The 227,979-nt window shown below is 43.2% G+C and overlaps 1 protein-coding gene across 1 annotated transcript; it reads right to left on the bottom strand.

Moving 5' to 3' along the window:
• Positions 1-49,756: 49,756 nt before the first annotated feature.
• LOC106576788 (DNA nucleotidylexotransferase) lies at positions 49,757-224,835 on the bottom strand. Its single transcript, XM_082964711.1, has 12 exons — positions 224,486-224,835; positions 206,639-206,813; positions 194,061-194,171; positions 173,025-173,195; positions 172,586-172,588; positions 166,541-166,609; positions 166,193-166,316; positions 131,657-131,789; positions 93,129-93,231; positions 87,436-87,690; positions 86,682-86,765; positions 49,757-52,168 (listed from the first exon to the last, which is right to left on the bottom strand). The coding sequence occupies exons 1-12, from the start codon at positions 224,677-224,679 to the stop codon at positions 52,082-52,084; spliced, it is 1,509 nt and encodes a 502-aa protein (XP_082820837.1). The 5' UTR covers positions 224,680-224,835; the 3' UTR covers positions 49,757-52,081.
• Positions 224,836-227,979: the final 3,144 nt, after the last annotated feature.

Raw genomic sequence — 227,979 nt, 5'->3', positions numbered from 1 at the left:
TCTAAGCCGGGGGGTTCCACTAAGCTATATGGAATTGTTTTAAGAAGGTCATACAAAGGTTCATTTAGCTACTTGTTTTACAATTTTAAGGAAGTGGAAGTGTCTGTCCTATATCTGAGAGATATAAGAAAGATCAGGAAACACACACACACACACACACACACACACACACACTCATATATATATATATATTTTTTTTTTTACATGTATTTATCTCCTTATTTTTGGCACTAAACATTCTCCATATATACTTAAAATCATTTTTCAACTGGTACAGGGGGACCTTCAGACAAGTCTTATGAGGCCTGTGTGTTGAGGCCTGTGCATAATAGTTTCTAGGCCAAACCATTCAGACAGACGTTTTTGTGAGAGGACCGATTTTTCCGGTTGTCTCATGGTCTGATAAACTCCGCTCTAGCTCAGTCACCTTTCACCGCAGATGCGGAAGTGGAACATAGACAAATATATTTTATTTTTATGGGGATTTTTTTATTATGCTAATTCAATTTCTGAGAGGCGCAGACATTGACTTTAGGAGGTTAATCACTGCCCTTAGTACTGTCTTGACTTTCTCTCTGCAAAGTACTGGGAAATTACATTTATGGGTCTTTTTTTTTAATCTTGCCTAAGCGTTTACCCCACGTTTAGCGGAAAAATACATCAAAATATAGGGAGAATTACCTTACTCAAGCGATCAGCATTGACCTGGTCTTGGAAATCCCAGATCTAGGGCAACAGCACTAGGTCTGGGGAACGTGAGGGACTTTCTCTGCAACTTCGAGAGGGGAGAAAAAAAATCAGGGGTGGTTGTTCTTCAGACAGATAACTTTCCCAACAAATTACGGGTTTGGGTAGGTGAGTTTTAAATACGAGCGAGAATTGTGCTCTTGAGAAATAACCCCTCGGAAACATGACAGAGGTGGACACAATGCGGACAATGATGGCTAGGCTAATTATAGCCACAGCCAGTCAGTGGATGTAAACTCATTACGCTAACGCTAGCTGTCGTGGAGCATGCAAACTATTGACTTTCGAAATACATTAATTGAAAATATCTTCCACGAGCCTAGACCAACTGACGCTAGTACCTGTGCAGACGTATAAAGCCATCCCCCGCCCCTACTTCGGCCAATCAGATCATGTCTCTCTGTTCCTACTCCCCACCTACAAGCAGCAACTCTAGAGGGAGTCACCAACATAGAGAATAGTGAGGCACTGGACAGAGGAGGCAGACTCAGTACTGCAGAATTGTTTTAAGAATACTGATTGGAATATGTTCAAAGATTCATCCACCCAGGACTCATCCATCAAAATTGGGGAATATACATGGACAGTCACAGGCTTCATTAGGAAATGTGTTGATGATGTTGTACCCACAATATCAATCCGGACATACCCCAACCAAAAAACCCTGGATGAGTGAAGATATCCATATAATTCTGAGAGCCCTTATAGCATCATTCAGTGTCAGCAGAATGAACCCCGATAACTTGGTTGTGCGCAACGCGTACAAGGCAAGCAGATCCATTAGGGACGCAAAAAGACAATACAGACTCAAACTTTATATGATGTTTGACAACTCAGACTCGTGTCGCATGTGGCAAGGACTACAAACTATCACAGACTACAAAGGCAAATCCAGCTGTGCAGTGCCCACCGAAGCCTCCCTCCCAGACGAGCGTAACACATTTAGCTTCGAGGCAGACAATACCAAGCCATTCAGGAAGACCCTTGCTGCTCCGGACGACCAGGTGACATGAGGAAAACTCTCCAAAGAGTGAATTTTCACAAAGCCGCCGGCCCAGATGTCATCCCTGGCGCGTCCTCAGAGTGTGTACTGACCAGCGGGCGGGCGTCTTCTCTGACATCTTCAACCTGTCCCTGTCCCAGGCTGTAGTCCCCACCTGCTTTAAGGAGACCACCATCGCCCTGTCATGCTCACCTCGGTCATCATGAAGTGCTTTGAGAGGCTGGTCATGGCCCAAATAAAGGTCAGCGTGCCAGGCACACTCGACACACTCCAATTTGCCTATCACTCTAACAGATCCACAGATGATGCCATTTCCATCGCTACTCACATGGCTGCAGCACATCTGGACAAAAGGAACACCTATGTGAGAATGCTGTTCATTGATTATAGTTCAGCATTCGACACTATTGTTCCCACCAAGATTGACAACAAGCTCAGAGCCTGGGTCTGCAACTGGATCCTGGAATTCCTGACGGGCAGACTACAGGCTGTGAGGATTGGCAACAACACCTCCTCCACACTCACTCTTAACACAGGGCCCTCCCCCTGTGTAAAGAAATCTGGCATGAAAATCAGCATGCCGCCCGGGTCCTCTCCAAATACTACCGCTGCACCATTGAGAGCTGGTACGGGAATGGCTCCGTCCATTACAGCAAGGCCCTCCATTGGGTAGTGAAGACTGTGCTCCCACCCATCAAGGACATCTACTCTAATACCAACAGGCTCAGAGACAGTTTCTATCTACAAGCCATTAGACTGCTGAACACTTGAACTGGACTGACCACCTACTCTGATTCTCTGAACTTTAGCACAAATGCACAGACCTATACAAACATACACACACACATACAGTGCGTTGGAAAGTATTCAGACCCCTTCCCTTTTTCCACATTTTGTTACGTTACAGGCTTATTCTAAAATGTATGTAACAAATATCTACCCACAATACCCCATAATGACAAAGCGAAAACAGGTTTTTAGAAATGTTTGCAAATGTATCAAAAAACGAAAACACCTTGTTTACATAAGTACTCAGACCCTTTGCTATGAGACTCAAAATCATTGATCATCATGTTTCTACAACTTGATTGGAGTCCACCTGTGGTAAATTCAATTGATTGGACATGATTTGGAAAGGCACAGTTGACAGTGCATGTCAGAGCAAAAACCAAGCCATGAGATCGAAGGAATTGTCCGTAGAGCTCCAAGACAGATTGTGTTGAGGCACAGATCTGAGGAAGGGTACTAAAACATTTCTGCAACATTGAAGGTCCGCAAGAATACAGTGGCTTCCATCATTCTTATATGGAAGAAGTTGTGAACCACCAAGACTCTTCCTAGAGCTGGTTGCCTGGCCAAACTGAGCAATCGGGGGAGAAGGGCCTTGGTCTGGGAGGTGACCAAGAACCCGGTGGTGACTCTGACAGAGCTCCAGAGTTTCTCTGTGGAGATGGGAGAACCTTCCAGAAGGACAACCATCTCTGCAGCACTCCACCAATCAGGCCTTTAAGGTAGAGTGGCCAGACGGAAGCCACTCCTCAGTAAAAGGCACATGACAGCCTGCTTGGAGTTTGTCAAAAGGCACCTAAAGGACGCAGACCATGAGAAACAAGATTCCCTGGTCTGATGAAACCAAGATTGAACTCTTTGGCCTGAATGCCAAGCGTCACATCTAGATGAAACCTGGCACCATCCCTACGGTGAAGCGTGGTGGCAGCATCATGCTGTGGGGATGTTTTTCAGTGGCAGGGACTGGGAGACTAGTCAGGATCGAGGGAAAGATGAACAGAGCAAAGTAGAGAGTTCCTTGATGAAAATCTGTTCCAGAGCGCTCAGGAACTCAGACTGGGGCAAAGGTTCACCTTCCAACAGGACAACGACCCTAAGCACACAGGCAAGACAATGTAGAAGTGGCTTGGGGACAAGTCTTTGAATGTCCTTGAGTGGCACCGCCAGAGCCCGGACTTGAACCTGATTGAACATCTCTGGAGGGAGAGCCCTGAAAATAGCTGTGCATCCAACCTGACAGAGCTTGAGAGGATCTGCAGAGAAGAATGGGAGAAACTCCCCAAATACCAAGCTTGTAGCTTTTTTATACATTTGAAAAAAAACAAACATATTAACTGTTTTTGCTTTGTCATTGTGGGGTATTTTTGTGTAGATTGATGAGGGAACATTTTTTTCTACATTTTAGAATAAGACTGTAACGTAACAATGTGGAAAAGGTCAAGGGGTCTGAATACTTTCCGAATGCATTGTATGCATTCCTGCCACACATTCATCACAACTAATGCTAACAGATTCTTATTATTCTGCTCAATTTGTACACTTTCCCCCATCCCCCCTTCCCCAGACATGTGTACATTTTGGGCTAAAATGTGTTATTCTATTCTTCTGCCATTTACTTTATTTTTGTATCTTGTATTATTTCTTATTGTAGTTGCATTGTCGAGAAGGAACCTGCAAGTAAGCATTTTGTTGGATGATGTACAGTATCGCATGTGTATCCCGTACGGACGACTAATACAACTTTTCCTGAAAATAGGACAAAAGACCTCAATTGATTGTCAGGAATGCTGGCAAAGCATTCCCATGTAATTATGGCTTATGATGTCATACTTCGTAACGGCTGGTGTTAATTGGAGCTTCATTCAATCAAGCTCCATTCAAAAATATCCTAACTCAGTCCAGAGAGAAAAAATATAATTTATTTAAGAATGACTGCCCCTAAAAAGCAACTTCTCATTTTGAAAACGGCGATATGAGTCAGAAACATTTATTCTAGTTTCAAGCTTCAATACAAAGTGTAAATATGATAATTTTGGTAAAGAATATGATAGGAAAAAATATGTAAAGGAATGAGGGGTACAGTAACAGTTTTCCTTGGAAGCACCCAAGTCGGGCCCGGTTCCACAAGTGGGCTAAAGGGGGCTTAGCCCCCTAAATCCAAACTTTAGCACCCTCAGTTTTTGTTTTATGTCCCTATATAAAAATAGCTAAAAAGTTAAGATGATTGAGTGACAGGTTGGCGCTCTATCTCCGCTGTGTCAGCATAATGGACAGTGCACACCGCAGTGTGTGTAGGGAGGCAAGGGGTGCTATGGAAAGCCACTAGGCAGTTATGTATGACTCCTTTGGGTTTCCCTAAAAAGCAGGAAAAAACGCTTCTCATCTTTCATTTTTGTGGTAGGCTAAGTGGATAACGTGATACGCCGCCACCTGTAATATTTGACTTTGTCGGTGGCAAGTTTACTGTTGAAGCTGTTTTACTATTAGCTAGCTAGCTGTAAAAAGCATTAATGTTATTAGCCTTAGCCTATTTAGCTAGCTCGAACCAGCTAATCGGCCACGATGGAGATCAGAAATTGGCTTTGCCAAAGTACCCAAAAAAGAGCGATGAGCAGCAGCAGCAGCAGCATCAAACCACTGAGGCCGTGATGGTGTTGCCGATCTCCAGCTAGCTCTGTGTGTATATCCTACACATTCTTCCACAAGAGCCACCAGGATAATTCTGGCTTCACAGTCGCCTCCACCTCCGACTGTTCCTGATGATATTGGAACAGAGAAGCCAGCCCAGGGTAGTATAGAATCATAACTTAACCAGTTTTCTGTCCAAAAATGTTTTTCTGTCCAAAAACATTTCTGTCCAATGGTTTTTTGTACAAAAACAATAATTTAATAGCAATTGGTTCGTAGGAAGAGAGTGGCTGGAATATTCAGTTACTCCAGATGCAGCATTTTGTTTCCCATAATAAAGGTTATGTGTTTTGTCCAATGCTAACGCTGACAAGGCCTTAACCCAAGCTGGGTATTCTAACTTGAAGAATGGTATTGATAGTACCAAATTATTTCCTAGGCACGCATCAAGTAAAGAGCATTTGAAATGCACCTCACTATGGAAAGAAAAACTAGTTTGACATGCTATGGGAACATCACTGTTGTCACGTTTACTCCCACTCCTCCTCTCCGGCGTTCGACATCGCTGGTTTACTAGCCACCGGTCCTGGCAACCATCATTACGCGCACCTGGCATCAATCATTACGCGCACCTGTGCTTCATCATGAGGCACACCTGGACTCCATTGCCTCACTCATTACCTCCCCTTTATCTGGTACTCCCTTAGGTTCTTTCCGCAAGCAGTATTGCTTCTATGTTTCATGTCTAGACGCTATGCCTATGTTGCATCGGTCCATGTACTTTGTTATATTAAACTTACCACCTGCACGTGCCTCTCGACTCCCAGCGTCTACGTTACAGAATAGTGCACGACCAGCTGGCGCAACTGGGGACGGCTATGGAAGAGGTTCTTTGCAGTGTTCAACGTCACGAACATACCCGAGAGGCATTGCATTCAACTAGTGGAGTATACTCAACTAGTGGAGTATACTCAATCACCAGTCGAGCCAGCACACCAGCCCATTCAGCAACCCACACAGGTCAGCAATGCCTGTTTGTCCCTCCCAGATAAATATGACGGCACCCCATCTAAATGCTGTGGCTTCATACTACAGTGCTTCCTCTACTTTGTACACCAGATGGGAGCCCCCACCACCGAAGAGGTCCAAGGTTGCCACGATTATTTCTCTGCTGACTGGGCGGGCATTGGAATGGGCCACGGCCATCTGGGGGAGCGGAGGAGCTGGATTCATATGAGGGGTTCATGGCTCTGTTCAGCTGTATCTTTGATTATCCCCTGGAGGGCAGAGAGGGGGATGAGTGCCTACTCCAACTACGGCAGGAGTACCAGACTGAAGGAATGAGCTGGCACTTCGTACAATTTTCAGAAGAGGACTGCACGAGGAGGTCCAGACGGCACTGGCCTGTCGAGACAACCTCTCCTTGCATGCACTCATCGTGATGGCCATCTGTCTGGATAACCTACATCGGGAGCGTCGGCACTCTCATCGCTTCTCTCCCTCCCTCAGTGAACACTTTGGATCAGAGCCTGAACCCATGGAGGTAGGGGTCACACGCCTCCCCACGGTGGAGCGTTGCAGACGGAGACAGCTGGGGCTCTGTCTCTATTGTGGTCAAGGAGGGCACCATATCCAGCAGTGTCCGATACGTCCCAACTTGGGATCCACGAGAGCCGAGGGATGGTCACGTGATCTCCCACCTCCTGGGGGGCAGGTGTGACTATCCCCTCTTCATCACTTTCTGACATACTCTTTTTGATGTCGATCACACGAGTTAACTGTCCCTAATGTACTGTTTCTACAGCGTTAGTGGATTCTAGTGGTGCGGGGAACTTTATTGACCAGACCCTTGCCTCCTATCTTAACATCACTTCATACCCGCTCTCCTCTCCTTTCCCAGTTCAAGCCCTCAATAATCGACCATTAGGATCCGGGACCATCACACACATAACCAAACCCCTCACCCTCAATGTAGTGTCTGTACATCAGGAGAACATTCTCTTCTTCATTACCAGTGCACCAGCTCACAAGATCATCCTCGGCCTTCCCTGGCTTCAACGCCATAACCCCACCATCTCATGGTCGAGGAGAAAAATCACAGACTGGGCAACCGAATATCGGAAGACCTGCTTTCCTGTTCCCTTTGGTTCCACATCGGTTGAGAGTCCTGTGGTTGCCCTTCAGCCCAACGCCAGATGGTCTTGTATATCGACGACTTCCTGGTCCACTCAGCTACCTTGGAGGATCTCATCGCTCATGTCCGAGTAGTCCTGGAATGCCTCCTGGCTAACCAACTGTTTTTTAAGGCTGAGAAGTGCAAGTTTCATCAGGAGTCTGTCTCCTTCCTAGCTACCAAATCAGCCCGCAAGGAGTGAAAATGGAAATCAAGAAGGTTGATGCGGTCAAGTCATGGCCAGTCCCAACCACCATAAAGGGGTTACAATGGTTTTGGGGGTTTGCCAACTTCTACCGCCGTTGCATCAGGAACGTTAGCTTCATCAGCGCTCCTCTCACCTCTCTCCTCAAGGGTGGTCTTCATAGGTTGGTGTGGAGTCCAGCAGCTGACGAGGCCTTCCGCCTACTGAAGGGACGTTTGACCTCTGCCACATTGCTCAAACACCCAGATCCCACGATACCCTTTGTGGTGGAGGTGAACACTTCAGAGGTGGGCGTGGGGGCTGTCCTAGCTCAACGACAAGGTAATCCACAAACATTTTATCCATTTTGTATTACTCTAAGAAACTGTCCCCTGCAGAGAGGAATTACGACGTTGGCGGTGAAGTTGGCATTAGAGGAGTGGAGACACTGGCTGTAGTGCGCCAAGGACCCATTCGTCATATGTTCCCATGGGGATTGGCTGCTAACCTGGGTGCACACAGCTGTCGTCGCTGGACATCCAGGTATTTCCCGTACTACTCAATCTATCTCCGAGAAGTATTGATGGCCTACCTTGGCACAGGATGTTATTCGCTACGTCAACTCCTGTTCCGTATGAATAACTTTATTTTAAGAATGCAAAATGTCAGAATAATAGTAGAGAATGATTTATTTCAGCTTATTTTTCATTCATGACATTCCCAGTGGGTCAGAAGTTTACATACACTCAATTAGTTCAAATTGTTTAACTTGGGTCAAACGTTTCGGGTAGCCTTCCACAAGCTTCCCACAATAATTTGGGTTAATTTTGGCCCATTCCTCCTGACAGAGCTGGTGTAACTGAGTCAGGTTTTTAGGCCTCCTTGCTCACACACGCTTTTTCAGTTCTTCCCACAAATGTTCTACAGGATTGAGGTCAGGGCTTTGTGATGGCCACTCCAATACCTTGACTTTGTTGTCCTTAAGCCATTTTGCCACAACTTTGGAAGTATGCTTGGGGTCATTGTCCATTTGGAAGACCCATTTGCAACCAAGCTTTAACTTCCTGACTGATGTCTTGAGATGTTGCTTCAGTACATCCACATAATTGTCCTTCCTCAGGATGCCATCTATTTTGTGAAGTGCACCAGTCCCTCCTGCAGCAAAGCACCCCCACAACATGATGCTGCCAACCCCGTGCTCTACGGTTGGGATGGTGTTCTTCGGCTTGCAAGCATCCCCCGTTTTCCTCCAAACATAACAATGGTCATTATGGCCAAACAGTTCAATTTTTGATTCATCAGACCAGAGGACATTTCTCCAAAAATACGATCTTAGTCCCCATGTGCAGTTCAAAACCGTAGTCTGGCTTTTTATGGCGGTTTTGAAGCAGTGGCTTCTTCCTTGCTGAGCGGCAATTCAGGTTATGTCAATATAGGACTCGTTTTACTGTCGATATAGATACTTTTGTACCCGTTTCCTCCAGGATCTTCATAAGGTCCTTTGCTGTTGTTCTGGGATTGATTTGCACTTTTCGCACCAAAGTACATTCATCTCCAGGAGACAGAACGCGTCTCCTTTCTGAGCGGTATGACAGCTGCGTGGTCCCATGGTGTTTATACTTGCGTACTATTGTTTGTACAGATGAACGTGGTACCTTCAGGCGTTTGGAAATTGCTCCCAAGGATGAACCAGACTTGTGGAGGTCTACAATTTTTTATTTCTTTAGATTTTCCCATGATGTCAAGCAATAAGGCACTGAGTTTGAAATGAGTCCATCAATATTAAAACATTTCAATAGCTCCAAATTTCAATGACAACCTCAAACCAAGTATAAATTGTAGAAATTCATATACAAATATTGAAAGCATTTAAAGAGACAACTAAAAGATGTGCAACATGACAATGTCCCATTTACATTGTGTAATTTATTGACAGTCCCTAACTAGCCCCAGCAATAGGCTATCCAATGTCAAACCAACTTTGCCACGGTCAGCACACTAGCCAACTGAAGCTAAATGGTGAAAGAAGTTGGCTAGCATTAGCTAGCCTCGGCTACTTCAAGACACGAGACCTGGTTAGACTGTTTCAATTTAGGAGAAGGGTGAATGACTGTAACTGTCTACTGTTTTGACAGAGTGAATGTGCAAACTCTTGCATTGTGCGAACACACACACACGAGACAACCATATTAAACCCCCCACCCAAGACAACTCTCGTTTGGCTTCAGTCATGGCCACTGTATTAATTAATGACAATGCTGAAAATGAGGCCAAATCAAGAATTTCAGCCCAAATTAATTAGCACCTTTTTGCAGAGCCCCTATTTCCCTAACACCCCCTGCACACCTGATTTATTGATTCCTCCCTGTCCACAGCACCCCAAATCAGCATTAAATATAGACAAAAGAGGATTAGAAAATGACCGTTCATCACTTTTTGAAAGTCTACCATTAAATATGAATGGCCTTTCTTCTCCTTTAGTCCAATGAAATGTAGACTGGGATTTTAGTCAAATCCAAGACATTTGGAGAGAACCTAAAACTTTACAAGTCCAGTTGCTGAACGTAAATGTGTACTTTTCTTTCCCCATTTGAAAGTCTATGTAGTAACAGTACGTCTTACAGTGAAGTATACTTCTTCCCGATGCCTCCAGTTTTGGTTTTTACAATGGTTGTCCCCTATCATTCATCTTGATACTGGTAAACCTAAAAGGTTTGTAGAGAGACATGTGAAAATGATATACAACACGCTCAATTCATTCAAGTGTTGCCATTGTCAAACAAAACACTACCCAATCAGGTTATCCATTATAACGCATTTGTATGGAAGCTGTATCCTTATCCTTCACAGAGCAGTAATAATGACAGAGGGTTCCCTGCTAACATATTTGGTTGCCTGGAAGTCGTGGGAACATGAGTTTCCTGACCGGTGAAACAAAGCTTTTTAAAGGTCCAATGCAGCCGTTTTTATCTCAGTATTAAATCATTTTTGGGTATAGCTTCTTAGCAAAAATAGCTTCTTAGCAAAAACCACATTTTCAAGAAAAAAAAAGCTAGAACTGTCTGGAAGTTGTCTCAATGGGGAAGGAAAAACTGAAAACTACTGTAGCTGTTATTGCCAGAGGTGTGGAGCTCTCTTTCTTATTGGTCTATTAACTGGTGACGTCACCAGGAAGGCCAAAACTCCAACCCACCGGAACAGGCTGAACTTTCAGGCTGTCTTTTCAAACAGCTCTTACACTAAAAGGGAATTATCATAATTTCACAGTAATATTCCAACCTCAGTGTGGACGGACGGACATACATACAACTCAGGGAAATCACGTTTTTGACACGCTGGGCCTTTAAACGTTCTTAAAACAAAAGGTAACATTCCAAACTGTTCTGGGAACGGTTTTTTTTTTTTAGGTTACAGGAAGGATATGTGAACATTTCATTGGAGTTCCTTGAAGGTTTACCTGGAAAGTTTCATTAACGCTCTGATAAATGATTTGAAGCTAAGTCATTCATTATAGAAGATTCTGAGAACATTCTCCAAATATTGTGAAAGTTTTGTCATGGTTATTATTGAAAGTGTTCTTAACACTGAGAATGGAATTTAAAGATTATTCCCATGTTTTTGAATAACTTTCTTTAAACTTTCATTGAATGTTTCAATAAGATTTTTAGTAGCAAATCAAATTGTATTTGTCACATGCTTGGTAAAAAACAGGTGTAGACAGTGAAATGCTTACGGGCCCTTCCCACAATACAGAGAGAAGATAATAACAATAGGAATACAGTGCAATCGGAAGGTTTTCAGACCCCTTGACTTTTTCCTCATTTTGTTACGTTACAGCCTTATTCTAAAATGGATGAAATCATTTTTCCCCCCTCAATCTACACACAATACCCTATAATGATAAAGCAAAAACAGGTATTTAGAAATGTTTGCAAATGTATCTTATTTACATAAGTTTTCAGACCCTTTACTCAGTACTTTATTAAATAACCTTTGGCAGCGATTATAGCCTTGAGTCTTCTTGGGTATGACGCTACAAGCTTGGCACACCTGAATTTGGGGAGTTTCTTCCCAAATACAAAGTCATCAACAATTCGATTTTCTCTAAATAATCAAGGTATCAAAGCCAATGACGATTTTTTTAAACTGCTGCTTTGCCTACTTGTGTTCTGGCTCTGGCCCAACCCATTGGTTTCTGGACCAATCAGACAGCCTCTAATTTGTCCTCATTCGGTGAAGGGTTGGGGAGGTACTCAGATCGAGACTCATTGCGGAGAAGCTAACGTCCGTGGGCGTGGTGTTGCATTTGGCTGTAGCAAGGAGTCTGGGTAGCCAGGCAGCAACGATCCGGCAACATTTCCAGAAAGTTGTGGGAAGGTCTTATGCCAAATTACCATAGTACAACCATTCTCTAACCATGCTCTAATTGTTCTTTGAACGTTTTGTGCTAGCTAGGTGATTACTGTTGCAGTCTGCTTCAGGTGCATCCATAGTTATGGTTTAGGGTCAAGGAGCGTTAAACAGGCCTCCATCGTTTCCCACTGAATATTAAAGGCTTTCTCATGAATTTGTGTGTTTATGCTGCAAAGAATCTCAGGCTCACACATGCGTGAGTTCACACGCAAATCCACACATAAACACAATATCACAGATACACACAAACATACTGTCTTTTAGATTGTGAGTTTAAAAAAAAATGGTAATGGTTTTTGCATCACAGCAGATGGAGTGTTTGTGGTCCAGGTCAAGGTTCTAGCGGGACTGCAGTGGAATTCCAAACAAAACTCATAGGAGGAGGAGGCTTTGGAGAAGGGGCAGAGGTGGGGGTCCAGAGATCAGAGGGCGAAGGCTGCAAAAAAAAAAAAAAGCATCTTTAATCGTGCAGCTGTTTATACTTCATCCCACTTGAAGTGGAAAAGCCTGTACGGTGCAGAAACCTCTGCATTAATTATGCTCAATTTCACGATGATGCGTGGAGGAGAGCGCCCTTGGTAAACAAAGTCTTTACACCGCCTGCAATGAAAGTTACATCAAAGTGGCATCAAGAGCTCTTCACAGAGCTAATTACCTTCAAGTTAAACTGTTGGTTGTCACTCACAAAGCATTGTCACTCACTCACTTAACTGGGGCAAATAATCTGACTGAAATAAACAGAAGAGTGAGAACAAGGTGGATAATGGATCCCAGTGCTGCCACCAAATGTGAGAACAGACAGTGTCATTGTGGCTGAGATCTAAGTAATTTGCTGGGATAAGAGATGAGTATTTAGATCGTTAACAATCTCATGTTGAAGCAGAGATTTATCTAATTCTTCAGATAAATTAAGAGATGGCGTAAGTATACCAAAACCATGGAAACACAAACTTATTGCATAATTAATAGTAATGATGAGAATAATATTATTATAATAATTGGTACTATAAATATCAAACTTTACTGAAAGAGTGCTGTCAAATCCATTTAGATTTTGTAGGCAATTAAAATATTTGACTTCATTACAAATAATAACCCACTGGGCACAGATGTCAGTTCAGTCTTTTCATTAACATGTGATTGAGTTGTCAACCAACGTGAATTCAAAGTAAAATCAAGAAAAATGTTAACGATGTCATTGGACTTAGGTTAAAAAGACAATAATTTAAAAAAATCCTTCATATTGATGCCTTTTTTGCAAATCCAATCAGCTTTTCATGTTGATTCAACATCAAATATATACATTTTAAATGACGTGGAAATTGTTGTTTCAACCAGTTTGTGCCCAGTGTGAACTATGAACTCAAATCATGAAGTTGGTTCAGCAAGTATGATCAATTTAACCATTCATAAACGCATTATTTTCACACAAGTGACGGCGCAGTGAAACAATTAACAAAGATGCAAGAAGATATTACATTGTTAATAATCCAATTAAATTTCCTCTCCTATTTTCTCCCGTACCATGTTGCTTGACTTTTGTGCTCTGCTGTACTGTGTCATGCAGCAGCAGTCTACTGATTGGTAGAAGGTGATCCAATTGCTGACAAATGTGCTTGGCAAAACACCACTCATTACAAACATAGGAACAAGTGTGTGTTGATGGAGGCATAAGCAGACTGAATCAGTGAAGTAAAACAATAATGAAACAGACAAATTCAGTCTGGATTCTGTACAAGGCCCAAAGCAGTGTGAAAAACTGGCTGCTGCCCGTCACTAATGACAACCACGTCAATCAGTGAACGTATGTCAATGAGATGAGCGAAGAGATTGAGTGTTGTACGTCTTCCCACAGTGGCAGCACGGCTAACATGATGACACTCGCAATAGGTGAGGATGACAAAACACCATGTCAAGATTGCTGCCATGAATACACTTCATCATTGTTTTTCCGCTAACATGATCTATCCTCTATCAGAACAAAGTAAACATTTATGGAGAAACATTCACATTCGTCAGACTCTTAGTGGTACATTGATTGGGAATTACTTTTTTTATTTAACTAGGCAAGTCAGTTAAGAACAAATTCTTTTTTACAATGACAGCCTAGGATCAGTGGGTTAACTGCCTTGTTCAAGGGCAGAACAACAGATTTTTACCTGGTCAGCTCGGGGATTCAATCTAGCAACCTTTCGGTTACTGGCCCAATGCTCTAACCACTAGGCTACCAAATGTGACAGATTATTATTGTCAAAACACGAAAGGACACTAAATAATATGATTACACTATTATTAAGACACACATCCAGTGATACAGAAAGGTGCATGTTGGTAATGATAAGGGTGATGTATGAATCCCATGGTGTCCATTCTATATAGAGACAGGAAATGATCCTCAAATGCAGCTTACACAAACAGACCGATATTTCGCATTATGGCAGTGCATTGTTATTATAATTTCACTCGGTTCCCCCCACACACACACACGCTCGGACATGCACACACTCCCACTCACGCACACAATCTAAATTACTACATGAAGTCTGTGTCTCTGCAAACGCGTTGGATGCATTTGCAGTTTGTTTTTGTTATGTTTTGGGTTATTTTTTGAATGGTGAATGATGACTGTAGTAATTTTTTTCCCAAAGTGTTTCTGAACACTACTAAATTAATCCTGATAATGCCGTGATTAATTAAGAAAAATCATGAATAAATCATGGGTATGATCTTTGTGCCTCTGTTGTTTTCTCATTCATCGTTATTCATGATTTGCAAGCGTATAACGATAGGACACAATTGGAGACAGTAGCTCCGTTTTATACCGTCAAAACTGTGATTATATGTAGAAGCCAGACAACATAGTTTAAATTGAGCCTTTAAGATAAATATATCCCCAGAAACCGGGAGAGTGTAAGCGCTAGAGTGAGCGATCAGTTATACACAACCACGAACCAATCTGTGAGTAAAGCTACGCTGAGACTCGAACCCAACAAGGCATAGCTTCCCTTAGAGGAAAAGACAAAGTACAACTTGGAGATGCAAATGAGAGCAACAAAGAGCTAAAGGATATCCAGGTAAACCTAGCTAAAAATGCTCACCAAAACAAATGAACTGTTACAATCTGTTGTTAAAAAAGTTGACTTGCTCAAAAGGAAAGTAGAGTCGTGTTACATGCATATACAGGGTGGGTGTGTGGACAAACAAGACAACAAAATTGGCCTTTTGGAAACAAAGGCGCAAACATTTAGAAGATTAAATGGATCAGTTTGAAAACAGATCGAGACAAAATAACATGAGAATATTGTCCCTACCGATTACCGGAGGATTCCATCAGATCGATGGGAAGCAGAAGAATGCTAAATACCTTCGCAAGGTCATCTTTAAGCTGTAGAACTATCAGACCAAAGTCAACATTCTGAGGGCACAGGTGGGAACGGAGATCAAGATCCACGGCCAATCCATTTGATTCATCCAGAACCTGTCAGCTAGACTGAGGAAAAAACACAAGCAATTAGTTCTGATCAGGCAGTCACTGGAGGAAAAAGGGGGAAAAAAGGAAGTCTCAACTCCGATTCCTGGCAGTACTGTAGGTATGGAAGGGAACACAGAGAATGGAGTTCACAAGCGCCGATGAAGCCCTGAACGGGCTGCAAGAAACCTTTCCAGTTGAAAGAGAACGCAGTGCCCTGGGGAGAGGTAGAAGTGAAAAAGTGTGTGTGTGTGTGTGTGTGTGTGTGAAGGAGAATGGATGAGTAAGTAGATGTATAGAGGGGTTAAATGTGTTTGAGAAGAAGAGGGGGGGAGACAGAGGTTGAGATAAACGTAGCCTGGGTGGTTAAGGGAGGGCAAGGAGGGAGGTGGTGGTAAGCTTGGCTGGGGGGGGGGGGCAAGTGTGGGTAAGGATGGGAGGGTGGGACAAGCTTGGTTTGAGGGGGGGGGGCAAGGGCGAGTAAAGATGGGAAGTGGGGATAAGCTTGGCTTGGGTGGGGTAAAGGGGGGAGAACAGAGAGGAGAGGGGATGTCAAGGCTGTTGGTAACTGGTGAAAGGAGTCAGGCGCAGGAGAGCTGAGATGCGTGGACAAGGTATTTAATTCAAGAAAACACCAGTATAAACACAATACTATGGTGCTGGAAAAATACCGGTACCACGAAATAAACGGGCGCAATAAAAAAACCTGGGAACAATATACCTGCCGTCAAGAACCAGCCTTACAATAAAACAAACATGCACACAAACATGGGGGAAACCAGATTGTTAAATAATGAACATGTAATGGGGGAATTGTGTAAAAAACCAGGTGTGTAAAAAACAAAGACAAAACAAATGGAAAATGAAAAGCGGATCGGTGATGGCTAGAAGGCCGGTGACGTCGACCGCCAAACGCCGCTCGAACAAGGAGAGGGACCGACTCTGGCGGAAGTCGTGACAGGGGGTGGAGGAAAGGGATGGATTTGGTGGTTTGGGAGAGAGAGAGAGAGAGAAGGAAGGACTTAATTATACTACAATGTCAAATATATTTTTTTATGACTTAAACCAGTAGCAAAATTATTACAAGTTTTTGACAGATTAGGAAAGGATGTCGAATCATTATTATTCCTTGTTTGTCATTACAAATAAGATTTAATGGCGGTTATTGGTGAGAATGGAGAGGTGCTATATCCGGGGGATTGGGATGGGGTGACTGGGAGGGCATCAGACACTTCTCTGAGGTGTGCGTGGGGCCTCCACTCATCCCATTTCAGTCTCTTGGAGGGAAACACAGCATGGTAGCAATACATGACAACATGGTAGCAACACAACCTGGCAGCAGCACAACATGGTAGCGGCACAAAACATGGTACAAACATTATTGGGCACAGACAACAGCACAAAGGGCAAGAAGGTAGAGATAACAATACATCACTCAATTTATAAAGTAATACAAACCAACTACAGTACGACCTTTTACTGCAGTGAGCCAAATCAGGGTCACACAGTGTTTCTTGGTAGTCTTCAACAAATCTACTTTGAAACAAATGTCTACACCTCACATACATGGATATGGGCAAAAAAAAGAAGACACCTGTACCATTTCAGATATAGAGTTGAAATGTATTACATTTTGAGTTTGCATTCCAATATTCCACTTTACAGTGCATTTGGAAAGTATGCATACGCCTTGACTTTTTCCAAAAATGTTTACGTTACAGCCTTATTCTAAAATTGATTAGATTAAATTGTTTTCCTCATCAATCTACACACAATACCTTATAAATGTTTAAACATTTATAAAAAACATAAATACCTAATTTACATGAGTATTCAGACCCTTTGCTATGAGACTCGAAATTGAGCTAGGTGCATACTGTTTCCATTGATCATCCTTGAGATGTTTCTACAACTTGATTGGAGTCCACCTGTGGTAAATTCAATTGATTGGACATGATTTGGAAAAGCACACATCTGTCTATATAAGGTCCCACAGTTGACAGAGCATTTCAGAGCAAAAACCAAGCCAGGAGATCGAAGGAATTGTCTGTAGAGCTCAGAGACAGGATTGTGTTGAGGCACAGATCTGGGGAAGGGTGCGCAAAAAATGTCTGCAGCAATGAAGGTCACTAAGAACACAGTGGCCGCCATCATTCTTAATTGGAAGAAGTTGGGAACCACCAAGACTCTGAGCTGGCTGGCTGCCTGGCCAAACTGAGCAATCTGTGGAGAAGGGCCTTGGTCAGGGAGGTGACCAAGAACCCGATGGTCACTCTGAGACAGCTCCAGAGCTCCTTTTTGGAGATGGAAGAACCTTCCAAAAGAACAACTATCTCTGCAGCACTCCACCAATCAGGCCTTTATGGTAGAGTGGCCAGACGGAAGCCACTCCTCAGTAAAAGGCACATGACAGCCTTTTTGGAGTTTGCCAAAAGGCACCTAAAAGACTCTCAGACCATGAAAAACAAGATTCTCTGGTCTGATGAAACCAAGATTGAACTCTTGGTCCTGAATGCCAAGCTTCACATCTGGAGGAAACCTGGCATCCTCCCTACGGTGAAGCATGGTGGTGGCAGCATCATGCTGTGGGGATGTTTTTCAGCGGCAAGGACTGGGAGACTAGTCAGGATCGAGCGAAAGATGAACAGAGCAAAGTACAGAGTAATCCTTGATGAAACCTGCTCCAGAGTGCTCAGGACCTCAGACTGGGGCGAAGGTTCACATTCCAAAAGGACAACAACCCTAAGCACACAGCCAAGACAACGCAGGAGTGGCTTCGGGACAAGTCTCAGAATGTCCTTGAGCGGCCCAGCCAAAGTCCGGACTTAAACCTGATCGAACATCTCTGGAGAGACCTGAAAAAGTCAAGGAGTCTGAAGACTCTGTATGCACTGTATATAAAGATAGCTTTATTCCATTACTCAACAATATGACAGCAGATTTAATGAAATGGAATTATCTTCCCATCAATCTTATAGGTAGAAAAAACCTATTTAGAATGGCATGGCTACCAAAGTTTTTGTATATATTTTCGGTAATACCAATTACCCCACCGAATACATTCTTTAAAAAAGTATAATCAGTCTTAAGGTGATAACAAACTTTATATGGGCAAATGAAATTCATAGAATTAAAAAAAATAAAGTTTTACATTTTCCGACGTCTGAGGTTGGTTTTAACCTTCCAGACCTGGAATTGTATCACCTACACAAGGCTGTTACTTATGACATATAGTTAAATGCAGTAAAGAGGAACAATGGGTACATATTGAAGAAGCGCATGCTCATTCACAATGTTTTTACATGTCTATTTTCAAAAGTATAAAGCTGAGAACATTCACAACTTCATAGTTAAGAACACTATTGCCTCCCGAATGGCACAGCAGTCTAAGGCACTGCATGCTTGAGGCGTCACTACAGCTCCGGGTTCGATCCCAGTCTGTCACAGCCTGCCGTGACCGGGAGACCAATGAGGTGGTGCACAATTGGCCCAGCGTCGTCCAGGTTACGGGAGGGTTTGGCCGGCTAGGATTTTCTTGTCCCATCGCTCTCTAGCGACTTCTTGTGGTGGCCAGGGCACCTGCAAGTTGACCTCGGTTGCCAGTTGGACGGTGTTTCCTCAGACACATTGGTGCGGCTGGCTTCCGGGTTAAGCGAGCATGGTCAAGAAGCAGTGCAGCTTAGTAGGGTCGTGTTTCGAAGGACGCATGGCGCTTGACTTTCACCTCTCCCGAGTCCGTAGGAGAGTTCCAGCAATGGGACAAGACTGTAACTACTAATTGGATGTCAGGAAATTAGGGAGAAAAAGGGGTAAAAGTACAAACAAAGAAAAACACTAGTTGAGAACACAATATGGAACGAAATGTATTCTACAAGGACCACTTCCTAAATACATAACCTTATGGAACAACCATTGGACAGCTTTTCAGAATTCACATAACTAATGAAATGACAGTAAATTAAAATGTATGCTTTATCCAGTATAAACAAACGTATATACAAGAGACAAAATTCAGAAACTCTACAGCACAATGGCGGAGTCATGTCTTAAGTGTAAAACAAATAATTTCTGTATAATCCATGCTTTCTCGGAATTCTATGAAGTCCAGAAGTTGTGGGTTTTAGCGAGAAATTTGAAAGTATTACAATGTAAACTTACTTTTAATCTGTCTGTCTGTATTTTTCAAGACATGGCATATGAGAGTGCAGTGAGATACCTGACAATTCTCTTCTCATCCCTCATCTTGAAAAAAACGTATACTAAAAACTTGGTAATCAATCCGCCATCATTAACACAATGGAAAAATCGAAATATTTATTGTTGAAAGTGCGTATGCTACGGAGACAAACAAAATGGTCCAGTTTCAGGCCATGTGGCAGAAAGTGATGTGGGCACTGGAGATGGGGGGGTAGTGAGGGGGGTAGTGGGTCTGGGCAGGTGTGATCTAGCTCATGTTTATGATGTTTTTGTTTGTATGTTTTGTATTATTTATAAAAGACACATTAAAATCTTAAACCCCAAAAATCACAATTCATTCATGAATATCCATAATCATCGTAGCATTGAATGTAGAAGGGTTCAGAAATATATTCTATTCTTTAAAAAGTGACTCCAAAATGACAAGACATGCTTAAGTATTCAGTTCCTATTCGGCAAAACACAACCAAAACAAACTGAAAATACACCGAACAAGATTGTAGACTCACAAGTTGTCATTGATTACAAGGAATATGGGACCAAATACTAAACATATGACTACTTTAATACACTACACTCTTAGGAAAGAAAGTGCTATCTAGAACCTTAAAGGGTTCTTTGGCTGTCCCCATAGGAGAACCCTTTTTAGTTGCAGGTAGAACCATTTTGGGTTCCATGTAGAACCCTTTCTTCAAAGTTCTACATGGAACCCAACATGGTTCTACCTGGAACCAAAAAGGGTTATCCTGTGTGGACAGCCTAAGAACCCTTTTGGAACACTTATTTCTAAGAGTGTATATACACTATATGACCAAACGTATGTGGACACATCTCATTCCAAAATCAAGGGCATTAATATGGAGTTGGTCCCCCCTTTGCTGCTATAACAGTCTCCAATCTTCTGGGAAGGCTTTCCACTAGATGTTGGAACATTACTGCGGGGACTTGCTTCCATTCAGCCAGAAGTGCATTAGTGAGGTCGGTTCTGATGTTGGCCGATTAGGCCTGGCTAGCAGTCGGCGTTCCAATTCATCTCAAGCCTGTTTGATGGGGTTTAGGTCAGGGCTCTGTGCAGGCCAGTCAAGATATTCCACACCGATCTCGACAAACCATTTCTGTAGGGACCACCTCGCTTTGTGCAGGGGAGCATTGTCATGCTGAAACAGGAATGGGCCTCCCCCAAACTGTTGCCACAAAGTTGGAAGCACAGAATCATCTAGCATGTCAATGTATGCTGTAGCGCTAAGATTTCCCTTCACTGGAACTAAGGGGCCTAGCCCGAACCATGAAAAACAGCCCCAGACCATTATTCCTCCACCAAACTTTACAGGTGGCACTATGCATTAGGGCAGGTAGCGTTCCCCTGGCATCAGCCAAACCCAGATTCATCTGTTGGACTGCCAGATGGTGAAGTATGATTCATCCCTCCAGAGAATGCGTTTACACTGCTCCAGAGTCCAATGGTGGCGAGCTTTACACCACTCCAGCCGACGCTTGGCATTGCGCATGGTGATCTTAGGCTTGTGTGCAGCTGCTCAGCCATGGAAACCCAATTCTTGTGCTGACGTTGCATCCAGAGGCATTTTCAAACTCGGTATTGAGTGTTGCAACCGAGAACAGACGATATTTACGCACTACGCTCTTCAGCACTCAACGGTCACATTCTGTGAGCTTGTATGACATTTCCACTTCATAATAACAGCACTGACACTAGACCGGGGCAGCTCTAGCAGGGCCGACATTTTATGAACTGACTTGTTGGAAAGGTGGCATCCTATGATGGTGCCACGTTGAAAGTCACTGAGCTCTTCTGAAAGGCCATTCTCGATTTTATAACTGTCAGCAGCGGGTTTGGCTGAAATAGCCGAATCCACTAATTTGAAGGGGGTCCACATCATTTTGTATACAGTGCATTCAGAAAGTTTTCAGACCCCTTGACTTTTTCCACGTCTTATTCTAAAATGGATGAAATAATTGTATTCCCCTCATCAATCTACAAACGATACTCCATAAAGACAAAGCATAACAGGTTTAAACATTTTTGCAAATGTATAAAAAAAAACTTAAATGTCACATTAACATAAGTATTCAGAACCTTTACTCAGTACTTTGTTGAAGCACCTTTGGCAGCGATTACAGCCTCAAGTCTTCATGGGTATGACGCTACAAGCTTGGCACACCTGTATTTGGGGAGTTTCTCCCATTCTTCTCTACAGATCCTCTCGAGCTCTGTCAGGTTGGATGGGTAGCGTCGCTGCACAGCTATTTTCAGGTCTCTTCAGAGATGTTCGATCAGGTTCAAGTCCGTGCTCTGGCTGGGCCACTCACAGACATTTAGAGACTTGTCCTGAAGCATCTCCTGTGTTGTCTTGGCTGTGTGCTTAGGGTCGTTGTCCTGTTGGAAGGAGAACCTTCGCCCCAGTCTGAGATCCTGAGCACTCTGGAGCAGGTTTTCATCAAGTATCTCTCTGTACATTGTTCCGTTCATCTTTCCCTCGATCCTGACTAGTCTCCCAGTCCCTGCCACTGAAAAACATCCCCACAGCATGATCTATCACCACAGTGCTTCACCGTAGGGATGGTGCTAGGTTTCCTCCAGATGTGACGCTTGGCATTCAGGACAAAATTCAATCTTGGTTTCATCAGACCAGAGAATATTGTCGTTGGGTGCCTTTTGGAAAACTCAAAGTGGGCTGTCGTGCCTTTTACTGGGGAGTGGCTTCCGTCTGGCCACTCTACCGTGAAGGCCTGATTGGTGGAGTGCTGCAGAGATGGTTGTCTTTCTGGAAGATTCTCTCATCTCCACAGAGGAACTCTGGAGCTCTGTCAGAGTGACCATCGGATACTTGGTCACCACCCTGACCAATGCCCTTCTCCCCGATTGCTCGGGGAGAAGGGCAGGCGGCCACCTCTAGGAAGAATATTGGTGGTTCCCAACTTCTTCCATTTAAGAATGATGGATGCCACTGTGTTCTTGGGGACCTGGATCCATTACATGTAATCCATGTTGTTTTTTAAAATATAATACTGAAAAGTATGTGAAAAAAGTATGTTTAATTTTCACAATTGTGACCAATGGGAACATACACTGCTCTGTCTATAATAAAATTAACAGACATTTACCCCTATTCCTCAGCCCCAATATCAATATATCTCAGTCCACTTATCCACACACCTTAACCCAATTCACCACACACCCCAGCCCTGTTACCCAAATTCCCTTAGCCTAACACCCACATGCCAATACCGTAATATTGTACATTCAAGATATACAGCCATATCCTAGCCCATATTAGCCCTATTTCTTACCCAGACTCCAGTTCCTTTGCCAAAACACCTCATCCCTGTTACTTGCCTATCTAAGCTCTGTTACACACCTTGCCAAGGCCTGTATTCCCCCAAGTCACCAAGATTTACCTATATCCGGCTATTCACTGTACCATGGCTTCACTACATGCATCTTCTTTGTATTTGTCAAGGTAGGCTATAGCCAGTGTTGTTGGAGTGACAGTACTATTGAAAAAAAGGTTGAATACAAGCTGCTATAGCTAATGTTAGCCTAAAGGTTTCACTGACTATTTCACCTGCGATTGTATTTTTCATCTCTGTATCACACAAAATAAGTTAGCTAGCTAACAAGTTAATGTTAATTCATAGTGAGGGAGAGAGACATAAAGATAAGAGACATTCAAAGGTTTGAAGAGGAAGTGTGTGTGTGTGTGTGTGTGTGTGTGTGTGTATGTTTTTAAAACATTTGGGTCTTCATGACAATTTACTTTATTGTGGACTCAAATAAATCGCACTTGGTAAAGCACAGAAAAATTATTTTTTCCTCAGGGTAAGATCGTGAAAGGAAAGGGAAAGGGCTCATGGATCTGGTGGCCAGCGCTGGATCCAAGGTGGTTGTCACCATGGAGCACTCAGCTAAGGTAAAAATGATGACCTAGTTTGTGTTTGTGTGTGTTTGAGATTGAAAAATTGTATGGTTGAGAGGAATGAGGCAAAAGGAATGGCAAATAAGTCTGGCTGCACAACAGATTGGCAAACGTACTGCAACTTGAGAAAGCATGTGACTAAATTGAATAAAAGTAGAAGAAACTATACTATGAAATAAAGATAAATCATAAAAAGAATGATAGTAAAAAATCTTTGAAATTTTGGGCAAAAAGGCAAATTTAGCTCCATCGTTCATTGAATCAGATTAATCACAAAACCCACTGATATTGCCAACTACTTTTAGTGATTTTTTTTAATTGGCAAGATTAGCAAATTTAGGCATGATATGCCAGCAACAAAGGCCGACCCTACACATCCAAGTATAACTGACCAAATTATGAAAGACAAGCATTTACATTTTTTTATTCCATAAAGTGAGTGTGGAAGAGGTGAAAGACAAAAATATTTTTAATCAACAATGACAAGCCTCCTGGGTCTGATAACTTGGATGAAAAATTACTGAGGATAATAGCGGATGATATTGCCACTCTTATTTGCCATATCTTCAATCTAAGCCTACAACAAAGTCTGTGTCCTCAGGCCTTGAGGGAAGCAAGTCATTCCACTACCCAAGAATAGTAAAGCCCCCTTTACTGGCTCAAATAGCCGACTAATCAGCATGTTACCAACCCTTAATAAACTTTTGGAAAAAATTGTGTTTGACCAGATACTATTTTACTGTAAACAAATTGACAACAGACTTTCAGCAAGCTTATAAGGAAGGCATTCAACATGCACAGCACTTAGCCAAATGACTGATGATTGGCTGAGAGAAATTAATGCTAAAAAGATTGTGGGAGCTGTTTTGTTAGACTTCAGTGCAGCTTTTGACATGATCAATCATAGTCTGCTGCTGGAAAAATGTATATGTTATGCCTTTACACCCCCTGCTATATTGTGAATAAAGAGTTACCTGTCTAACAGAAAACAGAGGGTGTTTTTTAACTCTCCAACATAATCCAGGTAGAATCAGGCATTCCCCAGGGAAGCTGTCTAGACCTATTCAATCTTTACTAATGACCTGCCACTGGCTTTGAGTAAAGTGTGTCTATGTATGTGGATGAATCAACACTATACACGTCAGTTAGTACAGCGAGTGAAATCCCTGCAACACTTAAAGAGCTGCAGTCAGTTTCAGAATGGATGGCAAGAAGTAAGTTAGTCCTAAATATTTCAAAAACTAAAAGCATTGTATTCGGGACAAATCATTCACTAAACCTCAACTAATTCTTGTAATGAAAAATGTTGAAATGGAGCAAGTTGAAGTGACTAAACTGCTTGGAGTAACCCTGGATTGTAAACTGTCATAGCCAAAACATGTTGATGCAACAGAGCTAAGCTGGGGAGAAGTCAGCTCTGCCTTCTTAACAACACTATCAACCAGGCAGATTCTACAGGCCCTAAGTTTGTCGCACCTGGACTACTGTCCAGTAGTGTGGTCAGGTGCCACAAAGAGGGACTTCGGAAAATTGCAATTGGCTCAGAACAGGGCAGCACGGCTGGCCATTAAATGTACACGGAGAGCTAACATTAACAATATGCATGTCAATCTCATGGCTCAAAGTGTTTTTGTAAGAAGTATTGACATGTTGAATGCACCGAGCTGTCTGTTTAAACTACTAGCACACACCTCAGACACCCATGCATACCTCACAAGACATGCCACCAGAGTTCTCTTCACAGTCCCCAAGTTCAGAACAGACCATGGAAGGAACACAGTACTACATAGAGCCATGGCCATATGGAGCTTTATTTCACATCAGGTAACTGATGCAAGCAATGGAATCAGATTTTAAAAAACAGATAAAAATACACATGGAACAGCAGGGACTGTGAAGAGACACACACATGCACAGACACACACACGTACGCATGGATTTTGTATTGTACACTCATGTAATGTGTTGTGAAAAGTGTTATGAAATGCAATGTCATGTCATATTTTTTATTGTATATAACTGTAAGGCTTTGGGCGTAGTGGGTGCGAAGTCAGGTGCAGGAAGCAGAGAGTACAGGGTAGTGCTTTAATGTACACAACGGCGAACACAAGCCACCCCACGGAGATACAGGGCGCACACAAAAACAAAGTGCCCCAAACACTGGGGACTGAAACAGTCCGAGGAAAACCATGTAGCAGCACCTCAAACATGAGCATGCACAGAAGCAAAATACAGAAAAACAATCCCGCACACAGAGCAGGCGGGCCTACAGGCTAAAATAACCCAGCTAATCAACCCAACACAAAACAGGTGCAAACAATCAACAGAAAGGGGGAAAAAGGGAATCAGTGGCAGCTAGTAGGCCGGTGACGACGACCGCCGAGCACCACCCGAGCAGGAAGGGGAGCCACCTTCGGTAGGAGTCGTGACAATAACTGCCTTAATGTTGCTGGACCCAGGAAGAGTAGCTGCTGCCTTGGCAGCAGCTAATGGGGTTCATTAATACATACAAATACAAATCTCTTTGTGTTTGTTTGTCAGAGAAAGAGAGTCAAATTAATTCATACCAATATGAATTAAATCCTTCTTGCCCACTACCATCTGGGCCATCAACAACACCAGGTCGCATTCAACACATACTGTCACACTACACAGTTACTGTATTTGCTTTTGCACACTAGTACTGTACTGCTTTACTTGCTTCTCTACAGTTATATTTATGTTTCTTGTGATTGTCTTGTAGTGTTGTGAGCATTTGTATTGTTTTTAACTTACCTGTATGACAAACTCATTTCATCTTATATCTTGGCAGAAGAGATTGTTCCTCTTGGCAGTGGAGACTTCGGTAACTTGTTCCCATTCCTGCAAGCTGAATTTAAATAATTATAATACCATCCAGTGTTATGTATACTGGTCAAAAAAATAAAGGGAACACTAAAATAACACATCCTAGATCTGAATGAATGAAATAATCTTATTAAATACTTTTTTCTTTACATAGTTGAATGTGCTGACAACAAAATCACACAAAAATAATCAATGGAAATCCAATTTATCAACCCATGGAGGTCTGGATTTGGAGTCACACTCAAAATTAAAGTGGAAAACCACACTACAGGCTGATCCAACTTTGATGTAATGTCCTTAAAACAAGTCAAAATGAGGCTCAGTAGTGTGTGTGGCCTCCACGTGCCTGTATGACCTCCCTACAACGCCTGGGCATGCTCCTGATGAGGTGGCGGATGGTCTCCTGAGGGATCTCCTCCCAGACCTGGACTAAAGCATCCACCAACTCCTGGACAGTCTGTGGTGCAACGTGGCATTGGTGGATGGAGCGAGACATGATGTCCCAGATGTGCTCAATTGGATTCAGGTCTGGGGAACGGGCGGGCCAGTCCATAGCATCAATGCCTTCCTCTTGCAGGAACTGCTGACACACTCCAGCCACATGAGGTCTAGCATTGTCTTGCATTAGGAGGAACCCAGGGCCAACTGCACCAGCATATGGTCTCACAAGGGGTCTGAGGATCTCATCTCGGTACCTAATGGCAGTCAGCCTACCTCTGGCGAGCACATGGAGGGCTGTGCGGCCCCCCAAAGAAATGCCACCCCACACCATGACTGACCCACTGCCAAACCGGTCATGCAGGAGGATGTTGCAGGCAGCAGAACGTTCACCACGGCGTCTCCAGACTCTGTCACGTCTGTCACATGTGCTCAGTGTGAACCTGCTTCATCTGTGAAGAGCACAGGGCGCCAGTGGCGAATTTGCCAATCTTGGTGTTCTCTGGCAAATGCCAAACGTCCTGCACGGTGTTGGGCTGTAAGCACAACCCCCACCTGTGGACGTCGGGCCCTCATACCACCCTCATGGAGTCTGTTTCTGACCGTTTGAGCAGACACATGCACATTTGTGGCCTGCTGGAGGTCATTTTGCAGGGCTCTGGCAGTGCTCCTCCTGCTCTTCCTTGCACAAAGGTGGAGGTAGCGGTCCTGCTGCTGGGTTGTTGCCCTCCTACGGCCTCCTCCACGTCTCCTGATGTACTGGCCTGTCTCCTGGTAGCGCCTCCATGCTCTGGACACTACGCTGACAGACACAGCAAACCTTCTTGCCACAGCTCGCATTGATGTGCCATCCTGGATGAGCTGCACTACCTGAGCCACTTGTGTGGGTTGTAGACTCCGTCTCATGCTACCACTAGAGTGAAAGCACCGCCAGCATTTAAAGTGACCAAAACATCAGCCAGGAAGCATAAGAACTGAGAAGTGGTCTGTGGTCACCACCTGCCGAACCACTCCTTTATTGGGGGTGTCTTGCTAATTGCCTATAATTTCCACCTGTTGTCTATTCCATTTGCACAACAGCATGTGAAATGTATTGTCAATCAGTGTTGCTTCCTAAGTGGACAGTTTGATTTCACAGAAGTGTGATTGACTTGGAGTTACATTGTGTTGTTTAAGTGTTCCCTTTATTTTTTTGAGCAGTGTATATCAAATCAAATAGATCTTACTTTAATAAAGTCCCCTGTTTTGGTGAACTGCGTGGTTCTGGTACCGGTTCCGACCGACATTTTAACTTCCAGTGTATAAATCAATCTGTGGACACTTGATATCAAAATGGCTTGCATTTAGTGGGGAGCCCTATGTCTCACGGACACAGGAGTATATATTTCTTGCCTGTGTGATGTAGGATGTGAAATCAGACATCACTTGAAGCTGGGCTTTCTCTCATACCATTTCCTTCGCTCATCCGACTGTCCATCAACTCCTGGCTGAACCCTATGTCACAGCCATTGACAAAGCACATGCCTGCAATGCTTACATCTTAGCGCAGTAGGAGAGAGTGGTTTTGTCACCCTAGCACAGTGATGGTAAACTCCAGTCCTTGGGGCCTGATTGGTGTCACACTTTTTCCCCTGCCCCAGCTAACACACCTTAATCCAATAATAAACGAATCATGATCTTCCGTTTAGAATGTAATTAGTTTAATCAGCTGTGTCTGCTAGCCCCCGAGGACTGGCGTTTCCCATCCCTGCCCTAGCACATTCAGAAATCAATTTATAGCCAACTTTATCAAATGAATCTAAAATAATTCATAGATTTTAAACAAAAAACACTTTGTTTTTCAGACAAGATTAATATGAAATGAAAGATGAGTTCCTACTGAGTTCAGGAAGCCAATGTTAATGCAGTGGGGGCAGATGTTTTGATCAAGAGAGACCTTTAGAAAATATGCACATTTTCTCTAACACTAAACATACAAATATGCATTTTAGAGTTATAAGGAAGGTGTAATCTTATCGATTGTCATTTTATAATTTGATTGTACTATATTTCTGAATGGTGATTTATATGTGATTTCAAGCTTTATTCATACAGTTTTGGTGAACATCATATTCAATATTTTATATTCTTATCATATTTGTACTGTGTTCTTGAGCTTGTGTCCTCAAAAGTGACTACACCTCAGCAATTTATAACAATTTTACCAGAAAGGTGAGAATTGAACCTCTCTTGGAGTATGCAGTATTACTACATAAGAATATACAGTATGTATAATTAGTTAAGAATATGTACCATACATGTGAGCGAAAATTGCTGTAAGTACTGTAGAAGTATTGTTGTCCGTAAGTTTACTCCAATCAGGGTAGGTGTAGTAGGGTTAGGAAAAAAATAACTAATTCATTTGCGAATGAATGGCTCTTTTTGAATGGCTATTTTTGGTGAACATCGGGAACCAAATCACATCGTGAAAGAGACAATAAATTGCTTCTCTGATTTGCATACTGCTACTACTGCTTTTTGAGCTCCAGACAACGATGATCTACAGATAAGATAGAAAAATATTCTCTGAAGATGCTGAATCCTCACTGCAGAAACAATAAATAGCTGGGAGAGCGCATCATCCTGGTCCATGCCCATTTTTGTAGCGCGTTCAAAAAATAATGTATATATTTTGCCGGCGATCTAATAATTTGCCCATGTACATTTTGTTTTAAATGCACATTTCCTGATCCAACATAATGTTTGGCCACTTTTTTGGCTTTACAGATTAGCATTTGTTTCATGGTTCTAAGTCAATTTTTAAACATAACTGAACAGAGCCTTTTGGGAGCCAAATGAATGGCTCTTAGGTGAACGGCGCCAAATGAACTGACTCACAGAAAAACTGAATGCCTATCACCAAAATTGATATCTTCAAAATGTCTCTGTTTAAAAGTCATTCACCTACCAATATGATGGCTTTTGTTTCTGGACAGTTAAACAATTATGTAAATGTATATGTGAGGACTGTGTGTTTTTAAGAATGAATGTGACTTGGTCCTAGTTGTGGAATGTATAGGATGATCAGATATACCTATAACCATTTCCAATAAAGTTGTACCTGCATTCTGCCCCACATTAAATACATCCTCCTGAACTTTGGCGACTACTAAGTATTTTTAAACTTTCCGCCTTTGGGCTGGATGTGTTAATGTGTAGTTCATACATTAATGAAAATATTAATGCAACATGTAAGGTGTTGGTCCCATGTTTCATGAGCTGAATTAAAAGATCACAGAAATCACATCCCTGTTAGTGAGCATTTCTTCTTTGCCAAGATAATTAATCTACCCGACAGGTGTGGCATATCAACAAGCTGATTAAACAGCATGATCATTACACAGGTGCACCTTGTGCTGGGGACAATAAGGCCACTCTAAAATGTGCAGATTTGTCACAACACAATGCCACCGATGTCAAGTTTTGAGGGAGCGTACAATTGGCATGCTGACTGCAGGAATGTACACCAGAGCTGTTACCAGAGAAATTAATGTTAATTTCTTTACCATAAGCCACCCCAACGTTGTTTTAGAGAATTTAGCAGTATGTCACCTTATTTCACCTTTATTTAACCAGGAAGGCCAGTTGAGAACAAGTTCTCATTTACAACTGCGACCTGGCCAAGATAAAACAAAGCAGTGCGACAAAAACAGCAACACAGAGTTACACATAAACAAACGTACCGTCAATAACACAACACAGAGCAGAGGCAGAGAGAAAGCAAAGACGTGGTGCACATATCTGCACATATATGATATAGTATGCGATTTTCCAGGTCTACTTTTAGCTTGTGAGCTCTACTTTCAGAACTACTGGCTAAAAAGTATACAAAATTACTGGAGAATTACTTCAGGGCTTTTTAATAACTCCAGACAGAAATTCGATTAAGATTAATTCAAGCCAAGCAAGCAATTGTGAGAAGGTTAGAAGCCATTTCTTGACTTATAAAATCGTACAGTTATGAATGTAACTACTGTTTCCTGAAGGGAACGAGGTATAACATACTATGGGGAGTCAATGACCAATCATATTCACCTGAACTGAAATCATGCCCAACGTGCCAATGGATGCCGAGCCCACCCTTAGAGGCCCCACCTTCCTGGCAAAAATACCGGGGCTCGCACGAATTTCCTCAATTCAGTACCGCAGGGCCAAAATGTTATACCTAGTTCTGACCTTCAGGGAACAGTAGTTATATTCATAACTGTACGTTCCGTTTCAGTTGGTCACTCTTTGTAACACACTATGGAGACATACAAGACAGAGGTTCCCAAACTAGGAGGCTCACGGGAGCCCAAGCACACATAGGTTCCACCGGCTCCAAAAAGGGGTTACAGAATCTAGCTTTTTCCCTAATACCCTAACTGGCAGAGCTTCATGAGGTCTGAACTGTCAGAGCCCCATATAGGGAACCGGAACCTGCTGCAACTTGGCTATGTGCACTGACATGCTGCCACTGCAGCCCAAGTCCATAGACCCCACGGTTCCAACAACAATATTTTACTTGCGAGCCTGAAACGCAAAATTTGTACTAGGAATCACAAGTCCAAAACAACAGCACACCTGTCGTTACTTGGCAAAGCGCACACACGCACTGCATAGCATCGACCAGAGTTGATGAACCACGGCAGCCTGAGGCTGAAACTCACATTAAACCTGCCTTAACTTGGAAACTCGCACATTGTCACGGCAGCCCAAGGCTCAAACTTACAGGAAACTGTGGTAACCCCGATAATGCACACTTTACGCGTTGCTGCACCCCAAGGCAGCCCAAGGCTCAAACCCATAGGGAACTGTGTTAGCCTGGATAAATGCACAACCTGCACACTGCCTAGCACCCCCTCCCGGAACTAGTCATAAGAACACCATGAGCCACACCGAGCTCAGCAGGTACCTCCAAGCAATAAAACCTCACAAAGGTATCAAATGTATCACAAATCGTCATGCCCCTGAACAATGCCCAAGAAGCCGCCACACCCCTAGTGGAGTGAGCAAGCATATCGCTAAGAAACTCCTTAAACTTTGCTGTCATATGCCAGCCTCCACAATGCAATGAGAAAGACTCTGCTGAGAAAGCACCCTACCAGAGCTGGATTAGCAAAAAAACACAAAAAGCTGGTCACAAATGCGGATATCGTTCTTCCTATCCCCATACAGTTTCTTCATAAAGAATTCACACCCCTTTACTTTTCCACATTTTGTTGTGTTACAGCTTGAATATAAAATAACATTGAGGATTTGTGTCACTGATCTACACAAAATACACCATAATGTCAAAGTGGAATTTTGTTTGTAGAACATTTGGGAAATTAATAAAAAAATTCAAGATGAAATCCAAGATGAATCAATAAGTATTCAAAGCCTTTATTATGGCAAGCCCAAAAAAGTTCAGGAGTAAACATGTGCTTAACAAATTGCATAATAAGTTGCATGGACTCATTCCGTGTTCAATAATAGTGGTTAACATGATTTCTGAAAGACTACCCCATCTCTGTACCCCACACATGCAATTATTTGTAAAGTTCGAGTAGTGAATTTCAAGCACAGATTCAACCACAAAGACCAGGGAGGTTTTTCCATGCCTCAAAGAAAAGCACCTATTATTAGATGATATTCAGCAGACACTGAAGCTGAATATCCCTTTGAGCATGGAGAAGTTATTAATTACACTTCGGATGATGTGTAAATACACCCAGTCACTACAAAGATGCAGGTGTCCTTCCAAACTCAGTTGCCGGAGAGGAAGGAAACTGCTCAGGGATTTCACCATGCGACAAATGGAGATTTTTAAACAGTTACAGAGTTTGATGGTTGTGATTTGAGAAAAAGGATGATGGATTAACACAACATTGTAGTTACTCCACAATACTAACCTAACTGACAGAGTGAAAAGATGGAAGCTTGTTAATAAAAAAAAATCCTCCAAACATGCATCCTGTTTGCAACAAGGCACTTAAGTAATACTGCAAAAAAAAATGAAAAATAAATACATTTTTTGTCCTGAATCCAAAGCGCTATGTTTGGGGCAAATACAACACATCACTGAGTATCACTTTTCATATTTTCAAGCATGGTGGTGGCTGCATCATGTTATGGATATGCTTGTCATTGGCAAGGACGAGGGAGTTTTTCAGGATAGAAAGAAACAGAATATAGCAATAAGCACAGGCAAAATCCTAGAAGAAATCCTGGTTCAGTCTGCTTTCCAACAGACACTGGGAAACAAATTCAAATTTTAGCAGGACAATAACCTAAAACACAAGGCCAAATCTACAATTGAGTTGCTTACCAAGACAATGTTGAATGTTCCTGAGTGTACTAGTTACAGTTTTCACTTAAATTGTCTTGATTTAACTGTGCGTCAATCTAAGTTACTTGGTAAAAAAATCCCCATCAAAATCCGTCAGTTTAAGCTAGTGATATCTGGTTTTTGCATGTCGGCTGTCCTCTGCGGTGGAAGGTGGTCAAGCTACAGCGGTGTTTGTCAAACCATGAGACATCCCGAAAATCAGTCTTGTCACGGAAACATCTGTAGCGTCCGAACAGTTGATTCTACGAACACGATGGTATTCTCCACAAGTGTCACAGGACTCGTCTGAAGGTAACCCGGAGGTAGTTTTGTGTCAACAAAAAAAGGGGCTAAATATGTGTCCAAAAAAAACTGTTCCTGAACTTTCTTAAATCTCCTAGAAATAGGACATACACTTCAAAACCTTATTCCTTACTGTTTTGGAATGTAGGAATGTGTCATTCAATGTGTTTCTATGGGCTATAGTAGTAACGGGCAAATTCAAGAATATTATAATAACAAATATATACTTTTTTTATGTTTTATTCATTTGTTGGGGGTAGATCAGCTTTAATATTGCAGATATATTGTAGTTTCCATCAATGTAATGTCTGCATCATTTCCAATCTCCAATATATATTTTTTGTAAATATATATATACACACACACAGTATGTGTGTAGTGTATGTATATATATATACATACACTACCGTTCAAAAGTTTGGGGTCACTTAGAAATGTCCTTGTTTTTGAAAGAAAAGCAAAAAAAAATGTGTCCATTAAAATAACATCAACTTGATCAGAAATACAGTGTAGACATTGTTAATGTTGTAAATGAATGGCAGAATTTTATGGAATATCTACATAGGCATACAGAGGCCCATTTTCAGCAACCATCCCTCCTGTGTTCCAATGGCACGTCGTGTTAGCTAATCCAATTTTATCATTTTAAAAGGCTAATTGATCATTAGAAAAACCTTTTGCAATTATGTTAGCACAGCTGAAAACTGTTGTTCTGGTTAAAGAACAAATAAAATGAGCCTTCTTTAGACTAGTTGAGTATTAAGAGCATCAGCATTTGTGGGTTCGATTACAGGCTCAAAATGGCCAGAAACAAAGAACTTTCTTCTGAAACTCGTCAGTCTATTCTTGTTCTGAGAAATGAAGGCTATTCCATGCGAAAAATTGCCAAGAAACTGAAGATGCACAACTGAGCAAGAGGACAAGTACATTAGAGTGTCTAGTTTGAGAAAGATGCCTCACAAGTCCTCAACTGGCAGCTTCATTAAATAGTACCAGCAAAACACCAGTCTCAATGTCAACAGTGAAGAGGTGACTCTGGGATGCTGGCCTTCTAGGCAGAGTTGCAATCTCAGACTGCCCAATAAAAATAAAAGATAAAGATGTGCAAAAGAACACAGACACTGGACAGAGGAACTCTGCCTAGAAGGCCAGCATCCCTGAGTCACCTCTTCACTGTTGACGTTGAGACTGGTGTTTTGCAGGTGCTATTTAATGAAGCTGCCTTGTGTCTTGTTGCTGTGCTCAGTCTTGCTCAGTCATGTTGTATGACTTTTGACAGTAAACTGTCTTCAGCAACCTCACCTTGTTAGCTGAGTTTGGCTGTTCCTCACCCAGTTTTATTCCTCCTACACAGCTGTTTCTGTTTCAGTTAATGATTTGTATTTCAACCTACACATTGAGTTGATGATCATTAGCACCTGTTTGGTATAATTGTTTAATCATACACTTGACTATATTCCTACAAAATCCCTGACTTTGTGCAAATGTACCTACAAGTATTGATGCTGTTTTGAGGCAAAGGGTGGTCACACCAAATATGGATTTGATTTAGATGTTTCTTCTGTTCATTGACTTTGAATTTAGTTAATTGAAAAATAGAATCTATTAACATGTCTATTTTTGAAAGCATTCTTACTTTACAGCATTTTTTCACACCTGCCTAAACCTTTTGCACTGTGTGTGTGAGTATATATATATATATATATATATATATATATATATATATATATATATATTCAGCCTGTCACGGCTGTTTGAAGGATCGGACCAAAATGCAGCATGTTCGTAGTTCCACATATTTTCTTTATTGTGAAACTAAATGCAGTACACGAAAAATACTTGAATACACAAAAACAACAAACCGTGACGCAGAGAGGAAAACACACTACTCAAAAAATAAACAACCCACGGCATACAATTGGAAAACCCCCCTACATAAATATGATCTCCAATCAGAGGCAACAAGAGGCAGCTGCCTCCAATTGGAGATCAACCCAAACAAAACCCGACATAGAAACAGAAAACCTAGAACCCAAAACATAGAAATAACAACCCAGACTGTCAACCAAACACCCCGTCACGCCCTGACCCATCTACTATAGAAAATGACCTCTTACACTGGTCAGGACGTGACACAGCCTTATTAAAAAAATGAATTAATCTATTCACAATACCCCATAATGATAACCATCTGCCCATATTGCCAAAGCAAAAACATTTTTTTTTTTTTTACAAATGTGAATATATATATATTTATTTATTTATTTCACCTTTATTTAACCAGGTAGGCAAGTTGAGAACAAGTTCTCATTTACAATTGCGACCTGGCCAAGATAAAGCAAAGCAGTTTGACACATACAACAACACAGAGCTACACATGGAGTAAAACAAACCTACAGTCAATAATACAGTAGAAAAATAAGTCTATATACAAAGTGAGCAAATGAGGTGAGATAAGGAAGGTAAAGGCAAAAAAGGCCATGGTGGCGAAGTAAATATAATATAGCAAGTTAAACACTGGAATGGTAGATTTGCAGTGGAAGAAAGTGCAAAGGAGCAAAATAAATAAATAAATACAGTAGGGGAAGAGGGAGTTGTTTGGGCTAAATTATAGATGGGCTATGTACAGGTGCAGTAATCTGTGAGCTGTTCTAAGTGTTTCCAGTTTTAGAGATTTTTGTAGTTCGTTCCAGTCATTGCCAGCAGAGAACTGGAAGGAGAGGCGGCCGAAGGAGGAATTGGCTTTGGGGGTGACCAGAGAGATATACCTGCTGGAGCGTGTGCTACAGGTGGGTGCTGTTATGGTGACCAGCGAGCTGAGATAAGGGGGAACTTTACCTAGCAGGGTCTTGTAGATGGCCTGGAGCCAGTGGGTTTGGCGACGAGTATGAAGCGAGGGCCAGCCAACGAGAGCGTACAGGTCGCAATGGTGGGTAGTATATGGGGCTTTGGTGACAAAACGGATGGCACTGTGATAGACTGCATCCAATTTATTGAGTGGGGTATTGGAGGCTATTTTGTAAATGACGTCGCCGAAGTTGAGGATCGGTAGGATGGTCAGTTTTACGAGGGTATGTTTGGCAGCATGAGTGAAAGATGCTTTGTTGCGAAATAAGGAGTCAATTCTAGATTTATCTTTGGATTGGAGATGTTTGATGTGAGTCTGGAAGGAGAGTTTACAGTCTAACCAGACACCTAGGTATTTGTAGTTGTCCACATATTCAGAATCGTCCAGAGTAGTGATACTGGATGGGCAGGCAGGTGCAGGCAGCGATTGGTTGAAGAGCATGCATTTAGTTTTACTTGTATTTAAGAGCAGTTGGAGGCCACGGAAGGAGAGTTGTATGGCATTGAAGCTCGTCTGGAGGGTAGTTAACACAGTGTCCAAAGAAGGGCCAGAAGTATACAGAATGGTGTCGTCTGCGTAGAGGTGAATCAGAGACTCACCAGCAGCAGGAGCAACATCATTGATGTATACAGAGAAAAGAGTCGGCCCGAGAATTGAACCCTGTGGCACCCCCATAGAGACTGCCAGAGGCCCGGACAACAGGCCCTCCGATTTGACACACTGAACTCTATCAGAGAAGTAGTTGGTAAACCAGGCGAGGCAATCATTTGAGAAACCAAGGCTATTGAGTCTGCCGATGAGGATGTGGTGATTGACAGAGTCAAAAGCCTTGGCCAGGTCAATGAAAACGGCTGTACAGTATTGTTTCTTATCGATGGTGGTTAAGATATCGTTTAGGACCTTGAGCGTGCACCCATGGCCAGCTCTGAAACCAGATTGCATAGCGGAGAAGGTGTGGTGGGATTCGAAATGGTCGGTAATCTGTTTGTTGACTTGGCTTTCAAAGACTTTAGAAAGGCAGGGTAGGATAGATATAGGTCTGCAGCAGTTTGGGTCAAGAGTGTCCCCCCCTTTGAAGAGGGTGATGACCGCAGCTGCTTTCCAATCTCAGACGACACGAAAGAGAGGTTGAACAGGCTAGTAATAGGGTTGCAACAATTTCGGCAGATCATTTTAGAAAGAAAGGGTCCAGATTGTCTAGCCCGGCTGATTTGTAGGGGTCCAGATTTTGCAGCTCTTTCAGAACATCAGATGACTGGATTTGGGAGAAGGAGAAATGGGGAAGGCTTGGGCGAGTTGCTGTGGGGGGTGCAGTGCTGTTGACCGGGGTAGGGGTAGCCATATAAAAACAAACTGATTCCATTTACATAAGTATTCAGACCCTTTACTCAGTACTTTGTTGAAGCATCTTTGGCAGCGATTACAGCCTCAGGTCTTCTTGGGTATGACGCTACAAGCTTGGCATACCTGCATTTGGGGAGTTTCTCCCATTCTTCTCTTCATATTCTCTTAAGCTCTGTCACATTGGATGTGGAGCGTCGCTGCACAGCTATTTTCAGGTCTCTCCAGAGATGTTCGATCGGGTTCAAGTCCGGGCTCTGGCTGGGCCACTCAAGAACATTCAGAGACTTGTCCAGAAGCCACTCCTATGTTGTCTTGGCTGTGTGCTTAGGGTGATTGTACTGTTGAAAGGTGAACCTTCGCCCCAGTCTTAGATTCTGAGTGCTCTGGAGCAGGTTTTCATCAAGGATCTATGTACTTTGCTTCGTTCATCTTTCCCTCGATCCTGACTAGCATCCCTGTCCCTGCCGCTGAAAAACATCCCCACAGCATGAGGCTGCCACCACCATGCTTCATCGTAGGGATGGTATTGGCCAGGTGATGAGCGCTGCCTGGTTTCCTCCAGACGTGAAGCTTGGCATTCAGGCAAAGCGTTCTATCTTGGTTTCATAAGACCAGAGAATCTTGTTTCTTATGGTCTGGGAGTCTTTAGGTGCCTTTTGGCAAACTCCAAGCGGGCTGTCATGTGCCTTTTACTGAGGAGTGGCTTCTGTCTGGCCACTCTATCATAAAGGCCTGATTGGTGGAATGCAGCACAGATGGTTGTCCACAGAGGAACTCTAGAGCTCTGTCAGAGTGACCATCGGGTTCTTGGTCATCTCCCTGACCAAGGCCCTTCTCCCCCCGATTGCTCAGTTTGTGTTCTTGGAGACCTTCATTGCTGCAGACATTTTTTGATACCCTTCCCCAGATCTGTGCCTCGACACAATCCTGTCTCAGAGCTCTATAGACAATTCCTTCAACCTCATGACTTGGTTTTTGCTCTGACATGCACTGTCAACTGTGGGACCTTATATAGACAGGTGTGTGCCTTTCCAAATCATGTCCAATTAATTTAATTTACCACAGGTGGACTCCAATCAAGTTGTAGGAACGTCTCAAGGATGATCAATGGAAACAGGATGCACCTGAGCTCAATTTCGAGTCTCCATAGCAGAGGGCCTGAATACTTATGTAAATAAGGTATTTCTGTTTAAAAAAATATATAAATTTGCAAAAATGTATTAAAACCAGTTTTTGCTTTGTCTATGGGTTGTTGTGTGTAGAATGCTGAGACATTTTTTATTGAATCAATTTTAGAATAAAGCTATAATGTATTTTTTTGAAAAAATCAAGGGGTATGAATACTTTCTGAAGGCACTGTAATGTTATATTGGTTGCGAGAATTTTGTATAATTTAATAGAAAAATTCCAAATTTTGAATCCAGCAACATTTTGCGTATCAGTTAATTTGGTTTCAACAAGAGAGGCTAGAAAAAGTATGTAGAGCCTCTATAAGGCTTTGGATGGATCCAAATCGTGTATTTAAAAGAAAACATGAATCATCAGCGTACAAGGACACCTTTGTTTTTAAGCCCTGGATTGCTAACACCTTGCTTTTATTGTTGGATCTAATTTCGATGGCCATAATAAATAGATATACCGATAGTGGACAACCTTGTTTTACTCTTATTGACAGTTTTATACTTTCTGAGAAGTAATTCAAATTCAATATTTTAGGCTTAGACTTTTTTAACACTGCTCAGAGGAATCTGATTTATGTGCTCCATGATGATTTATTCTGCCTTCCTATAAATGCAGAGACACAGTCATGAAAAGATGAGCATCATCTCTGCCCATTCCCAACTGCTGCATCTGATATTGGAAAGGTCATCTCTCTGTAAAACGTATGTGTACTCTCGTAGAAATAGAATCACGATGTTTCATCCCGTGCCTTCAGATGGATGATTTGATAGTGCTTGTTCTGAGCTCAAGACAAGCAGTAAGAAGTTATGTTATCCGTATGCCAAATGGCCTATGAAGTATGTTATCCATGACGGTGCACTCATCTCTCAGCAAGCCCTGTCATGTCCCATGACTATAAAAGATACAGTGAAGGTCCTGCCGCCTATTTCATGTATCTTTAGAGTTGATCAGAGACCTTCCTTGTGTCATGGACAGGACTGTCAGAGCTGTATCATCACTTAGGGTGACCTTGTCATGGCCCGCACAGTAGTACTGAAACTCATATTTTTTCAATAGAGTGGGATCTTCTAGTACTTTTCATGGTGAACCTATGACAAGAAAAAAAACTTAAAGGCTACACCCATTTGGTTGAGGAGTCAGGTTTGGCATGAGTACATGAGTGGGGAATACAGCTGATGTTAGAATGATAGAGATTATAACACAGACATGGAAAACCATGGTGGTCCTCTGTAGCTTGGTCCTCTGTAGCTCTTGCAACGGCAGGATAGTAGGTTCGATTGCCAGGACCACTGTCACATCTAACCACTGGTCCTGGGATCCATCTCTACGCACACCTACAGATCATTATGATACTCACCTGGATTCAATTACCTTCCTGATTTCCTCCCCTTTATCTGTCACTCCCTCTGGTTCCTTCCTCGGTCGGTATTGTTCCTGCATTCTTGCATTATCGCCAGTGTTATGTTTTCTCGTTTCATGTTTGTTGTTTTATTAAACGTTTGACCTGCACCTGCTTCTCGACTCACAGCGTCTCCGTTACAACCACCCATACATAAAAAAAATGTATGCCCGCATGAATGTAAATCGCTTTGGATAAAAGCGTCTGCTAAATGGCATATATTAAGAATCAAATTATTGCCAGTGAATTTACAGCTAAGCATAGGAGAAATAGTTAGTCTGCTAGACCATTAGCGCTAAATAATTAACTTCATGGTATTAGGTTTTGTCGACAGTAATATGAGTTGGCTGTTTGTCCACAGCATTGAACAAGCAGAGATATTGCTGATAAATATTTGTCTTGTCTGTGCAGCCACTATATATTATGTCTTAAAAAGGAGGGAAAACAAGCCATGTGAGTGGTCTAGTACCTCCCAGCTATCTTTATCGCTCTGTGTGTGCGTGCGTGTTTGTTTGTGTTTGCATGCGTGCATGCTTATGTATGTGTGTGTGCATGTGTTAATGGAAGACACAGGAAACCTTGGATTAACTCAACAGTAGCAGACATTCACAATTCATTACCACACGTTGCAACAATATTAATTGGATACAAGTCACCCCAAGGAAATAATAATGTACAGTAATTGGTATGGTTTAATTTGATTTTCACTGGTGATAACAAGTCTTAACAATTACTTTTTAACCTCGCAAGTCCTGGTTCGATTTACAGTAAGTCATTCTGGGAGGCAATTCTTTCTGTTACTATTTTGGATTGCAGTATCATGTGACAAATGATCATCATTATTGTCATCATTATCCAAGTATCCATCACGCTCAATGTGAAATCATTTCAAAGCAAACCATACTGATAGAGTGTTACTGTACATCATGATTCAGGTATCAGTCAACACAGATCTAATACATTATACAGTTGTACATTAATTACTACTTATGAGGATGAACATATCACATTGAGATACATTTTAATTTCTGTAGTTTAATTACTAATTAAATCCATTACATCAAACACCACTAATGTCTGGACGTAACAGTTTAGGAGTAATTGGATAAGTGTATATTTCATAGGGACAAACTAATGGATTGAGAAGCAAAGGAACAGAACAACTGAGTAAGGAAAAGGGAGTATTTTTCTCTGCTGGATACAGTAATAAGAAAATAAAATGTTTAATTCCATGCAGGTACGGGCTGTGTAGGCCTGTCTTCACATGATGATCAATAGCTCTGTATAAGGTTTGTTCCCATGCTCGTCTTAATAATGAGACCTGAACACAGCCAAATTCTCTCATTTTGTTTGGCTTTGAAGAATAACAAGGTTGTTAGTTGTAAAGGTTACATTGATTAATATCTCTTTTCTCCCAGCCGTAGATGAGTAATTCTCAGTAATGGAACTTGCTTTGCAGGAAGAATCGATTGGGATTCATGAGAATGATGAAAATCTATGGGATATGGGAGAAATTAACCAGGAGACCAACAGAGGAGGAGATCCAGGCAGAAAATACCCCTGCCCTTTCTAACACAGCATGCTATACTGAGGAACATGCTGGGAGAAGGTGGTTTATTTTCTCACATTAACAGTATCTAAAAACCGATTTATGGTCATCGGCATTGGCCGTACAGTATTTACTAAGATGCGGCCTCTGCAGGAGTCAAGGCATTCATATTTATTGCGCTTCACGGAGCAGAGCAAAGCTGCTGTGAAAGAAGTTGTCAAGGAAGTGAGTTTGGGTTTATATAGGATGTACCGCCCCCACTTTACCGTCAACCAATCATGTCAATGCAGGGCTATATGGAACCCACTGCATTGTTGCAAAATTTGGGAGGAGCACCAGGATGTGGTACGGAGCTTGATTTGGCCTCCGTAAGCCACTGGAGGTTCCACAATTGCGGTGCCTCCAGACTGCACATTCTCTGGATCATGCAGAAATCTGCTTTAAGCCTAGGTGAGACACATTATGCCTTACAAGTTGTTTTCCAAATAAATTATATATTCAGAGCTATACAATTACTATTGTAAGCACACTAATAGAATCAGAGTAACAGTCGAACTATATGGTTAAGCTTATGAAGATGGTATTTGTAAAGATGAGGTCATGTTGAGTGTGTTTATAAGGATAAACCACGTTAACCCAAAAGGAACATTTTGCTTGTGGGTTTCAGTGATGCAGCCAGTTTTCAATGAGAACAAAACCTTGCTGCAGATTTATTTTGGCACACACACGGCACTCCTCTTGAGTTAGAGGATCAGAATCAGCATACCGTCTTGAGTGATGCCATCCATCGATCCTCCCCCTTCGCTGCGTCTGAAGCGCCAGACACCGGTGGAGAGCCAGATGGTGTGTGTTACACTTGTTTTCTTGTCGTCGCGGTAACTGTTATTTATACGCTACCACAGCAATGACTGGGCCCTCCAGACTAGAGCTTTTGTTCTCCTCCGAGCTGGAGAGTAGTGGAGGAAAGGAAAGGAGGAGAGGAGCGAGAAACGAGTGGGAGACAAAAACAAATGTCCCTATTAGATTATCACCTCCTCAGCCCCCTGTGGAACAACTCATTTCTGGCTTTCTGTAACTCTGGCTGTGTGGGCGTGGGCCCTGCCAGGAAAGTAGAAAAAAAATCCTGATAACTCAATATCACTTCTATTAGCTGGGGGGTACAAGGCCATGGATCATTATCATGTCACCATGTACAGGAAGCTTAGGGTTGGAGATCAATGATAGATTTTATTTTACACCAAGATCTAGCACCCCAACCTTTACATTCGCTAACCCCCTTCCGTAAGCTCTGGGAAAAAGCAATATCACTCTTGAAGGCAGCGAAATATGATGAATTATTTCGCTTACACATAATCATCAGCAGTGAGCGAAATAAGGCAAAGTGAATTACCCGGCGCTGCCATAACCTTTCTCCAGGGCTCTGGAGCGCAGTGTCAGGGGCCCGCTGTTCTAAATATCTATGATGTTCATAATAGTGATAGGGGATGGAAGGTGGAAGGAACCTTGTTTTGCTTTCCCAAGTAACATTCTAGCAATCTGTCTCAGCATGACAGGTCATACTGTTGTCATCATCTCTTCAGGTTTACCCCACTCCGGCCATAAGGCTGTCTTCCAGTCTACATCCTGATATTACAGCAAGGGACAAAATTAGTGAGAGGGCTTTAACACTTCTACTGGTATTGTTGGCAATGGCATGATTCTTTGCATGAGTTTGTCTGCGACACAAACAGGGACTACTAGGGATGAAAGTTTGGTATTTTGTTAACTCTGGCATATTTAAATTGATGTGGAAACTGAAATGTTGATTCATGCCGTTCATGATTTGATTTGATGTGCACTGTCCCTGTCACATAAACGCCAGAATAAGTAAATGTGCTGATTGTGGTTCATAATGTCTGATTCAATGTCTTTGCTACTCAGCTCACTTAATTCTCATCTCATGCAAGTGTCTGTGCCTCACACCTCTTGTGATTAGTCCGTGAGAACAGTGTTTTGCATGTTGATAAGAGAGAAATGGAAGGTCACAAGCTTAGTCAATTCAAAGATGCCATTTGCTCAGCTAATCCCACACATTATTGCATCTCCTGTTATTGTCAGAGAGAACTGTATGGACGGGTGGGGTGGTGAGAAAGTTATACACACTGTCATTTTAAAAGCTTTAACCTTACTTATTGAAATGTCATAGGTTTTTGCAGTCCAACTGCAAAATAACACTGTGGCTCGGAAGGAAGCTTGAGCTTTATGCCATTTATTTAGTTAATCCCACATATTCTTACATATTCTGTTTTTTTGCCGAGAGCACTGTATGGAGGGGTGGGGTGGTGAGAAAATCATACACACTGTCATTTCTAAAGCTTTACCCTTACTTATTGAAATGTCATGGGTTTTTGCAGTCCAACTGCAAAATAACACTGTGGCTCGGAAGGAAGTGTGAGCTTTCGCAAGCCCTACACAGTTGAGCAAATGTGAGATGCAAGGGAAGGTGATATGAGATGACAGAGACAAGAAAGAAAGGAGAGAGAGAGCGAGAGAGAGAGAGAGGAAGAGGCATACTGCTTAGGCCTGTTTGTTTGTCTCTCTATATTGCTTTGATCCTGGCTTTGGACAGTACATCTGAGCTTTGCTTTTTCAAAGTCCTTGACTAATGATGGGCACAATAACAGTACAGTCCTCCACACTAAAATTAGTCAAATCAAGAGGCAGCTTGAGTGCTAAGAATAGCGTGGGCACGAACCTATATAATGCCCATTCTCTTGATGAGCTCTCATGTGAATGAATGAGAAGTGTGTTGAAAAATGAAGCTACATGAATTAGGACAGGGACAGGCACAGCACTGGATTGACAATGAAAGTTCCCTAGAGATACATTTAGTGATTCAAGTCTTGGATATAATGGTGTTAATCAGGTGCCATCATTTCACATTAAAATGACAAGAATGACAGAATGAGTGCCTTAGATAATTGATTTTTACTTTGTGTGTGCAGGCTTTCCCTGATGCTGATAACTGTCTTCTCTTGCCAAATTATCACCATCACCTTAAAAGTTAAAACCAAACTGACTTTGGGAGTATAGATGTCCTAACAAAATGGCAATTTTTTGTCACTTAGTGTTACAATCTTTACAATTGTTGCTAGCTTGTTTTATTTTAGTGTGTCTTGGCACAAGTGTCTCTGCTTAGGGGGTCAAACTGGTTGAGTTGTCAGGTCAATGGAACACAGGCAGAACAGAGGTAAATGGTCCATAGAGAAGCTCCGCCACTCATACATGTTGGAATTAATTATAAAAAAATAAAAGAAGGTTGACGATATCCGATCCTCGTTTGCTAAGTCAAACGACACCGCTGGTCCTGCTCACACTGCCCTACCCTGTGCTTTGACCTCTTTCTCCCCTCTCTCTCCAGATGAAATCTCGCGTCTTGTGACGGCCGGCCGCCCAACAACCTGCCCACTTGACCCTATCCCCTCCTCTCTTCTCCAGACCATTTCCGGAGACCTTCTCCCCTACCTCACCTCGCTCATCAACTCATCCTTGACCGCTGGCTACGTCCCTTCCGTCTTCAAGAGAGCGAGAGTTGCACCCCTTCTGAAAAAACCTACACTCGATCCCTCCGATGTCAACAACTACAGACCAGTATCCCTTCTTTCTTTTCTCTCCAAAACTCTTGAACGTGCCGTCCTTGGCCAGCTCTCCTGCTATCTCTCTCAGAATGACCTTCTTGATCCTAATCAGTCAGGTTTCAAGACTGGGCATTCAACTGAGACTGTCACGGAGGCTCTCCGCACTGCTAAAGCCAACTCTCTCTCCTCTGCTCTCATCCTTCTAGACCTATCTGCTGCCTTTGATACTGTGAACCATCAGATCCTCCTCTCCACCCTCTCCGAGTTGGGCATCTCTGGCGCGGCCCACGCTTGGATTGCGTCCTACCTGACAGGTCGCTCCTACCAGGTGGCGTGGCGAGAATCTGTCTCCGCACCATGCGCTCTCACCACTGGTGTCCCCCAGTGCTCTGTTCTAGGCCCTCTCCTATTCTCGCTATACACCAAGTCACTTGGCTCTGTCATATCCTCACATGGTCTCTCCTATCATTGCTATGCAGACGACACACAATTAATGTTCTCCTTTCCCCCTTCTGATAACCAGGCGGCGAATCGCATCTCTGCATGTCTGTCAGACATATCAGTGTGGATGACGGATCACCACCTCAAGCTGAACCTCGGCAAGACGGAGCTGCTCTTCCTCCCGGGGAAGGACTGCCCGTTCCATGATCTCGCCATCACGGTTGACAACTCCCTTTTGTCCTCCTCCCAGAGTGCTAAGAACCTTGGCGTGATCCTGGACAACACCCTGTCGTTCTCCACTAACATCAAGGCGGTGACCCGATCCTGTAGGTTCATGCTCTACAACATTCGCAGAGTACGACCCTGCCTCACACAGGAAGCGGCGCAGGTCCTAATCCAGGCACTTGTCATCTCCCGTCTGGATTACTGCAACTCGCTGTTGGCTGGGCTCCCTGCCTGTGCCATTAAACCCCTACAACTCATCCAGAACGCCGCAGCCCGTCTGGTGTTCAACCTTCCCAAGTTCTCTCACGTCACCCCGCTCCTCCGCTCTCTCCACTGGCTTCCAGTTGAAGCTCGCATCCGCTACAAGACCATGGTGATTGCCTACGGAGCTGTGAAGGGAACGGCACCTCCATACCTTCAGGCTCTGATCAGGCCCTACACCCAAACAAGGGCACTGCGTTCATCCACCTCTGGCCTGCTGGCCCCCCTACCTCTGAGGAAGCACAGTTCCCGCTCAGCCCAGTCAAAACTGTTCGCTGCTCTGGCACCCCAATGGTGGAACAAGCTCCCTCACGACGCCAGGACAGCGGAGTCAATCACCACCTTCCGGAGACACCTGAAACCCCACCTCTTTAAGGAATACCTAGGATAGGATAAAGTAATCCTTCTAACCCCCCCCCCCCCTTAAAAGATTTAGATGCACTATTGTAAAGTGGTTGTTCCACTGGATATCATAAGGTGAATGCACCAATTTGTAAGTCACTCTGGATAAGAGCGTCTGCTAAATGACTTAAATGTAATGTAAATGTTAATTACCTGTGGAAAGAGGTTGACCCAAATGCAGGAGCTACTACTCATTGAAGACATCACGGACATTGTTCGGCTGACAGAAACCTCCCAAAACTACCAGAGTATTTCTGATTCAGATATCCACCTTCTCTGATAGATAATATGCACTTACACACACACAGACACAGTCATGTAGCCTAAATGCACATTCGTAAATGCCCTCTTGGTCCGACATGCTAATGGCTACATTTTTAAAAAGAATCTGAGGACTTCATTTTCCCCAAATCCACCCCGTCGAATTGTGGTCTTGCCCCTGACGTTCCTGGTGAAGGTGTTTACCATGGCGTGAAATGTGATGCCTAAAAATACTACAGGTCAACAGGGGGTTTGGGAGAGTTTAAACCATTGGCCCTCTATTCAAAGAGTGTCAAAATGACTATCTCGAGAAGGCGGTGGGCCTATCAGGTTATTCTTGGGGCGCGGCTGCCGGACCAGACAGTAGGCTGAGAGAGGGGTAGAGAAGGGGGGTCGAAGACAGCTTGAGGATGGGCAAGAAGGTCACCACAGCCCCTCTTTTAGACACAGCAGAAGGTAGAGGGCAGCGAGGTGACGTGCTGGAGCAGATGGCATAGCTCCTCTTTTCTTCCTCCATTTTCTCTTTCCATTCTGTCCTCTTCCACCTGTGGAGGCGGACACTTCCTGAGGCCCGGCCCAACCTCCCCAGGAATCCAGGATCCAGCTCATTTATCACTGAGATCTACACACACTGTGCAGTAGCTCCATGCAAGGCTACTCCACAGCAAGCTCAGTATCATTGTCAGGTCAAGCGAGGAGTCCCTTTCTGAGCCCCTTTCATTTACCCTTTCATGAACAAGATAAGACTCCTAAAGAAAACATGAACCCTCTCCATTGAGTCTATCATATCTGTTTGTAATGAGACAATATGAGTGGAGACAAATGGCATCTTTCCTAGAATGACAGTGTTGGCAATAGGCAACAACTTTGTTGGATTTCTTGAATGTCTGTTCAATAGTTGTCAATGGCAGAATGCAGATTTTTAAACCTATCTTCGTGAAAGAAAACTTGTGAACGGATCTGGGTGCTGTTTGGTGAGTATTTAGGGAATGTAGTGGATGTGCACAGTTTCATTCTGGAATACGAAGACGAGAGTCTTTTTAACGCGCGTTGCCCAATCAACACTATCGTCGCCATTATAATGATTGGTTAGAGTACAAATCAGATTGATTGACTGTTTTCCCCCCAGTGAAAAACCATCCAACAGGCACCTGGAGACATTTACAGGGCTAAGAGTAGATCTCTCTCAAACGTCTGTTGTTTTTTTGTGTGGGTGACTCTAACCATGTGAGCTATGAAGCCAGGCACTCTTGAGTATTTCCCCCCTTCTCTCCTCTCTTGTTCCACGTAAACTGCAGCCGTGTATCGGTTTCACTTCTCTCCGGGTGAGTTGACAGTCTGACAAGACTTGAGAGGCAAGGATACACAGCGTCCTTATTCTGTCACCCTCCTCCACTGGCTTTGACTAGCCCAGACACAATACATTCTAGCCTGTGCAGCACATCTAATAAATCACTGTCCTCTGATACAATAACGAAGAGTTTACTCAAGGAGCTATGAAATTACCAGCCTTCAACCTGATCTATTTCTGTCTCCTCTCCTCTATTAGTTTAGGGGATGGCTGAGTTGAAAGAGAACTTTTGTCAGTAAGTGAAAGCAGGACAGTGATATTGTGACAGTGTTGCTGCACGCACAGCAATGCGCCACATTGCAGTTGGAGCGGAAGCCCATGCATTTATAGTTATAGCTATTCTCTAGGCTATAATACGACGCAAACCTATGTGATCTTGGATAGTGTAGTGTAATACAAACATACACACATACAGTATGCCAATAGTTTTTTAAAAAAGGATTTCAAACACAGCACACAAAAGCCTCCATGAATGTCAAGTTCATTTTCAGTGATAAAAGTGTAGTATCACTTTTGCTGGTGCATGAGCCCCTGTGGATCCAGTTGTCTTATTGAATGGGCCGGTCATCAATCTAACGGCCCCCACCTCAACCTCCCGCACCAGCTTTCAATGCAAACTGTCCTGATATCATCACCTCCCTCAATCACCCCCATAATCTGCATGCTGACACATTGGTAGAGCTGTAGAATGACCTTACATCTTTTTATATGGAGGTTTATATTGGGATATTTCAGTGTGCAGAGGCTGTTAAAAAAGTCAGGGAAAAGGGTTGCAACTGAAATCACGCAGTGGGACCTACCTACATGGTATACCCACCACCAATCTTCAATTTAAATTCTCCCTTCCGTGCTGAGTTAATAGGATGGGTGCCGGTAGAATGTTGCTGAGAGTAAAGTGCTGTTTAAAAAAGATTGCATAGGGAGTAATGTAAACTGTTTGGAATGCAAAACACAACCTTTTTTTTCATTGAATCAAGCTGGTTTTATTCACACACATCATTTAAGTCATGAATAAGCACACATGCACGTAATTGCCAACATAAAGGAAACACCAACATGAAGTGTCTTAATAGGGCATTGGTCCACCCCGAGCTGTCAGAACAGCTTCAATGAGCCTTGGCATAGGTTCTACAAGTGTCTGGAACTCTATTGGAGGGATGCGACACCATTGTTCCATGAGAAATTCCATAATTTTGTTATTTGTTGATGGTGGTGGAAAACGCTGTCTCAGGCACTGCTCCAGAATCTCCCATAAGTGTTCAATTGGTTTGAGATGTGGTGACTGAGACACACACACACACACACAGCACACACACACACACACACACACACACACACACACACACACACACACACACACACACACACACACACACACACACACACACACACACACACACACACACAGGCCCCCCCTACACCCTTTAAACCCCCTATGCTCCTTGTGAGACCCCTCTTTCAAAATCACTGAGATCTCTTCTTCTAGCCATGGTAGCCAAAGTACTGGGCAACTGGATATTTTTATACATGACCGTAAGCATCCGTGTGGAAGCACCTGCTTTCAAAATACTTTGTATCCCTCATTTACTCAACTGTTTCCTTTATTTTAGCAGTTACCTGTTTGCTAATAACACAGAGGGAAAGTCTTTATTTTTTAAATTTTTATGTTGAATTAAATTCATGATTTGAATTTTTTATTATCATATTAAATGATCTGAAACAGGTGCACAGAATGGTAGTATGCAAGGTTATTACACGTGTATTGCTGCGTTCACGTGCAAAGACCACCTGGTTGCTATTCTATTGTAATTATTTTAATCCAGATTTACTGAATCATTTTATTGAAGAGTTGATACTGCACTGTACCACTGTTTATTGACCATAACCTTACTTTGGTGAAGTCAACCAATGGAGACGCCTGTTCTATTCATTCTATTTCTATGGATTTCATTCTAAGCGATTGCCAAAATCTGATCAGATTACTTTTGAAGAACTGGGCCCTGGACAACATGCATTTTCAGGATTGGATAATTGGTTGATGCTCCCTTGTAATTTTGTTTATTGAGGTTCTGGGCATATTATAATAACAGTTAACAGTTTATTTCACTGGTGGTAGAATTGAGAGGCTGCTGAATGGTCTGTTGATTTATTGCAAAGCAGAGCAAACAAACACAGCAATGTATGAATGAAATGGCCAGTAATACACTTCCATATACAGTGGTATCTGTCACACTTGTGTACTTTTAGTCAATTTCTCACTTTGTATCACAGAAGACACACTCTTAAATGTGTGTGATATGTGGGAGCACTCCTCTTTAATTGTTAAGGCAGACAGGACCATTTCAGATCAGAATTAATGGGATTTAAATCCTAGAAAATTGCAAGATTGTGAAACTGTTAGGACTAATCCCATAGTAATTACTGAAGACATCACAGCTAAAAAGTATTTGTCCATGCAGTATTAGTTATGCTTCCTCAACTGGACAGTGAACTGTTCATTGTTTCATTGTTACACATCCCAATGACCCAGTCCCCCATAGAAAAACAGATAGGCCTTCACAGTGATGTTGAAACTGTGAGCTCAATCTCAGATCCAATGCATTTAGTGTGGCTCTCTGTTTGACCGACCAGCCTGGATAGGGGAAAGAGGGTAAAGGGAGAGAGAGCTAGGCCCTAGGGTCGACTCCTCAATGTGCCTGGGATGCTCTACTTAAAGATCTTTAAATAGGGTTCTTCACTAGGATGCGATAGCCCCAGTGACGTACAGTATATCTGCACTTTCGGAGGTATCATGGGATGTGCTTTACCTGAGCATCATGGGAAAATGGGCTAGATTGTGGACAGGACAGCAGGCCATTACAGTATATCTCAAGCAGATGAATTTTTATGTCCCAGCAAAGCTACCGTAGGAAGAATAATACCATGCTTCCTAACAAGAGGCCATTAAAACGGCTACACTCACTAAGTTACTGTATATTGGAATAAATGTTTGCAAATGTCAACATCTATCTTAATAACCAACATTGCATTTACAATGTGAACTGACTGTCATATGAACCCTGGTCATTGCAGCTTGTCCAGTTCAGTTGATTGGCCTTAATCAGCACAATTCAGTCCTGTGCCCGGGAAAGGGATTGATCGTGACAGTGGACTGAGCGGAGAAGGCTGTAGCTGTTGTGAGCGGTTGCTAAATGATCTCCGGTGGATGTGGAGGCTCAAACGGAGGCTAAACGGGGATGCTGAATGCTCCCCTATCTGCAGCTCATTACCCACCTCTCCATTCCCAGGAGGCTTGGCTCTGGTTCATGCTGAGCGCTCTCCTGCCAGGAGGAGGTTGATTACAACCATTTTTCTCGATGAGGCTTTCTCTCTCTCGCCCACGCTTATACCCCTCTCCTCTCTCCCTTTTTACCTCGCAGCCACCACAGGCAATTCATTTGTTGATTTAGCTTTGTATCAGTCACATAGATAAGAATGCTCAGAGAAAAGTGTGTTGTGAATGACAGAGCAGAATGTTTACTCGCTAAGAGGCTAACAGAAAGCAGCCAGGCATGATGAAAAGACTAAAATGATGAATCATACATCAGCATCTAGTCCAACAACAAAACACAAGTATAGAAATCAACCCAGATTAGGCTCTTTGAAATGAGATTGCAGGAGTGTGTAGCCGAGCGGGTAGACAGATGGGAGTGATGTACTGTATGTAGCCAAGGTGGCATTGTATGGGTGTCTGTGAGGGAAACATGCTTATGCGTTTCTCTGCCAGGGCTCCACATACTCCAAACCCAGATGGGCAAAGATATCCTCCTCTGAAGTTGCCGGTAGGAATAGTTTCTGGAGAAAGAACAAAGACAAAATTGATGGTTAGATTCAGAAACGTTGTAGACATAAAATATACACTACATGTCCAAAAGTATGTGGACACCCCTTCAAATTAGTGGATTTGGTTATTTCAGCCACACCCGTTTCACACCTGAACACACAGCCATGCAATCTCCATAGATAAACATTGGCAGTAAAATGGCTCAGTGACTTTCAACGTGGCACCGTCATAGGATGTCACCTTTCCAACAAGTCAGTTCATCAAATTTCTGCCCTGCTAGAGCTGCCCCGATCAACTGTAAGTGCTGTTAATGTGAAGTAGAAACGTATAGGAGCAACAACGGCTCATACGCAAAGTGGTAGGCCACACAAGCTCACAGAACGGGACCGCAGAGTGCAACACTCACTACCGATTTCCAAACTGCATCTGAAAGCAATGTCAGCACAATAACTGTTCGTTGGGAGCTTCGTGAAATGGGTTTCCATGGCCTAGCAGTTGGCTGGAGTGGTTTAATGCTCTCTGCCATTGGACTCTGGAGCAGTGGAAACGCATTCTCTGGAGTTTTGAATCACGCTTCATCATCTGGCTGTCCTACGGACTAATCTGGGTTTGGTGGATGCCAGGAGAACGCTACCTGCCCTAATGCATAGTGCCAACTGTAATGTTTGGTGGAGGAAGAATAATGGTCACGGGCTGTTTTTCATGGTTTGGGCTAGGCCCATTAGTTCCATTGATGGGAAATCTTAACGCTACAGCATACAATGACATTCTAGATTATTCTGTGCTTCCAATTTTGTGGCAACAGTTTGGGAAGGCCCTTTCCTGTTTCTTCATGACAATGCCCCCGTGTACTAAGCGAGGTCCATACAGAAATGGTTTGTCGAGATCGGTGTGGAATAACTTGACTGGCCTGCACAGTGCCCTGACCTCAACCCCATCGAACACCTTTGGGATTATTTGGAATGCTGACTGCGAGCCAGGCCTAATCGCCCAACACCAGTGCCCGACCTCACTAATGCTCTTGTGGCTGAATGCTGCGGGGACTTGCTTCCAATCTTCCAACATTTAGTGGAAAGCCTTCCCAGAAAGGTGGAGGCTGTTATAGCAGCAAAGGGGGGACCAACTTCATATTAATACCCATGATTTTGGAATGAGATGTTCAACGAGCAGGTGTCTTCATGTACTGTAGTCTGCAACATTACAAACACATAAATAGACTGTGAGAGTTGACATGGCTTGACGGCAAGAGGCCACGCACGCCCTGAAAACATCTCAAGGGTCAAACCATAGAAGCACAAGTATGATTAGATCAGTAACTCAATATGAGATCACTATATCAATGAGTCAACATGGTCAGTTACTAGACTTTTCTCTTCTGACTCACAACAGTACCCCTTGAACCAAGAATACACAGTTGCTATGATTTGATGAAAATCTAACCTATCAAGATGTGCATTAACTCATATAAAGTAGAATGGAGGCCATCATTCTTATGGCCAACATTTGCTACTGAACAGTAAATGTGCCAACTCCGACCATAGCGGGAACGCCCAGATTTATATCCAGCTACCTGCGTCCTCCTCACAGTCATAAAAAAAACTCTGACCTTGCTCTAAGTAACGCTATGTTTCAGTGGTGAGCCTGACTCACCTTGTGAGTGTGAGAGGACCGGTGAAAAGCTTTAACCCTGACACATTCTGCCTTGAAGTGCTAAACTAGACCTGACACACAGAAATGAGAAGAGAGGAAAAATGTGGCCTTTCTGCCAGCTAACGGCAGATGATAACCAAGCATAACTGGTAGGAGAGAGTGAAAAGCACTTCTAGGCATATATCCCGCCATGCCAACTCGTTATTTACAATGCAAATGACAAGGGGGATGTTAGAAGCCCTAAGTGCATGCTGGGTAAAAGCAGTCAGGCCAGCGACGGTCCAGTCTGTTTAAACACTCTTTCAGTCTTCATTTGACTTCTATCTCTGTTGATATAATCTATTTTACAAACAGTCAAGGCTTGAATCTTGATCCTCTCAATTTGATTATCTCCTGACTCTCAGCAAATGCAGCCATGCCCGCAAGGCACACACACACATACAGAACATATAGAAAACAAAGACTTTACCGTGAAATGCTTGCTTACGAGTCCCAACAATGCAACACAAAAAAATAGTAACACAAGAAGAATAAAATAAAATACACAAGAATGGAGCTACATACAGGGAGTACCAGTACCAGATATGTACATGAAGGCAGGTTAAAGTGACTATGCACCAGGATAGATAATTAGAGTATAGATAATTAGAGGATAGAAAATTAGAGTAAAATGAAGAACAGAGTAGCAGCAGCAAATGATGAGTGTAAAAGTGTGTGTGAGTGTGCATGCGTGTGTGTGTAATGTGTATGTATGTGTGTTTGTGTTGTATTGGTCTGCGTGTGTGGTGGTGTATGTGTGTGGGTTTTGTGTGGGAATGTCAATATGGGACTCACCAACTGGATTTGGTCTTATGTAGCAAAATTTGAAATTGTGTTTTTTACACTGGATAAAAGTAGAGACTCAGAGCTACAAAATTGCATATCATACACTGCATTTTTGAGGAACAATGGGAAAGTAATTCTGCTTTGAAAGTTGATAAACTTGTGAACTCACTTTTGAGAAAATGGCTTTGAATGTTTTGGTATCTAGTGAAGAGCTCTTCTTTGTCTACATCCATTCAGCATCGTTCACACCCTCTTAAACTTCAGCCCCAACCATTTTGTTTCGCTCTCGGGGCGTTCAGAGTGCACACTAGACGCTCTGGCCGATGATTTGTTTACCTCATGAAAACAGCCTAACCAGAACTGCTGTCAACAATTTCATTACGTTTGTTTTTTTGCCGATGTTTACTGACACCGGCCATATTCAAAGGGTGTTGTACACTTTAGCTTAAGACATGAAGCTAGCTAGCAAGGTAAACAACGTGTAAGATCACACACGTAACGTAACGTTAGCTAACGAGCCAGCCAGCTAACATTAGCTAGTTAAACAACAATGAACATAGTGCCAAATCATGTCGTTACTACCCTGCATGAATCTGCTGGGAGCTAACCAACCAGGTTCAATGTTAGCTAGCTAACATTAGGCTCTAACTAGCAAAGCAAATGGCTCTGGGATACAAATAATTACATCATGCACGTAACGTTAGCTAGGGCGCCAGCCAGCTAATGTTAGCATTACACTTTCGCTTAAGACATGTAGCTAGCTAGCTAGGTTAACAATTAATTTTAATAAAAAAAGAAGAAAAAAAAAACGTTCAAATGGCTCTCCTGTGAAGTCGTGACTTGAAGCTAGCTAGCAAGGTAAACAACGTGTAAGATCACACACGTAACGTAACGTTAGCTAACGAGCCAGCCAGCTAACATTAGCTAGTTAAACAACAATGAACATAGTGCCAAATCATGTCGTTACTACCCTGCATGAATCTGCTGGGAGCTAACCAACCAGGTTCAATGTTAGCTAGCTAACATTAGGCTCTAACTAGCAAAGCAAATGGCTCTGGGATACAAATAATTACATCATGCACGTAACGTTAGCTAGGGCGCCAGCCAGCTAATGTTAGCATTACACTTTCGCTTAAGACATGTAGCTAGCTAGCTAGGTTAACAATTAATTTTAATAAAAAAAGAAGAAAAAAAAAACGTTCAAATGGCTCTCCTGTGAAGTCGTGACTTGCGACATACGCCTTGTTTCCTGAAATGGGTCACATATAGTGTGTGTGATTGAGTGTTAAATGGTTTATGTATACAGTTGAAGTCGGAAGTTTACATACACCTTAGCCAGATACATTTAAACTCAGTTTTCACAATTTCTAACATTTGATCCTAGTAAAAATTCCCTGTCTTAGGTCAGTTAGGATCACCACTTTATTTTAAGAATGTGAAATGTCAGAATAATAGTAGAGAGAATGATTTGTTTCAGCTTTTATTTCTTTCATCACATTCCCAGTGGGTCAGAAGTTTACATACACTCAATTAGTATTTCGTAGCATTGCCCAAACGTTTCGGGTAGCCTTCCACAAGCTTCCCACAATAAGTTGGGTGAATTTTGGCCCATTCCTCCTGACAGAGCTGGTGTAACTGAATCAGGTTTGTAGGCCTCCTTGCTCACACACGCCTTTTCAGTTCTGCCCACATATTTTCTATAGAATTGAGGTCAGGGCTTTGTAATTGCCACTCCAGTACCTTGACTTTGTTGTCCTTAAGCCATTTTTCCACAACTTTGGAAGTATGCTTGGGGTCATTTGGAAGACCCATTTGCGACCAAGATTTAACTTCCTGACTGATGTCTTGAGATGTTGTTTCAATATATCCACATAATTTTCCTTCCATCTATTTTGTGAAGTGCTCCTGTCCCTCCTGCAGCAAAGCACCCCCACAACATGATGCTGCCACCCCCGTGCTTCATGGTTGGGATGGTGTTCTTCGGCTTGCAAGCCCCCCTTTTCTTCCAAACATAACGATGGTCATTATGGCCAAACAGTTCTATTTTTGTTTCATCAGACCAGAGGACATTTCTCCAAAAAATACGATCTTTGTCCTCATGTTGTCACGATTGTCTAAAGGAGTAGACCAAGGTGCAGCGTACTTAGAGTTCCACATGTTTAATAAATATGAAACTCACCAAAACAATACAGACGAAAATGAAGCGTGACGTTCTGGGCTGCTCACATGCAGCTACACAAACACAAGATCCCACAAAGCACAGGTGGGAAAAGGCTGCCTAAGTATGATTCTAATCAGAGACAACGATAGACAGCTGCCTCTGATTAGGAACCATACTCGGCCCAAAACAAAGAAATACAAAAACATAGAAAAAGGAACATAGAACAACCACCCTAGTCACACCCTGGCCTAGCCAAAATAGAGAACAAAACCCTCTCTATGGGCAGGGCGTGACACATGTGCAGTTGCAAACCGTAGTCTGGCTTTTTTTATGGCGGTTTTGGAGCAGTGGCTTCTTCCTTGCTGAGCGACCTTTCCGGTTATGTCGATATAGGACTCGTTTTACAGTGGATATATACTGCTCAAAAAAATAAAGGGAACACTTAAACAACACAATGTAACTCCAAGTCAATCACACTTCTGTGAAATCAAACTGTCCACTTAGGAAGCAACACTGATTGACAATAAATGTCACATGCTGTTGTGCAAATGGAATAGACAACAGGTGGAAATTATAGGCAATAAGCAAGACCACTTCTCAGTTCCTATGCTTCCTGGCTGATGTTTTGGTCACTTTTGAATGCTGGCGGTGCTTTCACTCTAGTGGTAGCATGAGACGGAGTCTACAACCCACACAAGTGGCTCAGGTAGTGCAGCTCATCCAGGATGGCACATCAATGCGAGCTGTGGCAAGAAGGTTTGCTGTGTCTGTCAGCGTAGTGTCCAGAGCATGGAGGCGCTACCGGGAGACAGGCCAGTACATCAGGAGACGTGGAGGAGGCCGTAGGAGGGCAACAACCCAGGAGCAGGACCGCTACCTCCGCCATTGTGCAAGGAGGAGCACTGCCAGAGCCCTGCAAAATGACCTCCAGCAGGCCACAAATGTGCATGTGTCTGCTCAAACGGTCAGAAACAGACTCCATAAGGGTGGTATGAGGGCCCGACGTCCACAGGTGGGGGTTGTGCTTACAGCCCAACACCGTGCAGGACGTTTGGCATTTGCCAGAGAACACCAAGATTGGCAAATTCGCCACTGGCGCCCTGTGCTCTTCACAGATGAAAGCAGGTTCACACTGAGCACATGTGACAGACGTGACAGAGTCTGGGGACGCCGTGGAGAACGTTCTGCTGCCAGCAACATCCTCCAGCATGACCGATTTGGCGGTGGGTCAGTCATGGTGTGGGGTGGCATTTCTTTGGGGGGCCGCAAAGCCCTCCATGTGCTCGCCATGATGTCAAGAAAAGAGGCACTGAGTTTGAAGGTAGGCCTTGAAATACATCCACATGTACACCTCCAACTGACTCAAATTATGTCGATTAGCCTATCAGAAGCTTCTAAAGCCATGACATTATTTTCTGGAATTTTCCAAGCTGTTTAAAGGCACAGTCAACTTAGTGTATGTAAACTTCTGACCCACTGGAATTGTGATACAATGAATTATAAGTGAAATAATCTGTCTGTAAACAACTGTTGGAAAAATTACTTGTGTCATGCACAAAGTAGATGTCCTAACCGACTTGCCAAAACTGTATTTGCTTAACAAGAAATTTGTGGAGTGGTTGAAAAACGAGTTTTAATGACTCCAACCTAAGTGTATGTAAACTTCCGACTTCAACTGTATATAGTCTAACAAGTGTGCGTAGGGTCAGTGGAAGATAGAGTTACAGCATTAAAACCTTTCCACAGAGATGGTTGCTACTGGCTCTATTCTTCCCAACTCCATAGTTCCAGAGCAGACTGAGATTTCAGGGAGCAAATAAGTCAAAATACACACAGTGACTGGGAAACTGGTGAAGTGGTCAAATGTAAGTGCTTTGGACAGTCAGTTCTAAAGGTGATTTAGCTCATAGTTCAGGCATCCGTAACAAGATGCATGCTAGCTGTTCAAAAGGCTCTACGGAAAGCTATGGTAAACTTTAAGGTCCAGCTAACAAAGGAACCAGAACAGACAAGGATCAGCTCCAACTACTGACCAATTTAGCCATGGTCCTGGATCAAGTCAAAGCCTGGTCTGTGAAATATGAGCTCTGTAAATATGAGCTCTGTCCAATCCCCTCTGGGGATAAGGTTTCTTTACTTACTGGCCACCTGAAAGCTTTGACCAAGAACAAATTGTTGCTCTTCTGAGACTTCACGTAAACTCTTTTCCTCCAGTAAGGAGCATTTGTCATGCACAAATGATCCTACCTTCCATGTACTACAATAAGTACTACTTTATTCTGCCATAACACAACTATAGTAAGCACTCCACTTCCAACAGGGTAAGTGTAGCAGTACCAGCTCAGGCCAAAGGGCAGAGGAGCTGGAGTTTGCATTCCAGCATTTCAGTGTCCTTGCCTTAATTAATGAGCAGCTAATCAGCTGTGTATTTTTTCTGTCCACTGCATAATTACAGATCTCATGGATGTGAACACAGACATCAGGCCCTCTAAACACCTGCCCCAGCTCTGCTCTATGTCACTGCCTCCCTGCCATGACACACAGGCTGATGGATGGGCCTGATGAAAATGGTTGGCTGCCACTCAAAAGGATGGGCCTGATGGAAATGCTAGGCTGCCACTCAAAGAGCCATGCCCATCCGCACGCCCGCACACACACACACACACACACACACACACACACACACACACACACACACACACACACACACACACACACACACACACACACACACACACACACACACACACACACACACACACACACACACACACACACACAGACACACACACACACACACACAGACACACACCTGTACACAATTGAAAAAACACACTACAAGTGCACACCTGGTCAAACACTTTCAAGCACACCCCACAACATCACTGGTCTGGAGATGAAAGCCTCCTGGACCATAACCCAGAGAAGAGCAGCTGCATCCAGGTGGATAGCCAAACTTAAACTTGTCTGGACTTCGCTTCAATGCTAAAGAATAATATACAGCCTTGACCTGTAGGAGTCGGTGGGGGCCCAATTAGGAGAGCCAGAGGGTCCACCAACACCAGGAGGAAGTTCAGGGAAAAAAAGGGTTTATTTTCCCTGTCTTGTTTTGTCTTTGGTTTTGTCCTTTACATTTATTTCATTTTTTTATATTCACCGCTTTAACATAGCACTTATTTGTGTAGCATGTAATCCCTCAATCCCTTTATCACTTGGTGTGATTTCACAGAAATGTATTGATCCAGTTGCATGATTTATTATTATATTTTTTTTATACTTGATTACCCTCAGCACTTAATCAACCCTCGTCTTCCTCTTATTGTTGTCTTCCTCTCGTTGAACTGTCGCAGGTGACCCCTATGAGCTATCAACCTCCATTGTCCCTCAGGTAAATAACCACCCCATGTTCCCCCACCCTCTCCAGACCAGACTGACTTGCAACATGCGGACAGAGCAGGAAGTTGCAATAGGCACATACAACCCAAGGTTTGATACCAGCACAAACAGAAACCCTCTTAAACCTAAACCTAAGCCTAAAATTAGCTTTTATTTTTTACTTGTGGGGACCAACGAGACTTCTGCTACCCACAAGAATAGTAAAAACAAACACACACACACGCACACCGCACACACATACTGCAACAGACCTGCTGGCTTGTGGGTCCTTAGACACAGGGATATGCAAACGGTTGAATAATATGCAAATCCACACAAAAAAACAACTAATAGGAACATGTAAATTTACAAAGGCTACACAAATACGACAAACACACACAACAGGTGGCATGTCGGAGAGTAGGCTACTTTATTTTTTTATTGTAATCTCAGTGTTGATATTCATCATCTAGAGTATAATACATTGGCAGAGATAAGTATGTCTGAAGGACATGGCAATTCAGGACTGTTGTGTTTGTTTTCCTCTGTTGGACAGCAAGCAATGCATTTTATGTATTGAAAGGAAAATAAGTATTTTGAAATAGTCACCTTTCCAAAATCAACCATTTACATTTGACACCTCTAAAAAGGTTTCCCCAGGACTGAAGAACATATTGTTTCAGTAAGGAAGATACACATTCACCTATAGCTTACTGTATCATATTTCTACTGTCCCCGTCATACTATTCCTGTGGGTCTTTCCATTAGAAATCTATAGACACTGTATCAAACCACATCAAGGCTATTACGTAAGGCATACCAGCGTGGGCCACAGCCTTCCTCCCTCCCTTTGTTTAGATAGTTTTCTCCTTACTGTCATCACCTTGAACCAGGTTGTTATTTCCTAGAGATTGATGAATCGAAAATATTTGGATTGTCTCTAAATTAATCAATCTTTATTGCAGCTTACAGGAAAGGGCTGACAGTGGCGGAAAAGAGGGAGTCGATTTGGGCCTCTGCTGTCCTACTGAAATGATCCACCCACGATCAGAACACACACACACACACACAAGCGCACACCCCCAGCCTTCTTCAGGCACCCTAGAGCAACAGAATTGAACCATAGAGAGAGGAGACAACTCAGACACCTAACTAATCAACCCAGCAATTAGTGTTAGCATCATAAACCACTCTGAACCATAAAAAGGCTATTGAGCTGAATGTGGTTTTCATTACCTAACTCTCTCAGCCTGCTAATCAGCCCAATGCACTGGGCAGTAAGGGAAAACAGTGCCAGATAATCAACCTTTTAATCATACACACAGAATGAGTTTATTTGGCCCCCATGGTTTCATACGTTTTGGTTTCATTTGTGTTTATGTAGCCATATAAACATCCAGTAAATTACCGTTATTTGTTCATGAGTGTCCAAATGTAATGATCAGAGGAAGATAAAGGCATTACATCTCATCGCCTACAGTGGGGGGGAAAAAAGTATTTGATCCCCTGCTGATTTTGTGCGTTTGCCCACTGATAAAGAAAGGATCAGTCTATAATTTTAATGGTAGGTTTATTTGAACAGTGAGAGACAGAATAACAAAAAAAAAAAAAAACGCATGTCAAAAATGTTATAAATTGATTTTCATTTTAATGAGGGAAATAAGTATTTGACCCCCTCTCAATCAGAAAGATTTCTGGCTCCCAGGTGTCTTTTATACAGGTAACGAGCTGAGATTAGGAGCACACTCTTAAAGCGAGTGCTCCTAACCGCAACTTGTTACCTGTAAAAAAGACACATGTCCACAGAAGCAATCAATCAATCAGATTCCAAACTCTCCACCATGGCCAAGACCAAAGAGCTCTCCAAGGATGTCAGGGACAAGATTGTAGACCTACACAAGGCTGGAATGGGCTACAAGACCATCGCCAAGCAGCTTGGTGAGAAGGTGACAACATTTGGTGCGATTATTCGCAAATCGAAGAAACACAAAAGAACTGTCAATATCCCTCGGCCTGGGGCTCCATGCAAGATCTCACCTCGTGGGGTTGCAATGATCATGAGAACGGTGAGGAATCAGCCCAGACCTACACGGGAGGATCTTGTCAATGATCTCAAGGCAGCTGGGACCATTGTCACCAAGAAAACAATTGGTAACACACTACGCCGTGAAGGACTGAAATCTTGCAGCGCCCGCAAGGTCCCCCTGCTCAAGAATACATATACATGCCCGTCTGAAGTTTGCCAATGAACATCTGAATGATTCCGAGGACAACTGGTGAAAGTGTTGTGGTTAGATGAGACCAAAATGGAGCTCTTTGGCATCAACTCAACTCGCCGTGTTTGGAGGAGGAGGAATGCTGCCGATGACCCCAAGAACACCATCTCCACCGTCAAACATGGAGGTGGAAACATTATGCTTTGGGGGTGTTTTTCTGCTAAGGGGACAGGACAACTTCACCGCATCATTTGACGGGGCCATGTACTGTCAAATCTTGGGTGAGAACCTCCTTCCCTCAGCCAGGGCATTGAAAATGGGTCGTGGATGGGTATTCCAGCATGACAATGACCCAAAACACACGGCCAAGGCAACAAAGGAGTGGCTCAAGAAGAAGCACATTAAGATCCTGGAGTGGCCTAGCCAGTCTCCAGACCTTAATCCCATAGAAAATCTGTGGAGGGAGCTGAATGTTCGAGTTGCCAAACGTCAGCCTCGAAACCTTAATGACTTGGAGAAGATATGCAAAGAGGAGTGGGACAAAATCCGTCCTGAGATGTGTGCAAACCTGGTGGCCAACTACAAGAAACGTCTGACCTCTGTGATTGCCAACAAGGGTTTTGCCACCAAGTACTAAGTCATGTTTTGCAGAGGGGTCAAATACTTATTTCCCTCATTAAAATGGAAATCATTTTATAACATTTTTGACATGCGTTTTTCTGGATTTTTGTTGTTGTTATTCTGTCTCTCACTGTTCATTTAAACCTACCATTAAAATTATAGACTGATCATTTCTTTGTAAGTGGGCAAACGTACAAAATCAGCAGGGGATCAAATACTTTTTTCCCCCACTGTATTTGTCATAGGCGTCGTAAGGATAGGACCAAGGCTCAGTGGGTAAAGTGCTCATACTTAATTTATTTGATGAAAACACTTAAACAAAATAAACAAAATGACGAAACAGTTCCGTAAGGCAACACAGACTACACAGGAAAACAACCACCCACAAAACACAAGTGAAACAAACACAACTAAATATGGCATCCAATTAGAGACAACGACAACCAGCTGCCTCTAATTGGAGGTCATTGCCAAAAACCCAACATAGAAATAGAAAACTAGATATAAACATAGAAATAGAAAACATAGAACCTAAACCAAAAACACCGAAACACACAGAACAAACACCCCCTGCCACGCCCTGACCAAACTACAATGACAAATAACCCCTGTTACTGGTCAGGACGTGACAGTACACCCCCCAAAGGTGCAGACCCCGAATGCACCTCAAAAACAAAAACCCCACAAAAACAACCCCAAACTTAAAGGGAGGGAAGGGAGGGTGGCCACCGTCAACGACGGTCCCTGTGCTACACCCCCCCTTCCCAATCCTCCCACTACGGAGGTGGCTCTGGCTCTGGGCGTAGCTCCCATTCAGAAGACTCTGTGCTGCGCGGCGTCGCTGGAGGCCCCGGGCTGAGAGGCGTCGCTGGAGGCCCCGGGCTGAGAGGCGTCGCTGGAGGCCCCGGGCTGAGAGGCGTCGCTGGAGACCCCGGGCTGAGAGGCGTCGCTGGAGACCCCGGGCTGAGAGGCGTCGCTGGAGACCTCGGGCTGAGAGGCGTCGCTGGAGACCCCGGGCTGAGAGGCGTCGCTGGAGACCCCGGGCTGAGAGGCGTCGCTGGAGACCCCGGGCTGAGAGGCGTCGCTGGAGACTCCGGGCTGAGGAGTGTCGCTGGAGACTCCGGGCTGAGGAGCGTCGCTGGAGACTCCGGGCTGAGGAGCGTCGCTGGAGAATCCGGGCTGAGGGGCGTCGCTGGAGACTCCGGGCTGAGAGGCGTCGCTGGAGACCCCGGGCTGAGAGGCGTCGCTGGAAACATCGGGCTGAGAGGTGTCGCTGGAGATCCCGGGCTGAGAGGCGTCGCTGGAGACCCCGGGCTGAGAGGCGTCGCTGGAGACCCCGGGCTGAGAGGCGTCGCTGGAGACTCCGGGCTGAGGAGCGTCGCTGGAGACTCCGGGCTGAGGAGCGTCGCTGGAGACTCCGGGCTGAGGAGCGTCGCTGGAGAATCCGGTGCTGAGGAGCGTCGCTGGAGACTCCGGGCTGAGGAGCGTCGCTGGAGACTCCAGGCTGAGGGGCATCACTGGAGGCCCCGGGCTGAGGGGTGTCGCTGGAGGCCCCAGACTGGGGAGCGTCGTTGGAGAACCCTGGCTGGGGAGCGTCGCTGGAGGCCCCTGGTGGGGAGCGTCGCTGGAGGCTCAGGGCTGAGGAGCGTTGCTGGAGGCTCAGGGCTGAGGAGCGTCGCTTGGTCCTTGTTTGGGGGGTGGTTCTGTCATAGGCGTCGTAAGGATAGGACCAAGGCGCAGCGGGTAAAGTGCTCATACTTAATTTATTTGATGATAACACTTAAACAAAATAAACAAAACTACGAAACAACAAAAGGCAACACAGGCTATACAGGAAAACAACCACCCACAAAACACAAGTGAAACAAACACAACTAAATATGGCCTTCAATTAGAGACAACGACAACCAGCTGCCTCTAATTGGAGGGCATTGCCAAAAACCCAACATAGAAACAGAAAACTAGATATAAACATAGAAATAGAAAACATAGAACCTAAACCAAAAACACCGAAACACACAAAACAAACACCCCCTGCCACGCCCTGACCAAACTACAATGACATAACCCCTTTTACTGGTCAGGACGTGACACTATTAAGCAGAATGCTCTATTTCTTTCCTCTGTAACACGTTCCTTCCACCCTAAGTCATAAGGCCTACATAACACATGACTGTCATTTGACCAACATAAGCCCAAATCACATGGAGGGACGTTCGTCAACGGCATGAATTTGCGTGTGCAAGAGTATTGTTTTCAAACAGGTAGCCTATTTGTCAGATCAACCATAACCTATACAGACTAATATTTTTTTAAACTTTAGCAAGGTAGGGAAAATCATAAAAAATCCTCTAAGTTGCTTTCTACAAATGACCCACTCAATCTCTAGACCAGATTGATTAATTTGAACCAAGGCACTCATTAACCATGCACTCTGTTTGAACTGTAGTAATCAAATCGTCTGTAAGCAAAAACGGCGATACTGTCAAGAAATTCTATTGACAACGTGACATGTATGGAATCGAACCAGGGCTCCCGAGTGGCGTAGCGGTCTAAGGCACTGCATCTCAGTGCTAGACGCATCACTACAGACACCCTCTTTTGAATCCAGGCTGTATCACATCCGGCAGTGATTGGGAGTCCCATAGTGCGGAGCACAATTGGCCCAGCGTTGTCTGGGTTTGGCTGGCGTAGGCCATCACTGTAAATAAGAATTTATTCTTTACTGACTTGCCAAGTTAAATAAAGGTTAAATAAAATGTACAAATAAAATGTATATATATATATACACACATATATATATATATACACACATATATAAATATATACACACATATATAAATATAAATATATATATATATATATATATATATATATATATATATATATATATATATTTATTTATTTATTTATTTATATTTATATATGTTTCTGAAACACAACCCAGTTGAATGTTGTTGCATTCTAGTATTGTTTCTAGTTTTTATTAAAGCACTATCCTATACATAATATTGGCTTGCAGTTAAACTTAACAAAATAAAAAAATTCCAGAGGTAACAATGCACAAAAGTTATTTTTCTAACAATTTCTCAGTGCACTGTACCAACAATTCTATGCATAAACATGAGCAAAATAAACTTGCTATCATGTTTCAGGTAAGACCCAAATGCAGACTGTGTTGAAGTAACAATGTTTATTACAGCAACACGGGCAGGCAAACGACAGGTCAAGGCAGGCGGGAGTCAATAATCCAGAGTAGTGGCAAAGGCACAGGACAGCAGGCAGGCTCAGGGGCAGGGGCAGGCACGGTGGTCAGGCAGGCCGGCTCAGAGTCAGGACAGCAGGCAGGCTCAGGGTCAGGGGCAGGCAGGGTGGTCAGGCAGGCCGGCTCAGAGTCAGGACAGCAGGCAGGCTCAGGGTCAGGGGCAGGCAGGGTGGTCAGGCAGGCCGGCTCAGAGTCAGGACAGGCAAAGGTCATAACCAGGAGAGCGAGAAAAAGAGAGACTGGGGAAAAGCAGGAGCTGAGACAAAACGCTGAATGACATGACAAACAAGACGAACTGGCAACAGACAAACAGAGAACAGAGGTATAAGTACCCAGGGGATAATGGGGAAGATGGGTGACACCTGGAGGAGGGTGGAGACAAGCACAAGGACAGGTGAAACAGATCAGGGCGTGACACTTGCTGCCTAATTTAACGCGCTATACGCTCAAGACGCCGTTGATGCCGCTGCCCTTCCATTTTTCCTGATTCGCTCCCATGCATTCTATTTCCCGTGTTAGCACGCTGGTTGACACGTGTATAAAAAAAATCTACCTGTATGATTTGGGCTATAGACAACAGATGTCAGTATGAGATGAAAACTGCACCTCAAGTCTGTATCACACCCCTTGCATCATGGATTATTTCCATAGAACTCCACAGCCGTTCCTTGATTATACCTGATTTATATGACACTGTCAAGTTGGAGAGTTTCAGAGTTCCCTCATACAGTAAATCCATATTGTCAATTGGTATTGTTGATTAGGCTTTATTTTCCAATGTATTCCAATGCAGTAACAATAGAATGCTGAAGTTAGGAAATATCCATGAAGTTCTAGGAAGTATTCTAAACTGCTGCAGTGTTATGAAGTTCTCGGCTAACTAATGAGCCTTTTGCCCGGCTCTCTCTTGTACGGACCCAACCAGAACGCTCCTTTAATGATAACAATAAATTAAGTTTCTCTGCTCTACTGAAGCCTGTAAATAATTAATTGGTTTCTTCAAAAGGGGATGGTTTTGCATGACCAATTTACTTCTTCCTGCATTGTGATCCAATGCTGCTGTATCAGCACTAGGAAGATTCTGATTAATGAAAAAAGCATCTGCAAAATATGAGCTATTTGGATTTTTTATTTTTAACTGTGTTTTCATCTTTTAACGAGTTAAGATATGTAACTGATTTGAATGTGTATGGCTATTGTATTGGAACAGTTAATGTTGCAGTAACAAAATATTAAGCTAGTGGGCATGCTACCTTTAACTCTCTCATACACACACATGCGGTCATTGTTGCCTCTAGTTTTTTACTGTAGTCACAGTAAATGGTCATGTCATGGTTGCAGGAATAGCACACGATAGCAGGAAATACGAGCTACGGATGGATGGTGCCTGTGTTACCGCAAGGGCCATGTCAATTCATGTTATATGACAGGCAGATAGACCCAACATCAGAGCCAGAGTGAAAACCTCTGCCATTCACTTTCATCAATAATGGAGCAAGATCCGTCTCTAGAGTTAGCCCGAGCGACGACACCGCACTCCTATCGTTACCCCCTTCCTTCCCCCGTCTCTCTCATCCTCCCCCTCCTATTCTCAACTGAAATCTTCTGAGTTCGGAACTAATGTCTTCTCTTTATGATTCCATAAGAATAGATTGTAGGTTGTGGATTCAAGGATAATAGCTTGGCATTGAATTACATTTTTTGACAGAAAAAACATTGGCAGATCTATAAATACCACTCGTTTTCTCTCCCAGGAAAGACTGGTAATGGGCCTTGTGTGGGAGGAAGGGAGGAAGGGAAGAGAGGTGGAGGTGAGGAAATAAGGGACGATGTTGAGAGGAGTGGCAGAGAGAGGATGTGAGAGAAACTTTGGTATTATTCACATGGTATTATTCACCCTCGTGTGGGGACTGTTTTAATCAATGTTTTCTCTCCCTCTGTCTCGCTCTGTCTTATGTCTCTGTTCTCTCTTTTCTCTCACAAGGTTTCTTGACCTCTCCATCCATAGCTCAATCTCAGTTTCATTGCTTCCCTCAAAGGCATTGACCTTCAGAATAATTCATTTTGACTAACATACACTGAGTGTACAAAACACTAGGAACACCTGCTCTTTCCCTGACATAGACTGACCAAGTGAATCCAGGTGAAAGCTATGATCCTTTATTAATGTCACCTGTTAAATCCACTTCAATCAGTGTAGATGAAGGGCAGGAGACAGGTTATAGGATTGTTAAGCCTTGAGACAATAGAGACATGGATTGTGAATGTGTGCCATTCAGAAGGTGAATGTGCAAGACAAAATATTTAAGTGCCTTTTGAAAGGGGTATGGTAGATGGTGCCAAGCGTACCGGTTTGAGTCTGTCAAGAACTGCAACGCTGCTGGGTTTGTCATGTGTATCACTGTGTATCAAGAATGGTCCACCACCCAAAGGACATCCAGCCAAGTTGACACAACTCTGGACAGCATTGGAGTCGACATGGGCCAGCATCCCCGTGGAACGCTTTCGACACCTTGTAGAGTCTATGCCCTGACGAATTGAGGCTGTTCTGAGGACTAAAGGGGGTGGAACTCAATATTAGGAAGGTGTTCCTAATGCTTTGCAAACTCAGTGTAAGGTCCCTCCATAGAATATGATCACACAACATACATTGCTTAATGTGGCCTTACCAGGAACCATCTGTACAGATCTGGAAGTTAAATATCAACTTAATATGTTAATGGTTTAATAAAGTTCAATGTATAACATTATTCATTTATTATTATTGTTATAACATATTTAACATGGACACTGTATACCTGTGGCTTCTGATCTTTCAGTAAAAGTGAGATCTCAACCCAGAAAAAACGTACAGTCATACACGCACACACGAACACACGCAAGCACACATACACATACCACTTCCTGATAAATCAGTGCTGCCAGCATCATCACCACCACCTGCTTTCAGCACTTTGCCCACGCGGAGACTCAGTAGTCTCAGTAATCTACCACCACAGGCCAACAGTTCAACACCCTGCTCCTGTCACTCTCTCATTGCACACCATCAATTTCGCTGTAGCTCTCTCTCCCTGACTCTCCCCTATCACTCCTATTACACCAGCCTTAATTGTGTCTCTGACCTCCATGGAAAATGACCCAATCACACGGCAATTGTAGCCTGAAATGAGAGTCCATATTTGCATTGTTCCCCTGTCACTGGGGGTGGGATTTCTTTGGTGGATGGAGAGAAAAGGCTCCATGTTCAAGGAGAGGGAGATTGAGAGGTATTGTGAAGGGTTGGCTTTGAAGAGATCTCTGTGTAAAAAGCATGACAATCTCCTCCCAATGGAAATTGGCAGACTATATATAGTCATGGAAAATTTTAGTCCAAACGCTGGCTCGAGTTTTTATATGCTTTCATTGAGTTTGCTTGCAGTAACTTTATCTACATTTTAAATGCTTGAAGGACTTAGGTGAAGTATATTGCCACATTTGAAACTAAATCTACAGAAAATGTGAGCTTCATTATGTATATCAACCTAGTGTCATACCATGTCCACTAATACCTGACACTCTGCCCTCTCAAAGCCAGAGCTTTCAGACCTGTTGTTAACGTCAACACCCAGTGATAAACCAAAGAAAATGTCAAATGACAGTCCTTGAACTGCTCTTGACGGCCAGAATATTGTACAAGGTTAAAGGTTTTAAGGTAAACTGCCTCTTGGTCTTTGTTATCCAGAGCGGCCAGTTTCTCCTGGCCAAGGAGAGTGAATGAGAGCGTTTTAATCTGGGTTGTATTCATTAGGTCACGCAACAGAAAACATTTCAAAACGGAAATCAAAAATGAGCATTTCTAGGCACAGTCCAGGCACATCAAGCTGGTCTCAGAGCACTTCATATTATTCTGTATGTAAATCTGAGATACTTCATTTAGTATGATATGTTACGTTTTGTATGGTATGTATTAATTTGTGGATGTCCATCACCCATTTCGTATGATGTCACGAATTACAATTCGTATTATATGTTACGAATTTGCAAAACGTACAATATGTTACGAACCTGCAAAATGTATAATATGTCATTAATTCTAGCTAGGTGCCTAACGTTAGCTAGCTGGCTAACTTTAGCTAGGTTATGGTTATGTTTAGGAGTTAGGTTAAATGGTTAAGGTTAGGGTTAGGGGAAGGGTTAGCTAAAAGCGTTTTAAGGTTAGGGGAAGGGGAAGGGTTAGCAAACATGCTAAGTAGTTGCAAAGTTACAAAAAGTAGTAAGTAGTTGAATTTGCTAAAATGGTCCATAACGAAATTAAAACTCGCAACCTTTGGGTTGCTAGACGTTTGTGTTAAACGCCCAACCAACCACCCTACTTCAGTATTTTGCCTTAGCCATCTGTCTTATGTAACCATACCAAACATAATACATCATACTAATTTGAGTGCCCTGGATTTACGTTTACTATGTTACATCTAATCTATGAGACCAGGCTGAATGAACATAACCCAGGCTGTAAGCAGAGAGACAGACCTGTTGCAGGGCTGCAGCCAAATAAACTGACTGTGCCATAAAGGCTGGTCTGGTCCAAGCCAGAAGAGTAGGCCCTGATTACAGCAGCTGCACTCAGGTTGAATTCAGAAGGCAGCAAATAAGAATCAATCAGTGCTGAAGACCAGACGGCCTAAGTGGACTATAAGAGATGAAGTTGTCTGTGTGTGTGTGTGTGTGTGTGTGTGTGTGTGTGTGTGTGTGTGTGTGTGTGTGTGTGTGTGTGTGTGTGTGTGTGTGTGTGTGTGTGTGTGTGTGTGTGTGTGTGTGTGTGTGTGTGTGTGTGTGTATACAGACAGTTTATAATAGCAATAATGCACTTCAGGGTTTGTGGTATAAAGTATGTGCTTTAGAACAACCCTTAGCCATTGTATATTTAAGCAATAAGGCCCTAGGGGTGTGGTGTTTTGGCCAATATACCACGGCTAAGGGTTGTTCTTATGCACAATGTGAAGCAGAGTGCCTGGACACAGCCTTGGTATATTGGTCATATACCACAAAACCCTGAGGTGCCTTATTTCTTGAACATGTGCAAGATATAATGAAATCAGCTGATTATCAAGATGTTTTGGAGTGCAATGTTCAACACAGTGTCCAAAAACTTTGTCTCTGTTGAAGGTTGTGGGTCTTCCAGCAGGACAACAACCCAAACACATGTCAAAAAGATCCCAGGAATGGTTGAAGACTGTTCTAGAGTGGCAAGCAATGAGTACAGATCTGAATCCCATCAGAAACCTATGGTGAGATCTGAAAACAGCAGATGTTGGAAGGCACCCCTCAAACTTTGAAGAATTGGAGTAGTGTGCAGCTGAAGTGTGGGACAAATTGCCAGTGAAAGGTGCAACAAGCTCCTGGGTGCCAAGAAGCTGACGGCTACAAAAAGCTTATTTTTGGAGTAATCTTCGCGAAAGGCTGTTTAACCAAGTAGTAGCTCCTAGGTCCCAATAATTGTGTCCATGCCATTCATTTGAATTTTCTTAATTAACATTGGAACTTAAGTCCAAAAAAACACAAATATGACAATCCAATAACAACGTGTGGAGACCATTTTTGTTTCATCTTCATTTATGTTAAAAGAAATAGGGAAAAGAAATAGGGAAACATTTCTGAAATGTTTTAGGGTGTCAGTATATTTGTATTTGTAATCCAGAATGTCTTACCAGTCAGCACGTATTGTAACATGTGTGAACCACTGTGAAATAAAAGTTGCAATCCACATTTTTACGAAGCTCACTCCTTAGTCTCTACACTACGTAGTAGTTGTCCATCGAGATTACGAGCTCACAGATGGCTTCGCACCTTTAGGGATGTATGGAGTTAATTCGGTGAGCTCAGGAAAAGTTGGATTTAACACAGGTTTCAGTAACAATTTACTTTGACTACATATCCATAATTCATTCTTTACACGCCTATAAGTATTTCATGAATGTGTTATAACAGGTCCATTATTAAAAGTTAATGAAACTGTTTTAACACGCTTAAATGTCTTACTCACGTCGGCCATGGAGAACGAGAACCCACAGTCTTTGGGAGCAGGCCGCGTCGGTGGCACTGTGTTATCCTCAAAGTGGCCTAAGAAGGTGATTAGCTTGTCTGGGAGCAAGACGTCGGTGTCCGCGACGTGGCTGGTTTTCCCTTTGTAATCCGTGATTGTCTGTAGACCTTGCCACATGCGCCTCGTGTCTGAGCCGTTGAATTGCAACTCCACTTTGTCTCTGTACTGACGTTTGCCTATTTGATTGCCTTATGGAGGGAATACCCACACTATTTGTATTTTACCATATTCCCAGTCACCTTGCCATGGTTAAATGCGGTGGTTCACACTTTCAGTTTTGTGCGAATGCTGCCATCTATCGTCGGTTTATGATTTGGGTAGGTTTAAATAGTCGCCGTTGGAACAACATCCCCTATACACTTCTTGAGGAACTCAGTCACCATGCCAGTGTAAACATCAATTTTATTCTCAGAGGCTACCCGGAACATATCCCAGTCCATGTGATCAAAACAATCCTGAAGCATGTATTCCAATTGGTCAGACCAGCGTTGAATAGACCTTAGCACAGGTTCTTCCTGTTTGAGTGTCTGCCTATAGGAAGGGAAGAGCAAAATGGAGTCGTGATCTGATTTGCCGAAGGGAGGGCGGGGGAGGGCCTTGTTCGCCTCTCAAAAAGGTGAGTAGCAGTGATCTAGTATTTTCCTTAAACGAGTACTACAGTCAATGTTTTATAGAACTTCGTTAGCTTCTTCCTCAAATTTGCTCATTTAAAATACGCAGCTACAATAAATGTGGCCTTGGGATATGTAGTTTCCAGTTAAATACAGTCCAGTGTAGTTCCTTGAGGGCCGTCATGGTATCGGCTTGAGGAGAATATACACGGCTGTGACTATAACCAAAGAGAATTCTCTTGGGAAGTAATACGGTCGGCATTTGATTGTGAGGTACTCTAGGTCGGGTGAACAAAATGACTTTCTGTATGTTATCACAATCACACCATGAGTAGTTAATCATGAAGCATACACCCACGCCTATCTTATTCCCGGAGAGTTCTTTATTCCTGTGTGCTCTGAGAACCCAGCTGGCTGTATGGACGGGGAAAGTATTTCCCAAGAGAGCCATGATTCCATGAAACAGAGTATGTTACAGTCCTTGATGTCTTTCTCGAAGGAGATCCTCGCCCTTAGCTCGTCTACTTTATTGTCCAACACTGAATATTAGTGAGTAATATACTCGGAAGTGGTGGATGGTGTGCCCACCTCCTGAGTCGGACTAGAAGTCCACCCCGAATACCTCTTCTCCGCCAGCGGCGACTTGGAGCAGCCTCTGGGATAAGTTCAATTGCCCTGTGGGGTATAAACAAAGGATCCAATTTGGGAAAGTCATATTCCTGGTCGTAATGCTGGTGAGTTAACACCACTCTGATATCCAAAAGTTATTTCCGGCTGTATGTAATAACACAAAAAACTTTTGGGCTAATAATGTAAGAAATAATACGGCTTTAAAAAAGAAAAATACTGCAAAGTTGCTTAGGAGCTAGAAGCAGAGGTGCCATGTCTGTTGGCATGTCAGACTCATTAAATCAAAAAATCTTCGTCCAATTCGAGGTGAGTAATCGCTATTCTAATATCCAGAGGCACTTTTCGGTCATAAGAGACGGTAGCAGCAACATTATGTACAAAATAAAAAACACAAAATAGCACAAATGGCAGCCATCCCCTCCGGCGCCAATACTATATGTATGAGTCTGAAATGTGGAATTTAATTTAAAGCTTTGAATGTGAATATTTGTGTAAATCTATTCAAGAAAAGTCAAACAGAAAAATGTCAATAGTAGGATTCTTTGGTGATGTCCTCAGCAATTGTTTTTTATGCTACATCTGGAAAATGTAGATAAAATGTTCCTATTCTGTGTTGTGTCTGTATTTGTTTGATAATTGAGGCATGTTTATACATGCTTTATAAATGCTGTTTGAGATCCCGGAATGCCCTGTCAGCAGCTGGGGAGAGGTGAGTGGAGACAGGGGGGAAGCCAGGGTGCTGTAGCCCCGGATAAAGCGGCGATAAAAGTTAGCGACCCCAGGAAACGTTGCAGCTGCACTCTGGACGTAGGCTGTGGCCAATATACCACCACTCTCACCTTCCCAGGATCCATCTGTATACTCCCTGCAGCGATGATGTAACCCAGAAAGGGGATGGTGGAGCGATGGAATTCGCACTTCTCTGGTTTTACAAAAAGCTGGATCTCCAGGAGGCTTTGGAGAACCTGTCGGACGTGGATCACGTGTTCTTGGGTGGAGCAGGAGAAGACAAGGATGTCATCAAGGTAGACGAAGACGAACCGGTTCAACATGTCATGGAGAACGTCATTAACCAGAGCCTGGAACACAGTAGGGGCGTTGGTAAGGCCAAATGACATGACCAGATACTTGTAGCGACCACTGGACGTGTTGAATGCAGTCTTCCACTCGTCCCCTTCCCAAATCCGCACCAGGTGGTAGGTGTTCCATAGGTCCAGCTTGGAGAACACGGTGGCCCCCTGGAGCGGCTCAAAGCCCAAGGAGATGAGAAGTAGCTGATACCGGTTCTTCACCATGATGTCGTTAAGACCCCGGTAGTTGTTGCACAGGCCCAGGATTTTGTCCTTCTCCACTAAGAAGAACCCTGCTCCGGTGGGGGAGGCAGAAGGACGGATGAACCCTGCAGCTAGGGAGTGCTCAATGTAGGTCTCCATAGCCTTGGTCTCCAGACCCGACAGAGAGTACAGTCATCCCCGGGGCGGAGTGGTGTCTGGGAGAAGGTAAATCCCGCAGTCATATGGTTGGTGCTGCGGCAGCGAAGTGGGCAGGGCCTTACTGAACACCTCCCTGAGGTTCTGGTACTCCTCGGGAATGGTGGAGAGGTCCGGGGCAACTTCCGAGCCCCGAGGAACACGTCCCGGGGAAGGCTGTACTGACTTCAGGCAATGGGCGTGGCAGAACGTGCTCCAGCCCATGATGGCACTGGCAGACCAGTCAATGAGGGGATTGTGTCATTGGAGCCAGGAGAATCCCAATACCACGGGAACCTGAGGAGACTTAATGAGCAGGAACTAGATCGTCTCGCTGTGGTACCCTGACACATGTAGGTTGATGGGGGTGGTATTGTGGGTGACCCGGTCTATAGAGCGCCCGTCCAGTGCTCTAACGTCCATGGGAATAGAGAGGGGCTGAGTGGGTATACCCAACTCGGAAGCATCCATAAAGCTCTCGTTGGCGCCAGAGTTGATAAGTACCCGGAGAGATTTCGACTGGTTCCCCCACAGCAACATGGCATGAAAAGGGATGCAAGTAAGGGGAGAAGAAAAGTTCTCCGTATGGCCCACCAGAGTACTCCCTCCTACCGGTGAGTCTGGTCTTTTAGTGGACTGGTAGAGACAAAATTACCAGTAGTCCCGCAATACAGGCAGCTCTTAGCGTGAAGCCAGTATAGCCATTCAGCTGGAGACAGCCTAGCTCTGACTAGTTGCATGGGCTCGGGAAGAGGTGAATCAGCTGTCTTCAGAGGCTCTCAGGGGAACACGGGTAGCATCGGGTTCTCTCGGCAACGGAGCTGTCGGGGACTTCCGGCATACCTCGGAGGCGAGGTGGAATCCTTGGACGGGTGAGTGAAATCGAATCTCCTCTCCTTCCTTAGTTCCCCTAGTTGCCCATTGATCTGAATGGTCAAGGCAATGAGCGAGTTGAGATCTGTTGGTAGTTCTCAGGCTGCAAGCTCATCCTTTACTTTCTCCGATACTCCGTGTAGGAACATGTCGAACAGCGCTTCCGGGTTCCAAGCACTCTCAGCCGCCAAAGTGCTGAAATCCACCGTGTAGTCTGCCACACTACGGGAATCTTGACGCAGCTGGAGCAGCTTGCGAGCCGCCTCTCTCCCGGACAACAGAGAATCAAACACCTTCCGAACCTTCTCCACAAACTCCTCCAGACTGAGGCAGACGGCGGAATGTTGCTCCCACACCGCCGTGACCAAAGGCGAGTGCCCTCCCAGACATCAGCGTTATGATGTACGCTATCCTCGAGCAGTCCGAGGGAAACGAAGAAGGCTGCAGCTTGAAAATGAGTGAGCACTGGGAGAGAAAAGCCTGACAGGTTCCGAAATCTCCAGCGTAGTGCTCCGGAGGAGGTAAGCGGGGTTCTCAGGACACTAGGGTAGGCTGGGAGATTACGGGTGTGACCCGCTGCCTGGTGGGGAATCTGAGGAATTGCTCCAGCAAGGTATCGAATGCTTGGTTATGGTGTTCTGTCACGGTATGGAATCCCTCCATAAGAAATTGAAGTAACTCCTTGTGTTTTCCAAGGGTGGCTCCTTGCAGGGAGACAGCATTGTGGAGCTGGTCTGAGTCTGCTGAGTCAGTCATAGCCAGTTCGTACTATCAGGTTTCAGGTATGACCCAGATGCAGACAGTGTCGAAGAAACAAAAGTTTATTTCTAGTACAGGGGCAGGCAAATTAGTGGTCAAAGGCAGGAAGAGGTCAGTAATCCAGAGAGGGTGCAAAAGGTCCAGAATGACAGGCAGTCTCAGGGTCAGGGCAGGCAGGTGTCAATAATCCAGTGAGGTGGGGCAAGGTATAGAACGACAGGCAGGCTCAGGGTCAGGGCAGGCAGAACGGTCAAACCCGTGATGGACTAGAAAACAGGAGCAAGAACAGACAGAAGCAGGGGAACAAACGCTGGTAGGTTTCATGAAACAAAAAGAACTGGCAGCAAACAAACAGAGAACACAGGTATAAATACACAGGAGATAATGGGGAAGATGGAGTAGTGTGGAGGGGGTGGAGACAAGTACAAGGACAGGTGAAACTGATCAGGGTGTGACAAGGGGGGGTACACAGAAGATAGCCCTATTTGGTAAAAGACAAAGTCCATATTATGGCAAGAACAGCTCAAATAAGCAAAGAGAAACGACAGTCCATCATTACTTTAAGACATGAAGGTCAGTCAATATGGAACATTTCAAGACTATGGGAATCAGGCCTTCGTGGTCGAATTGCTGCAAAGAAACCAATAAGAAGAAGAGGCTTGCTTGGGCCAAGAAACACAAGCAATGGAAATTTGTCCAAATTTGAGATTTTTGGTTCCAACTGCCGTGTCTTTGTGAAACGTGGTGTGGGTGAACGGATGATCTCTGCATGTCTATTTCCCACCGTAAAGCAAGGAGGAGGAGGTGTTATTGTGTGTGGGTGTTTTGCTTGTAACACTGATTTATTTAGAATTCAATGCACACTTAACCAGCGTGGCTACCACAGCATTCTGCAGCGATACACCATCCCATCTGGTTTGGGCTTAGTGGGACTATCATTTGTTTTTCAACAGGGCAATGACCCAACACAGCTCCAGGCTGTGTAAGGGATATTTTACCAAGAAGGAGAGCGATGGAGTGCTGCATCAGATGACCTGGCCTCCACAATCCCCCGACCTCAACCAAATTGAGATGGTTTGGGATGAGTCAGACCGCAGAGTGAAGGAAAAGCAGCCAACAAGTGCTCAGTATATGTGGGAACTCCTTCAAGACTGCTGGAAAAGCATTCCAGGTGAAGCTGGTTGAGAGAATGTCAAGAGTGTGCAAAGCTGTCATTAAGGAAAAGGGTGGATACTTTGAAGAATATAAAATATATTTTGATTTGTTTAACGCTTTTTTGGTTACTACATGATTCCATATGTGTCATTTCATAGTTTTGATGTCTTCACTATTATTCTACAATGTAGAAAATAGTAAAATAAAGAAAAACCCTTGAATGAGCAGGTGTTCTAAAACTTTTGACCAGTAGTGTATTGGAAAACGCACCTCAGTTAAATCATTGCCCACATCCTGTTTACTCTAGCCTGATTTAAACAAACACGTTGTGATCACCAAGTTACACAATATTGAGTGCAACAATAACAAATTTAACCAAGAAACGGCTATGCCTACTTATGTATTTGATGTTGATGAAAGTGGTAAAAGACATGGAAATATGTGATTGACCATGTGAGCAGACCGGGAAAGCTCTTGTCCCTGCTTAGACATAGTTAAAAGATAACTTTTTACCAACCTCCTGTCTCTTGTCTAATAGATTAGTTCCAGCATAAATGTACATACAGCAACATACAGTAAATATGAGCTCTTGCATAGCATGAATGCGCTATAGATATGCTATGGATATATTTCATCAACCTTTAATAATGCGTTTGAGGCCTGTTATACCACGTTCATGAAATGCTTATAGATGTGTAATAAATGAGTTATGTAGATTTAGTAAAAGCAAATCATTACCCACGTTTCTTTTCACACATTTTACAACCTGTGATGACTGGTAAGGCGTTCCGGATTATAGACATGCCTTCGGTGACAGGATTTTATTTTCCCGGAAACAGGTAAACCAGAGGGCTTGTAAATATTTTCTCGCGAAGAGGCTACTGTCCCAGAACACTGTTATTGGTGGTATGCCCATTATTATATAATGGAGGAGCAAATGGGGATTTGCATCGAAAGTAGATCAACAAAATCGACACACTTCAATTTTTTTTTTTTTGCTCAATGTTTAAAAAATGTACAATGCTGTATGAGGAGGGGTCCGTCAAGTTTTTCCCAGCATTACATTGACTTGTCACGGCTGTTAGAAGAAGCGGACCAAGATGCAGCGTTTTCATAGTTCCACATATTTATTGACCGTGAAACTAAATGCCATACATAAATAAACTTGAATTACAAAAGCAACAAACCGTGACGCAGAGAGGAGAACACACTACTCAAAAGACAATAACCCACAAACAACGAGAAACACCCCTACTAAATATGACCTCCAATTAGAGTCAACGAGGACCAGCTGCCTCCAATTGAAGGTCAACCCAATAAACCCCAACCTAGAAATAGACAAACTAGAACTACAACATAGAAATAGAAAACATAGAACACAAAAACACCCCCTGTCACGCCCTGACCACTCTAACATAGAAAATAACAACTTATATTGGTCAGGACGTGACAGTACCCCCCCCCCCCAAAGGTGCAGACTCCGAATGCACCTACAAAAAAAACAAAAAACAAACAACCCCCCCCACCAAAAAAAACCCACAAAGGGAGGGTAGGGTGGGTGAATAATGTCTATGGCGGCAGCTCTGGTTCCGGGCGTAGTACCCCCACCGCCCACTGATCCCCCCGCTTCTGTATGTCCGTTGGAACCAGACCATGGATCATCGCCGGAGGCTTCGTACCGCCAACCGCCGCTGAAGACTCTGGGCTAAAAGCCGCCGCTGAAGGCTCTTGGTTGCAGACCGCCGCTGGAGGCTCAGGGCTGAGGAGCGTCGCTGGAGGCTCCGGGCTGAGGAGCGTTGCTGGAGGCTCCGGGCTGAGGAGCGTCGCTGGAGGCTCAAAGCTGAGGAGCGTCGCTGGAGGCTCCGGGCTGAGGAGAGTCGCTGGAGGCTCCGGGCTATGGAGGCGCACTGGAGGAAGAGTGCAAGGAGCAGGGATCAGTCTCACCGGACTGGGGAGACGCACTAAGGGCCGAGTGCTCACAGCAGGCACTGGCTGTACCGGGTTATGGATGCGCATTGGAAGGCTGCTACGTGGGACTGGCATGGGAGGCGCCAGGCTAGTAACACGCACCTTCAGGCTAGTGCGGGGAGCAGGAACAGGACGTACTGGGCTATGGTGGCGCACTGGAGGAAGAGTACGCGGAGCAGGCACAGGGTACACTGGGTCTTGGAGACGCACTGGAGGTCTGGAGCGCACGGCCTGCACAACCCGTCCTGGCTGGATGGTCATTGTAGCCCGGCACGGGCAGAGCGCTGGCACAGGGCGAACTGGGCTGTGCTGGGGAATGAGGGCTGCCCTGCGTAGAGCAGGCGCAGGATAAACTGGGCCGAGGAGACGCACTGGCGGCCAGATGCGCTGAGCAGGCACACTCCTTCCTGGCTGAGTGCCAACTCTAGCATGGCAACACTGAGGAGCTTGCACCGAGCGCACCGAGCTTTGAATGCGTATGGGCGATACATTGCGCATTTCCGCATAGCTCGGTGCTTTCCTCGTCACCCGCTCCCCACGGTAAGCACGGGGAGTTGACTCAGGTCTCCATCCTGACTTAGCAAACCTCCCCGTGTGCCCCCCCCCCCCCCCCCCCCCACAATATTTTTTTGGGGGGGGCTGCCTCTCGCACTTGCCTTTCGGTGCATATAACGCGTCGTAGTATCGTCGCTCTGCCTTCGCTGCCTCAAGTTCCTCCTTCGGTCGGCGATGCTCCCCAGCCTGACTCCAGGGTCCTTCCCCGTCCAAAATCTGCTCCCATGTCCATTCCTCCTGCTGTTCCTTCTTTCGCTGCTTGGACCTTCTTTGGTGGGTTATTCTGTCTTGGCTGTTAGAAGAAGCGGACCAAGATGCAGCGTTTTCGTAGTTCCACATATTGACCGTGAAACTAAATGCCATACATAAATAAACTTGAATTACAAAAGCAACAAACCGTGACGCGGAGAGGAAAACACAATAACCCACAAACAACAATGAGAAACACCCCTACTAAATATGACCTCCAATTAGAGGCAACGAGGACCAGCTGCCTCTAATTGAAGGTCAACCCAATAAACCCCAACCTAGAAATAGACAAACTAGAACTACAACATAGAAATAGAAAACATAGAACAAACACAAAAACACCCTGTCACGCCCTGACCACTCTACCATAGAAAATAACAACTTATATTGTTCAGGACGTGACATGACTACTGAACACGCCAGAAAATCCAGCCCGCCAAATCAAGCACCACCTTCACCCAAAGCTAATACATCCAAATAACCAGTGATGAAAAACCCAGGCTCAAGAACTACTGGTGCTCGTTAGTGGTTGCATCCCATAGTCTCTTGACAGATCAAATCAAATCACATTTTATTTGTCACATGCGCCGAATACAACAGGTGTAGACCTTACAGTGAAATGCTTACTTGCAAGCCCTTAACCAAAAATGGTTTCAGAAGTTCAGAAGAAAAAGTTTAGAAGAATAAAAAGTGTTCAGTAAAAAATAGATAGGTAAATAAAAGTAACAAATAATTAAACAGCAGCAGTAAAATAAACATTAACGAGGCTATATACAGGGGGTACCGGTACATTGTCAATGTGCAGTGGCACCGGTTAGTCACGGTAATTGAGGTAATATGTACATGTAGGTAGAGTTAGTGACAATATAATAAATAGAGAGTAGCAGCAGCGTAAAAGAGGGGTGTGGGTATCCCTTTGGTTAGCTGTTATGAAGCCTTTTGGGCCTAGACTTGGCGCTCTGGTACTCCGCCGCACAGAGAAGTCTTTTACAATTTTTAGGACCTTCCTCTGATCTATGGTACCATTTATTGTTACATAGTCTATCCACGAGAGATTATAAAAATGTGAACACTCTCAAACTGCCTCTCCTGATGTATAAAGACACTACCCTACTTTGTCTGTTCACCTGTCTGTATGTTTGTCTGTCACACCTCACATGTGTCTCTGTGACTCTCTGAGGGAGGCAACATTAAACCCAGAGCACTTCCTCCCGATCCTTTCCTCCCGTCACTCTCCTTTTTGAGAATGACCTCTTTCCAAGCAGTTTTTATCCTCTCTGCAAACAGTGCCTTTCAGCACCAGCTAGGGAGCATTCAAAAAACACCGCTCCCCAAAGCCCAGTGCAATTGCCCCGGTATTGTCCACACATCCGCTGCTCTGAGAATGGAGGGAGAACGGAGGGAGGGAGGGGGAGGAAGACGAGTTGCGAACACTCCACATGCTGCGTCTGAAATATGACAGGCAGCTCTACACACAACTCACTGTAAACTAGAGTGTTTCCGTATTTTTGTATTTTTTTTTTACCGAATGTTACGAACTGCAACAGATGTGAAGTTAACAGAGAGGGAATAAGATTGGATTGTGGTGTTGAGAATTTCCTCTAAATGTCTGACAACAGAGGTGGCATTGGGGAATTTTGGTCCCAAAACGCTTTCTTTTTAGAGTGTGCAATGTCTATTAAATGGGTAAATTGTAAATTGAAATACTAGCTCTGCATATTTGCGAGTCAAAATGTAGTGCTGAGTTTCAGAACCAGCTCTATCCTTAAATGCAGTACACCAGGTTTTGAGCTCAGAAGCTGCCCTGCTCCACACTTGAAAACAGCGATTGTTTCATAGTGTTAAAATATTCTGATAAAGCCAAGTTCATCTTAGAATATATCACTGTGCTACCAACTCAATGACACTTCAAAAGCACAGTTTGGCTCCAGTTCCTGTTGTTTTCAGAGGAGAGGTGGATAGTGAGACTCCTAGGAGGTGATAGAATATACATGTCTCCTCTCATATCACCACACTGCTACGGCTAAAGCCAGGATATCAGACTCCAAAATGTCCTGACCACCACATCATTAATCACACTGTTACATTTGGCTTTGAGTAATTACCCTCTGTGAGATACTTCTTCACACACACGCACATACACACTGCATGACAGCACAAACACACACACACACACACACACACACACACACACACACACACACACACACACACACACACACACACACACACACACACACACACACACACACACAAAAAGAGACTCACATACAGATATATAGTAATAATCACACATACATTACTTATGCAGCATACATTCATACTTACACACTAGCACATACAGTAGAGAAACACATTTGCATATGCATTTGTACCAGCAAATACTCATACTTTTCTTACACATACGCACTCTAGCTCACGCATACATACTCCCACACGCAGGGAATTTCAAGGGTACACCATGCAGTAGAGGGCTGTGTTTAGGAGGTGTTGGACAGGTCATGGAGCCCTCCTGCTCGGGGAGGGGGTCAGTAAGTCTGGGCCTGATGAAATCCTCCACCTGTCCTCATTCATCAAGCCCACAACACATATTAATTATCCCACACCTTCAGCCTAACAGCAGAGGACAGACGCTCACCCCAACTCCCCGCTCTCCGCTCCCATAGAACACAGGCCCTCACTCACATACTAGGCTAATGTACGCTTTAAATACAGCTGCAGTACTACTATACTGATCTGAGGCCTTGGGAGTATGTCGCTGTCCTAATATGGACACCGTACAGAATGACTGTAATATGTATAATAATACGCCATTTAGAAGACACTTTTATTCAAAATGAATTACAGTCATGTGTGCATACATTTTTTGTATGAGTGGACCCAGTGGGAATCGAACCCACAATCCTTGGCGACGCAATTGCCATGCTCTACGAACTGAACCACACAGGACGGTAGTACTCCAAAGCTGTGATGTTTGTATAGTAAGTCAAACTGCAAGTTATTGCTACTGCCTTATGACAAGCTGTCTTGAAAGGCATTTACTCTCATTCTCAAGATTTTTCCCCTGAACTCCGTCCTTAATTGGGAGTGGATCATTAGTGTGTTAAGACATGTTTTTTTAAACCATATTACATATTACAGTGAGACAGAGAAAGTCGTGCATCCATGCAGCGAGGGCTCTTTGAAGCACATGACAAGATAAAAGTCCTCCAAATGACCGTGCTTGGGCTTCAATGGTTGGGTGGCGACAAGTAACCCCCTCGCTCCGAAACCCCCCCTCCCTCCTAATCAGCCCATTCCCATATCTCCCATTTTGTCTTGCCACAAGTCAGATGCAGAGCACCGACTCACTGGGAAAAGATTGGTCAATTAGGACGGCCACAAAGATAAAAGTCCCATTATCTGAGCAGTGGCGGCCATACGTTGATCCAATTAATGAGGGCTTTTCAACAGTGACGAGGGCCGGACAGAGAGGGACCACTCCTCCCTGCCTGGAGCGAACAGAAGAACAGAAAGAATGATCAATTATCTATGGAGTTGGAGGAAGCACGGTGACTTAGACAGTTAATTGATCTTCATTACCTTAATTATGGCTGCAATGTGGAGCGGAGAGCTGAAAAACACTGTTGAATGATTCCGTCAGAAGCTATACCCTTTTAAGTGATCTGCCGACCTTGAAACTAGCAGTGAAACTGCAGTCTGTGTCAAAGTGAGCCTAAATAAGTGAGGTGTGTGTGTGTGTGTGTGTGTGTGTGTGTGTGTGTGTGTGTGTGTGTGTGTGTGTGTGTGTGTGTGTGTGTGTGTGTGTGTGTGTGTGTGTGTGTGTGTGTGTGTGTGTGTGTGTGTATATATACATACATACGTGCACATGCGCGTGTATGCAGATAACAAAAACATCTAAATTTATCAAAATGTTCACAACGCTTTCCTCGTTAAACTCGAAAACTCAACCATACACTCCATCCCACCATCTCCTTGTGAGTATAAATGTATGTGATCGGATCACTCATATCCTCCCAGCACACGGTTCACTGCACAGCCTGTGTGCTTCTCTCTGTCCTTGTGTTTGAATAAACAACATTCGAGATGGCAGCGTCTGTACAATATGTGTCATAAAGCTGCCACCCTGCTCTCTTTATGTCCCGACCTCTGTTCCCCAGGGAGGGGGTTGTGGGAACGTTGTGGTGACAGGTCAGTGACACTCCTGGCACCCCTGTCCCGCTCCACTCACTCCTCAAGATGCCTGTCCCCATGCCCCCCCGGCCCTGTAAATGTACATGAGACGAGATCCATTTCTTCAGGATACCATGCTTTTAGCAGGGCTAAGTGTATGCATAACCTGTCAGCTGAGACTGTGACACATTGTCTTATGTTGTATTTGTTCAGAGGGATTTTAGGGTAAGCTTTAGGATGACCCTTAAAGGGAAAGATATATTTTGGAATACATGTGTTTTGTTGTTCAACCACTTAAAGAGAAACTTCAAAATGTTTCAACTTCATATTCATCATCTCCAGAACCACCCCCAACATCAACATATGTGAAAATGGTTTCTAAGTTTTGTAGTAAAAAATATATAGAGAGTGTTTCCAATGATGTCAGTTGTGTGCATCATGTGATTTGAACCAATCATGAGTAGGCATTGCCTACTAATTGCCTTCTAATTGTCTACTAATTGGTTGATGATGTTGGGGTGGTGCTGGAGATGATGAATATGAATATGAAGTTGAAACATTTTGAAGTTTCCCTTTAAGAGGTTGAAAAATGAAGCACACTTATTCAAAATGCATCTACCACAACTTCACACCGTAGTATGTAGCTTATAGTGCAATAGTAACAGAGTAATAATAGTAACCCTCTGTGAGAAAAGGACTAATTACATCTTGAATCCAAACAAACGGGAAATTGTCCTTAAAGTGAGTGTAATAAGGTCTTGCTGTGTGGGCAAGTGAGGGGTTAATGTGATTTGAAGTCTAACAAGATGTAAACGGATATAAGATCAATCGGTTGGCTGAAACTGAGATGCAATTGAATACATTTGGAAATGTGTAAATGAACCTTGTGCTTCCCAGTGAAATTGACTTCACCTAACAAGCTTCTACCAGCTATAATGAAACTGTTAAGATGGATTTTATTCACTTATAACGGCAAAGCTGATTATTTTAGATTGCTTCTTGTTTTAGTGTGTATTTTAGAATGGGTGTGTATGTATTGCTGATGTGCATGCATGCATCTGTCTGCGTGTGCATTTGTACGCACGCGTGTTTGTGCATGTGTGTTTTATTGTGTGTGCGTGCCTTCGTATGTACGTGCGCGCGCGTGTGTGTGTGTGTGTGGCGCATCATAGCCCCTCACAGCGAGCAAAAAAATGTTTGTCCTCACGCCAATATCGAGTTTCTGCTCACTCAGAGGAGGCATCAAATAATTTAAGATAATGTGTCTGTGTAGCCCCAGCCCACGCATTCTAACACCCAAGCCTAATCCCTCCAATAACCTTTGAGGACAAGGGCTTTGCTGTAATTCACCACCTAAATTCATAAACACGCACTGTGTGCGGAGGCTAAACTTTTGTGCAAATCCCACCTGAAACTGCACTCTGCACAAAACCACAGATAGACGTTTTTACTCAGTACTCTGCAGTGCAAGGACTGCTCTCTCTCTCTCTCTCTCTCTCTCTCTCTCTCTCTCTCTCTCTCTCTCTCTCACTCTCTCGCTCTCTCTCTCTCTCTAAATAATTTCTACCAGGATCAAGTGAGGGGAAATTTGAATGACTTCATGGAGTTGCTGCTCTCGTTCAGTTTACTCTCAGAATAAGCTCAAGCTTGGTTTCCACATATGTTTTCAATATGTTTGCAAAAGCACACGGAAATACAGGCACAGCTACTGTTGTGCAAGTACAAAAGGCATGTGTACAAAAATGTGTACAAAAAGCACAATAGTAGGTGACTTAAAAAATGGCAAAGAGATATTGAGCATCACCACGGTTGGGACAGAACTGGTCTAAAACAAATGGTTGCACCTTGTATTATTAGTTGCACTCTATCTGAGGGAACACACAGTACCTTGGTTTTGTCATACAGGGCGTGGTTGTCAAGACACATCCCCCTCTCCTTGCTGGCAAACCTCCTCAGATCTCTCTCAAACTGCTGTGGAAGAATGTAATCACAATTCATATCTCTTCTTATCCTTTTTCATTTAATTTATCTCCCTTTTCTGCCACCCTCGGGTTACTTTATTCCTCAACAGTAAGACATCTGCCATATTAGATCAGTTCCTGGGATTTAGCTATGTATTCATTCATAGCTGCGGGAAGATGTTTTGGGGGTGGGGGTGCTGCAATTTTTATAGCCGCTACAGACGGCTATATCAGTCCACTCATGCAGGACTAGAAAAGGAACAGTACGCTAATTTTGTGAATTTCTATTGCATTTTTATTATTACTTTTTTAAAATGTAGATTTGTTTTTAATTCAGATTTTTCAGGGGGTAATGCAGCACCCTCAGCACCCCTACTTCCCATTGCTATGTATGTATTTCTCATCATCAATGTTTTCTTTTTGGTTATTGACTACTCTGTCGAGCGCTATGTGAATTGGATTTAAAAAAAAATTCAAATAGTATTTTTCCTTATTCAAACATGTCCTGAGAGCAGCTCTGCCTCGAGAGCAGAAACAAATGTGAATCGTTGCCCTCAGAACAAAATTGAATAAGGAAATCTCCACCAAGCTTGTTTTTGTTATGGTTTCAGTCAATGGAGGAATGAATGTGGATGTCTTGGCATCCACATTAATTTCACATTAATTTAATCCATGCCTACCCTGGAGCCGGTCCAGCCCAGGAGGGCAAAGGCATAGCGGTCAACAGGTGGGGCCACCAGGTCCACCCGTACGGCCCTCCAGCCCCTGCTCTCCCCTGGGTCCTTCTGCAGCCCTCCATCCCCCTCCACCTGTCCCTCCTCCAGCCTCAGGATCAGGAAGCACTTCTCAAAGTGGTCCATGGCCTCGAACCTGCGACTAGGCAGCTTGCTCATGTCAAAGGTGGAGCCCTGGTGCTCACAGTATAGCAGAATGCCCTTGTGAGGAGATAATATTAATAATTGTGGACATAGAGGCACTGTTATATAATAAAATAAATATTGACATTCTAAATGTAATATAGATATTGACATTGTACATTTTATGCTGCTACTGTACTTCAGTGCCTGATGTATTTTATTATGAATATTGAGTTGTGAATTTGCACATTTCTATATAGCCTCGCAGTAGAAGCATATCATTATGCAAATATCAAAGTAAAAATTGCCTGAAAATCAAGCAAGTTTAATCACAGGGCTGTTAGGTAAGCCAAGTAACATGAAACATCTGGAACCATTAGAAACAGATGTCTAGAACTGCCACCAGTTTATGGTCTGCCACTGAGTTAAATAAGCCAACTGTGAGATCCCAACTAAAAAACAACCTTCCAAATCCCGAACAATAGGGGGCCAGTCTGACTCACTGGCACACGGTTCCACTTCATGGAAAATAAAAACACTCCCAAGTAAGACATCCCTTTTAAGCAGAAAGAAAGTAATGTAGACAAGGAGAGAGAGAGAGAGAGAGAGAGAGAGAGAGAGAGAGAGAACGAATTGGGTGAGATACTAGAGAAAGAGAGAGAGAGTGGGAGATATAGAAAGAAAGATGGTTGGGGGATGAAAACAGAGAAGAAAGAGATATATACGGAGAGATACGGTTGGATAAGAGAAAAGGGAGAGCGGGAGCTGAGTAGATAAGATGAGATGGGGGACAGATAGTGGCGAGTAGGCAGTAGCAGGAAGAGGATTGATTTCCTCTGGGCTTTGGCCCGGGTGGTTTATGTAGCTTCCCCAGTCCAGGAGCGCTAAGGAGATTAACATTACAAATTGTCAATTTAATTCCAGCACCCACAGTAATTGTGGGGATGCTGTGTTCCTCTTGCTGCCCATAAATCTGCCAGGCTCTTCTTAAAACGGCAATCAGCAGTAGAAATAATAACAAAGCGGCCTCCCCACCCCTTGTTTGGTAAAAAGCTGAGGGATGAGGCTGGATAAATTGAACCACTCTCAAATTCATAGACAGAGCTATGAATTCAAGCATTGACCATCCATGAAATCAAAATTATAGTTTACCCATGTTTTGAGGCATATATCCTTGCTGTAGTGTTTGTTTACATTTTCTTTGATTACAAACATTAGAGTAATACAATCTTATATTTTGGGTTCTGATGGGGAAGGACAATTGAACTAAGCTCATGAGGCATTTATAAGCTATATTCTTTAAGAATCAATGGGTACATGTTATTGGATGCAACTGCTGATTGCCCCTTTAAAGAGCAATGATGGCAGGAGAAAGTGCAGCTCTAACCACTCCTCCTGTCCAACCAAGACACTGAGGTCAATCAAGAGACAAACACTACTGAGCCGGTACTTTCCGAACTTGTTTGACTGCGTTGCCCTACTTCATCAAAAGGAAACAGCGTTTCCCAGAGGGCATTGGGAGAGGAGATGACGACTGAGTCATTAACTGATGACATTGGAGGGACATTTACATTTTGGTCATTTAGCAGAGGCTCTGCCCCTCGTCCCTTACACCTCTGCTCCCCTTATTAGCTTCAGGCGCCAATCAGCTTGTCGTCAGAACCAAGAACCAACCATTCACTTCCCACTAGGATAGGAACAGATTAGAAATCCTCCAACTCTTTCACATACTGAATACATGATTGTTCACACTACAAACATCCTCACTACCTACATTCCACATAGATTATGAAGCAAAAGCAGCTGTAATATGACTTAAATACTGATTAAAAACAATCTTACATCAAAATGTATAGCCTAGGCAATTTCCTGTCACAAGTCGGTTGATAAAGAGAAAACATACATATTTTAAAATGCTTTAATATAGGCCACTTATTCATACACCACTAGATATTTCTGTCCCTTTCTGGCTGTACATTTCCTTCCTTTTGAGCTTTGAATCACTAAGGATGCCTTGAGCCAAAGGATTAATGAGTAGGCAACAGTTTTACAGACCATTAAGTGTCTGAACACGGGGGCCCTTCATTTAATGAAGCCTCCGGCCACACACGCACAAATCCACCGTTAAAAAAGGGGACGTCTTAAAAGTTTCCGTCTCAGCAGCGCTGAGGGCTGTTTAGCGCAACGCAGAGCTGTAATCATCTCCTACACAGCAGGTAATGTCAGCAAGCATCCCAAAGTAAGCTTATTTCACCATAACTGTTTACAGAGGGAATTACAGAGGCGGACGTGTTGCAGGGAGTTCATCTTTGAAGGAAGTTAAGCTGTGCCTTTCGGAGAGAAAAAACAACAACACAAACGCAATTGATGTAATTCTGTGGTTTGTCAAATGTGATCTAAAAGGTCAGCATTTTTTCTTATTTGATTATTTATTTGGTTTCGTACTTTTCAAGTGTGTGACAAACAGCTGACAAGCAGGCTGCCACCATGGCCACATGCCCCAGAGGACAAAGCGAGAGGCGGTCACGGCGATGACAGGACACGGGCTGCTGTGATCTAATGTCATATTCGCTCTGACTCAGAGCGAGAGACTTCAAACCCTCCCTTCAAACCCCAGATTAGCGTGTGTTAGCAGGCTGTGTTTGAACTGTGTTTTCCTTTGATTCAGAGCTTTACCGGAACGGTCCAGTCTGATTGCTGAAATTAAAGTGAATAATCTTTTAAAGTCTGTATGTGTGTGTTTGTGTGGGGGGAGGGATGTGTGTGAGTGTCAGCGTGTGCGTGCGTGTTCATCCAATGTCAGTAAAAGTTTTAAAAAAATCAGCTGCAGTTCTCTTTTAGGCAACACAACATCCTTAGCAAATGGAGACATAAGGTTAGGTTTAAGGTTTGGGATAGGGCTAAAACAGAAAAACAAAAGTTACAAAATGATTAACTTTTGTACTAGGATTGAACCCTCAATGCTTGATGCCATAGCTTGCGGTTTAAGCTCATCCTCAACCTCTTCCCCATTGCGCTAGCTTGTTGCGAGCCTACTAGATGGTAACAGGCACTCGTGTTGCCCCTAGTGGACATTTGGAAATTGTCATGCAAACAACATGCCACGCCAAGCCATAACTTCACCATTCTAAATATAGCGGGACAGTGAATAAATTACTGCCGACTGGGCTGCGTCGATTGTGATTTTATTAAACCCAAAAAATGTCTCTGACTTTCCAATAACCTCAGTATCATTGTGATGGTGATCGGTCATCTCATTGAATGGGTTATTCAACCAGAAGGCAAATCTACCATACATACAGGTCCTAACCTCACAGCTTACAGTTTACGTGACTCAAATCCCATAACATAACTAATTCATGCAGCCTCTGGTCCAATATATCCATAATCATATAATATCATTACATCAGTACTCAATTTAGCCAGTTAGCAACGAGCAAGCAGCAGGCAGGTGGCCTTCCGATACGATTCCGGTGTGCCGACAGCAGACTTGCTCACCGGCCTTACTGGTGGGGCGCCCGCTTTTAGATGCAAATCAACCCACCAGAGATGCAAATCTCGTCATAAGCGGCAAACTTTGCTCACCCGCTGGTGGTAGGACATAATAGCCTTCTGTGTTAGGAAGGCGAAAAATAGCAAGCGTGTACTACCATGGCAATTAATCTACAACCACCATCCGGACAGTTAGAGCAGATGATTAGTGTATGGGGGATGAGGCATCGCTCTCTCACGTTCTCTGTTGCTATTACCAGGGCAAATAGCTGCATCTCATCCGTCTACTATAGAAAAGTCTGGCTGATCTTGCTCTTGCCCCCAAGTTATACTTTCATAACCAACAGAAAAAATGATGAAGCCCCTTTTAACAAGGACATTTCCAGATATATGTATTTTTACCTCCCCCGGGCTAAAGTAGAAAAAATGGCCATGATATTCGGCCTCGGCAAAGAGTCAAAGACATGTGGCCCCCGGAGGACCAGATCACAGATGACAAGGTTACACGACTTAGAGTCAACCTCTGCTACCTCCACTTAATCACGGTCTCTGGTGTTCCCTTCCCTGTGGACTCGTCACATTCTTCCGCCGTGCCAAGGGACCCATTATGGGAAGTTCCTTTCCACCCTCCCCTCTCTTCTCCTCACCCAACGGTGGGAAGAACCAGCAGTAACCATCAGCAAGTTTTGTAGACCTGTGTGTGTGTGTGTGTGTGTGTGTGTGTGTGTGTGTGTGTGTGTGTGTGTGTGTGTGTGTGTGTGTGTGTGTGTGTGTGTGTGTGTGTGTGTGTGTGTGTGTGTGTATATATATATATAACAGGGCACACGTTAGCATAGGAGGTAATTATCAACAGGATGACCTTCTGAAGCAAATGAAGGCTGGGGGCGGATGGAAGTGGTGGAAGGAGGGAGGGAGATGTATTTTTAAACACAGGCAGCGATGACAAAGAGAGGCCTGCAGCAAGACCCGCAGCCCTGCTCTTCATCAAACACTCCTCTCTTTTTAGCCTCTCCAACGCGACATCCATTGAGGAGGGATGACTGTCTCAGCCCACCCCATCTCTTTCTCCCTCCCTCCCTCCCTCCCTCCCTCCCTCCCTCCCTCCCTCCCTCCCTCCCTCCCTCCCTCCCTCCCTCCCTCCCTCCCTCTCACTGTCTCACTTCTCTCTCTCTCTCAAACTGTATAAACTAAGGCCAAATTGTAATAATTTTCCTTGACCAAGGCCCTCGATATTGGTGTGAATGTGATTTTATTGCCTCCTTACGTGTCAACTCATATGCACTTGGCTCTGTAATCATCCTCTCCTCCAATCATTTTCTCCATCTCCACACAGTAGGTCACTAACCCAATTCGCCTTGGCCCTCTCGTCTTCTCCTCTGCTCTTATTACCCTCAAGTCTACAAACAGGGGATAAACTTTCATAATCTTTGTCTATTGTACTTTGTGATCATTATTTTCATCCTTTTTCTGAAAATTCGGTGTCTGAAAAATAATGATTTCCCTTATGTTTAAGAGGGTTAGGCACATCATTCTCTGTCATTGCGGTAGTTTGCGTGCACTAGGATGGTGGGGGGGAGGAATCACAATTTCCATACCTTGTGGGAGACAAAACATTTGTTCTTTGTCAGCACTGCTATCAAGGGTTTTACTCTCTTTTCAACTGTTAGTTTGATGTCTTGACATTTCAAGGATGCAAGGAAGTAGAATTGACCTTTATAATAAAACAGACTCTAAGGTAGATTCAACCTTTACCGTAACTCCACACTCCAACCTTTACTGAAGTGAAACCCGAAACTCCACTCGATGTCTTAAAACCGTTGAGGTTGCCATAATCCAAACATCACTGTGCTGAGCTTTTTTTTTTACTATTGATCTTGGTAAAGAGTGACTAACCACTCTGTAACCTTCTATCTCTAGGTGAGGAGAGGAGACAGATATTTATTTTTGTACTGTATATCGTGTATAATTGCTATAATTTTTGATTACCTTGAGATTTTTATGTACGCAGTAGTACACAAACTTACCTGGTCTCTAAGTCTGTCGATCACACGAAGCAGTAGCCCCTCTTCTTTTCCCATCACAGGCATGGTCAACAGGAAGTCCACATCGTGCCCGTACTCCTTCCCCCTGTGGGACAGAAAGTGACTTAAAGACGTCCTCCATCGATTTAAAAAACATTTTTTACTGTTGAAAAGCGATATCCAAAGTATAAATACAGTAAAGTACACAAACTAAAGGCTAAAAAAATATGTTTTGAGCAAATAGTGTTATTTAGGCACAACTGTAAGGGCATTCAAAGCGTTTTTCTGTTTGGGATTGGGTGATGTCATCAGCCTCCCCTGTCCGTGATGTCATCAGCCCCCCCCCCCCCCCTTCCTTGAGGAAAAATAGAGGCCCAATAGAGAACAAAAAGAGGAACCTTTTGTCTCCTAGTTTCTATTGGAAAGCAGACTGAACCAGGTTCCTCTAGGACTTTTCCTGTGCTTAACTCTATTCCGTTTATTTTAACCATAAAGACACTCCCTTGTCCTTGACAATGACAAGCATACTCCTAACATGATGCAGCTACCACCATGTTTGAAAATATGAAGAGTGTCAGGGATGTGTTGTGTTGGATTTGCCCCAAATATAATGCTTTGTATTCAGGACATAAAGCAAATTTCTTCACCACATTTTTTTGCAGTTTTACTTTAGTACCTTATTGCATGTTTTGGAATATATATTTTTTCAGTATAGTCTTCTTTCTTTTCACTGTAATTTATGTTAGTATTGTGGAGTAACTACTATGTTGTTGATCCATCCTCAGCTATCTCCTATCACAGTCATTAAACTGTGTAACTGTTTACATTGGTCTCAGGCAACTGAGTTAAGAAGGACACCTGTATCTTTATACTGCTGACTGGGTGTGAAAGGGATAGTCAATGTCTGCTTTTTTATTTTTTACCCATCTACCAACAGGTACCCTTCTTTGTGAGGCACTGGAAAGCCTCCCTGGTCTTTGTGGTTGAATACGTGTCTGAAATTCAATGCTCGACTGAGGGACCTTACAGATAATTGTATGTGTGGGGTACAGACATGAAGTAGTCATTCCAAAATCAAAGCAAAATATATTTATCACATGTGCCGAATACAACAGGTGTAGACCTTACAGTGAAATGCTTACTTACAAGCCCTTAATGAACAATGCATGTTTAAGAAAAATACCTTAAAAAAGGAAGAAATAAAAGTAACAAATAATTAAAGAGCAGCAGGTACACACCTGTGGGACAGGTACAGGATGGTAACAATAATTACACTAGGAATTACACTAGGAACGCACAATCCCTCTATCAGTGCTCAGACTGTCTGCAATAGGGTGAGAGAGGCTGGACTGAGGGCCTGTAGGCCTCTTGTAAGGCAGGTCCTCACCAGACATCACCGGCATCAACGTCGCCTATGGGCACAAACCCACCGTCGCTGGACCAGACCGGACTGGCAAAAGTGCTCTTCACTGACGAGTCGTGGTGTTGCCTCATTAGGGGTGATGGTCGGATTCACGTTTATCGTCGAAGGAATGAGCGTTACACCGAGGCCTGTACTCTGGAGCGGGATCGATTTGGAGGTGGAGGGTCCGTCATGGTCTGGGGCGGTGTGTCACAGCATCATCGGACTGAGCTTGTTGTCATTGCAGGCAATATCAACGCTGTACGTTACAGAGAAGACATCCTCCTCCCTCATGTGGTACCCTTCCTGCAGGCTCATCCTGACATGACCCTCCAGCATGACAATGCCACCAGCCATACTGCTCATTCTGTGCGTGATTTCCTGCAAGACAGGAATGTCAGTGTTCTGCCATGGCCAGCGAAGAGCCCGGATCTCAATCCCATTGTGCATGTCTGGGACCTGTTGGATCAGAGGGTGAGGGCTAGGGCCATTCCCCCCAGAAAAGTCCGGGAACTTGCAGGTGCCTTGGTGGAAGAGTGGGGTAACATCTCACAGCAAGAACTGGAAAATCTAGTGCAGTCCATGAGGAGGAGATGCACTGCAGTACTTAATGCAGCTGGTGGCCACACCAGATACTGACTGTTACTTATGATTTTGACCCCCCCCTTTGTTCAGGGACACATTATTCAATTTCTGTTAGTCACGTCTGTGAAACTTGTTCAGTTTATGTCTCAGTTGTTGAATGTTGTTGTTCATACAAAAATTTACACATGTTAAGTTTGCTGAAAATAAACGCAGTTGACAGCGAGAGGATGTTTCTGTTTTTGCTGAGTCTATGTACATGTAGGTAGAGTTATTAAAGTGGCTATGCATAGATAATAACAGAGAGTAGCAGCAGTATAAGGGGGGGAGGGCAATTCAAATAGTCTGGGTAGCCATTTGATTAGATGTTCAGGAGTCATATGGCTTGGGGGTAGGAGCTGGTTAAAAGCCTCTTGGACCTAGACTTGGCGCGCCGGAACCACTTGCCGTGCGGTAGCAGAGAGAACAGTCTATGACTAGGGTGGCTGGAGACTTTGACCATTTTTAGGGCCCTCCTCTGACACCGCCTGGTATAGAGGTCCTGGATGGCAGGATGCTTGGCCTCAGTGATGTACTGGGCCATACGCACTACCCTCTGTTGTGCCTTGTGGTCGGAGGCCGAGCAGTTGCCATACCAGGCAGTGATGCAACGAGTCAGAATGCTCTCGATGGTGCAGCTGTAGAACCTTCTGAGGATCTGAGGACCCATGCCAAATCTCCTGAGGGGGAATAGGTTTTGTTGTGCCCTCTTCACAACTGTCTTGGTGTGCTTGGACCATGATAGTTTGTTGGTGATGTGGATGCCAAGGAACTTGAAGCTCTCAACCTGCTCCACTACAGCCCATCGATGAGAATGGGGCGTGCTTGGTCCTCCTTTTCCTGTAGGTCACAATCATCTCCTTTGTCTTGATCATATTGAGGGAGAGATTGTTGTCCTTGCACCACACTGCCAGGTCTCTGACCTCCTCCCTATAGGCTGTCTCATTGTTGTCAGTGATCAGGCCTACCACTGTTGTGTCATCAGCAAACTTAATGATGGTGTTGGAGTCGTGCATGGCCGTGCAGTCATGAGTGAACAGGGAGTACAGAAGGGGACTGACCACGCACCCCTGAGGGGCCCCCATGTTGAGGATCAGCGTGGCGGATGTGTTGTTACCTACCCTTACCACCTGGGGGCGGCCTGTCAGGAAGTCAAGGATCCAGTTGCAGAGGGAGGTGTTTAGTCCCAGTGTCCTTAGCTTAGTAATGAGCTTTGAAGGCACTATGGTGTTGAATGCTGAGCTGTAGTCAATGAATAGCATTCTAACATAGGTGTTCCTTTTGTCCAGGTGGGAAAGGGCAGTGTGGAGTGAAATAGAGATTGCGTCATCTGTGGATCTGTTGGGGTGGTATGCAAATTGGAGTGGGTCTAGGGTTTCTTGGATAATGGTGTTGATGTGAGTCATGAACAGCCTTTCAAAGAACTTCATGGCTACAGACGTGAGAGCTACGGGTCGGTAGTCATTTAGGCAGGTTACCTTAGTGTTCTTGGGCACAGGGACTATGGTGGTCTGCTTGAAACATGTTGGTATTACAGACTCAGACAAGGAGAGGTTGAAAATGTCAGTGAAGACACTTGCCAGTTGGTCAGCGCATGCTCAGAGTACACGTCCTGGTAATCTGTCTGGCCCTGCGGCCTTGTGAATGTTGACCTGTTTAAAGGTCTCTTGGCTGCGGAGTTCATGATCACACAGTCGTCCAGAACAACTGATGCTCTCAGGCATGTTTCAGTGTTGCTTGCCTTGAAGCGAGCACAGAAGTGATTTAGCTCGTCTAGTAGGCTCGTGTCACTGGGCAGCTCTCGGCTGTGCTTCCCTTTGTAGTCTGTAATAGTTTGCAGGCCCTGCCACATCCGACAAGCATCGGAGCCGGTGTAGTATGATTTGATCTTAATCGTGAGTTGGCGCTTTGCCTGTTTGATGGTTCATCGAAGGGAATAGCGGGATTTCTTATAAGCTTCCGGGTTCCGGGCACTCCTTGAAAGCGGCAGCTCTACCCTTTAGCTCAGTGCGGATGTTGCCTGTAATCCATGGCTTCTGGGTATGTACGTTCAGTCACTGTGGGGATGACATCATCGATGCACTTATTAATTAAGCCAGTGACTGATGTGGTGTACTCATCAATGCCACCGGAAGAATCCTGTAACATATTCCAGTCTGTGCTAGCAAAACAGTCCTGTAGCTTAGCATCTGCTTCATCTGACCACTTTTTTACTGACCGAGTCACTGGTGTTTCCTGCTTAAACGTTTGCTTGTAAGCAGAAATCAGGAGGAAATAATTATGGTCAGATTTGCCAAATGGAGGGTAAGGGAGAGCTTTGTATGCGTCTCTGTGTGTGGAGTAAAGGTGGTCTAGAGTTTTTTCCTTCTGGTTGCACATTTAACATGCTGGTAGAAATTAAGTAAAATGGATTTTGGCCACTAGGAGCACCGCCACTTGATGAACATTTTCCTGTTTGCTTATAGCCGTATACAGCTCATTGAGTGTGGTCTTACTGTCAGCATAAGTTTGTGGTGGTAAATAGACAGCTACGAAGAATATGGATGCAAACTCTCTTGGTAGATAGTGTGGTCTACAGTTTATCATGAGATACTCTACGTCAGGCGAGTAAAACCTTGAGACTTCCTCAGATATTGTGCACCAGCTGTTGTTTACAAATATACATAGACCGTCATCCCTTGTCTTACCAGAGGCTGCTGTTCTATCCTGCCGGTACAGTGTATAACCCATCAGATGTATGTTATTAGTGTAGTCATTCAGCCACGACTCGGTGAAACATAAGATATTACAGTTTTCAATGTCCCGTGCTTTTAGGTCGTCCATTTTATTATCTAGCAATTGTACGTTGGCCAATAGTACCGATGGCAAAGGCAGATTAGCCAGTCGTCGCCTGATCTTCACAAGGCACTCCAATCTCCTTCCGTGAAACTTCCGTAACTTTCTCCTGCGAATGACGGGGATGAGGGCCTGTTTGGGTGTCTGGAGTAAATCCCTCTTGTCCGACTCATTAAAGAAAAATTCTTCATCCAATTCAAAGTGAGTAATCGCTGTTCTGATGTCCAGAAGCTATTTTCAGTCATAAGAGATGGTAGCAGCAACATTATGTACAAAATAAGTTACAAATAACGTGAAAAAACAATCAAAATAACACGGTTGGTTAACTTCTTGGGGCTATGTGGGACGCTAGCGTGCCACCCGTGGTGCACCATATCAACAGCAGGTGCATTTCAAGAGCGGCAAATTTGAAACCAAATAAATGTCAAAATTCAAATTTTTCAAACATACAACTATCTTACACCCTTTGAAAGATAAACATCTCCTTAATCTAACCACGTCGTCCGATTTCAAAAAGGTTTTACGGCGAAAGCATAAAGTTAGATTATGTTAGGAGAGTACATTGACAATAGCTGTGTGTAATGTTTTGTCAATTCAAAGACATGGTCACCAAAACCATAAAACCAGCTAAAATGATGCACTAACCTTTTACAATCTCCATCAGATGACACTCCTAGGACATTATGTTAGACAATGCATGCATTTTTAGTTCTATCAAGTTCATATTTATATCCAAAAACAGCGTTTTACTATGACATTGATGTTGAGGAAATCGTTTCCCTCCAATAACCGGCAGTCAAGTCAGCACCACAAATTAAATAATTAAAATTAGAAAACATTGGTAAAATATTATATTGTCATTTAAAGAATTATAGATTTACATCTCTTGAACGCAATCAACTTGCCAGATTTAAAAATAACCTTACTGGGAAATCACACTTTGCAGAAATCTGAGCACTGCGCCCAGAAAAATATGCTTTGCTATACAGACAAACGGCCATGTTGGAGAGATCTAAAATCGAAAATACTATGTAAATAATCCATTACCTTTGATTCTCTTCATCAGATGTCACTTCCAGGAATCCCAGGTCCATAACGAATGTAGTTTTGTTCAAAAAAGCTCATCATTTATATCCAAAAAGCTCTGTGTTGTTAGCACATGATCTAAGCCAGCCGGACTTCTCGTCATGAACGAGGGGAAAAAATATATTTACGTTCGTTCAAACATGTCAAACGTTGTATAGCATAAATCATTAGTGCCTTTTTTAACCAGAACATGAATAATATTCAAGGTGGACGAATGCATTCTCTTTTATAACGTATTGGAACGAGGGTACCCAACATGAACTCGCGCGCCAGAGTCTAATCGGCCATCACCGTTCCATGGCTCTTGTTCGGTCAGATCTCACAGTAAAAGACTCAAAACACTTTGTAAAGGCTGGTGACATCTAGTGGAAGCAATAGGAAGTGCCAAAACATTAATCAACCCCTGTGTGTTTCAATGGCATAGGCTTAAAGGTAATTCAACACATCAGGTATCCACTTCCTGTCAGAAAATGTCTCAGGGTTTTGCCTGCCAAATGAGTTCTGTTATACTCACAGACACCATTCAAACAGTTTTAGAAACTTTAGGGTGTTTTCTATCCATATATAATAAGTATATGCATATTCTAGTTACTGGGTAGGATTAGTAACCAGATTAAATCGGGTACGTTTTTTTATCCAGCCGTGAAAATACTGCCCCCTAGCCCCAACAGGTTAAGAGCCCATAAAACGTCAGCCATCCTCTCTGGCACCATTATTACAAATCATGTTAAACACTATTATTGGACACAGAGTGAGTCCATGCAACTTATTATGTACTCCTGCCAAAACAAAGGGGTTGAATACTTATTGACTCAAAACATTTCTGCTTTTCATTTTAATTAATAAACATTTCAAAAATCATGGTTCTACTTTGATATTATGGGGTATTGTGCGTAGGCCAGTGACAAAACATCTCAATTTTATCCATTCTAAATTCAGGCTGTAATACAACAAAATGTGGAAAAGTCAAGGGGTGTGAATACTTTCTGAAGCCACTATATGTCATGACATACTGGTAAATCAGTTGTTAAATGAGATGAAAAGGAGACTAGAGAGCCACTTTAAGACTATTGTCACCAGTCAGTGAAAGCAGGAAATAATTAAAGGAGAATTGTCACCCGTTACATAGCAGCCTGACCATTAGGAGCAGGGAGCCTTTCAACAAGCTCTCACAGTCTCACAGCAGAATTAGACGTTCATCCATGTTTCTCAAAATGTAGAAGTTCAAACCTCAAATTTTGTAGTGTTTAAGGTTACGTTTCGGCATTTACAAATTAAAATTAAGGTTAGGGTTAAGTTTAGGCATTAACTCTGAATTCCTATTGTTAGGAATTAACTTTGAATGATTAAGGTAAGGGTTAAGGTTTGGGATAGGCTCAAATCAAAAACGTTAAAAAATACATTCTATCGCTGGATTCAAACATGCAACCTCTCAAACCAAGGGCAGATGCTTTTGACAATCTGCCATTCCCGTCCACAACCCCCTAGCTAAACCTTAACCTACTTGAAGGTAACAGCTCTCACTGTTGCCCTAGTGGTCGGTTTCTACGTCATCTCCCGACGTCCTCAGACATGGATGGACGTCGAATACTGACTTGTATCACGGGTGACCTGCCTTGCCTATTAATTGGCTTTGACTTTTTTTATTATTCAAACAAGCAATTTGTGCTGTGTAATGAAGTTCAAAAGCTCTCTTTTTGTTGCCTCGGTTGTCAGAAAAAGCCTTCACTTTTATGAGAATCATCATTTTCGACTTGTAATAAAGAGCACTCGTACTGAGCATGGCTGCCTCTCAATGTCAGCAGAAATGTGGGCAGTGAACAGATAGACAGACATAAGTGAATAGAATTTTTTTAATTGTAAGGCTATTTAATAGATTAATGGGTATACGTGTCGTATCTGACATGTACCGAAGCTTTGATACGTATCTCACACAGATGTGCCCTTGAATGCCAGATGAGCTGAGTGAAATATGTCGATTCCTATTAGGGCAACCTTAGCAAACTGTTTCTGAACCAAAAGGCCTGAAGACCTTATTCAACCAACCAATCGGAGAAGAGATCTGGAGGCCTCCATTCTTCTGCTAGGATTTGATTTTAATTGGAATCATCTTCCCTGAGAGGATGATCTACGGAGCATGTCCAAATCATGAACATTTCCAAATCATGGGAACCCACCCGCTCAACTAGATTCTCAGGCTCAGATGACATCAACAGTGTAGCTTTTCCACTAGACATAACAGGAGCAAAGAGAACAATGCGCTGTATCAGCACCATGGTCAGAGCGCGCCACAGAGTGTGTGTTTGAGGGTAGAGGGGCTATGGAAAGCCACTGGGCGCTTAGGCTACGTGAATAACGTGCTAGGCTACGTGAAATACGAGATACACTTCCACATGTCATTTTTGATTTATAAGATTTATAAGGACAGGGTCAAGTTTACGGTTGAAGCTGCTTCACTCAACTCTGCCTCGCCCAACCACCAGTAGTTTAGATAGCTTCTTAGCTAGCTGTAAAAGGCATTAGTGTTATTAGCCTATTTAGCTCTAACCAGTTAATCTGCCACTGCCACAATGGATATCACAAATAAAACCACCCATCCACATGCAATACCCCATACCGACAAAGTGAAAAAATCTACATTTATTGAAAATGAAATATAGAAATATCTAATTTATACAAGTATTCACACCCCTAAGTTACAACTTTGTATTAGCACCTTTGGCAGCGATTGCAGCTGTCTTCATGGGTAAATCTGTAAGAGCTTTTCACACCTGGATTGTGCAACATTTGCCCATTATTCTTTTCAAAATTATATATTGTGGCCTATATTCATTGCCAAATAGGCTTTGCTTTACTGTGTAGGGTGCTGTCCATTGTGCTGATACAGAGCAACGGAGATGGGTTACAGATTTCACGCCAGCACTCAAGGTCTCAGAGTCTCTGCATTTGAACGTTATGTTTATTGTGGTATAGCGTGATATAAGCAGAATTCAATATAATTCCAATGCAAGCACCCCCCAAAATTGTGCCCCCCTCACCGATTTCAACTGCCCCTTTAGTCACTTTATCCTGGCGCAGGGTCTGGTTGGCCCTCAAAGGTTATAGCGAAGTTATTCCTGATTGTGATCCCATAGGTATTGTACAGAGGAGCAGCATGCCCCCACAGAACCTGGGCTAAGGTGGCTCTATATTACCCTGCTGGTGTCAGCCCAGGGCACTGAGGCAAACCACAAGATTATTTCAGTTCCTGATCGCCCCGTTTTGATCAACAGGTGCCCAAAATCATGCAGTCATAAATGTCCATCTCACAGTTAACAACACAGCTGAACAAGAACAAAATGGCCCCTGTGTCTTAAAGCTCTGGTCGCGGCAAGGAACCTAGTTTGATCTTGTGCGCTGCCGCCACCTCCGCCATCTGAATTTTCAGAGCGACAAAGCAGCAGGGCAACAAAGGGAGAAAAAGGAGAGGAAAAACAGAGGGCAGAAGTCTGCAGCAAAAGGTCATTGTTTCTAATTCAGTGGGCGAGGAATTAGACAACAGCCATTTAGAGCTCAACAAGGCATGCTAATGCTTCTCTAGCTCAGCTGTAGCACAGCAGGGAAGTATACCTTGCAGACACAGTTTCTTGCTCACATGTTTAGTCTGACTGAAGAAAAAGTAGCAATGGTCATCGAAATTGTTAAAAGGTTTGGAAAACAATTCTAATAAATGCAACAGCTGGAAAATGGATGAAGATACTTCAAACGCTTATAATTCTTATAATCCATCAGATATTGACTGAATTACAGCACATAAAACTTTTTCAGGGATTTTTCAAATTGCACTTTTATTTTCGTAGAATGCACTCATATACATTTTCTTATTGTATAAGGTATTTAATAAATATGTTTTGTGTTAAAATAAAGAAAAGTATGTGCCGAATTTGCATAAATACACAGGTTGTATTTGCATATACAAATATAGTAATATTAAGGGATGGAACATGTGCAACCACCAAACACTTGCTTGGTCTACCCTTCCAGGACTCACCTGCGCTGTCTAGACTGCCTCATTAATTGTTGTCGCGTTTGTCACGTCCTGACCATAGAGAGCTTGTATTTTTCTATGGTAGAGTAGGTCAGGGCGTGACTGGGGGGTTTTGTCTAGTTGATTTATTTCTGTTTGGTTCTAGTTTCTTTTTTCTATGTTGGGTTTTTTGTCTAGTTAAAAATTTCTATGTTGTGTTCTAGGATCTTTTTTCTAGGTTGGGGTTTTTGTATGATTCCCAATTAGAGGCAGCTGGTCATCGTTGTCTCTAATTGGGGTTCATGTTTATGTTGTTATTTTTCCCCACTAGTGTTTGTGGGAGATTATTTTGAGTTAGTGTATGTTTCACCGCTTCGTCACGGTTTGTTGTTGCTTTGTTTATTGTATGTTTTGCATAGTTTCACAGATAAATATGTGGAACGATACACACGCTGCGCCTTGGTCTCGTTCATACGACAGCGTTCTCTTGCATAATTCAACAAGTGTATCAATAGCAGGGAACCCTTAAATAAAAAGTGTACATGCTTGGCTCTAGATTACATCTAAACTTTACACCTGCAAGATCAGACATAATGTCAAAATAGAGAGCAATAGTAATGGCGTCTTTTCGTAGTCACTAACTCCGACATGGTTCGTTGGACAAAGCCTATGGAAAAATGGAGTTCATCGGAGTTAAAAGCCAAAAATCAGGTCTGTGGTAAACACAGGCATAGATCTTAACGTTTTGTTCTATGAGATTATCTTCGTCAGCTAACATCACCTTTGGTGAATTTTAAAGCATTTATGTAATAAAAAAGCACAAAGTACATAGGCTTCATAATTCATAAAGGTCATGTTAACTGACATATTATCTCATAGAACAAAACAAGATCTCCTAAACCTGTTTCAACCTCAGTGTCACGGGCTGGCTCGAGAAACAACAGGAGAGGTAGAGTCAGGCGCAGGAGACAGAGAGAGTTCGTGACCACACTTCTTTATTGGAAGCACTGTACGTGGTCGACAAGGTATAGGGGCGCAGCCCTGAAAGATTCTGCGGTGGTGTACACAAATAAAAGAAACCACGGGCAGAAGGAAAAAAACTCAGTACGCGTTCCTTTACGAACACACAAAACCCGGACAAGCAACACAATCACGTACAACCACATACATCCTACGCTAACCTAAATAACCCCCCCTTACTAATGACTAACCCAAAACAGGTGCGTGCCTACCTAGACCTAACCAAACGAAAGTGAAACAAAAAGGGATCGATGGTAGCTAGTACGACGACCGCCGAGCTCCGCCCGGCCGAGGAGGGGCGCCACCATCCGTCACTGTCGTGACACTCAGGCCTTAGTTTCGGCGGTTATCCCAAAACTCTATTCTTTTTCCATTCGTTTTCCCCATAGGAGTGGTTGAACCAACCAGAGGTAAATTATTTCAGTTTTTTAGGACTACAAGACGGCGAGCTCTATAATCTGAGTGTTCATTTTGTTTTAATTTCAGTGCATCTAATTTGTAAACATTTGAACTGTGTTAAATTAATACTTTTTTCAATTCCACAAAATATCTCTTCTCTTTCTGTAAGTGTCGAGACGGTGCGTTAAGTCCCCGACGAAGCTTTAGTTTATAAATGCAACGGAAAGCCAATGTATTCCATTGAGCCCATTTCAGCTATTACCGGAGTGTGTTTGACAGGTCATTACAAACATTTCCGTGGTCCGTAACGTTAGCGTGGATAAACGACAGGCAGAAAGAAGCAAGAGTATAAAAGAGTTGCAGGAGTAAAATGAAAGTAATCAATCCAGCAAGATTTAAGTGACGAGTGGATTTTGCGCCCCTGAAAAACAGAAAATAGATTGCTGAAAAAGACAGATCCTCAGGTGGGTGGGGCATTCACGTTGTTAGATAAAGTCACAGCTTTATTGTGAGAGATTGGTTCAGGGCGTGATATGCTTTGAAATCACTATGGCCACTTTGACACAGGCATACACAATCACTGACAATCTCTTGCGTAAGCCAATTGAAAAACACTTCCCTCTAACGATTTACCAATATTATGACTTACAACTGAGTATATATATATCATTATGTGCCAAATTGAAAAGTTCAAGTAATTTAAAGTGAATTGCCATGGACTGAGGCCTATCTTTCTCAGTTCCACATTCTGATTCAATGAGAGACAGAAGTTGCAACGTGAGAAAGATAGCTAGGATTTGTAGACTTTTTGGAAACACACAGCACATTACTATCTGCTGAATGGGCACTACTTTATTCAACGTCCTTAATTAGCAACGCAAAGATGCCACAACACAATTCTACCTAATACTAAGGCAGTGTGGTTAAGTGAATCTCTGAGCTAGCCTCTGCTGTGCTAGCAAAATGTACTCGACTGCACAACGTAAGTGTGTGTCATGAATAGCAAAACTGGAGGGGGAAAATCATCAGCAGAAATTCAGTTTACCTCCAATCAAGTCTCAAACACCAAGGGGTTTATCTAAGTGTATGCTCCAGGAGCTAATTTAGGATGAGAGCTCCGTTACCAAGGAGAAGCAGCTTTTACAGTCCAGTCAGCTCATCATGGCATCAGTTTAGAGGCTTTCCTTCGTCTACAGTAGGCAGATACTTCCTATGAATAAACCTCAGTCAGCGGAAAAAGAGATGACAGCATGTCAGTCTTTCTCTCCCGGCAAAGAGGTTTTTTATGGTATGCCTTGACAACACTATATTCTTACTTAGCTTTAAGCATCCACTCCGACCCAACGGTTCGACTCTAAAAGTGCCCTTCTATGACTTCTTGGAAAGAAAGACGGATGGCCTTTTTAAAGGCTGTACTTAGAAACCCTGGCTGTGTTCCAGTTCTGCGACCTAAACAACAACAGTTTCTGAGATAACTACAACTACTACAGTAAGCTGTATACCTGATGTGTAGTTACAGACGTTTTATAACACTATTGAGTGAGGAAAAAGTGTAAAGAATATGTAAAATATACATGGATATGTACAAGTAGATGACAAGGGTGACCATATGAAAAAATTGAGTTGTCAGATGTATTGCTGTGCTTATAATCGCATTAAAAAAAACTTTTAAGTTAGCTATAGTACGGCAGCTAGAAATACCTGTCAAGAGAACCAACCGCTGTGTTTTCCTGATTCATTTAATGTGGTGTCTTTAACAGCTCCTATCTCCTATTTTCCTGAGCATTTTGGGGAACAGTTGCTTTGTTGGCTAAGATGACACACCTGAACATACTGTAATGGGCAAGTCCACATACTGTTACTATAGTAAGTGATACGTGTAATTGCATCTAGCAATATGTTGTTTTCCAAAATTCCTAACAAAATTGTCTTTAAGTGATGACTTATCATCAAAAACTTTCTTAACATGCCAGAGAGAACTCTATAAACACTATAAGTAATTCAAATACTCCCTATACTATTCCACAAATCAGAGACATTTTCAGATAAATGGAGCAAGTTGAGCTAATGCATTTTTTAAGGTGGAAAAGCCAGAGACAAATGCAAAGTCATGGCTGCGATCTGTGACAACATCATTGCTAATAAAAACAGCACCTTATTGACACCTCAGTCTTTTCACACTCTGAAGTGGCAGAGACAGTTTTTCTCTTTATCTATTTATAATCCTCCCAACAAACCGCTCTAAGCCTTGTACCCGCCTTCCATAGCTGTCCTCTCAATAAGGCTAATGTCACAACCATCAAATCACTAGCATCAACGAATCCTCAACACACATCTCCAACTGAAGTGTCATGACAGTTATAGGCTATAGAGTTTGCAGGAATACAAGGGCCTCAAGAAACGATTATATTATATATTACTGTATTGTCGACATAGCTCATTCTAATACTTCTACTACTGTACATTGCATTTTAGTTACACTCACTTCTGTCCTCATGAAGTGCTTTGAGAAGCTAGTTAACAGTCATATCACCTCCACCTTACCTGACACCCTAGACCCAAATAAATTTGCATACCGCAACAATAAATCGACAGATGATGCAATCGCCATCGCACTGCACACTTCCCATCTGGACAAGAGGAATACCTATGTAAGAATGCTGTTCATTGACTACAGCTCAGCCTTCAATACCACAGTACCCTCCAAGCTCATCAATAAGCTTGGGGCCCTTGGTCTGAACCCCGCCCCGTGCAACTGGGTCCTGGACTTCCTGACAGGCCGCCCCCGGGTGGTGAAGGTAGTAAACAACCCCTCCACTTCACAAGGGTGCGTGCTCAGCCCCCTTGTGTAATCCCTGTTCACCCATGACTGCGTGGCATCCATCTCAATCATGAAGTTTGGAGACAACACAACAGTAGTAGGCCTGATTGCCAACAATGACGAGACAGCCTTCAGGGAGGAGGTGAGTGCCCTGGTGAAGTGGTGCCAGGAACAACGTCAACAAAATGAAGGAGCTGATCGTGAACTTCAGTGGAGAAGGTGAAAAGCTTCAAGTTCCTAGGTGTACACATCACTGACGATCTGAAATGTGGTGAAGAAGGCGCAACATCGCCTCTTCAACCTCAGGAGGCTGAAGAAATTTGGCTTGGCCCCTAAGACCCTCACAAACTTTTACAGACGCACAATTGAGAGCATCATGTTGGGCTGTATCTCCGCCTGGTACAGCAACTTCACCGGCCACAACCTCAGGGCTCTCCAGAGGGTGGTGTGGTCTGCCGAACGCATCATCGGGGGCGCACTGCCTGCCCTCCAGGACACCTACCGTACCCGATGTCACAGGAAGGCCAAAAAGATAATCGAGGATATCAATCACCCGAGCCACGCCCTGTTCACCCCGCTGTCATCCAGAAGACGAGGTCAGTACAGGGGCATCAAAGCTGGGACCGAGAGACTGAAAACAGCATCTATCTCAAGGCCATCAGCCTGTTAAATAGCCATCACTAGCCGGCCTCCACCCAGTAACCTGCCCTGAACTTAGTCACCACCACTAGCTGGCTACCACCCGGTTACTCAACCCTGCACCTTAGAGGCTGCTGCCCCATGTACATAGACATGGAATCACTGGTCACTTTAATAATGGAACACTGGTCACTTTAATAATGTTTACATGCTGTTTTACTCATTTCATATGTATATATTGTATTCTACTGTATTCTAGTCAATGCTGCTCCAACATTGCTCATCCTAATATTTATATATTTCTTAATTCTATTCTTTTACTTTTAGATTTGTATGTATTGTTGTGAATTTTTAGATACTATTGCACTGTTGGAGCTACGAACAGAAGTATTTCGCTACACTTGCAATTATATCTGCTAAATATGTGTATGTGACCAATAACATTTTATTTTATTTGACACTGTTTATACACTCTGCATATTTATTTATATTTATTTTAATTTTTTACATTTTATTTCACCTTAATTTAACCAGGTAGGCCAGTTGAGAACAAGTTCTCATTTACAACTGCGACCTGGCCAAGATAAAGCAAAGCAGTGCGACACAAACAACAGAGTTACACATGGGATAAACAAACGTACAGTCAATAACACAATAGAAAAATCTATATACAGTGTGTGCAAATGTAGTTAGATTAGGGAGGTAAGGCGATAAATAGGCCATAGTGGCGAAATAATTACAATAACATTTCTGTTGGAAAAAGCTAGCCTTTGCTTTCCTAACTGCCTGTGTATATTGGTTCCTAACTTCCCTGAAAGTTTCATATCGCAGGGGCTATTCGATGCTAATGCAGTACACCACAGGATGTTTTTGTGCTGGTCAAGGGCAGTCAAGTCTGGAGTAAACCAAGGGCTATATCTGTTCTTAGTTCTACATTTTTTGAATGGAGCATGCTTATTTAAGATGGTGAGGAAAGCACTTTTAAAGAATAGCTAGGCATCCTCTACTGACGGAATGAGGTCAATATCCGTCCAGGATAGCCGGGCCAGGTCGATTAGAAAGGCCTGCTCGCTGAAATGTTTTCGGGAGCGTTTGACAGTGATGAGGGGTGGTCGTTTGACCGCAGACCCATTACAAATGCAGGCAATGAGGCAGTGATCGCTGAGATCCTGGTTGAAGACAGCAGAGGTGTATTTAGAGGGCAGGTTGGTCAGGATGATATCTATGAGGGTGCCCGTGTTTACGGATTTAGGGTTGTACCTGGTAGGTTCCTTGATAATTTGTGTGAGATTGAGGGCATCTAGCTTAGATTGTAGGACGGCTGGGGTTTAAGCATATCCCAGTTTAGGTCACCTAACAGTACAAACTCTGAAGGTAAATGGGGGGAAATTAATTAACATATGGTGTCCAGGGCACAGCTGGGGGCTGAGGGGGGTCTACAACAAGCGGCAACAGTGAGAGACTTATTTCTGCAAAGGTGGATTTTTAAAAGTAGAAGCTCTGGAGGCACCAGTTAAGCCAGGTGAGGTCTCCGCATGTGTGTGGGGTGGGACAAAAGAGCTATCTAAGGCATTTTGAGCAGGACTGAGGGTTCAACAGTGAAATACAACAGTAAGAACTAGCCAATACAGCAGTAGACAAGGCATATTGACATTAGAGAGAGGCATAAAGCAAACACAGGTGTTGATCAGGAGAGCTAAGACAACAATGGGTAAATGGCGACGAATGGGCAGAGCTCAGGACCTGAGTTTTAGGCTGGGGCCGACAGGTAAACAAAATGATGTACCGTGTTATTGAAACAGTCCAGGGGGCATCAGCTGTGTAGCCGAGTGATCATAGGGTCAAAAGAGCAGCAATAGGTGAGTCAGGGTGCCGTTCGGTAGTCACTATTACACTAGGCGAGCAGGGGACACAGCGTTCAGAAAAGCTAGTGGGCTGGGGCTAGTAGAAGGTTCTTCGGTGACATCGTAACAGTATAGCCTGTTGAGAACACATTGGGCGATCACGTTGGCAGTCCAGTCGTGATGGATCAGCGGGGCTCCGTGTGGGCAATAAAGTGTCCAGGCCAATTGGCAAACGAGGTATTGTAGCCCTAGAATTAGCTGGTATATGGGCCTAGCTCGAGGCTAGCTCAAGGCTAGCTGGTGCTTGCTTCGGAACACAGGCGTTAGCTAACAGTAGCCACTTGTTTGCAGCTAGCTAGCTGCGATGATCTGGTGTAATGATCCAGAGCGGCAGGAATCCGGTGATGTGGTAGGGAGAAGCTGTCCCATATGCTCTGGGTTGATATCGCGCTGTGCAGACAGGAAGGTGTTGTCCGAGCTAAGGCTGGCTGGCTGGTGACCGAGAAAAAGGTGAAGACCACAAGCCATGGCTAACAAAGACTAGTAGCTAGTTAGCTGGCTAGCTCCTGATGAAAGATCCAATTATAAGGAATAAAAATAGCAGATCCGTACCACATTGGGTGAGGCGGGTTGCAGGAAAGTATATTTAGTTCGTAGCTAGAAAGTGAGATTAAGATATATACGAAAAATCCCCCAAAAATCATTTTTAATTCCAGGTTGTAAGGCAACCAAATAGGGAAAATGCCAAGGGTGGTGAATACTTTTGCAAGCCACTGTAGCTAAGGGTTTAAAGAGCAGCCTGCGTACACGTTGGGCCGATCATGCAATCGCTGTTGGGAGACGGCACACTAACTCAGCCAGATGCCTCCGTTAGTGTTGCTCAGACCCGTGCTGCATTCACGGAGGGCTGGAACCACAAGGTTACACATATAACCGAAGTGTCGGCGCCCCCGCTTCTCACAGCCCACCCTGGCCTGTCCCACCACTTCAGTGTCGGGGGACAGCGGCAGCTTGGGCCATAGAGGAATACAGGTCCTTCCTACTGTCTGTACCACAGACAGTGCTCTCCTGCTCTCAGAGCACTATTGGGAGTGGCAGCGAAGCTGCACCCTCTACTCCTGGCTAAGTCGGACGCTGAAGAAGGGTTATGCCATTCAATTCCATTGAACCCCCCCCCCCCGCCCCCCTGTTTTCAGGTGTGGTTGAGACGGTGATGAAGACACCAGAGAAATTAGTGGCTCTTTTGGCGAAGGAGGCGGTCACAGTAGTTCCCCAAGAGCAAAGGAACATTCACCCTATTTCCTAGTGCCAAAAAAGACAGGGGAAATGAGGTCAATATTGTATTTACGCACTCTCAATGAGAGCGTAGCCAAACGGCCCTTTTGAATGCTTACGACAAAACGTCTACTGGAATGTATTCACAACAGGGACTTTTGTGTAAGCATAGACCTAAAGGATGCATATTTTCATGTGCGGGTACATAAGCATCACAGGAAGTTTCTGTGTTTCGCCTTTCAAGGGGTGGCGTACGAGTAAGCGAGAATGCCATTCGGGTAAACCCTGGCACCTCGCACCTTTTCCAAATGTGTGGAGGCGGCATTGGAACCGTTGCACCATCAGGGGATAAGGCTATTAGCCTACCTAGACAACCTTCTGGTTTTGGCCCCATCAGCAGAGCTGGCGATCACACACACGACACAGACAGTGATTGATCTCACACGTCTGGCGTTCGCTGTGAATTGGGAAAAGAGTCCGCCTTGGCCCAGTCAGCAGATCGTCTACCTGGAATTACAGCTAGACACTGTGACTATGAAGACTCTAATTTCGAATCCTCGACCGACTGCCTTGTTGCTAGCCCTACGAAGGTTTTATCCGAATCACATGGTGACGGCACATTCTGTCATGACACTTTTGGGTCTCATGTTGTCTGCCCACTCTGTGGTTCCGCTAGGACTTCTGCACATGCGCAGAACACAGCGATGGTTTGCCCAACTACGACTGGACCCGGTGAAGCACCGTCGTCAGTTGTTGATAGTTCCCCTCTGTCACGACTTCCGCCGAAGTCGGTTCCTCTCCTTGTTCGGGCGGCGTTCGGCGGTCGACATCACCGGTCTTCTAGCCATCCCTGATCCACCTTTCATTTTCCATTTGTTTTGTCTTGTTTTCCCACACACCTGGTTTACATTTCCCTCATTATTTGTCGTGTATTTAACCCTCTGTTCCCCCCATGTCTGTGTGTGGAATTTTTTAGTGTATGCGCACGTTAGACTGGTTGCACTGGTTTATGTTACCCGTATTGTGTTTAGTGTTCTTAGTGACGTGTTTTTGTTCGCCTAAATAAAAGGCTACATTTGCTACCCAAATTCTGCTCTGCTGTGCCTGACTCCCTTACAGCCAGTTACGCATACCTAACACCCTCTCACTCAGCACGGATCTGAACTATTGGAGAGATCCGTGCATATTGACGCAAGGGGTCACAATAGGCAGAGTGTCATCCTACATTCCAGTGTACACAGACTCGTCTGACTGGAAGGGGAGGGAAATGTCAGGCTCGGGCAGTCGGAGGTGTGTGGCCTCCCTCGGGACGTCACATCAACCTCCTGGAATTGGAGACAGTTCTACTGGTTCTGACCCACTTAATGTCTACCCTACGTGGCCACGCCGTGCTGGTCTGGATGGACAATCGAACTACAGTAGCCTATATAAATCGCCAAGGGGAGTCACGTCTCCTGCACTCCACCGGTTGGTGGAGGAATTGTGGATATGGGCTCATGAGCACCTTCGCTCGTTGACAGCAGCACACATTCCAGGCTGTCAGAACGTTGGAGCAGACCTCATGTCTCGAGGGGGTCCCTGAGACGACGAGTGGCAACTGCACCCTAACGTTGTTCTCCAAATATGGGAACGGTTCGGGAGAGCCAAGGTGGACCTGTTTGCATCACATGTGAACACGCAATGTCCCCTATCGTTTTCTCTACGAGCCCAGGACGAAGTGCCACTAGGGATAGATGCTTTGCGCACCTGTGGCCAGACGTTCTCCTGTACGCATTTCCACTGCTGTCCTGCATTCTCCCACTGCTAGCCCACGTGAGAACAGGAGGTCTGTCAATCATTTTGATAGCCCCCGATCGCCAAGGGGCTCCGTGGTACGCAGAGATGACTCAAATGTTGATTGCGCCATCATGGCCAATTCCACATCGAGAGAACACGATGTCTCAGGCTGCAAGCATGATAGAGCAATTTCCTCTAATCGGCCAGCCACTGAGGGTCTGGTCCCTGAGAGGGACAGGTTAGAGCACCGTGCGCTATCTGATTCGGTAATCAGAACCATACAGGGCTTGCGTGCCAGTTCCACATACAGGATGTATGCCAGCAGATGGAACGTGTTTTCACAATGGTGTGCCACAGAAAATGTGGACCCCGTGAGTTGTCAGGTTGAGAGTGTGCTCTCTTTCCTACAGTTCATGTTTGACAAACAGCGCTCACCCGTCACCATCAAGGTGTTCATGGCAGCGATTTCAGCTTGTCATGAGGGTTTTGGCAGAGACACCGTCTTCAGTCACCCTCTAGTGAAATGGTTTCTATTGGGAACGGGGCGCTCCGCCTTAAACCACTAAGAGCAGAGCTCCCCTATGTGGCAGAGTTCCACGATATAAAACGATATTTACCAGAGTTGTAACTCCAGTTCTACGAGTGGAGCGGAGCCCCATAGGACTTAAAGCCCCCAGACTCGCTGAAGACTGTTTTTTGGGATGCTGATTGAAGGGAAGCGTCCCCTAATATAGGGAGACCTGTACTCCTGTTGGCTGGAGGTGTGTGCATCATTTTCTCTCAGGCTGTTTGTTGCCAAGGCAGCAGGGCGAGCCACTAGGAGCAGAGCTCCCCTATGGGGCTCCGCTCCACTCATAGAACTGGAGTTACAACGCCGGTAACTATCGTTTTGTCTGAGTTCAATCAGTAGCACACATAATCTCAATTTCTCATTGTGTGTTTGTGTATCTTTGTGGTTTTTGTGGTGTGTAAATGATTTTATAACTGCCAGGTCAAAAATGACCCAAAGACAGTCTTTGTACCCTGGTGATGTACAGCTTTCATGGAAATATGAACAAAGACAATGTTTCACTTTTTGTAATGTTGGGGTCACTAGAAAAAGTAAACAAATTTCAAGTTGAAAAAATATAATTTAGGGGGTTTTCTCTGCTTTTAAACATAGTGGCAGGTCATTTTTGACCCTTAAGATAACACAAGGGTTAAGCATTGAGTGTTTGTTCTTTTGGGTTGTACCATTGGATTAGTCTACTGTATTTCTTCTCCATCCGTTGGTACCAACCATTAGACTGTGTAATTACCGGGGGCTGTGCTAGAGTGGGGTTTGCTAGATAAGGGCCAGGTGCCGGGTCTTTTTACAAAAACGTTAGTGGAGTCCGAAGAGTTTGCGGTATAAACTATTGAAAACTATTTATGAAAAGCTGAGACTCTCACAAACACGAACATGTTTTGCTTCATGATGGTCACAAGCTACACAAGAGTTATTAGAAAGTAAGGGGTTGTTCTACATAGATCATAAAAAATCTAAGGACATGTCTATAATACTGTAATAAGTGTCTATAATATGATAATATATGGAAGACCAAACCTGCCATAATTAGAATTAATTAAATAAATGCACATATAAATATATAAATAAATCCACACATAATTAAAGAAATTACCAAGAAAATAGAAAAATACTGACTATATATATGTATTTAATTATTTATATATGTATTATATATTTATTCAAACTTTAATTCATTTTATTCATTTATATATTTGTTCATTTGTTTATTTCTGTATTTCTTCCTCCTATATGACAATGTGGGGTTGTCAATCAAAGTCTGTGGGTGGTATTTACATTTTAGTCATTTAGCAGATGCTCTTATCCAGAGCGACTTACAGTAGTGCATGCATACATTTCATACATTTTTTTCTTCTTTTTTTCCTCCATACTGGCCCCCCGTGGTATCTAACACACCATTGGTTGATCAATGTCACGGCACTTTGCTTGACTGCTTTTGCACCACCTATGTGAAGCTAGCCACAATAACAATTAGCCACAATAGTAGAATTTGTGGTTCGCATTGAAACTGCCGCAAACAGATACAAATAGTGGAATCATGGCATATTTGGACTAGATAATGCTTATCAAGTTTAGATTGTGACAGAAATTCAACAAAAGACAATAATTAGTTAATTTGACCAAAAATAGTCAAAGTCCGGCAATAAGAACTATGATGCTAATATGTGTAAACTCTTCACAACTGTGTTTTCTGGGTGTCATTGAGTAGACTGATACCCCATTTCATGGACCCAAGATCCATAGGTAAGGTTGTACAATACATTGCAATATGAATGTTCAATAAAACGTAGGTTGACTGGTGAGCTAATGTGGGTCATTTCACAGTGGTGTCAAAGTCTTGCAATAAGAGGTATGACGCTGATACCCCATTTCATTGAACCAAAATCCATAGGTAAGGTTGTACAGTGAAATACAAGTATGCCCCAATGCAATTATGAAGTCTAATACATTCACAGTGCGATTGTTAAGCATTATTTAGTGCAAATATGGCATGATTCCACTATTTGTATCGTTTTGATGTGTGACCTTTATTTTAAAGGCAAACCAGAAATGTCATTATTGGGCTCACCTTTATTGTGGTTAGCTTCACATTCAGTGTGGGCCACTGCTGAAAATTACGCATCTCCAGATTACCTGGCATGCATCAAAAACCTCGGTCAGCTAGCTGCTACATAGGACACATAGGTGAACAAATATATTTTGCTAGCTATTCATCTGATTGATGAAGTTGATAAAAATGTAATTAACTAGCCAGCTATCTTGAAAGTGCTGGGGAGAAAGCTAGCTAACGTTATCTTACCCCCATCAACAGAGTTTACCTTTGCTAGCTAACGTTAGCTTACCCCCATCAACAGAGTTCATCTTAACTAGCTAATAAGTGAACTCTAGCTAGGTTTCTAGAAAATAACAACTAGCTATATAATTGGTAGCTATATTGGTAGGTAGTTACTGACTATTTGAACAGACTACTTTGTTCCCCTGACTTTTTATTTATGCGTTTGTGAGTGAAAGTCCCTCCTAATTTTACTGTAAGTAGGCTGTTGTTTTCATACAATTTGTCTGATTGGGGGCTTGTGCACATTTACATTAGTGTTTTATTAGCTAGTTAACTAAGTTACTGACTGACAAAGCATAATTATTATTCATGTTTTGTTGTATTTCAGGGGGAGTGGCATTGCTGATAGGCCAGGGCCCATATTCACAAAGAATCTCAGTGGTACTAATTTCAGGATAGGTTTTGCCTTCACACCGAGTACAATTACATTGACAAGGAGGAGGTTATCCTAGATCACTATCCCTACTCTGAGACGCTTTGTGAATATGGGCCCTGGAAGAAAGCTGTTGCCCAATACCTTGCACGGCAGTCTTTTCACCACAGGACCCTAGAGCAGGGATAGGCAACCCTGTTCCTGGAGTACCGCAGGTACTGCAGGATTTAGTTTCAACTAGGCACCACACCAGGGGTGCATTCAGTTCACTTTAACATTTGCTATGTTGCGGAACGGTTTGTACTGAACGCCACGTTTTCCCACAACATTCTTGTACGTTCTTGAACAGACAGATACGTTTGCTTCGTTCGTTGGGTGTGCCAGGGTGTGGCTTGAAGCAATGAGTGAAGTATTTAAAGGACAGGGCATTTTGAAACCACAACCCAACACCTCCCCATTTTTCAACTAGTTGTTCAGTACAGTACCATTTCTGTTCAATTGAACATTCTATTATGTTTTTATGAACTGAGCGCAGTCCTGACCAACTGAACTAATTCATCAGTTGAGTGATTGCCTACATTCAACACACATGGTCTACCAGGTCGGTCAAATCAAAAACATGAAGTGCCTGCGGCACTCCAGGACCAGGATTGCTTACTCCTGCCCTAAAGGTACACTATATATACAAAAGTATATGGACACCCATTCAAATTAGTGAATTCGGCTAATTCAGCCACACCCGTTGCTGACAGGTGTACAAAATCGAGCACACAGCCATGTAATCTCCATAGACAAACATTGGCAGTAGAATGGCCTTACTGAAGAGCTCAGTGGCTTTCAACGTGGCACCGTCAGTTTGTCAAATTTCTGCCCTGCTGGAGCTGCCCTGGTCAACTGTAAGTGCTGTTATTGTGAAGTAGTAACGTCTAGGAGCAACAACAGCTCAGCCACAAAGTGGTAGGTAACACAAGCACACAGAATGGGACCGCCAAGTGCTGAAGCGTGTAGTGCGTAAAAATCAATTGTCCTCTGTTGCTCACCGCCATTGGACTCAAGAGCAGTGGAAACGCATTCTCTGGAGTGATGAATCATGCTTCACCATCTGGCAGTCTGACAGACAAATCTGGGTTTGGTGAATGCCAGGAGAACGCTACCTGCCCGAATGCATAATGCCAACTGTAAAGTTTGGTGGAGGAGGAATAATGGTCTGGGGCTGTTTTTCATGGTTCGTGCTCCATAGTTCCGGTGAAGGGACATCTTAACGCTACAGCATACAATAACATTCTAGATGATTTTGTGCCTGAATTGGAATGTCGACTGCGAGCCAGGCCTAATCGCCCAGCATCAGTACTCAATGCTCTTGTGGCTGAATAGAAGAAAGTCCCCGTAGCAATGTTCCAATATCTAGTGGAAAGCCTTCCCAGGAGAATGGAAGCTGTTATAGCAGCAAAGGGGGACCAACTCCATATTAATGCCCAGGATTTTTGTAATGAGAGGTTCGACGAGCAGGTGTCCATATACTTTTAGTCATGTAGTGTATTAGTCAATGCTTTTGAACTGAATATTGTATGTGAATTTTCATATATTAATGACACTAACAAAAGCAATGAATTGTTCAGCAACATGCAGTAAATGCTAACCCAGATTTGGTGATGAAAGGTACATAATGCATTTATTGTCATCTATCAGGCCACTGCATGCTGTGACATTGACCTGGATGGTGACACATGTTCAAGCTGCCTGACTGAAGACTGTGGCCTTTAGTGGTACCAGAAGCAAGGGGAGTAAAGCAACAGTCTCTGTCTCACAGCCATTCTGTCAACATGCATTGTATGTAACCTAACCACTGAAATTCATACCAACAGCTACAGACACAAGCACTAATTTATATACACTTTGTCTACTTGTCCAATTATGCAATCTTGTATGAGATATATATTTTAGTTGACACACCTGTGAGATGTCTGATATACATGAATAAACGTGTATTCACATTGGACATGGACTTTGCATTTACTTTAGACCTTTAGAATCATAAGCTCCAAAAATTGTTTAAATTACCACAGAAGTTGGTTAAAGTTGTTTTGTAATCTAATAAAATGAAAATGAGTTTATAGAAAACTATAAGTCTGGGAGACCTTTACAGGAAGGAGAGAGAGAGTATGAGTTTTGGCGTGTGTGCAGTAAATCCAATCCAACCTGTAATGGTTGTCGTAAGGAGAGGACCAAAATGCAGTAGGGAAGTGTATACTCATCTTCTTTATTCCGGACAAAGAAGGAAAAATCAAAATAAACACATATACGAAAACACAAAACGAACTAGACAGTCTTGTCAGGCGCACAGCAAAACAAGAAACAATCTCCCACAACACTACACCAAACAATTACCCATATATAGGACTCTCAATCAGAGGTAACGACAAAGCACCTGCCTCCAATTGAGAGTCCAACCCCCCCATAAACCTACACATAGAAATACCACAAACCAGAAAGAACATAGAGATATAGAACATAGACCAAAACCCGGAATAATAAATCAAACACCCTACTACAAAAATCACCACCCCGAACCACATAAACAAAATACCCTCTGCCACGTCCTGACCAAACTACATAACAAATAACCCTTATACTGGTCAGGACGTGACACCAACCAGTGGCTCTGGATAATATGCCATGTCATCACACAGGCAGACTGCCACAGTGAATGAGGTTTACATGGTGCATCAAGTGTACTATTATGAGTGTGCTCTGTAGAGATCGCAGGTAGTTAGTCAGAAGGCTGTGGAGGTCATTGAACCATTCCGTCTCTGTAGCACCTGGAGAGAGATGGATAGAGTTAGTGAGTGCTAGAAAGAGAGAGAGAGCCCTCACCCCTGGATGAGGGCCTCCTGCCAAGTATCATGCAACGTAAAAGAAAACAATAATATCATGACTTACTGACACAGCGAGCTCCATGTTCCTGCTGGTAGCAATCAACCTGGACACAGATAGATGTCCTGCCTTATAGGTTCCATCCATCTCTACCAGGCTCCAACAAATCAGATGGCAACCCTGCAGAGATTAACATGAAAATGGTACCTGTATTTTGGATTTATGTATCAGTATGCCTATTTCACATTCATGTCTGTAAATGACAATAGATCTGATTAAAAGTATTCATGTCATTTTGAGGTAATGGCTATGACAAATTACATGGGATACATGTGTATTTATAACTAGCTAAGATATTATGTATATTTTATTGCACCACGTCTCATCTCACTTACAATTGCTACGGCGAACATTACATTCCACTATTATGGCTAATATGTAAATCACATAGGCGATATATTCTATTATGACAATATGCTCCTCCTTACTTGACTGTAGTTAGCTAACAGCTAGCGTATGAATTAAGTATCCACTCTATTGTTTAATAAGTGATCTAGTTAACGTGAGCTAGCCGACATGTATTGCTTCTGACATGCCACAATCATGCTTGCTTTATAACTGACAAATATGAAGCTACCTAGAAAAGAATGGTTTATGATAATTGCTGTTTAGTTCATTACCTAGCTAGCTAGCGAAGTGTAAAACTGAGCCTGGCTGTAAAACGCAGCTAGCTAGCCAACTTGAGTTTATCAGTTGTAGCCAAGCTAGCTAGCTTGATACTCAGTAACATTAGTTTACCATGCTTTTCTGGACAACTGGACATTCCTCTCGCCCATCCTGGTCGACTCCTTCTTGCCTACTGTCGTCTCTTGGTCTTCTTCTAGGTTCAAACCTATATGTCTGTAGTCCAGTGCCATACTGTCAAACGCAACCCACTGGTAACACAGCCACCTTGTGCAGCTCAGTGTTCCAAAATTGTTCACCTGTTTCTACGTCAAGCAAGTAAAATGTTCCATTTGTTATTTTTTGTGTGTTTTTATGGTGCACGTGCGGCACAGCAGCATATAATAGATGTTACTGTTCGAATCCCCATGACGACAAGGTGAAACATCTGTCGATGTGCTCTTGAGCAAGACACTTAAACCAAATTGTTGCAGGGTCGCTGACCCTGGCCTTGATCCCATTCTCTGAGGGTGTCTTGGGGGAGTTGGAATATGCAAAAAACATATTTCCAATTCATAGGACAAATATAAGTACCCACCAAATAGTAATAATTATTAAAGGCATTTATTTTTTACATTTATTGTCCAACAATAAATGTAAAAATGTGTTTAACCTCAAAGGAATCAGTGTTCCTAAATCGGGACAGTTGTTGCTCAATATGCAATAATGTCACTAGAAAACATTGTAAACAACAGCTAACTTTCCAAGACATAGACATGTCTTATACAGGCAGAAATCTTACATTATTGTTAATCTAACTGCAGTGTCCAATTTACAGTAGCTATTACAGAAGAAAATACAATGCTATTGTTTGAGGATAGTGCACAACAACAAAACACTTTTATCACTGCAACTGGTTTGATACATTCACCTCTGAAGGTAAATAATGTACTTACATTCAGTAATCTTCCCCTGATTTGTCATCAAAGTGTTTCATATCAAATGATATCAAGAATATCCTTGCTTCAGGTCCTGTGCTACAGACAATTAGATTGGGTCCGATCCTTTTAAAGGACTTGATTGTTGCAATATATAATGCTCCAGCATTATCCAGCATTCATTTGTAATTTTCTAGTTTCAGAACATACAACAACATTTATAGAGCAAACATTATCCTAGCAAATAAGGTCTAGCAAAGAAAATACTTAAATACTTAAACTTACAATGAGTATACAAAACATTAAGAACACTCTACTCTTTCCATGACATAGACTGACCAGGTGAATCCAGGTGAAACCATGATCCCTCATTGATGGCACCTGTTACATCCACTTCAATCAGTGTAGATGAAGGGGAGGTGAGAGGTTAAAGAATCATTTTTAAGCCTTGAGACAACTGAGACATGGATTGCGTATGTGTGCCATTCAGAGGGTAAATGGGCAAGACAAAATATTGCAGTGCCTTTGAACGGGGTATGGTAGTACAGTATGGTAGTACAGGCGCAACGGTTTGTGTCAAGAACTTCAACGCTGATAGGTTTTTCACGTTCAACAGTTTCCCGTGTGTATCAAGAATGGCCCACCACCCAAAGGACATCCAGCCAACTTGCTGTAACTGTGGGAAGCATTGGAGTCAACATGAGTCAGTATCCCTGTGGAACGCGTCGACACCTTGTAGAGTCCATGCCCCGAGGAATTTAGGCTCGTCTGAGGTCAAAAGGGGGTGTGCAACTCAATATTAGGGTGTTCCTAATGTTTTGTATACCTAGTGTACAGAACAGTGATTAACATATTTCAGAATACTTACAAAAACATTATCTTAAAGGGAGATGTCACCCTTTTTCAACTTTATATTCATCATCACCAGCACCACCCTAACATCAACATATGTGAAAATGGTGCGTTTCTATGTTTTGTAGTAAAAAAAGATAGAGGAAGATAAGTGTTTCCAATGACATCAGCAACCAATTAGTAGACAATTAGTATCAAATCAAATGTTATTTGTCACATACAGATGTTAAGCAGATATTATTGCGGGTGAAGCAAAATGCATGTGTTTCTCTCTCCAACAGTGCAGTAATATCTTACAATACACAACAATACACACAACCTAAAAGTAAAATAATGGAATTAAGGAATATATAGGATGAGCAATGTCGGGGTGGCAAAGATTAAATGCAGTAGAATATAATACAGTATATACACATATATACAAGCAAAAATATGTAAACATTATTCAAGTGACTAGTGTTCCATTATTAAAGTGGCCAGTGATTTCAAGTCTATGTATATGGGGCAGCAGCCTCTAAGGGGCAGGGTTACGTAACCGGGTGGAAGCCGCCTAGTCATGGGTATTCGACAGTCTTGAGATAGAAGCATGTCTTGAGATAGAAGCCGCCTAGTGATGGGTATTTAACAGTCTTGAGAGAGAAGCTGTTTTTCAGTCTCTCGGTCCCAGCTTTGATGCACCTGTACTGACATCGCCTTCTGGATGATAGCGGGGTGAACAGGCAGTGGCTCGGGTGGATGTTGTCCTTAATTATATTTTTGGCCTTCCTGTGACATCGAGTGCTGTGGGTGTCCTAGAGGGCATGTAGTTTGCCCCCGATGATGCATTGGGCAGACCGCCCCACCCTCTGGAGAGCCCTGCGGTTGCGGGCTGTGCAGTTGCCGTACCAGGCGGTGATACAGCCCGACAGGATGCTCTCAATTGTGCATCTGTAAAAGTTTGTGAAGGTTTTAGGTACCAAGCCAAATTTCTTCAGCCTCCTGAGGTTGAAGAGGAGCTGTTGCACCTTCTTCACCACAATGTCTGTGTGGGTGGAGGATTTCAGATTGTCAGTGATGTGTACGCCGACATTGAGTGAGAGGTTATTTTCCTGGCACCACACTCCCAGAGCTCTCACCTACTCTCTGTAGGCTGTCTCATCATTGTTGGTAATCAGGCCTACTAGTGTCGTCTGCAAACTTGATTGACGATTGAGTTAGAGGCGTGCGTGGCCACACAGTCATGGGTGAACAGGGCGTACAGGAGGGGGCTGAGCACGCACCCTTGTGGGGCCCCTGTGTTGAGGATCAGAAAAGTGGAAGTGTTGTTTCCTACCTTCTCCACCTGCGGGCGGCCCGGTCGAAAGTCCAGTACCAGGTTGCACAGGGCGGGGTTCACACCCAGGGCCCCAAGCTTAATGATGAGCTTGGAGGGTACTATGGTATTGAATGCTTAGCTATAGTCAATGAACAGCATTCTTATATAGGTATTCCTCTTGTCTAGAAGGGATAGGGCAGTGTGCAGTGCGATGGAGATTGCATCGTCTGTGGATCTATTGGAGCGGTAAGCAAATTGAAGTGGGTCTAGGGCAGGGGTGGGCAACTCCAGTCCTCGAGGGCCTGATTGGTGTCACACTTTTTCTCCATCCCTAGCAAACACACCTGATTAATCAAATTGCATTCTAAACTGAAGATCATGATTAGGTGATTATTGGAGTCAGGTGTGTTAGCTGGAGCTGGGGCAAAACTGTGACACCAGTCAGGCCCTCGAGGACTGGAATGGCCCACCCCTGGTCTAGGGTATCAGGTAAGGTAGAGGTAATATGATCCTTAACTAGCCTCTCAAAGCACTTCATGATGACAGAAGTGAGTGCTACGGGGCGAAAGTCATTTAGTTTAGTTACCTTTGCTTTCTTGAGGTACAGGAATAATGGTGGACATCTTGAAGCAAGTGGGGACAGCAGACTGGGATAGGGAGAGATTGAATATGTCTGTAAACACTCCAGCCAAATGGTGTGCACATGCTCTGAGGACGCGGCTGGGAATGCCGTCTGCGCCAGCAGCCTTGCAACGATTAACACCCTTAAATGGCTTATTCACGTCGGCCACGAAGAAGGAGAGCCCATAATCCTTGGTAGCGGGCTGTGTCGGTGGCACTATGTTATCCTCAAAGCGGGCAAAGAAGATGTTTAGCTTGTCCGGAAGCAAGATGTTGGTGTCCGCAACGTGGCTGGTTTTCCCTTTGTAGTCCGTGATTGTCTATAGTCCCTGCCACATATGTCTCGTATCTGAGCCGTTGAATTGCAACTCCACTTTGTCTCTATAGTGACATTTTGCCTGTTTGATTGCTTTACGGAGGGAATAACGACACTGTTTGTATTCTGCCATATTCCCAGTCACCTTGCCATGGTTAAATGATGTGGTTTGCGCTTTCAGTTTTGTGCGAATGCTGCCATCTGTCCATGGTTTCTAGTTAGGGTAGGTTTTAATAGTAACTATGCATACAACATCTCCTATAAACTTCCTGATAAACTGTATCTGTGTATTCGTTGGCTTTATTCTTAGAGGCTACCTGGAACATAACCCAGTCCGCATGATCAAAACAATCTTGAAGCGTGGATTCTGATTTGTCAGACCAGTGTTGAACAGTCCTTAGCATGGGTACTTCCTGTTTGAGTTTCTGCCTATAGAATGGGAGGAGCAAAATAGAGTTGTGATCAGATTTGCCAAAAGGGAGGGCAGGGGAGGGCCTTGTAGGCATTGCAAAAAGCTGTGGTCTAATGATTTCTCAGAGCGAGTGCTACAGTCAATGTGTTGGTAGGACTTCGGTAGCGTTTTCTTCAAATTTGCGTTGTTAAAATCCCCAGCTACAATAAATGTGGCCTCAGGATATGTGGTTTCCAATTCGCATAAAGTCCAGTGAAGTTCTTTGAGGGCCGTCGTGGTATCGGCTTGAGGGGGAAAATACACATCTGTGACTATAACCAAAGATAATTATCTTGGGAGGTATTCGATTGTGTGGTATTCCAGATTGGGTGAACAAAAGGACTTGAGTTTCTGTATGTTATCACAATCACACAATGAGTGGTTAATCATGAAACATACACCCCCGCCTTTCTTCTTCCCGGAGAGTTCATTATTGAGAACCCAGCTGGCTATATATACTGGACAATATATTATGGACAAAGACATTATATCCCGACTGAGCCATGTTTCCGTGAAACAGAGTATGTTACAATCCCTGAAGGAACTTCTCGCCCTGTGCTCATCTATCTTTTTACCCATAGACTGAACATTAGCGAGTAATATGCAGAAGTGGATGGTATGCGTGCCTCCTGAGTCGGACTAGAAGTGTACTTCGAATATCTCTTCTCCGCCGGTGATGTGTTCGATCAGCCTCTGGAATCAGTTCAATTGCCCTTGGGGCTATGAACAAAGTATTCAATTCGGGAAAGTCATTCCCGGCCGTAATGCTGGTGAGTTACCAACGCTTTGATATACAAAAGTTATTTCCGGCTTTATGTAATAACACAAAAAATGTCCTGGGCTAATAATGTAAGAAATAACACACAAAAAACTAAATACTGCAGAGCTGCCCTATTTGTCGGCGCCATCTTTTAATTGGTTAAAATCACATGATGCACACCAATGACGTCATTGGAAACACTTATCTTTCGCTATCTTTTTTTCCCACAAAACATAGAAATGCACCATTTTCACATATGTTGACGGTGGGGGGGGGTGCTGGAGATGAAAATGAAGTTTACAATTTTAGAAATGCCCCTTTAAGTGTCACACCCTGATCTGTTTCACCTGTCTTTGTGCTTGTCTCCACCCCTCTCCAGGTGTCGCCCATCTTCCCCATTATCCCCAATGTATTTATACCTCTGTTCACTGTTTGTCTGTGCCAGTTTGTCTGGTCTTGTCAGGTCTTACCAGCATGTTTTCCCATCTCCCTGCTTTCTCAAGTTTTGTTTCCTAGTTTCCCCATTCTGCCTGTCCTGACCCCGAGCCTGCCTGCTGTTCTGTACCTTATTGCCTCTGCCCTGGATTGCCTAACTTTGACCTGTCTTTTGCCTGCCCCCTGTTTGGGTCAATAAACATCTGTGACTCTAGCTGTCTGCATCTGGGTCTTATCTTGAGTTTTGATATTAAGGGGGTTGAATCCAAGTCTTGAGAGAAATATTCGTACACGTCACTATTGCAATAAACTACAAAAGATCAGTTTTCATTTCTGTCTGTTTTTGCTCAGGACAAAGGGAAATTACTACATGGAAATTAATAATATGGAAAATATTTTGAAAAATACAATCGTCCTAAATGTAATTTTTCAGTTCAAATAATGCAACAAAATCTATTATTTTCAACTATAAAATGTTTTAGTTTCCCTGCCGGGCAAGGATTGTCCCGACTTTCAAGAATCCCTGAGGTACAATGGGTGTGTATGGTTATTCTCACTTTTAATCATGGCTAGAGAGTTTATATGAATTATACATCTAGGACAGTATGACTAGCATGGATGGATGAGTAGATAAAAAGGTCTACCAGGGTTTAGAATTAACATTCTGTACATTGAACTCCTTTATGTTATCAAGTGATGTAAAGGAGCATGAGTGGAAGGCGCCATACTGTTCGGAACATTTGAATTATTTATGCAATAACATTTATTTTTGGTCTAACAGGTCTCCACTGCAGAGGTGTTTCATCAACCCTGAGATTATCTCCATGGTGATGCACATGTTCTCTTTCCAGACAATGCGATGTAAGGGTCAATGATGAACTTGATGGGGTCACCTGTCTCCAAGAACAATACCATAGCAACCAGTTCATGATGCAAATTTGATTATTTTATGCCTCATAGACCCTTCAACATCAACACATCCTTCAACAAATACATCAAATATACTGAACAAATATATAAATGCAACATGCAACAATTTCATTAATATTACTGAATTAAAGTTCATATGAGGGAATCAGTTAATTGAAATAAATTCATTACGCCTTAATCTATGGATTTCACATGACTGGGAATATGCATATGTTGGTCACAGATACCTTTAAAAAAATGGGCCTCACAATGGACTCAGGATCTGGTCACAGTATTTTTGTGCGTTCATATTGCCATCGATAAAATGCAATGTCCGTAGCTTATGTCTGCCTATACCATAACCCCACTGCCATCATAGGGCACTCTGTTCAGAATGTTGACGTCAGCAAATTGCTCACCCATGTAACTGATGTGAAATGGCTAGCTAGTTAGCGGTGGTGCACGCTAATAGCGTTTCAATCGGTGACGTCACTCGCTCTGAGACCATGAAGTAGTTGTTCCCCTTGCTCTGCAAGGGCCATGGCTTTTGTGGCGCGATGGGTAATGCTGCTTCATGGGTGTCAGTTGTTGATGTGTGCAGAGGGTCCCTGGTTCGAGCCCAGGTTGGGGCGAGGAGAGGGACGGAAGCTATACTGTTACATTGATGCTGTTGACCCGGATCACTGGTTGCTGCGGAAAAGGAGGAGGTCAAAAGGGGGGTGAGTGTAACTGATGTGAAATGGTTAGCGGTGGTGCGCACTAATAGCGTTTCAATCGGTGACGTCACTCGCTCTGAGACCGTGAAGTAGTTGTTCCCCTTGCTCTGCAAGGGCTGCGGCTTTTGTGGCGCGATGGGTAACGATGCTTTGTGGGTGTCAGTTGTTGATGTGTGCAGAGGGTCCCTGGTTCAAGCCCAGGTTGGGGCGAGGAGAGGGTCGGAAGCTATACTGTTACACCCACACAACACCATTCACGTGGTCTGCGGTTGTGTGGACGGTTGGATGTACTGCCAAATTCTCTAAAACGCCATTGGAGGCGGCTTATGGTAGAGAAATGAACATTAAATTCTCTGGCAACAGCTCTGGAGGACATTCCTGCAGTCATCATGCCAATTGCAAGCTCCCTCAAAACTTGAGACATCTGTGGCATTGTGTTGTGTCGCAAAACTGCACATTTTAGAGTGTTCTTTTATTATTGCCAGCACAAGTGTTGCGTTTATATTTTTGTTCAGTATAAATAATCTACGGTTTCATCCTCTCAACTCCAATCATAATGTTAGCTACCCATGATCATCACTTTTTCCTTCTCTTCCTCTTTCCCCCACGAAGACAATATTTACATAATCAAATATCATTCCAGCTGTCATCCCTCCTTAGTGAACAAGAGTAATGTGACATTGTTCTTCTGGAAACAGCTGGCAACCACACTGGAGTAAAGGTTATTGGCACACAGGCCACACAGTATGCTTGTGTGGCCGCCCAGAGCGTTACAAAGAACTATACTTCCACAATTGTTTATAAATTGAGGTTTCCAAAATTAAGGTGACTGGAATCTTTTCAGAAATAACCTGAGGGGAGTGTGACTTTCCTAAAAATAGACAAATAAGAAAGATCATTTTTTTAAAAATTGTATCATCAAGTGTGTGTCGCTTTCCACTGATTTTACCTACATTATATACACTACCGTTCAAAAGTTTGGGGTCACTTAGAAATGTCCTTGTTTTTGAAAGAAAAACACGTTTTTTGTCCATTAAAATAAAATAAAATTGATTAGAAATACTGTGTAGACATGGTTAATGTTGTAAATGACTATTGTAGCTGGAAACGGCAGATTTTTTATGGAATATCTACATAGGCGTACAGAGGCCCATTATCAGAAACCATCACTCCTGTGTTCCAATGGCACGTTGTGTTAGCAAATCCAAGTTCATCATTTTAAAAGGCTAATTGATCATTAGAAAACCCTTTTGTGAATATGTTAGCACAGCTGAAAACTGTTGTCCTGATTATCCATAGCATCAGCATTTGTGGGTTTGATTACAGGCTCAAAAGGGCCAGAAACAAATAACTTTCTTCTGAAACTCATCAGTCTACTCTTGTTCTGAGAAATGAAGGCTATTCCATGCGAGAAATTGCCAAGAAACTGAAGATGCACAACTGAGCAAGAGGACAAGTACATTAGAGTGTCTAGTTTGAGAAACAGACGCCTCACAAGTCCTCAACTGGCAGCTTCATTAAATAGTACCAGCAAAACACCAGTCTCAACGTCAACAGTGAAGAGGCGACTTCGAGATGCTGGCCTTCTAGGCAGAGTTGCAAAGAAAAAGTCATATCACAGACTGGCCAATAAAAAGAAAAGATTAAGATGGGCAAAAGAACACAGACACTGGACAGAGGAACTCTGCCTAGAAGGCCAGCATCCCGGAGTCGCCTCTTCACTGTTGACGTTGAGACTGGTGTTTTGTGGGTACTATTTAATGAAGCTGCCAGTTGAGGACTTTTGAGGCATCTGTTTCTCAAACTAAATTTGCTTTTCTTTCAAAAACAAGGACATTTCTAAGTGACCCCAAACTTTTGTACTACTTTTGGTAGTACAGAGAGAGAGAGAGAGAGAGAGAGAGAGAGAGAGAGATACACACAGAAACAGATAGAGAGAGAGAGCGATACACACAGAAACAGATAGAGAGAGAGCGATACACAGAAACAGAGAGAGAGCGATACACAGAAACAGAGAGAGAGAGATACACAGAAACAGAGAGAGAGAGATACACACAGAAACAGAGAGAGAGAGATACACACAGAAACAGATAGAGAGAGAGAGAGATACACACAGAAACAGATAGAGAGAGAGATACACACAGAAACAGATAGAGAGAGAGATACACACAGAAACAGAGAGACAGAGAGAGATACACAGTGACAGACAGAGAGGGAGAGAGAGACAGAGAGAGAGAGAGGGAGAGAGAGAGGGAGATACACACAGAAACAGATAGAGAGAGAAAGAGAGAGAGATGCACACAGATGCACACAGAGACAGAGAGAGAGAGAGAGAGAGAGAGAGAGAGGAGAGTTACAGAAACAGGTTGAAGTTTATTGTCATGGATCTTGCAATGTAGGCAAAACTGAGCAATTTCCGCTAGATGGGCCAGCTGCAAGTCAAAATCGTTTATATCATAAATATTTATGAAAACAAAAATTAGGGTCAGGCATTAGGGTTAGCAATGTGGTTAAGGTTAGGGTTAAATGCCCATACCAGTAGAAACACCAGTAGAAATTCCACTTTTTGACTGAGATCTCTGTAGCCTACACTTTGGTTTCCACTAGATAAAACAGCCAATAAGTAAAAATTGGATACGTTGTGGCTGTTAACTTGTGACGATGCTACACTTGGCTACACTTGGCCACCTTGCCATGGACCCTGTGCCCAAGGTGTCAGAGCAGCTTACCAATCACTGTACCTGTACACAGCCCATCTGCAAATAGCACACCCAACTACCTCATCCCCATATTGTTATTTTCTTTTCTTTTTTGAACCCCAGTATCTCTACTTGCACATCATCATCTGCACATCTATCACTCCAGTGTTAAGACTAAATTGTATTTTTTTGCCACTATGGCCTATTTATTGCCTTACCTCCCTAGTCTTACTACATTTGCACACAGTGTATATAGATTTTCCTATTGTGTTATTGACTGTACATGTGCCTATCCCATGTGTAACTCTGTGTTGTTTTTGTTGCATTGCTTTGCTTTATCTTGGCCAAGTCGCAGTTGTAAATGGGAAGTTGTTCTCAACATGCCTACCTGGTTAAATAAAGAGGAAATAAAATATTTAAAAAAAGGTTTGCAGGGTTTGCACATTTTTGGACCATTCCATTGATTCTAAAGAATCAGTGTAGCACTGGGTACTGGGCCATGCAAAACAAACTTGCCCATTGCTTCAATACACACTCCAAACCATTCAATAGTTAGGCTATCCATATTACCGGAGCTTATATTCGTTCTATTTCTATGGCAGATTCCCTGCCTCAATTTAGATAATGCATTCATATACTGTATAGCTGCACAATATAGATGATGCATTGATATATAGCTGCACAATTTAGATAATGCATTGATATATAGCTGCACAAGTTAGATAATGCATTGATATACAGTATAGCTGTGCAATTTAGATAATACATTGATATATAGCCGCACAATTTAGATAATGCACTGATATATAGCTAGCTAGCTTGCTGAAATGATAACAGAGAGAACGAGGAATATAGCTATTTGATCATGTCTGTGTGCGTTTCCAAATATGAATGACGACTGGAATCCGACACTGGAATTATCAATTGGCAAGATGTCAGACAAACGTCAACCCTCAACATGTCAACAGCTCGTATGCCTGTCTTAACTGAAATGGTGTTCACATAACTTTCATTAGCTTGCTAAGGTTAGCATGCTAGCTAGTTACACTGATAGCTGTCAGTCAGTGGCCTTTTTATTGTTATTTCTCTGCTACATGTGGAAATCACCACAACGTTCCCACCCCCAGTTCCTGAATATGTTTTACCAGCCTGCGTCAGTCTTCAAGGTGAAACATAAACAAGAATTGTCGCTGTAGGACAGAAATTACTCGAAATATATTGCGGCAACTTCCTCTAAGGTGGGCCTTTAAGGTGAGGGTTAGGTTTAAAATCAGATTTTATGACTTTGTGACTGTGGCAGTTCATGACCACTCTGCAGAGCATGCCTCCAGTACATGAGTCAGGACAAGAAATGCCCCAACCTGCGATACAGAAAGAAAGAGAGAGATGGTTGGGGGATGAGGACAGATCAGAAAGAGCTATAAGAGATATAAGTGGAACAGACTGTTGACTAAGCAGCAGAAGGCCTGTCACTCCTGTAGAGAAGAGAAGCACCCGTCCTTATTGCCAGACTGCTCATGCATTATTTAACCACACACCGCCACCAGTCACGGCAACATTTTTACAATACCGTAGAGCCCAGTGCTTCGAGCTCACTGAAGCACACTGTGCCACACACAAATAGAGCACAAAGGAAACTGACATAAAGAGAAAGTGATGGCGCAGGATGTGAACAAACGGACCCACGTTGTATCCGCCTAGCTGGCCTTTTAAGTTAATGTAGCCATTCATTGTAAACATGGTAATGTCATGTAAGTGACATTGGTTTAGATGCTGAATGTAATTACTGTAGTGTAACAGACGATTGATGCCTCTGTACACACTCTTCTCTGTTGCGTGGCAGGAACAAAAGAACCATGTCTGTCATATGTAGAATGAAAACAACAAGAAACTAAGACTATCCCATACTGTACAGAAAGTGTTGCAATGGCTCACTATCTCAAACTCAATAACATACACAAATAAATCCACACTGACAAGCTGAGATAAGAGTTGTACTGTACCTGCGAAAGCCACCTGTCAGAGCCAGTATAGAATCGGGTGCGATCCAATGGGCAGTCTCTTCAATGATGCTTCTAAGAGCTTTGGCCTCGGCTTTACTGACAGCCTTGGAGATGTCCCTGTAATACAGGAAACCTGAGGGGAAAATATAAAAAGCACTATGAGCTGTCTATCTGAAGTGGACAATAGTTACAGTAGCATTAGCATTGTGGACTATATATAGGGTTGCAAAGGCAGGTAATATTCACAGTAACTTTCAAAATGTACCAGTAATTTACCTGTAATTTTTCATATGAAAACTAGAATCACAAATCTTTAAAACATTTTCCTAAGTATAACCCAGAAACTTTGTGAATATTGTAGCTTTTTAATATGAAGATTACAGCATGGAATATATTTTATATGTTTAAAACATTCTGTTTAAAACTGATTATGCTACATGACACACTAATGTGCAAATAAATTGTATCATGCATGCGGATGCATTTAACACTACACACTGAAGTGCTAAAGCTCTCTGAGCCCTAAAAAGAGTGGGAATATAAGCTAATTGATGTACACGCTAAAAAAAGGAGTACACGCTAAAAAAAATGTTGTTGGGGGGGTTCTTTGTCAGGGGTCAGGGTGACATAGTATGTGTAACAATTGTTTTGCATTTCAGGAAGGGTTCTTTATTGTTGTGATGGTTGTGAAGAACCATCCTGTTCTTTCCCTCTCCACCATGTATTCCTTTATGCCATGAAATGCTACACTGTTTCTGACATTTTACAGTACACTACAGTCTACCGGTTGCAGTGAAAGTATAGTAAACAACAACAAGTTACTGAATTTTGTGTATTTGTGCCAAGCGTCAGTGGAAGTGTTGTACCAGTTTAAGTGGTTGATGATTATTTTGCCAAAGGTTGAGCATGTCTTTTAACACTGTCAGTTCTTCTGTATTTGTAAGAGAATGTGATAAAGAGCCCCACTGTCCTTTTACTGCAATGGTCTAAATCAGGGTCACACAGAGTGTTTCGTTGTCTTAAACCAATCTACTTTGAAACAAAAAATATACACCTCACACATATGGTTTTGGGATTAAAAAAAAGAAGACACCTGTATCATCCCAGAGTTGAAAAATATTACATTTTGAGTTTGCGTCCGAATATAACACTTTAAATACATCACAGAAGACTGAAATATAACAGTTTGACATGGAAACACCAGATTTTTGACAGGTTTAAAAAAAATAATGTTTACCAAGAAATGTTTACAAATATGAATAACATTCCCCCCATGAGGCCACTAGGTCATTTGACAGCAGGAAAGTACTACTAAGCATTCTTTCTGGTGAGCACACTTGGGACAGCCTCACCTGGCCTCAACCTCTTGGTTGACAACAAACTGACCTTCCTGCCACACCATCAGGTAAGTGAGCGTGCCAAAAATCAGCAACAGGAAGTTACTGTGAATTTTAGAATAACTACAGTGCCTACAAAAAGTGTTCATACCCGTTGATTTATTCCACATTTTGTTGTGTTACAGCCTGAATTCAAAATGTCTTAAATGCATGTTTTTCCTCACCCATTTACACACAATAATAAAATGTATTTATATATTTTTTACAAATTTATTGAATATCAAATACATAAGTAGTCACACCCCTGAGTCAATACATGTTAGAATCACTTTTGGCAGCAATTACAGCTGTGAGTCTTTCTGGGTAAGTCTCTAAGCTTTGTCCACCTGGATGGTACAATATTTGCACATTATTCTTTTTAAATTCTTCAAGCTCTGTCACGTTAGCTGCTGATCATTACTAGAGAGCCATTTCCAAGTCTTGCCATAGATTTTCAAGCCGATTTAAGTCAAAACTGTAACTAGACCACTCAGGAACAATCCATGTCATCTTGGTGAGCAAAACCAGGGTATATTTGGCCTTGTGTTTTAGGTTATTGTCCTGCTGAAAGGTATGTTTGTCTCCCAGTGTCTGGTGGAAAGTTTTCCTCTATGATTTTGCCTGTGCTTGTCACGACTTCCACCGAAGGTGGCTCCTCTCCCTGTTCGGGCGGTGCTCGGTGGTCGTCGTCGCTGATCTACTAGCTGCCACCGATCCCATTTTCCTTTTCATTTAGTTCTGTCTGGTTTTACACACCTGTGTCTTGTTTTTCTGATTTCGGTGGGTTTATATTTCCCCGCTGCAGGTTAGGCTGTGTGCGGGATTATTTTGCGGTTGGCTAATTGTAAGGGGTGCGTGCCTGCACCACGGGCAATGTTTGTCTTTTGTACGGTATATGTTTACCATGGACATATTTGCTTGTGGCTAGCGGAGTTGAGTTTTCTCCCCTGTGTGTGTCATTGTGCTTTCGGGACCGCCAAAATAAAGTGTGGATTTTCCTGGAACCCTTCTGCTCTCCTGCTCCTGATTCCACACACCCCCCTCCCGCGAGAGGCTTTGTTACAGTGCTTAGCTTTCTTCAGTTTCTTTTTATAACCAAAAACTCCCTAGTCCTTGCCGATGACAAGGATACCCATAACATGATGCAGCCACCACCATGTTGTGTTGGATTTGCCCAAAACAGTACACTTTGTATATCAATTAAAAATTGCCACATTTTTCTACAGTTTTACTTTAGTGCCTTATTGCAAACAGGATACATGTTTTGGAATATTTTATTCTGTACATACTTCCTTCTTCTAACTCTGTCATTTAGGTTAGAATTGTGGAGTAACTACAATGTTGTTGATCCCTACTCCCACGTTTTGTCCTATCACAGACAATAAAATCTGTAACTGTTTTAAAGTCACCTACGACCTCATCCCTGAGCACTGTCCTTGCTCTCTGGCAACTGAGTTAGGAGGGACGTCTGTATCTTTGTAGTGACTGGCTTTGGATGGTATTGATATACCATCCAAAGTGTAATTAATAACTTTACCATACTCAAAGGGATATTCAATGTCTGCTTTTTTATTCTTACCCATCTGCCAATAGGTGCCCTTCTTTGCGAGACATTGGAAAACCTCCCTGGTCTTTGTGGTTAAATCTGTGTTGGAAATTCACTAGTCAACTGAGGAACCTTACAGATAATTGTATGTGTGGGGTACAGCAATGAGGTAGTCACACAAAAATCATGTTAAACAATATTATTGCACACAAAGTGAGTCCATGCAACTTTTATGTGACTTCTTAAGCACATTTTTACTCCTGAATTTATTTAAGCTTGCCATATCAAAGGGATTGAATACTTGACTCAAGACATTTCAGCTTTTCATGTATTATTAATTTGTAAATACTTCTAAAAACATACTTCCACTTTGACGTTATGGGGTACTGTGTGTAGGCCAGTGATCTCAATTTAATCAATTTTAAATTCAGGCTGTAACTCAACAACATGTGGAAAAAGTCAACATTGCAAAAATCTGACGCACACTCGGTCTCAACCTTTACGTCTTTCCTGAAAACTCATCTCTCCAGTAGATCCTATTATTGACTGTAGTTTGACCCAACGGTGTGACGGTGAACGGCAAGCCACTGGGGGGACGAACCACCCTTGCTGTCTCTGCCTGGCCGGCTCCCCTTTCTCCACTGGGATTCTCTGCCTCTGACCCTATTACTGGGGAGTCACTTGCTTACTAGTGCTCTTCCATGCTGTCTCTAGGAGGGGTGCATCACGTCGTGCCAGGCTTTTTTTCGTTATACTTGACTTGAGTGGGTTGAGTCACTTACGTGATCTTCCTATCTGGTTTTCCGTCCCCTCCAGCTTGTGCCGTGGAGGAGATCTTCGTGGGCTGTACTCAGCCTTGCCTCAGAGTAGTACTGTAAGTTGGTGGTCTGTTGATTTCCCTTTAGTGGTGTGGGGGCTGTGCTTTGGCAGTATCTATGCTGCAATAGTCTATGTACCCGGGGGCTAGGATCAGTCTGTTCTATCTGGTGAAATTTTCCTGTCTTATCTGGTGTTCTGTGTGAACTTAAGTATGCTCCCTCTAATTCTTCCATCTCTCTCTCACACACATCTCTCCCATCTCTTTCTGTCTTCCATCTCTCTGTCTCGCTCTCGCTGTCTCTCCCCACCCTGAGAACCTGAGCCCTAGGACCATGCCTCAGAACTACCTGGCCTGATGACTCCTTGCTGTCCCCGTCCCCAGTCCACCTGGTCGTGCTGCTGATCCAGTTTCTGCTGTTTTGCCAGCGGCTATGGAACCCTGACTTGTTCATCGGATGTGCTACCTTGTCCCGTACCTGCTGTTTTTGACCCTCTCTCTCCCTCTCCCTCTCTCCTTCTCTCTCCCTTTCTCTCTCTCTCTCCCTCTCTCTCCCTCCATACAGCACCTGCTTTCTCGACCTCAATGCTCGGCTATGAAAAGCCAACTGACATTTGCTCCTGAGGTGCTGACCTGTTGTACCTTCTACAACCACTATGAGTATTATTTGACAATGCTGGTCATCTATGAACAGTTGAACATCTTGAAGAACGATCTGGCCTTAATGGCCATGTACTCTTATAATCTCCATCTGGCACAGCCAGAAGAGGATTGGCCACCCCTCAGGGCCTGGTTCCTCTCTAGGTTTCTTTTTTGATTCCTGCCTTTTATACGGAGTTTGTCCTAGCCACCATGCTTCTACATCTGCATTGCTTGCTGTTTGAGGTTTTAGGCTGGGTTTATTTATAAGCACTTTGTGAGATCTGCTGATGTAAAAAGGGTTTATAAATAAATACATTTGATTGATGATTTGTTGAATACTTTCTGAAGGTAGTGTACTTGTAGCAAACTCACAGTAAATTACTCAAAAATAAACAAACTTCCTTGTGACCAACTGCCATTAAGTTAATCAAAAAATGCACAGTAACCTCAACCTCTTAAGGATCGTACCCTTTTTTTAAATTTCCGCCTAAACTGATATACCCAAATCTAACAGCCTGTAGCTCAGGATCTGAAGCAAGGATATGCATGTTCTTGATACTATTTGAAAGGAAACACTTTGAAGTTTGTGGAAGGGGTTCAAACTGTAGAACCCAGTTTCTACATTTTAATATAAAAATGGGATTTTATCAAACAAAACTATGCTACATTTTATCTCGGGGACCCTCAGGATGACAAATCAGAGCAAGATTACTGAACGTAAGTACATTATTTACCTTCAGCAGTGAATGTATCAAACCAGTTGCCGTGATAAGTGTTTTGTTGTTCTGCACTCTCCTCAAACAATAGCATGGTATTTTTCAATGTAATAGCTACTGTAAGTTGGACACTGCAGTTAATTTAAGCTTTCTGCCCATATAAGACATGTCTATGTCCCGGACAGTTGGCTGTTTTTACAACATCATTCTAGTCACATTAGCGCACATTAGCAACAACCGTCCTGGTTTCAGGGACACTGATCCTGTCGAGGTTCAGTGCAGCTCTTGAATTTTACAAGCTATTACAAAGATTGCAGAACTGGAAGTAGACAAATGAGTTGCTCAACCTTTATCAATATAATGATAAAACCATTTAAACTGGTACAACACTTCCACTAATGGTTGGCACAAATACAACATATTTTAGACCATGCCTGCAAATATGCTAATGAGTGCAGTAATGATTGTACCTTATATTGAATATATTGGGGAGAAAAATTACCCAATATATTAGATTTTGCGCACATTTACCAATAAAGATACCGACCCGTACCATGTGAGTACCTAACAGTGTGTGCCATAAGCGCATCTGAAGTATCCTATAAGTATAACTGTAGAGCCTGTTATTGGTTCTACCTGGAACCAGAGAGTTCTTCATGAGATAGTTCTAAATGGAACCCCATTGGGACAAATGACAGAAACTCTATTGGTTCTAATATTTTACAAATCTCTATTATACCTACAGACTCGGGGGTGTACAGGAAATTCAGGTCAATAGCAACTGAGAGGTTGTGAGTTCAAATCCCAAGTGAGGATCACTTCCAGGTTATCAGAATACAGAAGGATACTGTCCCTTACAGCAAAAATACCTTAATCCAACTCTGAAAATACAGTTGCTTTTTGAATATTTACCATATTTTCACTGCAACCAGTAGCCGGGAAATTTCAACAGTGTAATAAAGAACCCTCTGGTTCTAATGAAGAACCATACAAATAGTTATACAAAGGGTTATTCAAAAAACCGAAATAAAAAGCTTCTCCACAGCCCAAGAAAGGGTTCTTCATTTTGTCGCTGTAGGGGAACCCTTTCTTGGGCTGTGGAGAAGCTTTTTATTTCGGTTTTCTGAGAGTATACAGGTATAACTCACAATTCATGTGACACTAAGGAATATGCTATTTTACCTCGCCTGACCTGCCCTCCTATACTCGCCACTCTACCTTTCTCCTCCACTCTCCAAAGTTGGCAGTCATGGGTATTTCATATAAGAACTTTGAAGTCTTGCTAAGAAAAAGTTCCTATTCTAGGTTGCTCTTTCACATAAACTACTCAAAAGCGACAGAGAATGCTAAACCTCTCTTAACCCTAAAATGAGTGGGACTATGACCTAATGGAAGCTCAAGATCTATCGCTTTCAATTCATGTAATACAAAATGCTATTTTCTCTCCCCTGACTAACACTGCCCTCTCTCCTCGCCTCTCATCTCTATGTTTCAAGTTGTATTAGTCGTATGTACAGGATACACATGGTACACACCGTCCAACAAAAATGCTTACTTCCAAGGGGCCAGGGTACCAGTCTAGAAGCACGGTTTCGACTGCTCCAACAGTCTTGCCTTGGTACTGCAGCTGAATTGACGCCCGGCCCAGAAAGATAATTTTCATAAACGGCCACATAGAGAAGTCAGATTAGAAAATTCCTAATAAGACACTAGTCATCACATTTGTGCACAAAACATTTATTGAATTATTCAAATAATTGTCGCTGAGGCCGATTTTTTTTTCTCATCACTCACAGCCAAAGATATTAACATGTTATATTCATCCAATGCCTGCCATGTTTTTGGATGATGTGATGACGTCTTTGCAGCTCACACTGCTCGCTGTGCACAGAGTGCTAGTGTGCATGTGATGTTGGACCCGGATATAGACAGTCCATGAATCGGCGTATGCGAACATGAGTTGAAAACATCTTGGAATCAGTCTCCAGTTCTTTATGCGTGCAGAGAGTCAGTGCAGGTGGTCAGTGCAGTTCAGATTTTCAGCAGTCTGATGGCTTGAAGATAGAAAAGGTCTCTGAGCCTGTTGGTATCAGACCTCATGCTCCGATACCGTCTGCCCAACGGTAAGAAAGTGAACAGCTCGTGGCTGAGGAGTGTGGGGTCCTTGATAATGCTGTAAGCCTTCCTTGGGCACCGTTTTGAGTAGATGTCCTGGATGGGTGGGAGCATGGTCCCAATGTTATACTGGGTCATCTTTACCACCCACTGGAGGGCCTTGCATCGTGGACGGAGCAATTCCCGTACCAGACTGTGATGCAACCGGTCAGGACGCTCCCGAAGGTGCAGCATTTGGAGAGGACCTGGGGTGACATGACAATTTTTTAAAACTGCCTTAAGAAGTAAAGACTCTGTTGCGCCCTCTTGACATGAGTGGTGGTGTTGTTTGTCCATGTCAAGTCCTGGTGATGTGGACGCTGAGGAACTTAAAACTGCTGACTCTCTCTACTCCAGTCCCACTCTACTGCTTCCTGAAGTCAACAATCAACTCCTTTGTTTTGCTAACGTTGAGGGAGAAGATGTTGTCCTGGCACCATATTCATTTAACTCCTCCCTATAGGTTGACTTGTCATTGTCAGTTATCAGGCCTTCAACCATGGTGTCGTCAGCAAACTTGGTGATGGAGTTGGTGTCGTGCAAAGCCACGCAGTCGTGGATGAACAGGGAGTACAGCAGAAGGCTGAGGACACACCCTTGGGGTGGCCCTGTGTTAAGCGTCAGTGTGGAGGAGGTGTTGTTGCCAATCCTCACAGCCTGTGGTCTACCCGACAGGTAGTCCAGGATCCAGTTGCAGAGCTTGGTGTCGAGCTTGGAAGGAACAATAGTGTTGAATGATGAACCGTAGTCAATGAACACCATTCTCACATAGGTGGTCCTCTTGTCCAGATGTGTTATGGCCATGTGAATAGCGATGGAAATGGCATTTTCTGTGGACCTATTGTAACTGTAGACAAATTGGAGTGGGTCCAATGTGCCTGGCATCCTGGCCTTGATGTGGGCCATGACCAGCCTCTCAAAATATTTCATGATGACCGGGGTGAGTCATTTGTGCATGTCACTTTGTTTTTCTTGGGCACTGGGACGATTGCGGTCTCCTTGAAGCAGGTGGGTACTACATCCTGTGACAGGGACAGCTTGAAAATGTCTGAGAAGAGGCCCACCAGTTGGTCAGCACAAATTCTGATTACACGGCTAGGGATGCCTTCCTGATTACACAGCCAGGGATGCCTTCCTTTTCTCTTTTGAGAGTTCTCCTCACGTCAGCCTCGGAGAGCAAAAGCCCCTGGTCGTCCGGGTAACAAGGGTCTTCCTGTTGTTGTTTCATATAAAACCTGTGGGTAACACTTCATTTTAAGGGGTCCTTATTACAGTGTAATTGCATACAGTGGGGGAAAAAAGTATTTGATCCCCTGCTGCTTTTGTATGTTTGCCCACTGATAAAGAAAGGATCAGTCTATAATTGTAATGGTAGGTTTATTTGAACAGTGAGAGACAGAATAACAACAAAAATATCCAGAAAAACGCATGCCAAAAATGTAATACATTTATTTGCATTTTAATGAGGGAAACAAGTATTTGACCCCCTCTCAATCAGAAAGATTTCTGGCTCCCAGGTGTCTTTTATACAGGTAACGAGCTGAGATTAGGAGCACACTCTTAAAGGGAGTGCTCCTAACCGCAGCTTGTTACCTGTATAAAAGACCTGCCCACAGAAACAATCAATCAGATTCCAAACTCTCCACCATGGCCAAGACCAAGGAGCTCTCCAAGGATGTCAGGGACAAGATTGTAGACCTACACAAGGCTGGAATGGGCTACAAGACCATCGCCAAGCAGCTTGGTGAGAAGGTGACAACATTTGGTGCGATTATTTGCAAATCGAAGAAACACAAAAGAACTGTCAATATCCCTCGGCCTGGGGCTCCATGCAAGATCTCACCTCGTGGGGTTGCAATGATCACGGTGAGGAATCATCCCAGAACTACACGGGAGGATTTTTTCAATGATCTCAAAGCAGCTGGGACCATAGTCACCAAGAAAACAATTGGTAACACATTACGCCTTGAAGGACTGAAATCGTGCAGCACCCGCAAGGTCCCCCTGCTCAAGGATACATATACATGCCCGTCTGAAGTTTGCCAATGAACATCTGAATGATTCAGAGAACAACTGGTGAAAGTGTTGTGGTCAGATGAGACCAAAATGGAGCTCTTTGTCCACTCAACTCGCCGGGGAGGGTGCGCCATGCCCGACCCCCCCCGCGCTGGAGGGGAACATTATGCTTTGGGGTGTTTTTCTGCTAAGGGGACAGGACAACTTCACCGCATCAAAGGGACGATGGACAGGGCCATGTACCGTCAAATCTTGGGTGAGAACATCCTTCCCTCAGCCAGGGCATTGAAAATGGGTCGTGGATGGGTATTCCAGCATGACAATGACCCAAAACACATGGCCAAGGCAACAAAGGAGTGGCTCAAGAAGAAGCACATTAAGGTCCTGGAGTGGCCTAGCCAGTCTCCAGACCTTAATCCCATAGAAAATCTGTGGACGGAGCTGAAGGTTCGAGTTGCCAAACGTCAGCCTCGAAACCCGTAATGACTTGGAGAAGATCTGCAAAGAGGAGTGGGACAAAATCCGTCCTGAGATGTATGCAAACCTGGTGGCCAACTACAAGAAACGTCTGACCTCTGCGATTGCCAACAAGGGTTTTGCCACCAAGTACTAAGTCATGTTTTGCAGAGGGGTCAAATACTTATTTCCCTCATTAAAACTATAGACTGATCATTTCTTTGTAAGTGGACAAACGTACAAAATCAGCAGGGGATCAACTACTTTTCCCCCACTCTATTTAAATAAACTATAACAAGTATTTTAATTATTTGTAATAATTCATAGTTACACTGTAATAACAACATGTAACTGATGGTAATTGCAGTCTAATTACAGGGGTGTAACAACAAATGCTTGTTACCACGCTTGTTACAAATGTTAGAGTTTCCGATAGCATCCCAATGCACCATATTTCAGCATGCACAAATCCATTGTGATAAGGGTTAGCCAATTGAAAACCGACCACCTCATTGACACGACTCCACAATAAAGATTTGGAGTCTGATGCCCAGGCCCAGTGGCAAAAAAAGGTTCTCAAACGGTTCACCACCAAAAATATTTTCCACTGTTGAATAACTTAACAATGCATTTTACAAATGGGTCTATTACTGTACTTTAACCATCAATTAAAAATGTTTAGACAACACACACTCATAGGACGTTTTCCCCTTAATTATATCACCATCGACTTTGACCAGTTGAATGTAGACACAAATATAAAACATTTTTGTATTACAATTGTTCTGAAATTGTATTAAAATATGCAAATAATGCGGCATCTAATTAAATATGCAAATTGTGCAAATACATTTTTCTGGACATTGGATGAAGTCAGTCAAAATATTTTTGTTTCATTTTGTTAAGACACTCTAGGACTGGACTAGTCCAGAATAGAGTGTGGATAAATACCCCTTTCATCCTTTCAGCTGTAAATGACTAAAGATATGTACAGTTGAAGTCAGATGTTTACATACACCTTAGCCAAATACAAATACGTTTTTCACAATTCCTGACATTTAATCCTAGTAAAAAATCCCTGTCTTAGGTCAGTTAGGATCAACACTTTATTTTAAGAATGTGAAATGTCGGAATAATAGTAGAGAGAATGATTTATTTCCTCTTATAGTGCACTACACTAAACAAAGTAGTGCACTATATGGTGAATAGGGTGCCATTTGGGTCATGCATTAAATCTACCATAGGTTGAGGGACTTAGTATTGAACAGGTCTCATAATATGCAAAATTATGTTTTTTGTTTTTTTTGTCTGCCGTTTTTAAGTACATTTTGCAAAATATACAGTCCAAGTGATCAATTGTCATTTTAAACCTGTACAATGTGTTGAAGGAATATTGGTAAATGGGGGTGCTCTACCGCTGGTGCCATTTAGATTGAATTGCTGTGTCTCTCTGGAACAATGGCTATCGGAAGTAAACAGAAATGCCTATGATAGAAAAGGGTCAAGTTTCAGGTCTATTTTTCAACATCGCTTGAAAGGATGCAACTTACCTTTCACAAGTCTGTTTGGTTTCCAATTTGTAAGTCGCTCTGGATAAGAGTGTCTGCTAAATGACTTAAATGTAAATGTAATGTAAATATATTTCAGCTTTAATTTCTTTCATCACATTCCCAGTGGGTCAGAAGTCTACATACACTCAATTAGTATTTGGTAGCATTGCCTTTAAATTGTTTAATTTGGGTCAAAAGTTTTGAGTTGCCTTCCACAAGCTTCCCACAATAAGTTGGGTGAATTTTGGGCCATTCCTCCTGACAGAGCTGGTGTAACTGAGTCAGGTTTGTAGGCCTCCTTGCTCGCACACGCTTTTTCAGTTCTACCCACACATTTTCTATAGGATTGAGGTCAGGGCTTTGTGATGGCCACTCCAATACCTTGTTTTTGTTGTCCTTAGGCCATTTTGCCACAACTTTGGAAGTATGCTTGGGGTCATTGTTCATTTGGAAGACCCATTTGTGACCAAGCTTTAACTTCCTGACTGATGTCTTGAGTTGTTGCTTCAATATATCCACATCATTTTCCTTCTCATGATGCCATCTATTTTGTGAAGTGCACCATTCCCTCCTGCAGCAAAGCACCCCCACAACATGATGCTGCCACCCCTGTGCTTCACGGTTGGGATGGTGTTCTTCGGCTTGCAAGCCACCCCCTTGGTCCTCCAAGCATAACGATGGTCATTATGGCCAAACAGTTCTATTTTTGTTTCATCAGACCAAATCAAATCAAAGTTTATTTGTCACGTGCGCCGAATACAGTGAAATGCTTACTTACAGGCTCTAACCAATAGTGCAAAAAAGGTATTGGGTGAACAATAGGTAAGTAAAGAAATAAAACAACAGTAAAAAGACAGGCTATATACAGTAGGAAGGCTATAAAGTAGGAAGGCTTAAGTTGAGGGATAGGTTGTTATTCTGGCACCACCCGGCCAGGTCTCTGACCTCCTCCCTATAGTTTGTCTCATCGTTGTTGGTGATCAGGCCTACCACTGTTGTGTCATCTGCAAACTTAATGATGGTGTTGGAGTTGTGCCTGGCCATGCAGTTGTGGGTGAACAGGGAGTACAGGAGGGGACTGAGCACACACCCCTGGGGAGCTCCAGTGTTGAGGATCAGCATGGCAGATGTGTTGCTACCTACACTCACTACCTGGGGGGCGGCCCGTCAGGAAGTCCAGGATCTGGTTGCAGAGGGAAGTGTTTAGTCCCAGGATCCTTAGCTTAGTGATGAGCTTTGAGGGTACAATGGTGTTGAACGCTGAGCTGTAGTCAATGAATAGCATTCTCACATAAGTGTTCCTTTTGTCAAGGTGGGAAAGGGCAGTGTGGAGTGCAATAGAGATTGCATCATCTGTGGGTCTGTTTGGGCGGTATGCAAATTGGAGTGGGTCTAGGGTTTCTGGGATAATGGGGATTATGTGAGCCATTACCAACCGTTCAAAGCACTTCATGGCTACGGACATGAGTGCTATGGGTCTGTAGTCATTCAGGCAGGTTGCCTTTGTGTTCTTGGGCACAGGGACTATGGTGGTCTGCTTGAAACCTGTTGGTATTACAGACTAAGTCAGGGACATGTTGAAAATGTCAGTGAAGACACCTGCCAGTTGGTCAGCACATGCCCGGAGCACACATCCTGGTAATCCGTCTGGCCCCACAGCCTTGTGTATGTTGACCTGTTTAAAGGTCTTACTCACGTCGGCTACGGAGAGCGTGATCACACAGTCGTCCGGAACAGCTGATGCTCTCATGCATGCCTCAGTGTTGCTTGCCTCGAAGCGAGCATAGAAGTGATTTAGCTCGTCTGGTAGGCTCGTGTCACTGGGCAGCTCACGGCTGTGCTTCCCTTTGTAGTATGTAATAGTTTGCAAGCCCTGCCACATAAGACGAGCGTCAGAGCCGGTGTAGTATGATTCAATCTTAGCCCTGCATTGACGCTTTGCCTGTTTGATGGTTCCTCGCAAGGCATAGCAGGATTTCTTGTAAGCTTCCAGGTTAGAGTCCCGCACCTTGAAAGCGGCAGCTCTACCCTTTAGCTTAGTGCGAATGTTGCCTGTAATCCATGGCTTCTGGTTGGGGTATGTACGTACAGTCACAGTGGGGACGACGTCCTCAATGCACTTATTGATAAAGCCAGTGACTGATGTCGTGTACTCCTCAATGCCGTCGGAAGGATAATGGAACATGTTCCAGTCTGTGATAGCAAAACAGTCCTGTAGTTTAGCATCTGCTTCATCTATCCACTTTTTTATAGACCGAGTCACTGGTGCTTCCTGCTTTAATTTTTGCTTGTAAGCAGGAATCAGGAGGATAGTTATGATCGAATTTACCAAATGGAGGGTGAGGGAGAGCTTTGTACGTGTCTCTGTGTGTGGAGTACAGGTAATATAGAATTGTTTTCCCTCTGGTTGTACATTTAACATGTTGATAGAAATTTGGTAGAACTGATTTAAGTTTCCCTGCATTAAAGTCTCCGGCCACTAGGAGCGCCACCTCTGGGTGAGTGGTTTCCTGTTTGCTTATTTCCTTATATAGCTGACTGAGTGCGGTCTTAGTGACAGCATCTGTCTGTGGTGGTAAATAAACAGCCTGAAAAGTATAGTTGAAAACTCTCTAGGTAAGTAGTGTGGCCTGCAATTTATCACAATATACTCTACATTTCTCCAAAAAGCATGATCTTTGTCCCCATGTGCAGTTGCAAACCGTAGTCTGGCTTTTTTTATGGCGGTTTTGGAGCAGTGGCTTCTTCCTTGCAGAGCGGCCTTTTTCGGTTATGTCGATATAGGACTCGTTTTACTGTGGATATAGATACTTTTGTACCCGTTTCCTCCAGCATCTTTACAAGATCCTTTGCTGTTGTTCTGAGATTGATTTGCACTTTTTGCACCAAAGTGTGTTCGCCTCTAGGAGACAGAACGCGTCTTCTTCTTGAGAGGTATGACGGCTGCGTGGTCCCATGGTGTTTATACTTGCGTACTATTGTTTGTACAGATGAATGTGATACCTTCAGGTGTTTGGAAATTGCTCCCAAGGATGAACCAGACTTGTGGAGGTCTACAATTTTTTTTTCTGAGGTCTTGGCTGATTTCTTTTGATTTCCCCATGATGTCAAGCAAAGAGCCGCTGAGTTTGAAGGTAGGCCTTGAAATACATCCACAGGTACACCTCCAATTGACTAAAATTATGTCAATTAGCCTATCAGAAGCTTCTAAAGCCATTTCATAATTTTCTGGAATTTCCCAAGCGGTTTAAATGCACAGTCAACTTAGTGTATGTAAACTTCTGACCCACTGGAATTGTGATACAGTGAATTATAAGTGAAACAATTGTTGGAAAAATGACTTGTGTGATGCACAAAATAGATGTCCTATCCGACTTGCCAAAACTATAGTTTGTTCACAAGAAATTTGTGGAGTGGTTTAAAAACGAGTTTTAATGACTTCAACCAAAGTATGTAAACTTCCGACTTCAACTGTATGTAAAATACATTTTGTCCAAATTTTTCAAAATAACATTTTATCAAGAGTAATATAATTACAACATATCAACAATTCCCTCTGGGCAAGTATGGAGAATATATTTAAGGATAATCACACATTTGGTGAACACAGATGTTTCTGAAACAAAGCAAAATGAGTTAATGTGTAGGAAGAGTCTGATTTTCGGGAAATGGCATTTTTAAAAAACGTTTATTTAACTAGGCAAGTCAGTTAAGAACAAATTCTTATTTACAATGACTTTCTACCCCGGCCAAACCCTAACCCGGACTTAGCTGGGCCAATTGTGTGCTGCCCTATGGGACTCCCAATTATGGCCAGTTGTGATACAGCCTGGAATTAAACTAGTGTCTGTCATGATGCCTCTAGCACTGAGATGCAGTGCCTTAGACCGCTGCGCCACGCGGGAGCCCTAAAGACAAGTACACTCAATTTAGACTGCCAAACGCCTATTTAGACACAAACACCATGTCACGTCCTGACCAGCAGAGGGTGTAGTTGTGTAGTATTTTGGTCAGGACGTGGCAGAAGATGTCTGTGTATGTTTGTTCTGGGTTGTATGTTTCTATGTTGGTCTGTGTGGCTCCCGATCAGGGACAGCTGGTTATCGTTGTTCCTGATTGGGAGTCATATATTAGGTGTGTGTTTTTCACTTGGGTTTGTGGGTTGTTGCGCTAGCACTGCTATTATTTTGTATGTATAGCCTGTTAGCCTGTCGTGAGTCATTCTTGTTTATTGTTTTGGTGTTCACTTTATTTAAAATAAATATTAAAGATGAGTATCCACATCCCGTTTGCATTTTGGTCTCATGTTGACGACAATCATTACACACCATCTCTTCAAAGAAAGTTACTCAGTATAGTCCAGTTTGTAACATTAAGGTGGTTAAAATTCATAAAAATGTTGATGACGGTAATATGATAAACCTAAAGAAAATATACATTTTCATCAAGTTTTTGTCATTTTTATCTTTACTTTTTGCAAATACTAATATTAAGGGACCAAAATACCAACAAATCTCAAAATTGATAGGTAAATGCAAAAATGTAATTTCAGCATGTGGTGCCTGGCCTTAATAAATAGTTACCGTTAAAAGTGTGAGATAGTCATTAGTGTTTGCCAAATTATTAGCCTATTAAGCTTGGTTGAATAATGGTTTATAAATGCACTTAAAATGGTCATAAGACAAACTCTTATACCATCATGTAACCTTGCAAGGGTTTCACTGTTGAACATTCTCACTTTTGGATGGGATGCATTGGTGCAAATATCTATTTATCACAGGAATTAAGTAATCATGTTAAGATCTGCCCATCTGCACAACACGCTCAAAATAATGACGACCTTGAATGTGCCCACGTGTTGACACTGACGTCATGTAACAGTGTGCAAAGAACAGAATTGAGAAGGACAGTGTGCAAAATCCAGACATGAAAGATTTCTGTGAAGGAAATTAAGTGTTGCAGGTCAAAAACGTAAACACAGGAGAGAGAAAGTACATTTCCATGCAATTTGTTTTGCTTTTTTGGATAACTGAATTCTGATGGACGATTTAGCATAGGTAGCTAGCTAGCAAACATTAGCTGCCATTTTTGTTGGGCCTACCAACCAGGCTAGCTAGCTAGCTAGTTACCATATACAGAATAGACTTTGATCATATTACTCCAGTGCTAGCCTCTGGCTTCCTGTTAAGGTTAGGGCTGATTTTAAGGTTTTACTGCTAACCTACAAAGCATTACATGGGCTTGCTCCTACCTATCTTTCCGATTTGGTCCTGCCGTACATTCCTACACGTACACTACAGTCACAAGAGGCAGGCTTCCTTACTGTCCCTAGAATTTCTAAGCAAACAGCTGGAGGCAGGGCTTTCCCCCATAGAGCTTAATTTTTATGGAATGGTCTGCCTATCATGTGAGAGACACAGACTCGGTCTCAACCTTTAAGTCTTTATTGAAGACTGATCTCTTCAGTAGGTCCTATGATTGAGTGTAGTCTGGCCCAGGGGTGTGAATGTGAACAGAAAGGCACTGGAGTGACCAACCGCCCTTGCTATCTCTGCCTGGACGGTTCCCCTCTCTCCACTGGGATTCTCTGCCTCTAACCCTATTACGAGGGCTGAGTCACTGGCTTACTGGTGCTCTTCCATGCGTCAATAGTTTATGTGTCGGGGGGCTAGGGTCAGTCTTATATCTGGAGTATTTCTCCTGTCTCCTCCGGTGTCCTGTGTGAATTTAAGTATTCTCCCCCTGCTGCTGCTCCAGTTTCAACTGTTCTGCCTGTGGTTATGGAGCCCTGACCTGTTCACTGGACATGCTACCTTGTCCCGGACTTGCTGTTTTGGACTCTCTCTACCTCACCTGTTGTCTCTAACTCAGAACAATCGGCTATGAAAAGCCAACTGACATTTACTCCTGAGGTGCTGTCCTGTTGCACCCTCTACAACCACTGTGATTATTATCTGACACTGCTGGTCATCTATGAACGTTTGAACATCTTGGCCATGTTCTGTTATGATCTCCACACGGCACAGCCAGAAGAGCACTGGCCACCCCTCAGAGTCTGGTTCCTCTCTAGGTTTCTTCCTAGGTTCTGGCCTTTCTAGGGAGTTTTTCCTATCCACCGTGCTTCTACATCTGCATTGCTTGCTGTTTTGGGTTTTAGGCTGGGTTTCTGTACAGCACTTTGTGACATCGGCTAAATTTGATTGATTGATTCTATAAAATCTGTTGTGTTTTTTTGGATTAGCTAGCATGCTAATCTTGGTTTTATCTTCCCTGAATCTTGTTCTCAGGGTAGCAGTACCCCAAGGGTATTACAGTACGTGAAACACACCCAGCATGTTAACGTTAGCTAGCTAGCTACTTGTGTCAACACAAGTTCTATTATTGCTAGCCCAATAATGAAATAAAGGTGCCTAACGCTACTCCATATAGTCCAAGGACCTTGCATGTTCTGTTTAAAGGCGATTTGGCTCTGGAAGCCAAACCGCCAAATACTCAATCTAAACATGAATCGATTCTCAATTGCGATACGGTTCTAGGAACATACATCCCTCTACTTTCATATCACATCAAAATAATTTCACAAACGCAAAACACACACTTACACTGTTTTAACCGGTTTTAACACAGTTGCAGCTGGCAATATTTTTCAGTGACAACACGTTTGTAGCGTTCTTCTTCCGTTTACACACAGGTGTTAGGAGACACATATATCTAATTAGCACAGGTAGACCAAAACTGTCTTACGTCTGTTTTCCATGAAAACACGTGTTGTAAAATTGAGTTATGGGCATCTGGGAACACTAACCCTAACACTATAAAGGTGAAAGATATGGTCCTTATGCTTCCAAAACCGTACCGCAAGTGATGCATGTTAATGTTCATACTGAGCCTCGGGGCTCTTAACAAAACTCCCACATACAGAAGACGCCTTCATCAAATGACTCTTATGTGTAATGTAATGGAACTGAAAGTCATGATCAAGGGCTATATTATTGCTAGCTGGATAACGAAACAACTAGTTAGGTAGTTAGCTAGGCCTAGCTATCTTTACGCCTTAACTATAGAACTCATGATGATGATAACTAGGGGTAATGTAGAGTGTCTATGCTAAATTGTCATACACACTTCTTCTTTACCACAGATTCCCACAAGGTCTCAGACTCCAGGATGGGAAAATACTTACAAGAAAAACAGATGAAGACAGAGTCAGAGACAGAGTTCTCGATGTCCATTGTTACTTGGAATGTTAAAAAGGGAAGAAAAAAACAATCCCATTTTTCTAAATTAGCTAGCTATCTAGGCTACTCACAATACTATAGGCTACAGATTTGAGTCACCACTAGAATAGCTATTTTCATGTTACTGATTAGGCCTATATCTTTGTTTAATCTAATTAATCAAATTATTAATCTAATGATATAAACCCTTGTTATTTTGTAAGAAATGTAAGGTATTTGTACATGTTGCAATAAAGTTGACTAAAATAGAAGCTTAATTTTTGTTCGTCGGTATTTTCACTTGTTAATAAGTAATTATATACAACTTGCTCATTGGTATCTATGAAGTTACACTTCACTTTAAATAGCTAAAGGCTGTGTAACAACCTTTGTACTTATGCAGATATTACAGATATATACTCTGTGTTGTATTAGTGTGATTATTTTCTCACTTGGATGGTGCTTTCAGAAGCCGACGATTAGATTGTCAGAATGGGTAATGTAATTTGTATGTACACAATAATTACACCTCACAATAAGTACACCTCAAGATACACTTCATAAAATATTACATGTGCTCTGTGGTGTACTAGTGTGTTTATTTTCTCACTTGAATGGTGCTTCTTGAAGCCTTAAAATAAGGCTCAGGTTGCCAGAATGGGTAATGTACTATATAAGTACACATTAATTACAAGTAAGTATCTGAATCCTGTGTAACACCTAGTAATTGCATTGTGTTTATACAGATATTACATGTACTCTGTGGTGTACTAGTGTGTTTATCCTCCCACGTGGATGGCGCTTCCGGAAGACTTAAAACCACCATCTGTATTTGAATGGACACGCCACCACGATAGCCCTAACTCTAACCCACCTCTTTCTCTATTCCATCTCTGTGACGTGGTGAGGTTGGACCCATGTGCAGAGAAGGGGGACCCGAACTGACACTAACTGCGACAGTCCAATGGACGAGATTGGGAGTGTGTTATGAGCATATTCTGCCCAGACAAGGAACTTGCTCCAGTTGCTGGCCTGAGTGGAGATGCAACAGCGGAGGAACTTCTCCAGCTCTTGGTTGGCACGCTCAGTTTGCCCATTAGACTGTGGGTGGAATCCCGAGGAGAGATTCATTGACGCCCCCAACAGGGAGCAGAAGGCCTTTCACTGCCGTGTGACAAACTGGGGTCCACGATCTGAGACAATGTCCTTGGGAAGTCTGTAGTTGAAAGACATGGGTAAGCATGAGATCAGCAGTTTCCTTAGCTGTTGGAAACTTGGGATAGGCAATGAAATGGGCTGCCTTGGAGAACCGATCGGTGACCACCAGGATAGAGAAGCATCCCCATTTTAGCACTCGAGAACGGGCTGATGGACAGTTTGTTAGTGGGACCCCCACCGGGGTTAGGTTCTCGGGTCTGGGCTTTCGTACCGTGGTCTCAATACTCCATATCACAGGGGCCACTATGCGGGAGCTGATGGGCTTGGAGTCTCTCTTCTCGTTAAAGATATCGTGTTGGCGGGACAGGGCGTCTGCTTTCTGATTCTTGGATCCCGGGCGATAGGCTACTGTTAAATTGAACCTGTTAAAAAACATAGACTGGCGAGCGTTCAACCTCTTGGCTTCATAAATTGTGACCAAGTTCTTATGGTCCTTCCAGATCACGAAAGGATGAGGTGCCCCCTCCAACCAGTGTCTCCACCCCTCAAGGGCCCACTTAACTGCCAAGAGAACTGCTTGGAGAGAAAGGCGCATGGGTGCAGTTTCTTGTCATCCTCGTTCCGCTGTGAAAGGAGGCATCCACCGCTACCACAAAGGGACGAGCAGGGTCAGGATGAACGAGGATGGGTCCGGAGGTGAAACATCCCTTCAGCTACATGAATGCCCTGTCAGCCTCATGAGTCCTGGAAAAACGGGTCTGGGACTTGCGGGTTAGGACCGTGAGAGGCACTGCCACTGCACCAAAGTTGCGTATAAAACGCCTGTAAAAATTGGCAAACCCGAGGAACCACTGGACCGGCTTGAGTGAGGTGGGACGGGTAGAGATAATGTGACCCAGGAAGGAAACTTGTGATACGTGGAACTCACACTCTATCTTGACATATATTTGACTCTGTAGGACGCGTCTCAGGACTTGGCGGACATTTAGAATGTGTTCTGGAAGGGTTTTGGAGAAGATCAGGACTTCGTCGAGGTAATCAAAGATGAACCGATTCAACATATCCCTAAGAGTGTCATTAACCAATGCTTGAAAGACTGCCAGTGAGTTTGATAATCTGAAGGGCATGACTAAATACTCATAGTGACCACTAGGGGTGTTAAAGGCAGTTTTCCACTCATCTCCCTCACTGATTCTCACCAGATTGTAAGCGTTGCGGAGGTCCAGTTTGGTGAAGAATTTGGCCCCTTGAGCCAAGTCCAAGGCGGCGGACATCAGGGGTAGGGGGTAATGATTCTAGATCGTAATCCGGTTCAGCCCTCTGAAATCGATACAAGGACGCAGGCCTCCATCCTTCTTACCCACGAAGAAGAAGCCTGCACCAGCTGGGGATGTAGAGTGGCGAATGAAACCTGCCTCCACCGACTCCCGGATGTAATTGTCTATGACTGCTGCTTAAGGGGTCGAGAGGGATTATATATGGCCCTGGGGAGGTGTGGAGCTGGGTAGGAGTTCTATGGCACAGTCGTATGGAGGGGAAGGGTGGCAGCTTGCCTCTTACTGAAGGCCTCCCGGAGGTCGAAGTATTCGGGAGCGTGAGCGAAGAAGCTTTGGTCTTCAATGGATGCAGGAGGACATGGCAAGGCTTTTGGTGGGGGTCTTAGACACTTAGCCTGGCAGTCCTCACCCCAGTCTAGTAGGTGTCCCGTGGACCAGAAGAATAGTGGGTTATGTAGCCCTAGACAGGGGTACCCTAGGATAAGGGGGTTCTCGGGCTTTGTCTGATATTCCACCTGGCCGGAGCAAATGGGGCATCCATGGAGGGCTTGAATCTGCAGAGGGATGGTACATTTCAAGCAGGGGATTTGTAATTCTCTGGCGAAGTCTTGATCAATGAAATTCTCTGCAGCCCTGGAGTCCACTAAGGCTTGAATCTGGTGTTGACGGTTGTCCCAGTGGAGGGTTGCGGGTAGTGTAGTGACAAATGGTGACTTGGTAGCCAGGGGGTAACTGCACAGCTCGACAGGGTCTCCCCTTGTCCTGGCAAGCCCTGGCATTTCCCATCAGCTCTGGTCATGTAGCTCAGAGATGGCCGAGACCTCAGCAGGAAGAGGCAGCAGCCTTCACACATGCACCTGTCACGCTCCTGTGGGCTCAGATGCATGCGTCCCAGCTGCATGGGTTCCTCAATGCTGCGTTCGGGGAACTTGGGGTGCTCAGGAAACCAGGATACTGGGATGGTGTCAAAAAGGCGCTGTCTGATGCGTTCTCGGAGGCGGTTGTTGATCCTGATTGCCAGCGCCATCAGGGACTCGAGGTCCTCTCCCAGTTCCCGAGAGGCCAGTTCATCCTTGATGGAGTTAGACAAACCCTGGTGGAAAGCGGTGACCAGGGCCTCCGTATTCCATCCACTCTCGGAGGTGAGGGTGCGGAACTCAATGGTGAAGTCAGCCACTGGCCTGGCTCCTTGGTGGATGTTGAACAGTTGGCTGGCCGTTTCTCATCCGCCAACTGAGTGGTTGAAGACTCGTCGCAGCTCTGGATGGTGGCTACTGTTCCCACACCGCTGTTTCCCACTCCAGGGCCCTGCCCGAGAGTAAAGAGATGATGTAGACCATCATGGTCCGATCGGTGTGAAACGAGGAGGACTGTAGCTCGAACACCAGAGAACACTGAGTGAGGAACCCCTTGCATCCTCCCGGGTGGCCGTCATACCGCTCGGGGGCTGGGATCTTGGCTTCCCAGTGCAGGATCCCTGGAGGAACTATGGCGACGCCTGTTGCACTGAGCAATTAGACTTGGGCATTGGCTCCTCCTGGGATGAGGTTGGACTGTGGTTGGAGGGAGTCGGTAAGTGTCCGGATGATATTTGGGAGAGTTGTCCTTACTGCCGCCCCAGCAGTGCTCCATGGTGGGTTACAACATTCTTGATCTGGGTGATCTCTGCTGGGTCCATGTTTTGGCAGAAGCTTGCTGTGATGTGGTGAGGTTGGACCCAGGTGCAGAGAAGAGACCAGACAAGGAATCAGTGGTTAAGGATAAACGTAAATACTTTACTGATAAACAGTAGCCGCAGGATCACAGTACACTGGAAAAGCAACAAACACTAAGTCTCGAAAACTCACTCATGAAACAAACACACACGGTAAACAATTCACACTTCTGCAAAGGACACCAGAAAACACACCTCTTTTAACATGGAAATCCCAATGAGTAGTAGGACATATTTGAGTGTCATTAATGTATTGAAAAATAGTATGTTTGAAAGAGATGGGGCAAAAGAAGTGGCTAATAAGTCTGGCTGCACATCTGACAGGCTGACTTAATGCAAATTTAGAAATGAAGTGACTAAATTCAACAAAAAGAAGACAGAACTGTTTTAAATGCCAAGATCAATGATATAAAGAATGTTGATAATGGTGCTGGGGGAGATGGCTGCCGTTTTACGGTCCCCAACCAATTGTGCTATTGTGTGTTTTTTGGCGTTTTTTTGTCACTTATTTTGAACATAATGTCTCTGCCACCGTCTCTTATGACCGAAAAGAGCTTCTAGATATCAGGACAGCGATTACTCACCCCGTACTGTAAGATTACTTTTTCTTTAACTTTTTTGGGATGGGGGCAGCATTCGGAATTTTGGATGAAAATCGTGCCCAAAGTAAACTGCCTGCTACTCAGGCCCAGAAGCAAGGATATGCATATAATTGGTAGATTTGGATAGAAAACACTCTAAAACTGTTAAAAGTATGTCTGTGAGTATAACAGAACTTATTTGGCAGGCGTAACCCCGAGGACAAACCATCCAGGATTTTTTTTGGGGGGGGGACAGTGTTTTCAATCAGTTTCTATGTGGATCTAGATTTCTAAGGCACTTTCTTGCAGTTCCTATCGCTTCCACTGGATGTCAACAGTCTAGAAATTGGTTGATGTTTTTCTTTTGAGTAATGAAGAAGTATGGCTGTTCAGAACGAGGGTCGAGTCTAGTGTACTGTTGTGGTTGGGGCGCGCGACCTGAAAGCTCGCTCCACTTTGTTTTCGTCCGGTATCGAACACAGTTTATCCCTTCTTAAATTTTATTGATTATTTACATAAAAAAATACCTAAAGTTGTATCAGGAAAGTTGTTTGAAATGTTTGGATCAAGATTACAGGTAACTTATTAGATATTTTGTAGTCATGTTGTGCGAGTTGGAACCAGTGTTTTTCTGAATCAAACGCGCCAAATAAATTGACATTTTGGAGATATAACGATGGAATTTATCAAACAAAAGGACCATTTATGATGTTTATGGGACATATTGGAGTGCCAACAGAAGAAGATCTTCAAAGGTTAGGCATGAATTATATCGTTATTTCTGAGTTTTGTGTCGCGCCTGGCGGGTTGAATTATGATTGTCATGTGTTTGTTTGATGGGATGCTGTCCTCAGATAATAGCGTGGTTTGCTTTCGCCGTAAAGCCTTTTTGAAATCTGACACGGTGGCTAGATTAACAAGAAGTTAAGCTTTAACTTGTCTGGGCTAGGTGGGATGGTAGCGTCCCACCTTCCTAACATCCGGTGAAATAGCAGAGAGCAAAAATTCTAAATACCCCATTACCATACACGTAATATTAAACATTCTTGTAAATACATGTATCTTACATCATTGAAAAGCTTAACATCTTGTTAATTTGGTGTATTGCACTTGTGAATGTATGAAAGTTTAATATTTCTAATAATTATTTCTGAATCTCGCGCTCTGCCATTTCACTGGATGTTGTCGAAACGTTCCGCTAGTGGAACCCCTAGCCATAAAAGGTTAACGTATCGTAAGCAACGGATTTACTCCAGACACCCGACAAGGCCCTCACCCTAGTCATTTGCAGGAGAAAGAGACAGAGATATCAGCGACGTAGGTCTGGGTGCCTTGTAAGAATCCGACAGCGAGTGGGTAATCTGCCTTTATCATCGGTCCTATTAGCCAACGTACAATCATTAGATAATAAAATAGACGAGCTATGTTTCACCGAATCGTGGCTGAACAACGACATGAATAACATATAGCTGACGGGTTTTACGCTTTTTATGTAGGATAGAACAGGCGCCTCTGGTAAGACAAGGGGTGGCGGTCTATGTATATTTGTAAACAACAGCTGATGCACTAAATCAAAGGCAGTTTCTAGGTTTTCCTCACCTGAGGTAGAGTATCTCATAATAAGCTGTAGACCAGAGTTTTATATTCTTTATAGAAAACCAGAGTTTTATATTCTTTGTAGCTGTCTATTTACCACCACAAACCGATGCTGGCACTAAGAACGCACTCAATGTGCTGTATACGGCAAAAAGCAAACAGGAAAACAATCATTCAGAAGTGGCTCTCCTAGTGGCTGTGGACTTTAATGCAGTTTTACCTCATTTCTACCAGCATGTTAAATGTGCAACCAGAAGGAAACAAACTGTAAGCCACCTTTACTCCACACACAGAGACGCGAACAAAGCTCTCCCTCACCCTCCATTTGGCAAATCTGACCATAATTATATCCTCCTGACTCCTGCTTACAAGCAAAAACTAAAGCAATATGCACCAGTGACTCGGTCAATAAAAAAATGGTCAGATGACGCAGATGCTAAGCTACAGAACTGTTTTGTTAGCACAGACTGGAATATGTTCTGGGATTCTTCCGATGGAATTGAGGAGTACACCACATCAGTCACTGGCTTCATCAATAAGTGCATCGATGACATCGTCCCCACAGTGACTGTACGTACATACCCCAACCAGAAGCCATGGATTAGAGGCAACATCCGCACTGAGCTAAAGGGTAGAGCTGCCGCTTTCAAGGAGTGTGACTAACGCGGAAGCTTATAAGAAATCCCGCTATGCCCTCCGGCGAACGATCAAACAGGCAAAGCATCAATACAGGACTAAGATTGTATCATACTAGACCGGCTCCGTCGCTCAACGGATGTGGCAGGGCTTACAAACTATTGCAGACTACAAAGGGAAGCACAGCCACGAGCTGTCCAGTGACACGAGCCTACCAGATGAGCTAAATGACTTCTATGCTCGCTTCGAGGCAAGTAACACTGAAACATGCATGAGAGCACCAGCTGTTCCGGACAACTGTGTGATCACGCTATCCGTAGATAATGTGAGTAAGACCTTTAAACAGGTCAACATTCACAAGGTCGCAGGGCCAGACAGATTACCAGGACGTGTACTCCGAGCATGCGCTGACCAACTGGCAAGTGTCTTCACTAACATTTTCTACCTCTTCCTAGCTGAGTCTAATACCTACATGTTTCAAATAGACCAGCATAGTCCCTTTTTCCAAGACAGCGATGGTAACCTGCCTGAATGATTACGGCCCTGTAGAACCCGCGTCGGTAACCATGAAGTGCTTTGAAAGGTTGGTCATGGCTCACATCAACACCATAATACCAAAAACCCTAGACCCACTCCAATTTGTATACCATCCCAAACAGATCCACAGATGACATAATCTCAATTGCACTCCAAAACTGCCCTTTCCCACCTGGAAAAAAGGAACACCTATGTGAGAATGCTGTTTATTGACTACAGCACAGCGTTCAACACCACTGTACCCTCAAAGCTCATCACTAAGCTAAGGACCCTGGGACTAAACACCTCCCTCTGCAACTGGATCCTGGACTTCCTGACGGGCTGCCCCCAGGTGGTAAAGGTTGGAAACAACACATTCGCCACGCTGATCCTCAACAAGGGGAGCCCTTGGTAGGCCTAATCACCGACAATGATGAGACAGCCAATATGGAGGTGGTCAGAGACCTGGCCGTGTGGTGCCAGGACAACAACTTCTCCCTCAACGTGATCAAGACAAAGGAGATGATTGTGGACTACAGGAAAAGTAGGGCCGAGCACGCCCCCATTCTCATCGACGGGCTGTAGTGGAGTAGGTTGAGAGCTTCACGTTCCTTGGTGTCCACATCACCAACAAACTATCATGGTCCAAACACACCAAGACAGTTGTGAAGAGGGCACGACAAATCCTATTCCCACTCAGGAGACTGAAAAGATTTGGCATGGGTCCTCAGATCCTCAAAAAGTTCTACAGCTGCACCATCGAGAGCATCCTGACTGGTTGCATCACTGCCTGGTATGGCAACTGCTCGGCCTTCGACCGCAAGGCACTACAGAGAGTAATGCGTACGGCCCAGTACATCACTGGGTCCAAGCTTCCTGCCAACCAGGACCTCTATACCAGGCGGTGTCAGAGGATGGCCCTAAAAATGGTCAAAGACTCCAACCACCTTAGTCATAGACTGTTCTCTCTGCTACCACACAGCAAGCGGTACCGGAGCGCCAAGTCTAGGTCCAAGAGTCTTCTTAACAGCTTTTGCCCCCAAGCCATAAGACTCCTGAACATCTCCTGATTAAAGGGGCTACGCAGACTATTTTCATTGCCCCACCTCTTTTACACTGGTGCTACTCTCTGATTATTATCTGTGTATAGTCACTTTAACTCTACCCACATGTACATATTACCTCAAATACCTTGACTAACCGGTGCCCTCGCACATTGACTCTGTACCGGTACTCTCTACGGAGCCTAGAAGAAAGTCTTTGTCCTCAGTCCTGGAGAAAAGTCAAAGTCATTCCGTTACCCAAGAGTGGTAAAGCGGCCTTAACTATCAGCTTGCTGCCAGCTCTTAGCGAACTGATGGAAAAAATGGTGTTTGAGCAAATGCAATGGTATTTCTCTGTAAACAAAATAACAACAGACTTTCAGCATGCTTATAGAGAAGGGCACTCAACATGTACTGCACGGACACAAATATCTGATGATTGGTTGAAAGAAATTCATAACAAGAAGATTGTGGGAGCTGTACTGTTAGATTTCAGTGCAGCCTTTGATATTATTGACCTTAACCTTTTGTTGAAAAAACCTGTGTTATGGCTTCGCATCCTCTGCCATATCGTGGATTCAGAGCTATTTATCTAATAGAACTAGTAGGGTTTTTCGTTCATTGCAGCTTCTATAATGTTATACATGTAAAACGTGGGGTATCGCAGGGCAGCTAAGAGCATTGTATTTGGTACAAATATTCCCTAAATTCTAGACTTCAGCTGAATCTGGAAATAAATGGTGTGGCTGTTGAACAAGTTGAGACTAAATTACTTGGTGTTACCTTAGATTATAAACTGTCATGGTCAGAATATACAGATTCAATGGGTGTAAAGATGGGGAGAGGTCTGTCTGAAATAAAGAGATGCTCTGCTTTGTTGACACCACACTCCAAAAAGCAAGTACTGCAGGCTCTAGTTTTGTCTTATCTTAATTATTATCCAGTCGTGTTGTCGAGTGCTGCAAGGAAAGAACTAGTTAAACTGCAGCTGCCCCAGAATTGAGAGGCACGTCTTGCTCCACATTGTAATCAGAGGTCTGATATAAATACTATGCGTACATGTCTCTCTTGGCTAAGAGTTGAGGAGAGACTGACTGCATCACTTCTTGCTTTTATAAGAAACATTAAAATCCCAAAATGTTTGCATAGTCAACTTACACATAGCTCTGACACACACACTTACCCCACCAGACATGCCACCAGGGGACATTTCACAGTCCCCAACTTCAAGAAAGCTTACAGTATTATATAGAGCCATTATTGCGTAGTACTTCGTTCCATCTCATATTGCTCAAATAAGCAGCAAACCTGATTTTAAAAAACAGATAAAGCAACACCTCACGGCAGAACGCCTCTCCCCTATTTGAACTAGATAGTTTGTGTGTATGTATTGATACAGTTGAAGTCGGAAGTTTACATACACTTAGGTTGAAGTCATTAAAACTAGTTTTTCAACCACTCCACAAATTTCTTGCTAACAAACTATAGTTTTGGCAAGTCGGTTAGGACATCTACTTTGTGCATGACAAGTCATTTTTCCAACAATTGTTTACAGGCAGATTATTTCACTTATAATTCAATGTATCACAATTCCAGTGGGTCAGAAGTTTACATACACTAAGTTGACTGTGCCTATAAACAGCTTGGAAAATTCATGAAAATGATGTCATGGTTTTAGAAGCTTCTGATAGTCTAATTGACATCATTTGAGTCAATTGGAGGTGTACATGTGGATGTATTTCAAGGCCTACCTTCAAACTCAGTGCCTCTTTGCTTGACATCTTGGGAAAATCAAAAGAAATCAGCCAAGACCTCTGAATTTTTTTAGACCTCCACAAGTCTGGTTCATCATTGGGAGCAATTTCCAAATGCCTGAAGGTACCACGTTCATCTGTACAAAGAATAGTACGCAAGTTTAAACACCATGGGTGTGTTTATACCGCTCAGGAAGGAGAAGCGTTCTGTCTCCTAGAGATGAATGTACTTTGGTGTGAAAAGTGCAAATCAATCCCAGAACAACAGCAAAGGATCCTGTGAAGATGCTGGAGGAAACAGGTACAAAATAATCTATATCCGCAGTAAAACGAGTCCTATGTCGACATAACCTGAAAGGCCGCTCAGCAAGGAAGAAGCCACTGCTCCAAAACCGCCATCAAAAAGACAGACTACGGTTTGCAACTGCAGATGGGGACAAAGATTGTACGGGGCCTCTGGTCTGATGAAACAAAAATAGAACTGTTTGGCGATAATGACCATCATTATGTTTGGAGGAAAAAGGGGCATGCTTGCAAGCCGAAGAACACCATCTCAACCGTGAAACACAGGGGTTGCAGCGTCATGTTGTGGGGGTGCTTTGTTGTAGGAGGGACTGGTGCACTTCACAAAATAGATGGCATCATGAGGTAGGAAAATTATGTGGATATATTGAAGCAACATCAAGACATCAGTCAGGAAGTTAAAGCTTGGTCGCAAATGGTTCTTCCAAATGGACAATGACCCCAAGCATACTTCCAAAGTTGTGGCAAAATGACTTAAGGACAACAAAGTCAAGGTATTGGAGTGGCCATCACAAAGCCCTGACCTCAATCCTATAGAACATTTATGGGCCGAACTGAAAAAGCGTGTGCGAGCAAGGAGGCCTACAAACCTGACTCAGTTACACCCGCTCTGTCAGGAGGAATGGGCCAAAATTCACCCAACTTATTTTGGGAAGCTTGTGGAAGGCTACCTGAAACGTTTTACCCAAGATAAACAATTTAAAGGCAATGCTACCAACTACTAATTGAGTGTATGTAAACTTCTGACCCACTGGGAATGTGATGAAAGAAATAAAAGCTGAAATAAATCATTTTCTCTACTATTATTCGGACATTTCACATTCTTAAAATAAAGTGTTGATCCTAACTGACCTAAGACAGGGAATTTTTACTAGGATTAAATGTCAGGAATTGTGAAAAACTGTGTTTAATTGTATTTGGCTAAGGTGTATGTAAACTTCCGACTTCAACTGTATGTAGGCTACGTGTGCCTTTTAAAAAAAATGTTTAGTTCTGTCCTTGAGCTGTTCTTCTGTATTAATGTTCTCTATTATGTCAAGTTTCATGTTTTGTGTGGACCCCAGGAAGAGTAGCTGGGGATCAGCTATTGGGGATCCTAATAAAATACCAAATTAACAAATATAAGGGCCAGGTTGTCAGGATGGGTTATGTACTATATCAGTACACATTAATTATAAGTAAGTACCCCTCAAGATACACTTAATTTTATGTAGCTAAATCCTGTGTAACACCTAGTAATTATGTTCTACTTATGCAGATATTACATGTACTCTGTGGTGTACTTGTGGGTTTATAATGGGTAACTTACACATTAATTATACCTTTTTTAAATGTTTTATCTGGGATGACACCTGTATGTAGACCTCAGTCAATGAGGTTGACCTATATCTGATCTGTTTTTGTAAACTCTACCAAGTTAACCCAGTTTGTACACTTTATGGGGCAATTGCTAGCAACAACATTGAGTAGAGATTTTGAAGAGTGCTCACGGGTAGGTAATTAGAGCCCAGTGAGCCTCCAACCTTTGTAATCCCAGACACCCAGTGTACATTTGTAAATTTTGTGGTAACTTGCCCATTTGTAACAAGCATGGTAACAAGCATTTGTTGTTACACCTCTCTTACAGACTGCAATTACCATCAGTTACATATTGTTATTACAGTTTAACTATGAGTTATTCCAATTAACTACAACAGTTGTTATTGTAATTACACATGTAGTTACACTGTAATAAGACCTGTTAAAATGAAGTGTTACCAAACTTTATACTCTTGCTAAGAAGAAGTCCCTGTGCTAGGTTTCTCTCTCACAAAAACTACTCAAGAGCAACTGAGATTGAGGGCGCGTAAATACAACCTAATAGCTCTCTAATACTCTATAATAAGTGGGAATATAACCTAATGGACGTTCAAGGACTCCTGCCTGGCCCTCCTCTCCCCAAATCAAATCTCGTCTCTTCGCATCTCCTCAGCTCGGCTGCCCTCTTCTCGCCTCACCTCACTTTCAGAATGTAAAAAATAAAGATAATTCAAGTGTACATTCTCAGTGTCCATAGAATCCCCAAATTACCTGTTAAGTACCATAGTTTAAAAAAAATGCCCTTAAGTCTGTTGAGACACTTCGAAGTTGTTTATTTCAACTATTATTCCCCCAACAAGGTTGCACCACTTTGTATATGTGACATGCATCAATAAGGTTATGAAATAATCCATTCCCCTGTTGACAGTGAAAACTGAATCGATCTTTGTGGCTTTTCCCCACCAGTCTGACAGACACAGTTAATCCCGGCCTCCATCTTTCTGCTCCTACCTACGTCTACCCCCACACTGAAATGTTGACTCTCCCTCTCCTCTAAGTTTAGGAAACTGTTCCATGTCAGCCAGTAATCCCACTGTACACCATCTTGAATTTGCTGGGATTTCACAACGGGAGAGATTTGGTTGTCATTACTGCTTAGTAACTGGATATTACTGTAGAACAGAAAATAAAATTGTTTATTACGACTTCGCGAAGCCAATGGTAGACTCACAAAAATAAGCTATACCATTTTTTTTTCATTTCATTTTAGTCATTTAGCAGACACTCTTATCCAGAGCAATTTACAGTAGTGAATGCATACATTTCTTTTCCGTACTGGTCCCCCGCGGGAATCGAACCCACAACCCTGGCGTTGCAAACACCATGCTCTACCAACTGAGCCACACGGGACTCCCGTGTCCTCAGAAAGTATTCACATCCTTTGACTTTTTCAAGGGTGCATTTTAAACGGATAAATTGAGATTTTGTGTTTTAGGACAAAAAGAAACGGAATAGAGCTAAGCACAGGCAAAATCCAAAGGAAAACTTCCAACAGACACACAATACCACAATGTTAAAGTGGAATTATGTTTTTAGAAATGTTTACATATTTATACAAATGTAAAACTGAAATGTCTTGAGTCAATAAGTATTCAACCCTTTTGTTATAGCAAGCCTAAATAAGTTCAGGAGTACACATAACAAAGTTGTACATAACCAAATGGATTCAATCTGTGTGCAATAATAGTGTTTAACATGATTTTTAATAACTAGCCCATCTCTTTACCCCACACATACAATTATCTGTAAGGTCTCTCAGTTGAGCAGTGAATTTCAAGCACAGATTCAACCACAAAGACCAGGGAGCACAGGCAATAGTGCTGTGCTCCCATAGTTCAACAAGAAGGGCACCTATTGGTAGATGGGTAAAACAAAGCAGACATTGAATATCCCTTAGAGCATGGTGCAGTTATTAATTACACTTTGGATGGTGTATCAATTCACCCAGTCACTACAAAGATGCAGGCGACCTTACTAGCTCAGTTGCTGGAGAGGAAGGAAACCACTCAGAGATTTCACCATGAGGCTAATGGTGATTTTAAAACAGTTAAATAGCTGTGATAGGAGATAACTGAGGATTTATCAACAACAATGTAGTTACTGCACAATACTTACATTAATGACAGAGTGAAAAGAAGGAAGCCTATACAGAATAAAGATATTCCAAAATGCATCCTGTTTGCGATAAGGCACTAAAACAATACAAAAAAAGTGTCAAACAAACAAACTTTTTGTCCGGAATACAAAGCGTTATGTTTTGGGGCAAATCCAACACAACACATCACTGAGTACCACTCTTCATATTTTCAAGCATGGCATCATGTTAGGGGTATGCTTGTCATCGGCAAGGACTAGGGAGTTTCATAGGACAAAAAGAAACGGAATAGAGCTAAGCACAGGCAAAATCCAAAACAAAACTTCCAACAGACACTGGGAGACAAATTCACCTTTCAACAGACAATTACCTAAAACACAAGGCGAAATATACACCAGAGTTGCTTACCAAGACGTCATTGAATGTTCCTGAGTTGCCTAGTTACAGTTTGAAAGTCTATACCAAGACTTGAAAATGGCTCTTGCAATGATCACCAACCAACTTGACAGAGCTTGAAGAATTTTTTTAAAGAATAATGGGAAACTATTGTACAATCCGGATGTGCAATGCTCTTAGAGTCTTACTCAGGAAATCTCACAGCTGTGATCTCTGCCAAAGATGATTCTAACTTGTATTGACTCAGGGGGTTAAATACTTATCTAATCAAGATAAATTAGTGTTTTATTTGTCACCCAAAAAATGTCAATAAATCTTCCACTTTGACATTAAAGTATTTTCTGTAGATCGCTGACAAAAATAATTACAATTAAAGCCATTTTAATCCCACTTTGTAACACAACAAAATGTGTAAAAATGAATGGGGGGGGGAATACTTTGAGCGCACAGTAGTCACCTACTACCATCTCCTGAAGCAGAGTTTAGAGATGACCATTTTGAAAGTATACTTTTATTTTATTGTACTCTTTCCTTTATCTTTTAGGCTCCATATTGTGACTATGGTATTGTATTTCATTGTTGTTTCCTTTTTGCAAGAAAATAATAATTGAATTATTGCAAGTTGCAAGCATGCTGGAGTCTAGTATTTTTTTTTTGCTAGTCTTTTAAAAAAATGTTTTTATTGGTATGTAACTGTTATGAAAGTTGTATTGCCAATTTTGTTTTGTATTTAACCACCACTTTAAACGTGTACATGACACTGCAACAAAATTTCCCCATGGGGACAATAAAATCAGTAAGTAAGTCTGGTCAAGCGATAGTGTCGCTGACTCTGGTCCACATATCGCCCCATAGGCGCTTGTTCGATCTGCCACTTTCCTCTCTATGTCCCAGTCCCATCTGTCTCCACTTTAATTTATTTAATTTCTTAACCCCAAATGGCCGCTTGCCAAAGACTTCCAAACCTGGCTAATCAACTTAAAAAGATCCCCCCCCCCCAGTCAGCTGAAACCAATTCCCAAACAAAGAAGTAGGGATAAAATATTCTGTCACATTTCACTCTGTTGCTGTGTTGCATCAATGATGTGACAAACAAATCATAATTCTCATATTGAAAGTCAGGGAACGTTTTTGGTCTTTATGTTAATGGGGCCTTCTCTCCCAAGCTGATTGATGAGTGTCCCATGACAAGGTTTACTCTTTATAACTACAACTCATTGATTTGCATTATGAATCCCCCTTGTTAGGTTTTCATTGTGTTACTTCCCCTACGGTTTCAGTTTATCACTGTAAAGTGCCAACTGTCTGGGGGTCAACTGCTACTTTTAGAGCATCGGATATAGAACATACTCTGGGACATTACCTTAACAGAATGAGACTGGGGCCTGTAAAAGCGTATCAGGTTAGAAGTGCTGATTTATGATCAGGTCCTCCCTATTCATAGAATCGTATTCCGCGGCCTTTTGTGAATACAATCCCAGAGATATAGATACCAGCAGAGTTTACTACTTTCTGCAATTAAGGCAATATCAAAACTAAGATCATTTAATATCAGCTACATATTAGTGTTCTGATATCAAAACATAGGGAGGAGGTTGTGTGCTACTCCTGTTCATACCAGCTCTCTGCATCCTGTTCAACTGGATGTTGGGTTCGGCCAGAATCTCCTTGAGTGAGCGCAACCCTCTGCGGTACCACTTCTCAGCAGTTTTGGGTCCAACCCCGAACACACTGGTGAACAGCTGGCAAGAAAACATTGATGTACTCAAAATAACATGTTGTCAGATGGGATCTCTTTGGGGGGAGGAATTACTGGTATAGGTTCTATTTAAGTCTTGCTGGCAGCATTTGTATGGTGTATAAAATAATAATTTGGCAGAAATGTACAGCAAATTAAACTATGGTATCTATAACTTCAAAATAATTTCACAAGAAAATTGAAAATAGTTCCTTTTGATCCACTTACCTTAAGTGCTTGATATCGTTCATCACTCTGTACCTCTTCAACTTTAAAGGAGCGGCCAAATATAAGGATCTGTAAAAAAAAAAATCAAATAGACTACATTACTATGTTGATTTTTTCTTCCAAACTTCTGTTGAGTCCTTTATGGTTAAAAAAATAAAAACACTTCTATAGCTTATTGCTCTTCATTTTAGAATAGATTTATTATTTAACCTTTATTTTATCAGGGAGTCATAATGTCACGGCTGTTTGAAGGATCGGACCAAAATGCAGCGTGTTCGTAGTTCCACATATTTTATTTATTGTGAAATTAAATGCTATACATAAAAAATACTTGAATACACAAAAAACAACAAACCGTGACACAGATAGGAAAACACACAAAACAGGAAGGGAAAAACCCGGACTTAAATATGATCTCTAATCAGAGGCAACGAGAATCAGTTGCCTCCAATTAGAGATCAACCCAAACAATCCCAACATAGAAATAGTAAAACTAGAACTTAAACATAGAAATGGAAAACATAGAACAACCCAAAACACCCCCTGTCACGCCCTGCCCTACTCTACTATAGAAAATTACATCTTACTAGGGTCAGGACATGACACATACTGAGACCAAGGTTTCTTTTACAGATAAGACCTGAAGTACAGAAATTACAGAAAATATATGCATCAAAATATAAATACAAAACGCAAACAGAAAGAAAAACACAGTCATAAAAAACAAGCCCTAGAGGCACCAAAACATCAAATGTAACAACATTTTGAAGATTTGTACCTTATTTGTGGAACAGAAAACTAAAAGCTGATTTCCTAAAAGGAATATTCGGCATACAAGTGCAGTATTGGTAATGTAAACAGTAAAAAGTACAGGGCTCAGAATTGACCCCTGCAGGACACATTGTATTATGTCTAAAAAACATGATTTAACACTATCAGTAGATACACATTGAATCTGATCTGTTAAGTCATTTTTAAACAAGTTACATGTAGCCTGATCTAGGCCAATGGAGGATACCCTCAGCATTAGCAATGAGTGATCAACTGTATTGAAGGCCTTTGACAGGTTAATTAAAAGGGCAGCACAATGGTGCCTTTTATCCATACAGTTAACCACATCCTTTATACCTAGGGATGCAGCAGAGATAGTCCTACGACCTGGTGTAAAACCCAACTGATGTACAATTAGAATATATTTCAAAAATAGGAACTATCTTAGCTGAGAATGAATCAAAGATTCTAATATTTTAGCTAGGCAACAAAGTTTAGAAATAGGGCAATAATTATTTAGGTCACAAGGGTCACCACCTCTGTGAAGAGGGAGTATATGGGCCACCTTCCAAACCTTGGGGATAGTACGAGATATAATTGTAAGGTAGAAAGTATGGGTTAATGATACAGCAATCAGGGGGGCAGAGAGCTGAAGCAAAAAATGGATCAAGCATATCAGCCCCAGTGGATTTTTTAAAACTTGAATCTTAAACAAGGCATCTAGCACATCACATGTAGTAAATTGTTGAAATGAAAACAAAGATTCACTAGAAGTTGGCAGGTTAACCGTCAAGTAAGCTAGAGACTGGCAGAAGGAAGAGCAATTGATTGACTGACCAGAGTCAGATAAACCACAGTTTCGCTCAAATAAAAAGGCTACCGAGATAAAATGACGATTAAAAGCATCACTTATCCCATTCTTCTCAGTAATGATGCCAAAGTCAGACAGAACTTGTATGCTTCAGTGCATTTACTGTCCAACATTTTGAAGGATCACAAGCAGAGTCAGAGATAGAGCTTAAAAGTAGCTTGATTTAGCTTTCTTAATCGAGATAGTAAATCTGTTTCTCAGTTGTCTGAAAGATTGCCAGTACAGTTTTCCTTGCTTTGGCCCAGGCGAGATTTCTTATCTCAATGAGCTGAGATAGCTCTGAAGAAAACCAAAGGTTAGATCTATCTTTGGCTCTGGTTAAGGGTGCCTTGAATTTTAAATACATCACAGGCAGTGTCACCAGCAAAGCACCCCCACACCATCACTCCTCCTCCATGCTTCATGGTGGGAACCACACATGTGGAGATCATCCGTTCACTTACTCTGCGTCTCACAAAGACACAGCGGTTGGAACCAAAAAGCTCACATTTGGACTCATCACACCAAAGGACAGATTTCCACCATTCTAATGTCCATTGCTCATGTTTCTTGGTCCAAGACTCTTGATCCAAGTCTCTTCTTATTGGTGTCATTTAGTAGTGGTTTCTTTGCAGCAATTCCACCACGAAGGCCTGATTCACACAGTCTCCTCTGAACAGTTGAAGTTGAGATGTGTCTGCTACTTGAACTCTGTGAAGCATTTATTTGGGCTGCAATATGAGGTGCAGTTACCTTTAATGAACTCATCCTCTGCAGCAGAGGTAACTCTGGGTCTTCCTTTCCTGTGGCGGACCTCATGAGAGCCAGTTTCATCATAGCGCTTGATGGTTTTTGCAAATGCACTTGAAGAAACTTTCAAAGTTCTTGAAATTTTCCAGATTAAAATAATGATGGACTGTAATTTCTTTTTGCTTATTTGAGCTGGTCTTGCCATAATATGGACTTAGTCTTTACGAAATTGTGATATCTTCTGTATACCACCCCTACCTTGTCACAACACAACTGATTGTCTCAAACTCATTAAGAAGGAAAGAAATTCCACAAATGTACAAGGCACACCTGTTAATTGAAATGCATTCCATGTGACTACCTCATGAAGCTGGTTGTGAGAGAATGCCAAGAGTGTGCAAAGCTGTCATCAAGGCAAAGGGTGGCTACTTTGAAGAATCTCAAATATAAAATATATTTTGATTTGCTTAAAACTTTTTTGGTTACTACATGATTCCATATTTTTTTATTTCATAGTTTTGATGTCTTCACTATTATTCTTTAATGTAGAAAATAGTCAAAGTAAAGAAAAACCCTGGAATGAGTAGGTGTGTCCAAACTTTTAACTCTTACTGTACTTCAATGTCTCTTTTAATCATGTTTTCAAAAGAACCAGAATGTCAATTGTGTCCATTTTAGTCCAAGCCCCCTAGGATATTTAAAGTCCGACGGGGTATTCAGCTCATTCCCATAAGAGCTAAAAGCCATAGAGTTTTTGCTGCAGCTATTTGTTGAGTGAGCTGAGACTTTGCCAAGGTCCCTGGCCAACCACGTGAGAGCAGAGCAGACTGAGCATTTGACAGACCTCCCCCAAGTTGCTGGACGCAGGAGATGGGGCGGGAACTGGGTGAGCAGTGTTGGCAGAGCTCAGTCCACCCTGATGAAGATCCTGCCAATTGAGTGGAGCTGCTGCAGGGGACCAGATTGTCTTCCGATGCTCCATTCTGGGTGTGTACAGGAGCCTTGGTGTGGCTCCTGTTGCAGGGTTGGGACTGCCATTCGAGGCAGGAGTGTTCCAGGCCTATCCTGGCGATGGGAGTAGGGAGGGTAACTAGAACTAGCCTGTGAGAGAGGTTGTGTGGGAATTGAGGAGGGTGGTATGGAGGGTAGCGACACTGGGAAAGACCACACATACATAAGAATTTATCTACGCTTGACTATAAGTCGCTTTGGATAAAAGCATCTGCTAAATGGCTATGTGACTGATACATGGTGTGGACTGCGTCATGTGGTGCACTATCCTCAACAGTCTTTTGCCAGACCCTAGGTTGTGGTCGGTGCTGTGTAGAGCTGGGCTGAGTTGAGGTGGGCCTGGTCTTGGGCAGTGTTGCTGGCTGTTCTCCAGTCTCTGTGGAGCACCACCGGAGGCATGTCTGAAGGAGTGTCCGAACTGTCTCAGGAAGTTGTTAGCTGGTCTGCTGCTCCTGTGGAGTGAGGTGGACTGGGCACCCAGAGAAGCAGACTCTTTGAACAAGTGTGTATTATCATACAGTCAGTCCAGAATAAGGGTGGGATGGTGGGCCAATTTTACATTTGGCCAATTAGCACAATCCTGTGAGAGGCTGGCATTTACACTTTCGATAGTGGCAGGGTGAAAATCTCTCCTCCGGAGAAGGGCGGACATTGCAATCCTGGCATCTGGGAAGGTGGTAGAGGACCTCTCCATCACCCTTGAACGTGATGTGGCCACCTTTTTCTGTTGAGCATGCAAGTCATTGGTTCCAGTATGCACATTGACAAGGCTCGGTGAGCCAAGCTGGGCCACTGTCAGGAGCTCCATGGGTCTGTAAGATGTGGGGCACCACAACTTAGCCACCACCCTATTTAAAAAAAGTTAATGCTCATTCATTCATTTTCCATTGGAGTCCATCGTCAAAACAATGTCAGGCTTCTTCTCGGGCCTGTGGAGGATGGCAGGAGTGGGTGCAATCACAGGCCGTGAGACTGGGGTGGATGGGGTCAGCTGGGTTGGTGGATAGGTTGATTGGGTTGGCTGAATGTTTGGGACGGTTGATGGGTCCTTGTTCAACAGTTTGCTGGGTTCTAGGTTTTTACTGGACTCTTTAAGGAGTGGATGTTGGTAGCTAACTAATTCCTGCCTTAGGTCCTGGAGATGGCTTATTTTGAGTGTGGTGGACAGTTCCTCTCGTATTCTGCATACTTCCATCCTGAGAGACTGGTTGTCCTCCTCAATGCACCTGATAGCATAATGCAACTAACGCATCTCATCCCTATGCTGAAGCACCAGGCTGATCTCCTCTTCTGAAATGCTGTGATACTGCAAGTGTCACATGTAAGAGTGGCATGCTGAGGGCTATGTCTGCTGCAGGCAGGGGAAGGAGAGGAACTCTGGGGACAATATCCTGGGACACAAAGGAAGTGGACGCTGTTGTAGGCAGTTTTGGTGGAGAGGTTTTGAGTGTGGTAAATGGACAAATGTATCCAGACTAGCCTCCAAAACATGAACCATCACAGTGCCGTAATTATAATATTAATGTTAAATTTGGGGGTGGAATCAATGTATAATTGCCTCATTGTTCTGTTTTCTAACATTTTAAGCACATTATTGGCGTTGTGGAGAGCTGTGTGCCAAGCATTGGGATCATCCTGTAGAACAGAAGGTCTCCTTTGATTTCCTTGTTCGCTATTAGGATGAAGTCTACCCTCAACTGTTCACATATAATAAAATAATAACAAATAAAAAATGCAATTTAAGGAGGAGCTCTTCTTAAGTGCTGCTGCTCATGGAATTTGTTTCTAGGAGTACTTAAAGTACCCCTCTGATACTCATTTCCATTCCTATTATAGAAATGATAGCTTTGGTATAGTAAAGCATCGGATTAATTCCAGTTTTATAGCTGTAATGAAAAGCTCAGTGTGTAATTTTACCCAGCTCCGACTGTTTGTTTTGAACAGGCTTTGTTCCCGAGCCTAATAGTGTTCTCATCTCCAGGGAGCACAACTCATTTGCTGGTCAAATTTTAAGTGTCTCCATATCACATTTATCAAAGATGTAAAAGCAGTAGGCACCAAGGCGCTGCTTAGGGTGTAGGATAAAAACTCCAAACAACATCACAGTTATGTAATAGTAGCATCATTGGACATCTCAGAGGACAAAACTATTGGAGACGCGTTTATTTTAAAAACTTTGAGGTTGTTCTGTTGTAATTTGCTGTCATCTGCTTCAACTCTGTTTCAACTGTGTGTGTGTGTGTGTGTGTGTGTGTGTGTGTGTGTGTGTGTGTGTGTGTGTGTGTGTGTGTGTGTGTGTGTGTGTGTGTGTGTGTGTGTGTGTGTGTGTGTGTGTGGCATGAAAAAAGACTACAAAGCAGTATTTTTACTATTTTAACAACGAACAGCAGCTAAAGCAGAGTAGACATTTCTGCCTTGAGTCCACTGCTCAACACAGGAGGTTGGTGGCACCTTAATTGGGGAGAACAGGCTCATGGTAATATCTGGAGCGGAATCAGTGGAATGGTATCAAATACATCAAACACATGGTTTCCAGGTGTTCGATGCTATTCCATTTGCTCCGTTCCAGCCATTATTATGAGCCGTTCTCCCCTCAGCAGCCTCCACTGCTGCTCAGTGATGCATCTCCCCACTGGTTTTCAACCCTCAAGCCAAGGCCAAACCTCCTCAAGCTCAGGGATACTGCTCTGACTTACTTTCTCATTGGGGTGCACACACACACACACACACACACACACACACACACACACCCCCAATTGTTCATCACTATCACGGCCTCAGTGCTCGCTAAGCTACAACTTAGTCTCAGTGGGTCTTTAGATTTTTCCCCTCTGATGTTCACTCAACAATACTCAACTCAGCGGTTGCTTACTGAGTGTCACTCCAATGTCCACGGACATGTGAAACGTTCGAGCTTCACTCTGTTTATTTTACACTGGTGTGTGTGTGTGTGTGTGTGTGTGTGTGTGTGTGTGTGTGTGTGTGTGTGTGGTGTGTGTGTGTGTGTGTGTGTGTGTGTGTGTGTGTGTGTGTGTGTGTGTGTGTGTGTGTGTGTGTGTGTGTGTGTGTGTGACTGAATTTATGCAGTGGAGCTGATGTTACCTCCATGACAGCCTTGGTGTGCTCACCCAGGCAGGGTAGGCCCTGGATGGCCCCCAGACAGTGCACTGCTGATGGCAGACTCTTCAGGACTGAGGCTGCTCGCCGGAATGCCAGACATGGACCCTTACTTTCATTGAACTCAGAATTCTCCGCCAGCTCCTCCAACACATCCTAAAGAGGAGGGGAAGGGGGGAGGGAGAGAAAGAGAGAGAAATAGAGAGAGAGGAGAGAAAGAGAGGCACAATGAAAGGAGAGGGAAATATAAATATGTAAATGAGAAACAAAGATGGAAAAGGAAACACAAAAGAATTGTAGTATGAGGTCAGAGAAATATAGGGAAAGGAGAGAAAATAAAAACAAATTGAGATATAGTGTGAGGAAAGAGAGAGAGAGAAAGAGAGAAACAGACAGAGAGAGAGAGAGAGCGAGAGAGATGTGTCAGGTGTGCAATCACACGTCAGATGCATTGACCTGTGGTGGCAGTTAGACAGGGATCGGAGCACACAATCCCCCTCTCCCTCTCTCCTTCCCCTCTACCTCTTCCCCCCATCCATCTCTCTCCCCGCCGCGGTAGACCCCGACACACAGGCCTCTTCCATATGACCGCACTGCGATATTTGGGTTGGTGTGCGCCGGAGAGGAACCTGTCATTTTCCACTTGTTCACAACAGGCTCCCGAGGGGCCTGCGGTGCTGCTGTGGACTTTCCTCTCTGAAGCAACATGGTGGTTCAATGAAAGGAAAGAACAACTGTCAGGAGTTTTCAATTTTGTTTTTTTCAATAGAAGGATATTGCCAGGAGGGAGAGAGTGAGGGTTTTATGCATGAGCAGTCTCAGAGGACACCATGTTCCGGGGAAGAGAAGCTTCCTTACTCACTGAGCAGTCCCAGAGGACACCATGTTCCAGAGAAGAGAAGCTTCCTTACTGCTCTGCATTGATATACAGTACAGTAAAGTACAGAGTAATGGTAAATTTAGGGATGTATATTAGGCATATTACGCAGATAGAATAAACATATGTAGCTGATAAAAAATATGTAGGCAATTAATGACTTGAAATACAGAATGCAATGCGTTTTGTAATAAAAATATAAAGAGCAGTGGCGGCTCATCCGTTAGGGGCAGTGCCCCACTTGTGTTTGGTCCAAAAAATAAGACACAATATCTAAGAAAAAATGATATATAACAAATCTACAAAATATATATCATATATACTGAACAAAAATATAAATGCAACATATAAAGTGCTGGTCCCATGCTTTATGAGTTCTCTCAGATTTTGTGCACAAATTTGTTTACATCCCTGTTAGTGAGCATTTCTCCTTTGCCAAGATAATCCATCCACCTGACAGGTGTGGCATATTAAGAAGCTGATAAAACAGCACGATCACTACACAGGTGCACCTTGTACTGGGGACAATAAAAGGCCACTCTACAATGTGCAGTTTCATCACACAACACAATGCCACAGATTGGAATGCTGACTGCAGGAATGTCCACCAAAGCTGTTGCCAGAGAATTTCATATTCTTTTCTCTACCACATAGTTTTAGAGAATTTGGCAGTACATCCAACTGGCCTCATAACCGCAGACCACATGTAACCACGCCAGCCCAGGACCTCCACATCCGGCTTCTTCACCTGCAGGATTGTCTGAGACCAGCCACCCGGACAGCTGATGAAACTGAGGAGTATTTCTGTCTGTAATAAAGCCCTTTTGTGAGGAAAAACAAATTCTGATTGGCTGGGCCTGACTCCCTAGTGGGTGAGCCTATGCCCTCCCAGGCCCACCTTTGGCTGCACCCCTGCCTAGTCATGTGAAATCCATAGATTAGGGTCTAAAGACTTCATTTCAATTGACTGATTTCCTTATATGAATAGTAACTCAGTGAAACGTACCGTATCTGATCTCATCCTCATCAGTGGCACCTTATGAATGGCTGAATCCCCCCCCCCCAGGGTATTTACAAGGTGCCACTGATGAGGACAAGATCAGATGGGGTAAAATGGGGACAGTTTTACTGTAGAAAATCCGACCTTTAAAACAGTGTTTCTCTTCAGTAGATCACGTTAGCAGTCATGGCCAAGTTGGCAGGTTTCTTCTCTCCTGGTTTAGTTGAGTAGTGAGCTAGATCAGTGCAGTCACCCACAGCGTGGCCGGGCCATGGGTGATCTGTCCAGACATGCTGCTTCGGGTCAGCAGGCAAGACCTGAGCCCAGCCTGGCAGGAGACTCCACTGACCCATTTACAACACGTAGCGAGAGGATGACCTCAAACACACCGACAAGCGTGCGCAGACACACACAGGAAGTTCACACGCATGCATGCACACTCACACAACATACCAACACATACACATACACACACACACACACACACACACACACACACACACACACACACCACACACACACACACACACACACACACCACACACACACACACACACACACACACACACACAGCTGGGCTCTGTTCACAGAGGGAGATAACGAGAGGTTTGAGGCCTTAATTGAGAGGGGTGAGAGGGCAGGCTCCTGCTGTGGTGAGATACTCTGTCTGCACTGTGGGTCTGCCTGGAGAAGCTTGCTAGCTGGCTACTGTAGCAGAGGGAGCCTTAGCCATAATTCAACTAGAACTACCATACAGTATGGGGCAACTTTCCACTGATTATGGGCGGAAATATCTCAGCTCCATTTGTCTAGTACAGGCATCTGCAACTTATGGCATAGGTGCCACGGCTGGCATGCAAGGGTATTTGCCTTGGCACGCCAAGCAATTTTATAAAAATGTTGCATTAGTCCCGACACTGCATTCAATATATTACAGTAATTTACCATTCTCAATCTCGGAGTGGACAAGTTGTTTGCAGAGCTCACAACCCATGTTACACTTGTGAGAAACAAGTTTTGGTTTATTTCCTTTTTGTCTTGGAGCACTCCATGTGAACATGTGTCTGGTTCTTTGTTCTGCCATTGTTGAGTACCGAGCGTGCCTGAGCACGCATAGAGGTACATGGGCTGCGCCCAATCTATAAAAGTGCCCAATTGGGAATGTCTGATAGTATTTCTGATTGTCTTAAATGACCAACACTAATGAGCTGCGGAGCTTCTCAAAGTAATTTTTTATTGATCTCACACAGAAAGTCAACGTCTGTTTTTTACACCCATTGAGAATGACAATAATTACTTTTTCATTTAATATTTTTTAAACCAAGTTTTTATTTATTTTGTAATTGTTTTGTTTGGGGTGGGGGAGGGGGCTATACAGGTACATTATTAATTTCAAGGTATACATTTATAAAACATGTACCAGCAGGCTGCCACTCAAAAGACAAATAACAGTAAGAAATGCAATATAAGTATAAGCAATAATACATTCAGCATAAATACATAAATACAAAGTGCTTTGCAAAAGTATTCATCCCCCTTGGTGTTTTTCCTATTTTGTTGCATTACAACCTGTAATATAAATTGATTTTTATTTGGATTTCATGTAATGGACATACACAAAATGGTCCAAATTGGTGAAGTGAAATGAAAAAAATTACTTATTTCCAAAAATTCTAAAAAAGAAAAAATATTCACCACCTTTGCTATGAAGCCCCTAAATAAGATCTGGTGCAACCAATTACCTTCAGAAGTCACATAATTAGTTAAATAAAGTCCACCTGTGTGCAATCCAAGTGTCACATGATCTGTTACATGATCTCAGTATATAGACACTTGTTCTAAAAGGCCCCAGAGTCTGCAACACCACTAAGCAAGGGGCACCACCAAGCAAGCGGCACCATGAAGACCAAGGAGATCTCCAAACAGGTCAGGGACACAGTTGTGGAGAAGTACAGATCAGGGTTGGGTTCTAAAAAAATATCTGAAACTTTGAACATCCCACAGAGCACCATTAAATCCATTATTAAAAAATGCAAAGAATATGGCACCACAACAAATCTGCCAAGAGAGGGCCGCCCACCAATACTCATGGACCAGGCAAGGAGGGCAATAATCAGAGAGGCAACAAAGAGACCAAAGATAACCTTGAAGGAGCTGCAAAGCTCCACAGCGGAGATTGGAGTATCTGTCCATTGGACCACTTTAACCCGTACACTCCACAGAGCTGGGCTTTAAGGAATTGTGGCCAGAAAAAAGCCATTGCTTAAAGAAAAAAATAAGCAAACACGTTTGGTGTTCACCAAAATGCATGTGGGAGACTCCCCAAACATATGGAAGAAGGTACTCTGGTCAGATGAGACTCAAATTGAGCTTTTTGGCTATCAAGGAAACCCAACACCTCTCATCACCCGAGAACACCATCCCCACAGTGAAGCATGGTGGTGGCAGCATCATGCTATGGGGATGTTTTTCATCAGCAGGGACTGGGAAACTGGTCAGAATTGAAGGAATGGTGGATGCCGCTAAATACAAGGAAATTCTTGAGGGAAAACTGTTTCAGTCTTCCAGAGATTTGAGACTGGGACGGAGGTTCACCTTCCAGTAGGGCAATAACTTTAAGCATACTGCTAAAGCAACACTCAAGTGGTTTAAGGGGAAACATTTAAATGTTTTGGAATGGCCTAGTCAAAGCCCAGACCTCAATCCAATTGAGAATCTGTGGTATGACTTGAAGATTGCTGTACACCAGAGGAACCTATCCAACTTGAAGGAGCTGGAGCAGTTTTGCCTTGAAGAATGGGAAAAAATCAGAGTGGTTAGATGTGCCAAGCTTATAGAGACATACCACAAGAGACTTGCAGCTGTAATTGCTGCAAAAGGTGGCTCTACAAAGTATAGAGTTTGTGGGGATGAAGAGTTATGCATGCTGAAGTTTTCCGGTTTTTTGTCTTATTTCTTATTTGTTTCAAAATAAAAAAATATTTTTTATCTTCAGTGGTAGGCATGTTGTGTAAATCAAATGATACAAGCCCCCAAAAATCTATTTTAATTCCAGGTTGTAATGCAACAAAATAGGAAAAATGCCGAAGGGGGTGAATACTTTCGCAAGCCACTGTACCTCCCATCATTCCCACAACCACACATTTCTCTATCCAGACAATAGATATTCCTTTGTACTGCAGTAGGCTAAATCAGGGTTACACAGAGTAAATCCTGGTAGTCTTAAACAAATCTACTTTAAACAAAGGTATACTCCTCACGCACATGGTTATTGGATAAAAAAAAGAAGGCACCTGTACCATGTCAGACATAGTTGAAATGTATTACATTTTGACTTTGCATCCCAATATTACAATTTCTATACATCACAGAAGACTGAAATATAACAACTGTTTGACATAGAAACACCAGATTTTCATCGTTTTTTAAAAAATCTTTCAAAGTTATGAAATTATGAAAAATGTGAATAACATTCCACCCATAAGGCCAAAGAGGGTGCTTTTGGTCATTGACTGCAGGAAAGGGCTACAGCAACTGGGATATTATTCCATCTACTGAGGTCGGATTGAATTGATTTGAGTGTTCCGTTAATGTTTCTGGCAATAGTTTTATCTAAGGATGGAAATATATCTTCTCACAAATATTTAAATTGTGAAATGATTGGGATTCCATAAATAGAGATGGAGTCCTCCATCGGGGTCTTGACAGCCAGTAGTGCTGATTTGTTTAGATTTATTTTATAACTTGAGATGAAGCTGAATTCATTTATGATCTTCAATGCGTTTGGGAGTGATTGAGATACATTGTCTCAATATAGTAAAATATTGTTTGCATATAAAGAGATTTTAGTGATGTTAGAGTTCCTTGAATTGATGACTTGCCTTGGTCAGGGGTTCCGTGGATAATAAAAATAGCAAGGTGAAATTGGATCCCCTTGTCTGCTGCTTCTAGTGATTCTGAAGGTAGCAGAGCAGATATTGTCAGCCCTTTCCTGCATTCAATGACCATAAGTGCCCTCTTTGGCCTCATGGGTGGAATGTTATTAATATATTTCATAATAATAAATACATGATTTATTTTTATGACGAAAATCCGGTGTTTCTATGTCAAACGGTTGTGTTAGATTTCAGTCTTCTGTGATGTATATAAAGTGTAATATTGGGATACTAACTCAAAATTGAATACATTTCAACTCTATATCTGACATGGAACAGGTATCTTCTTTATTTAAGCCCATAACCATGTGTGTGAGGTGTATACTTTGTTTCAAAGTAGATTTGTTTAAGACTTCCAGGAATCACTCTGTGTGACCCTGATTTAGCCCACTGCAGTAAAAAGTTAATGAAATTGGAGCCAATTCCCATACGTCCCAAGACAGACCAGAGATATGACCCTTCTAGTCTATCAAAAGCTTTTTCTGCATCGAGAGATAATACAGCACAAGGAGCTGTTGTTTCTGATGAAGAATTGAAGATATGTAATAGTCTACGGAGGTTATCTGAGGAGAAAGCTTTTTTTAACAAACCTGCTTTGGTCTGTGTGGACCAATTTTGGTCTCGAGATGGGACAACAACTTTTTGGAAAACAGTTTAATATTTGTGTTTATCAAAGATAGGGGGTGATAGTGAGAACACTGGGTGGCATCCTTATCATTTCTAAATAAAAGCTAAATTAGTCTCGCTCTCAAAGGGATCTTTGTGAATGGCTGTGTTAATAATTTCGAGCAATAGTGGACCTAATTGATTCCAAAACTTTAAATAGACCTCAGGAAAAATATCATCCCATCCAGGTTATTTCCATTTATTCATGATATCCAATGCCCTTTTGAGTTCATTAAGACAGATTTGGACTTCCTCTGTTGAGAAAGGACTTTGCCTGGCTTGGTGTGGATTTACAATCAGAGGTGTACAGTTCTTTATAGAAGCAGGAGAATCTTTGATTGATTCATTTGGGTTCTGACAGTAATTCCCCTGTTTCAGATTCAATAATAGCTATATCAGCTAATTGATTATTGCGTACCTTGTTGGCCAGTAAATGACAAGGACGATTACCATGGAAGTAATGGTTGAGTCTACCTCAATGGATGGCAAATTCTGCTCTCTGTCTTATCAATAAATTAAGTTCTGTCTTGACTTTGGAAGAATAATAACTACCTGGCCTGAAAAGAGTGTTTGTAGAGAACACTCTTTTAAATGTTGTTAACTGCATAGTTAGTTATCCTCTTTAGTTGTGATTTATTCAACCCACATGCAAATGCAGTTGCATAATGTTTTTATAAAACCTTTGGTGGCATCCCTTAGAATCCACTGAATTTGTATAGATCATTATGAATTAGTGAGTTGAATTTCAAATTGATCATAGTGTAAGATTTTGTAGTAATGAAATGTTGAAACGGCATCTTGTGGCTCTTTTAGTACATTCTAAGATTTGAAGTTTGCAGTAGTAGGTGTGATTGTCAGGTATCACATTTTTATTTTCTCCAGCTATAGTGGTGCCAGAGGAGAGGGCTGCTGTTTTATGGGCTCCAAACCAACAATACTATTTTGTTTGTTTTTTGCAATGTTTGTAACTAACTTTGTACATAATGTTGCTGCTACCTTCTCTTATGACCGAAAAGAGATTCTGGACATCAGAACAGTGATTACTCACCTCGAACTGGACGAAGATATTTTCTTTAATGAGTCCGACGTGAAGGACATACTGCTTTGTCGGGACAAGGCCCAAATCCCTGTCATCAGCGTGAAGAAAATATGGAGAAAAAGGTGGATGAGGGCGGGGTGCCTTGTAAGAATTTGCAGACGAATAGGTAAACCAAAACTACCCTCAGTATTATTGGCCAATGTGCAATCATTGGAAAACAAACTGGACGATCTACGATTAAGACTACCCTACCAACGAGACATTAAAAACTGTAATATCTTATGCTTCACAGAGACTTGGATGAACGACGACACAGATAATATAGAGCTGGCTGGCTCATTTCCTCATTTCTACCAGCATGTCACATGTGCAACCAGAGGAAAAAAACTAGACCACCTTTACTCCACACACAGCGATGCATACAAAGCTCTCCCAAATCTGACCATAATTCTATCCTCCTGATTCCTGCTTACAAGCAAAAACTAAAGCAGGTGGTACCAGTGACTCTCTCAATACGGAAGTGGTCAGATGATGCGGATGCTACGCTACAGGACAGTTTTGCTAGCACAGACTGGAATATGTTCCGGGATTCATCCAATGACATTGAGACGTATACCACCGCAGTCACCGGTTTCATCAATAAGTGCATCGACGACGTCATCCCCATAGTGACTGCACGTACATTTCCCAACCAGAAGCCATGGATTACAGGTAACATCTTCACCGAGCTAAAGACCAGAGCTTCCGCAGTCAAGGAGCGGGACACTAATCCAGACGCATGTAAGAAAACCCTGCTATGGCCTCAGACAATCCATCAAACAGGCAAAGCGTCAGTACAGAACTAAGATTGAACCAGATGCTCCGGACAACTTTGTGATCATGATCTTCATAGCTGATGTGAGCAAGACCTTTAAAAAGGTCAACATTCACAAAGCCGCAGGGCAAGACAGATTACCAGGGCAAGTACTCAAGGCATGTGCGGACCAACTGGTAGGTGTCTTCAGTGACATTTCAACATCTCCCAGGCCGAGTCTGTAATACCAACATGTTTCAAACAGACCACCATAGTCCGTGTGCCCAAGAAAGTGAAGGTAACCTGCCTAAATGATTACCACCCCGTAGCACTCACGTCGGTAGCCATGAAGTGCTTTGAAAGGCTGGCCATGGCTCACATCAACACTATCATGCCAAAAACCCTAGGCTCACTCCAATTTGCATACCGTCCCAACAGATCCACAGATGATGCAATCTCTATTACACTCCACACTGTCCTTTCACACCTGGACAAAGGGAACACCTATGCGAGAATGCTGTTCAACACCATAACTCCCACAAAGATCATCACTAAGCTAAGGACCCTGGGACTAAACACGTCCCTCTGCAACTGGATCCTGAACATCCTGACAGGCCGCCCCCAAGTGGTAAGGGTAGGCAACAACACATCTGCCACGCTGATCCTCAACACTGTGGCCCCTCAGTGGTGCATGCTTAGTCCCCTCCTGTACTCCCTGTTCACCCATGACTGCGTAGCCAAGCACAACTCCAAGACCATCATTAAGTTTGCTGACGACACAACAGTGGTAGGCTTGATCACCGACAATGATGAGACAGCCTAAAGGGAGGAGGTCAGAGACCTGGCAGTGTGATGCCAGGACAACAACCTATCTCTCAATGTGTTGTATTTGGCGCATGTGACATATAACATTTGATTTGATTTGATTAAAGAAAATAGATGTGTAGATAATAGTATGAAATCCATTTGTGAGAATGTCTTATGCCTGTTTGAGTAGAAAGTGTACTCTTTTGCTTTAGGATTATTTACTTGCAAGGCATCAATGAGGTTGTAATCAAAGATCATATTCTGGAGAGCCTTGGTTGTATGTGGATTGTAGTTGTTCTTATTAGATTTGTCTCGCATGTCCAAAATGGCATTCATGTCTGTCCCAATAACCAGATGGAATTCCAAGGGCGCTGTGGGACTAATTTCCAGCGTGTGTGTTGTTTATATCTCGCAGTCTAGCTCCCCCTCATGTGTGAGATATCGATCACCCCCAGCTTGTGGTTTCAGCCAATCAGACTCTCCCCATGCACTCCACACTCTGTCCATGCACTGTTCACGCATTATCTAATTGGCCAGATGCTCATCGCTAGCCCTGCACAGGTCAGACAGGCACATTGCATGCTCCCGCAAGGGTATAAATATTGCACTGAGCCTGACAGTGTTATCATGGGTGGAGTTACATGCATGGGATGTGTGAACACAAAGTAACGGTCCCGTGTCACTCAGTTGGTAGAGCATGGTGTTTGCAATGCCAGGGTTGTGGGTTCGATTCCCACGGGGGACCAGTACGGAGAAAAAGAAAATGTATGATATGTATGAAATGTATGCGTTCACTACTGTAAGTCGCTCTAGATAAGAGCGTCTGCAAAATGTAAGTTGTAGTTGCTGTTTAACTTGGCTTTGTATGCATCTATAAGTAGTCATACTATAACAATTACTATGTTGTGTATGTTTGCTGTCTCCTTTACTTGTAGCTCTGCTTTAGGTAACTTACCGTCATGTAAATACAGTGCTTTCTTACACTGTCGTTGTTTATTCCTTGTTAGCAAACAATGCTAGTCATTAGCCTACTCTACTATGTGATATATGCTTAGATACAGTCCTTAGATACGGTCCTTGTTATCGAGTATTGCTCTGTAATAGCCTAGTGTTTATTGCTGCAGTGTATTATCATATAAAGTCCTTCATATTTTGCTATTATAGTACTATGCCATTACATGACATGGGTATAGCTCATTCATGTCCATTCACTACTCTGCTCTACCAACAACAAAGAGATTTTACCAACAACGAACATACAGCCTACAAGGAGGAGATGAGGGCCCTGGCGGAGTGGTGCCAAGAAAATAACCTCTCCCTCAACGTCAACAAAACGAAGGAGTTGATCGTGGACTTCAAGAGACAGCAGAGAGAACACGCCCCCATCCACATCACCGTCGAGGAGGCCGCAGTGGAGAAGGTGAAAAGTTTCAAGTTTTTTGGCGTACACATCACTGACGATCTGAAATGCTCCACCCACACAAAGTGTGGTGAAGAAGGCACAACAGTGCTTCTTCAACCTCAGGAGGCTGAAGAAATGTGTCTTATCCCTGCACCTTAGAGGCTGCTGTCCTATCTACATAGACATGGAACACAGGTCACTTGAATAATGTTTACATACTGTTTTACGTATAGCATATGTATACTGTATACTGTATTCTAGTCAATATTCTGTACATATGCTATGCTATCCATGTATTCTTCAGATATACTATGTAGTGTATTCTATCCACATACTGTCCATAATGTCTATACATCACACCACATATTTATACTCCGGACTCCGACATTGCTCGTCCTAATATTTCTATTTTTCTTTTACTTTTAGATTTGTATGTATTGTTGTGTATTGTTAGATATTACTGCACTGTTGGAGCTAAGAACACAAGCATTTTGCTACACCCACAATAACATCTGCTAAACATGTGTATGTGACCATAAAATTGTATTTGATTTGTAGCCTGTATGTGAATATTCATTATTCCTTTCTCTGTACCTTTGAGAAGCATCCCCATGTACATCCCCATTTCCATCCCAATATTAATTTTCTCCTCTGTGAATAACGTTTCTGTGTGTTAACTCTTGGGCTGCTTTATTCCCCTCTAACAGGGGGTGATGTCATTGAGTCATAAACCAGTAAAATACGTAAAGCCAGGTCGTTATCTTTCACAAAAAATATGATATTCAGAGAATACCGGAGCATACACATTAATAAAGGCAATTTTTTTTCCATTATGGATGCATTTAAGGAAAGTGATTCTGCCTTCTTGGTCATAGTGCAAAAAAGTGTCAATGCAGTTAGACCGGATAGCCATTTGATGAGCTATTTAGCAGTCTTGTTTAGCAGTCTTATGGCTTGGATGTAGAATCTGTTCAGGGTACTGTTGTTTCAGACACTGGTACAGCTTGTGTCACGTTCGTTGGAATGATCGGACCAAGGCGCAGCGTGAGTAGCGTTCCACATATTTATTATAAAGTGAAACTAAGAAAATACAAAAACAATAAAAAATAAATGAAACGTGACTACAGAGGTGCTACATACACTTACTCAAAACACAATATCCCATAACCCACAAGTGGAAAACATGCTACTTAAGTATGATCCCCAATTAGAGACAACGATTACCAGCTGCCTCTAATTGGGAATCATACACAATCACCAACATAGAAAAACAAACCTAGAACCCCACATAGAAATAATAAACTAGACTAACCCCCCCAGTCACGCCCTGGCCTACTCTACCATAGAAAATAAAGGCTTTCTATCTTCAGGACGTGACGGTACCCCCCCCCCCCCCCCCCCCACCCCAAAGGTGCGGACTCCGACCGCAAAACCTGAAACAAAAAGGGAGGGTTAGGGGGGTGTCTAGTATCGGTGGCGGCTCTGGTGCAGGAGGAAGAACCCTCTGATCCTGTGGATCCGCCAGCATCGGAGGCGGCTCTGGTGCGGGCCGAAGAACCCGCTCATCCCGCGAATTTGCCAGCTTTGGTGGCGGCTCTGGTGCAGGCCGAAGAACCCGCTCATCCTGCGGATCCAGCCCTGGACCCAGACTGGACGCTGTGCCTAGACTGGGCACCAATGCAGAAGAAGACTCTGGCCTTGGAGCTGGAGGTCCCAGACTGTTGACCGTCTCAGGAGGTTCTGGACCGTGGGCCGTCTCAGGAGGTTCCGGACCTTGGACCATCTCAGGAGGTTCCGGACCGTGGACCGTCTCAGGAGGTTCCGGACCGTGGACCATGTCAGGAGGTTCCAGACCGTGGACCATCTCAGGAGGTTCCAGACCGTGGACCGTCTCAGGAGGTTCCGGACTGTGGACCGTCTCAGGAGGTTCCGGACCGTGGAACGTCTCAGGAGGTTCCGGCCGTGGACAGTCTCAGGAGGTTCCGGACTGTGGACCGTCTCAGGAGGTTCTGGACTGTGGACCGACGTTGGGAGGTTCCGGACTGTGAAACGTCGCCGGAAGCTCTGGACTGGAAACTGTCACCGGAGGCTCTGGACTGGAAACTGTCACCGGAAGCTCTGGACTGGGAACTGTCGCCAGAAGCTCTGGACTGGGAACTGTCGCCGGAAGCTCTGGAACGGGAAGGCGCACTGAAGGCCTGATGCGTGGGGCCGGCACAGATGGTGCCAGACTGGTAACACGCACCTCAGGGCGAGTGCGGGGAGCAGGCACAGGACATACCTGACTGAGGACATGCACTTCAGGGAGAGTGCGAGGAGCAGGCACAGGACGTACCTGACTGGGAACAGGCACTTCAAGGAGAGTGCGAGGAGGAGGCACAGGATATACTGGACCGTGGAGGCGCACTAGAGGTCTGGAGCGTAGAAGCTGGCACAATGCGTCCTGGACAAATGACCACCTTCGCACGTCACGTGCGGGGAGCTAGCACAGGACGCACTGGGCTGTGATGGCGCACAGGGGACACAGTGCGTAGAGCCGGCGCAGGATATCCTGGACCGAGGAGGCGCACTGGAGACCAGGCGCGCTGAGCTGGCACCACCCGTCCTGGACAGATGGCACAGAACGCACCGGGCTGTGGATGCGCACTGGAGACACCGTGCGTATCACCACAAAACATGGTGCCTGACCGGTCACATGCTCCCTACGGTGAGTACGGGGAGTTGGCACAGGACGTACTGGGCTGTGAAGGCGTACTGGAGACCTGGTGCTTATAGCCGGCATCAATTGTACAGGAACTTTAACACACTTCTCAGGACGAGTACGAGGAGCTGACTCAGGTGGCCTCGGACGGCTAACACGCTCCTCAGGGCGAATGCCATGCATACTACGCCAAACCAACAGCTCTCTCTCATCACTCTCCTCAACTTTCGCCGCCCATTCCTCGCTCAATCTGTCCCAATATTCCTCCTCTGTCTCTGACTCACTCCTCTGCTCTGCCGACCACTCCATGTGCCCCCCCCCCCCAAAAAAAAAACCCGGAGTCGTCGTTGATCCTCCTTCGCTGCCTCCGCCTGCTTCCATGGCAGGATCTTGTCTCCTGCCATGATCTCCTCCCACGTCCAGGAAGTCCGCCACTCTCTTCTCTCCCGTGCCCAGGATCCCTGCTCCTCCTGGTCTTGCTGCTCGGTCCTGGTTTGATGGGATATTCTGTCATGTTCGTTGGAATGATCGGACCAAGGCGCAGTGCGAGTAGCGTTCCACATATTTATTATAAAGTGAAACTAAGAAAATACAAAAACAATAAAAAATGAATGAACATACACTTACTCAAAACACAATATCCCATAACCCACAAGTGGAAAACATGCTACTTAAGTATGATCCCCAATTAGAGACAACGATTACCAGCTGCCTCTAATTGGGAATCATACACAATCACCAACATAGAAAAACAAACCTAGAACCCCACATAGAAATAATAAACTAGACTAACCCCCCAGTCACGCCCTGACCTACTCTACCATAGAAAATAAAAGCTTTCTATGGTCAGGACGTGACAGCTTGCCATGTGGTAGCAGAGAGAACAATCTATGGCTTGGGTGGCTGGAGTCTGACAATTGTTTGGGCCTTCCTATAACACCACCTGGTATAGAGGTACTGGATGGCACGGAGCTTGGCCCCAGTCATGTACTGGCCCGTATTTTTATATTTTATTCTATTTTCTATTATTATCTATACTATTATTATCACTGCATTGTTGGCAAAGAGGTCTTAAGGTAAGAATTACACTGTACAGTTTTACACCTTGTCACGTTGGTATGAAGGATCGGGAGACAGATGCAGGAATGCGTAATAGTTTTTTTTATTCATCCCAATTTACGGCGTGCAATGTAAAGGCATGGGGAAGAAGACCAAACAAACGCATAACAAAACACAGGGTAGAAACCCAAAACAAAAGAGCGAGAAGTACCTCGAAAAAATAACACACACGCACAATGATTAAGGCATGGGACGAGACCCGTTATCATCTGTGCAATCCACAAGGGCACAAAAGCCCAAAACACCCAGCACAGGTACTCACACGCACCAACGGACATTGTAACAATAATCGACCAGACGATGGTGAACAAGGGGCACATATATAAAAATACAATCAGTGGGAATAGGGGCCAGGTGTGCGCAATGAAAGTTCCGGAGGGATCCGTGACACACCTGTTGTATCCTGTGTACGTGGCGAATAAACTTTGAAACACTGGTCTAGTAGAATCACTTACAGGAATGTAGACCTACAGAGTGGTTTTCCCACGGGCTCATGCTAACATATTTGCTCTGTTTGTCCACTAGAAGCACTGTACAGTAACATAGGACTACAGAGCAGCATTCTCACCAACTCCTTTTGTCAGCTACATCTAAATGACATTTCACTGACATCTCACTGACGTCTCACCTTAGTCTCACCTAGAGCTCGAGGAGACAGATGGCTCGGTGCTGAGTCGCTACCAGCAGTCGTGCAGAGACTGTGCTGCAGTCAGCGGGCTCCTAAAGCGCCCAACCTGCTCCTGAACCAACCTGAACAGATGAGCAGCACCAACACACCCTGGCCCTCTCATCTCCCTTGGAGGCCAGTCTGTCAGCTGTCAGGTTTCCTACCTCCAGCACAGAGCCAACGCTGGGGAGGACAGGCAAATTTGCATTGGTCTAATTAATGAAAAGTAAAGGATGGAGGGAGAGTTAGTTCATGCAGAGTTGATGTAGCATCCCAGTTTACCATCCAGCACTGTCTCCAATGTGTCTGAGAGGCCAAGAGTCTGTCGAGGCCAAGAAAGAAAGAGCCCATAGTGAGGACTGGTTGTATTCAGTCAGACTGCTGTTTGCTAGTTGCTATGGTTGTGTAAGTTGCACCTACACAGTGTGATGCAGTTGAAGATCAGTCAAGCACACAGACTGCCTTCATGCTGCTATCGACATGCTGGACAATCACCAGAGGCCATATGATGAAAGGAAACAAAATCAAAGACCTTTAGCCCTTTATCTCTTCCTCTCTCTACCTCTCCTCTCATTAGTAACAGAGGCCAGTGTGTGTGTGTGTGTGTGTGTGTGTGTGTGTGTGTGTGTGTGTGTGTGTGTGTGTGTGTGTGTGTGTGTGTGTGTGTGTGTGTGTGTGTGTGTGCGTGTGTGCGCGTGCGTGCGTGTGTGTGTGTGTGTGTGTGTGTGTGTGTGTGTGTGTGTGTGTGTGTGTGTGTAGCGATGTCTGTGTTGCCATCGGTTTGAAAGCCGTTAATGCAGCATGTCAATCAATCGGGACACACATGTCAATAATTGGATCAGTGTGTGGCAGGCTGGGAGTAGAGTTATGACTGAGGAAGATTGACTGCCACAAGAATGATGGAGAGGAGGGGTAGGCTAGACCTGAATGAACAGGAGAGGAGATTCTGTGTGTGGGCGTGTGTGCACACGCGTGTATGTGTGTGTGAGAGAGAGTAAATTACAGTACAGCAACATAGGCAGTGAGAGAAATGTGACCCCAATAACTACCGTGGGATATGCATCAACAGAAACCTTGGGAAAATCCTCAGCATTATCATTAATACGGGATGGGTGTCCCTATACCGGGACGGTTGTTGCTAACGTGCACTAATGTGACTATAATGACGTTGTAAGTCACAGCCAACTTTCCAGGACATAGACATGTCTTATATGGGCAGAAAGCTTAAATTCGTGTTAATCTAACTGCACTGTCCAATTTACAGTAGCTATATTGTTTGAGGAGAGTGCACAACAACAAAACACTTTGATCATGGCAACTGGTTTGATACATTCACCTCTGGTAAATAATGTGCTTACATTCAGTAATATGTGGGTCCCAGAGATAAAATGAAGCATACTTTTGTTTGATAAATCCATTTTATATTCAAATTTAGGAACTGGGTTCTACAGTTTGAACCCCTGCTGTTTCATGCTTTTTTGACTTCAAATAAGCTTTTGACTAAATTTGGCATGAGGGTCTGCTATACAAATTGATGGAAAGTGGTGTTCGGGGAAAAACATACGACATAATAAAATCCATGTACACTAACAAAAAGCTTTAAGCCCCACCCTCTTCAATATATATATATATATATCAACGAATTGGCGAGGGCACTAGAACAGTCTGTAGCACCCGGCCTCATCCTACTAGAATCTGAAGTCAAATGTGTACTGTTTGCTGATGATTTGTTGCTTCTGTCCCCAACCAAGGAAGGCCTACAGCAGCACCTAGATCTTCTGCACAGATTCTGTCAGACCAGGGCCCGGACAGTAAATCTCAGTAAGACAAAAATAATGGCGTTCAAAAAAAGGTCCAGTTGCCAGGACCACAAATACAAATTCCATCTAGACACTGTTGTCCTAGAGCACACAAAAAAACATACATACCTCGGCCTAAACGTCAGCGCCACAGGTAACTTCCACAAAGCTGTGAACGATCTGATAGACAAGGCAAGAAGGGCCTTCTATGCCATCAAAGGAACATAACATTTGACATACCAATTAGGATCTGGCAAAAAATACTTGAATCAGTTATAGAACCCATTGCTTATGGCTATGAGGTCTGGGGTCCGCTCACCATCCAAGAATTCACAAAACGGGACAAACACCAAATTGAGACTCTGCATGAAGAATTATCCTAAGCAAGCTGGTCCTGGGGCTCTGTTCACAAACAGAAACAGACCCCACAAAGCCCCAGGACCGCAACACAATTAGACCCAACCAAATAATGAGAAAACAAAAATATCATTATTTCACACATTGGAAAGAATGAACAAAACACTGAGTAAACTAGAATGCGATTTGGCCCTAAACAGAGAGTACACAGTGGCAGAATACCTGACCAATATGACTGATCCAAAATTAAGGAAAGCTTTGACTATGTACAGACTCAGTGAGCATAGCTTCGCCATTGAGAAAGGTCACTGTAAGCAGACCTGGCTCTGAAGAGAAGACAGGCTATGTGCACACTGCCCACAAAATGTGGTGGCAACTGAGCTGCACTTCCTAACCTCTTGCCAAATGTATGCCCATATTAGAGACACATGTTTCCCTCAGATTACACAGACCGACAAAGACTTTGAAAAACAAATCCAATTTTGATAAATTCCCATATCTATTGTGTGAAATACCACAGTGTGCAATCACGGCACCAAGATTTGTGACCTGTTGCCACAAGAAAAGGGCAACTAGTGAAGAACAAACACCATTGTAATTACATCCCATATTTTTGTTTATTTATTTATTGCACATAATATGACATTTTAAATGTCTTTTGGAACTTTTGTGAGTGTAATATTTACTGTTCACTTTTTATTGTTTATTTCACTTTTGTGAAATGTGTTTCGCATGCCAATAAAGCCCCTTGAATTGAATTGAACCTACGCAAGACACAAGGGGAGAGAGAAAAGTAATGACTGAAAAAGTGAGATTAGAGAGAGAGAGAGAGAGAGAGAGAGAGAGAGAGAGTAAGAGAGAGAGAGAGGGTGAGAGAGAATTAATGTGTGGCCCTGGGGAGGAGCTGCTGTCAGCTGACTGACAGCTGGCTGGGGTGCTGTTGGGTAGATCGTCTTCTTTTCCTGATCCTGACACCTCTTGGGTCCTAGTGCTTCCTCCTCCTGCACCCTGTGGCTCCTCCCATGGCAGCATGGGCTGCTTCCTCTCACACTTCCTCTCAACCTGACGGATCTCCTACAGCAGTAGTTCTCAACTGGTTTTGCCTTGGGACCCAAATTGAACCAGGTTGAGGTTGTCTCAGTCGCAATCCAATATTCGCATTGCGTTTTTTTGTTGTTGCCAAAATGCTATCTGGAAAACTATTTTTAATGCTATATTGGTAGTAAATGTACCAAGGAAACAACAGTCCCATCTTCTTCATTGTCCATTTTTACCATATTCTTGATGAAGAATGTCAAGCACACTGGTTTGAGACCACAAAATCAACCACATCTGCTAAATAGCACTGCTAATAACTCTATATTGAAAAAAACTGTGATTGAAGAACAATATAGGTTTATTATAAAATGTAAAATTAATAGGTTTCTAATCATTTCTACACACTCTTTCTACCTGCTTTTAGTCGTTTAAGTTCAGACTGGAATATTTGATGTAAAATTAAATTGATTTAAAAAAAAATTACTCAGACATTCATGGCCCATTCAAAACCTCCCATGACCTAAATTTGGGTCGTGAACCACCGGTTGAGAATAGCTGCTCTACAGTAGGTCTGACACATTTACACAGGCTTGATGACAGATACACACACACACACACACACACACACACACACACACACACACACACACACACACACACACACACACACACACACACACACACACACACACACACACACACTCACCCACCAGTTTTCTCTTATATGTTGAACGTTTGCAGGGATAATGTGCTTTTCATACTGTATACAATGAATTTACAGCAAATTAAACAGAATATTATGCTCCCTGTATAGAAACCTCTCAGGTGATGTTTTGTAGTTCATTCATGCTCTTTGATATTTCACCAGACCTCCCTGGTCTTAAACCCTACTGATCAAAGCCATAACAGCAGAATTGACATCTAAAAGCTCAACATCTCTCGGGATATTAGGATTTAGTTTAATTACCTATATCTCACCTCCACAGCCACAGGTTGAACTGACATTTATTAGCACCAATAACACTGGTGAGTGATGTATGTTGAAGGGGGATAATGAGGGAATCATCAGGCAGGTGATTAGAGAGCTAATGCGGTGGAAAGGAACAGGAGAAGGGGAACCGAGCACCACTCCCAGTTGACGTGTGTGTGTGTGTGTGTGTGTGTGTGTGTGTGTGTGTGTGTGTGTGTGTGTGTGTGTGTGTGTGTGTGTGTGTGTGTGCGTGCGTGCGTGCGTGCGCGCGCGTGTGTGTGTGTGTGTGGTGCGCGCGTGTGTGCGTGCGTGTGTGCGCGTGTGCGTGTGTACGTGTGTGTCACATGAATATGCCCGCGTTCTTACATGCATGTCTGCAAGTGTGAGAGTGTGCATGTGTAGTCAGTCAGGGAGAAGTGAAAGTCATTATGAAACAGATGTCTCCATAGGCTCTGAGTAAGCTCTGCTTTATAAGGCTTGGAGGAACTCATCATCACCAAGCCACCACCCTCCCACACACACAGCCCCACTGGAAGTTTGGAATCGCATCAGCGGTAGAATCAGATACAGCATGCTTCCATGCAATATCTCTCAAATGTATTCCCTAACTCCGACTATTCTTTAAAGGTGCTTTTGATCACCTTGGACTGTCAGCAAAACAGCCCTCACAGTGCACATAAAGACTATATTACACACTGGCAGCGAGTATTAAATACTGGCAGTGAGATTTATCGGGAAACTTCTTTTTTAATAATGTTTGTGAGAAGCGGCATTGTTGTTGTGTAGCTAAACATTACCGCACACAATGCAATGGCAAGCTGCAGTATTATCCTCTATCACAGCCAGTCTGAAAACGTGTGCTATCAACACCCCGTCCCCCCCCCCAGTCCCCCCCCCGTCCCCCATCCCCCGTCCCCCTTCCCCTGGTGTTGGCCACTAGCTGCCCGATAGCATGGAGAAAGATCCATCATTGTTGGTGAGAAGCGTCACATCCACTGCCCATATCAGTGTGGCATGCCCAGCCTAAGGGTCAGCCCTTTCCAGCCCTTGCGGGCACCTCAGCTGTTCTGCCTTCATCATGACATACCTGCAGATGCTTCTCATTTGTAGGTTAATGTATCTGATGGGGGCCATGTCAGTGCATTGGTATGTGAAGCAAGGCAGACCCACATAAAAAAAGACTAAATACTATAGTATTCACTATAGTGTTTTTGTGGACAACCACTGTTAATGCGGACTAAAGTACAAAAACACTACAATGAATACTGATACTGTAGTATTTACTGTAGTATAATCTATTATACTGTAGTATTTATAGTTAACTATAGTATAAATACTATAGTAAAATAAAACCATAGTATATACTGTAGTAATTAATGTCGTGTTTTTGCAGACTACTATAATGTAGTATTTAGTGTTTTTGCAGACAATACTGTAGCATTTAGTATAGCGTTCCTGTTTTATTATCTTTGACATAGAAGTGGAGGCTTTCATCTTCAAGAAACCTACTGGAGAAATACTAACAGAGCAAATCTTCCATAACCTGTAGGTAGGTAGGTAGGACTGGGGTCCGAACAAATTGTTCAGGCTTTCTCCTTTCATAAACTGAACCAATTGTTCAGAGCTTCTGCCCTTTTCTATAACCTGTAGGGAACACAATACTGTATGGTATATACTTGGCATGTAGGTTTCTCCCTTAATAATGGTGGCGTAAATTGCGATCTGGGGAGGGGAATGGGCAGGGTATATGCAAATAAGATACTGTAGTATTTACTAAGATATATGCTTTGTAGCAGCAATAAAAGTGGAATAGCTTAACAAAGACTGATTGTATATGTTGTTTTTCCTTACCGTGAATATCTTGTTGTGATTTTCCGTGGTTGTCCGTCTCAGACATGCGTATTGAGAAACGTTGGCAGCAGCAATGGGTGGAGAACATTCTGGCACTGTGGATGAAGTGTCCTGTATACAAAAACAAAAATACAGTAGATTTGAATTCATTGCAAAAAGTATCAGTGGGAGTCATATTCACCAGCAATCAAATGAAAAATCACAGTTGAAGAAGAGATTCTGGATCATAGAAAACGTGACAAAAGTGGGTTTCAAAAGTTATGTGAGATTGTTCTGGGTTCTGAAAGCAGAACAGCAATAAAAGAGGTTGAGAATACACCAGTCCCCACATCACCAGGGCAACAGTCTAATGACACTCATCACACAGTCTGGTGGTATCCAAGTCCATTACTCCAGCTAACCTGTAACACATCAAGAATTCTGCAAACCCATAATCCAATTTGCCATTTGTAAATTGCCTTTTCAGTCCCGCAGAAGAAATTGCTCATTTGAAATATATCAAAAGGATTACAGATGTAATGTTAATGTTCTCGTAGACAATTAGACATCTACAATGGAACATTGTGTCTGTGAAAATTACCCATGGTATTTGCAGGCAGTTTGGGTACACTGTGACACAGAAGAGAATTGTAGGGAGGTAATGTCACCATGCTATGTTGACAGAGACTTTTAAAGAAGGAACAGGGGTGTTAAGATGAAGATAATGAAAAAGTGCTTGGCATCTCTCCAGGTCTCCCACATGGGAGGGCTGAATCAATCAAAATCAACAAAAAAATCTAGAGCTTGGTTCTATCTGCAAAAAGATCATTCTGAGATAATTGGCTTTAAAGTTCCGAACCCTTATTGGTTTGAATGGTGTCAGCAATTTTTATATTGTACTCTTGAACTTAACTAAATTAATTGGGGTATTTAGAGTACTATATACTGTAGGTAGAGAACATTGAACAGAACAAGGCTATGTCAATAACTCAAGAACCTTTTAGTCCCAAGCTCTCGAAATGTTCATCAGTTCCTCTCTTACCAGTCTCTAATGTTCTTAAAAAGTGTTGAATAGCTCTGAATAGCTCTGAATATATTTCATGGCACCAGATTTTCTGCCAATCAAAAGTGAAACGTACCTTTTCCTCTCTTACACAGATCAGAATAGAACATACTTTGTTTTACTTTTTTACTTTTTTACTTTTTTTACATCAGTATGCACAGGGAGTTGGAGGTAGGCATGATACAACTGGGTTTAGTTATTATACAGGCCTATAATGTATCCAGTTCTAACAGACTTCCATGTTGTATGCTCCCTTCTGCCCTTCTCTCCCCAAGGCTCACCTCCTGCTAAACTCAGAGAGGATCTATTGATTAAATGTCCACATTTAAAAGTCTGCTGAATTTATAAAGTTGGACACCTATGCTCCACGGTCTCGACCCTTTCACAGACCCTTTCACATCTGCTGCTCGTGGCAGAGGTGAGTGATGCTGGACCCCAGATGCCCGCTCCTCAGACAAACTGTGTGTGTGTGTGTGTGTGTGTGTGTGTGTGTGTGTGTGTGTGTGTGTGTGTGTGTGTGTGTGTGTGTGTGTGTGTGTGTGTGTGTGTGTGTGTGTGTGTGTGTGTGTGTGTGTGTGTGTGTGGAATGAACACACCACTCCGTCTGTGTGAATACAATTAACCTGAACAGACAGCCCCTGTCTGTATCTGTAGACACACACACAAGCGTGCACAGGCCCGCCTGCTCGCCCGCACCCATGCAAGCAAGCGGGCAGGAACGCAAGCACATACGCATGCACGCACCAGGCACGCTCGCATGCACGTGTGTTCATTCGTGCATGCCGGTGCGTGCATGCGTACATGCGTGCGTTCCTGCCCGCTTGCTTGCATGGGTGCGGGCGAGCAGGCGGGCCTGTGCACGCTTGTGTGTGTGTCTACAGATACAGACAGGGGCTGTCTGTTCAGGTTAATTGTATTCACACAGACGGAGAGGTGTGTTCAGGCAGGTTAATGAATTCCTAACGGGCTACCGAGCAGGGTTGGGGGTCACAAAGGCCGCCACTCCTACGGGGGGCACTAGCCCTTCTTAAGAGAAGATTGATGACAGCCACCGCACAGGGACAACACATGTCTGTGTTCACAGGCCTTACACATCTCTCTCCAATCCAGCAATCATTCCCACAATCTCTTGCACACTGCCTCCTCTCTCCTTGTTCTCACCAGCCTACCACCTATTCCACATCCCATTCCATTCACGCAAAACAGCCTCTGTAGCCCATTGTATGCATACCGGTAAGTAACCAATGGAAATATTACATTTCAATGGGTTTTTAAAACTTGTAATTCTCCATAGTAGCAGCATTTAGGGTACAAGGTGGAATATTTATGGTTGTAAAACACATAGCGTTTTTAGAGTGGTAGGAAGAGCCTGAGGCGAACGTGTTAGCGAAGCCAGCTCCGAGAATATTGTGTCTCTTCACAAGGCCCTTAAATAGATTTATAACTCATAAAAAACAATCTATTGGAAGTACGGCACACATAAATGCCACAGTGTATTGCCTTGCTGTGTATAGAAAAGGGATACATCACAGGAGAAGCAGTAAAAGAGCCCTGTGGTTACCTTAGGAGAAAGGCTGATAAATGTCAGCATTGCATCATTAGCTCGGCTGCTCAAATTACATAGGCAAAATACATCTATTGACGGGCCACATTTTAGCATGTCATATGGACTAGCACGAATGGGTTCTCAGGAATGGGAAATACGCATGTTCATATCTGTTTTTGTATAACTCAGGCATACGCTTGTTGTCATAACTCTGCACAACGCTGTCAGAGAGCCGCTCTTGTGAACACTGTTGCGCTGAGGTTGGTAGGAAGTAGACCTGGGTTTAAATACTATCTGAAATATTTCAAATATTTTTTTGCCGTTTGGTTTAGCCTGTCTGAAGTGCCAGATGGGTGGGGTTTGCACTTTTGGGACATTCGTATAGGTTGCATTGCGCCAGGCAATCTGAGTCAAGCCCAGCTAAAGTATTTGAAGTGATTTCAAATGTTATTTGAACCCAGGCGTGGTGGGAAGAAGGGAAGAACGTCTGTCTCTGTTTTCCCCCACTGAGAGTAGAGAGAGAGAGACTGTCCATCTAAACCAGGAAGCATATTTCTTTATTCTAGGCCCATATGTTGCAGAGGCTCCCACAGTGCCATCCAGGAGAAACAAATCTGTCTGTGTGTTGGTTAGCGGTGAGCTCCGAGCTGATGGGTCTATTTGGCATGCGAAAGCATTATGGGGGATCCTTCTGCTGCTATCAAGCTAACTGAAATGTGATAATGTGAGTGTAGGCTATAGAAAGGTAAATGTGTTCTCGTCTACAATTCCTCTCTGGTAGGTATATTTGACACACACACACACACACACACACACAAAGAAAGAAAGCTCCCATTTGACAGTCGTTAGCATTTAATATTGATATAGCCTTGAACTTTGGATAAAGGATTTATCTTGTATTACTCCTTTACTGAGCATCAACAATAGATTTGACATACTGACTAGTCAAGTCTTGCCATATGGTAATTAGTATTGCAAATGTCGCCGAGAAAATGGACTCAGTATGTTCAAGATCACATTTTACTGTCTGCCTGTCCTTGTCATATCTATGATTCTAGTGCCCATCATTCTTTCATGGACTTATTCACACTCTCTCTTAATTGTCTGCATCTTTTACATATTTTTAAAGATTCCTTTGTCTTCTCATTTACTTTACAGGCCATTCATCTCTATATCTGCAGTCTGCCATAAATTAAAATTTTTGTTCTGTTGCATATTTAAAATCATAACTGATTATTTCCCCTTATTATGTTCATTAATAAAACCTCCCTTTACAGTTTACAGCACCATCTATTGCTCAGTCCATGGTCACTGCACTCTCCTCACACACACACACACACACACACACACACACACACACACACACACACACACACACACACACACAGTCACACACACACAGTCACACACACACAAAAAACCACACATCACAGTAGGTATAGTTAAATTCAAATTAATTTATTGATAATATAATAATACTATTCATATTAAACTGTGTGTGTGTGTGTGTGTGTGTGTGTGTGTGTGTGTGTGTGTGTGTGTGTGTGTGTGTGTGTGTGTGTGTGTGTGTGTGTGTGTGTGTGTGTGTGTGTGTGTGTGTGTGTGCACATTCTGTGTGTGTATATGTGTCCAACTTACACTTATCAAACTTACCTGACCTACCAATTTGTTAGCCTCAATCATTGTGAGCTAGGTGACTAGTCTGAGAAAGACAGGAGGCCCATGGACTTAACCAGCTCCAACACCTTCTGGTTATCCGAGCAGTGTCCGCACACTCAACCCAAGCTGTTCTCTTCCACTGCTGGATGACTCATGCGAGACTCTCTTAAGTTCGTGTAAAACTTGGCAATGCGCCTCATCCCCTTGAGGTAGCAGGTGGGAAGCTGGTTGTAATAGTACCAGATCTGAGTTACTGTATCTGTCTGGACCGGCCTTCCCAGTGCTTTTACAACTGGATATCTCAGAGAGAGACTGGGCCTTGCCTACGCTGGTACATCACGCCAGGTAGAGGTAGCAAGCTGGAAAACATGAAGCCATGATAACATTTTAGGTTTTCTACTCAGATAATTAATAGGTTAACAGTGTAGATAGTAGGGTACAGTAGGTAGAGAGGCACTTACTGTGCACACCTGCCTCCCATCCCTGTAGCAGAGGATGCCTGAGAGAGTGGGCTTGGGGGGTTGAGGTGGGCTTCTGTGGGGAGGAGACTTTCAGGCCATGTCACGGATGTGGAAAGGAGAAGCGGACCAAAGTGCAGCATGTGTCGTTCCACATTTTATTTACACTGTGAAACTAAGCAATACATAAATAAACTGAATGACAAAAACAACAAACCGTGACGCAGAGGTGAAACATACACTACTCAAAAAGAATCTCCCACAAACCCAGGTGGGACAAACACCAACTTAAATATGACCTCCAATTAGAGACAACAATGACCAGCTTACTCTAATTGGAGATCATCCCAAACAAAGCCCAACATAGAAATATAAAACTAGAACAACCCAACATAGAAATACAAAACTAGAACATAACAACATAGAAAAACTAAACTAGAAAAAAAACTGTCACGCCCTGACCTACTTTACCATAGAAAATAACAGCTTACTATGGTCAGGACGTGACAGGCCAGGAAAATACTGTTGTCCCTGTCCCCTCCACGGTATATACTGGTCAATTTGCTCAATGTAGATGGCCATTTTTGACAAATGGATAATCTCAGATAGCAGAATCAAGTCGCATGCCTAGTCTTGAGGTTGTTGCCACAAAACTGAGTTCCAACCAACCAAACATTCCAAATTCCAAATATTCTACATAATTTACTGGGTGTGCTTGTGTGATTTCATTCTGAATTGCCATGACAATGTAGAGGCCTGACAATGGCCAGGGCGGCAGGTAGCCTAGGGGTTAAGAGCGTTGGGTCAGTAACTGAAAGGTTGCTGATTTGTATACCCAAGCCGACTAGGTGAAAAAATCTGATGATGTGCCCTTGAGCAATGCACTTAACCCTAATTTCTCCTGTAATTCACTCTGGATTAGATCGTCTGCTAAATTACAAAAATGTAAACGTATTTCAATTTACAATGCAGGCCAGCCCGCAAAACACCATTTGTTTCCAATAACGCAATTCTGCTGTATGCAGAGAGGTTTCCACATTATGATGCATTTACATGACACTACAACATTCCATGGCAGCCATGGGGATTTGTAAGGGATAGTCATTATTTTCCATAGAGCGCATAGCCCCTCATTGATAATCCTTTTTTTTTTTTTTTACCTTGGCTATAATTTAACACGTGTTCAACATCCACTGAAGTAGCTAGCAAGTGGTAACCAAACAAACTACTTGTTTCTGATTGGCTTGAAGGAAATTCTAGAGCATGCATTATTTCCCTATAACTCACGGTAGAATTCAATGGCTATAGTTCATTCTTACATTCTATGTTTGAGCTGCTTTTGAATGCAGAAGTCGAATTGAAAACATTATTGGCATTGTTAAATTTGATTTTCATAATGGCAAACTAGGACAGATTGTTATGTTAGCTACAGTGCATTCAGAAAAATATTCAGACCCATTGACATTTTCTACATTTTATTTACGTTACAGCCTTATTGTCACAACTTCCGCCGAAGTCGGCTCCTCTCCTTGTTCGGGCGGCGTTCGGAGGTCGACGTCACCGGCTTTCGAGCCATCGCCGCTCCATTTTTCCATTGTTCCATTTATTTTGTCTTGTTCCCTGCACACCTGGTTTTCATTCCCTAATCACACTGCATGTATTTATTCCTCTGTTCCCCTCCATGTCTTCATGTGAAATTGTAATTGTTACGTGTTTGCGTGTGTACGCGCTAGGCTGGGTTTTTATTGTAACATTTGCTCGTTTGTTGGGACTGTTTCGCGCCTTGCACTTTATTCTTTGGCTGGAGGTTTTGACGCAGTGGCGTCTGTCTGTTTTGTTGCCTCTACCCAAATAAAGTGTACACCTGTTCACAACTCTCTGCTCTCCTGCACCTGACTTCTCCACCAGTAGCGCTCACCGTGACACTTATTCTGAAATTGATTAAATTAAATTAAAATTCCTCAGCAATCTACACACAATACCCCATAATGACAAAATGAAAACGTTTTTTTTTAAATGTTTCCAATTAAAAAAATAAAAACAGAAATACCTTATTTACACAAGAACTCAGACCCTTTGCTATGAGACTCGAAATTGAGCTCAGGTGCATCCTTTTCAATTGATCATCCTTGAGATGTGTCTACAGCTTGATTGGAATCCACCTGTGGTACTTTCAATTGATTGGACATGATTTGGAAAGGTACACACCTGTCTATATAAGGCTTACAGTTGACAGTGCATGTCAGAGCAAAAATCAAGCCATGAGGTCGAAGAAATTGTCCGGAGAGCTCCGAGACAGGATTGTGCGGAGACACAGATCTGGGGAAGGGTACCCAAACATTTCTGCAGCATTGAAAGTCTCCAAGAACACAGTGGCCATTCTTAAATGAAAGAAGTTTGGAATCACAAAGTCTCTTCCTAGAGCTGGCCGTCCGGCCAAACTGAGCAATCGGGGGAGAAGGGCCTTGGTCAGGGAGGTGACCAAGAAGCCAATGGTCACTCTGACAGAACACCAGAATTCCTCTGTGGAGATGGTTTTTATGGTAGAGTGGCCAGACGGAAGCCACTCCTCAGTAAAAGGAACATGGACAGCTCGCTTGGAGTTTGCCAAAAGGCAACTAAAGGACTCTCAGACTATGAAAAACAAGATTCTCTGGTCTGATGAAACCAAGATTGAACTCTTTGGCCTGAATGTCAAGCTTCACATTTGGAGGAAACCTGGCACCATCTCTACGGTGAAGCATGGTGGTGGCAGCATCATGTTTTTCAGCAGCAGAAACTGGGAGACTAGTCAGGATCGAGGGAAAAATGAACAAAGCAAATTACAGAGAGATCCTTGATGAAAACCTTCTCTAGAGCACTCAGGACCTCAGAATGGGTTCATCTTCCAACAGGACAACAACCCTAAGACAAGCCAAGACAACGCTGGAGTGGCTTCGGGACAATCCTCGGTCTCTGAATGTCCTTGAGTGGCCCAGCCAGAGCACGGGCTTGAACCCGATCTAACATCTCTGGAGAGACATGAAAATAGCTGTGCAGCGACGCTCCCCATCCAACCTGACAGAGCTTGAAAGGATCTGCAGAGAAGAATGGGAAAAACTCCCCAAATACAGGTATGCCAAGCTTGTAGCATCATAGTAAAGGGTCTGAATACTTATGTAAATGTGATATTTCAAGTTTTTTTTTGTTTACATTTGAAAAAATAAATACATCTGTTTTTTGCTTTGTCATTATGGGGTATTGTGTGTAGATTGATGGGGGGGAAGCAATTTAATACATTTTAGAATATGGCTGTAACGTAACAAAATATGAAAAAAGTCAAGGGGATTGAATACTTTCCGGATGCACTGTAAACTAGCTAGTCTGTTTGTTTGATTACCATGGCAACTACTGTAGCTATCTAGTAAACTTTCTAGATAGCTACTTCAATTGAGGTTTCTAGTGGCAATTATAGCCATGGTATAAAAAGGATAACTAACTTGGGTATCTATGCGTTCTCTTGAAAATAATGCAACTCTGTGGAAGGTGAGTTCCACTTTGCTAATGCGTCGTGGAACACACCTTCGACATTGTTCCTTATTTTCCATAGATCACATAACCCCTAGTTGATTATCTCTTAAGTAGTTACATGTGTAATTACACTGTAGCAAGCATTGCAGTTAATAGTAATATCTCATAGTTACACTATTATAACAACATGTAACTGGTAGTAATTGCAGTCTATAATTAGAGGTGTAACAATGAATGCTTGTTACCATGTTTGTTACAAATGAGCAACCTTACAAAAAAAGATTGCAGTTTTGAAACTGCAGTAAAAGTGCAGTAACTGCAGTCGACTGTGGTATTTTGGACTGCAGCAAACTGCAGTTATACTGCACTCCAACTTCTTTCATTTTTCCAAAAAAGGGGTTTGCACTAAATTTACCAATTTAGTGTTGTTTTTCTTCTCAGCTGCATCCAATTCAGTAACAACTATCACAAGGTTGTAATGTCTTGTGTATAGATGCACTGGGTGTCCCAAGATTACATAGGCTATAAATACCTACCCGGGAATGCACACTCTTCAAATTTCCACTCGATTTTGTTGCTAGCATCGTCCGGGTTAGGGGAGGGTTTGGCCGGGGGAACTTTACTTGGCTCATCGAGCTCTAGTGACTCCTTGTGGCGGTCTGGGCACCTGCACGCTGACCTCTGTAGTCAGGTGAACAGTGTTTCCTCCGACACATTGGTGCGGCTGGCTTCCGAGATAAGCGGGCGGGTATTAAGAAGCACGTCATGTTTCGGGGGATGCATGCCTCGACCTTCGCCTCCCGAGCCCATTGGGGAGTTGCAGTGATGAGACAAGATAGAAAAAGGGGGTAAAATCTTTAAAAAACTAAAAATGATATAGGTCAACCTCACTGACTGGGGTCTACCATACTGGTGTCATCCTTAAGTGCGTGTCATCCTCAACTGGGATGATAAACACACAAGTGCACCACAGAGTACATGCAAAATCTGCATAATTACTAGTGTTACAAAGAATTTAGCTAGTTAAAATGAATTGTATCTTGAGGGGTACTTACAGTACTTGTTGTTAATGTGTACTTACTGTAAATAGTACATTACCCATCGTGACAACCCTGACCATTATTTTAATGCTTCCGGAAGCACCATCCAAGTGGGAGGGTAAACACGATAGTACACCACAGAGCACATGTAATATCTGCATTACAATGTAATTACTAGGTGTTACACAGCATTTTTCTAGTTAAAATGAAGTGTATCTTGAAGGGTATTTACTTGTACTTATTGTGTACCTACAAAGTATGTTACCCATCCTAACAATCTAATATTCAGCTTCTGAAAGCGCCATCCAAGTGAGAAAATGAACACACAAATACACCAAAGAGTACATATCTGCAATATCTGCATAAGTACAAGGTTGTCACTTGTAGCAGGATTTAGCTATTTAAAATTAAGTCTAATTTAACATTTTCCTATGACCAATTTCTATATAATTACTTACTACTCATGACCAAGTAAAAATACCAACAAACAAAAGATGAGCTTTTCCTTTAGTCGACTTTATTACAACGTAAAAAGACCTTACATTTCTTAAAAATTGCAAGTATTTTTATAGTTAGATTAATCAATTGGTTAATTAAATGAAACAAAGATATATGCCTATTCAGTAACATAAAAATAACTATTCTAGTGGTGATGAGTAGCTCGAATCCGCATCCGCTACAAGACCATGGTGCTTGCCTACGGAGCTGTAAGGGGAACGGCACCTCCGTACCTTCAGGCTCTGATCAGGCCCTACACCCAAACAAGGGCACTGCGTTCATCCACCTCTGGCCTGCTGGCCCCCCTACCTCTGCGGAAGCACAGTTCCCGCTCAGCCCAGTCAAAACTGTTCGCTGCTCTGGCACCCCTATGGTGGAACAAGCTCCTTCACGACGCCAGGACAGCGGAGTCAATCACCACCTTCCGGAGACACCTGAAACCCCACCTCTTTAAGGAATACCTAGGATAGGATAAAGTAATCCTTCTAACCCCCCCCCCCCCCCCCCACTATTGTAAAGTGGTTGTTCCACTGGATATCATAAGGTGAATGCACCAATTTGTAAGTCGCTCTGGATAAGAGCGTCTGCCAAATGACTTAAATGTAAATGTAAATGAGTAGTAGTCTAGATAGCTAATTTAGAAGGTCAAAAAACTAGTTAGCTAATCCCAAAAAATCTCAACAGATTGCACGGAAAGTCTATTCTGTAGATGGTAACTAGTTAGCTAGCTAGCCTAGTTGGTAGACCTAACAAAACACCAGAGAAGCTAACATTAACTAGCTAGATTTAACTAACTAGCCAACACTAGGCTAGCTAGCTGCTAGCTAGCTACATCATTAACTACCTCAAATCAATTTTTATTGGTCACGTATACATATTTAGCAGATGTTATTGCGGTGTAGCGAAATGCTTGTGTTCCTAGCTCCAACAGTGCAGTAGTATCTAATAATTCACAACAATACACACAAATATACAATACCGTTCAAAAGTTTGGGGTTACTAGAAATGTCCTTGTTTTTTAAATTAAAGCAAATTTTTTGGCCATTAAAATAACATCGAATTGATCAGAAATACAGTGTAGACATTGTAAATAAAGACATTGTTGTAAATGACTATTGTAGCTGGAAACGGCAGATTTTTTGATGGAATATCTACATAGGCGTACAGGGGCCCATTATCAGCAACCATCACTCCTGTGTTCCAATGGCACGTTGTGTTAGCTAATCCAGGTTGATCATTTTATCATTTATCATCTCTCTGTTCACCCCCAAAGCCAAATCCTCCTTCGGCCGCCTCTCCTTCCAGTTCTCTGCTGCCAATGACTGGAATGAACTACAAAAATCTCGAAAACTGGAAACACTTATCTCCCTCACTAGTTTTAAGCACCAGCTGTCAGAGCAGCTCACAGATTACTGCGCCTGTACATAGCCCATCTAAAATTTAGCCCAAACAACTACCTCTTCTCCTACTGTATTTATTTATTTATTTTGCTCCTTTGCACCCCATTATTTATATTTCTACTTTGCACTTTCTTCCACTGCAAATCTACCATTCCAGTGTTTTACTTGCTATATTGTATTTACTTCGCCACCATGGCCTTTTTTGCCTTTACCTCCCTTATCTCACCTCATTTGCTCACTTTGTATATAGACTTATTTTTCTACTATATTATTGACGGTATGTTTGTTTTACTCCATTTGTAACTCTGTGTTATTGTATCTGTCAAACTGCTTGCTTTATCTTGGCCAGGTCACAATTGTAAATGAGAACTTGTTCTCAACTTGCCTACCTGGTTAAATAAAGATGAAATAAAAACATTTAAAAAATTTAAAAATGTAAAAGGCTAATTGATCATTACAAAACCCTTTTGCAATTATGTTAGCACAGCTAAAAACTGTTCTGATTAAAGAAGCAATAAACCTGTCCTTCATTAGACTAGGAGAGGAGTTGGAGGCACCTGTGCACAACTGAGCAAGGAAGAGTACAAGTACATTAGAGTGTCTAGTTTGAGATATAGACACCTCACAAGTCCTCAACTGGCAGCTTCATTAAATAGTACCCGCAAAACACCAGTCTCAACGTCAACAGTGAAGAGGCGACTCCGGGAGGCTGGCCTTCTAGGCAGAGTTGCAAAGAAAAAGCCATATCTCAGACTGGCCAATCAAAAGAAAAGATTAAGATTGGCAAAAGAACACAGACACTGGACAGAGGAACTCTGCCTAGAAGGCCAACATCCTCTTCACTGTTGACGTTGAGACTGGTGTTTTGCGGGTACTATTTAATGAAGCTGCCAGTTGAGGACTTATGAGGCATCTGTTTCTCAAACTAGACACTCTATTGTACTTGTCCTCTAACTCAGTTGTGCACCGAGGCCTCCCACTCCTCTTTCTATTCTGGTTAGAGTCAGTTTGAGCTGTTCTGTGAAGGGAGTTGTACACAGCGTTGTACCAGATCTTCAGTTTCTTGACAATTTCTCGCATGGAATAGCCTTCATTTCTCAGAACAAGAATAGACTGACAAGTTTCAGAAGAAAGCTCTTTGTTTCTGGCCATTTTGAGCCTGTAATCGAACCCACAAATGCTGATACTCCAGTCTGTATGTTTTCAGAACTACAAAATACTAAATCAGTATAACAGTATCTATACAGTATTTCATTTGTTTTCCAAAATAATCTCTCTATGTACACACGTGCAAACACACACACACACACACACACACACACACACACACACACACACACACACACACACACACACACACACACACACACACACACACAGCGGAAAATTGCCACCTACACTCAAACTGACCACAGGTTCCCTCACCGGAATGCAGTGCCTGGTCTCCACAGTGACAGGTCTCCCCTCTCTCATGCTGTCCGTGAACCAGGAGATGTCCAGCACCTGCAGTCTGGAGACATCCCTCAGACCACTCCCCCGTAGCCATGCCCACAATGCCCCGGCCCGGTTATCCTCTGCCACCACGTGAGTGACCTCATCACTGCACAGGGAACAAGAAGAAGGGGGTCACAGGTCAGTCAGTCTGCAGGTATAATGCATGATTATGTGGTTACAAGTGGCGGTACACATCGCTACTGTAGAAGAGGTCCAGTGGTTACATAGAGCTGAGGACCGAGAACAACGTCAGGAACGGCGAGCCAACTCTAGCACCAACATCACCATCATCAAACCACCAACTCGGCTGTCAGCAGAATAGAGACCTTCACCAAGAGCAGACAACATCCGTCTGAAGCTATCAAGACTAGAATTTGCGCTCCAATTACTTTTTTTTTAACAAACTTGTATCTTCTTTTTTCTTTTTTCGTTTGTATACTGCAATTCAGCTTTAAGATGTACATTTGTACCAGACAGCCTAATTTATTTACTAATAGTAAATAAATAATGTATATGTATTGTAAGGCTTGTCGTAAGCAGTGGTGTAAAGTATTAAAGTACTACGTAAGTAGTATTTTAGGGTATTTGTACTCCTAAAGAAAATATATACTTTTACTCCCATACATTTTCCCTGTCACCCAAAAGTACTCGTTACAATTCGAATGCTCTGGCAGGACAGCAATATAGTCCAATTCACGCACCTAGCAATATAGCGTGTGGTCTTCCCTACTGCCTCTGATCTGGTGGACTCAACACAAATACTGCATTTGTAAATTATGTCTCAATGTTGGAGTGTTCCACTAGCTGTCCATAAAAAAATATATAAAAAAATTGTGCTGTCTGGTTTGCTTAACATAAGTAATTTTATGTATAGCATTTACTTTTACTCAAGTATGACATTTGAGTACTCTTTCCACCACTGTACTTCAGTACATTTAAAACCAGATACTTTTAGACTTTTACTCAAGAAGTATTTTACTGGGTGACTTTTGCTTTTACTGGAGTCATTTTCTATTAAGGTACTATATCTTTACTTTTACTCAAGTGTGTCAAGTTAAAACTTTTTCCACCGTCTTATTATCACTTCTCTGGATCAAAGGTCCCACTGAAGTGTTTAAAATGTCTCAGAGCCATCTATATGGCTCTAAAATGTCCCTTTGCTTGGAACTTGCCTTGATTTGTAGATTGTGAATCTGTCTGATTGTAACATCAGTGGTTCCTAGAAATTATTTGGTGTAGAAAGAGAACAAATTCACTGGCTTTATTTCTATTGTTTTAGAGAGAGATATAAAGGTCTTGGCAGGGACTACTATAACATGCCATATATGGACCAGCACAGACTGAACAGCATGCATCACAGCCTCCTCAGCAGGCCCTCTGAGCATCATTCAGATGTTTATGACTGAAAATACACCCCTAAGAGTGGAGATATGCATTCACATAGTGTATCACACAGCTCCATAGGAATCCTCACAACAGACGTGTCTGGTTTCCCCCCAAAAGGAAACCCTCTCTGTTTACTACCATACCAATGAGCCAATCAGAGCACCCGTGCGTGCATAATTATCCTCCCCATGCTCCTCCTTCTCCTCGCAGAGGTAAAACAGCATAACAGCTCCTTACGGCCCTCCCAGGACATCCCAGCAGTCTAAAAGAGTGTCGCTTCAGGAGCTTAATCGGCCAAATCAGCGGTGAGACTAATCCTCTGTCTCACTGCTCTGTGTACTGGTTGGCTGGTTGGCCTGCCACTGAGACCAGGTTTAGAGAGGCTACACAACAATAACAGCCCCAGAGTGAGGATCATCAGATAACACAAACAGTATGAGTGGGTAGAGCATATGAGCACATTCAATGGCATTGCACAGGTGTGAATATGACTATATGATTACCAAAAAGGAAAGTAATCATTCTGCACACTGCCAACACCAACTTTAGAAGTATATTGGGGTGAACTGAATCTTGATTTTTGCAGAAAAATAAATGGTATAACTCATCATTTTGGAAAAAGGAAAAAGAAAGTGTCCTTCAGACTGACAGCCTTGTTGATTCTAACAAGACAGGAAGTCTTTCAGACGGTCACAATCGAATGTTGATTGATGTAGACATCCAACCCTGTGGTTAAATTGATAGGTACTGAATTTAGCCATGGTGGGTTTGTTCTTATAAACACGGGGTAAAGAAAATTGTGCTCTCTCTCTCTCGCACATGCTCTTTTATACTCTGCACTCCTTACAGAAACATAGCCCCTATAATCCAACCCTAATTTAGATATTTTTCCAACTTGTGACCAGCAGTGAATGTAAAATGGCACAGCAGATGCAAATGAACTAGCACGCGGCACTGCACCCGAAGGGAGTTCCAGGAACAGCGGGACCCTGAGCCCCAGTGCAGTGAGCAAGGATATGCTATATTCAATGGGGTTCAGACAGGGAGAGATGACGCTAGTGCTAAGTGAAGTCTCTCTACATTGCATCCCACTAGGAGAGCCAAGATCAAGATTACGGAAAGTGTGTATCGTATAACATAATTATCGACATGCCATTCATTTTACACCAGCTAAAGACAAAATCACAGACTAGCTCAGCACAAAAAAAATCCTACAATAAGCTCACAATTCAGAAAACTTGATCATGTTGTTGTGTATTTGCATTTTAGAGTTGAAATTAGAAAGGTGAACCTAAACAGATGATAAATGAGGGTTTGTGCCTCTCGTCCACATCACAAACAGCATTCACACCCACTAAACTGTGTGTGCGCCTGCGTGCTTGTGTGTGTGTAACGTTCAAGAGAACGCATATCTTGTTTGTGAAAGGCTGAATTAGAGAGGTGTTTATCAAAACTGCCCAATACAATTATTACATTGTATTTTTTAGAGATTCTTTAGGATACAGTAGCTTGCGAAAGTATTCACCCCTCTTGGCATTTTTCCTATTTTGTTGCCTTACAACCTGGAATTGAAATTGATTTTTGGGGGGGTTTGTATCATTCGATTTACACAACATGCCTACCACTTTGAAGATGCAAAATATTTTTTATTGTGAAACAAACAAGAAATAAGACAAAAAAAGAAAGAAAACTTGAGCTTGCATAACTGTTCACCCCAAAAGTCAATACTTTGTAGAGCCACCTTTTCCAGCAATTACAGCTGCAAGTCTCTTGGGGTATGTCTCTATAAGCTTGGCACATCCAGCCACTGGGATCTTTGCCCATATTTCAAGGCAAAACTGCTCCACCTCCTTCAAGTTGGATGGGTTCCTCTGGTGTACAGCAATCTTTAAGTCATACCACAGATTCTCAATTGGATTGAGATCTGGGCTTTGACTAGGCCATTCCAAGACATTTAAATGTTTCCCCTTAAACCATTCAAGTGTTGCTTTAGCAGTATGCTTAGGGTCATTGTCCTGCTAGAAGGTGAACCTCCGTCCCAGTCTCAAATCTCTGGAAGACTGAAACGGATTTCCCCTCAAGAATTTCCCTGTATTTAAAGCCATCCATCATTCCTTCAATTCTGACCAGTTTCTCAGTCCCTACCGATGAAAAACATCCCCACAGCATGATGCTGCCACTACCATGCTTCACTGTGGGGATTTTGATCTCGGGGTGATGAGAGGTGTTGGGTTTGCGCCAGACATAGCATTTTCCTTGATTGCCAAAAGCTCAATTTTAGTCTCATCTGACCAGAGTACCTTCTTCCATATGTTCGGGGAGTCTTTCACATGCCTTTTGGCGAACACCAAACGTGTTCGCTTAATTTTTTCTTTAAGCAATGGTGTTTTTCTGGCCACTCTTCCGTAAAGCCCAGCCCTGTGGAGTGTACGGCTTAAAGTGGTCCTATGGACAGATACTCCAATCTCCGCTGTGAAGCTTTGCAGCTCCTTCAGGGTTATCTTTGGTCTCTTTGTTGCCTCTCTGATTAATGCCCTCCTTGCCTGGTCCGTGAGTTTTGGTGGGCGGCCCTCTCTTGGCAGGTTTGTTGTGGTGCCATATTCTTTGCATTTTTTAATAATGGATTTAATGGTGCTCTGTGGGATGTTCAAAGTTTCTGATATTTTTTTATAACCCAACCCTGATCTGTACTTCAAACTGTAGAACTGGGTTTTACAGTTTGAACCCCTGCTGTCTCTGGCTCCACACCCACCCACCCCGCCCGACCATCTAGATGTGTGAAAGTTATTGTATAACATTTCTGGGAGTGTGTAATCTTACATTTTGTATTACCATATAATTTTTTTATGTTTTCTATAGTTATCTACTTGAAAAATGTCTCAATTGACCAATTTGGCACATTTGGCAGACTTGATAGAAAATATTGTGCAGTATTGCAGTGCTTTACTGGATCAAGCTGAAACTTTGCACACACACTGCTGCTGTCTAGTGGCCAAAATCTAAATTGCGCCTAGACTCCTATATTATATTATGTTCTTTCTCTTGCATTTCAAATATGATGGAACAAAAAAAAATAGAATACACATGTTTTTTTCTTTGTATTATCTTCTACCAGATCTAATGTGTTATATTCTCCTACATTAATTTCACATTTCCACTAACTTCAAAGTGTTTACTTTCAAATGATATCAAGAATATGCATATACTTGCTTCAGGTCCTGAGCTACAGGCAGTTATATTTGGGTATGTCACATGTTATTGTGTCACAAAGTGGTATTGAAATGTATTTAATTGTCATTTTTTGTGAACAATATACACAAAATACTCTGTAATGTCAAAGTGGAAGAAAAATTAAGATATATTATTATTATTGTTGCAGAAATATTCAGCCCCTTTTGTTTAGGCAAGCGTAAATCCCTTCAGGAGTCAAATTTGGCTTAAGAAATCACATAAAAAGTTACATAGACTCACTTTGTGTGAAATAATAGGGCATGACATGATTATTAAATGAATAACCTTTCCTCTGTCCACCATACATATAACATCTGGAAGGTCCCTCAGTCAATTATTGAATGTCAAGCACAGATTCAACTACAAAGACCAGAGAGCTTTTTGAAAGCCTACAAAAAAGGGAAGTGATTGGTAGATGGGTAACAATAACAAATCTGACATTTAATATACTTTTAAGTATGGTCTAGTTCAGGGATCATCAACTAGATTCAGCCGCGGGCCAATTTTTTCTTGAGGGGATGGTCTGGGGCTGGAACAAAGTAAAACAACATTTTTACACAGCAAATTGCCCGCAAGAAGCCTAAACAGATACAGTATAATATTTGACTAAAATATAATCATCTCGAACCTTGATTACATTTGGGAATATTGTCCTGCGTAGGGTGCCGTCTTTTGGATGGGACGCTAAAATGAGTGTCCTGACTCTCTGTGGTCATTCAAAATCCTATGGCACTTATTGTAAGAGTAGGAGTGTTCACCCTGGTGTCATGGCTAAATTCCCAACCTGGCCACATTCCATCATGGCCACCAAATCATTCCCCTCATTCCTAATTGGCATATATCCCTCCTCACCTCTCCACCAGATAGCTGATATGTGTGGAGAGTTCTGGCACAAAAATGGTCACCGTGTATTATTGAGAATGGATGTCCAACAATGAAAATTCAACAATTCTTTGTTTGTTTTTATAATTTTTCCCAGGAAACTTGGGAGGCCAAATAAAACCACTCCGAGCAGCAGGACAGGAATGAAACTGCTCAGTGATGTTATAATGAGGACATTGGTGATTTTAAACATCTACAGAGTTAAATGGCTGTGATGGGAGAGGGTTGAGGACGGATCAACAACATTGTAGTGACTTCACAATAATGACCTAAATGACAGAGTGAAAAGAAGAACACAAATATACAAAATATTCCAAAACATGCAACAAGGCACTAAAGTAATACTGCAAAAAAACATGGCAAAGGAATACACTTTTTGGCCTAAATGCAAAGTCCTATGTTCAGGGCTAGGAACCTATCTGTATGTTCCTCGGTTTGGGGCAAATCCAACACAACACATTACTGAGTAACTGCCTACTTATTTTCAAGCATGGAGGTGGCTGCGTCATGGTATGGGTACGCTTGACATCGGAAAATACAGGATAAAAAGAAACGGGATAGGGCTAAGCACAGGCAAAATCCTAGAGCAAAACCTGCTTCAGTCTGCTTTATACCAGACACCAGGAGAGGAATTCACCTTTCAGTATGTCAATAACCTAGAACACAAGGCCAAATCTACACTGGAGTTGCTTACCAATAAGACAGTGAATGTTCCTAAATGGCCAATTTACAGTTTTGACTTAAATCTGCCTGAAATTCTATGGCAAGATGTAAAAATGGCTGTCTAGCCATAATCCCCAAAATATTCTGGCATGGTTTAGATATTGTCTGTCGGAAAGATATCAGTTTGTCTCTGTGGATGGTTTGTCCTCTGACAGAGCAACATACATTTCGGTGTTCCGCAAGGCTCCGTTTTAGGACCACTATTGTTTTCACTATATATTTTACCTCTTGGTGATGTCATTCGGAAACATAATGTTAACTTTCACTGCTTTGCGGACGGCACACAGCTGTACATTTCGATGAAACATAGTGAAGCCCCAAAATTCCCCTCCCTGGAAGCCTGTGTTTTAGACATAAGGAAGTGGATGTCGGCAAATGTTGTACTTTTAAACTCGGACAAAAGAGAGATACTAGTTCTAGGTCCCAAGAAACAAAGAGATCTTCTGTTGAATCTGACAATTAATCTTGATGGTTGTACAATCGTCTCAAATAAGACTGTAAAGGACCTTGGCGTTACTCTGGACGCTGATCTCTCTTTTGACAAACATATCAAGACTGTTTCAAGGGCAGCTTTTTTCCATCTACAGCAAAAAAAAAGAAACGTCCCTTTTTCAGGACCCTGTCTTTCAAAGATAATTAGGAAAAATCCAAATAACTTCACAGATCTTCATTGTAAAGAGTTTAAACACTGTTTCCCATGCTTGTTCAATGAACCACAAACAATTAATGAACATGCACCCGTGGAACGGTCGTTATTAAGACACTAACAGCTTACAGACGGTAGGCAATTAAGGTCACAGTTATGAAAACTTAGGACACTAAAAAGGTCTTTCTACTGACTCTGAATACACCAAAAGAAAGATGCCCAGGGTCCCTGCTCATCTGTGTGAATGTGCCTTAGGTATGCTGCAAGGAGGCATGAGGACTGCAGATGTGGCCAGGGCAATAAATTGCAATGTCCGTCTGTGAGACGCCTAAGACAGAGCTACAGGGAAACAGGACGGACAGCTGATCATCCTCGCAGTGGCAGACCACGTGTAGCAACACCTGCACAGGATTGGTACATCCGAACATCACACCTGCGGGACAGGTACAGGATGGCAACAACAACTGCCCAAGTTACACCAGGAACGCACAATCCCTCTATCAGTGCTCAGACTGTTCGCAATAGGCTGAGAGAGGCTGGACTGAGGGCTTGTAGGCCTGTTGTAAGGCAGGTCCTCACCAGACATCACCGGCAACAATGTCGCCTATGGGCACAAACCCATCGTCACTGGACCACACAGCACTGGCAAAAAGTGCTTTTCTCTGACAAGTCGCAGTTTTGTCTCACCAGGGGTGAAGGTCGGATTTGCGTGTATCGCAGAAGGAATGAGCGTTACACCGAGGCCTGTACTCTGGGGCGGGATCGATTTGGAGGTGGAGTGTCCGTCATCGTCTGGGGCGGTGTGTCCCAGCATCATCGGACTGAGCTTGTTGTCATTGCAGGCAATCGCAATGCTGTGCTTTACAGGGAAGGCATCCTCCTCCCTCATGTGGTACCCTTCCTGCTGTCTCCTCCTGACATGACCCTCCAGCATGACAATGCCACCAGCCATACTGCTCGTTCTGTGCGTGATTTCCTGCAAGACAGGAATATCAGTGTTCTGCCATGGCCAGCGAAGAGCCTGGATCTCAGTCCCATTGAGCATGTCTGGGACCTGTTGGATCGGAGGGTGAGGGCTAGGGCCATTCCCTCCAGAAATGTCTGGGAACTTGCAGGTGCCTTGGTGGAAGAGTGGGGTAACATCTCACAGAAAGAACTGGCAAATCTGGTGCCATCCATGAGGAGGAGATGCACTGCAGTACTTAATGCAGCTGGTGGCCACGCCAGATTCCGACTGTTACTTTTGATTTTGACCCCCATTTTGTTCAGGGACACATTATTCTATTTCTGTTAGTCACATGTCTGTGGAATTTGTTCAGTTTATGTCTCAGTTGTTGAATCTTGTTATGTTCATACAAATATTTACACATGTTAAGTTTGTGGAAATAAAACCCGGTTGACAGTGAGAGGAGTGTAAATAGTGTAAATAGATCAGTCTCGTCCAAAACTGAGATTTGTAAGTGAGTTCATCATGACTTATTGGATGGTTGGCTATGGATTACTATCATGCCTACTTGCCCAGTCCCCACTAACATGAGAGAAGCAGCTGTGCTGATTGATCCGCTGCGCACACTCTATTCAATCATAGCAGCCAGAAACTCCAGACAGTGAGATAGACTTGCCCAATACGCAGCGCCTCAGACTTGTTTACATAAAACAACACATCGCAATGTTATGCTGAAATAACCCTTTGCCCTAAGCCCTTTATGGAATGGTCATTTGCTGATGTGTTTGATAGTGTCAATCACTCGAATCTGCCACTTTTTTGGTCAAAATGAGAATTGAGCTGATCAGAGCGCACTTGTATCCCAACTGCAACTTGTTAATATTCCAAAACCCATTCGTGAACAATCTTGCATGTGTCTCCCACGCAAGCAATTTTGTAACATGATTCCCTATTAAACACTGCCAGACAGACTCACACTCTGGTAATAGATAGTGAGAAAGTTGTAAAAAAACTAAATGGCACGTCGCCACTCGCCAGTGACTTGATTAGACGAGTGTGGCCTGGCTGCACAATGTGCCTGCTAGCTACTACTTGCTATCTTCATTGACAAACACAGAGTTGGAACTTAGCTAGCTAGCAAGTGATTTGGGGCACTGATAAACAGTGTTTAGCTTGTTTAGCTTGCTTTATTTCAATAGTTTGACAGCTTGCAGATGATGAAGTTGTAGACATGTTATGTATCTCAGAAATCAGTCCTGAGTACGCAGCCAGACTTTCTCGCACTTACTAGTTTTTCATGCAAATTTTTTTACTTGAGAAATACTGCATCAAACAACTTAGCTAAATGTAAAATTGTGCAACTAAAACCTACCAGGGTACAATATGCAAACAGAACACACCCACATAAAACCACACCCCCAAGACAACTCTCGTTTGGCTTCAGTTATGGCGCTAGCATTTCTTAATGAGAAATCTTCAAAACTGCTTGAGGCGTTGCCTTCAACTAGCAGAGGATACTCTGCCACCAGTCGACTCAGCACAGATAAATATGATGGCACCCCATCTAAATGCTGTGGCTTCCTACTGCAGTGCTCCCTCTACTTTGCGCACCAGATGGGAGCCCCCACCACCGAGAGGTCCAAGGTTGCCACAGTTATTTCTCTGCTGACTGGGCGGGCATTGGAATGGGCCACGGCCATCTGGGAGAAAGGAGAGGAGGAGCTGGATTCACATGAGGGGTTCATGGCTCTGTTCAGAGGTATCTTCGATCATCCACCGGAGGGCAGAGAGAGGTTGAGAGCCAACGCCAACTACAGAAGGAAGACCAGACTGCTGCCGAGTACACGCTCACTTTCCGGATCGTAGCAGCATCCAGATGATGGAATGAGCCGGCGCTTCGAACGCTATTCAGAAGAGGACTGCACAAGGAGGTCCAAATGGAACTGGCTTGTCGAGACGACAACCTCTCCTTGGACATACTCATTGGATGGCCATCTGTCTGCATAACCTACTTCGGGAGTGTAAGCACTCTCATCGCTGTTCTCCCTCCCTCAGTGAACACTTTGGATTAGAGCCTGAACCCATGGAGGAAAGGGGTCATTCTGGTCAAGGAGGTCACCAGCTCCAGCAGCGTCCGGTACGTCCCAACTCGGGATCCACGAAAACTGAGGGACTGTCATGTGATGTTCCACCTCCTTGGTCAGGTGTGAATATCCCCTCTTCATCACTTTCTGCCAAACCCTTTTTGGTGTTTATCCTGTTGGGGGTAGGGGGCAGTATTTACACGGCCGGATAAAAAAACGTACCCGATTTAATCTGGTTATTACTACTGCCCAGAAACTAGAATATGCATATAATTATTGGCTTTGGATAGAAAACACCCTAAAGTTTCTAAAACTGTTTGAATGGTGTCTGTGAGTATAACAGAACTCATATGGCAGGCAAAAACCTGAGAAGATTCCTTACAGGAAGTGACCTCTCTGACTATTCCTTGAGCTTCTTGTCTCTGTTTATTGAAGACTGAGGATCTTTGCTGTAACGTGACACTTCCTACGGCTCCCATAGGCTCTCAGAACCCGGGAAAAAGCTGAATGATATCGAGGCAGCCTCTGGCTGAAACACATTATCGCCTTTGGCAAGTGGCCGATCAGAGGACAATGGGCTTAGGCGTGTGCAAGAGTCGACCCCATGCTTTCTTTTCTTTCGTCTTTTTACCTAAACGCAGATTCCCGGTCGGAATATTATCGCTTTTTTACGAGAAAAATGGCATAAAAATTTATTTTAAACAGCGGTTGACATGCTTCGAAGTACGGTAATGGAATATTTAGAATTTTTTTGTCACGAAATGCGTCGTGCTCGTCACCCTTCTTTACCATTCGGATAGTGTCTTGAACGCACGAACAAAACGCCGCAATTTGGATATAACTATGGATTATTTTGAACCAAACCAACATTTGTTATTGAAGTAGAAGTCCTGCGAGTGCATTCTGACGAAGAACACCAAAGGTAATAACATTTTTCTTATAGTAAATCGGACTTTGGTGAGTGCTAAACTTGCCGGGTGTCTAAATAGCTAGCCCTGTGATGCCGGGCTATCTACTGAGAATTTTGCAAAATGTGCTTTCACCGAAAAGCTATTTTAAAATCGGACATATCGAGTGCATAGAGGAGTTCTGTATCTATAATTCTTAAAATAATTGTTATGCTTTTTGTGAACGTTTATCGTGAGTAATTTAGTAAATTTTTTGTAAATTCACCGGAAGTTTGCGGGGGGTATGCTAGTTCTGAACGTCACATGCTAATGTAAAAAGCTGGTTTTTGATATAAATATGAACTTGATTGAACAAAACATGCATGTATTGTATAACATAATGTCCTAGGGTTGTCATCTGATGAAGATCATCAAAGGTTAGTGCTGCATTTAGCTGTCTTCTGGGTTTATGTGACATTATATGCTAGCTTGAAAAATGGGTGTCTGATTATTTCTGGCTGGGTACTCTGCTGACATAATCTAATGTTTTGCTTTCGTTGTAAAGCTTTTTTGAAATCGGACAGTGTGGTTAGATTAACGAGAGTCTTGTCTTTAAAATGGTGTAAAATAGTCATATGTTTGAGAAATTGAAGTAATAGCATTTCTAAGGTATTTGAATAACGCGCCACAGGATTCCACTGGCTGTTACGTAGGTGGGACGATTTCGTCCCGCCGACCCTAGAGAGGTTATCACACTAGTTGACTTTCCCTAATGTGTACTGTTTCTATAGTGTTAGTGGATTCCGGTGCCGCAGGGAACTTTATTGACCAGACCCTTGTCTCCTCTCTTAACATCACCTCATACCAGCTCTCTTCTCCTTTCCCGGTTCAAGCCCTCGATAATCGGCCATTAGGTTCCGGGACATCACACACATCACCAAACCCCTCAGCCTCACCATGGAGTCCATCCATCAGGAGAATATTCCCTTCTTCATCACCAGTGCACCAGCTCACAAGATCATCCTCAGCCTCCCTTGGCTTCAATGCCCTAATCCCACCATCTCATGGTTGAGGATGAAAATCACGGACTGGGCACCCGAATGCCGGAGGACCTGCTTTCCCGTCCCCTGTGGTTCCACGTCAGTTGAGAGTCCTGTGGTTGCCCTTCAGTCCAACATCCCGGAGGCATACCAGGACCTGCGGGAGGTATTTTCCAAAACCCGCGCCACCTGTCTCCCTCCTCATCGCCCCTGGGACTGTGCTATCGACCTGCTTGCAGGCTCTGAGCCCCTGTACAGATGCATCTACCCTCTGTCGGTGGCTGAAACCAAGGCCATGGAGCACATCCATGAGGCGCTCCAACAAGGTTTCATCGGCACGTCCACTTCTCCTTTGTCTGCAGGCTTCTTATTCATGGGCAAGAAGGATGGAGCGTTTCGTCCGTGTATTGATTACAGAGGACTCAGTAAGATCACCACCAAGTACCATTACCCTTTCCCATTGGTGCCGGCAGCCAACAGCTCTGCAGGGCCCAGTTCTTCACTAAATTGGACCTGCAGAGTGCATACAATCTCATCCACATCCGGGAGGGGGGATGAATGGAAGACAGCTTTTAGTACGATGTCTGGTCACTACGAGTACTTGGTGATGCTATTTGGCTTAGCTAATGCTCTGTCAGTGTTACAGGCATTCATCAATGAGGTATTCTGGGACATGCTCGGACGCCAACATCGTGGTCTACTCGGCTACCTTGGAGGATCACATCGCTCATGTCCGAGTAGTTCAGGAACGCCTACTGGCTAACTAACGGTTTGTCAAGGCTGAGAAGTGCCAGTTTCATCAGGAGGCTGTCTCCTTCCTAGGCTACCAAGTCAGCCCGCAATGAGTGAAGATGGATGTCAAGAAGGTTGATGCGGTCAGGACATGGCCAGTCCCAACCACCATAAAGCGGTTACAACGATTTTTGGGGTTTGCCAACTTCTACCGCCATTTCATCAGGAACTTTAGTTCCATCGCCGCTCCTCTCACCTCTCTCCTCAAGAGTGGTCCCAGAAGGTTGGTGTGGAGTCAAGCAGCTGACAAGGCCTTTCGCCTACTGAAGGGACGTTTGACCTCCACCCCATTGCTCAAACACCCAGATCCCACAATACCCTTTGTGGTGGAGGTGGACGCTTCAGAGGTGGGCGTGGGGGCTGTCCTGTCTCAACGACAAGGTAATCCACAAAAATTGTATCCATGTGCGTATTACTCTAAGCAACTGTCCCCTACAGAGAGGAATTGCGACGTTGGCGGTGAAGTTGACATTAGAGGAGTGGAGACACTGGCTGGAGGGCGCCAAGGACCCATTCGTCATCCTCACCGACCATCGGAACCGGGAGTACATACGGACAGCGAGGAGGCTGAATCTGCGCCGTTGCTGGACATCCAGGTATTTTTCGTGCTACTCAATCTGTCTCCGAGAAGTATCGGTGGCCTACCTTGGCGCATGACGTTATTCGCTACGTCAACTCTTGTTCCGTATGTGCTCAAACCAAATCCCCCCGGCACGCTCCAGCAAGGAAACTCCTTCCCGTGCCTCAGCGTCCCTGGTCTCATCTATCCATTGACTTTGTCACTGATCTCCCCTCCTCTGATGGTTTCACCAACATTTTGGTGGTTGTGGATAGATTTTCCAAATCCTGTCATCTCATCCCTCTCGCTGGTCTCCCTACTACTCTCCAGGTCGCTGAGGCACTATTACAGCAGGTCTTCCGGCATTATTGCCTTCCGTAGGACATTGTGTCCAACCATGGCACCCAATTCACATCACAAGTATAGAGGGCCTTTATAGAGAAGCTCTGGGTCACAGTCAGCCTCACTTCCAGGTATAGGCCTCAGTCTAACGGGCAGGTGGAGAGGATGAACCAGGAGCTGGGGAGGTTCCTGCGGAGTTACTGCCAGGGCGGGCAGGGAGAGTGGGCCCGATTCCTTCCATGGGCGGAGTATGCCCAGAATTCATTACGTCACTCTTCCACAGGGCTGACTGCCTTCCAGTGTGTTCTGGGTTTTCAGCTGGCCCTGGCTGTGTGGACCCCAGGCCAGACCGAAGCTCCCATGGGGGATGTATGGTTCAGGCGTGCAGAAGAAGTGTGGAGCAAGGCCCAAGTGAGACTCCAGTGAGCCGTCCACCATCAGAAGGAGAAGGCAGAGCACCACCGCAGTAAGACTTCCATGTTCCATCCTGGGAATCGTGTCTGGCTCTCTACCAGGAACCTCCCACTCAGCCTGAGCCTCCAGTTTGTGGGGCCGTTCAAGGTTCTCCGGAGGGTCAACGAGCAAGGACATTCAGAGACTTGCCCCGAAGCCACTCCTGTGTTTTCTTGGCTGTGTACTTAGGATCGTTGTCATGTTGGAAGGTCAGCCTTCACCCCAGTTTGAGGTCTTGAGCACTCTGGAGCAGGTTTTCATGAAGGATCTCTCTGTACTTTGCTCCGTTCATATTTCCCTCAATCCTGACTAGTCTCCCAGTCCCTGCCACTGAAAAACATCTCCACAGCATGATGCTGCCACCACCATGCTTCACCGTAGGGATGGTGCCAGGTTTCCTCCAGATGTGACGCTTGGCCTTCAGGTCAAAGAGTTCAATCTTGGTTTCATCAGACCAGACAATCTTGTTTCTCATGGTCTGAGAGTCCTTTAGGTGCCTTTTGGCAAACTCCAAGGGGGCTGTCATGTGCCTTTTACTGAGGAGTGGCTTCCATCTGGCCTCTCTACCATAAAGACTTGATTGGTGGAGTGCTGCAGAGATGGTTGTCCTTCTGGAAGGTTCTCCCATCTCCACAGAGGAACTCTGGAGCTCTGTCAGAGTGACCATCATGTTCTAGGTCACCTCCCTAACCAGCGCCCTTCTCCCCCGGTTGCTCAGATTGGCCGGGTAGCCAGCTCTAGGAATAATCTTGGTGGTTCAAAACTTCTTCCATTTAAGAATGATGTAGGCCACTGTGTTCTTGGGGACCTTCAATTCTGCAGAATTTTTTTTGTACCCTTCCCCAGATCTGTGCCTCGACACAATCCTGTCTCAGAGCTCTACTTACAATTCCTTTGACCTCATGTCATGGTTTTTGCTCTGACATGTGTAACCGATGTGAAATGGCTAGTTAGTTAGCGGTGGTGCGCGCTAATAGCGTTTCAATCGGTGACGTCACCCGCTCTGAGACTTGAAGTAGGGTTGCCCCTTGCGTTGCAAGGGCCGTGGCTCTTGTGGCGCGATGGGTAACGATGCTTCGGTGGGTGTCAGTTGTTGATGCGTGCAAGGGTCCCTGGTTTGAGCCTGGGTTGGGGCGAAGAGAGGGACGGAACCTACACTGTTACATTGGTGCCGTGACCCGGATCATTGGTTGCTGCGGAAAAGGAGGAGGTCAAAGGGGGGGTGAGTGTAACCGATGTGAAATGGCTAGTTAGTTAGCGGTGGTGCGCGCTAATAGCGTTTCAATCGGTGACGTCACTCGCTCTGAGACTTGAAGTAGGGTTGCCCCTTGCGTTGCAAGGGCCGTGGCTTTTGTGGCGCGATGGGTAACGATGCTTCGTGGGGTGTCAGTTGTTGATGTGTGCAAGGGTCCCTGGTTCGAGCCCAGGTTGGGGCGAAGAGAGGGACGGAACCTACACTGTTACATTGATGCTGTTGACCCGGATCGTTGGTTGCTGCGGAAAAGGAGGAGGTCAAAGGGGGGGTGAGTGTAACCGATGTGAAATGGCTAGTTAGTTAGCGGTGGTGCGCACTAATAGCGTTTCAATCGGTGACGTCACCCGCTCTGAGACTTGAAGTAGGGTTGCCCCTTGCGTTGCAAGGGCCGTGGCTCTTGTGGCGCGATGGGTAACGATGCTTCGGTGGGTGTCAGTTGTTGATGCGTGCAAGGGTCCCTGGTTCGAGCCCGGGTTGGGGCGAAGAGAGGGACGGAACCTACACTGTTACACATGCACTGTCAACTGTGGGACATAATATAACAGGTGTGTGTGCCTTTCCAAATCATGTCCAATTAATTGGATTTAGCACAGGTGGACTCCAATAAAGTTGTAGAAACATCTCAAGGATGATCAATGGAAACAGGATGCACCTGAGCTCAATTTCGAGTCTCATAGCAAAAGGTATGAATACTTATGTAAATAAGTTCTCTTTTTTTTCAAATACATTTTCAAAAATGTTAAAAAATATATTTTCGGTTTGTCATTATGATTTATTGTGTGTAGATTGCCTAGGATTTTTTTTAAATCCATTTTAGAATAAGGCTGTAACGTAACAGAATGTGGAAAAAGTCAAGGGGTCTGAATACTTTCCGAAGGCACGGTATATTTATCTCTGGAATACAGTTTCAAGTATTACATACATTTTAAAATGTATTTGAAATACATTTTACATGATGTTAAATATACTGAACAAATATATAAACGCAACATGTAGAGTGTTGGTCCCGTGTTTCATGAGCTGAAATAAAAGATACCAGACAAGTTCCATACGAACAAAAAGCTTATTTCTCTCAAATGTTGTGCAAAAAATGTGTTTACATCCCTGTTAGTGAGCATTTCTCCTTTGCCAAAAGAATCCATCCACATGACAGGTGGGGCATATCAAGAAGCTGATTAAACACCATGATCATTCCACAGGTGCACCTTGTGCTGGGGACAATAAAAGGCCACTCTAAAATGTTCAGTTTTGTCATACAACAGAAAGCCACAGATGTCTCAAGTTTTGCCAGAGAATTGAACGTTGTTTTCTCTCCAATATCATTTTAGAGAAATTGGCATTACTTCCAACAAGCCTCACAACCGCAGACCACGTGTAACCACGCCAGTCCAGGACCTCAACATCCGGCTTCTTCACCTGCGGGATCATCTGAGACCAGCCACCTGTACAGCTAACGACAGGAGTATTTTTGACTGTAATAAAGCCCTTTTGTGGGGAAAACTAATTCTGATTGACTGGGCCGGCTCCCCAGTGGGTGGGCCTGGCTCACAAGTGGTTGGCCTACCACCTTCCCAGGCCCACCCATGGCTGCTCCCCTGCCCAGTCATGTGAAATCCATAGATTAGGGCCTAATGAATTCCTTTCAATTGACTGATTTCCTTATATAAACTGTAACTCAGTAAAATTGTTAAAATTGCTGCATGTTGCGTTTATATTTTTGTTCAGTATCTATATAAAAAAATGTATGGTTGCAGCTGATATCAAATAGTCTGCTAGGCAGAATGTCAGTTTGAGGCATGCACACACACACACACACACACACACACACACACACACACACACACACACACACACACACACACACACACACACACACACACACACACACCAAACACACTGTTTGTGGTTTGTTTCAAACAATTGTATCAAGCCAAGTGTAACCGTAGGAGCGTTCAAGCTGTGTTTCTGGGAATGCTGCCATCAGCCCCAGCCTGGCTCGTTGCGGCGTTGGCAGCAGCTCTGTTCTACAGCCTCCCAGCTCAGCTACTCCCACCGGTGCCCCTCAGGCAGGCCCATACAGCTGGGTCTGCCTGGCTGAGCTCGATCAGCTCAGTTTTTCTCTGCCACCCAGCTATGGCACAATGGATCCTTATTCGCATGGAGAGGGGTATGGAGGAACAGTATAAGCAGCCTTAAATGAACGTGTGGCTAGGTGCTCTATTAAACAGACTATGGTGTGGTAGCTGGTGGGCGATTCCGTCTGTGTAGGTTCTCTTGCATCAGAAGTCTTGTTAAACATATGTTATGCAAGTTATGGGATTATATGGGATCAGGTGATAATCTTTGCTCTCTGCTAAATGCACAATGTCCTCACTTGGAACCAAGAAACTTCTCACAATCAGACATAGAGCAGCAAAACTATGACCAGGAACTTATGGCAAACAATCACATAGGGCCTACCATAACATGATCAATCCCTTTATTTGATCACTAAGGAAAAACAATAAGAGAATCTATTTGACTTGAGAAAGAGAATGGGCTAGTTGGCTTACCTGAGGACATATTCCACTCTAAAGCCTTTTGACCTGGCCAGGCTGGTCAGAAAGCTCCTTCTACTGCTGCCCATCTTCCTTTCCACCAGGTACACCGTCACCTCATTGAACTTGACCTCTTCCTGACCCCGAGCACCAGCCTCAACTGGCCTTGGCCTTTTCTTCACACGTGGTAGCATGCTAGCATGGATCATCTCTTTGGGATGAGCTTCAAAAAGTGTAGCACCTAAACATGGAACTTGTTTTTGCAACTTTCTAACGATAGTCTGTGTTGTGCCCCGCACCTCTTGCCTTGTTTTGGTGATGCCACAATTGTTGGTCTCTTATTTGTCGACACAAGGACAAACTGGCAGTTTGAATGAGGTCTCTGAGAGGCTGGCTGACAGGAAACCTCTGGCAAAGCAACAGGTGTTTATTGTTTTATTAGGCAGAGATCAACTGCCAACATCCAAAAATGACAGTGAATGGAGTTCAACCAAGGATACCTTAATGGTTAAAATTAATCAACAGATAAAACTTTCAGTATTAGAGAGACTTCATGAATCCACATTGAATGGATCGAAAGTTAGTCCACATAGAATCCAGAGAGGAAAAGCAAAGCCATGTAATTAATACTAATGAAACTTTTGTGAAACATCACAGCACAGTTGAAAAATATATGGCAAATAGAAATCAAAAATGGATGGTGATAAGAGATAGATGGGAGGGGTTGAGTGGAGCTGAAGGGTGGGATTAAAAACAACAAGATAACTAATGTAAAATATACTGTGTCCTTACAATATATATATAGGTTCAGAACCTTTGTGAAACAGCACAGTTAAAAATATATGGCAAAATAGAATCAAACTGGATGGGCTTCAGAGATAGATGTAAGGGGTGTATGGAAGCTGAAGGATGTGATTAAAAACAATCAGAAGTTAACTATTGTAAAATACATTGTGTATAAGCTGGAAGTAGAAGCCTAAGTGTTGTTGTCCATTAGTTTACTCCAATTAGGAGAGGGGTGGTATATATATATATATATATATATAATATATATTATATATATATATATATATTTAAAAATATATATATTTGTTGGATTGGAATCTACAATCTATCTGCACTATTGAAGCTGATCTACCCCCTGAATTAAAAAAAATTATAATAATAATGAATCTGGGCCAGAAAAAGTAGCATTTAGATTATTGTTAATCAGGATTCTGGACTGCAGGTTAAAGCAAAACCTTGCTCCAGGGGACTGCTGGGATACTGGTCACCTCACAAGACCCCCACAGCTGTCCAACCACAACGTCCAGTCCACCTCCCCATCCCTGCATCTCATTATGTCCAGACCACGCTTCCACCATCTGCTCCAACACTTAATTAACTTACAGCTTCACATGGGATTCCTGGTCAGCCATCCCCTTGAGATACCGTATACAGAAGATTTGCACTCATGTAGGTAGGTATGCCATGGCCCATCGGTCAATGATTAGGACTATTTTGTCCAAATTGAGGGTGTAGAGAGTAGAGAGAAGAATATAACTTTATTGATCCCAACTTGGAAAATTGTTTAATCACTCAGCATCATCAATAAGGACAAGACACGTATCAATGGCAAACACATGATAAGAAACACATAATAAGATACATGTGAAGGCACCTGCGTCTTAGTAGTAGAGTCTGATTAAAATGAGGTAAGAAATGTTGTTGTCTATCCTACCTTGGGGAAACAAGCAACAGCAACATTCATATTAAGAATACATAAATCAGTTAATAATTACACATTAAAAAGCCTCATGGCTGTGGGTAAGCTCTCTGTGCAGCTTCTGGGCGGGATGAGCCTGCTACTGAAGCTCCTCCTCTGCTGCATTACAGTGCTGTAGAGTGGGTGTGTGTCATTGTCCGTGATCATGTGTGCCTTTGCTCTCAGCCTTTTTATGAACATGTCCTGCATTGATTCCAGACTGCAGCCAATTGTAGCACTGGCTTTCTTGATGATTTTGTCAAGCTTATTTAACATTTTACATTTTTTTTTTTTTTACATTTTAGTCATTTAGCAGACGCTCTTATCCAGAGCGACTTACAGTAGTGAATGCATACATTTCATTTCATAATTTTTTTTTTCTGTGCTGGCCCCCCGTGGGAATCGAACCCACAACTCCGGCGTTGCAAACACCATGCTCTACCAACTGAGCTACAGGGAGGCTAAGTTCCCTTTCCAGAATACAATGGCATAGCTCACCACGCTAGCCACGACGCTGCTCTAGAACATGCAAAGGATTTTGTCACATAGATTAAAATATCCAAACTTCCTTCAAAAGTGTAGTCTGGATTGAGCTTTTTTGTAGACACTAGCTAGGATTCCATCCATTTGGGGACAGATTTCCATGCAAATATTTGAAAATCCGCACAAAGAAAATCTACACATTTTTCCACCTTGGGTGGGTTTCCATCAAACGGACTCGATGACGTAGTGCACACAAAATGTACTTTTTTGCTCAAGTTTTCATGTCCCGAAAAAAATTCTGAAGTTCAATGTTTTTCCATCGCATTTTCAACTAGTTTTGTCACAAAAACTGTTGCATTAAATAGCAAATGTGTCTACTCTGGTCTTGGCACGAGCACTCTAGCCAACAGCTCGCAGATACTAATATATGCCATTCGGCAGATGCTTTTATCCAAAGCAATTTACAGTCACGCGTGTATACATTTTACCTACTGGTGGTCCCAGGAATCTAACACACTATCCTGGCATGGCAAGCACAATGCTCAACCAACTGAGCTACAGAGGACCAGGCTGTGTGGGTAGGCTAGTCTACATGATGAGATTATTATGGATAATTTGTCAAATATTATTATGTTTATTTTTCAAACGGCAGTCAAGCATTGTGTCCCCAGAACAAGACCATCAATATTTATTGGAAAGGAGCATCAAGATCACCCTGCACTTTCACCACCCTGTGAAGTTCATCATAATTTATTTCATCTGAAGCCTAATAAACTGCATGGTCTCCCGAGTTGTAGTGGGACCCCACACCATATCATCGCGACTCCAAGTTTACTTTGATCGTTATTATATCAATATTTGCGCATAAAGGCATTTCCGCCAGCCATTTCTCGCATAATTCATTTTACGGACACAAAAAGATCCCACCATGTCAAATGAACAAATGATCTGTCAGCATTTATGAAATTGTACCGAAACTTCCTGTTTCCATCACAGCTGTCGTGATTTTTTTGTTGTATGGTATTTAACTTTACTCTCATAAAAACTGTGGAGATAAACTCCTCTCTGGGAAGAGGAAGAGCGGGGGTGTATGCTTCATGATTAACGACTAATGGTGTAATCATAACAACATACAGGAACTCAAGTCCTTCTGCTCAATCGACCTAGAATTCCTTACAATCAAATGCTGGCCATATTATCTCCCAAGAGAATTCTCATCAGTTATCGTCACTTCTGTGTACATTCCCCCTCAAGCAGACACCAAGACGGCCCTCAAGGAACT

This window comes from Salmo salar, chromosome 18 (genome assembly GCF_965601325.2).
Source record: "Salmo salar chromosome 18, fSalSal1, whole genome shotgun sequence".
Taxonomy (NCBI): domain Eukaryota; kingdom Metazoa; phylum Chordata; class Actinopteri; order Salmoniformes; family Salmonidae; genus Salmo; species Salmo salar.
The sequence above is the reverse complement of the archived record's forward strand: the minus strand, read 5'-3'. Positions and strand labels throughout refer to the sequence as shown.

What these genes read in the sequence shown, in the direction of transcription:
- LOC106576788 (XM_082964711.1), bottom strand. Translation starts at nt 224,679, where the DNA reads ATGATCCATGCTAGCATGCTACCACGTGTGAAGAAAAGGCCAAGGCCA. An exon ending in ATCACAACAAGATATTCACG is followed by an intron (nt 173,196 to 194,060) that starts GTAAGGAAAAAC and finishes CCTCCTCTTTAG; the next exon opens with GATGTGTTGGAGGAGCTGGC. An exon ending in TGGGCTGGACCGGCTCCAGG is followed by an intron (nt 86,766 to 87,435) that starts GTAGGCATGGAT and finishes ATTCTTCCACAG; the next exon opens with CAGTTTGAGAGAGATCTGAG.